This window comes from Urocitellus parryii, chromosome 6 (assembly GCF_045843805.1).
Source record: "Urocitellus parryii isolate mUroPar1 chromosome 6, mUroPar1.hap1, whole genome shotgun sequence".
Classification (NCBI taxonomy): domain Eukaryota; kingdom Metazoa; phylum Chordata; class Mammalia; order Rodentia; family Sciuridae; genus Urocitellus; species Urocitellus parryii.
Genome location: NC_135536.1, coordinates 178,444,412 through 178,682,671, shown reverse-complemented (window position 1 = coordinate 178,682,671; position 238,260 = coordinate 178,444,412). Strand labels below are relative to the sequence as shown.

The window sequence follows — 238,260 nt, the reverse complement described above, 5'->3', positions numbered from 1 at the left end:
CATTTTCTGTATTATCCAATAAAAATGAATAACATTTTATTGAGTGCTTATAATGAGCCTAACTCTAAGTACTTTATATGATTAGCTCTTTTAGTCCTTATAATATCTTCATCTTTTATTATCTTCATTTTGCAGATGGAGAAGCTGTGGAACCAAACATGAAAGTGACTTGGCCAAGGTCACACAACTAATAAATGGCAAAGCCAGGATCCAAAGCCAAGTAGTCTGGCTCCAAAGCTCCCTTCCTTGACTGGTCTCCTCTACTTTTCTTCAATCTGTCCTTTCCCTTGAACAGGAATAAATGCAGATCTGCTCTAGAACTAATCTATTGCTGAGCTCATGGTGTAAACGAACTCATGTAATCAAATATTGTAAAGTAGAAGTATCAAATTCATCAAATGCAAAGGTTGATGCAAAGGTTTTTAAAGGAACAGGGATACAGAAAGAGGTTAGAAGGGTAGAGTTGAGAATCCAGAGAAGAGATCCACTTGTGAATTAGATGAAGAGGTGGGAAGATAAGACAATACAGAAGATAAAAGCTAGTATACTTTATTTTTTAATTGGATAGAATATACATCCTACTCTGTATAAAAAAAAGTGGAGTTAGAGCAAAAGTGGTGATTATTTTTTAACATTTTCTGAATCTTTGGTTTTTTTAACTATTCTAGTCTCACAGTAGAGACAGACCTCTTGTGAAAGGAGCATATTGTCTTTTGATTTTTTTTTACTGAAAGACAAAGGAAGAATTTCATTTATCAAATCCAAAACAAAAGGGGTGTATGCTTTCAGAGTCTGGGTTTAAGATGCAGTTGTAATCTCTAGTGATGTGAGAGACTGAATAACAAATCCTTTCTCTTTGCTCATATTTATGCCCGAGTCCCTTTTTATTTTCTGAGTAATATCACCAACAGGGAGTAGGAAGCACAATAAGGCTTATTCTACTTTATTTATGCTTTATTATGTTAAAATTCACAGAGAGAAGCATCACAGAGGACTGCTCTTTACTGAACTACCTCAGCAATTGGGAAGGCCTGAGAAGTACCTAATAGTTATTATCAATGCTATTTAATCCAAAGAGCTCTAATATTTTTATATAAGGCTTTCCTCAAAGACAGGTTTATGTTTTTATGAATTTTTAAAAATATACAAAACAAAAATTTCTGGACATTTTATTTTGCTATGTTGAAATAAAAATTCAATATAATAAAATGTCATTTTGGTTTAATCTTTATGACACACTATTTTATTGTTCATTATCTATTACTGACGATCTGTCTATTATTTTTAGATTCTCACTTTTTTATGTTGTTTTGCTTCTTCCCCTTATACTTAAATATCTATTTTATAAAAAAATTATTTTTCCCTCTTATTGTAGGTTTAAACTATCATGTAAATAAAAGATGGGGTTGGAGAAGGAGCAACTCAGGCACCAGCGATACCAAGTAAAACCACACTAGATAAAACTGTAAAATAGCTGAATCTGCCCCTTCCAGCTGCCCTGCCTGCCTTTTCCCAAATTCTTGCTTCCATGTTCCTTTTCCTGTCCCTCCCTCTCAGGAAAAGATGTAAAAAACTGGTTATGTGTAAATGATTAATAATCACAGCCTAATGAAGTCACACTTCTAGAGATTTTTGCTTTTAAACAGGTAAAGTCGAAGGCTTGAAGTTCTACTCAAAATTTAAAGTATGGGCTTGGGTTGTGGCTCAGCCGTAGAGCACATGTGAGGCCCTGGGTTCCATCCTCAGCACCACATATAAATAAGTAAAATAAAGGTATTGTGTCCAACTACAGCCAAAATAAATATTTTTAAAAAATTAAAGTATTACTGAGCAAAACACAGAAGTAGGGTCTGAGACAAGGGTAGGGAATGGAAACTTTCTGTCATCCCTGGAAGCTTATCACGTTTGCTTTTTCTACCTCTCCTAAATCTGCTCAGAAGCAGAGGAAAAGGAGGAGACCGAAGGGAAAGGATAATTAACAACTACCTCCTCATATGCAAAACAAAAAGGGGAATAATGGTTTCTACCCTTGCTGAAAAATGGTGAAGAATTCCCAGCACTCAGGTGACTTCCCTTATGCCTGCCGCCATGATTCACTTATATTTCTAAACTCAGATATCTGAGTCCAAAGAGAACAACACTGGTTTAAAATGGCTCCTTTTAGGAATGGGGGGATAATTCAGTGGTAGAACATTAACTTAGATGCACCTGGCCCTGCCCTAGGTTCAATCCCCAGCATCAAATAATAATAATAATAAAGTGGTTCCTACAGATAGCAAAGAATTTTTAATGAGGAAACTGTCATCCCTGCCTTTCTCCCTCCCTCCCTCCCTCCCTCCCTCCCTCCCTCCCTCCCTCCCTCCCTCCCTCCCTCCTCTCTCTCTCTCTCTCTCTCTCTCTCTCTCTCTCTCTCTCTCTCTCTCTCGCTCTCTTAACAAAGGGTAGCATGAATATAAAAAGGGGAAATTTTTTTAAAGGAACAGGGATACAGAAAGAGGTTAGAAGGGTAGAGAATCCAGAGAAGAGATCCACTTGTGAATTAGATGAAGAGGTGGGAAGATAAGACAATACAGAAGATACATAAAACAGGGTCCAGCCTTTTGTGCATTGGTCCCTAGGATCTTGCTTTTCATCTTTCTCCAGACTAGAAGATTGCAGTAACCACTAACCCACATTCTGAGCCTTTTTTTTTTTTTAGTTGTAGATGGACACAATATCTTTACTTTATTAATTAATGTGGTGCTAAGGATCGAACGCAGTGCCTCATGCATGAAAGGCAAATGCTCTACCATTGAGCCACAACCCTAGTCCCCCCACTCCCAGCCTTTTTTTATGTTTTATTTTGAGATAGGGTCTCATTAGATGCTGAGGCTGGCTTTGAACTCATGATCCTCCTGCCTCAGTCTCCAAGCCTCTGGGATTAGAGGTCTCTACCCTTACGCCCAGCCTCGCCCCTCCTTTTTTTTTTCTTATTTTATTTGCCTTTATTTTATTTGCTTATTTTTGTATGCAGCGCTAAGGATCAAACCCAGTGCCTCACATGTGCTAGGCAAGCACTCTGCCACTGAGCCCCAGTCCCAGCCCCTCTCCCCTTCATTTTTTTGTTTTGTTGTTGTTTATTTTTTTAGTCTTTACTGGTGTAGCTCCCAGATGGATAGGCAGGTGGAGAAGGTTAGAGAGAGGTTCTGGAGGAGCAAACAGAAGGAATCCAAAGTACCACATTTCTATAGCTATAATATTATAATTCCAAAATCAAGGATTAGATCCCCTAGTGTCCTAAATCCCTACTAGCCTTAGGCTCCATTGATTGATGATTCTTCCAAATAAACTCTTATAAATCATATTTTAACCATTAAACCAGCTTTGTCTCCCCTCCACTTTTAATTTTTTTTTTTTTTTTAGTTGTTGATAGACCTTTTTTTTTTCTTTCCTTTTAATGTGGTGCTGAGAATCATACCCACTGCCTCACACATGCCAGGCAAGTGTGCTACCGCTAAGCCACAACCCCAGCCCTCCCCTCCATTTTTAAGTCAGGTAGAACATCTGCCTCCCCAGCAACTCAGGCTTCAAAGAGACACAGTTCAACACATGCTGGTTGAGGGTACAACTCCCAAGCCTTTGAACCAATTACCAACCAAACCAAACCAGAGCTACTGAAGCCTGCTAAAGTTAAGCTCTGATAGCGTATCAGCTGTTTCTAGGACATGACTTGTGATGCCTCAAAAAAGACAGGATTCTAAAAATGAAAGGGATTTATAGACAGTACAAATACTGTGACTTAAAAGAAATGTACTTTTACAGGCCAACCGTCAAGCCTTTCCACTGACATTGCTACTTCTAGAGAGCTCTTGTGCTGCATTGCTGTTCAGTTTATCATTTCAGTACAGGATCCCATAGAATTCCAAAGACTGGGTGGGCAACCGATTTCACACATTTTAGTGAAATTTTATATAAATATTTTTTCAAATATGCTTTTAAGCTAAACATAGTCCACAACTTCCTTTTTGGTAATCTGTTTTAAAGCTTTAAATAATCTTGTGAGAATTTTCTTTTCAATTTCAAAGACAAAAGCCCTTTGTAAAACTTCCTATTAAGTACCTTACTAAAGTATTTGAAAATAGACTTTAAAAGTTTACAAAACAGTTCTCTAATTTATGGTCTTCAAAGTTTTCACCTTATAATAGTAAGTAAATTATGATAGTGTCCTTGTTACTAAAAGAATATTTTATGATATCTGAAATATTAATATGATATCATCCAGTCCTCATCACTGCCAATAACAAAAGAAAAATGTAAACTAGATATTAGTTCAGTGGTCTTGTTTTTTTGTTTGTTTTTGGTTTTGGGGGTTACCAGGGATTGAACTCGGGGGCACTCAACCACTGAGCCCCATCCCCAGCCCTATTTTGTATTTTATTTAGAGATAAGGGTCTCACTGAGTTGCTTAGTGCCTCGCGCTTGCTGAGGCTGGCTTTGAACTCACGATTCTCCCGCCTCAGCCTCCTGCGTCACCACGCCTGGCTAGTAGTCTTGTTTTGAAACCAAAACATAAGTGACTAAATCTGAAAATCATCTCAAGATGCTCATTTCTACATCCTTTACATGAAAGCTCTGAAGTAGTAAATCAACTAGGGTTTATTCAAAATTAAAATACAGTATTTTATTTTTTGAATTTATTGTGGTGCTGGGGATTGAACCCAGTGCCTCATGCATACTATTACTATCACTGAGCTACATCCCAGCTCAAAATAGGGGGAGAAATGAGTTCAGGTAATTTTTGTTTTTTATTGACTTTTAATACATATATATATATATATATATTCAAAATTCATAAGTTACAAAATATTCCTAGTCACCCACTTCACTTCCTGTAGGTACCTAGTATTACCAGCTTCTCACATCTCCTTCAAGTCATAATTAGGCATTTATGAGCCTATGTATATTAGTCTCCCTGTCTTTTTCACAAATTATATTATTCTATACACATTGTTCTTTACTTTGCACTTTTTAAAAGTGTCTGAGATTTTTTTCCATATTTTGTCTGAAAAAGTTTTCCTAATTTTTTATTCCTGCCCAATATTTTATTGTGCTTACTATATCATTGAGCATTCAGGAAATTTCTAGTTTTTGACATTTAAAAACAGTATCATAGTAAGTAACTGTGGACACCATTACCAAGTGCGTTTTTAGAAGAAAATCCTAAAAGTGAAATTATCAGGTTAAAGGACATGTAAGGGCTGGGATTGTGGCTCAGCAGTAGAGCGCTTGCCTAGCATGGGTAGGACCCAGGTTCGATCCTCAGCGCCACATACAAATAAAGGCATTGTGTTGTGTCCATCTATACCTAAAAAATAAATGTTTAAAAAAATTAAAGGACATGTAATTTGCAATTTCAATTAAAATTTTGTCAAAGAAATTATTGTCTTATCCTACGGAGGCAATAAGAGTTTAAAGGATGTCTCAGGACACCCTTGCCAGCACAGTGTGAGATTCACTCTACAAGCATTTATTATTAAATTCTTACTATGGGCCAGGCACTATCCTAGATGAATTGGACAGATTAAAATAAAAATTCCTGTCTTAGTGGGGTTTATATTCTACCAGTAGGAGGGAAATAAAATGCTATATGGGTAAAGGAAAATAAAAATAATATGAAATAATATAATAGAGGCTGGAACATGCCCTGGAAAAGAAATGAGAGTACAGAGAATAGGGGTGTGGTGTTTGTGGGGAAGAAGAGGTATAATTTTAAGAAAGATGGTTAAAGGTAGGTTTCATCGAGGTGATAACTGAGTAAAGGATTAAAAGAAGTCAAGGAGTTAGGCATGCAGAGATCCAAGGAAAGAATATTCCAGGCAGAGAAAATAGTCCCTTTCAAAGTCCTAAGGCACTAGGGTTGACTACTGTATTGAAGAACCACAGGAGGCCCAGATGATTAGGGTACATGGAGAAAGGGGAGAGTAGCAAATAAAGGCAGAGTTATATAGGGGGATCAGAACTTTGTGCCTTGTAGGCCATAACCAGAAATTTGGCTTAACTCAGAAAGAAATGAAGAGTCACTGGAGCATTTCCCAATTTTCAGATTTTTACCAATCAAATTTACAGTGGGTTAATTTGCATTTTTTTCTTTTTAGAAATATAGAGCATCTTTTATGTCTAAAGGACATTTACATTTCCTTTTCTAACACTGTATTCAACTCTTTTCCAACTTGGGGGGATTCATTAATCTTTTCATGTTGATTCATAGGAGGTTTTTTTCTTTCTTTTTTTTTGAACCCAGGGGTTCACTGAGCTATCTTCCCAGAACTTTTTATTTTTTACTTTGAGACATGGTTTCATTAATTGCCCAACCTGCCCTCAAACTTGTGATCTTCCTGTCTCAGCTTCCTGAGTCAAGTGAGATGTATAGGCATATGCCATTGTACCTGGCCATTGAGTTTTTTACATACTGATGAAATAAGCCTTTTGTCTGTTACTTTCATTACAAATTCAGTTAACATTGGAAATGTCTAATGGATCAGAAATGGTCACCTGGATATTGCTTTTGTTCTTTAAATTTCAAACTTTGGGACCTACCAATAATGGCACTATCTTGTATAAAAATTAGTTCATGATTCTCTACCCCTGTGCCATATATTGTTTAAAATCAAATATTTAGAAAAAAATAGTTTCTGAAATGACAAAATGCTTAGAAATTCTTAGGTGCAGGTTTTTTTATTTTTTAAATATTTTTTTTTAGTTGTTGATGAACCTTTATTTATTTGCTTATTTATTTGTGATACTGGGAATTGAACACAGTGCCTCACACATACAAGGCAAGCACTCTACCACTGAGATACAACTCCAGCCCCTAGATGCGGTTTTTAATAAATTGAACTTATTAATAAAAACATAGTAAAAATATCTTAACTATCTTGGCATACATATTTAATAGTCTATTTCCTTCATTTTATGATATACATTTTAAGTTAATTTTGGAGTTCAAAAGATTAGGTACACAGGTAAACACCATTATTTCTATCTTGTAATTTAGTGACTTCCTCTCCCATAGGTAACTACTTTACCCAGTTTCTCATGTAATTCCAGGGATATTTTATGCAGGTAAGGTGTATATATAATCTTTGGTCTCTTTGCTCTAAGTGGACCCATTCTTAATTAAGTTCATGCATTTAACAATCAGTCGTATTGATTGAGACAACATGCTTCAAAATGTGGAAATAGGAGCTGGGGTTGTGGCTTAGTGGTAAAGCGCTTGCCTAGCATGTGTGAGGCACTAGGTTTGATCCTCAGTACCACATAAAAATGAATGAATGAATGAATGAATGAATGATTGAATCAATCAATCAATAAAGATATTATGTTCATCTACAACTAAAAAATCACTTTTTAATGTTGAAATAGAGTAGATTTGCATTGGCTGGAAAGGAGCCAATTGGTCCTGGTGCAATAGAAAAATAGTAGAAAAAATTCTAAGTTATAATTGTTATTTGAATAGAACTTTCAAATGTTTATTTTTCCTGTGGTAATTGTATAATTTAGTTATTACCATTATGGCTTTTTACAGAATTGAAAACAGGCTCAGGAGATTATATGACTTGCCAGAGATCAAAAAAATCACAAGTGTCTTTGCTAGGACTGAGACCCAAAGCTCTTCATTTCAATCCTCTGTACTTACTTTTTCTTATCTTTTTTTTCCCCCCCCACTGGGGATTGAACATAGGCATGCTTTCCCATTGAGCTACATCCCCAGCCCTATTTATTTATTTTGAGACAAGATCTCACTAAGCTGCTTAGAGTCTTGCTAAATTTCTGTGGTTGACCTCAAACTTGTGATCCTCCTGCCTCAGCCTCCCAAGTCTCTGGGATTACAGGTATGCACCACTGCCCCAGTTCAATCCTCTGAACCTTCTATCTTGCACACTTCCCCTCCATGTGTAATAGTCTTAGCTGTTTCAAAGAAGGAAGAGAAAATGTCAGTTTCTCCAAATTAAATGAAGGAATTAAAATAAGAAAAAAAGTTAATCTCACTCCACCATTTGCTGTTGCTTTCTTTCCATATCATATACATTCCTCTCATAAGTTTGCCTTTCCCACTAAGACCTTCTCAAGGGCTAATAATAGTAATGTTCCATTTTCCAGCTTCCCCAGGATTGCAGAGAAGTATCCCATGCATGTAGGGATCCAGGAATTAATAAAGTTACATAAGAAACTGGGTAAAAAGTTTTGGTCCTAGGTAGAATGAAATCTATGTGTCAGGTGAGTTTCTCAGAGAGACTTAAAAGAAAATGTTATTCTGAAATATCTTGTGACCAAAATGGAAGGCTTGGGCACAGATTTTGAGAGATAAAGACCTTAAAATTATATTTCTAAGTTAAATTGTACTTTTAAGTTTCTCCTTTCCTTCTCCAATTCTAAAGGAGGTACAAAAGTCACTGAAGTGTCCCTGAATGTAGGGCAAGTACTACTTTCTCTGCAGGGACCCAGCTTAAGGACCATCACTTTTTCCTTTGAGGAGCAAGAACTGTAGGAATGGTGAGGTCAGGTCTTGCCCCTCCCCCACAACTATCAACTGCTTTTTTTTTGACAGTTAGATGACTAGTTTTTCCTTAAGAGAGCTATGTGCAAACAGAGGACCTGCTTAGGGCATAGCAAACTAGGGAACAAAAGAAAAAAAAATTTTCACAGAATTTTGAAATGAAATAAGCATCTTGGGAAACAATCAGAACTTTGTCACACTTTCTTATATTTATTTTGTGGCTTAGAATTGTTTATATTTTGCATTACATTTGGGAAGTTTGCACTATAATCATTTTTAGTCTTGGAGCTTCTGAAGGTCTTAATCAAGCTCCAAGTATATGCTCTGAGGGAACTCTGAGACATTAACCCACAAGTCTAATCATAAGGGTGATCATGCAATGGGATCAAAGTAGAAACAACTTTCGTGTGTATCTGGATCAAAAATGAAGGTTCCAGGCTTATTGGTACACACCACCTCAGCAACTTAGCGAGAGCCTATGCAACTTAGCGAGACCCTGTCTCAAAATAAAAAATAAAAAGTGCTGGGGGATGGGCTGGGCTTGGGCTGGGCTGTGGCTTAGGGTGGAGTGCTCACCTAGCTCGTGTGAAGCACTGTATTCCATCCCCAGCACCACATAAAAATAAATAAAATAAAGGTATTGTGTTAATCCACATCTAAAATAATAAAAGGGGTCTGGGAATGTTGCTCAGTGGTTAAGCACTCCTGGGTTCAATGCCTGGTATAGAGAAAAAAAAAAGGGGGGGCACAGTAAATATATCAGTAAATATATTTAATTGTACTACATTTTCTATTCAGAAAAGCTCAGTTTTTTGCTAAACGGGCTTGCCTGGGGATAATAAGAATAAATAGAACCAACAAGGAAGAGCATATTGATGATTGTAATACACATACATGTGCACACACATATAGGTTCAGCTGGGTCTCACAGGTGACCTCAATGCTTATCTTCCTAAATTTGATTCAACTGATAATAGTGAACTTCTAAGGGCTTTTGAAAAGGAAAGTGACACGATATAATTGGGTTTGAGAAAAACTTGTAAATATAAGATTGAGGGGCTGCAATTGTGGTTCAGTAGTACTTACCTAGCATGTGTTGAGACACTGGGTTCCATCTTCACCACATATAAATAAGTAAATAATAAAGGTCCATTGACAACTAAAACAAAATTAAAAAAATAAAACAGGGGGCTGGGGTTGTGGCTCAGCAGTAGAACGTTTGCCTAGCAAGTGCGAGGCCCTGGGTTCAATCCTCAGCACCACATAGAAATTAATAAAATAAAGGTATGTGTCCAACTACAACTGAAAAAAATTAAAAATAAATACAATAAATAAAACAGATTGAAAGAGAAAATATAAAATCAGGCATCCACAGACTAAGTGATTAGGTGTGGGGAATGGAGGAGCAGGGGAGTCGGTGGGAACAGAACCACAAAGCCTGGTTTGCTTTGGTCTTTGTCTTGTGTGGTTTTTTTGTTTGTTTGGGGGAGCGTGACAATACTGTTTATTAAAAACCAGTGGCAGGGCTGGGGATGTGGCTCAAGCGGTAGCGCGCTCGCCTGCCATGCGTGCGGCCCGGGTTCGATCCTCAGCACCATGTACAAACAAAGATGTTGTGTCCACCGAAAACTAAAAAATAAATAAATATTTAAAAAAAAAAAAAAAAAAAAAACAGTGGCATAACTTAGTTACAGTTGAAAAAGGTGCTATTTAAATTGACCTTATTCCATAAAGAAATAGGGAACTCAAAGAGTATTTTCCTTTTATTTTTGATCTCATTTTCAAGGCCTGCACTTCCAATGTTTCGATTTGGGACAGTCTACAAATTATAGCACGGCAAAAGGAAAACCCACAGAAACAAGTGATTGCCTGGAGGTAGAGAGTGATAGATGAGGAGAACCCAAAAATAGATGGAAACAGAAGGCCTTACTGAGACAGGATATGATTTATTGAAAATGTCAAGTTAGAGCCCAAATCCAGTCCCAAAGGGACAGGGCGGGGGGTGGGGAGGCAGCACATTTCTCAGTTTGGTTTGTTTGGTAGATGACCTTTGAGAGCTGCTGGTTTTGGTCTTAGATCATTCCAGGCTATAAATCCCCCTTAATTCAAGAATGTATGATCTAAAGACACTGAATTGGAAGAGCAATCAGTGTTGTACACCTAAAAGGCTTTCAGTAACCATTGGTGGAATGAAGAAATGAAGAGTTTGGGGGAATTGGTGAATATGTGATCTAGAAAAAGAATCAGGAGAATCAAAACTAGCTCTAAGAGATGGGCAGAGTTCACAGACAGTGACTCATGGAGAGCCAGACTTCAAAGGGATGAGAAAAGAGGTAATGGGTTTCTGTTATTCTTATTTGGGCTTGTAATTCCTAAGCGTTATTTCTCCTCCTCCTCCTCCTCCTCCTCCTCCTCCTCCTCCTCCTCCTCCTCCTCCTCCTCCTTCTTTGATTTATTTTCGTCAGCATCACCTTCAATAGTTCAGATCTGGATACAAAAGTGATCGACTTGCTATAGGAAAGGCAAAGGGGTGGAGGCTTCTCAGCTCGACTCTGAAAGCCAAGATCTCATAGCCTAGACTCGCTTTCTTTCTTTCTTTTTTTTTTTTTTTTTTTTGCTTAGCACCTCATTTTTTTTTTATTGGTTGTTCACAACATTACAAAGCTCTTGACATATCATATTTCATACATTAGATTGAAGTGGGTTATGAACTCCCAATTTTACCCCAAATGCAGATTGCAGAATCACGTCGGTTACACATCCACAATTTTACATAATGCCCTATTAGTAATTGTTGTATTCTGCTACCTTTCCTATCCCCTACTATCCCCCCTCCCCTTCTTTGATATAATGAGAATAACTATGAACAGAGCAGGGAGGAAGAGCAGGAAGAAAAGATTAACATTAAACAGAGACATGAGATGGGAGGGAAAGGGAGAGAAAAGGGAAATTGCATGGAAATGAAGGGAGACCCTCATTGCTATACAAAATTACATATAAGAGGTTGAGAGGGGAATGGGAAAATAAACAAGGAGAGAAATGAATTACAGTAGATGGGGTAGAGAGAGAAGATGTAGACTCGCTTTCTTTTACAAAGCCTCAACACTCTGACCTTGTTTGCATTTGGCAGACCTGCTGACACCTCTCAATAGTTGTTCCAAGTCTGGGCCACTCAACTCCCTACTGCCTGTTTGCTGTTTTCCATTCAACAAAGAACCTAGCAGGTCGTGTTTCATCTAGATGTAGATTCCAGACAGGGGCTATGAAGAAAAGACCAAGCCATGAACTCCAGGCCTGGCTACATCATTTTTCTCTTCTGTCTTCAGTCTCTCTCTCTGCCTGCTTCTGCCCCTCATTATTTATATGCTTAAGTTGATCCAAGAAAATACTCCATCCTTTGCCTCTTCTCCCCTCCATCAAACTTCTTTCTTTCTTTCTTCTTCTTTTTTTTTTTTTTTAAAGTACTGGGGCTTGAAACCAGGGGTGCTTAACCACTGAGCCATATCCACAGATTTTTAATTTTTTGAGACAGGGTCTTGCTAAGTTGCCGAGCTGGTCTCAAATTTGTGATCCTCCTATCTCAGCCTCCCAAATTTCGGGGATTACAGGCATACACCAGACTGCAGCTGGCTACATCAAACAACAACAACTCCTCCTCCTCCTCCTCCTCCTCCTCCTCCTCCTCCTCCTCCTCCTCCTTTTTGGTACTAGGGATTGAACTCAGGGGCACTCCACCACTGAGTCACATCCCCAGCTCTATTCAGTATATTATTTAGAGACAAGGTCTCACTGAGTTGCTTAGTGCCTTGCTATATTGCTGAGGCTGGCTTTGAACTTGTGATCCTCCTTCCTTTGCCTCCCCCGCTGCTGGGATTACAGGTGTGCACCACCGTGCCCGTCTACATAAAACTTCTTAGAGAGAAATTTTTACTTTCTATTTCAAATTTCTGACTTTTCTCATATTAGTTCCTCAGTCACAGTAATCTATCTTCTACTCCCACTGCACTATAAAAAACTACTTTGACAAAGGCCACCAAACACCTAGGAACAATTGCATATGCTATCTTCTGTGAATTCCTTGTCCTATCCGAATTCCCTGCAGCATTGGACCCTATGCATACAGTACTTCTTTCCTCTGAGATACTGCTTCTTGTTTTAATACTTCTCTGGCTAATCTTTTTCCTTCACTCCTTAAATCCCACCACCCCTTAAATGTTGGCATTCCCAAGGCTTCCACTTGAGTTTCTTCTCATGCCAGTATGTTCTCTGGGGTATGGCTTAGCTTCAGGTATCATCTAAATATTTCCAGACTTTTGTGTCCATGTCCCCCAACTCCTAGAGCTCTGTGCTAAGCTGGAGGTTCTCTTAAATAAGCACCGTAGGTTAATTAGAAAACAGATGAACCCACCATAGGAGGACCTTCATCCATTTCACCTCCACTAATTCTAACATTTCTTCATTTGCAGTAAAGAAGTTAGAAGGAGGGACAATCACTTCTGTTACGGAACCCTTAGCACCGGAGATAGACCTCCTCAGTGCTCTTAAGTAAAAATTCATGGGACAGTCTCAGTGCAGATCCTTGTGTCAACATCCCCTCTAGAGAAAAACAAAATGGTCCTGATGTCAGGTGTAGCAGTACCTTCTAGAAGGAAGCAGAGTTGGAAGTACCACATGGATGTTGCAGTTTGAGTTTGAATTCTTTTGGGGAAATGGAGTTTTTGCTCATTTGGTTCCCAAGCCCCATCCTCTCTGTGTGTGGAGGTTATAAAATTGAAACATTTCCAGGAGGAAAGGGGCTACCTTCTGGGACCTGACAGCACTTGATCTTCTTGCAAGCATCCTAAACTCAACGGCTCCATAACTGCCCTGTTCCTCTGCTTGTTCTTCCATCCTAGATAAGAGGGTCATCTTTTATCCACTTGATGCAGGTAGAAACCTATTATTGAGGAGATTCTCTTTTGTAGCAGTGCTCCCTTAGATTTCAGGCCAGAAACCTCTGTGCAGGATGGCTCCTTCCTGTACTGGAACCCCCCTACCATCTCCAAACCTCTATTTCTTATCCTATCCAATCCATGCCGTCAGACTCCAGCCAGAGGGAACTGTCCGGAATACAGTCTGATGATCATCCACACCAACCTGTGTTAAAACCTACTGCCTTGAGGACAATACCCAGGTTTTAGCGGGGCACCCTGTCCCGTTTTCCTCTCCAGTGACTCCTTCCTTCCCTTATCCAAGCACCAATGGGCAAACACACCATGATAAGTACCCAGTGTCAACCATGTGCCTGTCCCTAATCTAAACTCCAGAATAGTCAAGGCAAATGGAAGGTCCTTCACTCACTTACCTCATTTTAGTAGGAAGAGCCAGTCAATAAACAAGATAATTCCAGATAGGGAGAAGGTGCTCTGGAGAAATGAAATGGGTGCTTCGAGGGAAGGGTCAGCTATTTTGGTTGCAGTACTCCTGGATGGCCTGAGGAGGTGATATTTAGTTAGACTTGAAAGATGAGGGCAAGTCACACAAAGATCTGGCAAAGAGCATGGGCACACAGTTTGGTCAGTATGTGAGAAGAACTAGGTTGGCAGATTGACCTTTTTTTTAGGTTAAAAACAAAATTGTGAGTATGAACCTTATATATGCCTAGGCCCAGAGTGGGAGTGAGGAGAGGGGTTGCACTAGATGAGGTGGGGCCAGATCACATCAGCCTTATAGGCATTGGAAAAGAGTCTGAATATTAATGAGAGGGATTAAAGGATTCTGAGTGAAGGAATGATTGGCTCTGATTAACCTTTTAAAAACACATTTGTGGCTTCAGGCCAATGCTCAGGTCATTCCTACACCTGAAGCTTATTAATTGGATTAGTTCCCAGGATCCAGGCAGCTGAGAAAGAGCCTCTTTCCTCCCCCAGCTTCCACTTGATGGTTAACACATTGTTCCCAGATGTGGAACACCTGTAAAAACTTAAATTGAGCAAATATGCTGCTTATGCTAACTTCAAATTATGTTTCTAGAGGTCTACTCTCTCAAGACAAGTGTAGGTGAATCAGTGTGGAAGGTTTGAAAAATATTTTTTAATTCATTATGAAAATTATATAAACTTCACTGAGAAAGTTACTTCTATTAAATGTTTAACAGAACAAAGTATTATAAGAAACATATAAGAAATGCATTCATGAAAATCTTTTCTAGAACTAGGTTTGTCTTTTTTGTTGAGTGGCAGGGGTACCGGGGATTGAACTCAGGGGCACTCAATCACTAAGCCACATCCCCTATTTTGTATCTTAGAGACAGTGTCTGAGTTGCTTAGCGCCTTGTGGTTGCTGAGGCTGGCTTTGAATTTGCAATCCTCCTGCCTCAGCCTCCCAAGCCTAGATAGGTTGTCATTTTATTTCAAGGAATACACTGCATTTCCAATTATCCATGGTAGAAAATAGCTGTCCTCTAAGTAGAATACTGGGACAATGTATAACTGTATGGTAATGTGTAGTGCACTGCCTGGACCATGATGTCAAAACGACCCAAGATGTGAGAAACCCACAAAATAGTGTCAAAAATGTAATGCAGGGGCTGGGAATGTGGCTCAAGCGGTAGCCCTCGCCTGGCATGCGTGCGGCCGGGATTCAATCCTCAGCACCACATACCAACAAAGATGTTGTGTCCGCCAATAACTAAAAAATAAATATTAAAAAAACTCTCTTTCTCTCTCTCTCTCTCTCTAAAAAAAAAAAAATGTAATGCAAACCTTTGAAGTGTTTTGATCCTTCTACCAAAAATAACTGTTGAGCAGGTCATGAAAATCACTTCTTTGTATAATTATGTAAGGTGTGCTCAATGACTTATTTATAGGGCAAGCATATACATGTAAAAAGATACCATATTGTCCCAGTGCCCTACTTATGGGACCATCTGTGTTTTTGTTCTTATATACACCACAGATCACGATTGTGATTTCCAACCTATTTTAATGTTCCTGTGACGTTGAAATATTTGCAACTCAAAATTTGGCACTTAATAAGTTGGGTTGGCGAGGTGTCCCCTAATATCCTTGTCTTGCCATTCATTCCATACATTCAGCAGTCCATTCTCGGTGCTGGGGACCTTGGGGAGACGCTGACAAGGCACTACCGCGTCAAGGGGTAATTCTTTTTTTCCTTCTGTAAGGATTCAACACAGGCACCGACTACATCCCCAGACCTGTTTGTTTTTTGAGAGAGGTTCTCCTTAAATTGCTGACGCTGGCCCCCAACTTGCGATCCTCTTTTCTCAGCCTCCCAGGTCGCTGGGTGGTATTACTGGTGAGCGTCGCGGTGCCCAGCAAGGGAACACTTTCTGCTGCTTCCGCCCCCATCCCTAACTTAAGGGGTAAGGTTTAGTCAGGATAGGTTTGACGCCCGGGGCAGTGACAAACCCAGGGCCCAGAAGCTGGCGGGGATAGAGACGACGTTTCACCGGGAAGACGTGAGCCACCTCCAACAGGCAGCTAACCCCGTCCTGCCTAAAATCAAAGCGCCCCAGGACAGGGCGGTGCCCCAGACTCCTGCGTGGGACGGACTACAACTCCCAGCGGGCCCCGCGCGAGGCGCGGATCCCTCCGCTCCCGCTCCCTCGCCCCTCCCGGTGGACTCCCGCGCCCGCCCAGGGCCAAAGCCAGGTCTTCTCAGGGTCCGAGGTCCGTCTTCTTATCACGTTTCCGGAGGAGGGCGCCTGGCTGCTCTGAAGGAGCAACGGACTTTTTTCGAGGCGATAAGCGGAGGCAGACTGCTAAGGGACGCAACTCTGAATGGACGATTTTCGCGCGCTTTGTCGCGGGTGGTTGTGGGTAGTGAGCCCGGGAGGGAGAAAGGAGCTGGGGGCCGGGCGCGCCCCGCAGGGCTCGCGGGGATGTTCGAGGAGGAGCCCCAGGCCGACGGGGCCGCGGTGGTCGCCGCGGCCGGGGAGGCGCTGCAGGCCCTGTGCCAGGAGCTGAACCTGGACGAGGGGAGCGCGGCCGAAGCCCTGGACGACTTCACCGCCATCCGAGGCAACTACAGCCTAGAGGTGAGCGGTGGCAGGTGGGCGCCCCGACCCTCGCCAGGCCCCACCCCCGCCCCGCCCCTACCCCCCGCCGGTGGGTGGTGGGAGTTCCCCACCCCGGGGGTCGCAGATCGGCTCCGCGGCGAGGAGCGGCGCGGGAGGGTGGTGCCGCTCGGCCAGCCCTCCCATTTTGTTTTGAGGCGGGAAACTGAAGCCCAGGGGCGCTGCGGCTTGTCAGAGGTCCCGCGCCACTCGGGGTCCCCGGACTCCAGGTTTGCAGGCCGGACTCCCTGCGCCCTACCCAGAGCCAGGGGTCGTGGCACTGCCGTTAAGTCGACACAGCAAACGTGTTGCGAAAGCTAAAATGACAGCGTGCCCAGTTCGCTTCCAGTTTGTCACCTCGGTTCTTTTCGAACACGCTCATTGATTCCTGTTCCGCAGTAGAGGGAAGGGGAGCCCCGAGAGGCTAAACTGCGTGCCCAGGGTCACGCGGTTGGCGACGGACCCGCACTCGGAGGCCGAGCCATTTAGACTCCCAGCCTCCTGCCTCACAGGGTGCGGGCCTGGGCCGCCGATCGTACCCCGGCGCTGAGGAGCAGTTGCTGTAGCCGGAATGCACGCAGAGCTGTCCCCACTCCTCCGTCGGAGCCTGAGCCTGGTGCTTAGCATAGTGCCTCTGAGTAAAGCAACTGCCGTCGATGTTAGGTTTCCCCAACATTCTTGTATCTCGTCTTGCCAGCAGCCTGACAATGTGGCAGGGTAGGGAGTATTATACCTGTTTTCCAGTTGGTAATATTGAGGCTCAGAAGATTGTTACCCAGGGTCGTTCTATATAGAAACCCAGAAAAGCATAAGCTTAGTACAGAGAGAATTGTACGATGGGCCTCCATCGTCGTCGGCTCAGCAGATAAAAATATTGGGGGAAAATTTTGCATCTTTATTAAGCATGGTCAGACTTTTGTCATTCTATAAACAATACAGTATGAATATTTATATAACATTTACGTTTTATTACATATTGTAAATAATCTACAGATGATTTAAAGTCTACAGGAGGCTGATCATAGGATATATACAAACACTGTGCCATTTTATATCTGGGACTTAAGCATCCCCAAATTTTGGCATTCTTTGGAACCAATTCCTCCAAAGGGAATTATTGAGGCAAGACTGTGTTTCAGCATATTGCTCCAATGGCCTCATGTTCAAAGGCTTTCATGAGCCAAGAGGGTTGGACTCACACACAGGATGTTCCTCTGACTCAACACTCAGTGAAATAACTGGGTCCAAAAGCATAGAGTTGGAAATATAGAGTTGACTATGTGTGTGACTGTGTATGAGGGGAAAAGTACCTGTGAGAGACTCCTATCTCCAGGGTATTACTTATTAGATTGGAAAAAGTACAGTGATCTGCATCTGAGTGGCATGATTGCAAAATTGAGGGAAGAATAAGAAAATAAAGGTGATTATGAATTAATGGAGTCTCAGTTGAAAACATTGGTTTTTTGAAAGCTTGAGAAAGCATTTGTGATAACCCAGGGCTTCATTTGATCTCTCATTGAATAAGCATTTATTGAGTGCACACTATGGCCAAAGGAACTCAACTAGACATCAGCTTCAGATTCTGAATGTGACAAACTCATTCTCATTTGTGTAGTTCTGCATGCGTTTGACTTTTCCTGGAACCTTTCTCCTTATCTATAATCCCAGGGGGAGGTTGAAAATTTAAATTTCTGGTTAGGTAGAATTGATCAATATGCCTCAAATGTTTGCTTTGGAAAACATAGATGTGTGAGTTGAGAGTTTGCAAGTGTTTATTCTACCCAGTGTTTAATTTTTCATCCTTTTTTTTTCCTTTCAGTTTTTGATGAAAGACACTTGGAATAGATATTTTCATATCTCTCTACTGCTTCCTAAGAACCCAGTCCCTATCCCTTTTTAGTTTACCCAACAATCCTCTTCCATTTTGAACCTCACTTCCCATTTTTGGTGATTTATACTTAGCAATTTTAAATCTTCTATGAAACCTTCCCTCATCTCCAGTCAAAGCCAGCTACTACACTATATTTTTTCACAACACTTTATCTTCCTTGCTGCTTCTATACTATATCACCAATTGTAGATGATAGTTTCTGTCACTCTTTTTAGCTTAGACTTGGAATTCTCCGAGTTCAAACACCATCTTTGTATTTCTAAGTTCTAGGGTCAAGGGCTAGAAACTAGAATAAACAATACAGTTAATTTTTTTATTTTTTTAGGAAAAATCGAAATAATTCCCATACTATTTTCTCTACCTTACTAGAGATTTCATATAGTAACCTGTATCCAAAAGCTCTGTAATAGGGTATTATTCCCAAACAATTCATCAATTCAAGGATAAATTTACCTGGCTTATCAGTGCTTTGAGCAAATAAAACCCCTCGGAGGATTGTGGTAGAATAAAATGGGAACTTTAGCAGTTTAAAGAACTGACAGGCTGTGGTTTTTATAGCAGCTCTTCTTACTGACATTTATTCATTGAGGCTTACAGTAGCTAACATTACCTAGAACAGATAATGCAAAAGCAGGAAACAATGTAGCTGGGACAGAACACTCCCCCTTTAGGCTTAGCACAGTAAAAGTCCCTAGGTTATTGACAAACTTGTACCCTTATAAGGAATGTAGAATGCACCCTCCAATAGAATTGCACCAACTCTCTTGCCTTGATGGACCCAAAACTTTGCATTGTGCTTGCTATCGGCTCAGATTTTGGGAATTATCTCACTGGGCTCTGGAGCCACTAATAATGTGTTGCTTGCAGCTCTTAATGTCTTGATCCTCATTTCCCACTACATGTTGGAAATACTGGGTTTTAGCTTTATTGATGACCACCCATTTCTATCTATCCCCTTTAGGTTATTGTGACAAATTTTTTTATCTTTTAATTTTTCTAGAGTCTCTTAAATAGGATTTGTAGAACAGCGAATAAGAGCAATATCATGTGCTAAGAGATTATTATCTGTGATTTTACTTACGTGTGTGGGTTTGTGTTTGTGTTGGGGGGCCACTGGCACTTGGGGTTAAACCCAGGGCCTTTTGCATGGTATGCAAGCACTGAGCTACACCCCCCTCCCCATCTCTCTCTTGCTCTTTTTTTTTTTTTTTAAGTTGCTGATGGACCTTTATTTTATCAATTTATTTATATGCAGTGCTGGGAATCAAACCCAGTGCCTCACACATGCTAGGCAAGTGCTCTACCACTGAGCTACAACCCAGCACCGCCCCCCCATCTCTTTTTAAAATTTTTTTTTTATTTTTAGACAGGGTCATGCTAAATTGCTGGAGTCCTCAAATTTGTGATTCTTCTGCCTCAGACTTGTGAATACCTTGGATTATAGTCATGTGCCACTGCACCTAGTTTGTAATTCTTTTTTCTGGGGAGGGGGGATGCGGGGGATTGAACTCAGGGACACTTGACCACTGAGCCGCATCTCCAGCCCTATTTTGAATTTTATTTAGAAACAGAGTCTCATTGAATTGCTTAGCACCTTGCATTTGCTGAGGCTGCCTTTGAATTCACGATCCTCCTGCCTCAGCCTCCCAGGCTGCTGGGATTACAGGAGTAGTCCACTGCACCCAGCTATAATTCTTTTTTTTTTTTTTTAACATTTTATTTTTTAGTTGTAGTTGGACACAATACCTTTATTTTTAGTTATTTTTATGTGGCACTGAGGTTCAAACCAAGGGCCTCATACGTGCTAGGCGAGCACTCTACTGCTGAGCCACAACCCCAGCCCAACCAGCTGTGATTCTTTTTTTTTTTTTTTATTTTTTAGTTCTCGGCGGACACAACATCTTTGTTGGTATGTGGTGCTGAGGATCGAACCCGGGCCACACGCATGCCAGGCGAGTGCGCTACCGCTTGAGCCACATCCCCAGCCCCACCAGCTGTGATTCTTAATCCTTAAATGTCACCTATATTTTTACAGTAAAATCATAAAATGAGTCAAGCTTGGAGATATTTCAAGTCTAAAGCAGAAAATTAAGTGTTGAATTTCCAGGTATCACCTTTTTTGTAGCTTTGTAAATTGAGATATCAAGACGGAAAGACATACTATTTTAAAGATAATGTGTTTGGAGGTAAATAATGCCCTTAACTTTTCCCTTACAAAAATGACAGTCTCCTTATATTGCACAAGATGGGTATTAATTTTTTATCTGTGACTCACCAACATCCTACTCTTTCTTTTCTCTCTAAGTTTGGTTTTAAAAATATATAAAGCTAAAATGATAGAAAGGAACTCCATCATCACAAATACCATGAGTGGTATTTTAAAATTGAGAAAGTTAATTCTGAGAAATTTAATTTAAAAGAACTCTCTATAATACTAGATTGGAGAGAAGAGATCTATTTTGAAATTAGTACTGATTTAGCATGGTATAGTTGTTAAAACACAGGACTAAGGAAGGAGTTTTATATTCATTAGGGTGACTTAGTTTGATGGGCAGATATCTTCATTTCTTTGGCCTTCTATCTACAGAAGAGGATTTAGACCAGGTAATTAATTCTAAGATCTCTTCTGGTTCTGGAACTCGAGCATTTTAACATATCCAGTTTGCTATTTGTCTTTTGCCTGCCAGGGAGAAGTTATGCATTGGTTGGCATGTTCATTATATGTTGCGTGCCGCAAAAGCATCATTCCCACAGTTGGGAAGGGTATAATGGAAGGAAACTGTGTTTCACTTACCAGAATACTACGTTCAGCTAAATTAAGGTAAGGAAATTTTGATTTTTTAAGTGTTGTTTCATAAGTCCTAAATTTAACTTTAGAACTTAATTTCTTTATTTTAAGTCATTTGATTTCATCAGTTCTAACTTTGTTATTGCATAGATATTCTTTCCCAAGTCTCAGATTCTTCCTCTCTTTAAATTCTAACTTTTTCAACCAAGGACTTCTGTGCTAAATTGTTTTTAGGTATAATTTTTCTTTTTTTTAATATATTTTTTTAATTGTAGATGGACACAATATCTTTATTTGTTTATTTTTATATGGTGCTGGGGATCAAACCCAGGGTCTCACTCATGCAAGGCAAGTGCTCTACCACTGAGCTACAGCCCCAGCCCTAGGTATAATTTTTCAATTAATTTTTAAAAAATATTTTTATTAGTTGTTGATGGACCTTTATTTTATTTATTTATGTGTGGTGCTGAGAATCGAACTCAGTGCCTTACACATGCTAGGCAAGTGCTCTACCACTGAGCCACAATCCCAGCCAGTCTATTAATTTTTTTTAACTTGTAAATAATTTTAAGCTTATAGAAAAGTTGCAAAAATAAGAAAAATACAAAGAATACCCATATACCCTTGACCCAGTTTTACCTGTCATTAACATTTTACCTTGTTTGCTTTTTCATTTGATCTTTCTCTCTTAAATATATAGTTCTTTCTCCTTTAAATAATATTTTTTCCTCAACCATTTCACAGTAAGTAGCACACATTATATATCCCTTTACTTCTAAATGCTTCAATGGTATTTCTTAGTAAACTATGGTATAATTATCAACATCAAGAAAGTTAACACTTAAAAAAAAGAAAGTGAACACTAACATTTTATCCAGTATGCCATCTCTATTCTGGCTTTTCTCATTGATCTGATAATATTCTTTATAGAATTTTTTTTTTTGACACAGTGTCCAATCTAAGATCTAATATTGCATTCACTTGTCATGTCTACTTATTCCCCCTTTAGTCAGGAACAGTGCCACACCCTTTGTCTTTTATGACACTGACATTTTGAGGAATAAAATCTACAACCCTTTTTTGTTTGTTTATTTTGTTTTGTTTTGCAGTGCTGAGGATCAAACCTAGGGCTTTGCACATGTTAGACAAAGTTTCTACCTCTGAGCCACATCCCTTGTTCTCTACTCTCTCTTTGATAGATTGTTCCTCATTTGGATTTATCTGATGTTTTCTTATGATTATATGCAAATTATACATTCCAAGATTGAATACTACACAAGCAATTTTATGTCTTCAGGATATCACATCTGATGGAATGCACATATCCATTTGCCTTTCATTAGTGTTGTTAATTTTGGTCATCTGGTCCATGTGTTATCCTGTTTTTTTTACTGTAACTAGTAATTTCTGTAGGTCTTAGCTATATCTTACTTGTTCTTGTGCCAACCACATAGAACTATTTGCCTTGACAGGAAACAGAAATGGAGTGATTCAGATTTAGATAAGTGCTAATTTCTGTTCCTATTTGGTTTTTGTTGGTTGGTTGGTTTTTGTTTTTTGTTTGTTTGGGCTTTTTTTTTTTTTTTTTTTTTTTTTTTCCTTTTTTTTGACCTGGTACAAAACTATTTGAGATTATTATCTGTCTGTTCTCTACACTCCAGGGTAGAAGAGAGGCAAACCTTAAAGCCCTGTCCAGGGATGGCAAGTTGGTTTTACTTCATGCTAAATTAAAACAAACAAAATCTCCGAACAGTTTTGGTTCTAGCAATGAAAAATTTAAAAATCAGGATGATTAAATAGATGCCAATTTTTTCATTGATGATAAAAATAAAATGAAGATTGTTAAGATTGTTAACATCCACAGCCCATTTGTACCAGGATATTGGGATAGGTTGCTTTGAGACCAAAGAAAATATCCAGAGACAGCATATGAGGCATAAAACTTTATGGAGAAATACATACAGGGAAGGTCCAGTGGTGGTAGACTAAATAGATAGTACCTCGTCCCTCACAGCATTTTGTCCAGAAGCAGCCCGCTGGATGAGTATTTACATGTATCCTTTCCACAGTGCCCTCAGTTCTGCCCCAGTTGCCACTGAGAGAGTGATTTTATATTATTAGGCTGCAGAATTAGTGACATCATCTGCATTAGCTTGCTTGTAAGGTCAGCATTGCAAGGTGCAACTGTTTTGGATAATTTGCAAAAAGCAACTTTCTATAGATAACATTAGCATGCCCCAGATTCCGGTGTGTATGAGAGAAAGCCAGTATTCTTCAGGATAATATGGATTTGGACATTCCAGTCCAGACTTGCTCTCATTGTTCTCCTAACTTGGCTAGATTTGGGGGAATAAAAAGGGGGGCATTCAGGATCATAGTGTTTTACTATTTCTAAGAATGATACAATAGGGTCAAGGTAGCTTTTTAAATTGAACAAAACCTGTCAGTTATAGTAGAAAACAATATGATCTTTTTCTGTCCGTGTTTCTCATCACTGACCATATAATTTTTAAAATCTTTGTAATAATAGATTATTGGGGAAACTGAGCAAAAAAGAATTATAACTTTAAAAAATTTAGAGCAACACATGCTCAGAAAAATTCCAATAATAATATGAGTTCTGGAGATGGATAATGTGATGGTTATATGTACTTAATGCCACTATTATGTATATTTTTCCATAAACACATAAAAACAATTTTTAAAGTTTTAAATAGTCTGGGGATATAATTTAGTGTCATGCTAAAAAAAAAAAAAGTGCTAAAAAAGGCCTAGGTAATCCTCAGCACTACAGGAGGAGAAAAAAAACAAATAATACAGAAGACTTTAAAGTAAAAAGAACTCTTTCTTTTTCCATTCTCCAGAATTAACCACCAAAACCACTTTTCTTTTATGTACAAAAAGCAAAAAAAAAAAAACCAACAAATTTTAGTGGGTGTTGTTTAATTGTTTTAGATATAAATGATTCATACAACATGTATTGTTCTGAAGTTTTTACTTTATATTTTTGAAGTCTTTCTGAAGAAACCCGGTTTTTTAAGATGTAGAATTGATATTTTCAAATTTAATTCCAAAAAGTTTAAAAATTTTTTGTTTTGCATTTCTGGGGATCGAACCCATTGTTGCTCTTAGTATCTGGACTACTGAGCTGTATAACTAGCCCCTTTTTTTTTTCTTTAATATTTTTTAGCTGTTGATGTACCTTTATTTTTTACTTATTTATATGTGGTGCTGAGGATTAAACTCAGTGACTCACACATGCCAGGCAAGTGCTCTGCCACTGAGCCACAATCCCAGCCCCCCAGCCCTTCTTTTTTATTTTGAGTCAGGATCTCACTAAGTTGTCCAGACTGGCCTCACACTTGCTATGTTCCTGCCTTAACCTCCCAAGTAGCAGGAATTACTGGCATGTAAAAAAGTGGCCAGCTAAAAAAGTGTCATATTCTTAATACCAAAGTGCAGTTGATAAACAGCAACATGTTCATTCAGACAAAAAGTACTCAAAAGTAATGCTATTTGTTCATTAATAATTTGAGCTTTTTCCTTTGAGTCAGGATCTCACTATATTGCACAGGCTAGTCTTGAACTCCTTACCTCAAGTAATCACCTGCAGTCTGCCTCCTGTATAAGCACATGCCACTGCAGCTGGCCAAAATTTCAACTACGAATATACTTTTTACATGATTATGTAAATTTTTATAGCTATAGGAAAATGCTCACCAAGAATTGTTAAAAATTCATACTGGAAAATAATGAATGAGTATACATTATAGATACATATATGCCCAAACAGCAAATTTCTACTGAGTACTTTACCAATGTTCCAGGCATTTATTATTTGCTGTGTTTTGCATGTTTTTATTCATTTAATCCTCTCAGTAATCTCATAAAATAAGTCACATTTTACAGATGATAAAATTGAGTCACCAAGAAGTTAAATTGCTTCTTAGAAATAATATGCCTACTAGCTGGGCCCATGGTGGTACGTGCCTATAATCCCAGTGATCCTGGAGGTTTGGGCAAGAGGATCACGAGTTCAGGGCTAGCCTCAATAATGTAGGGAAGCCCTAAGCAACTTAGTGAGACTAGTCTCAAAAAAAAAAAATGGAAAGGACTGGGAATGTGGCTCAGTGGTTAAGCTCCCCTGGGTTCAATCCCTGGTACAAAAAAGAAGGAAAAAAAGAAATATCTACTAACTGGCATGGCCTCCAAATTTATTCTATATTATGTGTGTCTATACACAGATACTTATTAGTATGTCTCTCTCTTAAACTATGTTTAATTAGCTTCAGTTTGGAAAAAAAAAAAAGAAAACTTAACACCAAAGCAAATTCTACCACTGTAACTCAGTGGCAGAGCGCTTGCCTCGCAGGTATGAGCCCTGGGTTCGATCCTCAACACCACATAAAAATAAATATCGTGTCCATCTACAACTAAAAATATATTTAAAAAAAAAAAGTATCAGGCTAGGGATGTAACTCAATAGTAGAGCGCATGCTCAAGACCCTGGGTTCAATCCCCAGCACTGGAAAGAAAAAAATATCATATAAAAACTCATTTGTGGGTCTGGGGATATAACTCAGTTGGTAGAGTGCTTGCCTTGCATGCATAATGCCCTGGGTTCAATCCCCAGCACCACAAAAAATAAAATAAAATAAAACACATTTGCTGCCAGGGAAGTGCGAGTGCCTGTAATCTCAGTGGCTTGGGAGGCTGAGGCAGGAGGGTCATGAGTTCAAAGCCAGCCTTAGCGAAAGCGAGGCGATAAGCAACTCAGACCCTGTCTCTAAATAAAATACAATGGGGCTGGGGGTGTGGCTCAGTGGTCGAGTGCCCCGAGTTCAATCCCCAGTACCCTCACAAAAAAACAACAAAAAAAAACTTCATTTGCCATTAAGTATTACATTAAAAAGCAGTATCTGTTGTGCAATATGAATTTTTATTTCACCTTAATAAAGAAGTTTTGTTTATCTCATTTTTGTAGTTGAAGGAATTTATCCACATTGTTCACAAGTTTTTTTTTAGTAACGTGATTTAAATCAAGATGACTTTTATTCATTCTTTTCATATTATAAAACTGGAATGAAAATTAGTTCATCAGAAATTTTTTATACATTCTAATTGTAACATTCATAATATTAATTTTTTATAATTTCCTTTTTTAACTTTTGAATTCCTATTAAATTCAGTAGTGTGCCACTGTTGGAACATATGTCACATATTTACTATTTAATCAACCTAACTTCTCTGTCTATGGATTTGTCTATTCTGGATATTACATATGAATGGAATCATATAATATGTGGCATTTGTGTTGGCTTCTTTTACTTAGCATAATATTTTCAAGGTTTATCCATGTTGTAGAGATAGCAGTACTCCATTCTTTTTTATGACTGAATAATATTTCATTACATGGATGTAGCACATCTTGTTTGTCTATTTTATCAATGAATGGAAGTTTGGGTTAGTTCCACCTTTTGACTTTTTTTTTTAAATTTTTTTTAGTTGTCAATAGACCTTTATTTATTTATATGCGGAGCTGAGAATCAAACCCAGTGCCTCACACATGCTACCATTGAGCTACAACCCCAGCCCCACACCTTTGACTTTTATGACTAGTGCTGCTTCAAACATCTGTGTACAACTTTCTCTGTGGATATATGTTTTCATTTCTTTTGTGTGTGTATATGTAGAAGTGAAATTGCTGGATCTTAAGCTGACTGTATGTTTAATCTTCTGAGAAACTGTCAGGCTGTTTTCCAAGGTGACCATACCAGACTACATTGCCACCAGCAGTATGTGAGAGTTCAACTTTCTCCACATCCTTCCCAATACTTGTTATTATCTCTCTTTTTTATTCTGGTTATGCTAATAGATGTGAAGCAGTATCTCACTGCAGTTTTGATTTGAATTTTCCTGATAGCTGATGGTGTGGGGCATCTTCTCATGTCCTTATTGGAGTAGTATACTTTTTGTTACAGAATCTCAGTGAGTAGAATTGTTTTCAAAACTGTGAAGTTACTTTGCTTAGTTTTGTTTTACAAATTGCAATCAGGCTTAGAAAAGGGTCCAAGAACAAAAGGAGGCTGGCTGCACAGCCAGAAGTATATCACAGAATACATTTATCAGATACAGCTTGTATGACCAGCAGTGCTGTCCCTGTACCTTGCTGCTGTTCTTTCTCCTACTCAATGAATATTGCTATTGATTCTACTGTAGGAATTTACACTTCCTCATTTCTCTGCACCATCAAGATTCAAAATCTCAAGTAGATGTATCTGATAAAGAATTCCAAGTTATATGTGTCATCCTAACTTCCAGTGAAACTAACCCTAGAGAAAGATAAAACTCAAAAGTGGGAATTTTTTTCCCTTCTCTTTCCTGATTGCTCTGGGTAGAGTGTCAAGAACTACATTGAATATGAATTGTGAGAGTGAACTCCTTTTATTCCCCTGATTTTAGCGGAAATGCTTTCAATTTTGTCCATTCAGGATGATGTTGCCTTTGGGTTTGTCATACATAGTCCAAATAACATTGAAGTAAGTTCTTTCTATCCCTAGTTTGTTCAGTGTTTTTAACATGAATGGGTACTGGGTTTTGTCGAAGGCTTTTTCTGCATCTGTTGAGGTGATCATGTGATTCTTGTCCCTGATTCTAATTACATGGAGAATTACATTTATTGATTCACTTATGTTGAACCAACCTTGCAAACTTGGGGTGAAACCCACTTGATCATGGTGTATAATAATAAGTGTTTTTGCATACACATCCTAATGATAAGGATTTTTGCATCTATTTTCATCGGAGATGTTTGTGTACAGTTTTTTTTTTTTTCTTGATGTTTCTGTCTGATTTTGGTATTGGAGCAATACTGGCTTCACAGAATGTGTTTGGAAATGTTCCCTTCTTTTATTTCATGGAATAATTTGAGGAAGATTGGCATTAGTTGCCAGGCATGGTGGTATATACCTGTAATCCCAGCAGCTGGGAGGCTGAGACCAGAGGATTGCAAGTTCAAAGCCCATCTCAGCAACTTAACAAGGCCCTAAGCAACTTAGTGAGACCCTCTCTACATAAAATATAAATAAGGGCTTGAGGTATGCCCCCCACCTCTAATGGCATTAGTTTTTCCTTTAAAGAACTTGGCTGAGAATCCATCTGGTCCAGGGCTTTTCTTTGTTGGAAGCCTTGTGATTGTTGCTTCGATCTCATTGCTTGATGTTGGTCTGTTTGGGCTTCCTATATCTTCTTGGTTCTGTTTGGGTAGTTCATTTGTGTCTAGAAATTTATCAATACCTTCTAGATTTTCAAGTTTATTGAAGTATAAATTTTCAAAATAGTTCCCAATGGTCCTCTGGATTTCAGAAATGTTTGTAGTGATATCTCTAATTTTTCTGATTTGGGTTTTCTCTCTCTTTCCTTTGGTTAGTTTTGGTGATGGTTTATCAGTCTTGTTTCTTTTCAAAGAACCAATTCTTTGTATTCCTTCTTTTTTTTTTTTTAATTCTCAATTTCAATTTTGGCTCTTATTTCCCGTCTTTTACTGATTTTGGAATTAATTTGTTCTTTTTTCCTAGGGTCTTTTGATGTGACATTAGATTATTTGAGATCTTTCAGATTTTTTTTTTTAAATATTTATTTTTTTAGTTTTCAGCGGACACAACATCTTTGTTTGTATGTGGTGCTGAGGATCGAACCCGGGCCGCACGCATGCCAGGCGAGCGCGCTACCGCTTGGGCCACATCCCCAGCCCTTGATCTTTCAGATTTTTGTTGTTGTTCTTCTTCAATGCTATTAATTTTGTTCTTATGACTGCCTTCATACTGCCCCAGACCTTTTGATATGTTGTATTTCCATTCTTATTTGTTTTTAAGAACTTTTTAATTTCTCCCATGACCCATTCTTTGTTCAAAGGTATATTATTATGGGCCGGGGATATAGCTCAGTTGGTATAGTGCTTGCCTTGAATGCTTAAGGCCCTATGTTCATTCCTCAGCACCACACACAAAATATATATATATAATATTAAAGCCCCCCAGCGTAAAGAGGGTTTGTTTTTTATCTTGTTATTGATTCCTAATTTCTTTCTTTTATGATCTGTTAGGAAGCAGGGAATTATCTGTTTGTTTTTGTATTTGCTGAGACTTGCTTTGTGTCCTAAAATATGGCCTATTTTAGAGAAGATTCCATGTATACCTGAGAAGAAAGTGAATTGGGTTGTTGATGAAATATTCTGTAGATGTCCGTTGGGTACATTTAATAAAGAAGTAGGATATAAGATTAACATAAATATCAATAGTGTGCTTTCTGCCCGTGGATGCCACTGAGAAAACATTATTAAAGTCTCTCTTCCTACTGCCGTCATGTCTAAAAGAGTCCCCCAAAGAGCCTGAACAGCTGTGGAAGCTATTCATCAGAAGGCTAAGCTTTGAAACAACTGATAAAGCCATTTTGAGCAATGGGGAACACTCATGGACTGTGTGGTAATGAGACCCAAACACCAAGTGCTCCAGGGGCTTTGAGTTTGTTATTTATGCCACTGTGGAGGAAGTGGGTGCAGCTAGGAATGCAAGACCACACGAGGAGGATGGAAGAGTTTTGGAACCAAAAGGAGCTGTCTCAGGAGAAGATTCTCAAAGACCAGGGACCACTTAACTGTGAAAAAAGATCTTTGTTGGTAACATTAAAAAAGATGCTGAAGAATATCACCTACAAGATTATTTTGAACAGTATGGGAAAATTGAAATTACTGAAATCATGACTGAACCAGGCAGTGGAAAGAAGGGGGACTTTGCTTTTGTAACTTTTGAAGACCATGACTATAGATAAGATTGTCATTCACAAGTACCATACTGTGAATGGCCACAACTGTGAACTGAGGAAAGCCCTGTCAAAGCAAGAGATGGCTGGGGCTTCATCTAGCCAAAGAGGTCAAGTGGTTTTGGAAACTTTGGTGGTGGTCGTGAAGGTGGTTTTAGTGGAAATGACAATTTTGGTAGTGGAGGAAATTTTAGTGGTCATAGTGGCTTTGGTGACAGCCGTGGTGGTGTTGGTGGATACGGTGGCAGCAGGGAAGACTACAATGGATTTAGTAATGACAGAAGCAGTTTTGGAGGTGGTAGAAGCTCTGATGATTTTGGCAATTACAATAATCAGCCATCAAATTTTGGACCCATGAAGGGTAGAAACTTTGGAAGCAGAAGATTTTAATACTGCCAGGAAACGAAGCTTAGTAGGAGAGGAGAGCCAGAGAAGTGACAGGGAAGCTACAAGTTACAACAGATTTATGAACTCAGCACAGTGGTGGCAGGTCCCAGATGCTACAAAGAAGGCATGGTTTAGACAATACTCATATGAGTGTGGGTAAAAAACCTCGAGGACTGTATTTGTGATTAATTGTATAAAATGTTATTTTAGTTTTGTTCTGTGGAAAGGGTAAAGCATTCCAACAAAGTACTTTAATGGAGACTTTTTTTTTTTTTTTTTTTGCACCCATGCTGTTAATTGCTAAATGTAATAGTCTGATCATGATGCTGAATAATGTGTCTTTTTAAAAATGTGCTGAGGGCTGGGGATGCGGCTCAAGCAGTAGTGCGCTCGCCTGGCATGCGTGCGGCCCGGGTTCGATCCTCAGCACCACATACAAACAAAGATGTTGTGTCCGCCGAGAACTACAAAATAAATATTAAAAATTCTCTCTCTCTCTCTCTCTCTCTCTCTCTCTCTCTCTCTCTCTCTCTTAAAAAAAAATTAAAAATGTGCTGAGTAAAGTTAGTCTCTGAAGCCACCTTGGTAAAACTTCCCCAACAGTGTGAAGTTAGAATTCATTTAGGACGATTCCAGGTTAAGAAACCTTGGTGTAGGCAGTTTCTCCTCAGACCCTTCTCCTGTCCACTCTGTGGTCTGGTCCAGTTCCACCCAAGGGTGAGTCTCAAATAAAGCCTCGTTTAGCAGTCTTTTTAAATCTGCCTCCTTTGGTCGTCACCCGCCTTGCCTGATCTCACCACCCCTTTTTAAATAAACCCTGCTTCATAAAAAAAGAAGAAACCTTGGTGTAGTTGTTGTGACCTTCTGAAGGTCACCATTGAAAGGGTCATCCAAGCAGTCATGGAATTATTTGGTTATAAAAATGATTGTTGGCACATCCTTGGCAATATCTAAATTGAATAATAGTACCAGGTAAATCATAGATGGGAATAAAGCTTGTGTATCATCATGTGTAATCAATAATGATTTAATTCTCTTGAGAAAAAAATATCAATAGTTTTCTATACATCAGTAATAAATCTGCTAGGAAATCTGGAAAACTTTTTCATCCACAATAACTTACAAAACAACAAAACTTGGGAATAATTCTAGTCAAGGAGGTGAAAGACTTCTCTCTTTTTCCCCTACATTTTTTATTCGTGCATTATAGTTGTACAAACTGATGGGTTTTGTTGTGACATATTTGTACATGCACACAATAAACACTTCTATGATGAAAACTATAGAACACTGAAGAATGAAATTTGAAGAAGACCTTAGAAGATGAAATACCCTCCTTTCATGTTCTTGAATAGACAAAATTAATAATTGCTAAATTGACTATATTACCAAAAATGATGTACAGATTCAGTGCAATCTCCACCAAAATACCAATGAAATTCTCCACAGAACTAGAAAAAAAGTTCCTAAAATTCATATAGAAGAATAAAAGACCAAGAATAGCCAAAACAATACTGAGCAAGAAGAATGATGCTGGAGGCATCACAATGCCTGATCTCAGATTATACTAGAGCCATAGTAACAAAACAACATGGTGGTGGCATCAAAACAGACATTAGACCAGTGGAATAGATGACAAAGACAAACCCACATAGGTACAATTATCTGATACTCTGACAAAGTTACCAAAATATACACTGAAGAAAGGATAGCCTTTTTAACAAATGGTGGATATCCATATGTAGAAGAATGAAATTAGATTCCCATCTCTCACCCTGCACAAAAGTCAACTCAAAGTGGATCAAAGACCTAATAGTTAGACCAGACTTTGCAACTGCTAGAAGAAAATATAGGGTCAACACTCCCATCATATAGGTGCAGGCACCAACTTCCTTAACGAGACTCCTAAAATTCAAGAAATAAAATCAAGAATCAATAAGTAGGATGCCATCAAATTAAAAAGCTTCTGTGCAGCAAAGGAAATAAGAACATGAAAAGAGAGCCTACAGAATGGGAGAAAGTCTTCACTAGCTACTCCTCTAACAGGAGATTAATATCTAGAATATACAAAGAATCAAAACTTAACACCCCCCAAACCCAAATAACATAATTCATAACTAAACAGACATTTCTCCAGAAATACAAATAAGTGGGAAAAATGATTGACCTTTTTAGCATTGGGAAAATGCAAATCAAAACTACTTTGAGGGGCAGGGGTTGTGGTTCAGTGGTAGAGCGCTTGCCTAGCATGCGTGAGGCATTGGATTCGATTCTCAGCACCACATATAAATAAATGAATAAAACAAAGGTCCATCCACAACTATAAAATTTTTTTAAAAAACTACATTGAGATTTCATCTCACTCCAGTTAGAATGGCAGTCATCAAGAATACAAAAAATAGTAAGGTGCAATGATGCACGCCTGTAATCCCAGCATCTCAGGAGGCTGAGGTAGGAGGATCACGAGTTCAAAGCCAGCCTTAGCAAAAGTGAGGCACTAAGCGACTCAGAGAGATCCTGTCTCTAAAATACAAAATAGGGCTGGGATGTGGCTCAGTGTTTGAGCTCTGAGTTCAATCCCTGTTACCAAATAATAATAATAATAATAATAAATGCTGGTGAGACTGTATGTAAAAAGGTATGCTTATACATTGTTGGTGGGACTGAAAATTAGTACAAGCACTTTGGAAAGCAATATGGGTAATTTCTCAAAAGCTAAGAATAGAACCATCATCTGACCCATCTACCCTACTTCTTAGTATTTATCCAAAAGAAATAAAATCAAAATACTGGAGTGATACAGACATATCAATCTTTAAGGCAGTGCTACTTAAGATAACCAAGTTTTGGAACCCGTCCAAGTGTCCGTCAGCAGATGAATGGATAGAGAAAATATATATGCACACAATGGAGTTTTACTCAGCCATAAAGAAGTATGGAATTATGACATTTGCTGATAAATGGACAGAACTGAAGCATATTATGCTAAGTGAAATAAACCAGACACAGAAAGTCAAAGGTGGAATGTTTTCTCTTGTAAATGGAAAGTAGAGTGAAATAAGGAAAAAGAGGGGCAGGGAGATCCCATGAAAATAGAAGAGATCAGTGGAGTAGAGAAAGGGGTTGACGAGGAGGCAGGAGGAACAGAGGAATAACTACAGAGTAAAATTGACCAAATTGTCCTGTGTACATATATGAGTATACCACGGTGAATTCCACCTTTATCTATAAAGCACCAACTTAAAAAACAATAAATAAGTAAGTAGAAGGAAGACAAGTAGAGTAGAGGAATAGGAACAAGGGGAGAGAAAGTGGAGTTCTAGGGATTGACATGGAGCAAATTATGTATGAATGCATATATGAAACCCACTGTTATATGTAACTATAATGCACTAATACAAACCTTTTTTTAAATGGGAAATTTCTCGAAGAAAAGTACTTCACATGCTGAGGATCCTTTCCCCTCATCCACTCACTCATTAGTCTATAGGGACTAATTTGTGAGCCAAAAAAAGTTTAGTAATTTGACGAATTATTTTGTTATTGGTAAGAATCTTTCAGATCTCAGATTTTAGCAATGTACAGAGTTTGAATATCTGTGGCCAATTAGCTGTTGATATCTTCCATTAGATTTTTAAAATTACAAGTATTATTCTATATATAATGCTAGACACTCAAATGAGCTGACACTAAGCATTTTCAAACTAATATTATACTAACATAGGGATTGTACCCATAAATGGATAGGTCAGGAAGGTGGGGTAATAATCTATTAAGTGATTTTCTGAGTACATATCTACCTACTTTATTTCAGGGGTGGAACCACACATTAGAACTCAAAACACTTGAATTTTACTACTTACCTGTAATAGTCGGTGCTTTGTGATTTTATATTATATATATATATATATATATATATATGTATATATATATATATATTTTTTTTTTTTTTTTGGTACTGAAGATTGAACCCCAGTAGTGTTTACCCCTGAGCCACATCCCCAGGCCTTTTTTATTTTTTTAATTTCAAGACAGGATCTTAGTAAGTTGCTTAGCGCCTCAGTCAGTTACAGAGGCTAACTTCAAACTTGCAATCCGCCGCCTGTCACATCCTCCCAAGTTGCAAAAAGTCTTGATCTTCAAACTAATTTTGTAAACCTACCAATCTGTTAATTAACATTTACTTTGTAATTTATATGCAGAGCATTGTTTAGTTGCTGGAGAGAATAAAAGAAGTAGATAGATGTTCTCACTGACTGCATAGAAGACACTGTTAGGATGACTAACTCAAAATCTACATCCCATGAGCTGGGGTTGTGGCTCAGTGGTAGAGTGCTTGCTTAGCATGCATGAGGCACTGGGTTCAAGCCTCAGCACCATATAAAGATAAATAAATTGAAGATATTGTGGCCATCTACAACTAAAAAAAATTTTTTTTAAAATCTACATCCCACAGTAATCCTTGAAACCAAATTTCATGGCACTTGAGAGTAAAGGTTTTTATTGTTTATTTTTTAATAATTTCAGGTTTTTAAATAGAAATTCTTAGTCATAAATAGAATTGTTTTCAATCCATTGTATGACCTAATTTTAAAGTTGCCCTTTTTTCTCTATTTTTAGTTTAATACAGTTTTTTAGTAAAATGAAGAAGTGGATGGACATGTCAAATCTGCCACAAGAATTTCGTGAACGTATAGAAAGGCTAGAGAGAAATTTTGAAGTGTCTACTGTAATTTTTAAAAAATTTGAGCCAATATTTTTAGATATATTTCAAAATCCATATGAAGAGCTACCAAAGTTACCACGAAGTAGGAAGCAGAGGTGAGACCCATAATTCTTATGTAATTGATGTAAAGATTACTATAAAAACATGTTAGGAAAGTTTACCCTTTCAAAAGTCTGCATTTTACCAAAAGTATCCATGTGCAAAGACTTATTATTTCTTTTTAAATCCATGTATCCATAACTGGAAATTCATGGTAGTACTTTTATATATTTTTCTATATTGTGAATGGAATTTTACATGTATTTTGACCTTAGTATATATGTATATATGCTATTTCAAAAAAATGATTCTCGGTATCAGACAAAAAACAAACACAAAAAAAAATCACATTTTTTTTTTTTCTCTTTGTAGGAGGATTCCTTGCAGTGTTAAGGATCTCTTTAATTTCTGTTGGACACTCTTTGTTTATACTAAGGGTAAGGTGACACAGTGGTTTTATATTTCTTCTGTGAGAACTTTGGTATATTTGACATGAGAGGTATCTGGTTTTTTTTGTCTTTTTTTTTTCTTTTTTCTTATAAAGGTAATTTTCGTATGATTGGGGACGATTTAGTAAACTCTTATCATTTACTTCTGTGCTGCTTGGATCTGATTTTTGCCAATGCCATTATGTGCCCCAATAGACGAGACTTGCTAAATCCATCTTTTAAAGGTAAGGTCTTTTCCTTTTTTGAAAACTAATTGTTACTTTTTGGAAAAAGAGTTTTTAACACTTAACTGTTTCTGCACCCTTTTCCCCACTTCTCTTCATACTTCATCAAACCAGGTTTACCATCTGATTTCCATACTGCTGATTTCCGGGCTTCTGAAGAGCCTCTCTGCATTATTGCTGTACTATGTGAACTACATGATGGACTTTTAGTAGAAGCAAAAGGAATAAAGGAGCACTACTTTAAACCATACATCTCAAAACTCTTTGATAGGAAGGTACCGTACTTATTATTAAATGACTAAGGTGTTTAGGGTTCAGCAGCAGCCTCAAAGGAAAAGGTGTTCTCACTTTTGTAGGACTCAGGGTCAAGATTCCCCCATTTTAGTCTTTGCTGTGATGCACAGTTGCCCTCTGGTCTTTTTTTTTTTTTTTAATTTTTTTTAATAGTTTTAGTTGTAGATGGACACCGTACTTTTATTTACTTTTATGTGGTGCTGAGGATGGAACCCAGCGTCTCATACATGCTAGGCAAGCCCTGTACCACTGAGCTACAACCCCAGCCCCTGCCCTCTGGTCTTGTGTGATATGACAGACTGAGCTTTTGAAAAATGTACTGTCAATTAAGCCACTGTCAGGAACAACTCTAGCAGATTCTGCTAAAAAAAAATTCTGAAGAATAGATTGTCAGAGTTGGCGTGTTTTTATTTTGTTCGATTTTTAATTTAAATATTAAGACCTTTTATATGAAAAGCAAATCAGAAACTAGGTCAATACTGTGTTAAAATTTCTACATGGCTAGCTGTCATCAAATTAAATGATGGCCACCACTTTTCGGTTAGGCAGTGTGTGTTCAGCTCTCTATTCACCTATATTGAACCCTGATTCTTGAAGGCATCTGAGTTTGCAGACTCTCATGTATAGAAATTTTTAGTGTGGTTACAGAAAATATTAATAACAATGTAGTTTTCCTTTCTCACCAGCAAGACGAACCTGTATTTCTTTTGAATCTTTTATTCACTTGAAACACTTAATCATCAGTAAATGTTAATTTCCAGTCTCATAATCAGTGATTAAGAATAGACAGCTTTCATCAGAATCACTCAGGGAGTTTGTCAGAAATACCACCTTAGCTGAGATATTAAAGTCTATCCATCTCCATTTATAACAGGTTTTCCCCTAAGTGATTCTTTTTTTTTTTTAATGTGCATTTTAGTTGTAGGTGGACATAATACCATTATTTTATTTTTACGTGGTGCTGAGGATCGAACCCAGTGCCTTACACATGCCAGGTGAGTGCTCTATCTCTGAGCCACAGCCCCATCCCCCACTAAGTGATTTTTATATTGCTCCATTTTGGAAAGCACTGCCATAGATTAACCTCAAAGTATTTCAAGATTATTTACTTATTTACTTACCTATTTATTATTTATTTTACAGTGCTAGAGATAAAATTTGACTTTAAATTTTTAAAAACCATTTTATTTGCTTACTTAGTAGGTCTTACTGCTCCAAAAGAAATGTTTGGTAATTCTCTTTGTGGGTATGGCATATTATTGTGAAGATTTAGAGAGATTTTATGTTTTTTAAATGTTAAAAATCTTTAATTTTATTATATGATGTACAAATTTTTTTTTTCTTTACAGATTTTAAAAGGAGAATGCCTCTTGGACCTTTCCAGTTTTACTGATAATAGGTAGGTATCTAGCACTATAATGGTGTTGGGCATGTGACAGCCTGACAGTGATATCAGAGCTGTGAAAATTTGTCAAGTGAAACATTATATATCAAGGTCACCTTCAGAATCAAATTTCTTCTGTTTTAATAGCACTGAATGGTGGTATCACTAAGCCTTTCTGTTAAGTACATTTAAGAACCATTGACATTTGAAACAGTTGTACTCTGCCGAGAACCTCATGAATGAGCCCATGACTTCCATATCTGATTTTACATTCTTTCATATCAATGTTAGCAAATTCAGAATGACCACATTTCAAAGTCTCTGTTTCTTTAGTGATCAGATATTCTTTTTCTTTTTTTCTTTTAATATTTTTAGTAGTAGATGGACATAACTTTTATTTTATTTATTTATTTGCTTATTTTTTATTTTTATGTGGTGCCGAGGATCAAACCCAGTGCCTCTCACGTGCTAGGCAAGCATCCTACCACTGAGCCACAACCCAAATTCCAAATATTTTTTTTTCTTTACCTAGCTTCATTTAGCTTCAACTGGTTTACAGATTAAGTATATATTCTCTTTCCACACTTTTTTAAAATTAATTTATTGCAAAGTTAATAAAACCCAAGAAGTTATTAGCTTTCCCAAGCTATGAACTTAAGGATAAATCTATCCTTAAGATTAGATAATCAAGGTTGGGGATTTAGCTCAGTGGCAGAGCTCTTGCCTAACATGGAAAAGGCTCTGAGTTCAGTCATTGGCCCTGGGCGGGTGGGGGGGACTAGATAATCCATTGTGTAACTTAGTTTTATTCTAGCAGCTTAAAATAATTCTCTTTCCAGCAAAGCAGTGAACAAAGAGTATGAAGAATATGTTCTAACTGTTGGTGACTTTGATGAGAGGATCTTTTTGGGAGCAGATGCAGAAGAGGAAATTGGAACACCTCGAAAGTTCACTGGTGACACCCCATTGGGGAAACTTTCAGCACAGGCTAATGTGGAGTATAACCTTCAACAGCATTTTGAAAAAGTAATATAACTTAGCCTGATCTCAGTCTTGAATGATCTTTTTCTTTCTCTGTGTGATTCTACTAACAGCAGAAGCATCTTTCAAGTTAAATCTTGAATTTCTTCTACTAATTCATATTTCCCATGAAAGCCTTAAAAGGTAATTTTAAAAACTATGACATTTAATATTTTTACCTTGTTTCTTGCTGTTAATCATATTTTGATATTTTCCCAGCATACCTGGGTTTATCATATTGTGTGGTCTTTTGACATAAAGGGAAATTTATGCTTTCTTACCATTTTTTTCTTTGCTTCAGCTTAGCCTCTGTCACATTGCTTTAAAGTTTTATTTACTTTCCTACCTATGATACAAACATGCTTTTCTCTGGTTTTAACTGTATAACTCTAGAAATGATTGTTAATTCTGTATTTATGTGTGAAATGGGTAGGAAGATAAAGTCTAAGGGAAAATTCAGTCATCTAGAAGATTGAAACCTGTTTTATTCCAAACTCTACTATTAACTTTGTTTTTTAAGAACAAAAGTTTTCTTATTCAGGACAGTTGTCAAGTTGACAGTTAATATTTTTCTTAGCTTAAACACATTTTTTAACTTCTATACCTGTTTCCTCACATATAAAATTAAAATATGTGAATGTTCTGGGCTGGGGTTGTGGCTCAGTGATAGAGCACTCACCTAGCACAGGCAAGGCCCTTGGTTCAATCCTCAGCACGACATAAAAATAAATAAAATAAAGGTATTGTGTACAACTATAACTAAAAAATAAATAATTTTTAAAAATATGCATAGGTTATATTTCAAATGAGTTTTATGAAGATAAAATGTTATAGAAAGTGCTTTGAAAAAGTATTATTCAAATGTATAATTCAAACTCAGACATTGTTAGCATACTATGGCTAAAAATTTGGTGGGTAAGCAAAAAAAGCAGGAAAAGTAAGCCACTACTAAATATGAATAGTAAAGATGGTATATGTACTGAATTAAACATAATAAGGAGGAAAGTAACTTTTTAATCTCACAAGTTATTTGGTGTTTTGTTTTTTTTTTTTTTTACAGAAAAGAACATTTGCACCTTCTACCCCACTGACAGGACGGCGATATTTACGAGAAAAAGAAGCCATTATTACTCCTGTTGCTTCAGCTACCCAGAGTGTGAGCCGTTTACAGAGTACTGTGGCTGGACTTAAAAATGCACCAAGTGAACAACTTATAAATATTTTTGAGTGAGTACCATACTATGATTTTTCTAAATGTCTTTTTAAAAATTAAATTCTTTATTCCATTCTGTTTTTAGTATAGTCAGAGATGGCGAATATACCTCTGGCACCTTTTTCTGTATCATTTTAGTCTGAAAATATCTTAACCTAAAACCAGATAGTTACCTACTAAAAATTTCATATAAATATAGTGAGGCCCCATGGTGCATGCGTGTAGTCCCAGCTACCAGGGAGGACGAAGCAGGAGGATTGCAAATTTGATGTCAGTCAGGATAAATTAGCAAGACCCTATCTTAAACTAAAAATTTTTAAGTGGGGATTTAACTCAGTGTAGAGCATTTGCCTAGCATTTATAAGTTTCTGGATTCAATCTCCAGTACTCCCCATCCCTCCCAAAAATAAATAAATAAAAATTTTTAAGAAGAGCTGAGGAGCTGGGTTATAGCTCACTCAGCAGTACAGTGCTTGCCTTACATGTGAAGCACTGGGTTGAATCCTCAGCACCACATAAAAATAAATAAAATAAAGATATTGTGTCCATCTTTTTTTTTTTTTTTTTTTAGTTTTAGGTGGACACAATATCTTTATCTTTATTTTTATTTTTATGTGGTGCTGAGAATTGAACCCAGTGCCTCATGCATTCCAGGCGAGCACGCTACCTCTTGAGTCACATCCCCAGCCCCTATTGTGTCCATCTTAAAAAAAAATAAAAGAAGAAGTACAACAACAACTGAGGATATAGCTTAATGGTAGAGTACTTATCTAGCATTTATCAAAAACAATAACAAAACTATGTTTATATATTTATATCAGTATATATGTGTGTATAAATATTATTTCATGGGATTATAGAATTTGAAGTATATCTTTTTTAATATTTTAGTTGTAGATGGACATAATACCTCAATTTTATTTATTTTATTTTTATTTTATATTTATTTTTTAGTTTTAGGTGGACACAATATCTTTATTTTATTTTTATGTGGTGTTGAGGATCGAACCCCATGCCTCACACATGCTAGGCAAGCACTCTGCCACTGAGCTACAGCCCCAGCCTCCCTATTTATTTTTATGTGGTGCTGAGGATCAAACCCAGTGCCCCACACATGCCAGGCAAGTGCTATTCCATTGAACCATAACCCCAGCCCCTTAAACTAATTCTTGAAAGGAGAAATGTTAGTTGTCTGGGTTTTTTCCCTGGTAATTGGGTTCCTATTATATGTTATAGATCTTGTATGCGGAATCCTAAAGAAAACATTATGAAAATAGTAAAAGGAATAGGAGAGACTTTCTGCCAACACTATACTCAATCAACAGATGAACAGCCGGGATCTCACATAGGTAAGAAAAGTGAAGTTGGCACAATATTGAAAATAGATTGTTCTCAAAATTAGAAATTCAAGATTTTTATTTTTCTGTTATTTTTTTCTCTTTCTTTTTTCCTTTTTTGCAGTGCTGGTAATTGACTCTAGGGCCTCATGTATGTGAGGCAAGTGCTCTCTTACGAGCTACACCTGCTGCCCTTAATATACCAGATTCAAGATTATGTAAATTTTATTCTTTAGTCCTTAACTAGATTGTAATAGCATGTGTTCTTCCTTTGTTTCCCTTTAGACTTTGCTATAAACAGACTAAAGCTGGCAGAAATTTTGTATTATAAAATGTTGGAGACTGTAATGGTTCAGGAAACACGAAGACTTCATGGAATGGACATGTCAGTAAGTAAATCTACTCTCAGCTACTGGCAAGAACCAAATGCCCTAGTCTGGAAACAGTGTTTTGAGAGACCCTAAAGGGATGTGGGGTCAACAGTTTATAGCAAAGTTGACCAAGATAACATTGCAATTCTGACTTTAGTTGACTTTGGCATACCTGGGGCTAGCTAGGTGTAAGCAGAAATGTGAAATATGTAAAATTTATTTTTGAAGTACCATCAGCAGTCTTTTCCTGTAGGTCCTTTAAGGTCCTTTTTATTTTTGTACTTCATTCTCAACTAGTGATAATGAACCCCACACACATACACATTCTGTTAAGCTAACTGATAATTAAAGTATTTATTTGTCCATACCTCCCAGAGATTTTTTGATTATGAAATGGTGGTATTTTTCCTTAAAAAAAAAAAAAAAGACATGGTTTTCTTTGAACATCTGACCAAGTCTGACCACTCTGTCCAGTAGTTTCATAAAAGAATTTTGCTACAATTGGGCACAGTGATACATGCCTATAATTCCAACAACTTAGGACGCTGAGGCAGGAGGATCATAAGTTCAAGGCCAGTCTCAACAATTTAGGTAGACCATTAGCAATTTATGGAGACCCTGTTTCAAAATAAAATAAAATAAAAAATGAAAGGGCTGGCGCGACGGTGCATGCCTGTAATCTCAGTGGCTCAGGAGGCTGAGGCCGGAGGATCATGAGTTCAAAGCCTGCCTCAGCAAAAGTAAGGCACTAAGCAACTCATGTCTCTAAATAAAATACAAAAAAGGGCAGTGCCCCTGAGTTCAATCCCTGGTACCAAAAAAAAAAAAAAAAAGAATGACTTGGGTTAAATCCCCACTACCAAAAAAGGAAGAAAAAAATAGAAGTAAAAAACCATGAAAACATATTAGGTCTTAAACTCAATGGTGAAAGAGAATTTTATCTTCTCTGTGAAATATTTCCTCTTCTGAACTTTTTGTCTTAGCTTTTGTGTCATTTCACCTTCCATTTCAGTGTTTTGATTAATAAATACTCTGCTGATAAAACAATTAACTGTTATTAAAAAGAAAAAGAAACAATCCTAATGCTTTTATTTTGATGGAAATATTAAATATTTTATCATTTGTTCAGATTTCAAATCAGATTGTTATGTGCACCTCATTTAGATTTAAGATCTATCACTGAACAAAATTTGATATAAGAGGGGCTGGGGTTATAGCTCAGTGGTAGAGCGCTTGCCTAGCATGTGTGAGGCACTGGGTTCGATTCGCAGCACCACATACAAATAAATAAAAATAAAGGTCCATCAACAACTGAAAAATATATTTTTTTAAAATTAGATATAAGAAAACTAGTTTGGGAACTCAGTTTCTGTTTTTGTTTTTGTTTTTTAATGCAGTGCTGGGGATTGAATCCTGGGCCTCAAACGTGCTAGGCTCTACCACTGAGATATACCACCAGCCCAAGAATTCTGATTTTTATCTCTAATATGCTAGCATAATATATTTTGTTGTTATAGTTTTCTTTTTTAGGATGACGGAGACTAAAATTGCTGAGAAATGTTAAGCCGTGGTCTTTTTCTTCCCCAAGGTTCTTTTAGAACAGGATATATTTCATCGTTCTTTGATGGCTTGTTGTTTGGAAATTGTGCTGTTTGCTTACAGCTCACCTCGTACTTTTCCTTGGATTATTGAAGTTCTCGATTTGCAGCCATTTTATTTTTATAAGGTGAGATAATAGCAAAGTTCTTTTATAGTGTGGCACACATAAATGTTGTATTTGTCTTAGTGCTAAAGAAACACAGTTGTGATTTCTGGAAAATATTTCTAGAGGTGTTCTAATGCTTTTAGAGTGGAATGAGAACAAACTGGAGAGAATGAGGATATAAGTAAATTAAGCCAATTTCATAACTTCAGTTCTTTTTTCATCACTACTTGCAAATGTGACCTGGTACTAAGTACTTAACCTCAAAGTTTCCATATTTATAAATGAAAATCATAAACCTATTAACCAAGTATGCAATGAAGAACAAAAAACACTTTCTCCTAGAGGAAGGCAGCAAAGGTCTAAAGTTGATTATGGTGGACTGGGGGTGTAGCTCAGAGGTAGAATAGTTGCCTAGCATACACAGGACCCTGGGGTTGATCCCCAGCACTGCAAAAAAGAAAAAAGGATAAAAGGGGCCGGTGGTGAAACCAAGTAAAACAGATTGTGAAGTTGTAATAACAGGTCAGGCTTATTCCCTAAAGTTGAGCTAATTCTGTGTGAGTGAGTCTTACTTACTCTACCCTTTTTATTTTCTCTATGAGGAGTGTTAGAAAAAAAGAAACCTTCTCCAGAAAGCTTTTTTGCTTTAGAACTATTAGAAAATATTAACATTTCTCTTATAAAGTATGTCATAGCTACTGAGCTATGTCATCATAGTAACGATTAATGATATCTCATTTTCAAATTTAGGACTAATGATACTTGATATGTTTATTGGCATGATTTAGTTAATATTTAGTCATCTGTGCTACTTTCAAACTATTAATGATAAAAAAAAATTAGTTTGAAGAGTTACATATGTGTGTGAGAGAGTGTGTGTGTAGCCAGGGATCAACCCCAGAGCCTTTTGCACATGCTAAGGCAAGAGCTTTATCACCAAACTACATCTCTAGCACAGGAGTAAACATTTTGTACCTAAAGTTTGCTCGAATCAGAGTTGTAGAAAATGTACATCATGGGTAAGCTTATCTGATTGAATTATTGACTGTGATTGAGTTTAAGGTTCTTAGGGGAAATTGGTTCTGATGCTATACTTACTTTCATGTGCATATTCAGATTTTTCCATTAGGAAATTTAGTTTTCCCCATAACCTGAGAGCGGTTTGTTTATGTTTTGTTTTGTTTTTCTGATGCTGGGGATTGAATCCAGGGCCTTGGGTACTGTACCACTGAGCCATCTGTCAACCCAACAATTTATTTTAATTTGTAACATTCGCATTTCATTTAAGAAACTAAAGCCTTTGATTCCCCCCCACCCCAGGACTCTGTGTGTGTGTGTGTGTGTGTGTGTGTGTGTGTGTGTGTGTGTGGTGATTGGGATCAAATCCAAGGCCTCATGCATGGTAGGCAAGTGTTCTACCACTGAGTTACACCCCCAGCCCTCAAACCTTTGTTTTTGTTTTTTTCCAATAAATAATTATATGCTTGTTGAAGAAAAACAGAAAATACACATAAATATGAATATTAAAATCACATTATAATCTAGTTATTAGTAATAATAACTATTAATATTTTTTTGTCTATACACAGATTTGTTCTAGCTATTTTCCCTTATTAAAATATAACTATAGGGCTTGGGCTGGGGCCTAGTGGAGGAGCACTTGACTAGCATGTATGAGGCACTGGGTTCGATTCTTAGCACCACGTATGAATAAATTAATAAAATGAAGGTCTATCAGCAATTTAAAAATAAAATAGAATATAGTGTATATAAGTAAAGAAGTTCCTTTTTTTTTTAAAGCAGGCCTTCTAAGTTCACTTTATTTTTCATGTGTAAAAACTATACATTTTAGTCATAGCTATCTATAGCCTGAGTCTTCTGCACAGAGACTCTGGTTTGGATTTTTATAAAATGGTCAGTGAACTCCTGATAGGGATACTTGGTGAACAAATTCTCTTTCCAGGGGACAGGGTTCAGGTGCTGAAGGTATTGGCAGTGAGAAGGCAGCCTTGGTGAAGGTGCCCAGGGTGTCCGCACAGACCCTGACTGAGACATAGCTGTTGTCAGTTCCAGCCTTCAGCAGTAGCTTCTTGGGCACATGGGCTGATGGGATGCCAGTGCCTCTGGTGCCTAGTGGTAGAGCACTGGGTACAGGGATGAGGTATACCAGCATAGAACCACAAAAGCCTGTCATCTTGCAAGGAACAATGTGAGGATGGTAATCTTGTTCCCCGCATGCCCCATTGATGTCTCCTTAAGCCACTTGATACCCAGACTGACATGGCCATTGTAGTCCCCGTGGACTAATGCATTGAACCTGAGCCTGCTTTTGTACCAGCATCACCTCTAAAACCTCATCCTTGAGGGAAATTCTCCCTGGAAAAAGTCAGTGAACTCTGATTTCTTAATGGATAGAAAGATAGATCTCAAGGGATTTGACCTTTATGTCCTTGACCAGACAGCCCAGCTTGCCTCCACAAACTTCCTGACCCTGACCCACCTGCCATGGTCTCCCATTATAGGGCTTCTGGGTCCCCTCCCTGAACCAAAGTCATTTACCATATGGTATTTGCTTGGATAGTTCATTTCTTCTGTTCTTTTGAGATATTGGGAAGAATAGTCTGTGAAAGGACAATAAACTAAAAATTAGAACTGAACTGGAAACCCAAGACCTAACTTCTACTGTTAGACTTTTGACCAGTTTTTGTAAGACATGAAAAAACAGAAATGTATGTGAAAATATTTTTATTAAAGACTACCAAAGTTTCTTTGTAGAAGAAGTGCTTGCAAGCCCAAACCAGAACTGATTGCTTGAAACCACATTGCCTTCTCAACTTTCTCCTCTCCAGGTTATTGAGGTGGTGATCCGCTCAGAGGAGGCACTCTCCAGGGACATGGTAAAACACCTAAACAGCATTGAAGAACAGATTTTGGAGAGTTTAGCATGGAGTCATAATTCTACACTATGGGAGACTCTCCAGGCTTCTGCAAACAAAGTTCCTACCTGTGAAGAAGTGAGTCAGGGCAAGGTTAATACTCCCTCCCCATCATTTAAAAGAAATTACAGGTTTATTGAGGTATATTTCTATACCATACAACTCACCAATTTAAAGTGTACAGTGGTTTTTTGCATGTAGATATGTGCAGCCATCACCACAGTCAATTTGAGAACATATTCATCACTTAAGTAAGAAACCTATACCTTTTAGCTATCACTTCCTGTCCTGCTACCTTCTCTCTAACCAAAGCAATGCTGCTCTGCTCTCTGTTTCTATAATACACATTTGTATATTCTGTACATTTCATATAAATTGATTCATACAATGTGTCCTTGGTTACCGGTTTCTTGTTATATTTTTAAAGTTCATCCATCATGTAGCATATATCAATATTTCATTTCCTTTTTGTCAAATAATATTCTGTTATATGGATATGCCATTCTTCATTCATCCATTTGGTTGTTTCTATCTTTTGGCTCTTATTAATTATGCTGCTGTGAACATTCAGGCACAAGATTTTATGTGGGCATTATTTCAATTTTCTTGGTTGTATATCTACAAGTGGAATTGTTGGATTATGTGGTAACTGTTCAAGCTTTTGGAGAACTGTCAGACTGGTTTCTAAAGTGTCTACAACAATTTTGTTCCCATCGTCAGTGTGCAAAGATTACAGTTGCTTCATATCCCTGCCAATGCTTGTTAGTATTTGTGTTTCTTTTTTTAAATATTTTTAGTTGTAGATGGACAAGATACCTTTATTTTATTTATTTGTTTATTTTTATATGGTGCTGAGGATCAAACCCAGTCCTCATACATGCTAGGCACTGGGTGCTCTACTACTGAGCTACAACCCCAGCCCAGTATCTGTGTTTCTAGTTATAGCCTTCTTATGAATTGGTATTTCATTGTGGTTTTGATTTGCATTTCCTGCAAAACTTATCTCCCATTCTCTAGGTTGACTTTTCACTTTCTTAATATGGTTATCTATTGGAACACAAACATTTTTCATTTTTTTATACCTTTATTTAATTAATTTATTTATTTTTATGTGGTTCTGAGGATCGAACCCAGGACCTTGCACATGCAAGGTGAGCACTCTACTGCTGATCCATAACCCCAGCCCCACATTTTTCATTTTGATGATGCCCAATTTATCTTTTTTTTCCTGTATTGCTTGTGTTTTTAGTGTCATATCTAGGAAACCAATTAATCTCATCATTTAAAATTTTTCAAATGTTGAAAGGTTTCATTAGTGATATTTAGAATTAAAAAATCAAAAGTTTGTGCCAAAAGTTCTATGAAATCACATCTGACAGCTCCAATTTATATGAAAAGGAGTTTTTCCTTCCATCTCTGTTATTCTTTTGTAATTATCATCTTTTGATCTCTCTTTGCTTTTCTGTGTCTCCTTTTACTTCACTAAACTTCTTGATTCTTTCCTAATCCAAACTAACGGAAGAAGGATCCAAGACCAGGAAGAATTGAAGATAAGATAGTTTCTTAATTTCTCTTTCAGCTAGGCATGATGGAAGTCACTTGTAATCCTAGTGATTCAGGAGGCTGAACCATATTTCCAGCCCTTTCTATTTTTTATTTTGAGACATGATTTTACTGAGTTGCTTAGGGCCTCACTTAGATGCTGAGACTGGCCTCAAGCTTGTGATCCTCCTGCCTTGGCCTCCCAAGCTGCTGGAGTTACAAACATGAGCCATTGGTACTTCTTTGCCTTTTGCAGGAAACTATGATTAATTGGTCAACTTTTGATATTCATCAGTATATGTCCATTAGAAAGTGAAAAAAAAAAAAAAGCTGTGAACTTAAAGGAAACATACTTGGATCAAAGCCATTCCTCTTATTACTTAGTATGATTATGGGCAGATTTCACATTCTGAATCTCAATTGTCTCATCCCTAAATAAAAGATGAGAGTGTCTACTTCATAGGTTTACTCACAGTAGCCATTAGTTTACATAGATAAATTTTAAAATTCAAACAAGCTCATATTTAACGTTAATTGAGCACTTTATGAAAGTTGTTACATTTTGTAAAGAAATAAGGAAAGGGAAATAAAACAGTAAAAAGAAGTTCAAGAAAACTTTTTTCTGTGATTTAATCAGTGGGTTTGGGTTTATCTGTATATAAGGCAAAGGGTTTTTGTTTTCTACAGGTTATATTCCCAAATAACTTTGAAACAGGAAATGGAGGAAATGTACAAGGACATCTTCCCATGATGCCAATGTCTCCTATAATGCATCCAAGAGTCAAGGAAGTTCGGACTGACAGTGGAAGTCTTCGAAGGGGTAGGTTCAGCATTGATAAAATACTGGAAAAATTACAAAGATCATTTTTGTCAGAGAAAACTTCAAGTCTTGATAGTATGTAATTCAGAAATCTAGTTTATTTTGGGGGGAAGATGGGGTAGGTTAACAGGGATTGGACTCAGGAGCACTAAACCATATCCCCAGCCTTATTTTGTATTTTATTTAGAAACAGAGTCTCACTGAGCTGCGTAGTGCCTCACCATTGCTGAGGCTGGCTTTGAACTCAAAATCCTCCTGCCTCAGCCTCCCAAGCCCCTGGGATTACAGGCATGCACCACTGTGCCCAGCAAAAATCTAGTTTCTTCATCAGGATATGAGAAGCGGCTTTGTGCTTCTAACATCTTTATGATGTTATTTTTTTAATATTATAGTAAAGTAAAAGTTTTTTTTAATGATTTTTTTTTCTTTTAATATTGTTTAAGTTGTCAGTAGAACTTTATTTCACTTATTGATAACGCAGTGCTAAGAATTGAACCTAGTGCCTCACATCTGCTAGGCAAGCGCTCTGCCACTGAGACACAGCCCCAGCCCTAAAATAAAAGGGTTTCTAATCTGATTTTTTTAAAATATTTTTTAAGTTGTAGATGGATACTATACCTTTATTTTATTTTTTTTTAATATTTATGTGGTACTGAGGATCGAACCCAGTGCCTCACGCATGCTAGGCAAGCACTCTACCACTGAGCCACAACCCCAGCCCTAATCTGATTTTGAATATGATCTTTTTAAAAAATTTCAGTATCTGCTGAGCACAGATATCGCAATTTTTAAATTTCAGGCACATGCCTATAGTCCTAAAAATGAAAGAGTCTAAGGCAGAAGAATCGCAGGTTCAAGGCCAGCCTTGGCAACTTGGTGAGACCCTGAATCAAAATAAAACTTTTCTTAAAAAAAAACTTGGGGGGCTGGGGTTGTAGCTCAGTGGTAGAGCACTTGCCTCACACGCATAAGGCCCTGGGTTCGATCCTCAGCACCACATAAAAAAATAAACAAAATAAAAATAAAGATTAAAAAAAAAAAAAAAGACTGGGAGTGTAGCTCAGTGGTAGAGCACCCCTGGATTCAGTCTCCAATACCACAAAAAATAAGTGCAATACACTATAATATAATTGTAGTATTAATTATTGTAGAAGTAGTATTTTGGACTTTTAATAAACATATATGACTTTTCCTAAAATCATATAAAATAAATCATAAAGTCATAAAAAATGCTAATGGGAAAGAATTTAAATAAACTTATACCTACTTTTCCAAATTTGACAAAAGTTATATTCTTCCTTTGTCTATGTATGTTTCGGTAGAAAGATAAATATTTAAGCAAAACTACTCATATTCTCTTTGGGATGCTTAAGTTCATCTAATAAATGACTTATCTCTTAAAAATGTTCCTTTTGAGCCTTACCAATGGAGAGATTTTAGTGCATTCTTTATTGTTTTCTTTTGTGACATAGCAAACTAACATGTGCATCTTTAGGATCATATTACTGTTTAATTTTTTGAAAATGGGTTAAGGAAATCTGTCCCCACAGTATCACTGAACAAATCTCAGAAGAACAAGTATTCAGATTACATAGAAGGTAGATCTACATTCACTTTTGGACTGTCATATGTGTATCTGGAGTCCAGTTTACATGCTGTGTAGGATGTTAAAGATATTCATGCTATAGGGCTGGGGTTGTGGCTCAGTGGTAGAGTGCTTGCTTAGCACATGTGAGGCACTGGGTTTGATCCCTAGCACCACATAAAAAAATACTAAATAAGGGCTGGAGTGGTGGCTCAGTAGTAGAGCACTTGCCTGGCTATGTGAGGCCCTGGGTACGATCCTTAGCACACATATAAATAAATAAATTAATTAAATAAAAGATCCATTTACAACTAAAAAATATTTTTTAAAAAAACTGAACAAAATAAAGGTATTGTGTTCATCTATAACTAAAAATATTTTTCAAAAAAATTATGCGTGGGGCTGGGGATGTGGCTCAAGCGGTAGCACGCTCGCCTGGCATGCGTGCGGCCAGGGTTCGATCCTCAGCACCACATACCAACAAAGATGTTGTGTCCGCCGAGAACTAAAAAATAAATATTAAAAAAATTCTCTCTCTCTCTCTCTCCTCTCTCACTCTCTCTTAAAAAAAAAAAAATTATGCGTGCTATAAATGCAAATCAGTGTTAAATCAATGGTGATAATTATCCTGTCACAAAATGTGCTCTTGGGCTGGGGTTGTAGCTCAGTGGTAGAGTGCTTGCCTAGCATTTGTGAGGCACTGGGTTTGATTTTCAGTACCACATATAAATAAACAAAAAAATAAAGATCCATCAACAATTAAAAAAATATTAAAAAAAAAACTCTTCTTACTTTTAGTTATTAATGTTTAGAGAGATGGAATTTTTCCCCCCCAGTACTGGGAATGGAACCCAGGGGCATGCTAACATTGAGCTACATCCTCAGCCCTTTATTTTTATTTTTAGACACTGTCTTACTAAGTTGCCTAGCCTGCTCTCAAGCTTGCAATCCACCTGCCTCAGCTGTAATCATAAGCATGCACCACCATTCCTGGCTAGTAAAAATATCTTAATACAGCATAATATAAAACATTGAGGATTATTTCTCCTTAAACTCGTAAGGTTCTGGGCTGGGGTTGTGGCTCAGCGGTAGAGCGCTTGCCTCGCACATGCGAGACCCTGGGTTCGATCCTCAGCACCACATAAAAATAAACAAGTGAAATAAAGGTGTTGTGTCCAACTACAACTAAAAAATAAATATTAAAAAAAAAAACTCATAAGATTCAGGTGGGAGTGTATCTCATTGGAAAAGTACTTACCTAGCATGCAAGTAACCCTGGGTTTGATATCTAGCACTGCAAAACAAAACAAAACTTACCAGTAGTTTAACTTATAACTGAGCACCTTTTCTGTGTCTTATAATATTGTCATGTTTGTAAGTTTGGGTCAGTTTTTCATTTGTATGTTCCTTAAACTTTTTAGTCTTTGCCATAGCTTTTCCAGTATTGTGCTGACAAAAGATTATTTCAAAAGGAGTTTACAGCTGGTTTCATGTCTGTAACTCAAGTCTCCTTGAAATATCACCTTTGAACATTCTTGTCAGATTCAAGGACCGTCTTGGATTTTTTTTTATCTTTAAAATATGCAAGTAGGTCTGGGGATGTGGCTCAAGCGGTAGCGTGCTTGCCTGGCATGCGTGCGGCCCGGGTTCGATCCTCAGCACCACATACAAAAAACAAAGATGTTGTGTCCGCCAAAAACTAAAAAATAAATATTAAAAAAAAACTCTCTCTCTCTCTCTCTCTCTTTAAAAAAAAAATACGCAAGTAGACTCTTGTACAAAGGGTCATGAAAGCTACAGTTGATATTTCCACTTGTTCTGTACTAAAGAAGTCAGAGCTATTTTCGTAACCTAAATAATGGAAAGATTTTTATTAAACCATGATTATGTCCCCAATCATCTCACTAATACAGAGTTTTCAAATCATTGCAGAGGTAATTTTTGTATTTTTAAGCATATTTTCAAAATAGATTATTGACTGTCTAATTATCTAGAGAATGTAAAAACAAACATTAAACTGTCTTCACTTCAAAAGTGAAATAGGGGCCAGGGTTGTGACTTAGTGATAGAGTGCTTTCCTAGCATTTGTAAGGCACTGAGTTCGATTCCTGTCACCACATAAAAATAGATAAAATAAAGATAATGTGTTCATCTACAACTAAAAAATATATCTTAAAAAAGTATATTATTTATATACCTGTGAAGAAACAATTGGTTGAGGAAAGTGGGAAGAATTGTGCAAAAAGATGTAGGGTTGAAAGAGGCTAGAGAAGCTGTGCACCTAGTAGAAAAGAAATGCAAAGCAGGACAGGTCAGCAGAGTCCTAGCACCTTGACTCAGGACTTTTGGTGAATCTATTTAGATGATTCTGGGGACTGCGACTGTTGCTCAGAGGCAGAGTGCTTGCCTAGCATTTGTGAGGCACTTGGTTTGATCATCAGCACCACATAAAAATAAGGTGTCTATCTACATCTAAAACAAATTTTTAAAAAAAATATGATTTGTGTCTACTAAATCACAAGACCACAGCCACTGCTTTAAACTGCTTGAAGTGTGGGAGGAGGCAAAACCATGACCCAAATCCCTGATCTTTGCTATCAAAATCCTTTTTCTCAGGTGCCATTTACTAGATACAGCTGGGAGACAGGCGCTAACTGAACTGTTTCTTAAATTTAGTGGTCATGTCATTCTATCTCTCAACTTTTATCCTCTCAACTACTTTTTGTGTGTGTGTGTGTGTGTGTGTGTGTGTGTGTGTGTGTGTGTATGTGGTGTGCTGGCAGTTAGAACCCAGAGCCTTGTGCATGTACCAGCTGATCTATATCCCCAGCCTTATCCTTTCAACTTCTATTTTGCTCCTTTGATACAGTCAGAGGTTAAGAATCCAGGAAGATGAGCTGTAATAGTTTTCACATTTTATTGTAATAAGTTACTTCATGCTTCTCTCACATATTAGACAGGATATTCCACGAGGGCAGATGCCGTGTTATTCACTGCTAGATCCCTGGTACTTAGTATATGAATAAGTGAACCTGATTTATTATTTTGGAATGTGTCTCAAACTGTTTTAAATTTATTTTTCTCTTTATTAGATATGCAACCATTGTCTCCAATTTCTGTCCATGAACGGTACAGTTCTCCTACTGCAGGGAGTGCCAAGAGAAGACTTTTTGGAGAAGACCCCCCAAAGGAAATGCTAATGGACAAGATTTTGACAGAAGGAACAAAATTGAAAATTGCTCCTTCTTCAAGCATTACTACTGAAAATATATCCATATCACCTGGGCAAACTCTTCTAACAATGGCCACAGCCACAGTAACAGGGACAACGAAACATAAAGTTACAATTCCATTGCACGGTAACATTTTAATAAAGCACTTTAAAATCATATTTTTTTCTGAGTTAGGAAAAAATTTAAGCAGTGTCTTAGTGGATTTGGATCATGTAATCTTTCTAACTCAGCATTTTTTTCTCAAGTTTTTTTTTGTTGTTGTTGTTTTAATAGACTTGATTTTTAGAACAGTTTTAGGTTCACAGCAAAATTGAGAGGAAGATACAGACATTTCCATCCTCACACACACACACCTTCCCAACCATCAGCATCCTACACTAGAATTCGTTACATTTGATGAACCTACATTGAAACATCACCCAAAGCCCATAGTTTACATTAAGGTTCACTCTTGGTGTATTTTAACCATATTGATATATATTTACCATTATAGTATCATGCAGAGTAGTTTCACTGTCTAAAAATCCTCTGTGTTTCACCTTTTTATTGAACCTGTACTGCTTTTGAATTTTTACATTTTTTAAATTTATTACCCTTTTTGTTAGGACTTGTTTTGTTGTGTCAACTTCTCAAATGAATGTATTGAGCAAGTATTTTGTATTTTGATAAAAAAAAAGTCAAAACAGAACAAAATTTGCTTTTCCAAAATAATTTAAAGTATAAGAACATCACAGGCACATACAAAAATGAGAACAAAGTTTGTTTTTCTAATTCCAGTATAAATAAAATAGAATATTCTCATTTCAGGAGAGAAATGAAAAAAGAATTCAGTTATAAGATACAATTTCTAAAAAAAAAAAAAATAATAAGAAATTTCAAAAAAAAAGATACAATTACTATTTTGTAATCTTTGTCTCCTTTCGTAACATACTCCTATGCTAATATAAACAGAGACATATATATGTTTATGTGTACATGTTTATATAATTGACAAACTATATACAATTGAAAACTTTCCTAGAACACATTGCTCATTTCTAAAACTGGGAACTCTTGCTCATACATTCAGGTGTTGCCAATGATGCTGGAGAAATCACACTGATACCTATTTCCATGAATACAACTCGGGAGTCCAACATTGAGAGTCCTGTATCACTTACTGCTCAGTCATTAATTGGTGCTTCTCCAAAACATACCCATCTGACTAAAGCACAAGAAGTTCATATGACTGGAATAAGCAAACCAAAGAGGACTGGGTCCTTAGCACTGTTTTACAGAAAGGTATGTGTTATAGTATTTGAAAAGAGCTCATTTAAACCATGCAAGATGAGAAAAAACATTGACTTTTTTATTTATTTATTTATTTATTTATTTTTGGGTAATCTACATAAGATAAAATTTGCCATCTTAGTTGTGTGGATGGTACACACCTGTAATCCCAACTACTGGGGAGGCTGAGACAGGCAATCACAAGTTTCAGGCCAGCCTAGGCAATTTAGCAAGAACTTGTCTCAGAATAAAATTAAAAGGGTGGAGAAATTGCAGTGATAGTGCATTTGCCTTGCATGCATGAGGCTCTGGGTTCCATCCCAGCACTACCAAAAAAATTAAAAATAAATGGAGATCATAGTTTTTTTTATTTTTGGTGCTGGGGATGGAGCCGCAGGGGAGTTCTACCACTGAGCTACCTCAGCACTTTTCATCCTTTTCATGTTTTACTTTAGACAGTCTCACTAAGTTGCCAAGGCCGTCCTCAAACTTCAAATTTGCCACTTCAGGCTCCCAAGTCACTGGGATTACAGGTGTATACCACTACACCCAGCCAACTTAAACTTATTTTTTTTTAATTTTTTATTTGTTAATAGACATTTATTTATAATTTTTGTGTGTTGCTGAGAATCGAAACCAGTGCCTCACACATGCCAAGCAAGTGTTCTACTACTGAGCCACAACCCCGGCCCCATCTTAAACATTTTTGAGTGTATAGTTCAATGTTAAATATATATATATATATATATTTTTAAGAGAGAGTGAGAGAGGAGAGAGAGAGAGAGAGAATTTTTTTGTTTAAATATTTATTTTTCAGTTCTTGGCAGACACAACATCTTTGTTGGTATGTGGTGCTGAGGATCGAACCCAGGCCGCACGCATACCAGGCGAGCGCGCTACCGCTTGAGCCACATCCCCAGCCCAATGTTAAATATATTTATATTTTTCTGTAGCCATTTACACCATCCATTGCCAGAACTTTTCATCTTCTCACTCTTCCCTCCTCTCCCTCAAACCCCTGGCAACCACTAACTTATTTTGTAGCTCTTTGAATGTGATTACTCTATATACCATATAATCATATAATATTTTTACCTTTTGTGACTGGCTTATCTCACTAAACATAATGTCTTCTATGTTCATCCATGTGGTAATATGTTAGAATTGCTTTCCTTTTTAAGGATAAGTAATACTTTGTTATATGTGTGTACAACATTCATCTGTCAGTGGACATTTGGGTTGGTTTCACCTTTTGTCTATTGTAAATAAAATGCTGCTATGAACACTGGTACTGTTTGAATCTCTGTTTTCAGTGTTCTGGATATTTTCCCAGAATTGAAAAAAATAACTCAGTATTTAATTTCTTGAAAAACTACCATACTATTTTTCATAGTGGCTATACCATTTTATATTTCTTTTAGCAGTACACAGTTCTCCTTGCCAATAGTTGTTATTTTCTGGACTTTTAATTTTTTTTAGCCATCTAATGGGTGTTAAGTAGAATCTCATTGTAGTTTGGATTTTCACTTTCCTTATTATTGATGTTAAGCCTCTTGTCATGGGCTTAGTGGCCTTCTATGTGTTGTCTTTGGAGAGATGTCTATTCAAGTACTCTGCCCAATGTTTTTTCGGTAAATTTGTCTTTTTTTCTTTCTTTCTTTTCTTTTCTTTTTAGTTATAGAGAGACACATAACTTTATTTATTTTTATGTGGTGCTAAGGATCAAACCCAGTGTCTGTAAGTGCTGTACCACAGAACTACAACTGCAGCCCCTCCAACTAATTTTTTTTTTAAGTTTTTTATCTATTTTTATGTGGTGTTGAGGATTGAACCCAGGGCCTCACATGTGCTTAAGCGAGCGCTCTACTGCTGAGCCACAACTCGAGCCCCATCTGAATAATTTTTAATTTTAATTCATTTTCTCGTTGAGTTATATGAGCTCTTTAAATATATTTTTTTAATATTTATTTTTTAGGGGTAGATGGACACAACACAATGTCTTTATTTTTATGTGGTGCTGAGGATTAAACCTGGGTCCCGCCCGTGCTAGGCGAGCGCTCTACCGCTGAGCCACAACCCCAGCTCTAAATATATTCTTGATATTGATATTAATCCCTATCACATTCATAATTTACAGATATTTTCTTCCATTTTGTGAGTCGTTTTTTCATTTTGCTGGTAATATCCTTTGATGCATTAAAAAATAAAAAAGGGCGCTAGGCATGGTGGCACATGCCTGTAATCCCAGCAGCTTAGGAGGCTGAGGCAGGAGGATTGTGAGTTCAAAGCCAGCCTCAGCAACTTAGCAAGGCCCTCAGCAACTCAGTGAGACTCTGACTCTAAATGAAATATTTTTTAAAAGGATGGGGATGTGGCTCAGTGGTTAAGTGCCCTTGGGTTCTATCCCCTGTACCAAAATAAATAAATAAAATAGGACAAGCAATGTAGCTCAGTAATAGAGTATTGCTGTGTTCAATCTACAGGACCACAAAAAATTAAAAAATAATAATAATAACTTAGGTTCTTTCTAGGGATTTTTTTAGGGGTTTTTTTGTTGTTGTTTTTAGTTATAGATGAACACAATATCTTTATTTTGTTATTTATTTTTATGTGGTGCTGATTTGGTGCACCAAACCTGGTGCCTCATGTGTGTGAGGCAAACGTTCTAGCCATTGAGCCACAACCCCAGTTTCTAACTCAACTCAAAATAATTGCTCCTACTCTAGGTATCAAATCTGCATTCCAGTGGCTGGGGTTATAGCTCAGTTACTAGAGTGCTTGCCTAGCATGCCCAAGGACCTGGGTTCAATCCCCAGCACCAACAAGGAAAAAAAAAATGCATTCGCTCTTACCTTTAGAACCCTTCTCAGAAGTTATATTCACCAGTGCTGCTTAGAATTTTCAGGAGGGCAAGTGGCAAGAGTTTTTCTTTTTTTTTTTTTTTTTAATGAAAGGGGAGGAAAGAGTATTAACTCTTTTTTTTTAAGAGAGAGATAGAGAGAGAGAGAGAATTTTTTAATATTTGTTTTTTAGTTTTCGGCAGACACAACATCTTTGTCTGTATGTGGTGCTGAGGATTGAACCCTGGCCGCATGCATGCCAGGCGAGCGCGCTACCGCTTGAGCCACATCCCCAGCCCTTGGCAAGAGTTTTATTACGTAGAAAAAAAAGAGACCAGACACTGGAAAACAGTCCTGGTTTCTACAATAATGTTCATTGTCTTTTGTTGCTTTCAACTGTAATTATTTTATTTGTGCATTTTGGGGCAGTTGATTCTCCAGATGATTTTGCACACAAACCTATGCTGTGAAGCCTTCCCCAGAAGCAGTGGCTCACACCTGTAATCCCAGCAATTTGGGAGGCTGAGGCAGGGGGATCAAAGTTTTGAGGCTAGCCTCAGCAACTTAGGGAGACTCTGTTTCAAAATAAAAAGTAAAAAGGACTGGGGATGTGGCTCAGTGGTAAAGTACCTCTGGGTTCAATCTGCAGTACCCCAAAAAATTATTTATTTATTTTTTTAGGTTTTGTTGTTGTTGTTGTTGTAGATGGACACAATATTTTTATTTCATGTATTTTTATGTGGGGCTGAGGATCGAACCCAGTGCTTAATACCTGCTAGGCGAGTGTTCTACCACTGAGCTACAACCCCAGCCCCAACTTTTAGTTCTGTTAACCTTTCTAACAATTTTACCTAAACCCAAAGAAAACAAACATAAACTCCTGAGCACTTGAAAAATTATGTATTCATAATGGTCATCATGTAGATAAACCCTACTTTTTAGTATTTCTTATTTTCTATGGTTAATAACATAGAATAACAAGTAGCATCTTTATAAAGTGTTTTTAGGGTCTGGGTATGTAGCTCATTCATAGAGCACCTGTCTAGCATATAAGAGACCCTGGGTTTGATCCCCAGCACCATAAAATAGGGGGAGGGGGAGTTTTTTGAAGTATGCTAAAGATCTGCTTGACTAATCCCAGTGGTTTGGGAGCTGAGGGAAGAGGATTGCAAGTTTAAGGCCAGCCTCTGCAATTTAGTGAGACCCTGTCTCAAAAAAGCACTGGTGTTGTAGTTCAATGGTAGAGCACCCTGGGTTCAATCCCTAGTCCCAAACTGGGGGTGCAAGGGTTATTCCAAAGATAATTTCTCTTTAATCTGTATACTCTTGCCATAGCAGTTAACTAGTGTTATTGAACAGAAATTTTAAGTAAAATATCAGCACCCTAGATATTGTTTTGTCTTGGTCTGTAAGCCCATGTTCAGTGGTAAACCATAAAAGCTTGAGAAATGACTCACTTAATTTTTTTATATCAATGTGTTATCTTATATCTTAGGTTTATCATTTAGCAAGTGTACGCTTACGCGATTTATGTTTAAAACTGGATGTTTCAAATGAATTACGAAGAAAGATATGGACATGTTTTGAATTCACCTTAGTTCACTGCCCTGATTTGATGAAAGATAGGCATTTGGACCAGCTCCTTCTTTGTGCCTTTTACATCATGGCGAAGGTAAGCATAGAGAAGGTCTTGGCTCTAGTTACCTTATTTAAAATATCAAGCAAAAATTTCTTGAACTTGATCCTTCGTTTGCTTTTGTGCTACAAAACAACAGTACCCACTATTATTAAATAGTAATTTTAAGATACTCTATTCCCTGGACTCTTCAGTTAGTTTCATCATAAACAGCTTTTCATTTCATAAGAATAAATTGGTCATAAAAGAGAATATATGAATAATGCCATTTCCACCCCTACTCCTTGACGTTTCTGATGTGATACTTATAAACGAGATAATCATTACATTTTAGGTGAAATAATGAGGCCCAAAACTCAAAATAATTTGGCCCAAGTTACACAGTAAGTAGCAGCCTAGGATCTCCTCACTTATAATCTAGTGTAAAATATCTTCTGCACTAGCCTGATGTGGTGGTACACGCCGGTAATTCCAGGAATTGAGGAGAGTGAGATAGGAGGATTACAAGTTTGAAGCCAGCCTCAGCTAGGTTGTCTCAAAATAAAAAGGGCTAGGGTTGTCACTCAGTGGCAGAGTGCCCCTGGGTTCGGTCCTCAGTATTGCCCAAAAAAGGAAAAAAAAAAAAACGCTTCTATATTTCTTTCTGGTGTTTTATCGTGCTGCCTCAGAAATGCATTTTACTTTTAAGTTGCTACACCATGCTTTTTTTTTCTTTATATTTTTTAGTTGTAGTTGGACACAATACTTTATTTTACTTATTCATTTTTATGTGGTACTGAGGATGGAACCCAGGGTCTCACACATGCTAGGCGAGCGCTTTACCGCAATGAGCCACAGCCCCAGTCCATGCTACACCATGTTTTAAGACATAAAATAGCATATTTTACTTGTTTTTTAAAATTCTATATCTGAAAAATTTCTTTCTACTTTTGTCTTGACTGTAGGCCAAACCATCAGTTCTAATTGATGTATAGTTGGTTTTTTGTTCCCCTACTTTTTTTTTTTTTTTTTTTTTTGGTGCTGGGAATTGAATCCAGGCCCTTGTATATGCAATCCCCATATTTTTTAATTGGTACATTATAGTTGTAGATAGTGGTGGGATTTGTTGTTACATATTTGTGCATGCACACAATACAACAATATAATTTGGTAATATCACTCCCCAGCACTTCTTCCCTCCTCCCCTTGAATACAATTTTAAGAAGTGATTTTTAAAGTAAAGGACGTGTTTTCAAACTCCTTTGTGAGCACCTCCTCCCACAATGCTTCTTTAAAAATCTCTGTACAAAATAGGTCTTAATAAATGTTAAAAACTAACCATTTCCATTTTCCAGAAAACTGTCAGAGTTCAGGTTTTTGTCATTTCTAGCTCATCATTGTAGACAGCAGGTTTAGTGCTAATAGACTGTGTAGCAGAGAAAGGTGTAATTTTAGTGAATGTTATATTAACAGATAAAACAAAATGGATTTGCTTTTGGATCACTAACCCATTTCCTTTCTGTGAGCCACCTCTTGACATCTAAGTATTAGAAACCCTACTCTGTCCTGAAATGTTAAAAACCTAATCCTACAATAGCTATTCAGTTTTACTGTGAATCACTGTAAAACAGTTTCTATTATTTAATATGTAGTTAAATTACTCTTAAATAAGTACTTAAAACTAAGAAAACTGGAGACTGCATGGGGTTCAGCAGGTCTGAGTTTTCTTATCTCATTCTTTTTATAAAGAAATGCATTCTCAGTAGATTTATACCTTAGCAATTTCGGTGCTTTTTGATTAATGAAACTATTAACTGAGTCCCCACTGGCCGTAAAAACCTGAACTTTAAAGGTAATAAAAATCATAAATGTTAGTGGTTTTTAGTCATGGATTGCCCTTGGGTTAATGGCTTTTCTGCAAGGCTGCTCTCAGTGCCAACCTATAATTGAAGTTTTTGTTCAAACCATTTTTCTTTCAAAAGCCAGTTGGCAAATGTAGCTTTTTATTTCTCTTAGGTAACAAAAGAAGAAAGAACTTTTCAAGAAATAATGAAAAGTTACAGGAATCAGCCTCAAGCTAATAGTCATGTGAGTTACATTCTTTTTCCTACTATCCAAAAATAGATTTGTACTATTTTTTTTTTTGCTAATGAGTTATATAAAAGATAAACCTCCTTTATAGTTTTACTGTATTAAATTGAGGATTAATTTATTTAACTTTAGATTATCTGGTTTAGTGGATACCATTAAACTCAAGAGCTAGTTTCATTAAAGGACAATTTTAGCAGAAGCTGAGAAGTCTTGTTGTTTCTGACTCATCCGAATGCTTAGATGTACTTCTCACAAGAACTGCCATTCTGTTTGTCCATTTCTTGTGGGGAGACATTTTGTACTAGGAAGTCTAGTGAAAGATGTATCATAATAATATGTCTTCGTTATATAAAACTTGATTCTCAGGCTGGGGTTGCGGCTCAGTGGTAGGGCGCTTGCTTATCATGTGTGAGGCACTGGGTTCAATCTCAGCATCACGTTAAAATAAATAAATAAAATAATTGGGGCTGGGGTTGTGGCTCAGCGGTAGAGCGCTCATCTAGCATACGCAGGGCCCTGGGTTCTATCCTCAGCACCACATAAAAAACTAAATGTTTGGAATAAAGGTATCATGTCCAACTGTAACTAAAAAAATAAATACTGATAAATAAATAGATAAATAAATAAATGTATCGTGTCTGTCTACAACTAAAAAATCATTTAAATCTTGATTCTCTGATAATGTTTAAATTTGGTGAAATTTGAGGATTAATTTATTTAACTACAGCTTCTTCTGTCATCTATGGAGAATCTTTACGTTTGCATCTTTGATTAGATGTTAAGCATCTCTGATAATTTATTACACTGGTTGTGATGAGAATCCAGTAAATCCTTTCTAGCATGGAAATGTAAAATGTTGGCATGGTACTCTGGTACATAGGAAGTATTTAATGAACTTTCAATTCCCATTGTTACTATTGCAGCAGAATACAACTTAAGGCTTTGGTCATTCAAGAATCTATTTGCTTTGCTGTTAGGTAGTATATAATAGCCTCCTTTTTGGACCTGGAGGTCACACACAGAAAGAGAAAGTTAGGGCAGATAGTCATACCTCCTTGTAAGAGAATCTAAAAATAGTTTTACTTCTTTCCTGAAGCCCCAAAATAGACCAGTGATGGGTAGTATAGATAGAGACTTGGAAAAGGCCAACTACAGGAATTTAAGTCTTTTGACAAACTAAAAATTTCTGGGCCTTTTCATTAGGAAAAACTCCTCAGGAGCAGAATCTAGAGAGGTTCAGATGTCCCTAAAGATGTTTAAGATGAGTAATGTAGGTTAAAAATGGGCCTAGCCACTACTTTCTGAATATCTTCTCAAGACCAATTACCTATAGGATAAAAGGAAATGGAACTTGTTTTTCCAGCTATCTTGGAGGTAGAAAAATCAGGGAGGAAAACAAATTTCCTTTTCTCCATCAGAAAGGAGATTGGAATGCTCTAGGGGCAACCCAAAGCTGGGGCTGTGGCTCAGCGGTAGAGCACTCATTTAGCATATGCAAGGTGCTTGGTTCAATCCTCAGCACCACATAAAAACAAATAAATAAACGTTAAAGAAAAAGATAACTTAAAAAATGAAAATGAATTAAAAGAAAGAATGAGTTCTTATCTTTGAGGTGATTTTTATTTCATAAGAACCTGTTCATCAGACTAGTTACTTCTTAATTTTTCTTTTTTTTATAAACTAAGATGGTACATTTTAGGTAATAGGCTCTGCCTTAGTATTTCTTCTTCCATGATGCTTGCCCTAGTCTACACTTAAGAGATTTAATAACATTTTACCTTTGATTATCACCCATGTGACACATTCTTTTTAATTGGCTTGATATTTTGCTCTTGTTATTTTGATTTTGCTGAACATGTGCATCTTTGATTCAGCTATACTTTTCCCTCCCTTTGGCCCTTAGGTGTATAGAAGTGTTCTTTTGAAAAGTGTTCCAAAAGAAGTGGCATACAATAATATAAATGGTGATTTTGAAATGACAGATGATGGTAAGCTATCCAATTTGACATGTTGTATGTAATACACCTTTGATTATCTTGTACATCACATAGTGGATGCCAGGTAACACAGAGTCATGATGTAGGTATGGTGGGAAGTACACACATTTTTTTAAAAAGAAATAGACAAACTAGGTATGGTGACTCTGGCCTATAGTCCCAGCTACTTGGGAGGCTGAGATGGGAGAATCACCTGAGCTCATGAGTTCAGGATCAGCCTGGGTGACATAGTGAGACTCTGTCTCAAAAAAAAAAGAAAGGAAATAAGTTTGAGAAAAAGAATGTGTCGTGCTTTCTTCCACAGAGACCATTAATTTGTCCTCTGTAAACTGTGTTTTGGGTGAAGTTTTCTACTCTAAATATATACATTGATCAAACACATAAAAGATTCTTAAAATTTAAAAATATGAATGACAGGGAAAACAGCTGTCCATGATCTTCTTGAGGAGCCAATTAAGGAAATTATCTGTTTATAAGTCCCTAGATGTTTCTGCCACTACAAGCAAGATTGCACCCTGTTGTCACCTTATGCACCATGCTAAGACTTATATCCTTAAAAGAGCTGTTATTTCTGTGTCCAGTATCTTTGTTCTTTTGCATAGTGAGCAGAAGTTCAGATAACTCGACTTAGGGCAGGAATTAATCTTCCTTCTCCTGTGGTTGGGAAGGGGAAAGGGAGAAGAAGGATGAATAAATATGTCAGTTTTAAAATAAGTTGCCAGTGGTCTAGCAGCAAAGCATGAAGTGGACTCCATTTTGTGAAAGGGACCCCTGTTACAGTCACACTTAATAAATGGTCACTTCTTTCATTACCAAAAACCCATTTCTGATGTTGATTATATTAATTAGCAAAGCATTGTTCATGTTTGAGATATGCCTAAGACCAGCCCTGTGGAGAATGAGCTACCTGATGAACGTATTAGCCCCCCCATTCGTGGACTGTGAATTCTTCACTGCCATGTTAGCAGACCACCCCAGGCTGGCATTCTTGATTTGAAGACTTACGAGGACTAAATTATGACTTAAATAACATAATAATACTCAAGTAGATATAGTAAATTGAAAATTTTACAGTATTTACTTAGGACTTGTTAAAAAGAATTACAGAATTTAACACAAGGCTTGCCTACAGTAATATCTCAGTAAATAGCAGCTTTTATTTACTATTTTGTTTATAAGCAGTGTCAGATTTATTGTATTTTGGGCTGGGGTTGTAGCTCAGTGGTAGAGCACTTGCCTAGCATGTGTGAGGTACTGGGTTCAATTCTCAGCACCATATACAAATAAAATAAAGGTCCATCGACAACTAAAAAAAATGTATATTAAAAAAATTATTGGGCTGGGGATGTGGCTCAAGCGGTAGTGCACTCGCCTGGCATGCATGTGGCCCGGGTTCGATCCTCAGCACCACATACCAACAAAGATGTTGTATCCGCCGAGAACTAAAAAAAAAAAAAAAAAAATTATTATATTTTGTGAATGAATATGGTTCGTTGTCCTCTGTCCCCCATCCCCTTATACAGCTAGGTAAGTGCTTTATCCCTCAGCTACATCTCTAGACTTTTTTGTTATTTTAAAGGCTAATTTTTTAAAGAGTAATTTAAGTGTGGTCATTACCAAGTCTTTTAGAATGCAGTTTCCCATTTGCTATGGACATGACCATAAAAATATTCCCACTAGGTTTTCTATCTGCTACCTTGCCAACAATAAACCTATTTGGAACATTTTTATTAAATTGTACTTGTTTTATTTCATTGCCTGGATGGATACATTGCAAGTCACATGGGATTATCTAATAGTTTACAAATAATTCAGATTCTCACCATGGTTAACACTTAGGTTTCTAGAGCCTTGCGAATGTGCTTTCCCCAGCTAATCCACACAATACTCACCCCACACCCCTTTTTTTGTTGTTATTTTTTGTTTGTTTCTTGTTGCTAATAACCAGAGTTAAGGGTGCTAACTCTGAGATGGCTGGCTGCAGAACTCATTCTTGATTGCTCTATGATTATCTCTTGTATGTTCTTGTTGTATAAGACTGATGGGACAACTTGATTAAACATCATTTCTTTTTAAAAGGGCATCCTTGAGGGCTGTGATTGTGACTCAGCGGTAGAGCGCTCACCTAGCATGTGTGAGGCCCTGGGTTCAATCCTTAGCGCCACATAAAAATAAATAAAAATACAGGCATTGTGTCCATCTACAACAACAACAAAAATAATTTTTTTAATTTTTTTTCTACCTTTTTAAAAGAGTCGGTCAGAATATCTGCAGGCCTTTTTGTTATCTGAAGCTCAGGGTTTGCTATTGCCACCCATACCATGAAGCTTTAACTATATCCTAGCCAAGGATGGTGCAACCTTGATGGTGAGTTCAAGGCTATGGCTGTGAAAAATGCTTGCTTAAGTGGCATCTAGAGAAAGAGCACCACCTTTAGTTCACATGCTTATATTTCTTTAGATTCCAATTTGATCTAAAAATAATGCAGATGGATTTATGAACCTTCTCTGGAAATACTAATTGCTTTTCATAAGGATTTGTGGGTTTTTTTTTTTTTTAAAGAGAGAGTGAGAGAGGAGAGAGAGAGAGAGAATTTTTGTTATTTATTTTTTAGTTCTCGGCGGACACAACATCTTTGTTGGTATGTGGTGCTGAGGATCGAACCCGGGCCGCACACATGCCAGGCGAGCGCGCTACTGCTTGAGCCACATCCCCAGCCCCATGTGGGTTTTTTTTATATCATAAAGATAGCCATAATTCAAATCACCAGCTTGTATATTAAAATAAGCCTATCACAACACTGAATTCTTTTTAACAGATTTGGAAAATGCCACAAAAACACCTAACTGTCCCAGTGGACCAGTGAAAGAGGAAAGAGGTGATCTTATCAAATTTTACAATACAATATATGTAGGAAGAGTGAAGTCATTTGCATTGAAATATGACTTGTCAAATCAGGACCATGTGGTACGTTTTACATTTTATTACTATATTAATAATTATAGTTATAGTTGGTGTATTTTGCTAAATAAGTATTGCATAGTTTAAAGCCTCACTGGTGCTTTATATAGTAGCATATTCACTGGCAATTAATTATAGAATGACTAGGAAATTAGTGAGTAAGGCTGTTATAGATAGCATATTCACTGGCAATTAATTATAGAATGACTAGGAAATTAGTGAGTAAGGCTGTTGTAGATCAGAGACCTGTGGTTTTATTGCTAAAAATTAGGTATACATATTGGCAAGGCTCAGTGGGAACAAGAAAATATTAAAACAATTAATTTGGGTACTTGGGTATTTTTTTTTTTCTGTTGCTTTTGGTTTCTCTTATTATATTGTGAGTTGAGTGTTTTTCTCAAAGGAAATAAGTAGGCCTGGATCTTTAATAAAGTTAATACTGAGAAATGTTTATATAGACCCCAGTTTGGGCAGTAACAGTTGGACTGAGGAAGTGTTACCATTGTCTAGGCTGAGGTATCTCCAGAAGACCAGGCATGGGCTATAAAAAAGAAAGCTCTAGCTGGGCGTGATGGCACACCTTTAATCCCAGCCGCTCGGGAGGCTGAGGCAGGAGGATCACAAGTTCAAAGCCAGCCTCAGCAACTTAGCAAGACCCTGTCTGTCTCAAAATAAAAATAAAAAGGGCTGGGGATGTGACTCAGTGATAAAGCACCCATGGGTTCAATCCCCAGTACAAAAAAACAAAAAAAACAAAGGTAAGTTCAAAACAAGAAAAAAAATTTTTTTTAATCTGATTTTTGGGTTACTTTAGATGGATGCTCCACCACTCTCTCCTTTTCCACATATTAAGCAACAACCTGGCTCACCACGCCGAATTTCTCAGCAGCATTCCATTTATGTTTCGCCACACAAGAATGGGTCAGGCCTTACACCAAGGAGTGCTCTGCTGTATAAGTTCAATGGCAGTCCTTCTAAGGTAAGGTGCACAGAGACTTCACTCCAAAACAACTTAAGTACGTGTACTTGTTAAAATTGGCTTTCAGGGCTGGGGTCGTGGCTCAGTGGTAGAGCGCTTGCCTAGCACATGTGAAGCACTGGGTTCGATCCCCAAAACCACATTTTTTTTTTTTAATTTTTATTGGTTGTTCACAACATTACAAAGCTCTTGACATATCATATTTCATACATTAGATTGAAGTGGGTTATGAACTCCCAATTTTACCCCAAATGCAGATTGCAGAATCACGTCGGTTATACATCCACAATTTTACATAATACCCAATTAGTAATTGTTGTATTCTGCTACCTTTCCTATCCCCTACTATCCCCCCTCCCCTCCCCTCCCCTCCCATCTTCTCTCTCTACCCCATCTACTATAATTCATTTCTCTCCTTGTTTATTTTCCCATTCCCCTCTCAACCTCTTATATGTAATTTTGTATAGCAATGAGGGTCTCCCTTCATTTCCATGCAATTTCCCTTTTCTCTCCCTTTCCCTCCCATCTCATGTCTCTGTTTAATGTTAATCTTTTCTTCCTGCTCTTCCTCCCTCTCTGTTCATAGTTGCTCTCATTATATCAAAGAAGACATTTGGTATTTGTTTTTTAGGGATTGACTAGCTTCACTAAGCATAATCTGCTCTAGTGCCATCCATTTCCCTGCAAATTCTATGATTTTGTCATTTTTTATTGCTGCATAGTACTCCATTGTGTATAGATGCCACATTTTTTTTATCCATTCATCTATTGAAGGGCATCTGGGTTGAAAACCACATTTTTTTAAAAAAATTGGATTTCAAGCTAAGATTGTCATATAACTTTGCCAGAAAAGTTGGATTTCTAGTAACTTTACCCCCCCAAAAAATTAATAATAATAATAATAATGGCTTTCAAATTATCAGTCAGGGGCTGGGGATGTGGCTCAAGCGGTAGCGCGCCATGCCTGGCATGCGTGCAGCCCGGGTTCGATCCTCAGCACCACATACCAACAAAGATGTTGTGTCCGCCGAGAACTAAAAAAAAAATAAATATTAAAAAAAAAAAAGTGCATACCAAAAAAAACCAAATTATCAGTCAGTAATCATTGATTCTGGTTTTGTTTTTTTTGTAAAGTTGCTACTGATAAAATATCAACTGCTCCAGCTGGGCGAGGTAGTAGTGCACGCCTGTAATCCCAGGGGTTCAGTAGGCTGAGGCAGGAGGATCACAAGTTCAAAGCCAGCCTCAGCAAAAGTGAGGCACTTAGCGACTCAGTGAGGCCCTGTCTCTAAATAAAATACACAACAGGGCTGGGGATGTAGCTCAGTGGCTAAGTGCCCCTGAGTTCAATCCGCAGTACCAAAATATATATATATATATATATATATACACACACATATAAACTGTTAACTATGGCATGTTTTCTGTAATAAGAACAGTATATTCAGGGCAGGGGTGCAATACAGTAGTGTAGTGCTTCCTAGCAGGCATGAGACCCTGGGTCTAGCACTGAAAAAAAGAAAGTAGAAAATAAAAAGGAGCTGTATATTCTGTTGAGATAATTTGATCTATTGCTATTGGTGTGTTAAAAGAGTTCACTTCAAAAGTCCCATGGATATCCCTGTTCAAGAAGAGACCAGGAAGGCAGCATCTACAAGTGATCAGACATGGGGGAGTGTGTGTGTGTGTGTGTGTGTGTGTGTTTGAGTTTGAGTTTGAGACACAGTCTCACTATATCCAGGCTGGCCTTGAACTTCGGGATTTAAGTGATCCTCCTACCTCAATCTCTGAGTAATTGGAACTGTAGTACATTCCTCGTGGGTGAATCTTAAGTTTAAAGGACTAGGAACACACTTTCAAGTGCATTTGATGGATGACAACCACGATAGTGAAAAGTCTGAAAACAAGGCCCTCTTCTTATGTACACTCTTATGAAAATATTATCTTCATCTTCATTTCCATACAGTGATGAATAGGGATATATATGATTGGCATTTTCAGATATATCTTGGGCTGTCAAGCAGATATATTCAGTATATCTCCAGAAGACAGATCAGTATTGACTGGAATAAATTCTTGGTCCAAATGCAATGGCAGCTCCTAAGCTCATTAATTTCCTATTCAGTTACAACAGACACTTACTGTGTTATTACTATATTTGGCAAAGAAAGTTGACTAAGATACAGACCTGTACTTCTTCCTCGTAGAAATTGATTTCTGTGTAGAAGAGATCCTTGCTTGTGATCAAGGGTTGGACTAGTTGATTTCTTTCTTTTCTTTTTAATTTTTTTTTTGTAACTTTATTTTATTTATTTACTTTATGTGGTGCTGAGGATCAAACCTATTGCCACCCATGCTAGGCAAGCGGTCTACCATTGAGCTACAGCCCCAGCCCTGGACCAGTTGATTTCCGAGGTAGTGACTCTGAAACCATGAGTCAGAATCACCTGGGAAACTGGTTGAACTCAGAAACCTGTCCCACAGACCTCCTGAAAAACAAAATACTAGCAGGCAGTTCTGAGACTCTAACTATTACACACTTCCAAGATGACTGTGATGCACAACTTTCAGGAGTCACTTCTCTGAGTCCTTGCTACTCAGGATGGTTCATGAACCAGCAACATCAGCATCACTTGGGAACTTATTAGAAATAAAAAATCAGAGGCCCCAGCTAAATCTAAATCTGCATTTTAACAAGATTCCCAGATGATTAGTAACCATCTTAACCTTTGAAAAGCACTACCCTAAGGAAGAGGATCTCAAACTTTAGACAGCATCAGAATCACTGGAAGGGCCTATCAAAATATGGATTTCTAGAGGCCACCCCCAAAATGTCTGACTCAGAATCTGTATTCTTAATAAGTTCCCACATGCTTCTGCTGCTTTGGTCTGAGGACTGCTGTTATGAGAACTTCTGTTATGAGGTTCATCAACTTTTAAAATCACCCAAAAAATGAGTTCTAGCTATCCCTGTGAGGTTGGTCTAGATTCAAAAGATAATTTCTATTCCAATGTTTAGATTCGAGTAAAAGAGGGTAGGAAAAAGCAGTTTTTGTTAGTATTTCCCTACCCCACTCCTTTCATTCACACGTGTTCTCTACTTTTGCATAGAGTTTGAAAGACATCAACAACATGATAAGGCAAGGTGACCAGAGAACCAAGAAGCGAGCAATAGCCATCAGTGGAGATGCAGAATCACCTGCCAAACGCCTCTGCCAAGAAAATGATGATGTTTTACTCAAACGACTGCAGGATGTTGTCAGTGAAAGAGCAAACCACTAGCAGTGTTCCTGTTACTGATGAAAGCACTTTTCAGGTTGTTTTGCAGGAAGTTGGGGCTTTCTGCCTTGTAAATGGTAAATATCACTGGATTCCATGAAAAATTGCACCAAAATTAAGTGCTTTTTAACAAGTTTTTTTCCAGAACGTTGACAGGTATATTTTGAGTTGGATTGGAAAGGAATGTTTTAAGTGCCTTGTTACATATTAATAGTCATAGGATTTTTTAGGTGTTTGTTTCTCAAAGTTAGTTTTTAAGATGAAGTAAAGAGAAACCTCATCATTGTTTAGATTTCTTTTAAAAATAATCGAATGTTGCCAGGCATGGTAGTGCATGCCTGTAATTCCAGCAGCTTGGGAGGCCGAGGTAGAAGGATCATGAGGTCAAAGCCAGCTTTAGCAACTCAGAGAGACCCTGTCTCCAAATAAAATATTTTAAGAAGGGCTGGGGATGTGGCTCAAATGGTAAAGTCCCCCTGGATTCAATGCCTGGTACTAAATAATAATAATGATAATAATAATCAAATGTTTCGAGGCAGAGTGGTACACACCAACTATCCTGACTCTGGAAGTTGAGGCAGGAGTAGGAGGCTAGCCTTAGCAACTAGACCTTATTTCAAAATAAAAAATAATAATAATTTTAAAAAGGACTGAGAATGTAGCTCAAAGGTAGAGCATCCCTAGTTTCCATCCCCAGTACCAGAAGAAAAAAAAATTTATGTCTCCTCTGTGCTTTGTAATATGAGCATAAATAAAAATAGATTTATTTTTGGTAAGTATGCTTTTAGATATTTGTATTTTCAATTTACTGTTGAAGGCAGGGATTGATTCCCATAGTACATGGGCCAAAGCTGATGCAGCAGCAGCCTGTCTCTGGCCCTCTGTGGTAACTGTGCATCCAGGTGCCACTGCCATTCTGAGTTGTCTGGGTGCCTTGTGTTGTTCTGTCCTTGAGCATAAGCAGCTTGGTACCTGAGCCCCTGCCCTGCCCCCAATGCATGCTTTCCAGTCCTGACCCCTCTAAGCTCATTGTTACAACCCAGTGAAAGAGGCTCTTTCTCCTTTTCTAAACTAGTATCATTATTCTTTTTATGACATTAACTTAATGATTGTGTTGTCATGTAATTCAAAATAGGAAACTGCTTCTCAAGCCAGTAGAATAAAATTCTAATTACTCTTTTTAGAAACTAAATTTCCTTAGTAAGACAGCATCTTGAGCTGGGTGCAGCGGCACATCCCTATGACCCCAGTGGCTTGGGAGGCTGAGGCAGGAGGATCCAGAATTCAAAGCCAGCCTCAGCAAAAGCTGGGCACTAAGCAACTCAGTGAGACCCTGAATACAAAAAAAGGGTTGGGGATGTGGCTCTGTGGTTGAGTGCCCCTGAGTTCAGTGCCCAGTATACCCCCACACCAAAAAAAGATAGCATCTTGATAATGTGTGATGTACTATTTTCAAGGTTGTCATAAGATCAGTGGTTCTCTAAACTAATATTTGAAATCCTTTTCAAAACTCATTAAAATCATGTCATGCCTTATAATTCTAATGTAAAACAGGTGCTTATTATTTCTCCCTCTTTGTTCTGAGTATTATTGGTATATCATGAGTTTCTTCTTAGGGTTTGACCACCAGGTCCCCCTGACGATGTTTTCCAGTACTAGAGGTACATCTTTCCAAAGAATCAAGTTTTCAACATTTACTTTTCCTAGCGTGTTTCCAGAATCTGGAATAAAATGAATAAGCCATTTTTAATTTTTAGAAGATGTATTTTTAAACTACAAACCTTAGTTTTTAAATGCCAGATGTTGGACTGGGCATGTAGCTCAATGATAGAGTGCTTGTCTAACATTCCTGAGGTTCTGGGTTCCATCCCGAGCATTGTGGGGAAAAAAGCATAATGCTTCACCTCTCTAACCCTTGCTAATTTGAATTAGTCCAAGATTTGGCTGTCCATTAGGAATTTATTATCAGCAATTTTATTTTTAAATTCTAAGAAGAAAAGGGATTTTGGTCACATTTTCCTTTTCTGAAAATTATAATCTCATTTTTTTGTGTAGTATCTACACTTTTATAAGTCAGATAATAAAGTTTGTATCCTTGTACATATTTTTATGTAACTATAACTATTGTATCATTTTCACTTTCATTATTATGCAAAATATAAATGAGTATTTGTACATTAACTATGTAAGAAACTCTGGACATGTTTTTATCAGTTTCAGGACTCAGTATCAATGTACATAAAATGGTTAATAAAAACTGAAAATTTTGAGATTATTGAAAAAGAACTGTACTTCTCTTTTCTGTATAACTAAAATATGTGTGTATACCTCTAAAATCTATGTCTTTTAAAATATCTACTGTGTATATTTTTAAGTTAGTACAACCAGGCACATGCCTCTAATCCCAGCAATTCAGTAGACCGAGGCAGGAAGACTGCAAATTTAAAACCAACCCCAGCAACTTAGCCGGACCTCAGCAATGCAGGGTGAACCTGGGTCAAAATAAAAGAACTAGGGATGTAGCTCACTAGTAAAGTACCCCTGGGCTCAGTTCCACTACCAAAAAACCCCAGTTACTTAGTACATCTTAAAAGTTAATGTTTCTAGTAGTTTCTGGGGTCCAGAGGGAGACGGTGGACTAAGTCCTTAAAGGGTACAGGATTATCTTTGAGGTTAATGAGATTATTTCAGAACTTAATATTATTGCATAATATTGTGAATTCATTCACTGCCACTGAATTGTATACTTTAAAATGGTTAATTTTATGTTTTGTGTATGTCATCCTAGTTTTTTTAATATGAATAACATGATTATTTTAAGGCCTTGGAATGAATATGTTGGCCAAGTTATATTGAATTAAAGAAGAGGTTCATTTCTCTCTTAAGAATGCTTTCAGACATATTTATCCCCATGAGACCCACATCTTAAAGTTTTTTTCTGATTAAGATTTTTTAGGAATCATACACTTGGCAATCATCCTGCTCCAGTTTCCCAGATTGATGGGATTACAGGCCTGTGCTAGTGCAACCGGATTTTAAATTTTTAATGCACTTAGATTATACTGAATTTTAAAAGAAATTAAGATAACATTCAGCCAGGCTTGGTGGCACATTCCCGTAATCCCAGCAATTAGAGAGGCCAAGGCAAGAGGATTACAAGTTTGAGGCCAGCCTTAGGCAGCTTAATATGGCTCTGTCTCTATGTAGCTCTGTGTTAGAGCACTTTCCTAGCATGTGTGAGACTCTAGGTCCATTCACGGCACCACACACACAAAAAATAAGTATTAATTATTTTAATTTTGTTCCTTAGAGTGCTTTCACTAAATCCACAAGCATTTTTTCGCTGCCTACTGCTCTGACTGGCTCTCTAAGTAAAGATGAACCAGACATAGTTGCTGTCCTCAAGATCCCGTATTTGTAGCTCATTAGTTTAATGAGTTCAGAATGGTAAAGCAGCTGAATGAAAAGAGCGGAAGTATTAGCACTTTGCTTGGACAAGCGTGTCAGAGAAATCTGTAAAGAGATTATGTGGTAATTTACTTCTTATGGATGAGTAACTGCCAAAGCAGTAAATGTATTTAAGACAGAAAGCAAAACAGAAAAGACCAGAGGCAGCCAGTCGTACTGGCATGGTGGCACACTCCTGTAATCCCAGCTACTTGGGAAGCTGAGGCAGGAGGATTTCAAAGCCAGCCTTAACAATTTAGCCTGTTTTACATAGACTTTGATCAGTGCTTTTGGTGCTGTTCTCAATGCCTGTTTGACATAGATTTTGATCAATGCTCATCATATCCAATATCTATATAAACCCCTAAGCTAGCTCATTAAAATATATCCCTGCCTTAGTTTCTCAGCAGGCCCCAGCTCTGTAACAAAGTGACATCAGGATCAGTGTTACAGGCCTATAATCTCTAGTGACTTGGGACGCTAAAGAAGGAGGATTGCAAATTGAAGGCCAGCCTCAGCAATTTAGCAATACTCTGCCTCAATATAAAAGATTTAAAAACAACTAGGGATGTAGCTCAGTGGTAAAGTACCCCTCAGTTCAATCCCTGGTTTAAAAAAAAAAAAAAATTTTTTTTTTTTTAAAGAGAAACTGTTAGAAAGCTAGGGCCTTCTGAGAAACTGAGGCAGCCACAAGACCGGACCCCCTCTTCAAACTTCCAATTCTTGTGACTAAGAAAGATTTCAGACAGGTCACTCAGAGTAATAGGCATGAGTTTATTAAAGGAAGAGGAAAAGGGAAAGGGGACACTCTTCAAGGGAGAGTGGGTTTTTTCAGAGAGGAAATGGACAATGGGTCTCTCCTGCACTTGTTTTCTTGGCGATCCCAGAGAAATTTCTCCGGAGTCCCGCCTAGGTCCACCTCTTGACTTGTGACTAACTGCAGGGTGAATCAGACATTCAGGTCCCCACTGCCATGGCAACTCTAGGTTACCTTGGCCCATGCTGACCAATTCTAACTGGATTCTTAAACATACATTCTTACAGATTTTATGGTTAGGGGGAACTATCCTAATAGAATCTGATCTGTAAAATGGGTCACAAAGTCTCTCCCTTCTAAGTAACTTTGAGTTCCTTCCTCTTATTAATCTTTTTTTCCTGCCTGCATTTTCTTGCAGATAACAGGTTATTTTGATACCAGTTACTCAAATAACACCAAGGCAGGGCTGGGGGTGTGGTTCAAGCGGTAACGCACTCGCCTGGCATGCGTGGGGCGCTGGGTTCGATCCTCAGCACCACATTAAAAAAAAAAAAAAAAAAAAAGATGTTAAGATGTTGTGTCCACCGAAAACTAAAAAAATAAATACTAAAAAATTCTCTCTCTCTCTCTCTCTCTCTCTCTCTCAAAAAAAAAAAAAAAAAAAGAAAAGAAAAAGAAAGAAAGAAAGAAACACCAAGGCAAAAGGCAAGCATAGAAATTGTTTGAGCAGATTTCTCCACAGAGAAGTCAGGGCTCAGAACTGCTTGCCTGTGAGAGGGGGTGTGCCCCTTTTATAGATCTCAGATTTCCTTTCCCCTCCCCACATCCTTTTTATACCCCAAGGAGCAGCCCTAGCTGGTTGGGGGTTGGGTGGGGGTTGGAAGGGAGGGTGCTGGAGTACAAGGTGTTAGCAACCCATTTCCTTTTTCTTCAGCTACCTGTCCTTTGTCCCTGTCTCAGTGTGCTGAGGAATGTGACATATCCTGTCCACTTAGGCCTCGTAGGGCTACAGGCAAAGAAAACAGGTAGGGTCAACACAGCCGGCCCATTTTAGAGAATTATTTTCTTAACTTCGTTTTTCCCATTATCCTCATCTGTCTGTCCCTAACAACCATGACCATGGAAGGTCACCCAATTCAGGGAACATATGGGGAAAAGCTTTGTAAGGCTTTCTAGAATCAGTAGTACTACTTTCCACATGGAGTAACCAATGCACGTGTGCGGTTATTTGACAACAGTGGCAATCTCTTCACACATTAGAGGAGAAAATGCCCTTTAGGTTTCAGATCCTATATTTAGGCAGCACTCCCCTCAAATTTCCCTCTGGTGAGGGCTTATTAATTGTTATAGTTTCGATCTGAGGTCTGAGGCACCCTGTTAGCACAAAAGGACCTGGCCTGACCCAAAGTTCACGGATTAGCCCTTTATTCAGGAACAAAGTTTCATGCAGGAATGGTAGAAAATGAGCCACTGGACAAAGGAGGGGACTAGGCTTATATAGGTTACACTGAGAGGTGACTTAATTGATGAATGTGTTAGTTTGGCATTCAGGAATTTAGGGCTTTTTTTTTTTTCTGGGCATGATGAAGGGTCGGGGCTCAGCGGCCAGCATATGGAAAGAATATATTTAGGGAGAGATCAATGCTTAAGTCTTTTCCTAGAGACTCATTCTAGGTTTGACAGACACCTTCTCTCCAGGGCTTGTTTTTTCACTGGGAAAGAACGTTTTGGGAAAGGATCAATGCTATCCATGTATGGCTTTCTTTTTCACTCCGATTTTCCAGCCCACACTATTTTGGGGTTTGTCATTTTCCATATCTAATAAAGCCCCCAAAAGGTCCTGTGTTAATTCAGGAATGTTGAAGGTGAAATTATTGGATTGTAAGAAAGAGCTATAAACTAATCAATTCATGCTAGTTTGAATCAAGCAGTGGGCCCGCTGTGCTGACCCTACATATTTTCTTTGCAATAAAGGGATTTTGCTGGAAGCTTTTGCCCAGGTTTACTGTGAGAATTGGGAGGAGGAAGCAGAGCTGAAGGATTTTTAAACATCACAGTTTGGGACCAGAAAAGTGCATGTAAAATTGGGGCCAAGGAAGGTGTAGTTAGATACCTTAGCACAACTGAAGAGAAGTTAGTAATTCACACAGTGACAAGGGGACAGATGTCTTGAGGGCATCTCAGAAATTGGCAGGAGCACATTCTTTGCAGTCTCAAGGGTGTGGAAGGGGAGACTGTTTGAGAAGAGAAGGTGTTCCCCCTGCTCAGGCCCTGGAGACCTTCTCAGCCTGAGTCTGTTAGGTGGTAGCTAACAAAGAGCCTGGAATGCACAGTAAGTGTCCTTTAAATTACTTCAGGGTCCTTCTTTAAACTATCTTGAGAAATCAAATGGTGGCAGTTCATCTGTAGAAAGCAAACAAAAGCAAGGGAGCTATTTGTAAAACATTTCAAGAGAAAAGCATTAATGGGACTAACCCTTGACAGGGTGGCCTGATGTAGATGTGAAGTTAGGATTATGGCTGTAGGTGCCTCCAGTTGTCTGGGAAGGAAGAGTCTTTCAGTAGCGCAGGTGCACTAAGGTAACTTCTGACCAGCTATTGACCCCAGCGCCCCCATTAACACGGGATTGACTTGTAGATGAAGCTGCCCTAAATAGGATGGCCATAGAGGACCAACTAAGGTCAAAAACTCCATGGCCCAAGGCTGGGGACCTAGCTGGATTGGTGGAGTGCTTGCCTCACATGCAATCAATCCCCAGCACCAAAAAAAAAAAAAAAAAAAAAAAACCCTCCATGGCCTGACACCTGACATGAAGGAGTCGAACACCCGGTTGGCAAAGAATACAGAAGGTGTTCCCCAGCTCTCCTGGTAAACATCAAGCAGTAATAAATTGTCTCCTTTGTCCTTCTCTTCCTGGAGTCCACTCCCTCTTTCTGTCTCTCTTGAGAGTGCTCTCTGCTTAAGCCTCACTTTGCTTTTACTTTAGTTTCACCTGTAATAAAGTTCTCTTGCATGACTTTTGGTGTCTGACTTTAAATTTTCTTTCGTCAGAACACAAAAACAGAGGTTTGGAGATTCAGGTCCCTGGTTTCTGTCAGGTCGGTCGTGGTGATTTAGGAACAAAGCACCAAGCAGCCCCCGCGACATAGAAACATCAATCAGGCGCCGCCGGAATCGCCTGTCAATCAGCGGGATCTCCTGGACAATCCTGGAGTTCAGCCAGCTCCCCCGGCCAACTCCAGGGGGACAAGGGACTCTAAAAACACCTTTTCCTGTCCCAAGCCCTTCCCTTCCTGCTGTAAGCCCCATAAAAGTCCAGTCCGGTCGAGCTCCCACGCGGTTTCTCCTCAGACCCTTCTCCTGTCCACTCTGCGGGTCTGATCGAGTTCCGCCTGGGGGGGGTGACATCTCAATAAAGCCTCGATCAGTGGCCTTTTTAAATCTGCCTCCTTTGGTCACCTCCTGTTACCTGACCTCACACTTTCCTGTGACAGGCCCAAGGAGGCCTGACCTCTGGTCAAGCTGGCGGCAGACCTTAGCATCATCCATATGAGCAGGATGCTAGAGTCAGGGGGTCATGGAAGTTCCCTTCCAGATTTCAAAGGAAGACCTGGGGGGCCAGGCAAAGTGTAGCAGAGTTGGCATCCAAGAGGGAGATGCGTAAAGCTGTGAAGCTGAAGCTGGAATGGAGACCCTAGGAATAAGAGGTGCCAGAAGCACGGCCTGTCTGCTGAGGAAAGCTGGAGGCTGTGGAGGGAGCCCCGTGAAGAGCCCATGTGGACTGCAACCAGCAAAGCCAAAGGGGCAGAGCAGCCCAAGCCCTGTGGAGACAATATCTCCCTCCATCTGCCCCAGATGCCCGGAGTTGTAGCTACAAGTGTAATGCCAGGTTCGCGGGACCCCAATAGACCTCCAGGAGCCGAATCTGATGCAATCACACAAGAGTATTGCAAGCTCGAGCCTGGACTCACAACTGTTTCCGATGCAGCAGTCCCGAGAGTGAGTCTCGGTCCTTTGTCCAGTGAGATAGGTTTTGGGGGATACTCTATCCATCACAACATCACACAGCAAATCATTCCATACGAGGGAAAATCAAACAACAACTCTTAACATTGATTAGCACATTCACTGGCAGGAACAAGTTGGGTAGGGGTGATTGGTTAGTACAAGAGGGGGATTCCTTTGAACTGATTGGTTTAGGCCACGAGGGGAGTACATGCTAAACTACAATGTTTCCCAACATGTTATCAACCACCATAAACTACTGGGGGGTCATCTGGCATCCCAGATATTTTCCCTGTCTCATGCTGATTGGAGGTTGCTAGGGGGGTTGCTATGGGTCCTCACCTAGCCTAACTGAGTCAGGGACACCTGGCGCGCAGACCTCTCCTGTTATTTACAGACAAACAACTCAGCAGGGTGGGTATGTGCTTAGGAGTGCTCTGTGGGTTTTTCCAAGGACAAGGGTCACGCCCCCTTCCTTGGACAGGCCTTGAGGTAGAAGCTGCTGTTATCTATTTATTTTCAAAAGTGGAGTCACATCAGTTTCTCACAAGAAATACTGGCCCCGCTGTTTTTTAGTCACACTTTGATCCCATCCCTTCTTTCTATGCCCCATTCCTCCTTTTGGAGTGGGAGTGTTTATCCTGTGCCATTGAGGTAGGGGGAAAGGCCCCGCAGCCCGCGTAGGTAAGAATGATGAAGTCTGATAATGAGAAAATTGGCTAACAACAGTTTTCAATCAGGAAGTCAACATGGATAAAAATAATGAGGGTCAGGAGGGTGACGATTGTTTATCAAGAAAAAATCAAAAAATTTCCGAGGTGGTCACCTTGGACCTCTCCGGACCTCTGCACAGTCCAGTCATTTCACCTCTGAACATTCCTGCATTAACACAGGAGCTTTGGAGACATACCTCATCGCCAAACCATAACATTCCACCCTTGGGGCCCCAAAGCTCATGTTCATCTCACAGGGCAAAATGTATTTAGTTCATCTTCAAGAGTCTGCTTAGTCTTAACAGTTTTGGGTGCTGTTCAAAAGTCCAAGCTCAGGAGCCCGGATCGGCTGAATTCAAGCTCCCGTTCGCCTGTGTCTCGCAGACAAACCGCAGTGACTCAGCACTAAACGATCCCGCTGAAACAGCTGGTCGACCCTTCTGAACCTGCGGAGGTTATTACCAACCGAGCCTTCCTAGGCAGTGGCCACAGGATTGAGACGGGGCTTGGGAGAGCCAGTCAGGACCCACCCGTTGCATTGGTCACCTGACAAAGGGAACGAACTATCGCCATTTGCTCCAGCCAAACAGGAACAGAATTCTTCTCAGAACACCAGATGTTATGGTTTGGATGTGAGGTGTCCCTGAAAGGATCACATGTGAGACAATGCAAGAAGGTTCAGATGATAAATGATTGGATTATAATAGTCTTAACCCAAGCACTGAATTAATCCCCTAATGGGGTAACTCAGTGGGAATTGAAGTGGTAGGGTGTGGATGGAGGAGGTGGGAATTGGGGCATGACTTTGGGGTATATATTTGTATTTGTCAAGTGGAGACCTCTCTCTCTGCTTCCTGATCATCATGTGAGCTGTTTCTATCACACTCTTCCACCATGATGTCCTGCCTTACCTTAAGCCCTGAGGAATAGAGCCTGCTGTCTGTGGATTGAGATCTTTGAAACCATGAGCCCCCAAATAAATGTTTCCTCCTCTAAAAAAAAAAAAAAAAAAAAAGTCCAAGCTCAAAGTCTCATCTGAGACTTTCTGACTCCTAGGCAACTTTAGAGCTCCTAGGCACATATGAGGGGAAAGAAGGAAAGAATGATTAATGACAGAGAGGTTCTGAGGGCTATAAAAAGGCAAGTCACAGTGTTGGGGATATAGCTGAGTTGGTAGAGTGCTTGCCTTGCATGCACTAAGACCCTGCGTTCAATCCCCAGCACCCCCGGGAGCAGGAGAAGGTACGTCGCACCCCTCCCACAGGATTTTGGCTCTGAGGTCCCCTGCTCTCTGGAAGAATCTGTTCTCTATCACTTTCTTTCTTTTTTTTTTTTAATTTTTTTAGTCGTAGTCAGACACAGTACCTTTATTTTATTTATTTATTTTTATATGGTGCCAAGGATCGAATCCAGCACCTCCAAAGTGCTAGGCGAGTGCTCTACCTCTGAGTCCCAGTCGCAGTCTCCTCTATCAGTTTCTGGAATCAGTCTTGCTATGCTTGCTTGCCTTGTTGTTCTCAAGTTCTCAAACATCGGGAAACACAAACTCCATCCCTATCTCCACAAGAACCCTGTCAGCATTGTGTATCAGATAAATGTAATTTACTTTTGATCTTTACAATGGCTCTACAAGCAACAGTTTACCTTGGGTCTCAGATGAGACTTTGAGCTTGGACTTTTGAACAACACCTGGAACTGTTAAGACTATGCAAACTCTTGGAGATCAACTAAATACATTTTGCACTGTGAGATGAATATGAGCTTTGGGGCCCCAAGGGTGGAATGTTATGCTTTGGCGATGAGGTATGTCTCCAAAGCTCCTGTGCTAATGCAGAAATATTTTCGGAGGTGAGATGATTGGACTGTGAGAATTGTAACCTTATCAGTCCGTCCTAGTTTGTGTGGACTAACTGGGTGGTAACTGTAGGTAAATGGAGCATGATTGGAGGGAGTGGCTTGCTGGGGGAATACCCTGGAAGGGTTCATCTTCCCTGCAGTACTCTCCCCCTCTTTTCTTCTCTGCTTCCTGGTCAGAGCAGACCCCTCCACCACACCCTTCTGCCTATGTACTGCCTCACCTTAGGCTCAGAGCAATGGAGGCAGCCCCCCATAGAGTAAACCTTTGAAACTGTGAGCCAAAATAAACTTCTCCTCCAAGTTGTTCTTGTCAGGTATTTTGGTCACAGCAAGAAAAAACTAACACATAAATTATATACATTACTAGGCCTATCCCCTCAAATCTCTGACTCAACAATGCACCCTAGGTGTATTGGACAGCTTTCCATTACTCTAACAAATTCCTGAGATAGTCAACTTATAAAAGGAAAAAGGTTATTTTGGCTCATGGTTTCAGAGGAGCCCAGTCATGACCAATTGGCTGTACGGTTTGGGGTCTATGACAAGATAGTACATTGTGGTGGGAGTACATGGCAGAGCAAAACTCTTCACTTCATGGCCAGAAAGTGAAAGAGAAAGGATCCTACTATCACCTTCAAGGGAACACACCTAGTGACCTGAGTACGCCCGTTAGGTGCCACCTATTCTTTTTTTTTTTTTTGTGTGTGTGTGTGTGTGTGTGCTACTTATCAAACCCAGTGCCCAGTGCCTTGCAGGTGCCAGGCAAATGCTCTGCTGCTGAGCTACACTGCCAGCAACCCTGGCCCCACATCTTAAAAGTTCCACAGTCTCCCAATAGCACCACTCCAGGGACCAGATTTTCAATATATGGGCCTTTGGGAGACATATCTGATCCAAACTGTAACACTAGGCTATTCATATCAGAGAAGCCTGGGAAATAACCTGTTTAGAGTTCAACAGAGTATAATGACCAAGGGTCTAGAGAGCAATATTCAAATATCCACCCTACTGTTGCTCCAACAAATCAAGTCAGTGCTAGGGATTGAAAACTGGGCCTTCACAGGCTAAACAACGGCTCTCCCACTGAGCAACATCCCAGTCCAATTATTTTCTACATGAAGAAAGTTCTGCAAATCTTGCTTCTTCTTTTTCTTTTCTTTTTTTTTTTTTTTTTTTTTGGTGTGTGTATGTATGTGTAGGTACAAGAGATTGGACCCAGGGATACTCTACCACTGAACTACACCCCGCTGGCCCTTTTATATTAATTTATTTTGAGACTAAGGTGCCCAGGCTGGCCTTAAACTGGGATCCTCTTGTCTCAGGCTCCTGATTCACTGGGATTACAAGTATATGTCACAGTGCCTAGCCTGCATTTTTACCACCGAACCACATCCCCACAAACTTTTTTTTTTTTTTTTAATTTAGAGACAGAGTCTCGCTGAGTTGCTGAAGCTAGCTTCAAATTCACAATCCTTCTTCCTGAGCCTCTGGGATTATAGTTGTGCACCATCATGTCCAGATGCGAATCTCTTTTTTTTTAAATATATATATTTTTTAATTTTTTGATGGGCAAATATCTTTATTTGACTTATTCAGTTTTATATGGTGCTGAGGATTGAACCCAGTACCTCACACAGGCTAGGCAAGTGCTCTACCACTGAGCTACAATCCCAGCCCCCAGCTGCAAATCTTAAATTGTATAGTGTGATGAATTTTTCCAGATTTATTGAGGTATAGTTTACATATAATAAAATTTATCACCTTAAGTGTTCAGTTTATTGAATTTTAGTAATTATATGTAGTTGTATAACAACCACCAGAATGTATAGAACATTTCCGTCACTTCAAAAAGGTTTCCTGTGCCCTTTGACTGCTTTCCCTGCCCTTCCAACATTCTGCCCACCACACGCCCAGGCAGTGATTGATCTGCTTTATGTTGCTATGATTTTTCCTTTTCTAGAACTTCATATAAATGCACATACACACAGTATGTAGTCTTTTGCGTATGAGTTCTTTCACTTGGTATATACTTTTTTCTTAGATTTATCTATGTTGTATGTATATTTCTTTTTATTGCTGAGCAATTTTCCATGTTGCATGTATATTTCTTTTTATTGCTGAGCAATTTTCCTTAATATGAATATAACACAATTTACTTATTTACCAGTTGATGGACCAGCTTGGGGTTATGAGTAATTATGAACATTTGCATGCACTCTTTGAACACATATTTTTATTTCCCTTTAATTTCTTATGAGTTAAAATTCTGGGTCAAAGAAATAGGTGTCCGTTTAACTTCATAAGATATTGCTATATTCTTTTCCAAAGTGACTATGCTATTTTGTATTCCCACACAAAAAAAAATATGTAAAGGTTACACTTTCCCCCATCAAGATTACCATTTTTTGGGGGGGGATGGGGGTCTCACTATTGTTGCCCAAATTTGCTTCAAATTCCTGGTCTCAAGCTATCCTCCTGCCTCAGCCTCCCAAGTAGCTGGGATCACAGGAACATGTCGCCACATGGGGTAAAAACATCTTAAACATTACTATGTCTCTTTGTCTACTGTATCTTGCAATACAAACACACTATGCTTGTTATTGCAAATTCACACTTAAAGACAAATCTTCCAGTCTCACCTAGGTTACTGGTTTTAAGAAACTGTAGAAATACTGATATGGAAAAAAAGAAAGCAAGAAAGAAACTGTAGAAATTCTGAAACTATTTTCCTTACTTTCTGAATCACAGTGATTAAGACATTCCCAAAGCACAGAAATGCCTTCAAGACATTCTCATTGAAATAAAGGTAAAGAGAAGGACCAATATTCAAACAAATATGTAACTTTTTACCTCCACCTGCATAGCTGACTCCATCTCCTTCAAGTTTCTGCTCAAATGTCACCTTTTCAAAGACCAGTCCCGACCACCCCCATGCATTTAAATCAATAAGTGTTGTGTGAATAACAGAGTACTTAGAGAAACAGACATGTATATGTAATACTTTATTTTGCTGGAATTCCAAGGTTAACATGCCAGCAAGTGGGGGTGTAGCTCAGTGACAGAGCAGTTGCCTAGCTTGCACAAGGCTCTGGGTTCTATCCCCAGCAAACCCCCACCCCCACCAAAAAATGCCAGTAATTTTGTTTCAGGTGAGGCATGCCTCTCAGATTTCTCTCTCTCTCTCTCTCTCTCTCTCTCTCTCTCTCTCTCTCTCTCTCTCTTTTGGATCCTGGGGATCAAACTCAGGAACTCTTGCATGCTAGGCAAGCACTCTACCACCAAGCTAAATCCCCAACCCTTTTTATTTTATTTTGAGACAGGGTCTCCCTAAGTTGCAGAGACTGGCCTTGAACTTGTGATCCTCTTGCCTTGGTCTCCCTAATAGCTGGGATTCCAGGCGTGTGCCACCACACTCGGCTCTGATGAGGCCTCTCTGCCTGGCTTGAAGATAGTAGCTGCCTTCTCACTGTGTACTCCCATGACCCTTCCCATGACCTTGTGTGAGTGGAAAGAGAAAGATTTCTGGTGTCTCTTATAAGGATACCCATCCTCTGGCAGATTCGTGTCCTATCCTTATTGTCACTGGACAGCAATCCAAGGAGTTCCAAGAGCCATGGGTCCTCAACTTGGCCCTATGGGTTACTAACCCCAGGATGCATCAGAAGCAAGATACAAGCAAAGATTATTAAAGGACAGCAAAGGTATACACACCCTGAAGGCAGCCTGCAGGCATCTCTCACCTCTCAGAGAAGACAAGTGACACATGTACCCAGGGTTGAGCCCTCTGATTATACATGATTTTCCTGGGCAGAAACGGACAGGTTCTCAGGAAAGCTTCCTTTGAAAATCAAATCCCATGTCAATCATTTGATACTTGGTGCTCAGAATGTTTCATTTTGGTTAAGCAGTCTAACCATAAATCAGTTGTGAGCACATTGAATCTGGGGGTGTGTAAAGTAATTGAGGTTTTTCTTCCTAGTTGATCTGGTACAAGCATGCACAGAAGGTTTTGCTCATCTAACTAAAGAGGCGACCATGGCTGGGTCACGCACATAGATCAGGGTTTTCATGTACTTTCTCTCTCCCCAAGGGTTCACCTATCTCATTTGACTTCATTTAACCTTAATTACCTCCTTAAAGAAACGATTTTCAATTATAGTCACATTGGAATCTGGAGCTTCAACAGATGAAATCTGGAGGGGATGCAACTCAGTTATACTGTTATGCCAGATTTGTGGGACCCCAATAGACCTCCAGGAGCTGAATCCAATGCAATCACACAAGAGCCTTTATTGCAAGCTCGAGCCTGGACTCACAACTATTACCGATACAGAGGTCCCAGGAAGTGATCCCCTGTCCTTTGTTCAGTGAGATTTTATAGGTTTTGGGGGGATATTCTATGCGTCACAACATCACACAGCAAATCATTCCATACCGCAGGAAAATCAAACAACAACTCTTAACATTGATTAGCACATTCACTGGCGGGAACAAGTTAGTAGGGGTGATTGGTTAGTACAAGAGGGGGATTCCTTTGAACTGATTAGTTTAGGCCACGAGGGGTGTATGTGCTAAACTGTAAGGAATGGTGGAAAAAGCTCCGTAAACTCAACAAGCGAAAACAACTGTTTACCTGTCGGAGATTTTATTACCAGGACCATAGCGGCCAGTTGCAGAAGAGAAGGGGGTTGAGAGAGAGACAGAGAGAGAGAGAGAGAAGAGAGAGGGGGAAGAGAGAGAGAGGAGAGGGAAAGAGAGAGAGAAGAGAGTAAAAGAGGGGAGAGTAAGAGAGGGGAGAGGGAGAGGGAGAGAGTAAGGGAACAAGCAGGAACAGGGTGTTGATATTTATGGGTCAACACAGGATGAGGAGGAGCAAGGCCAGTGGGTTGTTACCTCTTCATTGGCCGAGAGTTCGCACCACTTCAGGGATTGGAGGTGCGCCATTCAAAGTTCACGCCATTCACAGGGATTGGAGGTGATGGTTCAAGTGCCATTCAGTGCGTCATGGACCTGAGCTCCTGAAAGAGAAGCGCTTTGGACGCCATCTTTACCAATACTCCTGAGCTCCCGGAAGAGAAGCACTCTGGGCTCCATCTTTACCAACATTCCTCCCTTTGTTTTGGTTTGGGGGCGTCATACTCGATCTGGCTACTTCCTGCTTAGTAGGGGCGTTGTTTAGAGGGTGGGAGGTAGGTCAGTTGGTTGGAGAAGAAGGGCCAGGAGGCCCCATATCCATGCACTGAAGGCATGGATTTCCTCCGGGGAGAAGTCCATGAACATGCCCTGCAACTGTGAAAAGAAACAGCATTAATTTCTGCCATGTTGTCCAGTCTATTGGGGCTGGTAGAAAAAACCTATGCCCAGGAGAAGGCACATTAGAACATATAAAGCTGAAAACCAAGGGCTTATTTTTTTGGCATGGTGAGGTAGAGATGGCCCTTAGATGGAGCTGTCATTTGGTATCTTCATCTTTCAGCACTTGGTGGAGGTTGGGTTTCTTGGAATGAGTGGATGTGTGTGTCTTCTGGCTCGTTGGCAAGTAGTTGATAATCCCTAGGAGGAGCTGAATGAAAGTTTGGTTAGAGGGCTGGAGGTGTGGCTCAAGCGGTAACACGCTTGCCTGGCATGTGCCGGGCACTGGGTTCAATCCTCAGCACCACATAAAATAAAAAATAAAGATGTTGTGTCTGCTGAAAACTGAAAAATAAATAAATTTTAAAGAAGAAAGTTTGGTTAGAGATTTTGTTAATTTGTCCTTGAAGGAATTTTTAAAATGCAAGGAAGGAAGGCACAGAATAAAAAGACCAACTAGAGGCAGTGAGATCAACATGGCGACCGAGGGGTCGTGGAGCTGGAGTTGGAAACCGAGACCAGCGGCCCCGAATGGCCCCCGAGAAGCCACGGAAGCATGACAGTGGTGCGGTGGACCTGGAGCGGGTCACTGACTATGCGAGGAGAAGGAGATCCAGAGTTCCAATCTGGAGACGGCTATGTCCGTCATTGGAGATAGAAGGTCTCGGGAGCAGAAAGCCAAACAAGAACGGGAGAAGGAACCGGCAAAGGTCACTATCAAGAAAGAAGATCTGGAGTTTGCGGGACACATGGGAAACGTGGTGGAGGCTCTTATTGCTCTGACCAACTGATATGTACTTTTTCAGGCATATTTACAGGATTAACTTATTGCAATAAAGACTTTTTTTGCAGTTAAAAAAAAAAAAGACCAACTAGAGGTCCCAGTATCAGGAGAATCCAGCGGCTGATGGGGTCTCTGAAGAGATCCCAATAGGATTGTTGTGCCAATTGCTGATTTCTAAAAAGGGTGTGGGTGTACTGTGTTGCTGTGGGTTCCTAGATCCTATCAGGAGGCCCATTCTTATGAATGTTCTTCTCTGGAATGGGAGGGAGAGTGGTGTGTGACTGTGAAAAACTGAGTTTGAGAGGGTTATCTGGGGGTATCTCACAGGTAAATCTGGGTGACTGTGGGGGTCCTGCAAAGTTGGGAGCTGTGGTGGGATTATCCTCTGGAGAGCTTGCCGCTGGTTTTAACCTAGAAATATGAATCTAGGGGGTTAGTTTCTTTCCTTCCTGTTGGAGTTTTGCAGCATTGGGTGTACACAGGACTACCTGTAATGGCCCTTCCCATTTTGAGGTTGGGGGGATCTTTCCCCTGGGGAAGAAAAGTAGACCCATTCTCCTGGTTTGAGCAGAAAGGAGGCAGCTGAGTTCTCTGGTGCTTCCATAGCTCAGAGCGTATAAGAAAGAGGAGGGGAAGAGCATACTGGTTGGGGAGGGGCCAAGGCTCTGGTGAGATTCCCTGGGGAGAAGGGGACGACCATACATTATCTCAAAGGGGAAGGCAAGGGATGGCTTTTTTGGTAAAGCCCTCAGGCATAGTAGGGCAAGAGGGAGGAGTTTAACCCAATCTAAATGAGTCTCTAAAGACAGCTTCGATATGATGTCTTTCATTGTGCGGTTGGCTTGCTCAACCTTACCTGAGGCTTAGGGGGCGATAGGGACAATGAAAGTGCCATGGGATGGACAATGTCTTTGCCACATCCTGAGTTACTTGAGAGACAAACTCAGGCCCGTTGTCAGATTGGATTGAAGCGGGCATCCCAAACCAAGGGATTACTTCGGTTAGGAGGATGTTAGCAACTGTGGTAGCCTGCTTATTTGAGGTGGGGAAGGCCTCTACCCAACCCGAGAATGTGTTTATTAAAACTAGTATGTATTTGAAGTTTTTTACTCTGGGCATGTGGGTAAAGTCGATTTGCCAATCTGCCCTGGGAATATGGCCCCTAGCCTGATGAGAAGGGAAGGTTCCAGGTTTTAAAGATGTATTGGGATTCACTCTTTTGCATATCTGGCATGAAGCTGTGATTTGCTGTATCACGTCTTTATCCTGGGGAGTCAGAGAACCAGGTATAATTAGGTTGGTCTAGAGGTCCCTCAGTGATATTAGTTGGGCAGGGGAGGAAGTTTTCTAGAATTTCCCTGCATTTATATATTGGGGACTGTGTTTGACCTTGAGCCTGAATGGGTAACAGAGTTGCCGGGTTGAGAGGGGCACAGGTTTGGAAGGACACGGAGGACTCGTAGAGGAAAGAGACCAAGAGAGAGAGAATTCGACAGGGAGGGAGGGTTTGCAGTCCTTTGTATGTTAGCAAGTCCTTGAGGTGATGAGGAGAGGTGACAGTGATTTGGGCTCCAAAGTAAGCTTTTGTGTTTCCTTTAATAAAACATAGGAGGCCGCTAGGGCGCGGAGTCAAGGAGCCCATCCCCGGAAAGTTGGATCTAACTATTTCGAAAGGTATGCCACCGGAGCGAAAGTGGGCCCATACATTCGTCTCAGCACCCCCAAGCCTTGCCCTTTGTTTTCATGGACATAGAGAGTAAAAGGCCTATTAACATCTGGCTGGTGTAGAGCCGATGCTTGTAAGAGGGCCTTCTGGAAGGTTCTGAAATGTGGTGCAGCTGAAAGTAACAAGGGTTCATGCTTGTTCCCCTTTGCTAGATCATATAATGGTCTGGCAAGTAGTGAGTAATTTGGTACCCATGCCCTAAAATAGCCTGCCAGATCCAGGAATGAGAGAATCTCCTCGTTAGTTTTTTGGTACTGGGAGGCTTTCAATAAGGCCTTTTCTATGGGTTGTGATAGCTTTCTTCCCTGGGGAAACAAGGAACCCTAAGTAAACAACCTCAGAGAGAGAGAGAGAGAGAGAGAGAGAGAGAGAGAGAGAGAGAGAGAGAGCTGCACCTTTTGCGGAGAAACCCTATATCCTTGGTGAGCAAGAAAATTCAGGAGGGTGGCTGTGTCCAACTTTGAGGTTTCTAATGAGGGACTATAGAGGAGGAGATCATCAACCTATTGTAAGAGGGTTGAGTCAGGGCATAGAGGGAAAAAAATCCTCAAGATCTCCAGCGAGGAATTGTCCAAAAATATGTGGGCTGTCTCAAAACCCCTGGGGCAGGACAGTCCAGATTAACTGTTGGGAATGTCTAGTTTCTGGGTCAGTCCAGGTGAAGGGAAATATGTCTTGGGAAGAGACAGATAGTGGAATTGAAAAGAAGGCATCTTTAAGATCAATAGCTGAAAAACAGGTGGAGTTTGCAGAAATGGAGGAAAGGATAGTATAAGGGTTTGGAACCAGGCCTGGTTGAAGAATTTATTAACTTTAAGTCCTGCACCAAACAGTATATTTCATTAGGCTTTTTTACTGCTAAAATTGGGGTATTGAATGGAGAGTGTGTGGGACAGAGGAACCCCTTTCTTAGTAAGCTCTGAATGATTGGCTTTAGGCCCTTAAGACTGGAAGTTGGCAGCAGGTATTGGGCGTGGTCTGGGAAGTGGTTAGGGTCTTTAAGATGCACTTCCATGGGAGAGCAATTTGCAGAGGATGGGGTTTCAGAGTCCCATACAATTAGGTCTACCATTTTACAAGGGGAGGGGAAAATGTGTGTTCTGGTGGTCGTTGGGGTCTCCACACAAGATACAAAGGGGTAAAGTCTCTTCTTCGTCAGGGAGTAAAGCCATGATGAAGATATAAGAAGGGGAGGACAATAAGGGTAAGGTTATGGGAGGCCTTCAAGATGGATAATATATCCCTTTCCAACAAGGGCACCGGACACTGAGTCATAACCAAAAAATGGTGTGAAAAGGAGAACTCAGATAAGGAGCAAGTGAGGGGAGGAGTTCTGCGTGGGATGGTGGTTTGACCTCCTACCCCGACAATAGGAGATTCGGAGGGATAGGTAGTTCCCCCAAACTCTCTCAGAGCCGAGAATGTAGCCCCAGTGTCTACAAAAAGTTTATGGGACGCCCATCCACTCGGATAACCGCCCTGGGTTCCTGCTTGGTGATTGAATAGGTCGGGACAGAAGACCCAGGGCCCCATCAATCCTCGCTGCTAGGCCCAGCAAGTCACTGGTGGGGTGACTGACCTCAGCTCCCCTCTGGGAATTGGGGCAGTCCAATCCCCAGTGGCCAGGACGTTGGCATCTGGGGCAAGGTCTGGGTGGTGGGGTTAGGGCAAGCCCTAGCCCAATGTCCTTCATCACCACACTTAAAGCAGGGCCCAGGGGGTCCTCATTGTGGGGGTTGTTGTCTCCCCCTTTCCATAGGTTGGAAGCAGGGCCCAGGGGGTCCTCTTTGTGGGGGTTGTTGTCTCCCCCTTTCCATAGTTTGGAAGCAGCCCTGTAACACCTGGGCCAACATCTGTCATTTTTGGCATTTTGCTCTTCCATCTCTGTTGTGGTAGACCTTGAAGGCCATGGCCAATACCTTGGTCTGAGGAGTCAAGGGCCCCCCTCTCTAATTTTTAGCTTTGCCTGGATGTTGGGGTAGCTTTGTGAGAAAAAATCAGTCATAAGAAGTTGCCTCCCATCTGGGGTTTCAGGGTCCAAATTAGTGTTCTGAAGGAGAGCCTTTGTTAGTCGGTCCAGGAAGGCTGAGGTTTTCATTCCTCTCCTGGATGACTTCCGGGAGTTTATCAAAGTTAATAGCCTTTTGTGCTGCCACCTTTAGGCCAGCTGTCCAACAGGTAATAAGGTGGTCCATATGTCCCAGGTCTTGGGGGTCATTATAATCCCAATGGGGGTCTTGGTCTGGAACCGCCTGGGCCCCTAAGGGATGGTGGGCATCAGTCTGATGAACCTGGTCTGCATAGGCCCTAGCCTGGTCCCAGACCCTTCTCCTTTCCTCAGGGAGGAGTGTATAGGACAGAATCATATAGAGATCATGAAAGGTGAGGCTATAGGCTTGAGTTAAGTATTGAAACTCTTTAATATAAGAGACAGAGTTTGCAGTGTAAGATCCCAATTTTTTTCTACTTGAGAGAGGTCAATCATAGAAAAAGGAATATAAACCCTTAAAATCCTGTCCGGCCCGGCGACCTCTCGAAGGGAGGCCACAACATGAGAAAGGTGACATGATGTGGTGACTTGTGGCTTAGGTGGTGTATTACTGCGTGAACGGGTGGCTGAACGGGTGGTGGGTGGACTAAATTAAGGTGGAGGGACCGGGCGGAAGGAACGGAAGTGGGAGGAGTTTGTTCAGAAGTGTTGGAGGAAGAGGAGAAGTGTCTGAAGAAGAAGCCACAGAGAAGACAGGGAATTGGGAGGAAGTGAAAATGGGGAAAGTGGGGCTGAGGGCGGGGGAGAGCGGTATGGAGGCGGTTCATCGGCCGGATGGAAAGTGGAGGCGGAGAGCAGAGAAGAGGAAAGAGGAGGAGAAGGTGTGGAGGCAGAGGTGAAGGAAGTTTGAGAGCAAGGAGCAGCTGTTGAGGCTTGCATTGGGTGCAGAGATTTGGATGAGATCTAAGTAAGGAAACAGCCTCCACATAGGGAATCTCATTCCACTTCTTTGATTGCTCACAGTAATTAAAAAGATCCCAGAGTAAATTGGGATCCAGAGACCCACACGTGGGCCAAACGTTTGGGTTGTCTAAGGGGTATGTAGGCCAGTCCTGGATACAGAATTTTATCAGCCTTTTCGGTTTAATATCAGGGGCCAGGCTCAGGGTTTTCAAATTATCTAAGAGGCACCGCAAAGGAGAATCAGCTGGGAGGGACGAGGAATTTCCCATGCTGGAAGGACAAGATAGGAGTCAGAGAGAGAGAGAGAGAGAGAGAGAGAAAACTCAGGCTGGGATGAGCTTCCTGTAAGCTCCAGAGCAAACGGAGGTTCAAGTGGGTGTCCCCAAAATGACCAACCGCCACGGGGAAGTACAGAGGACACTACCTGGTCATCACCAGTGAAGTGTGATCTGTGAGACCCAAATAGGGCCGGGGCCGCAGGCAACCTGACGTCGACTGGAACGAAAGAGTCAGAAACAGGAGGAACGGAGTTCCGGACTAGGGTGAAACGGGCTGTAGCAATTACGGTAACCCATCCACAGGAGATAAGAGTGAAGGGAGATGGAGGAGTTAGAAAGAGAGAATTAATCCTACGTCCCAGGCAGTTGATTCCCAGGGGTGTCCTAGCAGAGCACCCGGGGTCCACCATGACACTGATGGGTCTGGGTGGGGTGCATTTCCCCCCTAAAACACCTGGAGGGATTGCCGGACACTCAACGGCCAATTCCCTCGTTCTGGTGAGTTAGGGTTCAGGCGCTCATGGGATGGGGGAACTCACCAATCTGCAGGCCGGTGGTGGATGTCAGGCAGGCGATCAGAGGAATGGACTATGACAGGACGGTTGGGCTCCGAGTTTGGGAACGGGGTTCCGCCTTGAGCGACAGGGATCCCTGTCCCAGGTTTCAGCACCAATGAAAGGAACAATGGAAAAGCTCCGTAAACTCAACAGGCCAAAACAACCATTCACCTGTCTGAGATTTTATTACCAGGACCATAGCTGCCAGTCGCAGAAGAGAAGGGGGGAGAGAAGGGGGAAGAGAAGGGGGAAGAGAGGGGGAGAGAGAGGGGGAGGGAGAGAGAGAAAGGAGAGGGGGAAGAGAGAGAGAAGAGAAGGGGAGAGTAAGAGAGGGGAGAGGGAGAGTAAGAGAGCGAGCACGAACAGGGTGTTGATATTTATGGGTCAACACAGGATGAGGAGGAGCAAGGCGAGTGAGTTGTTACCTCTTCATTGGCCGAGAGTTCACGCCACTTCAGGGATTGGAGGTGTGCCATTCAAAGTTCGCGCCATTCACAGGGATTGGAGGTGATGGTTCACATGCCATTCAGTGCGACATGGACCTGAGCTCCCGGAAGAGAAGCACTCGGGACTCCATCTTTACCAACATAAACTACATGGTTTCCCAACATGTTATCAACCACCATAAACTACTGGGGGATCATCTGGCATCCCAGGTATTTTCCCTTTTTCATGCTGATTGGAGGTTGCTAGGGGGGTTGCTATGGGTCCTCACGTAGCTTAACTGAGTCAGGGACACCTGTGATGCAATTTTTCCAAAGGAGCTGTCAACTGGCTTGGTGTCATGGCATTTCTGTATCCTCCTCCCTTCTGCTAGTGATGGTCTAAAATTTGGGGGCCAACAGAGGTGAGGCAAAGAACCTCACCCCCCCCACTGATGCATAGGCCTATCCACAAGTATGGCTGTATGCTGGACCGGTAGTCAGTGACGGGTATGATCCAATTGCAGTGGTATCAACCTAAGACAGGAGGCTGACGCCTAGAGGTCAGTTTATCTGATGACAGGTAAGAACCATATGTTGAATTGGACAACCTAACAGGCACGGTCCCTAAGCCACATTGCTTTTTGTTTAATTAATCAGAAGCGGGGAGATGCTGAGAGCCATAGCCAAGTAAGAATGACGCATGGCAATTTCCTTGTCAGCCTACCCAATGTTGCTTAGAGGGAGGACTCTCCATTGTGGAAATGGGCTTGCCTTGGACCCAGGTCATTTGCAGTGACATTGCATGAATGTTTGAGAAAGGTGACCCTGCTCAAGGACCAGGGCGGATCCGGGTTTAGGGCAGTTCCAGGTTTAAGGTGTATCCTGCTGGGAATAGGGCGTATCCTGCTGCCTCCAGGCGCCTGCTCCTTGAGTTCCCGTTGAGTTCTCCCAGAATTCAGAGGGTATTTGGGATGCAGAGCCTGGTGGAGGTGTGGGTTTTTCCCAGAATGTGTGTGTAGAGTGCCAGAACGTGAGTGTAGAGTGCCGGTGACAGTTCGAGAATAAAGAGTTGCTGTTTGAATCTACAAAGTGTGAGTGGCTTGTGATTTTGTGCCCAGCCAGACTGCAGCAGCTTAGGAGTGCTCTCTGGGTTTTTCCAAGGACAAGGGTCACGCTCCCTTCCTTGGACAAGCTTTGCTCTGAGGTACAGGCTGGTTTCTCAAAAATGGAGTCTCATTAGTTTCTCAATACCATGGGTTCCCTCACTGAGCAGCAAGGAATTTCTTAGAGAAAAGGATCTTTGTGAACTTGACTGGCTAAGAGTGGCATGCACTGGAGAAGGCATTGCATGAGAGGATGAGGAATCAGACTAGACTGGATGGGATATGAGAGTCACTACAAGGGAAAAACCAGCCATATGATACTGGATCTGTGGAGTAGATGAACACACAGTATCTTCATGAATTTTTATGTGGTGCTGAGCCGGTGCCTCACACATGTGAGGCAAGCACTGAACTACACCCTCAGGCCCTCTTCAATAGTTTGGAGCTAGCTAACTATAGCAATTGTAAAACCCTCGTCTGTTATAGATTCAGGGCTACCAAGCAAATCTACACTGAAATAAGATCAACTAATGCAACTACCATTTTTAATTTTTAGGAGCCAATGCCATGTTTAAAATATAAGTATGATTGACTCTTAGGCATGAGTTTTGTTTATTTAATTTTTTTGGTTTTTGCTTCTTTGTTTTTGTACTAAGGATTGAACCCAGGGTTACTTAACCACTGAGCCACATCCCCACCCCTTTTTATTTATTTTATTTTAAGACAGGGTCTTGCAAAGTTGCTGAGGCTGGCTTTGAATTTGCAATCCTCTTGCCTCATCCTCCTGAGTCACTGGGATTGCAGATATATGCTATCACGCCCAGCTTAGCAATGAGTTTTAAAAGAGTCTATGAGTGGGCTAGGGTTGCAGCTCAATGGTACAGCACTTGCCTAGCAAGAGACCCTGGGTTCAATCCCTAGTATTGCACAAGGAAAAGAAAAAAATAAAATAAAAAGATCAATGAGTTTTTTTTTTGTTTGTTTGTTTTGTTTCGTTTTTGTTTTTTAACCTGGAGATGCCCCACCCCACTAAGGGAAGTCTGCTCACTTTTTATATGTTTGAGCATCCCAACCTCCAAATACATGGCTACTCCTACCCCAGACACTGTGTCACAGGGAGTCATTCTATACTCCATAGGATAAGGTGGCCTGTCTCTACAAGAGCTTAAAAGCAATAGACTTTTTAAGGTCCTCTCAAGTTGCAGAAAGATTAAAAAAAAAAAAGTGTGTCACATTAGATTGGGTAGAGAGAAGTGATAGGAGGGGAGGGGAAGGGGGGGAAAGGAAGGACAGCAGAATAAAAGAAAGAAAGAGAGAAAGAAAGAAAGAAAGAAAGAAAGAAAGAAAGAAAGAAAGAAAGAAAGAAAGAAAGAAAAAGGAAGGAAGGAAGGAAGGAAGGAAGGAAGGAAGGAAGGAAGAAAGAAAGAAAGAAAGAAAGAAAGAAAGAAAGAAAGAAAGAAAGAAAGAAAGAAGAAAGAAAGAAAGAAGAGAATAGTGATTTTCAAGGCCTAACCAGATGCCAAGCCCAGAGCACTTAGGACCTGTATGTCACACTGGGCGAGTCTCTTCAGCTCTCTGAGCTTTGCATCTTTAAATGGCTATGATAACATTAGAGTCTTTGCCCAAAACTAATTCTCTTCCTCATGGAACTAGACCTTCACCTTTGCCTAAAGGGTAAACATGTGACTTGACAGGGTCAATCTGTTTTATAACCTTGTCCACAGGGATTAGTTCAGGAAGGGAAGCAACCCAGGCTTGTGGAAGTCATCCTATTACAATTTTCTACTGGGCCTGGAGGAGTAGAGCCTCTCTCTCTCACGTCTGGATATGGAGCCCAAAGGATGAGACCCTCCCAGCGCCTGTGCTCCCACATTATGCACCTTATTTGACCTCATCTCTTACTGCTCCCACTTTGACTCATTCTGCACCCGCCACAATGGCCCCCTTGCTATTTCTCACTCCACATGTTTCTACTTCAGGAAATTTACTGTTCACTCTCTCTGGAATTTTTTTCCTCCACCTGCATAGCTGACTCCATCTCCTTCAAGTTTCTGTTCAAATGTCCCCTCTTCCAAAGACCAGTCCTGACCACCCCCTTGCAAAATGGGGACCTAACTCCCTCTGCTCTTAGTCTCTTATCCCGCTCTACATTTTTCCCACAGTACCAACTCCTGACTATCAGTTTATCATTGCTAATTATATCATCGCTTGTTGCCAGCATCTTCCCACTAGAATATAAGTTTTACTAGGTAAGGGGTCTCTGTCTCTTTTGTTTTGTCCATGGATGTGTCCCAAGAGTCTAGAGCAATGCCAGGCAAATAGGAAGTACCCAGTAAATGTTCATATTTGATGGGTGAATTAATGAGTGCATTTGGGGTTTTTGGTTTGTTTGCATTCTTTTAGTACTAGAGATTGAACCCAGGGGTGCTTTACCACTGAACTACAGCCCCAGTCCTTTTATTTTTTATTTTTATTTCTTGGTACCAGGGATTGAACTCAGGGGCACTTGACAACTGAGCCACTACCCAGCCCTCGTTTGTATTTTATTTAGAGACAGGATCTCATTGAGTTGCTTAGTGCCTTGCTTTTGCTGAGGCTGGCTTTGAATTTGCGATCCTCCTGTCTCAGCCTTTCAAGCTCCTGGGATTACAGGCTTGCGCCGTGGCACCTGGTTTGTTTTTAAATTTTGAGGCAGGGTTTTGCTAAGTTGCTTAGGGCCTCGCTAAATTGTTGAGGCCTGATCTTGAACTTGGAATCCTCCTATCTCAGCCTCCCAAATTGTTGGGATTACAGGGGTGGACCACTGCACCCAGCTGACTAGCATATTTGTAACCCTAGGAACCTAACACTATAATATCTATTCATGGAGATTGTTATGAAGATTAGAAATTATAAAGTAAGGCAAAAGTGGAATTTCTGAGAACATATGAGGAGATGTTCTATGTATGTACACATTTTACTTCACAGGTTTTCCTTCTTGAGCATTTTTTTTTTTTAGTTGTAGTTGGACACAATACTTTTATTTATTTATTTATTTTAATATTTTTTTCAGTTATAGGTGTACACAATATCTTTATTTTATTTTTATTGGTGCTGAGGATCGAATCCAATGCCCCACATATACTAGGCAAAAGCTCTACCTCTGAGCCACAATCCCAGCCCCTATTTATTTTTATGTGATGCTGAGGATTGAACCCAGGGCCCCACACATACTAGGTGAGTGCTTTACCGCTGAGCCACAACCCCAGCCTCTTGAGTGCTTTTTAATCACATCAGAAATCAGTATTTTTTTTTTTTCCGTGTGGGAATCAAACCCAGGGTTTCATGTATGCTAGGTAAGTCCTCTACCACTGAGCTACACCACCAGCACAGTACTTTTACTTTTTTATTTTTAAAGGATTTTGGCTTGGCTTTGAGATTTGCACAGCTGGGGAAAAGAATGTTTGAGGAGGCCTAGTTCAATAAAAGGAGAAAAGGAAGTGAAAATAAGAACCAGATAGTGATGTTAGCTGGAGGTGAGAACCAGCAGTACTGGTTGCAGAGGAAGTTGTGGAGAGATGTAAAACCACAAGGTTAACACTCCCAGGATAAAATTGCACAATTTGGCTAGTTGGGTGGCAGCTAGTTGGACATCAGGGAAGAATTGCTGGGACTATTCAAGGTCACTGGGCAGTGGGCCTCAAAATAGTTGATCATAACTCAGTCTAGGACTGAGGATGGCAAGCTTAACTTGAGAAAAGGAGAGAGTGGGCAGGGATTCCTGTCATTGTTCCCAGGGGTTCCTGTCATTGTGTAGAATGCCCGGATGCAACAGAATCACAGGACTGCAAGTGGAGTTAAGTGAAGTGTCAAACTGGAAAGAACTTAAGATTTGGAGTTAGCACTGCCTTAGAATCTCAACTGTTGCTTACACTCTGTCATTTACCAGCCTGTGACCTGGAGCAAGTAACCAAGCATCTTTTACAATATCAGGGGCCCCTGAGAAATAGAAGATGGGAAGAAATAATAAACATGGCTTAAATTACACTTTTTTTTTTCAGAGCTACTAGGGATTGAGGCCAGGGCCTTCCACATACTAGGTAAGTGCTGTAATCCCACCTTTTATTTTTTGAGATGGTTTCTCCCTAAAATACCAAGGCTGACCCTGAACTTGGAATCCTCCTATGTCAGCCTCCTGAATAGCTGGGATTATAGGCATGGAATACAGTGCCTGACAGAAATTGTGCTTTTTAACAAACAAAAACCAAGTAAAAATTCTGAAAAGCAACTGAACAAGTTCAAGTGATTAATCTAAAAACCCTGTTTATATTATCTTTATTGCCTAGGAAACCTTCTGTGGGGGAAGATTTTCCCACAATCTTATAAACAGTTTTCCAAATAAATTATTTCTGACTTATAATATCTCACTCAGACAAATGCTATTTGTTTTCTCTTTTACCTTCTTGTTTCAGTTTCATAAGTCTTGGCAACTGCTGGGTACTTTCCACAGTGTTCTAGCTGGTTAGGGCATGCTTTTTTGGGCCTGGTCTTCTGTGAAAATGGAACCCTCCCTATACTTTCCCCCAAGGGTCTGTGGGAACAGCAAGCAACCTAAAATGTTGGGCTAGCTAATAGAAAACAACTTTACACCAAAACTCTCATTGACAAGCAATGGTTGGCTAGTTATTAAAAGCATGGCTGGCTCCATTTTCTGGGTTTGAATCTAGGTTTCTCATTTCCTAGCTGTGAGACCTCAGGCAAATTACTTTTTCTTTCTTTCTTGTCTTCCCTCTCTCTTTGGTGGAGGGGATTGAACTCAGGGCCTCTCTAATGCAAAGCAGGTGCTCTACCAAGAGTTCCAACCCTGTCTTTGTATCTCACTTTCCTACATTCCAAGGTTATTGTGATAACTGAATGTATCAGTATTTATAAAGCCTTCAGAATAGGGACTGGTACACAGTAGAGCTTTCGGCTAACAATATTTCAGCTTGTCAATTTTTGTTTTGTTTTGGTACTGGGGATTGAACCCAGGGCCTCCCCTGCACTTGTGCTGTATCACTGAGCTATGCCCAAGCCCTTTGGCTAACCCACCGGACCACTAATTCATACTGCTAATGATAAAGCTAATCCGCCTCATTCCTTCTTCATGGCGTAGATGAATCTATGGTTTGATTGCTGGAAAGGTGTTGGCTTCACTTTTAGTGGTAGTTGTAGTCTTTTTACCAATAATGCATGGACCAGGATTTAAAGAGGGAGTTGGGCCATGCCCTGAAGTGGCTAAAATGAAGGGGAAATGCTGTTACTACCAGTTAGTAAAAGTCCTGGTGGGGAAATTTTAGGTAATCAGATTGACCACTTCCCTTTATCTGGGGATTTAGGACCGAGAGAGGGGTCAAGGATTCTTCTTTCCGGGAATCCATCTCCATTTGGAACATTTTAAGTCTGCCCTGCATAGCAACCTGAAAACAGCATCTCCAGGGTCCTCTTGCTACCTAGCAAGATTGCAGAATTTGTGAAATGCAAAAAGACCCTCTCGCATGAGGTTTGAAATAATTTTGGGAGTCTTCCAATGGTTCCCCCTACCCATTTTTGTCTGTGTCGGGAAGGTACTGGCAGGTTCGCGCGGTCTTTTAGGGGTTTTGGGGTGTCTGAAACGCCAAGGGGAAACCTAGTACACATTTGGAGGAGGGTCCTCTCCATCCACCAGAAGAACCCCTAATCCAGAGTGTGACCAGATTTGTTTTGCACCCAGCCACGCTCCCCTCCAGCGCTGTATTTGCTAGCATCTCCTCACAACCCCAGCACAACCCGTTGGCTTCTAGCTCCGCCTTTTCCCGTAAACACCCGAGCGAAACTGACGACCGGACCGTCTTTGCGCCTGCGCATCGAGCCTAGGGCTAGAGCCGCAGGGCCGTCTGGCTCAAGCGCTGATCTGCCAGTGCGCCTGCGCCGGAGGCCCCTAGATTGGCCCGCTGAGTGGACTCGCAGCCGGCACTCTGCGGTCAGTGCGCCTGCGCGCGGGGTGCTTGCCGCGGTTCTTAACTGGGCTTCGCCCGGCGCCGGGTGTAGCCATGCGGAGATCCGATCCTGAGCAGCTCTTCAAGCGGCCCAGATGCGATGGCAGCCCGAGAACCCCACCAAACACTCATTCCGCAGCGGCGGACAGGACCCCGGAACTCCACCCGGACCACCAGACCTGGGGCCCGGAGCAGGTGTGCGCCTTCCTAGCGCGCAGTGGCTTCCAGGAGCCCAAACTGCTGGAAAACTTCCGAGGTAGCCGGGCTGAGGGGCGAGGGATGGGGACCCGAGGCGGGGGGCGGCCTGGCCTGAGGAGACGCCCCTTGAGAGACAGGGCCTCACGAGGGGACCCGCAGCTGAGACGGGGAGGCTGACCCGGGAGGCGCCAGAGGGGTGGACCTGAGGCGGGGGTTCGGGGGAAGGGACGTCAGGGGGCGGGAGGCCTTCGAAGAAGGGGCCCGAGGCGGGGAAGGGGGACGCGACCGGGAGCCACCCAGAGGGTGGACCTGTGGCCGGGAGCTCCGGGGTTGGGGGTTGTGAGCCTGGGAGGGACAAATGTGGATTTGGATCTCACTCTGATGACCTTCTTCAGGAACTTGCCACCCAAGAGCTGGACGCGGGAGACTTGCCACCCGCCAATACTTTTTTTGGTTTGATTTCACTGAATCCAGCGGCGTTCTATCTCTGAGAGCCACATTCCAGCCCTTTTTATTTTTTATCTTGAAACCAGGTATCTCAAAGTTGCTGAGGCTGACCTTGAACTTGAGATAGATCATCCTGCCTCAGCTTCTTTGTCAGAACGTCATCAAAACGAGATTTTAATCACCTCTAGCTTTTCCTCTAGACTGGACACTCTCTGAAGACAGGGTCTCAGCCTGACTGAGTTTTATGTTCCCAGCACATATGAGGTACTCATGGCAGGATTTTTTTTTTTCCCTATTCTTGGTACTGGGAATTAAACCCAGGGACACCCTATACCATGGAGCTACCCCCCCCCCCGCCAGCCCTTTTTAAGTTTTGAGACAGGGTCTCCCAAAATTGCTGAGGCTGGCCTCCAGCCTGGCGATCCTCCTGCCACAGCCTCCCGAGTAGCTGGGATTACTTGCCGGCTCGCCGTGCCTGGCTCGGGTCCTCCTTTCAGGTAGAAGACGTCTTTCCCCAGACCTTGATGGAAGGCTTGCTGTCATTCAGTCTTACCAGGCTCAGGGGACCCCCGCTGTGTAACCGCAGCTCCTTGAACACTTGCCACATGAGAGGTTTTGATGCTTTTATGTTTCTGTTCCCACATTGCCCCTCCCGAATTTGGGGTTTTCCTAAGGGGAAGGAACTTGGTTTGTGAATCTCTGAATTCCCCCCTGACTACTGTCTCAACCCAGTGGGGCTCAACGTTTGATTAGATTTGCAAAGCTGGGTAATGATTATGTTTTACTCTTTTTTGGGGGGGTGGTACCAGGATTGAACTCTGGGGCACTCAGCCACTGAGTCACATCCCCAGCCCTATTTGCATTTTATTTAGAGACAGGATCTCACTGAGTTGCCTAACACCTTGCTGTTGGTTGAGGCTGGCTTTGAACTCGTGATCCTCCTGTCTCAGCCTCCCAAACTGCTCAGATTACAGGCATGCACCACCAGCCCTGCATGTTTTATTCTTTGTTAGCAGTTTCCCTTCCTAAATCTGAACACTGGGGTTGTTGACCACCAAACCCCAGGATCCCACATGGCCACACAGTTTGGGTCTGCTAATTCATATTCAGGTATCCATTATCCACTTGAAATCTGCTCAGCTTTTTGTGGTGGTGTGAAGCTTAATCCCTGCCTCATTCTCTGAGGTGTTCTTAGAAAGGTGGCTTGGAAATTCAGTAAATTTTTTGTATTTGTGGGGTGGAGCCTGGTTTGCTTAGGTTGAAAACTGGGTTGGAAAGAACTTCAGTGGTTCAGGACCTAAAGGGAATTATGCTTCTCTTTTTCTTTTCTTTCTTTTTTTTTTTTTTTTTTAAGAAAAATACTTATTTTTTAGGTGTAGATGGACACAACACAATGCCTTTATGTTTATGTGGTGCTGAGGATCGAACCCCGGTCCTGCCCGTGCTAGAGGAGTGCTCTACCGCTGAGCCACAATCCCAGCCCCCATGTTTCTCTTTTTCCCTTTCCCCCTTTTGTTTTTCTCCACTACAGGGATGGGCTTTTTCTTTGATTAGCAACAGGTGGGATGAAGTAGTTTTATATTTTCTTTTTGGTATTGGGGATTGAACCCAGGGGCACTTAACCATTGAGCCACATCTCCAGCTCCTTTTTGTATTTTATTGAAGACACGTTCTTGCTGAGTTGCTTAAGGCCTCCCTAAATTTCTGAGGCTGGCTTTGAACTTGTTATCCTCCTGCCTCAACCTCCCAAGCTGCTGGGATTACAGGCGAGCACCACCTCGCCCCACTCTAGTTTTATATTTTCTATCTCTAAAAGGGGATTGGCAGTGCTGTGGCTCTCTTGTTTCAGTGGTGTTCTGTCAATTAATTCATCAGCCTCCAGAATGATTTGTGTTCTCTTGAACCCACAGTCTAAGGCTAGCAGAAAACACTATGTACTTTCAGTTGGTTGAAACTGACCAAGTATCCCCTCTTGCTCATATCTTATTGGCTGCTTTGTCTTGAATAAACATTAGTCAAGTTTCTCTCTTGCTTTATAGGCCCCTGAACTCTTGCATGTCCCCAGATCTAAGCACTAAGGATGTGGAACATGCCCCCCCCCCCCATCAGCTTCTTCTGGGAACCCTGCTGATCAATGTGGGACACTGTTCTATAAGACCCCACTGGTCATTTCCTCTTGCTTATCCAGCTCCCTCCAAAGGTTTTGCTATCTTTGCTTGTCCTTCCTTTATCCTATAAAAGAAAAGCCTTTTTCTGTTTGATTTTGAACCATTTGCAGATTTCTGAGATTGGAGTTTTCTGCCTATTTGTAGTAGTATTTCTTTCTAGTTAAAATGTATCTGTATCTAGATTTGTTTTTATACAAAACTAAGCACCAGGTACTGATTTCTTTTTCTCATGGAATATAGACTCACAAGAACTCTGAATTTAGATGCTATAATTCACACTTTTTAAAGATGCTGTTTGGGAGGCCCAGAGATGTTAAGTATCTTTACAAAGGTCACACCATTAGGAAAAACACAGAGCTGGGTATTTATTTATTTATTTTTGTGGTATTGGGGATTGAACCGAGGTTGCTCTACCACTGACCTATAGCCCCATCCCTTTCTATTTTTTATTTACTGAGGCTGAGGTTGGCTTGGAATTTGTGATCTTCCTGCCTCAGACTCCCAAGCCTCTGGGATTACATCCATGTGCCACCTCACCTGGATTTTGCCAACTATCCCTTAACAAGTGGAGGAAACCACTGGTGGTTGGGGATGGGGAGGGAACACACCTGTAATCTCAGCAATTCTGGAGGCTGAGGCAGGAGGATTGAAAATTCAAGCCAGCCTGACAACTTAGCAAGAACCTGTCTCAAAACAAAAAAATTAAAAGAAAAAAGAAAAAAACACTTCAGTAGAACTAACCAACTAACCATTGGTTATAGATAGCAAAAAAGAAAAAGTAAAAATGATCCAAATATCCAGCCATAATAATAAAAAATATTGAGTGTTTACTTTGTGTGAAGTACTGTTCTATGCACTTTGCACTTTATATAGTTCTTTTTTGTTTGTTTTTGTGATGCAAGGGATGGAAGCCAGGGCTCTGTGCATGCTAAACACATTTTCTACCACTGACCTATGTCCCCAGCCCCTTCATGTTTTATCTTATAAAATCTTTACAAGTTGGGGGGACACCTGAAAGAATTCAGATGCCAAGAAAGGAGAGCATGGGCTGAGAAAATGGGCACACCTGATATCCCGATGAAGTTTTTGCCTGCAACCTACAAGCAATGTGACTTCAGGAGAATGGTCTCAAACTTTTTAAACTGTGACTCAAAACAAAATATATTTTATATAGTGGCCGAGGAACACACGTTATCAGTAGATAAAGCAGCAAGGGTTCCATTAAGTTGCTGAGGCTGACCTTGAACTTGTGATCCTCCTGCCTTGGTCTCTTGTATGACACCACACCTGGCCTTAGGTGTTTGAATGTTCCCAACACAAAGAAATGACAAATGTCTGAGGTGAGAGATATGCTGATTTCCCTGATTTGATCATTACATGTTGTATACATGTATTAAAATGTCACAATGTCCCCCTTAAATAAGTATAATTACTATGTGTCAACTAATAATAAAAATGTAGTTTTTTAAAAAAAAAATCTTTACAAGTTGGTGATATGGATCCATTTATATCCATTTTAGAGGGAAGGAGAATAAGGCCTAGGGAAAAAAGGTTAAGTGTATTATGATCCATTTACACTGTTTAATACAAAATAACTATTAAAAATGATGATGTGGGAGTTTTAATAATTGACAAGAAAGATGTTTACCACATTGGGTGAGGAAAATAGGTTATAAGACAGTTTAATTTATGTAAAATTACAAAATGTATAGATAAATGTATTATCCAAAATGTTAGTAGTCATTATCAATCAGGAGAATTTAAGCTGTCATTCTATATTCTTTCAAAACAAAAAATATTATGTGCTTTACCAGGAGGTTTTAGAAATAATTCAACACTTTGAGTGCTCCTCAGCAAATAATTTTAACCTTGTCATTTAAAAAATAGGCTTGTTTCCTTCCCTACCTCCACCCCCCAAATCTACCTGTTTAAAAACCAGGAAGCCACTGACCTGGTGAAACCTCAACAAATAATCAGGTTTCACTTCACTTTTTGCTACTGGCTTTTCTTGCAAATAATTTATATGAATACTATATAAATTTTTACTTGATTTATCAGAAAAAATGCTTCTTGGTTTAGTTATGAAGTTTAAGACTTTACAAGTAAAAAAAAAAAAAAAAATGATACTATTGTGCCCTAGGGCCCAAGGGGGTTTGGTTCCAGGATGCCAGCAGATGACCAAAATCTGTGGATGCTCAAGTCCCTTACATAAAATGCTGTCATATTTGCAGATAACCTGTGTGCATCTCCATTCAAATATTTCATTTCATTCTGGTTTACTCTCTACCTAATATAATATAAATGCTACATGTAGTGCATAGGGAATAATGACAAGAAATAGAAGTCTGTACATGTTCAGTACAAGATGCAGTATTTTCCAATCACACCAGATATAGAACCCATGGATAGAGGACCAACTATATCTGGCACGGTCCATTGCCTATAGTGGGTCCTCAGTAAACATTGGTCTGAGTAAATTCTGATGGATTCAAGTTGAAAGAAATTTTAAAAAAACTTATGTTGTAAATATTGAATTTGTTTTTCTTCCTCTTTCTTCCATAGACAATAAAATCACAGGTTCATTGCTGCCCTTTCTTGATGAATCACTTCTTGAAAACCTTGGAGTTAGGTAAGAATGATAAAGTTCACATTGGAACCAAACATTTTATTCACCTTTGAGGGACAAAGCTCAATATCTCTGATACTAACTGTTCTCATTTTAAATCTATGAAGTGTTTTAGAGCAGTATCCCTTGCTATTTGTTCTGGTGTGCAAATCTTGTGTTTAATATTACTGATGATTCCTACTTTAAAGAATTTTGTTGACTGGCTTTCTTGAAGTTTGTGGCTAATGTTTTGCTCTCAAGTTCAAAATTCTTGAATTATGCATACCAGAAAATATTTAGGAACCAATAGGAAGAAAAAATACTGGCAAGTAAAAAAACTCTATCTTGAACAAGACCTAACATATCTTAGGTCTTCCTAAACCTATCTTAAGATTGTGATGTATCCATTGTATAAAAAATATTGAAGTACATGATTAGGCCTTAATAAATTGTACACACATACATATATATTTTAAGTATGGCTCAAGGTTCCAGGGTCTGGATTAGAGTGGGAACACTTTAAAGATCTCAGTTCAGAATCCAGCCACTTACAAATTCCTCAAAATGGAGATTTTGTTTCTATTAGGAAATTGGCAACAGTGATGAAATATAGTCTCTTGTAGAATTTCACTTAGTTAAATGTTGTTTGTGGTAACAGTAACCAAAGAAGCAAAACAAATGATTATACTGAATTACTTCATGCACTATTGCTTAGAATTTGTTAATGGAAGTAGATTGTGAAAAAATGATTATGCAGTACTTTCAGTAATCGTCCTTTGACTCAGAATCTTCAGGGACCTCATCTTGGCTGTTTTATAACCACATTTTGACTACCTCAGTTCTCAAAGTCTCTCTTACTGGTTTTTTTTTTTTTTTTTTTTTGTACTGGGGATTGAACCTAGGGGCACTTTACCACTGAGCTTAAACGTGCATCCTCCTACCTCAGCCTCCTGAGTCACTGAGATTACAGGTGTTGCACCGCTGCTCCTGGCTCTCCCTTGCTATTTCTTGTGTATAATACTTGCTTACCATTTGAACTAAATGTAGTTGTTCTAATGATGTATTTTTTTTCAAAGGAACTATATTATTTTCTGTGAGCCCAAATACTATTGATGCATGCAGCGAATATTTATGGCAGGCTTACTATGGGCCAGAATTCCAGAAGGCACATCTATGACTCTGAGATAGGTTCTGCAGGACTCCTTAGAGCTGTCTTGTCCTGTATGGTAACCACTAGCTACAGGCTTAAATTAATTAAATCAGATTTTAAAAAATCAATTCCTCTGTAACAGTAGCTATATTTCAGGTGCTCAGTAGCCACTCAGCTATTGTGTTGGACAGAGCACATACAGAACATTTCCATCACTGCAGAAAGTTCTGCTGGACCTTGCAGGATGACAGTTCTAATAGCCGTGGTTGCTCACAGTAATACTAGTGCCACCAGCTTGTACCCTCGTACTGTTTTTCTCTCCTATCTCCTTTTACCTTTCCTAGTTCCCCTATTCCTATTCCAGGGTGTATACCTCAAAATAAATTATCTGTATGAAAGTTCTCATCCTGGACTCTTCATTATAGAGGGAACCCAGTTTAGACAAATAATTCTAGTATTCTCTCAATTTTATGATTATTGACTTATGAAGGCTTTTCTAGGAAATAAACCTTGTTACATTAAATGTACATAGTTGTAAGAAGCATTAGATTGCAGAAATATTGTGAAACAGAAAATCTTATTTTAGTCTAAGTATCATAGCTTATGACTACTTTAAATTTTTATTTAATGCCATATCCTTGCTAAATAAAAGCATACTCCCTCTATTTTTTTTTTTAATCCGTGGTTTCCTTGTAATTAGTTTCTTTTGGGGTTTTAATTAAGTGATGAATGCTGAGTATCAGTTCAGGAAAATATTGGGCAGAAGTGAGGTTAGTTTAGGTTTGGTATTTGTCAACTAAGTGATAACCCTCAACTTGTCAGTTTTAGCCCATTTGTAAGTACTTCCTGAAGCCTGGCTTTGTGCTGTACTTACTATGTCAAAATGATGAGGAGGAAAGGGGAATACTAAAAAAAAAAAAAAATAGTAAAACACAGTGTGCTGCTTCAATCATTTTTAAAAAAATATTTATTTTTTAATTGTAGTTGGACACAATATCTTTATTTTATTTTTAGGTGGTGCTGAGGATCGAACCCAGGGCCTCGCACATGTTAGGCGAGCACTTTACCACTGAGCCACAATCTCAGCCCCCCTGCTTCAGTCATTTATAATCTATGATAATGCCTCTATACATCCCAAGAAAATCATTATTATTATTATTTTTCCAGTTTTGCAGCACGGGGGATTGAATCAGGGCTTGCACTTGCTAGGCAAATTACATCTCAGTCCTTTTTAACTTTTATTTTATTTTTGCTGAATTGCCCAGGCTGACCTCAAAATTGTTATCCGCCTGCCTCATCCTCCCAAGTACCAGGGATAACAGGCATGCACCACCTGAGCCCAGCTAATAAAGTCATTCTCAAATTCATTATTGTTATGGGTCTCAGGGTATATAGCATGGAGGCCAATGTGGTGTTTCTGACTTATGTCAATCTAGGACTTTTAGCAAAAGTTTCTTTTTTTTTAATCTGATAGCTAATAGATCAGTAACAGCTAAGTAGACCCTTGCCTGCTGTTTTGTTGACACTTAGCCAGGAGTTAGGCCAGTATACCTGGATCATGAATAGTTGTAAATAAAGCAGGGCATAACAAGATTTGGGGCTATTCAAATTTAATTCCTATTGAATTATTTTTAGAAACTGAAGTGTTATGATGGATTAAAGACAATGGAAGATGGATATAAATAAAGCTAAAGCCTTCATAATATTTGGGTTATACCAGTACAGGATTGTGAAGATGACTTCTATAGAGATGCTAAAGTCTGAGTTTGCCAAGAGGGGTGGGGATCAAGGCAGAACCCTAGGACAGGCCTCCCCTGAGTCAGTAGGAACTTAATTGCTCTTAGTTGAAAAGCAAAGGAAGAAGGGAGTTCCTAGGAGTTATTGCTGGTTCCTTCCTATCTAATCTGTCAATATAGCTAATCTAGAGTTGATTATATACTATATACTCCTGGGGTTATTATTAAGCAAATGATGATAAATTTACTTATCTTGTAATTTTAGTTCCTTCAGGGAGAGGAATAAGCTGCTTCATTGTATCCAACGATTGAGTAAAACTCAGGTTGAGACAACTAAGGTAAGGTGAATCTGAGTTCATTCTGTCCTAGTGTTCTCCCACCCACACCCCCATAATGGGACTAAACCTAGGGGCACCCTTCATTGAGCTATAACATCAGCTCTCTTTTTTTTTTTTTTTTTGAGACTGTGTCTTGCTAAGTTGCCTGGCTGACCTCAAATTTGTGACTCTCCTGCCTCATCTCTCTCTTTTTATATTTATTTATTTGTTTGTTTGTTTATTTTTTAGTTGTAGTTGGACACAATACCTTTGTTTTCTTTATTCTTATGTGGTGTTGAGGATCAAACCCAGGGCCTGGAACATGCTAGGCGAGCACTCTACCACTGAGCCATAACCCCAACCCTGCCTCATCTCTTGAGTAGCTGATTATTGGTATAAACCACTTCGCCCAGCTAAAATAATAATTATTAAGAGTGGGAGCTGGACACAATGATGCATACCTGTAATTCTAGCTATTCAGGAGGTTTGAAGCTGAAGATCACAAATTCAAGGCCAGTCTGGCAATTTAGCAAAAGAACCTATCTGGAACAAAAAATATATAAAAACATGAAAAAGCATTCCCTATGCATTTTTTCCCCTATGCGTTTTGACATGAAAATATATGTATATTAACCAAGTTACATACTTTTTACTGATTTTTTTGTAAGTAGCTTAAATTTATTTTGTTTTAATGTTGAGTGAAATGAATATTTGAAGACTGGTTATTAAATCTGAAAAATTGATGGTAAAGACTTTTAGGCCTTTATGTGAATTAAAAATAGATTATAAAATTTTTCTTTTATAATCTTTAAGAATAAATAGATTCTCATTTATAGTGGTTACATTGATCTTGGTTTAGGAGGAAAGAATAGACCAGTATGTGATTTTCAAATATTTATCGATTATTTATCAAATATTATCTCAACAAACATCAACCAGTCTCATAAAGTTGGAAATAATAGTCCTTGACTGAAGCTGGCAGCACCCAAATTGACTTGAGCTAATTTTACAGGAAATGAATTTCTTATCAGTATATCAGTAGTATGTTCAAATGTGGAGCCTGGTGATCTCTTTAAGCTTTTTTTTTTTTTTACAGCATTGAGTTTTTGTAATTAATATTTCCATATATTTCTGTTATTAATTAACATAGTTTACCATCTATGTGTGTACATGTACATGTGAGAGAGATGTCAGGGATGGAAACCACAGCCTCATTTATGCAAAGTACTCTACCTCTGACCTACTTCCCCAACCTGACATGGTACACTTTAACTGTAATAGTTCAGCATGTTAACATATATTACATTTCAGTAACAGTTCCGCAGCAGTTGTTCAAAACATGTTTGAGTTTCTAGTGACTGTCAGGCAATATAGTGTGTGATACATTCTGAGAATGTATTAGTTAAACAAGACAGCTAGAGTTCTTCATCTCCTAGAACTCCATATACTTTTTTTTTTTTCCCTTTTGGTGCTAGAGATAAATGATAGACTGAGTACTTACACATCTAAGTACTCAGTCTATCATTTAGCTATACCCTCAGATCTTCTGTGCACTTTTTTGCGGGGCAGAGGGTTACTGGGGATTGAACTCAGGAGCACTCAATCACTGTGCCACATCCCCAGCCCTATTTTGTATTTTATTTAGAGATAGGATCTCACTGAGTTGTTTAGCGCCTTGCTTTTGCTGAGGCTGGCTTTGAACTCTCGATCCTCTTGTCTTAACCTCCCAATGCACCATCATGCCCAGCCCTCTGTGCACTTTTAAGAAACTTTATGAAATAGTTTGAAGGTCATGACTTAGATAGCTTTTCATGACTTAGATAGCTTTTTTTTTTTATTCTATAGACTTGTTTTTGAAAGCAGTTACTTAGCTGAGAGTGCAGTTCAGTGGTTTTGCTTAGCATGTGTAAAGCCCTGGGTCCAATCCCCAGCACACAACAAAAAAGGTGTGTCGGAGGCAGTTATTATGGACAGATAAAGTTATTTTTTGTTTGTTTGTTTTTTGCAGTGCTGGGGATCAGTCCTTTGGTCTCATATAATAGGCAAGCATTCTACCACTGAACTATATGCCCACTGAATTCTATCTTTATTTAAATATGCATGTTAGGAGTAAGTCTTTTCCTATATTTAAAGCCCCTGTTTTAGCTTAGAGAAATGAATAATTGTTTTCCTGGGTATTTCTTTTTTTTTTTTTTTTTTTTTTTTTAAGAGAGAGAGAGAGAGAGAGTGTGTGTGTGTGTGTTATCTGCGGACACAACATCTTTGTTTGTATGTGGTGCTGAGGATCGAACCCAGGCCGCACGCATGCCAGGCGAGCGCACTACCACTTGAGCCACATCCCCAGCCCATCCTGGGTATTTCTTTTCTTTTTTTTTTTTTTTTATTGCTATGATTTTATTTTTTTATTTTTTTTTTTATTGGTTGTTCAAAACTGGGTATTTCTTATCTATCTTTTTCTTTCTTTTTTTTTCTATTTATACTTCTTTCTAAGGATTTTAGTGATTTTAGTGATATAGGTACAGTCAGAAAAAAATGTAGTCACAGTGGCCATAGCAGCGTGGTTCACATGATCTGAATGAATATGTTTATATCTAGATGAGTATGTTAGATGTGTAGAGTTGTTTTTGTGGTGCTTAGGATCAAACTCAAGGTCTTGTACGTGTTAGACAAGTACTTTACCACTGAGCTACACCTCCAGTCCAGTGAGTATGTTTAATTGAATATGTTTAGTTGAAATTACATACCTAATCCAAAAATGAAAATTCTATCTTTCCATTGTTAGAATCCATTGGGAAAAAGTAAAGTATACCCAAATCTAATATACTAGATCTGTTTGGTATCTAAGGTAATATAATATATTGTCATTTTCTTTAATATTATTCTTGTGGGTTTTCTTTGGGGGGGGCATGTTTACTAGGGATTGAACTCGGGGGCACTCGACCACTGAACCATATCTTCAGCCCTCACGAACTGCTGGGATTACAGGCATGTGCCACTGTACCTAGCTCTTTAATATTATTCTTGCTTGAACAGTTAAATAAGTCTTTGTACTATAGTTAGGAATGGCTACACAAAAATTTTAGATGGAGTTATGTTGCTAATTATGTTACTAATTTAAACATAATTTTCCAGGTGATTAATGATCCTGTCCATGGCCACATTGAGTTCCACCCTCTTCTTATCCGGATCATTGACACTCCTCAGTTTCAGCGTCTTCGATACATTAAACAGTTGGGAGGCGGTTACTATGTTTTTCCAGGAGCTTCACATAATCGATTTGAGCATAGTCTAGGGTAAGAAGGGAAAGAAGGTGGGGAACTTGCAGCTTTTAATTACCTCCTCTGTCTCATCAAATAGTTGTCTCATCTCTTAGAGAATAAATAATTTTACAAAATGGTAGTAATATCCTTATTTTATTGAAGATAAAATTGAGACTTTTGATTTACCCTGCTATAATTTGTTTATTTTGTGTATGGTTAAGCTGCCTCATATCCTTCCTGAAAAGGTAATGAAAGTGTTTATTGATAGGTGTGTTGGATTAAATGTTTGTATTTAAATACTGTTTAAAAGTTAATAAGGTTGGTTTCCAGTAGAACTCATTATGTATTAATGGGTTTTACTTTTTTTTTTAAACTCTGTAAACTTGATTATTTTCCTTTAGTCCCTACTTAGTCTTGTATAAATTTACTCTTTGAAACTAGATAATTTTCTTACTTATCAGGAAATTTGTTAAGTCAGAAAAACATTTGTAAGTTTGCAGAAGGTGCCCCCTGTGTTATGTACAATGAAGTTGAATCTTTGGTCTGCTTTTCCATTATGTATAGCCAAAAGGACTTGGGGAGAGAAAAAATGGACAATTGTTCAGATTTTCATGCTATACTCACAGTGTGTTACTCTGTATGTCTGTCTATTCCATAGCATTTTTAATTAGTCAGAACACATGTATTTATAATCAATTTTCAACAAATCACAAACAAGATAGAAATTATTTTGCTCCTCCTGAAGCTCAAAAGTTCACAGGAAAACAGTATAAATCCATTGGGAAAAAGGATTTTCTTTTCAGGGGAAAGAAAAGATTATATTCTTTTTTAGAAATTGCTTTTAGAGGGAAGTCCTAAAAGTACATTTAATATTTGTTAAGCACTGTGTGTGTGTGTGTGTGTGTGTGTGTGTGTGTGTGTGTGTGTGGTGCTGGAGATCAAACCCATAGCCTCAAACATGCTAGACAAACAATGAACTGCTGAGCCACATCCTCAGCCCTGTTAAACATCTCATCTTCAATCTGTGTGGTAAACATTCAAAGCCAGAGATTACTGCCTTTTTAAAAATTGTATAAAATAGGGCTGGGGATACAGTTCATTTGGTTATATGTGGTGCTGAGAATCGAACCCAGTGCCTCACATATAAAGGCAAGTGCACTACCACTGAGCCATAGCCCCAGCCCCACAGTAGTCATTTTTAAGTGTGCACTTCAGTAAAGTTAAGTACTTTCACATTTTTGTGCAGTCGATTGCCAGACTGTTTATCTTGCAAAACAAACTATTTGCCAATAAACAATAATTCCCCTTTACTCCCTTTTTTTTTTTCCCAGCCTCTGGTAACTATTGTGCTTTCTGTCTATGAATTTGACTACTCTAGGTACATCATCTTAGTGAAATCATACAATATTTGTGTTCTTGTGAGTGGCTTTATTCACTTAACATAATGTCCTTAAAGCTTATCTATATCATAGCATGTGTCAGATTTCTTTTTTGTTGTTGTTTTGCTTTTTTTATAATATATATTTTTTAATACCTTTATTTATTTATTTTTATGTGGTGCTGAGGACCCAACCCAGTGCCTCACACATTTGAGGCAAGCACTCTACCACTGAGCCCCAGCCCTTGTGTTCTTTTTCTTTTTTTTTGATGGAATCTTGCTATGTTGTCCGAGTTGATCTCAAACTCATGTTCTCAAGAGATCCTCCTGCTTCAACTTCCCAGGTACTAGGACTATAGGAACACGCTGCCTTCCTTTTTAAGGCTGAATAATATTCCATTGTTTGTTTATCCATTCATTTCTTGATGGACGCTTGGGTTGCTTCCATCTTTTGGCTATTGTGAATATAGTACTCCTGTGAATGTGGGTGTGCAAACATCTCTTTAAGACACTACTCTCACTTCTTTGGGATATATACCCAGAGTAGAATTACTAGATCATATGACAATTGTATTTTTTATTTCTGTATTTTTTGAGGCAATACCATACTGTTTTCTTTATATATATATATATATTTTTTTTTTAATTATAGGTGGACACAATGTCTTTATTTTATATTTATGTGGTGCTGAGGATCGAACCCAGTGCCCCATGCATGCTAGGCAAGCGCTCTACCTCAGAGCCACAATCCTAGCCCTACCATACTGTTTTCCATAGTAAGTACACCGTTATGCATTCACATAAGCTTGTCCAAAGTTTCCCAATTTCTTCACATAGCCAAAACTTGTTATTTTCTATCTTTATGATAGTAGCCATCCTAACAGCTGTGGTAAGAATGGTGTCTCATTATGGTTTTGCTGTGCATTTTCCTTACGATTAATGATGTTGAGGCAGAGGGCCTGATTTGAGATTCTTGTTTGTGTGTATTCTAAAATAGACTATATTCTGTAAAGTTACCCAAATACATATTAGTTCAGGAAATGTATTGAAGCTCTTGAGTTCCAGAGGTGTTGTTCATCTTTCAAACAAAATAAAGGCTCTTGGTTTTTACTCAACAGGGTGGCGTACTTAGGAGGATGTCTGGTCCGCTCACTGCGTGAAAAACAGCCAGAGCTGCAGATCAGTAATCGAGATGTACTCTGTGTTCAGATTGCTGGGCTTTGTCATGATCTCGGTAAGCAATACAGACAGCCAAAGTTATTATGTAGAATTATAACATAGGTCACCTCTCTGTGTGACTTAGAAATCAGACTAACCAAGAGAAATGTGGAAGTTTTGTTTTGACTCTTCAGTTGACACTAATATAAAATGGAATTTTGCTTTCTGGAAGGACATGTAAGTGCAGAACATTGCTCTTCTATTTTCTTGTAGTCTTTAATGAGTTTCCTGTGTAAAATATCTTTGCTACACGTTACATGAAAGGGCTTTCTTTTTTTTGTACCCAGTATTGAACCCAGGGATACTTAACCACTGAGCCACATTCCCAGCACTTTTTTTTTTTTTCTCTTTAGTTACTTTGTCAAGTTTATTCCTTGAATACCTAAAACAGATTTGGAGATCTCCTTTTGTTCCCTGATTCAGATTAGATTTTTGGGCCAAATCCAAGTAGAAGAATATCATTCTTTTCCAAAGAAAAGAGAAAAGGATCTGTCCCTGACACTTTTATTTATTTATTTTTATTTATTTATTTTTTTTAGTTGTAGATGGACACATATCTTTATTTTATTTATTTATTTTTATGTGTTGCTGAAGATTGAACCTAGTGCCTCACATGTGCTAGGCAAGCACTCTACCGTATATTTAATATATTTAAGGTAATAGAAAAATTATACTTGAGATAATTTAGAGGAAAACATCTTTGAATTTTCAAATTTTCTGTAAATCTGATATTTCAAAATAATGTATTTTTAGGATTGTTACATGACCAAAGAAAAAAGGAATATGACTTTTAGTTTGTCATTTCATACACAAAAAACTTGCTTGTAAAATACCCATGATTTGCATTGATTTGCATGCCAATTAAATTTTTTTTTCTTTTTCTTTTTTGGTGCCAGAGATGGAACCCATTTAAGCAGAGAATGCCCTCTGCCACTGAGCTAACATCCCCAGCCCTAAATAAATAAACTTGTATTTTATTGAAAAAATAATAATAAGCCTTCATCATTCCTTTTAGGTAACACATAATTATCTTTTCATCAGATTTATGTAAGCTCTGGCAACTAGAAACCTCTCTGTGGAGAGTTTACTTTCTTATGTTGTTTTTGCTGCTATTTGGGGGGAAGGGATGGGTACTGGGAATTGAACTCAGGGGCACTCGACCACTGAGCCACATCCCCAGCCCTATTTTGTATTTTATTTCAAGACAGGGTCTCACTGAGTTGTTTAGTGCCTTGAAAATTGCTGAGGCTGGCTTTGAACTTTCAATCCTCCTGTCTCAGCCTCCGGAGCCGCCAGGATTACTGCGCCCAGCTAGTTTTTGCTTCCTTTTTTTTTTTTTTTTTGATATCTATTTTTTAGTTGTAGTTGGACACAGTACCTTTATTTTACTTATTTTTTTATATCATTTGTTCATTATTCTACATTAACTGACAAATTCTTTTTTTTTTTTTTAATATCTTTATTTTTACGTGGTGCTGGGAATCGAACCCAGTGCCTCACGAATGCTAGACGAGCGCACTACCACTTGAGCCACATCCCCAGACCCTTCTTTTTTTTTTTTTTAACGTGTCTTCAACTCTCGTATTTTTTTTTTAAGAGAGAGAGAATTTTAATATTTTATTTTTTAGTTTTCAGCAGAGACAACACAACATCTTTGTTTGTATGTGGTGCTGAGGATCGAACCCAGGCCACATGCATGCCAGGCGAGCGCACTACCTCTTTAGCCACATCCCCAGCCCTTATTTATTTTTTTTTAATGTGGTGCTGAAGATTGAACCCAGGGCCTCACATGTGTGAGGCAAGCACTCTACCGCTGAACCCCAACCCTAATTTTTGCTTCTTATTCTGTTGTTTTAGAACATTTTATTTATAGATTATTAGTGTCTGTTGATACTTAAGTTAAACTGAAACGATTTTTAAAAGAATTCACTTTTTACCAATTTACAAACATTTTTCTTGTTCTAAGGCTGCTTTTGTTTTTAAGGTCATGGGCCATTTTCTCATATGTTTGATGGGAGATTTATTCCACTTGCTCGCCCAGGAGTGAAATGGACGGTATGTATTCATACAGTCAGTAGTTGATACCAAGATTGTTTAAATGGGCTGTTTAGCAAGATTCTCTGCTTGGTTTTTCCTGCTTGGTTGTAATATCCTTCCTCACTCTAGTTTTAAGGGTGTTTCCATGCACGTCTGTACGTGCTCTCTTGGTTCTTAGTCGGCAAAGAAGGAATTGTTATCTTCCTTTTTTACCAGTGAAGAAACTTTAGGCTCTTAGAGTCCTATTCATGTGCCAAAATTCACAACATTATGAGTGAAAGGTGGAGCCAGCACTGGAAAAACCAGGTTTCCTAGTTGTCAGTTTGATGTTCTTTCTATTCTGTTGACCTACTATAAAACAAAATAGGCCAACTCCATTTTTTGTTCATTTTGTATGACCCTGAAGTAATGCTACCAACAAGTTTCAAAAAATACTTTAAATGAACCATTTTATAATTAGGCATTTGCTGGAGGCTGATGTATATTTTTGGAATCCTTTTTTTTTTCTTTTAATGGACAGAATACTTTTATTTTATCTGTTTATTTTTATGAAGTGCTGAGGATCAAAGGATCAAAGCCAGTGCCTCATACGTGCTAGGCAAGTAGTGCTCTGCCACTGAGCTACTGGAATCAGTTTTTGAGCAGTCAAGTTAGGTTGGCCCCCACAGGTCCTATTATACTATATTTCTGGAACGTGGAGTAAATAAGGATATTGTTATAAATTAAAAGTTTATTACATGTCAACCACTTTTTTCTCCTCTTTTTTTCTTTCTCTCTTTGAAGCATAATTCACATATAATAATATGTATAGATTTTAAGTGATTTTTGACCAGTGTATACTTTTTCATTTTTTAGGAAAATTTCTTACTCTCCCACCCTAGTGTTTTTTTTAGTGGCGGTGCTGGAGATTGAACCTAGGGCCTTATACATGCTAAGCACATACTCTACTCCTAGCTTTTCCTTTGTTCCTTTTTAAAATCAATTCTCACTTCTTTCCCCATCATCATCTTCTGATGTTCATAAACAGATTAGTTTTGTCTGTTCTTAGATTTGATATAAGTAGAATTAGATAGTAGGTACTCTTTTTTTGTCTTATTTATTGAACAAAATGGTTTTGAGGGGCTGGGGTTGTGGCTCAGCGGTAGAGCACTTGCCTAGCATGTGAGAGGCACTGGGTTTAATCCTCAGCACCACATAAAAATAAATAAACAAAATAAAGGCATGTGTCCATCTACAACTAAAAAAAAATTTTTTTTAATATTTATTTTTCAGTGGACACAACATCTTTATTTTATGTGGTGCTGAGGATCGAACCCAGCGCCCCACGCATGCCAGGCGAGCGCATTACCGCTTGAGCCTCATCCCCAGTCCTACAACTAAAAAATTTTTTTAAAAAATGGTTTTTGAGATCAGTAGTTGATCTCTTTATTGCTGAGTTGTTATCCCAGTATATGAACAAGTCACAATTTGTTTCTGCTTTCTCCTTTTGATGGAATTTGGATTGTTTGTAGGTTTTGGCTATTACATATAAGATTATTGTGCACGTTGTTGTATAAGAATTTTGTGGACATATGTTTTCATTTCTCTTAAGTGAATACTTACGAGTAGAAACTGGTCCAAATAGGAGTTGCATGTTTAACTTTATAAGAAACTACCAAAGTTTTCCAACCTGGTTGTACATTCCCATCAGCAATGTGTGAAAGTTGCAGTTGTTTTTCAGCCTCACTAACTTTTCATTTTTTTGTTTTATTTATTTATTTTTATGGTGCTGCTTATGGAATCTAGGGCCATGTACATGCTTGGCATGCATTCTAGCACTTGGCTATACCCCAACATTTAATGTTTCAGATTAGACTTTCTGAATGTCAAATGGTAGCTTACTGGTTTAATTTGCATTTTCTAATATATGTTGAATACCATTATCTGTAACTTGTATTTGGCACTTTGTTATTCTACGTCTTTTTCTCTCTTTTTTTTTTTAAAGAGTTAATTCAGTATTTTACCCATTTAAAAATTTTGATTTGAGTGCTGGGAAGTATGACTCATTGGCAGATTGTTTGCCAACATGGGTAAGATTCTGAGCTTGCAAAAAAAAAAAAAAGAGAGAGGAAAGAAAGTAATTTTATTGTTTACCTTTTATTATTGATTTGTAGGAATTTTTTATTTTTATTTTTTTGGTACTAGGGATTGAACTCAGGGACACTTGACCACTAAGCCACATCCCCAGTCTATTTTATTTTTTATTTTGAAATAAGGACTCTCTGAGTTGCTTAGGGCCTCACTAAATTGCTTAGGCTGGCCTTGAACTTTCCTCCTGCCTCAGCCTCCCAAGTTGTTGGGATTATAGGCATGTGCCTCCACAGCAGGAATTTTTTTTTAATATGTGCTATTAGATATATATATTGTGAATTTTTCTAATGTCTAGCTTGTCAATTTATTTATTTATTAATTTTTTTTAGTTGTAGATGGACACAATACCTTTATTTTATTTGTTTATTTTTATGTGGTGTGGGGGATCGCACCCAGTGCCTCACACATGCTAGGCAAGTGCTCTGCCACTGAGCCACAGCCGTCCCCATATCAATTTATGTTTTAATGGTGCCTTTTGAAAACAAGTTTTCAATTTTTATGAAGTCCTCTGGTTCTTCAAGCCAGTAAAATGGATAGTTTCTCACTAGTTTTGCTGCCTTGGGGCGTGCCCTCATGATAAAAGCATAATATTGAAATATTGCCTAGTGTCTTTTTCATCCGAGTGTTGACTCCCCACTAACATCTGCTTGCTTTTGGTCATTACCCAGACCTTCAGGGAGTTACTTGTCCAGAGTTTGGTTGTTTTTTCCAGCACGGTGGGTCAGCCATTACCAAGTCCTTTTCTTTGTATTTGCCTTCCCCATTTAAGACTTATTAGCTTATATAGAATTAATTATGTATGTAATGGTGTCATAGGTGAATGGGGAGCCAAAGCTCCTAACCTTGGTTCTTGTGTCCTAATAAGAGAACATTTCAAGGCAGACACAAAAAGTCAAGCAAAATACACTCTCAAGAAAGGAGGGCCTGGTTGTGGCTCAGTGGTAGAGCACTTGCCTGGTATGTGTGAAGGGCACTGCGTTCTGTTCTCAGCACCGCATAAAGTCCATTTACAGCTAAAAAATTATTAAAGGAAAAGAAAGGGAGCCAGTCGTCTCAGAGCAGAGAATGACAAGGAAACTTGATGCTGCTTCCAAATTTATTACTGATTTATGTTTGCCAAAGGATCTGGGTCCACCTTCTGCAGTCTTCACTAATCCGGTGTATGACTCCTCCACCTTGGGTGGGTTTTTTTTTTAACCTTAGTTGGTTCTTTCTGGAGTTGTCATGATGACCATCTCATTTAGCAGGTGCTTCATCTATGAGTCAGCCCTATGTTAATGCAGGTGATGTGGTCAGTGTCAGGACAAATTTCATCTTCCTAGGCCTGCCCCACTAAAGAAATTTCTCTTCTGATACACTGATAAATCCTAAGTGTATATAATGATCCCAGTACTCCCTAACAGGAGTTAGCCCCATGGATCTTTCCTTCTTGAGGTATTCATTAATTGGTTCCCTTTGTTTCCAGGGTTAGCACACCTGTTGTTTTCCTTTCTCTTTCTCTTTCTCTGCCCCACCTTTGGTACCAGAGTTTTAACCCAGGGGCTCTTAACCACTGAGCCACATTCCCAGCCTTTTTTATTTTTTACTTTGAGACAGATTCTCACTAAGTTGCTGCACTTGGCTGTGAACTTGTAATTCTCACACTTATAATCCCAGCCTCCTGAGTCAACTGGGATTATAAGTGTGTGCCACCACACCTGACCTCCTTCATATCCTGACCTACAAGTTACTCTATTACTCATTAGTCTTAAAGACAATTTAAAGAAACCCCAGGACCCTGCTGTGTTATTGGTTAACATTCTCCTGCTCATTATATTATTTAACAAATAGTAGAAATCTAATTTTTTTCATTTAATATGGATAATTGCTTTATTTATTCCTTTACCATTCTTCTTAGACTTCCAATAAAATATTAAATAGAAGACATAATATTGGACAACTATATATATATATTTTTTTTTTTTTAAAGAGAGAGAATTTTTTTAATATTTTTAATTTTTTCGGTGGGAACAACATCTTTATTTTTATGTGGTGCTGAGGTTTGAACCCAGCGCCCCGCACATGCCAGGCCAGCGTGCTAATGCTTGAGCCACATCCCCAGGCCCAATTATATATATTTTTAAACATTTTTTTAGTTGTAGATGGATACAATGCCTTTATTTTATTTATTTATTTTTATGTGGTGCTGAGGATCGAACCCAGTACCTAACACGTGCTAAGCAAGTGTTTTACCACTGAGCTACAGCCCAGCCCTAGACAACTATTTTTTATTACTGATTTTAGGGGAAATGCTTTTATAATTACTGATTGAATTTTTTTAAAAAAATTAGTTGTAGATGGACAGCATGCCTTTATTTATTTGTTTATCTTTATGAGGTGCTAAGGATCGAACCCACTGCCTCACACGTGCTAAGCAAGCACTCTCCCACTGAGTGACAACCCCAGCCCCCTGATTGAATTTTTTTTAATATTCTGTTTTAGTTGTAGTTGGACACAATACCTTTATTTTATTTTTATATGGTGTTGAGAATCGAACCCAGCGCCCCGCACATGATAGGCGAGCGCTCTACTGCTGAGCCATAACCCCAGCCACATATTGAATATTTTTTTAACATTTAATTTTTACATAATTTTACACAGAAAACTTGAAATGTTTTCTGAGATTTGCCAAATGTTAATGTTTTGCTGTATTTTTTAACATGCTATCTTTTGTACACAAATGCTTTTCTGAATCATTTGAAAATAAGTTGTAGACATACTTGTTTTTTTGCTTTGTTTTGTTTTGTTTTTATTTTAAAGAGAGGGCCTCACTGTTCTATTGCCCAAGCTCGTCTGAAATTCTGAGGCTTAAGTGATCCTCTTGCCACAACCTCCCAAGTAGATGGAACTTCAGGCATACACCACCATATCTGGCTAGACATACCTTGTTGTTTTGTAGTTTGTTTTTTTTTTTATATTTATTTTTTAGGTGTAGATAGACTCAACACAATGCCTTTATTTTTATGTGGTGCTGAGGATTGAACCCGGGTCCCACTCGTTCTAGGCGACCGTTCTACCCCTGAGCCACAATCCTAGCCCATAGTTTTTTTGGGTTTTTTTTGTTTTGTTTTGTTTTTGGTACTGGGGATTGAACTCAGGGGTACTTAATCATTGAGTCACATCCCCAGCCCTTTTTAGTATTTTATTTCATGACATGGTCTCACTGAGTTGCTTAGGGCCTTGCTAAATTGCTCAGGCTGGCTTTGAACTTGTGATCCTCCTGCCTCAGCCTCCTGAGCTGCTAGAATTACAGGCATATGCCACCAGTCCCAGCTCTTTTGTGTTTTTGCAGTACTGAGGATCCAACCCAGTGCCTGTGCATGCCAAGTAAACTCTGCCTGAGCTACAATCTCCAGCCCTGGACATAACTTTTCACTCCCAAATACTTCAGTGGGCATTTCTAAAAGCAAGAATATAACCTTGGCACATTTATCCAAAGTCAGGAAATTAGTATTAATGTAGAAATATCATCTGATTTATAGATTTACCTTCATATTTCACCAATTATGCATATAGATAAAGGGGAAATTTTTTCTTTGTTCAGGATACAGAATAATTTTGCATTTGGCACACTCCTGTAATCCCAGCACCGGAGCACAGGTTCAAACCCAGCCTCAGCAATTTAGCAGGACTGTAAACAACCTAGTAAGACTCTGTCTCTAAATAAAAAATAAAAAGGACTGGGGATGTGACTCAGCAATTAAACCCCCCCTATCAAGAGGCAGCCAGCGCTTTGCCAGGGTAATTTTTCCTGCTCAGGAGAGGATAAGCCATCTGAGAAAATAGTCTGAAATAGTTAGTGAAGAAAGGGGCAGAGTCAAAGAATAGGTTTTAAAAGCAGAGTGTCTGATAAGTCCAGCCCACACAGGAGCTAGAACTGAACAACTAGAAAATGGCTCTGATGATTTATTTAAGGGGGTACATCAAAGGAAGGGATAAGGTTTCTGGGGGGAGTCTTGCTTCATCATGTCTTGCAGTCAGGAGGTTGATTGGCATCTTGGCAGGCTACACCCATCTCTGAGAGGCTGTATAGCCACAACAGGTCACCCCATCTCTGGTGCTACGTGGAACCTGGCAGAGCTGAATAGGACTCATGTATCTGAGCGATCTTACCAGCAGGATTGCTGCTGAAAGTTACCAAATACCAGATTTTCCCATTCAGTGGGCTTCCATGCCAATTTGGTCCACACATAGTCCACGAATGGCTCCTGACACACCCCTGGGTTCAATCCCTGCCAAAAAAAAAAAAAAAACACACACCAAAAAAACCCGAATAATCTTGCACTTAGTTGCCATTTCTCTTTAATTTCTTTGAATCTTGAACAGTTCAACAGGCTTTTTTTTTTTTTAAATGGTACTGGGGATTGACCCCAGGGACGCTTTACCATTAAGCCATATTCCCATCCCTTTTTTTGTATTTTGAGACAAGGTCTTGCCAAGTTCCTTAGGGCCTTGCCAAATTGCTAAGACTGGCTTTGAACTCTAGATCCTCCTACCTCAGCCTCTGAAGCTGCTGGGATTACCACAGCCATGCACCACCATGCTTTGGCTAATTCTTTAGTATTTATCTTTCATGACTTTGTCATTTTCTTAAGGGCAGGTGAGCTTTTTTGTGGAATGTCAGTTTAACTTTCATTTAGTCTGTTTTCATGTAGTCAGGCTATGTATTTCTGGCAGAATGCCAGAGAAGCAATGTGTTCTTAATGTGTCACTTCAGGAGGTACATAAAATCTATTTGCACCATTACTAGTGATACTAACTTAACTTGGGTAAAGCAGTGTCTGCCACATTTTTCTACTGTACAGTTACAGGTTTCTCTCCTTTTGTAATTAATATATGTCTTGATTTAATTTTAAGGGGAGTATGGGTCAGTCCCCGGCACACACACACAAAGTTATGGGCTCATTCAGGTTTTGGTTTTTATCTTGTAAGGTGTGAAATAGGGCAGATGTTTCCAGGGAATCATTTGCTCTTTACATTGATTAAGAATGAGTGAGCAGAGTCATGAGCCAACTGAGGGGGACCCAGATCTTGACTTCAGAGATCTAAGACACTTAATTTTACCCATGAGGTTGCTCTTATTCTTTTTCACCACTAGATGGAAGTACTAACAGCTTTTTACTTCACATGTTCCAATACTGATGAAAAACAGAACTGAATTTTATGATCGTCCTTAAAGTAGGATTCTCCTGTAAAACTTGGTAATATTCTTCAAGATATCACAAATGATTATGTCTCATAAAATATCTGTAATATATTTATGAAATAATGAACATGGTTTATAAAAATTCTGTAGTTCAATAAAATATTTACAATATTGATAAAACCTGCAAGACTATGGTTGGAAACTGCATTATTGACATGCAGTAGAATCTTAACTTAGAATTACCTGGAATCAAGAATAATTTGTATAATTAGGGCCCCTAATTGGCTAGAGTCTATAACAAGCCATGTTATCCTGATTTTTTTCTAGCATGAACAGGGCTCAGTTCAAATGTTTGAGCATCTAGTAAATTCTAATGGACTCAGACCTGTCATGGAACAGTATGGTCTTATCCCTGAGGAAGATATTTGCTTTATCAAGGAACAAATTATAGGACCACCTGAAACACCAGTAAAAGATTCTGCGGTAAGTTTGTATTCAACTTGATTTGAACTGACTGGTACTTTTTATCTAGGCTATTCTTGATTCCTTCAGAGCTACACATTTGCCTACTGTAGAAGAACTAAATGGCAAAATATGTTGCATATTTCTACCCTTTAATACAAAAAATGACATTTGTGTGTTTTCAATCTCTTAACTGAGTTCTCATAAAATATCTGTAATATATTTATGAAATAATGAACATGGTTTATAAAAATTTTATAGTTCAATAAAATAGTAGATTTGCATGTATTTTGAGGTTAAAAACAAAACCTAAAAAATCTTAATTATCTCCTTATTTTCCAACTTTTTTTTATTAGGAAAAATACAAAAGATCAAAGAGGAAACCAAACTGATTTCCCCCTGAACCAGTTCAACTTTTTTCTATGTCTTTATATACTTAAATATTTTTAAATATGGTGACACAGGCACACTTTTATATTTCCAAACAAAGTTACTTAAGGTTTCTATATAAAATATTGCATACAAATTCAATACAATTTAAATATATATATGCCCTTATTTTTGTTATCAGGGATTGAACTTAGGGGCACTCAACCACTGAGCCACAAGCCACATCCTCAGCCCTATTTTATATTTTATCAGAGACAAGGTCTCACTTACTTAGTTGCTTAGCACCTTGCTTATGCTGAGGGTGGCTTTGAACTCATGATCCTCCTGCCTCAGCCTCCCAAGCTGCTGGTATTATAGGTATGCACCACCATGCCTGGCTATACATCCCTTTTAATGAATGTGTATGCAATATTTCATATAGAAACCTTAAGTAACTTTGTTTGGAAATATAAAAGTGTGCCTGTGTACCATATTTTAAAATATTAAGTATATAAAGACCTAGAAAGTATATAAAGACCTAGAAAAAAAGTTGAAGTGATTCAGGGGGAAATCAGTTTGGTTTTCTCTTTGATCTTTTGTATTTTTCCTAATAAAAAAGAAGTTGGAAAATAAGGAGATAATTAAGATTTTTTAGGTTTTTTTTTTTTAACCTCAAAGTACATGCAAATCTACTTGAAGGAATTGAACTTTTCAGCAAATATCTTAGCCCCCTCAAAAAATGGAGCTCCAAAAATGCTTTGAACAGACATATCATTTAGTCTAGATTATAACTACTTTGAAAAATACTGCTATTTTTAAAATAACTTTATTTTGTTTATTTATTTTTTATTTGCTGCTGGGTATTGAACCCAGTACCTTGTACATGCTAGGCAAGTGCTCTACCACTGAGCTGCAACCCCAGCCCCAAATATTATTCCTAGCTCATAATTAAATCTTTTTTTTTTTTTTTGGTGAGGGGGGAGGTTCCAGAGGTTGAACCCAGGCTCTCATGCACTCTAGGCAAGCGCTGTACCACTGAGCCACATCCCCAACCTAAATGTTATATTTTTAAAAAGCTTTTAAACAAAGAAAATAAGAAAGTTGCTGGTTTTGGAAAATACAATGATATTAAAACTCTTTCAGTAGTCTTAGCATTTCATTTATATGTAATATATGTGTATATGTAGATAGATATCATATTTATAGATATATATCATGTTCATATAATATATACATTGTGTATAATATATACTATAATATATACATTGTGTGTGTGTGTGTGTGTGTGTGTGTGTGTGTGTGTAGTGTTGGGGATTAAACCCAGGTCTTCACATATGATAAGCACACTTTCTACCACTGAACTACATCCCCAGCCTGAAGTTTTAGTATTAATAGGATATATACCTTAGCATTTCTTTTCCTTTTCTACTTGTATAAGAAACTAGTGGAAGGAAGAAAGAGTAGAACCTTCTAACTTATCTATTATTCTCAATCAATATCTATTTATAATTTGCAAATTAATACAATTGCTTTGTTTTATAAATAGATTTGTTGCCAATCTAAAAATTTTAGTGGATTTTTCTTTTCTTCCAGTGGCCATATAAAGGACGTCCTAAAGAGAAAAGCTTTCTTTATGAGATAGTATCTAATAAAAAAAATGGCATTGATGTGGATAAATGGGATTATTTTGCCAGGTATGCACTGAATACTTTAGAAAAATTGGTTAAAGTCTTTTTTGCAGATTTTGCATTAGTATTTATATAAAGTAGTTTCTTAATTGAAAATTTTCATCTCTTTGCTTTGGAATCTTTCTAGGGACTGCCATCATCTTGGAATCCCAAATAATTTTGATTACAACCGCTTTATTATGTTTGCCCGTGTCTGTGAAGAAGGTAACGAGAAGTGTATTTGTATTAGAGATAAGGTAAGCTATGACCCGAGAAACAAGAATAATGTAGTTCCTGGTCTGAAATCTAAAAATAACCACTCAACAATTTGGAAAAATTGGTAAACCATCAATCTCTTTACTAAATGTTTAACATTTGTAAATACCCAGAGGCTCTTTTTACTTTTAAAATAATTGTTAGATGGGGCTGGGTTTGTGGCTCAGAGGAAAAGCGCTCGCCTAGCATGTTGAGGCAGAGTTCGATCCCCAGCACCATATAAAAATTAAATAAAGGTATTGTGTCCACCTACAACTAAAGAATAAATATTTAAAAAAAATAATTGGTAGATAATAATGATAAAGTTAATTTCAGCACTGATGTACCTGTGTTGGCTTAAAGCACTGTTTCAAGTGCTTTAGATGGATCAGCTCAGTCCTTAAGAAGCCTAAGAGAAAGATGTTATTATTATCCCATTTGTTTTAGTCTCTTCTTTCTTTTCTTTATTTATTTTTTGGTACTGAGGATTAAACCAGGGATGCTTAACCACGAGTCACAACCCCAGTCTTTTTCATTTTTTAATTTGAGACAGGGTCACACTATATTGCTTAGGGCCTCACTAAATTGCAGAGGCTGACTTTGAACTTTTGATCTTCTTGCCTCAGGCTCCCAAGTGGGATTGCAGGTGTGCACCACTGTGCCTGGCTTTAGTCTCTTTTTTGTTGCTATAACAAAATACATGAGGCTAGCTATTTTATAAAGAAAAGAGGTTTATTTAGTTCACAGTTCTGGCAGACTAAGAACATGGCACTGGCATCTGTTCAGTTTCTGTTAATCATGTGCTGCTCCAGGCATGGTAGAAAACCAGGACAGGCAGGTATGTGCTAAAGAGAGTGAGAGGAAGTGCCAGGCTCACTTTGTAATCACTGTTCTCCTAACCCACTCTCACAGAAACTACAATAATCATCCTTTCATGAGTGTGGAGCCCCCGTAACCTAGTTACCTCTTAAAGGTCCCACTACCTCATAACACTGTTACTTGGGGCATACTTTTAGCATGAATTTTGGTGGGGATAACCCATACTTAAACCATACCATCACTTAACAAGTAGCAAATTGAGGCACTGAGAAGGAATACATTAATAAGTGGTCAAACTGGCATTTCAACCCCATTGGGTCCCTGCTAGATGACAGTCTTGTAACAAAAGAGTGATATGGTATGACAGAAAGGTTTTAAGATCTTAGCCAGGCACAGTGGCACACATCTGTTATTCCAGTGGCTTGGGAAGCTGAGACAGGAGGATCGTGAGTTCAAAGCCAGCCTCAGCAACAGCAAGGTGCTAAGCAACTCAGTGAGACCCTGTCTCTAAATAAAATACAAAATAGGGCTGGGGATGTGGCTCAGTGGCTGAGTGCCCTGAGTTCAATCCCTGGTACCACCCCCCCCCCAAAAAAAAAGAAGAATTTAAGAATATTAATACCTATTTCCTAGAGTTATTAGGATTAAAGCATATACTTAAAATGTCTAGAACAACCTGTGGGCTGGAGGTGTAGCTTAGTGGTAAAGAATGTGCTTAGCATGATGAGGCCCTGGGTTGAATCCCCAGTACTAAAACAAAATCAAAAAACAGAACCTGTCACAGAATTAGAACTCACAGGGGCTGGGGATGTGGCTCAAGCGGTAGCGCGCTCGCCTGGCGTGCGTGCGGCCCGGGTTCGATCCTCAGCACCACATACCAACAAAGATGTTGTGTCTGCCGAGAACTGAAAAATAAATATTAAAAATTATCTCTCTCTCTCTCTCTTAAAAAAAAAAAAAAAAGAGCTCACAATATATTTTTGTGGCCGCACGCATGCCAGGCGAGCGTGCTACCGCTTGAGCTACATCCCCAGCCCCACAATATATTTTTATTTACTAGGAATGAAAGTTTCAGGACTGGGTCTGTGGCTCAGTGGTAGAGCACTTGCCTGGCACATGTGAGGCACTGTGTTGGATCCTCAGCTTCACATAAAAAATAAAATAAAGATATTGGGTTCACTTTACAACTAAAAGCAAAATTTTTTAAAAAGTGAATGAAAATTATATACCAGTAAATAGCTTTTGACACTGGGGGTTGAGCCCAAGGACATTTTTATCACTGAGCTACATACAACCATCCATTCCCTAGTCCTTTTTATTTTTATTTTGAGACAGGGTCTATTAAGTTGCTGAGGCTGGTTTTTAACTTGTAGTCCTCCTTCCTCAGCCTCCGAGTTTGCTGAGACTACAGATATGCACCACTGCATCTGCTTTTATACCCCCCCCCTTTTTTTTACTGGACTCAGGGATTTTGATGAAATAGCTGCACACATGTTCTTGTCTAGCATCATCCTATTTCCCTGTCTTATATACTTATCTACTAACAAGATTAACATAATCTGATTCTACACTAATATTTATTTTGTGTTTTCCTGCAGGAGGCTGGGAATCTATATGATATGTTCCACACACGGAATCGGTTACACCACAAAGCCTATCAACACAAAGTTAGCAACATCATTGATACAATGTAAGAAATTTAATTGTTACTTCCCTACAAAATTCTCCATGGCACTTTGCCAGTTGAGATTTCCAGATAAAATCAAGTGAATTTTTAAGTGAGTAAATCTGAAGTGATTTCCTTAAACAAACAAAATCTAGCGTAAACTTAGTTGGAGGAAGAGTAGAAAAATGTGTATGGGGTATAGATGGAGGAAGGAAAGTAGAGCTGGCCCAGGCTAAACATGAAGAGGCAGTGCTGCAGTGGACCTCTGCCCCATTAATTACACACGAGGTTTAGTCACCAAGGTAATAGGAAGCAGGACATGAACAACTGACATTGTTGTGAGATTAATAACAAAAATTAATTTTAAGAAGTAAGAGTGATGTCTGTCCTTGTGCTGTCAAACATTTATCAAAATTAATAGCATATTAGGCTGGGGTTGGGACTCAGTGGTAGAGCGCTTGCCTAGCATATGTGAGGCACTGGGTTCAATTCTCAGCACCACATATAAATAAATAAAAATAAAGGTCCGTTGACAACTAAAAAAAAATTTTTTTTAAATTAATACATATAGTAAAACCAATAGGAATTTCATCTCTTTTTCCCTGATTCACTCAGAACCATAGCAAAGTCTGTATATGACTCGCCCGTGAGTTCTGACCCCAATCAAAAATTGGGGGCTGGGGTATAGTTCAGTTGATAGAGTGCTTGCCTAGCATGTACAAGGCCCTGGTTCTAATCCCCAGCACAAAAAAAAAAAAAAAAATTCAGTGTTTTAACCCATAGAAATTTATCTTTACCTCTGTTTTTTACATATTCTTTATCATGTTAGTGTGATTGATACTTAGGTAAAAGTTTGTTTTTTAATCAGAGAGCCTGAGACATCTGAGTTCAAAGCCTGGCACTGCTTCTTCCTGGCTTGCTTAAAGAAAAATTACATTTTTTCTGTGTCTGTAAAATTGGAGCTGATTATGCCTGTCTTTTTATTAGAAAAGTTAAATAAGATAGTGGTATCCAAAACCCTGCCATAGTTCCTGGAGCTTAGTAAGCACAGTAACTCACAGATCACCATGCACTTATTTAATCTAATCAAGAACCAGTTGTTGGGGCTGGGATTGTGGCTCAGTGGTAGAGCACTTGCCTAGCACGTGTGAGGCCCTGGGTTTGATCCTCAGCACTACATAAAAAAAAGAATAAACAAATAAAATAAAGTTATTAAACAACAAAAAAGAACCAGGTATCTTTAGAACATTGTACTTCAAGATTTTATTTTTCTAAAGTAGAAAGATACCCTTCAATGAGGCATAAAGCAAATATTCAAAGCTTTCTAAGTAATTTTCACACAATCTACTTTAGGATTACAGATGCTCTCCTCAAAGCTGACCCCTACATAGAGATTACAGGTGCTCAAGGAAAAAAATACCACATTTCTACAGCAATTGATGACATGGAAGCCTTCACTAAGCTAACAGGTAAGAACTAGAAGATAACATAGATGGCCCATCTCATAGATAGTGTAAGCTGTCCTTGGATTGCAAATGGGTTATTTTACAAATGTTCAAATATATTTTGCCCTCCTAAATGATTATATATTCTTAGATTTGAGTTTTATCTCTGCCTTTTAGTAACAAGGCAACCACAGTAAAGTGATTTAACCTCTCTGAACCTTAGTTTCCTCATGTATAAAAAGAAAGTATACAGCTGGGGATGTAACTCAATGGTAGAGTGCTTGCCTAGCATGCATAAGGCACTGGGTTCAATCTTGAATATGAAGTGGGGATATATATTATCTATCTAGCATATAGTTCTGTAGTGATGCTTAAATGAGGCAGAGTTCCTAATATATACTTGGAAAGTAAGTATTCAAAATTCATTATTATTTAGTTTATAACAAAACTAGACTACTAAAAAACTTTCAACATTATTTTCATTCTAAAACATGGGATGATAGGAATATCTCTCCATACTTTGGCAGAAACAATATCTGCAGCTTAGGGTGAGAGAAAATAGGTGAAGATGTGGCAGCTAGTTTTTTAAGCTTGGAAAGTGTAGATTGGGAAATAAAGATCAATAAAGCAAAAAAGTAGGCCTCACTAAGTTGTCAAGGCTAGCTTTGAAGTTGTGGTCCTCCTGTCTCAATCTAGAGTCCTTGGTTGCAAGTCACAAAATTGATTCTGTTCAACCAAAAATACAACTAGAAAGCAATCAGTAGAATCAGTAGAAAGATGAGAATTTCTGAAAATGGACAAAAATAACAGAAGCCAAGTGGCCTAAGAAACAGATCTGGCTTTTGCCTCTAATCCCAGCCACTAAAGAGGCTAAGGCAGGAGGATCACAAGTTTGAAGCCAAACTTGGCAACTCAGTGAGACCCTGTCTCAAAATTAAAAATAAAAAGGGTTGGGATGTAGCTCAATGGTAGAACACCCCTGGGTTCAATCCCCAGCACCAAAATAGGAAAACAAACAAAACAAAAGCTGCTGCTTGCCCAGGTACTTCCCAAGGTCCTACTGTTCCAACATGCATAGATTCTGTTTGCAGCCCACCACCAGAACAAAACTGAACCAGATCTTCTCAAACTATCTTTGAAGAACCAACTTTTAAAGTTTCTAACCCCTTGTAGATTGATACTTTCTGTAAAATATGGTAAAAATGAATTACTGGGGCTTGGGGTGTAACTTAGTAGAGCACTTGCATAGCACATTAGAGGCCCTGGCTTCAATCCCAGCACCATAAAAAAAAAAAAAAAAAAAAAAAAGAGAAAGGAAGGGGAGGGAGGGAGGGAAGAAGAAGAAATTACTAGAAACATCTGAAGATTACTACGTTTACTGACTGATAAAATTTAGCATAACCACTCATGGTAACAGAATACTTTATAATACAACTACCTGAACTTTTCTAAATGTCAACATTTTGATAAACAAATCTAGTTCCAGATTAAGAGAACTCATAAAAAGCATGACCCCCTAATATTATCCTTATACTTGATTGATTTCTCTATCCAACAAAAATCCTTAAGTTAAATTACTGAGACAAGTAAACAAATTTAAATGTAGATTATATGTTAGATAATGCTTTTATATCAGTATTGAATTTCTTGTTCTGTGTGTGTGTGTGTGTATAGTATTGTGGACTGAACCTAGGGATGCATTACCACTGAGCTACATCCTGAGCCCTTTATATTTTTTATTTTGAGACAGGGTCTCGCTAAGTTGCTCAGGACCTCACTCAGTTGTTGAGGCTGGCTTGGAACTTGGCAATCCTCCTGCCTCAACCTTCCAAGCCACTGGTATTATAGGCATGCACCACTGCACTCGGCCTGGCTAAAAACTTTTAATGGGGACTGGGATTGTGGCTCAGTGGTAGATCCCTCTTCTAGCATGTGCGAGGCCCTGGGTTTGATCCTTAGCACCATATAAAAAATAAAATAAATACAATAAAGATATTGTGTCCAATTACAACTAAAAAATAAATATTTTAAAAAATTCTTCATTATTAAAAAAAAAAGCAGGACTGGGGTTATGGCTCAGCAGCAGAGCACTTGCCTCGAATGTGTAAGGCACTGGATTCGATCCTCAGCACCACATAAAAATAAAGGAAATAAAATAAAGATATTGTGTTCATATTTTTTTAAAAAACATTTAAAAAAACTTTTAATGAAGGAAATTTTCAAAATTCTGTGTATTCATCACTTAGCCTCAACAGTTATCAACATAACAATTTTACTTTTATCCACCATATCTACCCACTCCCATAAAAATTATGAGACTATTTTGAAGCAGATCCTAGATGTAATTTTATTTGTGTATATATAGGGATAATTATCTTTTGTAAATAACAACAATAAATCAATCTACTTTGTGTACCCATTCCCAAGCTTGACAGGCATCAGTCAACTCTAGTGCCATCTTATTTTCTCTCTCTCCTTCCCATGCACTGGATCACCTTGAAGTAAATCCAAGTCTTCAACTGGAACAGTTTTTTCCAGGTTTTATTGGTACATTATAATTATATGTAACGGTAGGATTCAAATCCACACATGTGCACACTATAACTATAATTTGGTCAATTTCATTCCCCAGTTCTTCTCCCCCCAACACTCTCTCTCCTCTACTGGCCTCTCTTCTATTTTTATGGGATTTCCACACACACACACACACACACACACACACCTTTTTTTTTCTCTCTAGTTTCCATCCTATGAGAGAAAACACGAACTGGAACATTTTTCTTTTCTTTTTTTTTAAATACATTGCTAGAGTCCTAATGTGCCTACATTTGTGAATTGCTTCTTGAAATCATTTCAGGAGTAGAGCGGTAGACATGTCTTTAAATCTTGCTCTTTCATTTTATTTTTTTTAAAGAGAGAGAGAGAGAATTTTAATATTTATTTTTTAGTTTTCAGCAGATACAACATCTTTGTTTGTATGTGGTGCTGAGGATCAAACCTGGGCCGCACGCATGCCAGGAGAGCGCGCTACCGCTTGAGCCACATCCCCAGCCCTTGCTCTTTCATTTTAATATGACTGCAGTTTCATCACATTTGCAGATAACATTTTTCTGGAGATTTTATACTCTTCTGATCCCAAATTGGATGCAGCACAAAAGGTTTTAAAAAATATTGAATACCGTAATCTATACAAGTATGTGGGTGAGACCCAGCCAGGAGAAGCAAGGAAGATTGAAAGGGTAAGTTGAATTATCAAGCATCTTCCCGTTGGTGAAAAGTTATTGCACTCTCGGTCCTCCAAGAGGAAACCATTAATCAGTCAAAATACCAGTGCCGAAGGAAGGTGCTGGGTTGTGGCTTAGCAGTAGAGCGCTCGCCTAGCACATGTGAGGCCCTGGGTTTGATCCTCAGCACCACATAAAGATAAATAAATAAAATATTTTTTTTTAGTTGTAGATGGACACAATTTATTTATTTATCTTTATGTGGTGCTGAGGATCAAACTCAAGGCCTCACACATGCAAAGCAAGTATTATACCACTGAGCCACAACCCCAGCCTCAAATATTTTTTAAAAATAAAAAAATACTCGTGCTCGGTACTAAGCTCTTTGTATTTATTCTCATTTAATCTTCACAGCAACACAGTATTCTTAGGCCTTTGTTCTGTATGGGAAACTGAGTCTTGGCTAAGGTTAATAACTGGCTCATGTGCACCAGTCAGCAAGGATTCAAAGCCAGGCCTGACTGCAAACCTTCTCTCTCTCATCCAGGAAGACGGGAGTCCTCAGATTTTGACTAGATCCAAGCACAGAAAAATGAACATAAGGGAATATATCTAAGGACCCTCAAAATAATGTACCTGTATGAGTGTCATTGAGTCTCTTGAGGATCTGTTTTAACTATCGTTGACCCTTGAACAGTGCCAGGGCTGGGGGGTATTAACCCCCATCAGTCTAAAATTTTTTTATGATTTTTGTCTCCCTACAAAACTTAATTACTGGTCTGGGGTTGTAGCTCAGTGGTTGAGAGCTTGCCTTGCATGCATGAGGCACTAGGTTTGCTCCTCAGCATTGCATAAATAAATAAATTGATCAATTAATAAAGCTATTGTGTCCATCTACAACTTAAAAAAAAAAAACTTAATTACTAATAACAGCCTGCTGTTGACTTTACTGATAACATAAACAGTGAACTTGGAGAGGTCATATTTTTTACTTCAGTAAGCAGTTTCCTGGAGAGAGGTAATTGCTCTCGCCTTCTCCTTTAGTTCAAATGTCTGTTTTCACCTCCAGTTTAGTAAGGTTTTTTTTATTGTTGTTTGCCAGAAAGCCATACATGAGTCAACTGATAACCATGCCCTACCTCATAGTCATTTCTTGGGTTAGATTTTATTTCCCCTTATTTGACTAAGAGGTTAGTGTCATTTTTTTTTTTTAATGTGAAGTTTTGTTATGAAAATTGTTTTATTTTTTTAATAGGACAGCATTGGTAAGAGCTGTAATTCTATAATTGTTAGGGATAGCACTAACTTTTTTTATTTTTTTTATTTTATTTTATTTTTTTTTTTGGTACCAGAGATTAAAATCAGGGCCCTATCTTCAGCCCTTTATTTATTTAGAGACAGCATCTCACTAAGTTGCTTAGTCCTTGTTAAATTGCTTAAGGCTGGCCTTTGAATTTGGCAATCCTCCTGCCTCAGTCTCCTGAACTACTAGGATTACAGGCATGAACCCTGCCCAACTCTAACCATTTTTCTTAATGAAGTAACTTTTTGTTGCTATTTTCCCCTTTCAGTACTGGGGATTGAACCCAGGGGCACTCTACCACTGAACTAGATCCTTAGCCTTTTCTTTTTTTTTTTTTTTCTTCCCTAGGGGTGGAGGGTAACCGGGGATTGAACTCAGGGGCATTAGACCACTGAGCCACATCCCCAGCCCTATTTTGTATTTTATTTAGAGCCAGGGTCTCACTGAGTTGCTTAGCACCTTGCCATTGCTGAGGCTGGCTTTGAACTTGTGATCCTCCTGCTCAGCCTCCCAAGCCGCTGGGATTACAGGCATGCACCATTGTGTCCGGCCTTATTTTTTCATTTTAAAATCAAGTCTTACCAAGTTGCCTAGACTGGGCCTCAAACTTGTGATCCTCTTGTCTCAACTTCTCCAGTTACTGGGATTATAGACATGTGCCCTTACACTTGGTATGGAATGTCATTTTTAGAGAGGGAACCTTGTTTATTTGTTTGCTTGTTTGCTTTGGTACCAGGGATTGAATCCAGGATGTTTTACCACTGAGCTACATTCTCAGCCCTTTTTATTTTTTATTTTGAGACAGGGTCTTGCTAAATTTCCTAGTGCCTCACTAATTTGCTGAGCTGGCCTGGAACTTGTCATCCTCCTGCCTCAGCCTCTTGAGTTACTTGGATTACAGGCTTGCACCATTGCACCCAGAGAAAAGGAACTTGTTTGTGGCACAAGTACTAAATGATGCAAAACTGGATTTCTAACATGGTAATCTCATCTTTTCTAGAAAGACTATGAACACCTTCCAAAAAAGGTTGCTGATGCTAAACCTGATGGTATATTCCTGGAGGCTGAAATGAAGGCTGAAGATTTCATAGTGGATGTAAGTAATTGGCCAAATAGACTAAATGAAGAATTTTTTTTTAAAGGCACAATTCCCCCACATTATAAAATTAGTACATGTTCGTTGTAAAAACTTGGAAAAATACAGAAAGAAGGAAGGAAGAGAATAACCTGGGGTCTCAGAACCAACATTATTTACTGGTTTTAAAATTTTCTTTGTGCTGTTTTATCAGTATTTTTAATATAATTGTCTTGTGATTAATAGAACACTGTATATTGATTTTAAAAATTTCTTTGATCACAGAAGTACAACATGCCAATTAGTTTTTGAAATTGCCTACATAAATACGCAAAGGAAAAAGTTTAGTTTTTTTAATTCTTATTTTCATAAAGGCCACAGTATCTTCTTGTATCTGATGAGAAGCCAAATAGCTTTCTTATGTTATTTTTTCTATAGGAAATGGTTTTTAAAGTTCTGCTCCTCTGAAATTCGAGGACAGTGTTCCCTTTATTTGTTTTTCCCTAAGCCTCTCCTCTGTACTTTCCTGCTGGCAAATCCTTGAGTGAAGGGCAGTCTCTCCATGTCATTCTTTTTGGCAAAGGATAAGATGAGTAAATGAGTGGTCCATGAGCCCACTGTCTGTTCATCTGGCTCATAGTGAAGTGCCTGGGATCTTTAGGTCAAGCTGCAGTTTCCTGTTTAATTAGAGGAAGTTCCACTAGAAATAAAGGGATCTCTTATTTTGACTTCCTGAGACTCTGAAAGACTTCACTTGCCAGAACGTCTTCCCTGGGCTCTTGCCTGCCTGCCCTGCCCTCACTGCTTTCCTCAAGGGACTGTCTTGTCTTTAGTGCAGTGGGCAATCCTCATTGTCCCTCAACTTCCCATCTGGTTTTTCTCTCAAAGTGCGGTGTCCAGATGGATGTAGGACCAGAGATACTTAAAGTGCCCACACATAGGAGAAGACGTACACATGGCTGTTAGACTTAACCTTACCAATAATCAAATAAGTTGATGCAGCAGTGAACATTTATTTTTTAACTTCAGACTTGTGAAAACAAAAAGTGATAAAAAAATTCTGGGATAATAGAAGTATGTGAATGTAGAAGGGTAAACTGGTACAAAACACCAAGTTGGAAGGCCTTTCTGGAATTAGAATTGACCCAGAAGTCCCATTCCAGGAATCCATCCTAAAGGTGTGATCCTCTTGCACCAGCCATCTGTTTTCTCCTCAGTTGACACTGTTGGCGCAGCTCAGGGTCTTCCTCTCTTGCGTCTCTGCCACTGTCCTGGGCAGCCTCCTGCTCTGCGTGGAGCCAGCTCTTCGGTCTCTCCATTTTGTCCTCAGAGACCTCACCCACTTCACTTCTAGCAGATTATATTTTGAACTTCACCAACACTTCACCAAAACTACCCTCTCTATAAAATCACTAATTTAAATATCCTGTGTTTTGCCCACAAACCCCTTTCCTCTCCATTTGCTTGTTCTTCGCTCTTCAGGGCCTCCTGTCATCTTGTACTTTCTGACAGCTTGTCAGTTTTCTCTCTTTTTCCTCCAGTGTAACTTGGATTTTCTGATTTGTTAAGTTGGTTGATTTCTACAGTCACCTTCAACTTCTTTACCTAGCAAAGGCTGAATAACGTAATAGCCTAACAACCTGAATTGAATCTAAATTTCTCCCTACCTGTACCTGGCACACACATGCTGCTGGAGACATTCACTACACTGCTGTAAGTGCAAGGTCACAACCTCTGTACTTTTTGCAGGCTTAGTGCAGTCTGTAGTCTCCATAATGATTATTTCAAATGGTCTTTACTTCTCTCAGACTTCCACCCATGCTCCCCAATCCCAAGTGTATTCACCCTTAGTGTATAACCCAACCTTGATCCTTATTTCAGAGAAAGTACATATAAGCCATTTAGTCAGAGCTCCCTCATCTTGCATTACTAAATAAGCAAGCTTGCTTCCACCTGCAGTTCTATTTAGCTTTACCTCTATTACAGTGTGGAAATGTCTTCCTTACTAGTGATTTAGGAAGTAAGCTTTCTACTTAGTTCTAGAGTAACACTGTGCAACAGAACTTCATGTAATGACAGAATTGTTCTGCATCTCTGCTTCCTGTCTCTGCTGGCTATTGAGCCCTTAAAAGTATGGCTGCTGCAACTGAAAAACTAAATTTTTTATCGTATTCAATGTTAATTGACTTTAAATTGTTAAAAGTCTTATGGGGTGTGGTGGTTTGTGTCTGTAGTCCCAGCTACTCAAGATGCAGTAGGATCACTTGAGCTCAGAAGTTTGAGGCCAGGCTAGGGAACATAGTGAGACCTTGTATAAATTAAAAATGAAAATCTAGGAACCTCATGGGGCTGGTGCCACCTCATCCAGCATTGCCGCTGGAGAGCCTCCACAGTGCATCACTTCTTGTGGAACCTATGCTCTCACTTCTCTCCTGCCTCCTTTGGACTTTCCCATCAGAAGGTAGACAGTCTTTGATCTTAAGAAAACTCCAAATACCACACTCCTTTTAATCCCTCTCCTGCCCTTCAGGGTAAAATTCTTGAAAGTTGTCTCTCCTTACCTTTTTCTTTCTTTCTTTTTTTTTATATTTATTTTTTAGTTATAGTTGGTACAATATCTTTAATTTATGTATTTATTTTTATGTGGTGCTGAGGATCGAACCCAGAGCCTCACCTGTGCTAGGCAAGCACTCTACTGCTGAGCCACAACCCCAGCTCCCTCTCCTTACCTTTCTGAGGGTCCCAAATCCTTTTCCAGGTGCAGGTTGAATACTCTTTATTTAAAATTCTTGGAAACCTGAAGTGTTTCAGGTTTCAAAATTTTTCAGATTTGGAAATATTTGCAAAGAGTTTACTGCATTTATTAGCATTCTAATCCAAAAATCTGAATTTCAAAATGTTTCAAAATCCAAAAATGTGAATTTCGTGTCAGTACTCAAAAAGTTTCAGATTTTGGGTTTTCCAATTAGGGGTGCTCAACCTGTATTTTTTGGCTCTGTTTAACAGCCAGACATCTTAAGAGTTGTCTTCATTTATTTTTTATTTTCTCATTTATTCCCAAATCTTTCTTCTGTCGCCATTATTATACTACAACTACTTTTGCCAAGATCAACAATAACTTTGTTGCTAAATCCATCAGGAAGTTTCTGGCCCTGCAGCTTTGGAGTTGTTTGTTCTTCCTAGAAATATCTTCCTACCATGGTAGGCCTGGTTCAATACTGCCCTCTGAGTAAAGCCACTTTCCCAGGAAAACATTTCCAGTCATTTGGTAGCATCCAGGCTACTTTATACCTTAGGTCTACTGTTAGAAAGATTCAAAGCATCCTTTGCTTTTCTTGGTAGCTCATATAACAGATGTGGTTGCTTTGTAACTCTTTAATTGTTTGTTCAATTTCAGTCTAGGCCACATGGTCTGTGGTGGCTGGGATTGTATAAAAAATGTGATATATCTAGTGTCTACCAGGGTCTTATCATAGTAGAATAACTTTATAATATGTTGAACATGCAGATATATTTCCTCCTTCCCCCAAGTTTTTAAACCAAGTTCCTGTAGCTGGTCATGCACTAGAGTTATTTTTATTCTACCATATGGCAACTTACTAGTATTCTTACTTCTGAACCCCCAGAGGACTCTGATCTATTTCTTACAATGATCTTAAATTCAATTCTTATGATTATGTGATTACTTATTGCTTTAAGGTTATCAACATGGATTATGGGATGAAAGACAAGAATCCAATTGATCATGTTCGCTTCTATTGTAAGAGTGACTTCAGCAGAACCGTCAGTATAGATAAAAGTCAGGTAACTACTTATATAAAATAAATACCATTATAGTGGTACACATTTGGCAAACCTTTATAGTAAAATTGTATTTTACATGTAGGTAAGATTCTAAAGTCCATGCTTAATATTTATTCTTTAGTTTTTAGGTGGACACAATATCTTTATTTTATTTTTATGTGGTGCTGAGGATTGAACCCAGTGCCTCATGCATGTTAGGCAAATGTTCTACCACTGAGCCACAACCCCAGCCTAGTTTATCTTTATTATTAAAGTCTATCTTTAGGGCTAGGGTCGTAGCTCAGTGGTAGAGCACTCATCCAGCATGTGTGAGGCACTGGGTTCAATCCTCAGCACCACATGTAAGTAAATAAAATAAAGGTATTGAGTCCATCAGCAACTAAAACTATTTTTTTTAAAGCATATCTAGGTGAGACCATCTTAACAATAGCTTTTCCTGTTTGTTAAACATCAGTGATAATGCAGGGTTTTGCTAAAGGTCAAGTGATGATTCTGGTGGGAGATGGATGCTGCATGGTTGGAATCTCAGCTTAAATTTTTCTTTGGATTATAACTGAGATAAAATTGCAAAGTGATATAGTACTTTTTTATATTTATTTTTTAGTTCTAGATGGACACAACATCTTTATTTTACTTTTATGTGGTGCTGAGGATCGAACCCAGTGCCCTGTGCATGCCAGGCAAGCATGCTACCTCTTGAGCCACATCCCCATCCCCGATATATAGTACTTTTAATAAACCTCAAAAACAGTGCTCAGGCCAGAGATGGTGGTATATACCTATAATCCCAATCTTGGGATGTTGGGGCAGAAGGATCACAAATTTGAGACCAGCCTGAGCAGTTTAGTGAAACCCTGTCTCAAAATAAAAAGGGCTGGGGGTATAGCTGAGTGGCAGAGTACCTGCCTGGCACGCACAAGGCCCTGAGTTCAGTCCCCAGTGTGGGGGATGTTGCGGGGGGATGCTCAAGCACCTGGGGAACAGCTGACACCTCTAATTTATGAGTTCAAGGTGACAGTGAAATCTTTTCTCTCTTAAATAGGTTTCACAGCTTCTACCAGAGAAATTTGCAGAGCAGGTGATTCGGGTGTATTGTAAGAAGAAAGATGAAAAGAGTTTGTTTGCTGCACGACAACTTTTCGTTCATTGGTGTTTAATCAACAACTTCAGCAAGCCGAAGGTACATGGCCTTATTGACATACTTCGCGTATTCTTTAAATTTTTTTTTTTTTTTACATTCTTTAATTTTTAAGGAAAGTCATAGGAATCTTTTCCATCTACTGAAAAGTTGGAGGCTTTTTTTTTCGTAATGGGATTTGAACTTAGGGGCACTTTACCTCTGAGCTACATCCCCAGCCCTGTGAATAGTGCTTTATAATAGTTTCACTAGTTGTCTTATCCAGGCCTCCCAATGACCCTGGCAGATGAGTCATAGTGTCCCCATCTTTTAAAGATTTCTACAGAGTAGTTAACTTGTTAAAGGCCACATAAAATTGATAACTTGTTTTATTGTTTTTTTGACAATACTGGGGACCAAACCCAGAGCCTCAAGTGTACTTGGCAAGAATTCTATTTCTAAGCTCTACCCCTTGCTCAATAACAAGTTTTTTAACTTGCTATTTCAAGCTCAGGATTCCCAACGTGGTTAATTTGGTATGCCAATAAACTTTTTATATTTTCTAGAATGAGAATAGAGAGATGGAAGAACCAAGGTACAGTTGCCAACCCTATAGAGAATGTTGTTAAAATTGACTGACATGGAGGAGGCGACCAGCACAGAGAGTGGCCACTCCGTGTATGTTGACTGATTGAATGTAATTGGTAGTGAGATGCAAGGGTCACTGTGGTTCTTTGTGTCACAAATTCAAAGAATGAGATCCATGAACACGAAAGATGAAAGCAAAGAAACAGAATTTATTAAAGTAATAGAAAGAAAACAGAGGTCCTGCAGCAGGAGGGATCCCCAAGAGAAGGGTTGCCTACCGGTCTGTTGTCTAGGGTTTGTATGATAAGATTAGAGGAGAGATAGGTGGCCTTGAAGACCATAGGCTAGAGATTTCAAAGAAGTGGGTCTTTGAGTCCATTGAAAAGAGGTCTGGTGGCTTTTTTCCATGAAGGCCCTTATCTGCTTAGGACTGTAGTGTTTCAAGTTGACCAAGCACAGGGCATATATAATTTGGAATTTCCCAAGAGAAAGTATATCCAGAAGCAATCTACCTGCAAGCCAAGGACATTAAGGACATATGTATGCCTAAGATTCAGAAATGAAATGATGGAAACTGGCTTTTCTTTCTTTCCTTCCTTCCTTCGTTCCCCTCTTCATCACTGAGCTATGTCCCCAGCCCTATTTAGTGCCAGGGATTGAACTCGGGGCCCTTAACCACTGAGCCATATCCCCAGTCCTATTTGTGTTTTTATTTTGAGACAGGTTGTCACTAAGTTGCTTAGGTCCTTGGTAAGTTGCTGGGGCTGGCTTTGAATTTGCGATTCTCCTGCCTCAGCCTTCTGAGCCACTGGGATTACAAGTGTACCCCACTACACCAGGCTTTGGATTTTCTTTAATTCCAGTTCTCTCTTCCTGATAGGATGGTGATGTTGTAGCCCCACTTATTACACCTCGAAAACCGGAGTGGAATTACAGGGATTCAGCCCACAGTCCAGCCCACTTCCCAGGAGCAGCCAAACGCCTTAAATTTTAAAGATGACTTGGCATGAAATCTGTAATCGGACACTTACAAAAAGCCCTCCCCCAAACAGTTTAGGGGATTTAATCACATAGTTTCACAAATTTAGTAACTAGTGCTTTTATTCTGTACTTTGAATATATACACATACTAAAGGTAAGTAATTTTTATTAAAAAAAAATTCTGTTGGGCAAATCTTCCTATACGTGCTATGAAAAGCATTACTTTGCCTATTTTTAACATTAACTTTCTCCTTTAGTAGTCTATTTTCTTAGAATAACAACTCTTTATCTACTCTGAACTCCTATGACAGGTGATTGTTTTTTGTTTTTAATATAGAAATCAGACAAGGGCACAACTTTGAAGTTGAAAGTGTCATGAACAAAAAAAAAAGAAAAGAAAGTGTCATGAACAGACATGATTAAAAATAAATAAAATCTCCGTCCCCTGAGAGATGTCTCTCAAACCCAAAATTTCTCTACTGAGGATAGCTTCTCAAATGATACCTAAACTTACCAGTGAAAGACGTTGCCCTCACTCTGGTAGCCCCTACAAGCTGCACGGCTGTGGTAAACGGTAGACCAGGGCCAGGAGTCACGGCCAGGGCCAGGAGTCGGCTCCAGCTCTGGTGAGCAGACCTGGGGGCTCCGGCCTCTTTGTCTTTCCTTTTTTTTTTTTTTTTTTTTTTTTTTTTTTTGCGGTGCTGGGAACTGAACCCAGAACCTCTTGCAGCTAGGTATACACTCTGCCACTGAGCCACACTCCGTCCTCCTCTTCAGTGGAGCATAAAAACCTCTTTCAGAAATCTGCAGAGGCACAGGATCCTTCCAGCCAGGTCGCCGGAGTCTGCTGTGGCTTCAGACCCAGCAGCTTGTTTTTCTTTCAATTCTCACCGTCCATCTCCTAGGGCCTCACCACTGCCCAGCCTGGAGAGGCCTCCCTCTAGCCTGTCTCCTCATCTGCCTTTTGAGCTACTCAGAGGTCGTCACAGGGACTGTCCTTGGAGCTATTCTTACCTGGAACTTTGTTTTCGCATTTTCCTCCAGGCATTTTACAGGTTTCAGAGCAGACTAGACTGCCTTTCCTGAGGTTGGTGACTACCAAGTGGGTCCCAGCTTCCCCTTTGTAACTTGATGTTCCCAGCAGTAGAGAGGGTACCATCATGGTCAGGCAGTGCTCCTGTGCCCAGGGGATCCCCTACCCCCAGGGTGTAGAAGTTCACCAAGAACAAAGTCTGGGGTTGGGGCCAACGTGGGCAGTGAACAGAGAGAATTCTTATGCACTGATGCTCCCTGGCAGCATGGAACAAGGTGGCAGTGGGCAGCCAGAGTGAGTGGGGAGCTCAGGCCACAGGCCAGAAGTACCTGTGCTGTCACTTTCCACTGTTCTCCTGGGAGTGATAGTCAACCCTTGATTCTCTACTGAGGGATGGAAAGTGGTGACAGCCCAGGGTCCCAACTGTTCCAAATGCCCTGCACCTGATGTGGATGGAACAGCCCCTGGTTACAGTGGAAAGTGGCAGCATCACCCCTACCACGGTGCCCTGGTGGGGACAGTTCACACATGGGCTCATGAAAGCACAGGGGAGGTTCCAGGTTGGATCTGCTCAGCCGAGGTGCCTGTAAAACCTGCAGGGGAAACGGCTGGAGGTCTCAGCTCCTGTGCCCAGACTCATTGTCAAGAATGTAATATTTTTGTGCCAAGATTTATTTTTCCTGCCACTTTTATTTTTAAATCATTGTGGTTTACTCTGCAGTTTTGTAATCCTAATATTGTATCATTGTGCTGACTGAGAAACGACTTGAATCTGTTTGTTGTTGTTTTTGCCTCTTTCCTTACATGTAAGGCAGCTGCACTTTATGCTGTTTGCAAGTGTTTTTATTATGAGAACCATGTGCCATTAACAAGGCTAAATTTTTCTTAAGAAACATCTTGACTCTGTATAAAAAAGGGATTTTTACAGCTTAGTCTCTAGAGTTCCTGAACATTGTCACCTTGAGACTGTGAATAGAACCGACTGGTTCCTTCCGCTGGTTGAGGGAAATGGCTGCAATAAAGCTTCACGAATGTGTCTCCAGTGTGGATGTGTGCTCTTGAGCCACTTTCTCCTTACCCTGTTGTGTGCCCAGTCTGACTCTGCTGTGCACATGAATGCGGGCCGTGCAGGACTCTGATGTTGCTTAGTCCTTCCACACCGTGGGGTCAGTGAGAGGCATGGCAGTAACAAGGTCCCTGGCAGGGAGCTCTCCTCGTGCAGCAAGGGCAAGGAATAGCATCTTTCCCTCTAGCAGAAGGCAGGCCCTGGTGTGAGAAGGAGAGGACTAAGGAGTGTTCTTAGTTTGCAGAGCTCCTGTTGCACCAGAAAACACTCCTTTCTCTCTTCTCATCTCCTTCAAGTTCTATCCACAGAGGTTCAGCATCTTTGCCCAAATAAGCATACTGTTCATTTGCTGCTTTCATATCTTCATTGTACCTTGGTGGCATGCAGGTCCCCCAGAGTTCTAGAATAGGCACGGGACAAGAGAAGGAATACTGCTGCTAGAGTCTTTGTTAGTTCCTTGGGCTGAGCCCAGGTTTCTGAGGTTTGACAGCGTTCTTTAAAATAATTCTTAAAACATACAAGGTACAACACCACCCATGTAAGAGAATACTGTTTGTTTGTTTGTTTGTTTTGTTCTAATTAGTTATACATGACAAGAATGCTGTTTTTGTAAGAAAAAATATATATACATGTATCTCCATAGAAAATTGTTTTGAAAGATATACATGAAAACATTACTCTTTGGGGAGTTTGCATTTTAGACAGTTTTATTTATTTATTCATTCATTCATTCATTCATTCATCATTTTTGCAGTCCAGGTGTTGAACCCAGGGCCTCCAGCAAGTGCTGTACTGCTGAGCCAATCTCAATCCTTTTTTTTTTTTAATTGATTTTATTTTTTTAAATACACGACAGCAGAATGCATTACAATTCTTATTACACATATACAGCACAATTTTTTCATATCTTTATATATAAAGTATGTTCATGCCAATTCATGTCTTTATACATGTACTTTGTTTTTTTCTAATTACAATTCATATATATGTATATATATATATATATGTATATATATATATATGTATATACATATATATATATTTTAGTTGTTGATAGACTTTTTTTTATTTACATGCGGTGCTGAGGATCGAACCCAGTACCTCACACATGCAAGGCAATAGCGCTACCACTGAGCCCCAGCCCCTACAATTCTTATTACACATATATAATTTTTTTTTTTTTAAAGAGAGAGTGAGAGAGGAGAGAGAGAGAGAGAGAGAGAATTTTTAATATTTATTTCTTAGTTCTCGGCGGACACAACATCTTTGTTTGCATGTGGTGCTGAGGATCGAACCCGGGCCGCACGCACGCCAGGCGAGCGCGCTACCGCCTGAGCCACATTCCCAGCCCCTCATATATAATTTATTTTATTTTGAGATGGGATCTTGCTAAGTTACTTAGGCTGGCCTTGAACTTGCTTACCTCCTGCCTCAGCCTCTCAAGTAGCTGTGTCCCACCACACCTGGCAATTTAAAATTTTTTCTGTGTCTTCTGGGTTTTCTACAATAAACATGTATTCACTGTTGAATTCCTATAACAGTAATTTTCATGAGGTACTCTGCTTCTTGGGTAAGGTGTGTCTTTCACATATTCAGATCACTTATGCAGAACAGTGTCTGCCCCCCTACCTGTCTGTCCTCAAGCCATAAGGAGGCTGTCCAACACCCAGAGTCTATGAGTATGTCATCCTAGTTTCAGAAGGGGCTGCCCCGTGTGAGGAAGGCCTGGACAGCATCCATGAGCAGGTCTGAGTCCCTGTGGCCCAGGAAGCTGCTGGCACAGGGCATCAGCTCAGAACCCAGGCCTCCAGCTCCTTGATGCAGAACTGCTCGCGCCGGGCCAGCACCTCATTGTTGAAGGTCGCGCAGGGGTGGCTTCCCCCGTGATACAGGTCTCCGTCTAACCATAGCCCAAACTGGCCGCTGGAAAGAAGAAGAAGATGTTGGCATGACTCAGCCCTGTATGTCGGGCCTCAGAATCCACCACTGCCAGCCCTCAGCCACGCCATCACAGCTGCCCAGTTGGCTCCTCATTGTTCCTTAGACCAACTTATCCTGACTTTTCGGGGGATTCAGCATGTTGTTCCCTGTGGGGCTTAAAGCACTTTTAAAGGCAATTCAAGGATTTTCATAAATACATACAGTGGTACAGCCATCCCCACAGCCCAGACACTTGGAACATTCTGATCCCCACATTTCACAGAAAACCTAGGCTGGAGCCAAGAAGTGAATTACTGCAAATCAGCAATGGCTGATGTGTTTGTGCCAAGCTGCCTCTCAAAGGAGGCTTTTCAGGCAGCTGGGAAAGCAAAAGAATTTGGTACTAATCAAGCAATGCTTTCATCTCTGCCCTCAGGGTAAAACTCATTAATGTGCCTGCTTTTGAAGGTCACACCAAGAGTGAGACCAGCCTCCTTTTTCCTAACTCTCTCCATCTTCCAGACATATACAGAAGCCCGGGTTATTAGAGGAGGGCAGATGTAGCCTTCCTCTAATTAAAGTTAGGTCCCCTAGGATCACTGGGCTGACTGGCAAATCTGAGTCTTGCCATCTCTGGACTCCAGCCTCATCCAACCCTGTCATTGTACCCAAAGGCACATGAATTCGGACTCAGATGTATAAACTGGTGGGGGAGTTTGTGCATCTTCTTGCTTACTCCTTGGCTTCCGTGAGGTTGAGAGGTTGGCCCAGGGGGTGGTCAGTGACTGAAGGAGAAAGTGAACCCCCAGCCTCCCCACTTCATCTGGAGCAGTTACAGCCTGCAGTTATGGAGAGAGAAGGGGTCCAAACACAGACTCCACCCCAAGACTCCGGAGGATGGCGGCACTCACCTGCCACTGCCCATCATCAGGGAATCCAAGTCTCCTTTCACAAAGAAAGAGTTGCTTCCTGTCCACTTAAAGACCTGGGGTGACAAAGCTCAGGGTTACTGGTGAGTCCTGGTTGTGCAGTCTGACTCCAAGCCACTAGATGGCAGCGTCGTGGAGGGAATAAAGCCTCCAGGGCCAACCAAGCTGCAGGAACTCTGGGCCCCAGGCTCCTGAGATTTCTCTTCTTGTTGTTCACCTCTCACACCCTGTAGTTTGAGTTTCCACAGCCTAGAAGCGCCTTCGCTCTAGGAATAGAACAGAAACCTCTGAGGCTTCCTGCTTCCAAAGCTGGAAAGAAGTGGAGCAGGGACTGATTCTACCATGAACATGCATCTCTCACTTCAGGTCACACCAAGCCTGACTGTCCCCAACAACTTGCCTCCTCCCCCGTGCCCTGGCCACAGCCTCCCAATGTTTTTGTCCCACCAGCTCCTGCCCCAGCCCATCTCCACACTGTGACCTGAGTGTTCTATTTGGAATCTGTAATGGGGGAAGTCCGACTCCTTACTAGAGCCCCTGGCGCAGCTGCCTGCACCCTGATTTTCTCTCTGATCTCTTCTCCCCCTGTTGACTGCACGTGAGCTACTCTGGCCTTGCTGTCCCTGGAACATCCAAAGCTCATTCCTGCTTAGACCTCTGTGCTCACCGTCCTGCTGCCCAGAGGGCTCTTCCCCCAGGTGTACTAGGACCCTCTTCTCTTTCAGCCTAAGGGTCATCCCAGAAACGTTCCTGGACATCCCTATTAAGGCCGTTCTTCCTCCAGCCCTGTCTTGTCCTCCTTGGCGTTTACCCTCGGAGAGCACTCATTCAGCGTTGTCTGTGTGCCTTTATCCGCCCACTGAAATGGTCCAGAGGGCAGCTTGGTCCCTGGCACAGTGGAGTGCTGTGGCTGAATTCATTTGTTAAATAAGTACATTATTTAAGAGTCAAATTGGGCAATAAAAGGACTTCTAAAGGGCCACAAAGGTATATTATTGCCAGCAATTAGTTGTAAAAACAAAACCTAAAAAGGACTAATTAAAAGATAAGTCCTGGCTCAGAAGGAATGAGATAATATTAGCAAGTAACCACAGGAAAACAGAACTGTTGCCAAGCACAGTGACACACGCCTGTAATCCAGCCACCCAGGAGGCTGAGGCAGGAGGATCACAAGTTCAAAGCCAGCCTCAGCAACTTAGCAAGGTTGTAAGAAACTTAGTGAGACCCTGTCTTAAAAAATAAAAAGGTCAGGGATGTGGCTCAGTGGTTAAGCACCACACCCCCTGTGATTCAATCCCCAGATTCAAAAATAAAAAAATTTAAAAGAACTATTGAACACTTCCTCAACTTCCTTCAAAGACATGACCTCCAGACTTGAAACCATAAAATAAATATTGCTACAGAAAAAAATTAAGATGAAGTTCATGGTGCTGCTTAGAATAGCAATCAAAGGATGAAGCATTGGGAATTCATGAAGGACACAGAAGTGCCCGAAGACCAAAGACAGTAAAGAATTAACCAGTTTTTTAAGAGACGGGATTCCATAACCATAGGCAGGGAAGGCAGACAGTGTCCCCCTGAAGAAAAACATCATTCATTTCAGTAATTTTTTTAGCACTTATGCACTAGGCACGGTTTAAGTACTAGGTACAATGGTGAACATAGTAGGTTAAAATCTCTGCCTCAAAGGACTCACATTCTAGTGGAAGGAAGCAAATAAAAAAGTAAGAAATAGCATGCTAGAAGGTGAAAATGCTAGGGAGAGAAATGAGAAGGGCAATAAAGGTTTTCAGGGAATGGGGGGGTGATAATTTTGAATAACCTAGGCAGGGTGGTCACTGAAATGGCAACATTAAGACAAAGTCTTGTGGGATGGAGCCATGTGGAGACCTAAGAGAAGGGCATTCTGGGCAGAACAGCATGTACAAAGGCCCTGAGGCAGAGTAGACCTATGTCCAAATGCCAGTTCAGGCCAGTGTGGTTGGAGCAAAGTAACGGGAAGGAAAATGGTAAGAAACAATATCAGAGACAGGCCAGGTCATTGGTCTTTGTACAGACTTTGGCTTTTCTCCAAGTGAAAAATGAAGCCAAAAAGCAACATGCTGTGACTTCCTTTTCAAAAGGATCACTCCAGCTAACTGTTAGGAGCTCTCCAAGATTTTTTGGTCACAGTGGCAGAGAAGATGGAGGTACCATTATCTCTGGTGAGGGAAAACAGGGAGAGGAGCAGATTTCATGGAGCAAAGACAGGAGCTCAGTTTCAGACAGGTTAAGCTTGACATGTCATGTTGGAGAACCAAGCAGAGGTGCTGGGCAGCGGTTGGCTGTGTGAGTCTGGAGTCCAGAGAGGAGGTCATCAGCATGTGGTTGGCATGGAAACCTGTGAGGGTGGATGAGACCACAGGAAATGAGGGTTGGCAGAGAAGAGCTGAGAACCCAGAACTGATCCCTGACAGTAAGAGGGTTGGAGGAAGAGAGGGAGCCAGCAAGAGGTAGACAAGGAGTTGGCCTGCAGTAGGAGGAAGGTTCTAGAATTCTAGTATGTGGACCCTGGAGGGGCAATGGTGATGACCAGCATCCTGACCATGCGCAACTGGTGCCCGTCTCCCAGGAAGACTGGAGGAGGCTCTGGCTGGTGGAGGCTAGACAGACAGCCTTTGGCAAGGTAGTCTGCACGTATTAGAAGAGCTCAGAGCAAACCGAAGCCCCTGGAACTAATTCTCCACCCATAGAAGAAAATGTGAATCAGTATTTCTTGATGACAGTGCCCAGCCATATACTCCCTGCTCCACCCTGCCTCTATGGATGCCTGAATGTGCTCCCGGCACAGCTCCGAGAACTCCTCTGACCCGCTCAGTCACCTGCTCATCTTGAGTTTGTCTATCAAGATCCATCTCCAGAAGCTCCTCCTCCAGGAAGCCTCCCCGATCACCCACCCCACCAGACACAGGTGCCTCTGCGCTTCTTCCGGAGCCCTTCTTACTCAGTTTAGTGTTCAGCTTTCCTTCCCCAGCGCAGGAGCATCCTAAGCTGGGGACCCTCTGCAGTTCAGAGAGGTCGTGCTGTGCTGCGGCTGCATTCAGACTCCTGTCCCGTCCTCACCTCCAGCAACTGGGTTAACTGGGGCCCATCATTCAACTTCTCTCTGCCTCAGTTTCCTCCTCTATAGCATGGGGATGATAATGGCACAGCCCTCTTGGGACTGATGTGAGGATGGTGCTGGTGTGTGGAGGCGGGAAGGTGACCCACAGCAGCCGACATGTTGATTCATGTTAAAAGTCGGGTGCTCCCTGCCACCCAAGCAGAGTTCGGTGGCTTCCTTCAATAAGGGACCCAGAGGCAGAAAATTGTTGGATGGAAGACGTTTGGGATGGGAGATGTTTGGGACTATTATTATTGTCCTTCAGAAACCCCATGACGGGAAGCAAGAGCTCGAGTCTGTCACCTTAGATCACCTGGTCTTTCTGACAGCTTCTCCCTCCTTCAAGAGCCTCAGCTCCATCATAGCGACTCGGGAGGCTAAGGCAGGAGGATCACACTCCAGCCTCAGCAACTTACTGTCTCTAAAGAAAAAATAAAAGGGGGCTGGGGATGTGGCTCAGTGGTAGAGGCTTGCTCATAAAAAAACATAAACAGTCATTGTGTCCATCTACAACTAAAAATATTTTTTAAATAAAATAATAAAAAGGGCTGGGGTGTGGCTCAGTGGCTAAGCACCCCGGATCCAATCCCTGGTTCCAAAAAACAAAAATAAGGAAAGAGCCCCAGCTCCTTGGCAGATGGTGCCACCTGAGATACCAGCCACCTGTGGCCGTCGTCACGGGTCTCTTCACCCCCATCACTCGCCATCCCCTCCTCTTTCCTGATTCCCGGGTGAACTTCCGTCCCTGTTCCCGCCTACAGTCTTTTTCTCTTAACCTCCAGAAGGTTCTCAGCTACTGTCTTCCGTGGTCACCTCGGGGGACTTGTCCTCATCAGGGATGGCAGAGAACTTCTCCACCGTCTAGCTCAATGTCCCTTGTATGCCATATCCAGCAGGTCAACCCACTGTTCCCTGCTCCTCAGGGAGACCTGTCCTCAGTGGTAGAGGCTTGCTCATAAAAAAACATAAACAATTTTGAATTTTGTCCCAGTATCCCTCAGTTTCTGGTGGCTTCCCTTGCCTCTTTCCAGCCTAGGTTCTATGATGCATTTGGGAAATATATATATATATAGTTGTTGATGGACCTTTTATTTATTTGTATGTGATTCTGAGAATCGAACTCAGGGCGTTACCACTGAGCCACACCCCAGCCCCATGTGGTGCGTTTTGTATTTTCTCTCCTTCAACCTGCTCTTCCCTCTCTGCCTGTGTGTGTTGGAGGCATTGAGGGCAGGGAGAAGGGATATGCCCCAGAGTTCTGCTTATGCCAGGCAAGTGCTCTACCACTGAATTACATCCCCAGCACTGTTTATTTATTTTATTTTGAGACAGGGACTCGCTAAGTTGCTGAGGCTGGCCTCAACCTTGCACTCCTCCTGCCTCAGCCTCCCAAGTTGCCCAGATTACAGGTGTGTGCCACCATGCCTGGCTCCCTTCCTGCCTCGGCTCAACCAACTTGGCAAAACCCCAATCCTGGAGGACCCTCCCGTCCACCTTTCTCCAGGCCTGGCAGAGGTGTTGGACACGGCTGAGGGGTTGTCCCGCCTTGAAACTCACAGGCCCAAACCTCCACCCGCCACAGCCTGGCGGTCCTGTCCCACAGTCTCCTCTAGGGCCCCCTCCCCACGCTGCGGATCCTGGGTGACTCCCTCCCTCTCCTTCACGCCCCTCCTCCATCCTCACTCTTAGCTGAGGACCTCACCTGTGCTTCCCAAGAAGCCATTGGCCACATCCTCCTGCCACCACACCTCAGGACCATCATCTACCCTTGGGCCCCTGCTGCCTTTCCAGCTTGTGCCTGGAGAGCGGCACCCCTCCCCTCAGCCCGTCAGTGGTCACTCAAGACCTACAGAGCATTTTCTTTTTAAAGATGAACAGGCCAAGGGGATGCTCTGCTCTTCGTGGCCCTGCTGCGTCCCCCTGGGTGGGGAGAGGGACACCAAGCAGCCCAGCATGGGAGTTGGAGCTGGGGGCCACTGGGACCCTGGGAACTGTGGCCTGCCATAGAGCCCCCCGCCCCATAGGAAATGAGGACCTCACCTTCAGCTGTGGGGAGAAAGAGAAGAGGAATGTCTCGCCTGTGCCGTAGAAGCCCTTGCTGAGTCGGAGGGCTGAGGAGGAGAAGGCGCCAAACATCTGGAAGGCAGAGGACAGGGGTCTGACACTGGGCGGGAGTTGGGGTCCTCTGGCCACCCCGTCCTGCAGACTCGGTGAGGCAGGCTTGTCCTCCAGGCCCCAGGGGAGCCCCCCTGGTCTCTACCTGCACCCCTTCCCTGCCAATCCCCCGGAGAGCCCGTGGGGCCTCTCGGTGTCAGCGCCCTCCCGCCGCTTCTCAAACCCACTTACTTTACACAAGTACTTCCAGAAACCCCGGAGGTCACGGACAAGCAAAGACAAAGCAGGACCCTCCCAGATCCCCTTCAGGCTCCCCAGGGTAATTTTTCATGATATTTTTGGTGTGTTTCCTCTGGTCTCAGGTTAATGCCAGTGTGCACACTTCCACACGAAAGCAAGGTTCCATATAATGGGCTGGTTTGGGGCACTGCTCCCCTCACTTCTATTCCCCCGCCCTTCTTACACTGGGATTGAACCAGGGGTGCTTTACCACCGGCTACATCCCCAGCCCTTTTTATTTTTTATTTTGAGACAGGGTGTCATCAAGTTGCTTAGGATCTTGCTAAATTGCTGATCCTCCTGCCTCAGCCTCCTGAGAAGCTGAGACTACAGGAGTGTGCCCTTGCATCATTTCAAGTTGAAAATCCATAAAGTTGTTATTCTCACTTTTCTTTAACAACTTCAAACATAAAAAAAACTTCAAAACACAGTACAGATCCCCCCACTACACTCAAAATCACAAAGTTGTTTGCTATATTTGTCTCTCTCTCCCCCCCCACCTCCCTCTCCCTCTTCATTTATATATTTCTCTGGCCCGTTTGAAAATAAGCAGCAGATACTATGACCACACTAAATAGTTCATCTCCTATGAATGGAGACTTTCTCTTACATAACCACAGTACGATCATCCCCCCTAAGAGAATTAACAATAATCCCATAATGTCATCTAGTAGCTACTCCCTATTCCATTTTTTCCAGTTGTCCCAAGAATGCCTTTAATATCATGCTTAAAAAAAAACACAAAAACTTAATACGCTTAACAGGTCTGCTTTACATCATGTTTCTTGATTGCCAGGTATTTCACTATACGGAGTGAAACCTCATTCACTCTGTGGAGGGATTTGCATTGACTTAGCCATCATCCTCTGGTGGGATAGGTAGGTGAGCTGTGGATTGTCACCATTATAAATGGCGCTGGGTGGCAGAGGTAGGATCACTGGGAACAGCTGGGTTGGGGGCTTCATATTAGGAGGAACTTCCTCATAGTCAATGGTTTCTTCACATAAGGGGCTGCTTCTGAAGAGAGTGAGCTTCCTGGCCCTCAGGTAGGGATTCCTTCCATCAGCATTGGGAGACAGGCTCTCTGGCCCAAGTGGAGGGGTACATCCTCTGGAATCCCTGACATCTCTCCCAGCTCTAGTATGTTCCTTCCACAGGAGATCATCATTTGAAAATGAGCTACCAGTTCCACCCGTCCTTTGATATGGAGAGCCTTCTTGGAAATCCACCATTGGAAAGACCACATGGACGTCAGGCATAGCTACCTCAAGCCTCCTCTTATAAAATGCAGGAGTCAGCTGCCTCTTGGGACCTGCTTCCCTTCTCAGCTCCTCCAACTCATCCTTCTCCCACCAGTTAGGGGTGATTTCCAAACAAGCAATGGCCTTAGGCTGGGGGTATAGCTCAGGGGTAGAATGCTTACCTAGCATGCACAAGGTCATGAGTTCAAGTCCCCGCACCAAAAGAAAGAAACTCAAAAAAAAAAAAAAAAAAAACCGGCTGAGGCTGTAGCTCAGTGGCAGAGGGCTTGCCTAGCACGTGTGAGGTACTGGGTTTGATCCTCAGCACCACATAAAAATTAACAAATAAAATAAAGGCATTCTGTCCATTAAAAAAAATATACTGATATTTAAGCTGTAGATCATCTGCTTAAAATCCCTCCATAGTTTCTTGTGCTTGGAGGCTAACAATGCAGTTTTGTTTTATGGTCAAATGATTATTTGCTTAAGGCCTGAGCCCTCCCCCCTTTAAACTATTAGCTCCAAGAGGGCCGGGACCTTTCTGGGGTGATTCCATCTAGTCTGGATGTAGAAGGAGCTTAGGATCATGTGTCGTGGGCTGGCTCTGAGCGGGGTAGGCCTCCACGCCATCAGCAGGGTCTGTTAGAGGTGGCTTGGTTTATCACCGCTGCCTCTCGTCCCTAAGGCTGTCATGGGCTGGACCCACTGATGTCGGGCTCTGTCCCCCGGAACCCCAGCCCAACTCACCTGCCCATCCTGGTCCCTCAGGAGCAGCAGCACTGGCCCACTGTGGCCTTCCATCTGCCGGTACAGGCTCCGCAGACTAAAGCCGTCCCTTGACGTACAGAAAACGAGACTCCAGGGGTGGCCGGTGACTCGTGCGGGGAGGTGGAGGCTAAGCTGGGGGCAGGACTGGAGGTGAGTGAGGGGGTCCTCTCCCGCTGTCCTCCTTCCACCATAACCTCAGGACCCAGAGGACTGGGCTCAGCACCCCTGATGGGCACGGTGCCTCACTGTTTCCAGGAACTTCGTGCCTCTTGGCAACAGCCCTTGGAGACAGGAGTTTTTCTTCCCATTTTATAGATAAGGAAACTGAGCCTCAGCAAGGTGGGGCCACCAGCCCCAAACCCACAGGAGAGTAAGTGGCAGAGTCAGGAGCCAAACCCAGGCAGGGTTTCACTCCCCTGGGTCACTTTGTCCTCAAGAGGCCAGAGAATAGATGGGATATACTGAATCCTTCCTCCCTGTCCCCCATCTCCTGTCCCACCAACACCCCAGATTGGCTTCAGTTCCCAAGACTGATTCCATCTTGGAATTAACATCTTTTCCTGAGTTCTCAGCCTCTCAGCCCCGTGCAGAGGCTGCTGGAAACGTTACTGGGTTTTTACTAGAAAGGAAAGGGAAGCCCAGAGAGAAGGCTCGATTCACCCACGATGACACCGAGAGCTAGAGACAGAGATCTGTGACCCAGTGTCCCTGGGAGTGGCAGGTGTGGGAAGAGGTCCAGGGCTGAAGTCCTGGGAGGGCAGTGTCCGAACCTGCCTGATCTCCGAGGCACCAAGAACCTGGCTGGCTTCTGTCAGCTGGGGCTCCACGGGGTCTTCAGGGGCAGGGGCAGGAACTGGGGCTGGGGCTGTCTCCTCTTCCTCTTCCTCCTCCTCACCCTCCTCCCCAGACATGGTGTCCTCCATCTGGCTGGGCTGTGAAGACACAAAGTCCCAATGGGTTGAGGGACAAAGAGGGACCAACTTGCACTGTTTTCCTAGCCCAAAAGCCTCAGGCTGACTGCCCACCCCCTGCCCAGGTCCCTGCAGCCCAGCCCAGGAGAGCCGGGAGGTGCCGGTGACAGGACTCTGCCCTGCCTCCAGCCTGCTTCCCCCCTGGCTGCCACCAGTGAATATGCAGGGTCACACACCCCAGGGCACAGTGCTGCCCAGTGGAGCCGTGGCCCTGCACCTGTCCACCTGTTTCCGCTGAACCCAGAGTGAACCCTGGCTTTTGAGTTCCGTGTGGGGCAGGGGAGAAGGGCAGGTGGCAGCCCATCCTGTGAGATGCAGCCATGGGTGTTAGTGCCTGAATTAAGGACCACACAACACTAGTGGTAATGACAACGGCTGACACTGGCACGGCTCATGCTGGGCTGGGCGGTGCTGGGTGCTCGCCATGCATGAGCTCTCTGTATCTCATCCAGAATCCGAAGAATGTGCTTCTAATTTCTCCCTGTCAGCCAGTGGAACCATGTGGGTAGTCACAGGTGAGACAGTGTTTATGGGTGGTTATAAAATGTGTTTCTCCGTGTGAATTTTGTTCTGGCTTCTCAGTGTGAGAAGGTGTCCAGTGTAGGTGAGTGTGTTACACGGCGTGTTACATGTCACTGTGTTCTGAGGGCAAGCTGGGAGTGTGTAAAGGTGTGGGTGTGTGGGTGGGGTGTGTGCTGGTGTATCATTCACTCCCTTGAGCTTCCGCTCTGTACCAGGGTACTTGGTGTGTAAATGTGTGTGTGTGTGTGTGTGTGTGTGTCCCCACACGCATGGACACTTGCGCGTGCATGCAGACCTACACAAAATGATTTCAGGCTTTTAGGAAGGAGAGACCCCTTAGAGAATAAGAAATGTCCAGTGGTAGAGCACCTGCCTCGCACGTGTGAGTTCGATCCTCAGCACCACATAAAAATAAATAAAGTTTTGCGTCCATCTACAACTAAAAAATTTTTTTTAAAAAAAGAAATGCCCAGGACTCTTGCTTGCCCCTGTCCCCAGGCTGAAGAGCCCCTCACGGTGTGGGGGCCTCTGGACACAGCTCCATCTGAGGACCACGGGGCAGGGAACACGGGCCACAGGCCCTGCTCTAAACCCTAGACAGCAGAGGAGGGACTTGAGAGGGGAACAAAGCACCCACCCGCCTCCAACCCCAGCCCAGGCCCTCCCTGGCCGAGATCTCACTCCGTCCCAACCTCACCCACAGCCCGAGCTGGACCCTTACCAGCCTCGTGTAACGCCAGCGGAGACCTTGCATTCTTCTGTCGCAGCCCTGCGCCGGGAGCCAGTCCCCAGCCCTGTCCAGGGAGGAAGTGCTATGACAGGCCCCGAGACAGGAGGGAGGCGCCTGGGCACACCTCGCTGGCTCCGTGCCACCCAGCTGCCCTTTGCTCCCTCCTCTCACCTGTCACCCCCTGGTGTCCCCTGGGTGGATCTGTGAGCAACTGGGCACTCCAGGCGGCACTGACAGCATCGCTACATCAGCCACATGGAACAGATTCTAGCTGTGATTCCCTTCCTCCTCCTCGCCCTTCTGACAGCCTGGCCTAGGGACCACGGCTCTTCCAGGGATGCCTGAAGCCCAGGCTGGGGGCCCAGGGCCTCTGACTCCCTGCTTGACCATGAGAAGCCCATTTAACCCCCTAGGCCCAAGTTTCCCTGCATGAACATCTAACGTTTGGACCTCATCACCTCAGAGGCGCTCACAGGACGGCAGCCTGCAATTCAGGCCCCTGCCAAAGCTGACGAATGCACTCCAGCAGGAGCTGGAAGGGTGCACCCAGGGCAAAGGAGCAGGTCCTTTAAAAACAATTTTTTGAGCTAGGGGTGTAGCTCAGTGGTAGAACACTCTCGTAGTGTACAAGGCCCTGAGTTTGATCCCTAGCACCAGAAAGAAAGTGGGAAGTTGGGGGCATGGCTGCGGTGTCAAGGTTCCAATATTAAACACTTACTTGGCTATGTGACCTTGGGCAAGCTATTTAACATCTCTGTGCTTCAGTCTGCATTTCTGTGAAACACTAATAGCTACCTCAGGAGACTGTTGTAAGAATAAATTAAAGTGGGGCTGAGGTTGTGGCTCAGTGGTAGAGCGCTTGCCTAGCATGTGTGAGGCACTGGGTTCGATTCTCAGCACCACATGTAAATAAATAAAGGTCCATCAACAACAACAAAATAAAAAAAAAAAAACAGAAGAAGAAATAAAGGCAATGCCTGAATTAAGATCCTTAGCCAGGCCTCCATCCTCACTTCCTTGATTCCATAAGATAACCCCAGTGTGCTGGGTAATTGCAGTGCTTACTACCAACCCCACATTACCTCTAGAAATCCAGGCCCGACTCCCCAACAAGAGGCCAGCTTCCCACCCGGGGGCCTCTGGGACTCAGTCCCTCAGTCCCTCACAAGGTGAGAAGCTGGACGTGGGGAGGGAAAGGTGAGAACCCTGGAGGCAGGGACTCACCCTGCCAGGCCCTGAACACCTAGTTGCCTCTGGCTTTCTGGTGGACAGTTTCCTTAGTGTCCATCCTTGATCCTGAGGAGAACTGGCCACATCATCACCCGACCCTGCCCACCTGACAGCAGCAGTTTTGGCTCCGAACTCCTGTCGCCCAGCAGGTGGCTGGCACCTCTGCCCCAGGTGGCTCTTATATTCACCCAGGTGGCAGGCCCTGGCCCTGCGCCAGCTCCGGTTCCAGCTGGGACAACCTGTTGGTAATTATCCTGCGTCAGGAACTCAGATCCACAAACACACACAAACAAAACCTCAGCAGGCCTCTGCCCCGGCTCTGTCCCCAAGATCTCAAAGGTGGGGGATACTGGGCTCCTTGGCTCTTACCAGGAGCTCCCAGAGGCCACCTGGTGTCTGATGCCCACTACTGGGGACCCTTTCCTTAAGGGTAAAATCTGTGATATGCAAATGCTCCGGGAAAGAGCAACGCGGGGCGCTCTCTGTAAACACCCTGCTGTGGGGAAGCCCAGGGCCGGGCTTTGCCCTGTGGGCTCCCCCTCAGATGGTGAAGGACTTTCTTCATTGGCCCTGGGTACAGACAGGGAGGTCGTGCACAGCCCAGTGTGGCCCAGAGGACACTCTGTCGGTGGGCATTCTCTATCCCTGGCTCCCAATAGGACCTTGGTGACTGTTGTGTTGTTCAGTCATAAATGTCAGAGCCAGAAGGGCTTCAGCTGGCCCCCAAGCGGGTGGCCCTGATCAGCCTCTGTTGGGTGGGTGAACACATGTCTCACAGGCGGCCCCCTCTTTACCCATCTAAAAGAGACCCTGTCCCTCTGGCCTTGGTGGAGAGGACTTGGGTCCCTCATACTCTGCCTAAGACCAGGTGTCCTGGGGACAATACTTCCTCCAGGGATCGGGGGATGCCAAAGGACTTCTATTTGGGGAAAAACAGCCAAGTGAAGAGTCCTGTTGCCACTTCAAACATGGCTGTTGCAATGTGTGTTTAAGCTGTCAACGGCCCAGGGTCACATGCCGGGCACTTCCTGCCGCCCCTGCCTGGGTATCCCTCTTATCCCCGTTTCCCCCATGCTCCACGCCAGACCATTGGACACTCTGAGAAGTCAGGGAGGGTTGCCGAGCTCTCCCATTCTTTGTCTGCAAATCCAGGAAAATTCAGCGGGTGACCTGGCAGCAACACACCTGTCAGGTAACAGCCCCCAGAAAGGGGAAGTAGTGGGCATCGGGTGCCAGGGCGCCTGCCACTCCCACTCTGCCCTACCACCCCCACTCTGCCCCACAGCCGGCCTCCTTCCTCCTCCACAGACTGCGTGCCACCTCCCACTCAAACTGCGTAGTCATCTCCAGGAAACAGCTGGAGTGTCCCATTACAGGGAGAAAGGTGAGTGACCCAGGTATGGAGCATCCACTCAGTGCCTCAGTGACATTGGCAGAGAGTTTAGGTGTGAATGGGAAATGTTTCCCCTCTCCTGGTAAGAAAAAAGGGAAAAAAGAAAGAAAGAAAGATATAGAACGGCACCTGCGGGACCATTTCAGCCACACAAAAGAAACTTGAAAAGACCAAGAGAAAATGAGAAGCTGCTACGCCCCTTGTTCCCTGGGGTGACTGGGGCTGGTTTCACTTCAAGTGTTAAACAGGTGCCTGACATGATGGCCTGACATCCTCCCTCATGTGTCCCCAGAGGTCAGATTTCCACTCTCTGAGGTCATTCTCACAGGCTTGCACTCCCTGCTGCCCTCAGCTAGCCACTTCATTCCTGTTGCCTGAATGTCCACCCTCCACCTCCACCTGCATCTTACCTGTGTCTTCTGTCTTCCCTCCAGAGCAATGGAAGACAGGTCCCTGCGGCTTTCCAAAGCCAGTCCCAGCCCTGGATGTGTCTTCTTCTGCAGACCTAGCTCATCTCTCCTGTCCCTCTTCTTTCTCCTTGCTGGCCCCACCGGCCCTCTCCCTACACTCTGCCCCGACCTCCTGTTCACTCTTCAGTCTACTCCCTGTGGCTCCTGTGCCCAAACCCTGGCTCTTTTCAAGGTCCTGGCAGCCCCTTCCTTGCTTCTGTGCTCCTTGGCTTCGGCTCCCCTGTCTTTTGAGGCTGGTTTCTTCTCTTCGACCCACTTTCTAGAACCAGGAATTCCTACCTCCCTGATTCTAGGACCAGATTTTCATCCTACAGATCCTCTCCCCCAGTGACCTCACCGAGACTCACAGATTTGACTGTTACCTAGATGTCAGTGACTCTCATGGCCGCAGACCTAACTGCTAGGCGGGGCTCTATGCTCCTATGTCCCTTGCTTGAGTTTTCCATTGGATGCCTCCATAGACACTTCAAACTGAACATGACCAAAAAGAACTCTTCATTTCCCCCTCCTAATGTAGTACTCTTGTCCCTGACCACCTCCAAGCCTGTCTTTCCTGACATAGTCAATAGGGCCACCTAGCTCCCTAGCTGAAGCCAGAAACCAGGGAGTGGGACTTGACTTTTTTTCTCTGAGCCCTCACTCCCAGCCAAGGGTGTCTGACTCTTCAAAGCTCCAGAACACATCTTAAGAACCCATCTTTGCCTGTAATCCCAGAAATTTGGGAGACTGAAGCAGGAAGATCACAATTTAAAAAAAAAATCATTTTATTTATTTCTTTTTATGTAGTGCTAAGGATCGAACCCAGTGCCTCACACATGCTAGGCAAGCGCTCTATCCCTGAGCCCCAGCCCCAGCCCGAGTACCACAATTTTGAGGCCAGTCTCAGCGATTTAGCGAGACCCCATTTCAAAATTAAAAATGAGGGCGGGGTTGTGGCTCAGTGGTAGAGTGGTCGCCTAGCACGCACGAGGCACTGGGTCCGATCCTCAGCACCACGTAAATGTAAAATAAAGATATTGTGTCCATCTAAAACTAAAAAATAAATATTAAAAAAAAATTAAAAATGAAAGGGGCCAGGGATGTAGCTCAGTGATAGAATGCTCCTGAGTTGTATCCCTGGTACTGCAAAAGCAAAACAAAACAAAAGCCAAAACCTTTCTTCCCTCTCCACTGCTTCCGGTCTCATCCAAGCCACTGTCAGCTTCAGTAGCCCCTTGACCCATCTTCTCATCCATTCTCGCCAGCAGCAAAGCAATCTATTTTAAAACCTAAATTAGATTGTATTACTCCCTGGCTTGCATCTCTAATGACTTGTCACTGCGTCAAGAATAAATCCTCTGCCCATGGTTTGCCCTCATTCCTGCTCCCCACCCCACCTCTATCTTCTCCCTTACCTAATGGGTTCTCTGTATTGACCTTCTCACTTCCTCCAACATCTATCCCACCTGTTCCTCCTTCAGGCCTTTACTCCTGCTCTTCCCTCTTTCCCTGGCTCCTTGAATAACCAAGTTTAAAGACCAGAGGCTCCCCCAATTACTCTATTTTAAGCAGGTTTCCCTACAATCCTTCAGTCAGGAGCTTGTTTCTTTCATGATTTGCATAAGAAACAACTTTTACTTTAGTTACAAAAACCACAGGAATGAGCCCCTATTTGGTTTCTATCATGTTGGTCAACATAACAGGTTGAATGGGAGAAATAAAACCATTTTTCCACTTGGGTAATCATCGCCTTCCTTGCTTACAATCTGCTATATAATCCTTACAATCATTTAATACATCATTCCTTCTTTTTTATTAGTGCATTATCGCTATGTAGGACATTGGAGGTTCATTTTGACACATCCATGAATGTCAGTAACATAGTTTGCTGTTTCAATCCCTAGTACTTCCTCTTTCCCTCCTTCATTCCCTCTTTTTTTTTGTACTGGGGATTTGAATACCATGGCATTTTATCACTGAGATACATCCCGCCCCTTCATTCCTCTTCTTTTTAAGAATTTAAATATTTATTTATTTATTTAAATATTTATTTTTTAGGTGTAGATGGACACAACACAATGCCTTTATTTTTTATGTGGTGCTGAGGATCGAACCCAGGTCCCGCCGTGCTAGGCGAGCGCTCTACCGCTGAGCCACAATCCCAGCCCCAAGAATTTAACCTTTAAAAAAAAAATATATGTGGTGCCTCACCTGCTAGGCAAGCACTCCACCTCTGAGCCACAACCTCAGCCCCTCTTCATTCCTTCTTTATATAACACACACTGGGTGCTGATGCTGAGCTGGACAGTTTGCAGCCAATTGTGTGATCCAGCAAGCTCTGGAATTGGGTAGTCCTGCATTCAAATCAACCCCAGTCCTGCCACTTCCAAGCTGTATGACCTTGGTCATGCATTCTAGTTTCCCAATGCTGGGTCACAAAACTTGCTTTGCTGTTTGGGTAGGTTCTGTGTTAGCTGGGGTGGCTGCAAGGTGGGGGCTGAGGGAGGGGCTGGATCACCTGTACCTTCAGGCTCGAATATGTCTGGTGGTCAGTGGGGACCAGAGTTGGAGTTGCTGGCTGGAGCCCCTTCATGTGGCTACTCCATGAGGCCTGGGATTCCTTCCCACTTGGGGCTGGATTCTCAGGTTGAGTGGTAGAGGTGCTCCCCTAGAGCTGCAGCAGTCTTATCTCCTCAAATCTAAAAAAAAATCTCAGTGCAGGAAGGACCCTCAGTTCTTTGTTCAGCCAGGGGTGTTGGGACCCAGAAAAGATAAGTGATAAGAGTCAGGACTCAGATCCTATCCAGGAGGGGAGGTGCAGGCCACTCTAGTTTCAGGATCACCTGTGTGGCCAAGAGTGTGTCGGGGTGGCTGAGCCTGATCTGATATGGTGGTATGTCCCCTGTGTGGATTCACACCAGGTAATACCTCCAAGTTCCATGTAGGAGCAAGGGAAGCAGAGAGAAAGGCAACAATTTCCAAGGGCTACGTAGCATCTCTATGTCCCACACCAGGGCCAGTCTACAAGACCAGGGGTGTCAGAGCTGGAAGAACTCAGTCATCTGGAACATTAGACTAGGCCCCATGGGGACTCTGAGGCCCAGAAGTAGGAAGGCCTACCTTGGGTCACTAGCCCAAGGGTACCTCTTCACTGCTTAGTAGTCTTGCTCTATGATTTTTGGTCCATCTCCCTCTATACTGTGTGTTCCATGAGTCCAGGCACTGGCAAGCCCACCAGTGTCTTCAGTGACTTCCCTGTGCTAACAGGGTTGAGTGGGTGAGGTGTGGGTTGTGTCTTGGCTTGCCGTTTACCATGAATGGATCACATGTTCCTGCTAGGTTTCAGTTTATGCATCTGTACAATGGGATGGGATCCTTGGCCTCCCTTTGCAAAGTGAAAGGGAAAGGAGTCCGCACACGCTCAGCAGAGGGCGCTGGGTAGGAGGGGCGTGTTCTTGTGTGTGTGTGTGTGTGTGTGTGTGTGAGTGTAGGAGCCGATGGGCATGTCCCTGAAGCAGTATTTGCCAAGAACCTGTTGAATAGCCCTTCTCTCTCCATGGGGGCACCCGCAGGGTCTGAGGGTGCAGGGGCGTTCACACACCTGGGTCCCGATCAAGTCATGCCTTAGGTGAGAGGGGCCTCTACAGAAGTGTATTCGTGGGGAATGTATTCACGGAAGAGACATGGAAGTGGAGTTGGTGCTAGCTGTGTCGTGTGTCAGGGGAGGGAAAAAGGTGGAGGAAGAAGAGGAAGATGAAAAAGGAGCAGGAGGAGGAAAAGGGGAAAGAAAAGAAAAGCATGGAAAAGGAGGAAATAACGGGAGGAAGAGGAGGCTGCAGAGGGGTTAACACAGCTCTGCCCTCCAGGGGCAAGGAAGCCCACCCTGAGGGTGAGGGACCGCCCTGGGCCAACAGACAAACTTAATCTGGCTCTGCCTTGCGATGCTTTAGGGTGGGCAGTGGCAGCAAGGCGCCGGGCAGGGGTGAGGAAGTTGTAATGGACTCAGGGAAAATCCACAAAGCGGAGAGGAGAGGAGCCCGGGAGACAGTCCCAGAGGGAAAGAAATCACAACCACGAGAGCCGGGGCTCCAGGCAGGGCCTTCCGGAGCTGCTCCTGTTTTTTTTTTTTTTTGTTTGTTTGTTTTTTTGGGGGGGTGGTGGAGGAATCAGACCGTCTCCAGCCCATTCCAGCTCCCACCGGGGCCAAAACCTACTCCTAAAGCATCCACTGGTGTGACACCCAGTAACCGTGTCATTTCCATTTTTGCTGTACAGAGTCTGAAACCGAGGTAGGGAAGAGGGGACAATGCCTAGGACCGCAGGCGCTCAAGGTGTGCAGAGTGGGCGTGCACCAGCGCTGCACAGTCCTTAGGGCAGCGGGAGGGAAACTGAGGCAGAAGGAGCCCGAGCACGTCTTGGAGGCGTGAGGTTTGAGTCCTTCCCGGCTCTGCCGTTGACCGTGAGCGGATCGCTAGTCCCCCAAAGGCTTCAGTTTACGCATCTGTACGATGGGATCGTTGGTGTAGTTTGGCAAGGTTAAAGGGGGCGGAGTTCGCGCACGCTCAGCACAAGGCGAGGGGCGAGGCGCCGGGTGTGCATGGATGCTGGCTCCAGTGTGCTGAGGTCCGGCGGACCTCGGCCGGGGAATCTCCCCTCCTGCCGCTCACGCTGCCCGATCCAGGACACTGGGCAGCGGGGTGCTTCCCCGGGGTGCGGTCCCTTGGCCCGCAGGGGAGGGGGCGGCGGCAGAGCGGAGGAGGAGGGAGCCGGGGCCGCGGCTGCCCGGGTCCGCCTGACCCTCGAGGGGGTCGCTGTTGCCTCGCAGATTCCTCCCTCGTTTCCAGCCTGCGTCCCTCCCCGCCGCTCCCGCCGCGTCCGCCTTTTGTTCGCGGAGCCGCGCGCCCCCGAGCCGAGGCGGCGGGGCGCGGAGCTGGCGGGGCTGCGCGGGGGGCGGGCCGCGCCGGGCGGAGCCGGAGTCCTGGCCGCAGCCGGACTCGGAGCCCGAGGCAGCGATCGGCGTGCAGGCGGCCGAGGCCCCGGCGCGCTCCGGGGGCGCGGCGAGGCCGAGGGGGCGGGCGCCGGGCGGAGCCGGAGCCGGAGCCGTGGCGCCTGGAGGCGATCGGGCCGCTCTCTCAAAGCTCAGAGCAGTGGAGAGACTGTGCGGAGGGGGTCGGGTCCGGAGCGCAGCCCCCAAGCTGTGGTGGGCCGAGAGGATCCACACCTCGAGCGGCCGGAGCTGCACCGGGACTCTCCCCAGGGACGCCGAGGCCGGGCGGGCCCCGGCCATGCGCGCCGCTCGCTGAGGCCGAGTGAGGCCGCGATGGAGGCGCCGGCGGGCGAGCCCCCGGCGCGGGGCTGCGTTCCCCCGCCCGCGCCGGTCTTGGAGAGGAAGAAGAGCCACCGCGCGCCGTCGCCGGCCCGGCCCAAGGACGTGGCCGGCTGGTCGTTAGCCAAGGGCCGCCGCGGCCCAGGCCCGGGCGCCGCTGCAGCCTGTAGCGCCGCGTCCTCAGCTCGGCCAGACAAGAAGGGGCGCGCAGTGGCGCCAGGGGCACGAGGCGCGGGGACGCGTGTGGCCGGGGTTCGCACCGGAGTCCGAGCCAAGGGCCGCCCGCGCCCGGGTGCCGGGCAGCGACCTCCGCCTCCGCCGCCCAGCCTCACCGACAGCAGCTCCGAGGTGTCCGACTGCGCGTCGGAGGAGGCGCGCCTGCTGGGCCTGGAGCTGGCCCTGAGCAGCGACGCCGAGTCGGCGGCCGGGGGGCCGGCGGGGGCCCGCACCGGTCAGCAGCCTCAGCCCGCCCCGTCCGCGCACCAGCCTCCTCGGCCGCCCGCTTCCCCCGATGAGCCATCGATGGCCGCGTCGTCGGTGGGCAGCAGCCGTTTGCCTCTCAGTGCCTCGCTCGCCTTCTCTGACCTCACCGAGGAGATGCTGGACTGCGGGCCCGGCGGCTTCGTGCGCGAGCTGGAGGAGCTGCGCTCCGAGAACGACTATCTCAAGGTGGGGGCGCCCAGGGGGAAAGGGAGGCAGCCTTACGCGTGTGACACTGCCCCGCGGGCCTCTTTCCCACTGAACAAGCTGGGGAAAGGGGCCCAAACCCTCTGGGGACCACTCTGAGATCGATCTAGGGGACCCTCACATTCCCTCTTCTCACTTTATTTGGGAAGCCCTCTTCGGAGGAGAAACTTGGGTAGGACACTGATCAAAGGACCCTGATTTGGGGACAGGGGCCTTGAGAAAATTGCTCTGAAGGGTGCTCTGTGGTGGGGTGTGTAGTCAGTGAGGGGCTGGACCTCTGCTTTCAGCGGCTCAAAACCTGCCCCAGACCTGCAGGCCTTCTGTGACTCTCCTTTCTGGGGCCATTAGTGTGCTCCGCCTCCGGGGAAACCTGTGGCCATTGCTTGCCAAGGACAGGCTGGAACAGAATCCTGAGTCTTTACCCAGGGCTTCCCCAGGCACAGGCCTGTCCCCGCCTGCCTTTTAGGGCGGGTCCACTTTGAAAGCATGACATCTGGGAACATCCCCTTGGCTGGAGTCCACTTCCGCCCAGTCTAACGGTCCCACAGCCTGGGAGGATGATATTGTGGGAGAACCGGTTCAGAGGCAGCTCCCTAGATCCCGGGATATTGTCTTCTGCCTTCTGGCAACAGGCCTGGTATACAATGCCCTGGCCCAGCCAGTCATGGCCATTGCCCATATCCTTCCCATACTCCCAGTGGGAGGGGGGGAACTGCTGCCAGAAAGGGACTCTCCCTCTGGGCATGTGGGGACCTGAGAGCTTTTTGGGGAGAGCGGGCTTTGCCTTGGCCCTTTCAGTGGACATGAGTACCTCCTGGATGCAGGCCAGGCTCCCTCTGCCTGTCGCCTAGTTCCATGGCTGCTCAAGGAGCAGCCTGGCTCTGGGGTGTTGACCTTGGCCTGGGAGGCCGGACTGGTCATGGGCTTTACAGACTGGGCATGGGTTTGGAAGAGACTGAAATGTTGCTTGCACTTGTCTGTTGATGGCCTGGCACAGCACCCAGAGTATCCCTGGCCAAGAGCCACGGAGTTAACAGCACTCTGCTGAGTTATATCTGCCCTGTGGCACTTAACTTTGCCTCGTGGTTCTTCTAAAGGGGTTTCTCACTCATTAGAGTGTTGGGGTCTTGCCCAGCTGTGTCTCTTGCTCCCCCGTTTCCTCAGGACTTGTGAGGCAGTGTTTGGTGAACTCTTGTGGAATAGGACAGGGTCTGCCTGAGGCAGGACGACCTAGCCCTTCACTGTTAAATGGGAGGGTGGGTCTTCCCTAAGACCCCAGTGACAATCAGGGGTTCCGTCAGGCCTTATTGTGTGCTGAAGCCAGGGGGAAGGAGCAGGCAAGTGGAGGGAGGAGGAGGAGGGAGACTACAGTGACAGGCCGCAAGAGGACCTTTTGCGCTTGTCCTCTGGAGGCTTTGGGCTGCTGTCCACACTGCCTGCCCCAAAGCTGGATCCTGAGCCCCTCACCCCCCACTGCTCATTTGCAGAGGAGGAGGGCTCACAGTGCTTTGCTTCTAGTCTCATGAACCTGCTCCTGTCCACCCAGGCCCAGCTGGGGACATGGCAGTTCTTGGGACAGGCCTGCACCTTAGTTTCCACCTGAGTTTTAATTTAGAAATTAGAACTGAGTTTCAGGCTTCATGCACAAGCCTGAGGTGCTGTTGGGTCTGGGGTCTATAGCTTCCTGACTGTGATCTTGGAAGTTATTTAATGTCTCTGGAATTCAGTTTTTTTTTTATATGTAAAAATAGGATAATTACACCTTTTGCTCTTTTTAACATTTATTTTTTAGTTCTCGGCGGACACAACATCTTTGTATGTGGTGCTGAGGATCGAACCCGGGCCACACGCATGCCAGGCGAGCACGCTACAGCTTGAGCCACATCCCCAGCCCAAACTTTTGCTCTTTTTAAAAAATATTTTTTAGTTGTTGATGGACCTTTTTTATTTATTTGTATGTGGTGCTGAGAGTTGAACCCAGTCCCTCACGTATGCTAGGCAAGTGCACTACCACTAAGCCAGGACCCCAGCCCCACATTTCACTCTTAAAAGATTAAATGAGATAATGTGTGCAAACACCATTAGAGAGCCTGGTGTATAGTAAATCTCAGATGGCAGTAGCTGAGATCATGTCTATTCCCAAGCAATTTTGGACAGGTTTCCATGTGTACTTCTCTGGGTCTCTTGTGGATTCTGTGGGTGCAGCATAGATCCTCCTCCCCACCTGGAGCAGGCTGGGCTTTCTCCGGCCTTTCATTCATTCATTCATTCACCAGCTAACCAGGGTCCTCGGCCTGTGTACTAACACAGATGGAGGGTGGGGATACCACTGTGAACAGGCCGAAGTGTCTGCTTTCCAGGAACCTTGGGGAGACCCGGTACAATAGTAGTCATACTCTAAAGCACATTGTGGGTCACGGGAATGTGTGGAAAGTGTAAGGGTGCCAGGAGCACGTGAGGGTGGGGGCTGGGGCTCAGGGAGGCCAAGACCTGAAGGATGACATGGAACCAGTAGACTGAGGAGCTGTCGTAAGAACATTCTAGGCTAAGGATAGGGGGGTAAAAGCTTGTTGAGTTGGAGGAGGATTGGAGAGAGCGGTGAGTGATACCTGACAGTGCCGATTCTTGCCGTGTGCGGTGGGACCGCGCATCACTTCTGTGAGGTTTGTTAACCTCAGCTGCCAGCCTCTCGGAGGCAGGGGGACCCTGGACACCGTGCATGTGGCCGTAAATATAGGACTTATGACAGGGTGTTTTGTTGTGGTGATGGTGGGTGAACTGTGGCCAGAGCAGGGGAGGGACTGGCTGCAGGTCCCAGAGCCAGGTCTCAGGGCAGCCAGGGCTGGGAGTGGGAACAGGCTAGACTGAGGTTTTTCTTACCTCTTTGGGTCGCTTTGCTACTGAGGTGCAGCCTAGATAATGAGGGAAAAGACTCAGACCCCAGTGTGACTGTTGCAGACTGACTGTTCAGGTTGAGGGGAGTGCCCCTGAGTCCAGCAGGTGGCCCGGTTCAGTTTCACCTCCCAGCTGCTGAGGGGACACTGGGGACTGTCAGCAGGGGGAAGGGCTATCAGATGACTGTAGATCTCCTGGATTTCCCATTTAGGGAGAACCTGTCCGGGGGCCCATCCAGGGAAGTGTTAATGGGATAACTCTCTCCCTAAGAAAAGCTAGAAGGACTTTCTACAGAGGAGGTCCTAAGCGTGCTGTCCCTTGAATTATTCAAAAAGAGGCTAGATGACCTCACATGCTTGGATATAGATAGAGTTTGTGGAAAGCGGCTTGTAAGTGGTCCAAAACGTTGGTGGTTGTGATTTCCTGAGGAATGTTCCTGGGGAGATTTATGTGGTGGCTACAGTTGAGCTGCTTGACCTTGAGTCCCTTCTAGCTACGGAAGTCTAGAAGGTTATTAACTGCCAAAGTTCCAGAATCCAGAGATGGAACTATCACTGCAGAATAGACACGTCAACTGTGTTTGACCTTCAAATCCCCAGTGGTCTGAGGTCACCCATGACCACTAACAGTTACCATGTCCCATGTGGCGAGGACAGGCTAGGAACCCACTGGGTGTGGATGGAAGAATCAGAGAGCTTGAGCCGGAAGACCTGGCTTGGAAACCTGGTTTTACTATTTTCTGTTTGGCCATGGGCAGGTCACTTGGCCTCTCCAAGCTGTTTTTTTCTCATCTGTATGATGAAGACTCTGGAGCCGGCCAGGGCAACCTCAAAGGATTGTTTTCATCAATCCTGGAGGTATGAATAGACAAGAAAACATTTTGCAGAAAGTGAAATCCCACAACGTATGGGGAACTGTTATTATTGTTAGCCAATGAGCAGAGAGGATGTCCATGTGTTCCTTCTAGAAGAACTGGAAGAAGACTGGAGGGTGGATTTCCTTAGCTTTAGAATGTTAATAGAGCAGGAGCTACTCCACGGAGGGCTGGAAGGTAGGATGCATTCCCTGCTGCTCTGTGGGCTCTGGGGACCCAGGCCTCCTTGGAGGCTGTAACTGAGTGTTTGAAGAATCCCCAGTCTAGGTGTTTGCTCAGGAAGCACCTCACTGACCCCAGTTGCCCTTATACAGATGGATCAATGCAGGCTCCAGGTCTTGCAGCCGTGACCCCAACACCTGTTGGTCTAACCCGGGGTCCTGTTCTTTCTTTTCTTTTCCATCTCCTTCTTGAAGAAGAAGTCCTCCTCTCCTTCCTCCTCCTGCTCTCTCCATCTTTATTTTGTATTTTGAACTCAGGGACACTTTACCACACTCAGCCACATCATCTCCAGCCCTTTTTATTATTTCTTTTTAAATTTTGAGAAGGGGTCTCACTAAGTTGCCCAGGCTGACTTTGAACTTGCCATCCTCCTGCCTCAGCCTCTGGGATGACAAGGGTTCCTGACTGCTCCCAGCTAGGGGTCCTGTTCTTCCTGCAGTGTGACCAGAGCTGAGCATTTGTTGCTATGGTGAGCCTGGACTGAGGGGAATCCTGTTACAGGCCAGGCTCTAGGCTAAGCGTATAGGGGAACTGGTGGACAAAATAGGCTAGGGACCCGGAGCCTGCACATGGGGGTGGTGGACACGGGTGTCCCTGTACCGATCCTTCTCTAAAGTGGAGGACAGGCATGCTGTCCAGGGTCGTGGGGGCCCTCCACTGTAAGGTGAAGGTGAAGTGCTCAGTAACACTAGTGCCTGGCCCCTGTGGCCTTCCCTAATGCTCTCCTGCAGGCATCCACCGCCCATCCACCCATCAGCACATGTTTTCTGAGTGCTTCCTGGGTGATGCCAGTCCACACAGCAGGTCACTTGTAGCTCTTCTCAGCTCCTGGATAGGGGGAGGGCTCCAGTCTGTCAGTGGGGAGAGGAGAGGAATGGTCACCTTGGTCAACAAAGCCCAGCTGGTCCCTACCTGGAGTCCCAGCCTGAAAGGTAGCCTGGAGGAGGCTGCTCTGAGACCTGGGGCTTTAAGAATTCTCAGCACTTGCCTGTCAGCGGGGAGGGGACAGCTCCTGCAAGATGGAAAATGTGAGCAGAGGCTGCTGTGCCCTGGGGGGACTTCTGAACTCCAGGACTGCCAGCTTTCCTTGTGGAGGGGCTGGGCCTGTGTCCAGGCACATCCTCTCTCCCCCAACTTTTATTTTTTGAACCCAGGGGCACTTAACTAACCACTGAGCCACATCCTCTGCCCTTTTTTGTATTTTTTTAGAGACAGGGCCTCGCTGGGTTGCTGAGGCTGGCTTTGAGCTCTAGATCCTCCTGTCTTAGCCTCCAGAGCTGCTGGGATGACAGGCATGTGCCACCACCCCCGGCCACATCTATTCTTGTCCACACAAATTTATGTACAAACATTATAGCTCAATCTCAGAGACCAAAGTCACTCACACTGACCTCACAGACACATCCTGTGACACACTGAAGCCATTCTCTTCCAGAAGCATCCCTCGGGCAGGCTCAAGAGGATCCACACTGAGATATAAACATTCACATAGATGTGACACGAGATCCTGTACCCACAGGCACAGACACAAGCGCAGATCATGCAAATGTCAGGGATGCAGCATTTGCCAAACAAGTGTACCCAGACACAGACACAGTGACAAGTGTGTGTCACTCCCACACAGAAACAGGAAATCCTGGTCAGCGTTTCCCTGGAGCTAGTGTGTACAAACTCCTCCTGTGTTCAGCTCCTCCACAAGGCTTCCTTCCACAGGGCAGATGGGAACAGTGAGGGCACGGCCAGGGTCAGGGCCTTGGCTCTGTAACTTTCTGGATGTGAGGTCCAAGGAGCTTAGCCGGGCGGGGAGGTGGTGGGTAGGGCCTTGGGATCTCCGGGTCAGAAGTTGCACCCAGGCCTCTGAGGCCAGGCCCTTGGACCTGGGCCCCGAGGGGCTGACAGTTGCAGGCTGCAGGAGGAACACTGCCCCCGGGTGACTCCCTTCTAATCTCTTCGGAATTTCCTGCTGCCCCATCTTTCCTCCCTGCTTCTCATTTGCTGGGGGCTACAGAGGGCCACGCCATCCCCATTTGTAACGTGTGCCCAGTTCTGGGCTGGAGACGTGGAGGAGCCCGGGGAGACGTAGGCTCTTGGGAGGGGCTGGCAGGTTTCCCGGAGGCGGCATGGCAGCTGGGGAGTCAGCCTTTGAGTGACTGCCTCTGTGCTTGAGGAACAGTGCCTGGAACTGTGCCTGGCACATTGGAGGGGCTCAGTAGATAGAGGTGTGTGTGAGGGGATGAAAGGCAGTGGCCGGCTCTGGGGCTGGGCTGCAGGCCTGCAAGAAGAGCTGGAGGGCCTGGCGATGGGGCAGAGTCTGGGAAGGGGAGTGGACCCAGCTGGGCACTGTCGACACCTTGCTAAGAGGGGGGTCCTGTGGCGAGGCTGTGCTGCTTCCCCCACGGGTCTGAAGCACGGGGCACAAGGCCTGGCCTGTCTCAGGGCCAGGAGAGGGAGGGAAGAAAGACTCAGAATCAATCTCATGGACAAACTCCATCTTTGGGATCAGGTCTGGGGCCAAATCTCACTTTGCTGCCTCCTCCCTGTGCAAAATCTCCCTGTGCCAGGTCCCTCATCAAGCCTCCGTCTTCCTATCTGTACAATGGGAATTTTGACCCTTTCCCGCTGGCATTTGGGAGGATTAGTGGTCAGGTATGTGTCGCCCAGCACCATCCTGTACAGCCTCTGGGGCAGAGGAGACCCGGGGAGGGGCATGGTGAATTCCAGCGCAAGGGCCTGATCTACAGACAGTGCCCCATCCTCCTGTGGGTGACCTTACCTGTGGTCACACTCACTCTGCTTTGCTACTGGGAGGAACTTGGAGCTGGGCTAGGGAAAGAGCCTGAGACCATGAAGTGTTCTGGACGGGCTGGCTGCCCCAGGTGCGCAGGAGGCCTCCAGATCAGCACCACTCTGCATCCGCTGGCCGCCCTGAGGCAGGCGAGGAGGCAGGACAGCCCTCCCTTCTCCAGAGCCTGGGGGATTTAAGAGCATTGCCGTCTGCACCCAAAAGACTTGTGCTTGGATCCTGCCTCTGCCTTTTCCTTTCTGACCCGTCCCTTTCTTTTTTTTTCTTTAGTGGTCAGGGGGAGGGTTACCGGGGATTGATCTCAGGGGCACTCCACCACTGAGCCACATCCTCAGCCCTATTTTGTATTTTATTTAGAGACAGGGTCTCACTGAGTTGCTTAGTGCCTTGCTGTTGCTGAGGCTGGCTTTGAACTCACAATCCCCCTGCCTCAGCCCCCCAAGCCACTGGGATCACAGGCATAATCCCACCACGTGCACCACCACGCCCAGCTCTAACCTATTCCTTTCTGAGCCTCAGTCTCCTCATCTGTAAAACAGGGTATGGATGGTACTTGCCCTGCAAGGTGCTGTGAGGATTAAACAGGAGAAAGCATGTGACTCCTACAGGCTCAGCCTTAACCCTTCGTCATCACTTGGCAGTGGTCTCCCATGGAGCTTGGGTCCTTGGTGGCAGGGGCCTGCCTGGCTCTGGGTGTGCCTCTTCAGTTCTAGTCTGGGAGGGGTGTGTGGAGCTGAGCTGGTGAGCACCCCAGACACTCTTTCCCTCGAAAGTCAGAGCCTCAGACACAGAACCTATTGGGCCCTCTGCTGATGGAGGTCGGCCTTGGGGTCCTCACTGTTAAATGGAGGTGAATCGTCTCCCATTGCCAGGGCCATAAAGAGAAGCGAGGGCTCTCGGGAAAGTCTGGGTTCCCACCTGCGCTGGGCCTGCCTGCTTGGCTCTCTGGGCCCTGGTTGATTGCACCAGCCTCTCCCTGCCTGCTCCTCCCTAGCCCCAGAAGCCTGTGTGGTCACACCTCCCAGCCCTGCTCCACCCACGTTCCAGGCTGTTGTGGGACACACCCCCGACCCTGTCCCTGGGCTCTTCCCTCCTTTGCCCTTGCAGTTCCCTGCTCTTTCTCCCGCTTTCCCCTCCCTCTGTGAGTCTGGCAGCTTCTCCTCAGGGTTGCTCCAGGCCAGGCCCCTGTGTCAGACACACCTTGGAGCTTCTTGGAGGCTCCTTTGGGGAATTCACCAGATAGTGATTAGATTACTAACCAGGTAATTACAGGTTTCCCATCAGCCCCTCCCCCTTTCTCTGCATGGATCAGGGACCATCCTGGATACTTATCTCCAGAGAGGTTGCATGCTTGCCAGAGGTCACACAGCATTTAAGTGACACAAGGATGAGGATCTTGTGGTGCACATTTTGGAATACCAGACAGGGGCTTGGCAGGAGCTGAGATGCGGGTGTGAAATGCTCCAGGGTGCCAGAGGTCAGGCTATGTGGCCCTGAGCCACTCTCTTGACTTGGAGCCTCCTTTCCATCTCCGAAGACCTCAGCTCCCTGCTCTCTCTTGGTTAAGCTCAGAGGCAATTTGGGGGATGTTTTCCACATATCCAGATCCAAAGCTGACTTCCTTCCTGTTCACAAGGAAAGGACCGGAGGGACACTGTCAGAGGCAGCAGGGGCTGCCTGTTGTGCCTGTGTGCAGGTCAGCAGTCTCCAGGGCTCTCCCACCACCAACGTGCACGTGCATGCCATACGCACACAGCTCTGTGCACAGGTCTGGGAGGCTGGTTCCTGACTGGCTGTGCGGCCCTCATTGCTCATCTATGAAGGGGCAGGAGATCGGAACAGTGCCTGCTTTGAAAGGCTCATCACTGAGCAAGAGATGTCCAGTCTCTCTGCCTGGTGTTAGGCACACACCAAGTCCTTGAAAATGTCAGCCTGTATTTCTGTCACCCTATTATAGAGACCCTCTAGTTTAGTTTATGAGAGCTCAAACTGGATGCCGGCTGTGCCACTTAGTGTGTGACCTTGGGCAACATGTGTGGTCTCTCTGACCCCAGGTCCCTACCCATTGGGACTGCTCAGGATACCAGGACAGAACTGAGCCGGGTACTTCCCTCTTTATTGCTCACAAGAGAAGTGGGATCCTGGAAGTCTCCAAGACCAGGCAGCCTTCAGGGACATTGGGTGGCACAGTGCTGTCTGGCTGACCCTCCTCCAGGACCTTTGACCCTGACTCCCCCAAACAAGAGCCCTGCTTTTCACCCAAGGAGGCTAAGTTGCATTGCACTCTGGGCTGGGAGACGGGAGCTCAGAGTCCCTCCCTCTTCAACTCTGGGCCTCCTAGAGAACCATGGACGGTCTCCTGTCCATCTCTAGGCCTCAGTGTCCCTCTGTGAGGGATGGGGTCTTTGGGTTCCCCTCCGCCTGCTGCTGTGCGGAGTGCATATGAACTGAAAGGGACGTGGAGGCTTTTGCCGTCCCCGCCTTTGGATTCAAGTGTGATGATCTCATCTGGAACCTTGACAGACCCCTGGTGACTGGCAGAAGGGATAGCAGATGGCAGCCTTGGCCCCTTGGGTGGGGTTGGCATGTGCCCCTGTGGCCACTGCTGGCCCACCCTGCTGGTCAGCCCTTCTGGGGCTGGAGTGAGTGGCGAGGACCAGAGCAGGAAACAAGTATCCCAGAGCCAGGGAGGCAGATGGACAGGCAGCCCGGCCTTGGTCAGAGGGAGGGACCATGGTGGCCAGGCTGCAAGTGGGAAGAGGCGGGCCGAGCAGGGGCTCCTGTTCTCCATGGCACGGCTGCCATCCTGCAGAGTCGGGGCTCTGTCGTCCTGCCTAGGTCTGCCTGGGACCGGGGATGAGGTGACAGATCTGGGTAAGGTCTGGAATCCGGCAGGGCTGGGGCCTGGGTGTCAGTGGCCTGGCGTCTGAAGCCACCGTGGACATTAGCCTCACAGAGTCAAAGAAGTGGATTCACATAGCAGCCGAGCTGGAAGGAGTTCTCTCAGAGGTGCCATGGGGTAGTCTGAGGCCCCTTTATGTCTCAGCAGCCATTTACTGAGCTGCCCTGCGTGTCCCAGGCACTGGCCTGGGTTCCGCTTTCCTGACCCTCACAGCCTAGAGGCTGACCAACCTTCCATGAGCAAACAGAAAAGTAAATGAGTGTCCCAAACACTCATTTCCAACACACCACCGGCTACCACGGTTCTCCCTCAGGCCAAGGCCCAGGCTGCCTGTCCATCTGCCACCCTGGCTCTGGGCCATTTGTCTCCTGCCATGGTTCTGGCCACTCATCCCAGCCCTTGGAGGGACATTCCAGGCCCACCCAGGCCCGTGATACTGTGAGAGAAAGAAAGGGTTAAGCCAGACAGATGGGCTCATGGGTCTGGAAGGTCTCCGGAGGTGGCCTTGCAGTGGGCGCCTCTGGTAGGAAAGGGGGGCAGCCCTGAGGGCAAGGCCAGGGCAGGTGGGACAGGCCAGGTGTGGCCCCCAGTGGCTGGAGTGTGGCGAGTGTGAGGTAGAGCTGGGGAGATGAACGGGAGAGGTGGGGGGGGCTGGGGCCTGTGCATCTGGGTTTCATTTTGAGTGTGGTGATGAGTCCACCAGCACGGGTGAAGGTCTTGCTTCTTTTGCTTTTCGTTTTCAGTCAGGTAATGTATTAAGGTGTAATTTACATATGGTAAGATGAGTTTGGACAACCCAGTTTGTAATCATCACCCCCAGCTAAGATATAGAACTCAGTCAGATACTGTGGCACACACCTCCAATCCTAGCAGTTCAGGAGGCTGAGGCAGGAGGATCCCAGATTTGAGGCCAGCCTCGGCAATGTAGTGAGACCCTGTCTCAACATAAAAAGGACTGGGGATGTGGCTCAGTGGAAAAGCACCTCTAGGTTCAGTCCCCAGTACCAAAACAGGGCTGGCAGTGTAGCTCAGCAGTGGCAGAGCCCTGGTTTCTACCCCTAGTACCTCAAAATGAAACAATAGTCCCATGGCCCTCCCAAATTTTCTTTGAGGTCATTCCCTTCCTCCACCTAGACCCTGAGAACACTTACCTGTTTTCTGTCCCAACAGTCCAGAATGTAGAGATCCCTCAGTGCAGGGAGCTGACTCTGGGTGGGGGTAGCTGGGGACTCCACTCCTGCAGTCTCTTCTTGGTCGCTGGTAAGAGCCAGCCTCCTGCCTTCAGGAACCTCATGTCTTCTTGGTTTTCTCCCTGTCCCCTCAGGGCCAGCTGTGGACTGTTGCTGGGTTTGCATCACCCATTGCCACTTGCTGTGTTTCTGCAGATGGGCTAGTGTTGGTCACTGTCCTCTCCTGTGGCCCGGTCTGCGTTGTCCTCATGCACATATGGTCACGTGGGAAGATTCCCGAGAACCCTGAATCTAAACTGCCCCAGAATCTTCATTAGACAAAGATTCATCATCTTGTATCTGTGTGGATTTTTTGCAGAAAGGAATCCTTAGAACATTTAAAATGTGGTTTGAAAGTAGAGCCCTGCTTCCCCCATATATGCCTTGATGGTGGAGGGAAGGACCTGGGACCGTGACCCGGATCCCACAGGTGAGGAAACAGAGGCTTCTCTCCTTATTTCAAGTTATGGGCCCCTTTAAATTCCCTGCTAAGAATAAGCCTCAGGATAATCTTCTAAAATGCAAAGGAGGGGCTGGGGATATAGCTCAGTTGGTAGAAGGCTTGCCCTGCATGTACAAGGCCCTGAGTTTGATCCCCAGCACCACACACACACAAAAAAAAAAAAAAAAAAATCAAAGTAAACAGAATGTATTGAATGTATTGATGACTTTGGAATTATAGTAGTTCACAGGCCTGTCACCAAGCTCCTGAGTTAATAAAGTTACTGATGGGGCTGGGATTGTGGCTCAGTGGTAGAGTGCTTGCCTTGCACGTGTGAGGCCCTAGGTTCCATCCTCAGCACCACATTAAAAAGTAATAGTAAATAAATAAACATATTGTGTCCATCTACAACTGAAAAAAAAATATTTTAAAGAAAGTTACTGATGAGCATAAGCAATATTTTGACATTTCTGCAACAACCGTCACAGGCTGTGAAAACTTACGTGGTCTCTTTTGGGTGGCAAAGTCACAGGTGCTGCTAACACAACCCTGATGTGTTCAGGGAGTTCAGAATAGAAGAAAATTTTGATTTTTAGTTAGAGATTATTGAAATCAAAGATAGGATTTTTCAACTTCATGGGCTCCCTGAATTGTGAGACAGAGGAGGGATCCCGAGGGCAGAGGTCTGTGTCCTGCTCGGAGTTCTCTTTGCTGCTTCTCTGTGGCTCTTGGTCTGTAGAAGAGGGATGAGCTCTGGCTCCCCGGACCCGAGGTTTTCTGCAAGGACCCATGAGATGATCCAGATGGAATGTCTCTGTAAACTGTGGTCTCCTATTATTAGCAGCAGCGTGAGCTCATATTGGGCCCTCTGGCCCAGCCTGGACCAAGAGACTCTTCCTGGCCAGTCCCCCAGGACTCCTGGGAACCAGTTCTGCCTCTGAGAGGCTGCTTCCTGTAGGCTGCCCTCATGGGTCACCAGGGCTGGGTGGAAAGACACTTTGTGGGCAGGGAGCGAATGGGGAGCAGGGGGTTCCCTGGGCAGACGGACTTAACCCCTCTCCTTGGGTGGCGTGGGGGTCTGAGATCAGCTCTGGATCTGCCCAGGCTTCCCCTGTCCCTTTGTAGCTGGCCTGAAGCTGGGGTCAGGAAGATTTACTAAGACTTACTTATTCACCTGCCCATCCGCTGCCCTGGGCGATGCTGGGGACCAGACCTGGATCAGATCCAGCCCAGCCCTTCCTCCAGCTTCCGGGAAAGATAAAGACTTGAAAATAGACAAATACAACCCAGAGTTGTTGGCACAAAGGACCAGGGAGTTAAGAGTGTGGGTTCTGAATCAGATTAGGGGAGGAGGGAATGTTCTGGAAGGATGAGATAGTTAGGAGTGAGCCTGGTGAAGGCCGTTCTAGCATGGGTAGTAGCCCAAGTGACCTGGAAGAAGACACAGTTACCATGCCTAGGCCCAGGGTCACCGGCCTTTGTGGATTCCAGCTCTGCTCCTCCCTTGCTTAAGCAGCTCTGGGAAATTTCTGAGCCTCAGTTTCGTTAACTGCAAAATGGAAACATTTTCGGCAGCCACCTCACAGGGTTGGTGAGAGGATTAAACTATCAGTCATGCCCGTGGCACCTGGGCTGGGCCTGGTGTTTTGAGCCTCCTGGGAGGCGATCGATGGCCATGTTTTTACTCATGGCGTATGTGGGTGCTGGGGGCAGGAAGGAGACAGTAGGCAGGGGACCTGGAGTTGGCTCGGGGTCCAGATGCAGAAGCGAGGAGAAAAGTGGAGGAGACAGAAAACACCGCTTTTTTCCGACTTCCTCCAATAAGCAGCTCTTGCCTGCTCCTCTGGGCCAAAGAGACCTCGAGAAAGGGAAGTGCTGACTGCCCCGGCTGCAGTATGGGTGCCTGGTCTCTGTCCCCGTCCTCCTCTTCTGCTCTCTGGTGGCAGTCTGGGTTAGATGGTGGGGGTATCTTCAAGGCTAGCCCTCACGGGGACAAAGGCAGCTGGTACCAGAGCTGGACCAAGGGAGGCTGGTGGGCCGTTCCTGGGCTGCCCCTCTTTCCTTCAAGGCAGCCTTTGGACTCTGGGACTGAGAACTGGGCTCTCAAAGCTCTGAGATGGCACTGCCAGGTGATGTGACCTATTGTGTCTGCAGTGGAGGATGAGCTTTGTGGTCCCCCCATGTAGGGAGCAGGGAGACTCCAACGACCTGGTGTAGCCACAAGGCCTGCCGAGTCCTGGGGGGCCTGGCCCTTCCCACTCCTGTTGCAGAGGGCGTCTGGGAGGCCCCTGGGCTGTCTGGGGAGTGGCTGGGAAGTCTGAGCCCCCCACTGCCTTCCCCACAGGCACCCCTGGGTTGGACTTGTCACTGGAGAGCTTCCCTGGGGTGAAGCTGCAGGAGTGACGGCCCAGTGTGGACCCAGCCTCTGCAGTCGAACAGGGTCCTACCCTCTGGGAGCCCCCACAGTGCCCAGCAGCCCTTTTCCCAGCCCCCACCTTAGGTCCTGGAAGCTCAGAGCCCCTGCCTGTGTCCTGTCGTCACCAGCCACTACCCACAGCCCAGCAGACAGCCCCAGCCACAGGCCAGCCTCTGTGAAGCCACCCAGGAGGGGCTGACCAGCATTCTGCCTGCAGCTGGGACAAGTCCCTGAGAGGCTTGGTCCCCTGGGCCCCCAAGGGAAGAGACGAAGCTGGCAGGAGTGCCATGGCCTGCACAGTCAGAAACAGTGCCGGCCGGGCGGGCGGGGAGGCAGCTGCTCATGGAGGAAGAATGTTCTCGCCTTCACTTCTGCAGTGGAGAGCACTTTGGCTTACTGAGACCTATCCTGGGTCAGGCTCTGGGCGGGGACTTGTGTGGAGAGGTGGGACTCTTGCCCTTTTAGGGAAAAAAGACTGGAAGGAACATGGAATTGCTAGTGTTTCTTCTTCAGCAGGCCTGGGTTGCCAGGGAGAATTCCTAACCGGTTCCCCGTGGTGCCAATGCTGAGTCAGGCACCACACTTTTGAGAGCCACTGTGGTTCAAGGCCAGGTGGAGGAAGTATGCATGGTTTGCGTTTTGTGTATTTTTGTGTTTCTATGATTGTTTTACTTTTAGAGCAAAAACAGTTACTTAAAAGTTAAATATGCGCGTCTCAAAAATGACTACAGTGTTCTGGGCATGGGCCTATGCGGAAAGATGTCTCACCTTCCACGATCTAAATGCTATACACCTGGTAATATAGCCCAGCGTCACGAGCTTACAGGTTACTGCTCCTTGTCTCAATCCAAACTTGAGTGTCCACTCAGACCCCCACATGCTCCCCATAACAAGATGGATAAATGAGGTGCTAGGAATGGCACAGCGAGGATTTGAATTCTGGCCCAAGAGGCTGAGCTTAGTCTGGATTCAGCAGCGTCTGCTCGCGCTTCCTGAGTGCAGGTCCCTTTGCGCTTCCTTACTCCGCCAACTGAATGGGCCTGGGACCCCTCACTTCCTCTTTTCTCTCACTGGTGTGATCATTGACTGTCCCACTTCCTCCTTTCCCACTTCTGTCCCGTCCGCTTGGCGCGGTGGTGGGTGGTGAGTCTGAGTGCTTTGGCGCGGGGTGCCCTGGTGAGGGGAGGGCATCCACTTTAGCGGGTGCTGCTGAACACACGCCCAGAACAGGGGCCCTGGTGGCAAGTGGGGATTGAGCCCCTAGGGGACAGCAGAGTGAGCCAGCATCTGTGGGGATGCAGATGTTACCTGTCCCCACTGCCATCCTCTCTGGGGCTCAGAACCGCTGAGAAACAGTCCCCGGGCATCAGATGATGGGCGTGGAGACCTCTAAGAGCCGCTTGGAGGGCCCCGCCAACTCTCCTGGAATTAAACCCCAGGCTGTTCCCCGGTCCCCAGAGGGAGCCGCCCCATGGCACAGGCTGCCTTGGTCCCCTGTGCTTGCTCCTCCCCTGGACTCCAGTCAGCTGAGGCCCCACATCCCAGGCTCTTCCTTCCGTGTTCTTTGGGGAAGGGGGGCTCTGAGGGCTGGGGCCTCCAGCTCTCCAAATCGGTCCTCTCTCTGGAGTGTCCCTTCTCATCCTGGGACCCCTCCACCCCGCTGCCCCGGGGGCCTCTCTGGTGAGTCGGATCCCTTCCGACTCCGTTTCTCTGTTTAATGTGCAGTGTTATTTAGGGAGTCATTCACACTAAAAGCAGATGTCATTATCCCCTGTGTGACTCGGTTTTCACCTGTGTCACGCACGGGACAGACTAGTCGCACACCTCTGCTGCCGGGTCCCCGCGCACCGCCTCACTCAGCATTTCGAATCGTTCACCTGTCCTGTTCTCCGCACCTGGACCTGCACTGGTGTGTTCCTGCGGTGTGCTGGTCACGAGCCTGTGGGATGCTGAGCTGAGCTGCGCGCTGGGCGTGGGGAGACTGCGGGTGGGGTATCACAGTCGCTGGGTCGCAAGCTGTTCCACAGAGTAGAGCAGATGTGCCAATGATTACAAAGGAGAAGTGAGGGACAGCTAGGAGCTGGTGACAGAGGTGGCAGAAGCTGCCCTGAGGAAGTGAGGTCACCTCTCAATCCCTTCCACTTAAAACTCAAACCCAGACTCTTCTCTCGGCCCCTGAGGGACCTATTAAGGCTGATCCGCGTCTGTTACACGGTCTTAAATTACCCCGTAGCTGCCCTGCGTTTCTTGCTGTGTCTTGAAGGCACTGAGTTCTTTCCTGCCTCTGAGCCTTTGCAAACACTGTTCCCTCTGCCTGGAATAGTCTCCCTGGCACTCTTGTGTGTCTTCCCTTCTTGCCTCAGCTTAATGTCCTTTTATTTTTTATTTTATTTTATTTTTTTTAAACATTTATTTATTTATTAGTTTTTGGCGGACACAACATCTTTGTTGGTATGTGGTGCTGAGGATCGAACCCGGGCCGCACGCATGCCAGGTGAGCGCGCTACCGCTTGAGCCACATCCCCAGCCCCTTAATGTCCTTTTAAAGATGACCTCCCTGACCATGTATCACCTTCACCACCCACTCTATTATATTACCCACATTGCTATGTTTTTAATTTTGTTTTGCTTCCATGGCACTTAACAGTATATGAATTTTAAAATATTTTTGTTTACTGTGTGTTTTCCTAATGAGACTTGGGGCAGAAGATCCTGAAGGAACTGGTCACTACCATCCCTCCCTGCCCCTGTGCTCACTACAGGGCCTCACACAGAGTTGGCACTGTGTTGGTTGGTGTTCCCCAGTGTATTAGTTTTCTGTTGCTGCTATATCAAATCACCACAATTTAGTAACTGCGTTAGTCAGCTTTCTGTTGTTGCGACAAAATACCTGAGATAATCAACTTAAAAAGAGGAAAGGCTTATTTTGGTTCACAGTTTCAGATGTTTCAAAGGTTGCTTGGCTCCATCACTTTGGGCCTTGGTGAGGCCCATCGTGGCGGGGAGTGCATAGCAAAGAAGACTGCTCACCTTTGGTAGTAGCCAAGAAGTAGAAAGAGAGAGAGGTGGGGGTGGAGGGAGAAAGCCCCAATGATCTAATAATATCCTTTCATTAGGTTCCATGTCCTAAAGGTTCCACCACCTTCCAGTAGTGCTGCAGGCTGGTGACAAGCCTTTAACACGTGGCCTTTGAGGTATATTTAAGATACAGACATCACAGTGGATTATCTTCCAAGAAGCCACTTTGATTGGAAGATTATCTTCTAATTCTGGAGGTCAGAAGTCTGAAAATCAAGGTGACAGAGGGCTGGGTCCCCAGGAGGCTCTAGGGGAGAATATTTTCACTTGCCTTTGGCAGCTTCTAGGGGCTGCTTGCATTCCTCGGCTCACGGCCCCCTCTTTCCTCTGCAAAGTGCACCCTGCAACCTCTCCTCCCAGGCTTGCATCACCTTTACCACCTGCCTCCCTCTGAAAAGGACTCTGTGATAAGAGTGGCCCCCAAAACAATCCAGGATAAGCTCCCTCTCTCCAGATTCTTAACTTGATCACATCTGCAAAGTTCTTTTTGCCATGTAAGGTAACACAGTCACAGATTCTGGGAGTTCAGCTGTGGCTGTCTTTGGGGTCTGTGATTCAGCTGGCCACTCCCAGGCCTCCATGTGGTGGTGGTTCAGCACTCCTCCATGTGGAGTAGCCAGCGGCCCAACACCCTGGCCACGGCCCTGGAGCCCAAGGTTCTGATCGCTCCTTCCTCTTGCAGGATGAGATTGAGGAGCTGCGGGCGGAGATGCTGGAGATGCGGGACGTCTACATGGAGGAAGATGTGTACCAGCTGCAGGAGCTGCGGCAGCAGCTGGACCAGGCCAGCAAGACCTGCCGCATCCTGCAGTACAGGCTGCGCAAAGCTGAGCGCCGCAGCCTTCGTGCCGCCCAGACTGGCCAGGTGGACGGGGAGCTCATCCGAGGCCTGGAGCAGGATGTCAAGGTCAGCCCTGGGGCTTCCCCTGACCCTCACAGGTGCCCTTGATGGGGTTCGGGCCATGAGCCCTAGTGGGGTCTAGGTCAGCCCTGTGACTCACTCCTGTGTGTCCTTGGCTATGCAATACCCTCAGTCTGTTTTCCTATTGCAAAGTGGTCACCCCTAGTGAACCAACAGGCCTTCTGCCAGGGGCACCCCAAAGTGATATAATAACATGAATTCTACAAATAGCTGTTTATTGAGCATCAGTTACAGACCTGGTTTGGGGCTCTGAATAGTCCCTCCTTGGTTCCATGGACCTGGAATGCTAATCAGACCTGGAGTTGGGCAGCACTTGTTCAGATCTTGGATCCAGTATGTCTGGATTTTTTGATTTTGAGCAAGTCACCTGCATTTCAGTTTCCTAACTGTAAAATGGGTGTAAGAATAGCTTCTCTCTTGGGTCCTGCATTGCCAGCATAAGCCATGCCTCACCACTAAGAGGCCCAACACCTTCTTCTAGGTTCAGGGCCCCCCAGGTTACCCAAATAAACTCCTTGGTTCTTAGGTTAAAAAAAAAAAAAAAAAGAATAGCTTCTCTCTCACAGAGTCCTATGAGAATTAAATTAGGTAATGTAGACAAAATGACCATAAAACCCCCAAAAATGTTAGCTGTTATTATTTCCATTTTCTGAATGAGGCATCAAAGGCTCCATAGCAAGGAAGTTCCTGTCCAAGGTCACAGGCCTCCTCTGTGTGTAGGTGGCAGAGCTCAGGCCCACGTGCCTCCCAAGCCTCAATGTCTGGTTGCTTCTCTCCACCTGAGAAAGGAGGGGAGGCATGGGGGAGAGTGGGGAGGAGAGGGGCACGCAGGTGGGGCCCCCTGGAGAGAAAGAAGCCCACCCTTGCCTGTGTAAGCCCTGATCTAGGGGTGGGGAACTCCTTGGGGGTCTTGCTCTCTGAACTCAGCCCAGTATGATCAGGGGGATGATGAAGGAGCCGGGGATGGAGTCAACTGGCACAGTCTGAGGAGTCCTAGGGAAAAGTGGGTATGTCCCAGGGAAGGTGAGGGAGCTGCACTCCATGGAGAGGGCTCCTGAAAGGGCCCCGGGAGCTGGTAGGTTGAGGATGGGCCACACACAAACCCAGAGAGAACCTCCCCCTTACACCCTTTCTGCTAGAAGGCACTGGCAAATTGAGCCTGAGCCCCAGTGGCATATCAAAGAAAACAATACTGAAGGACAGCAAGAAGTGATTTCAGAGGTCTGCAGGGCCAGCGAGTGTCAACAGAGGCTGCCAGCTCCCCCAGGCGATTGCGTCTCTGTCATGTTGACCGTCTCTGTCGTGTTGACCCAGCAGCGGGACAGGAGGAAACTGATCTCACAACAGCGGCTTTTGGCACCTCTACCCTGGGGGGCAGCTCCTGGGCTTGGTGGCTACACAAATAGTCCCATTCCACACTGCGGGCCTCGGCGGCCGTGGAGGATCACCTGAGCCCAGAGGTCCTGGTCATCCCGGGCAACACAGGGGGACACCGGCTCCCCACCCGCCCCCCCTTTCAAAAATAAAACGCGCCTAGTTCCGGAGCGGGGTGAAGAGTGGGTGGTGGGGAGCGAGCCCGGGAAGCTCAGGGCTGCGAGGCCACGTTTGGACGCAGGGCGTCGAGGATTTCTGGAAGGATTTCTGGAAGTAGAGGGAGAGGAAGGGGTGGAGGGTGGCGGACCGGCGGGGCCGGGGCTGCGGGGCTGCGGGGCGGCACGGGCGCCTGGGGGCGGGGCCGCAGCAGCGGGTGGGTGTGAGGGGGAGGCTCCCAGGAGGCGGGGCGCAGCGGAGCCCCCTTCAGTTGGGATTTGAACTAGCCAATCAGCATCGACCTTGCCCCCTCCCCTCCTCGATCCACCCTTGCAGCTGCAGGGCTGAGCTCATCCGTCCGCTGGCCTCGCCTGAGTTGGCCGCCTCTGGCCGCCCCCCCCCCCCCCACACACACGCCAGTGTGCAGGGGATGTCCCGGGGCAATTTTGGAAGTCGACTTCCCTGCCATTGCCTAAGAGGGCTTGATGGGCCCAAGTGGAGCCCTAGCAGGGTATCCCTGGGGACTCTCTTGACTTGCTCTGTCAGGTCCTTGGACCCGGCCCTAACTGATCCCACCACTTGAGATGCCTCAGCCTCCCCTTATCTTGTTTTTGTGGTGCTAGATATCGAACCCAGGGCCTTGGGACATGCTAGGCAAGAGCTCTACCAGAGAACTCTGTCCCAGCCTCCCCATGTGTTAATAAGGGCTTAGACTAGCTGAATCCTCAGTTTGGGGGTTCTAGTGGTTTTACTGGGCAGGTGGATTGTTGGGGAGGGCGTCATGAATGAAACCTCAGGCTTGGTGTCCCCTACCCCACCTCCAGCTTCTCTCACGCTGCTGGGTCATGCAGTTGACAGGACCTACAGAACCTGAGTGGCCTCACTGCCCAGCAACAGGAGGGCAGAGCCTTCCTCTGCCACTTCCTTACATCTCTGAGCCTGTTTCCCCATGTGTAAAGTAGAGAAGACTAGTTCCTCCCTGCAGAGACCTCTGTGAATATTAAATGAAATAGTTCAAGTGCAGAGTGCTGAGCACAAGGTCTGACACAGTGCAGTGTTCACCCAGCCCCTGAGCAGGGGTGGCTTATGGTTTTGTTATTGAGCAGGAGAACTGATCAGGTACTAATGGGACTGGTGGCTGGGGAGGGCGGCAGGTGGGGGTGATGGGCAGACCAGGGTGGATGAGGATCATCTGCAGGACTTGTTCACAATGCTGATTCCCAGACCACTTTCTAAAGATCTTGGACCTGATGAAAGAGTGTCAGGTCCAAGGACTCCAGGATCCAAATTCTCACCCGAAGTGAGGCTCCTGTAGGAGGGCCCAGGACTCATCAGTAACATATCCCTTCCTTAGACACAGATATTTGTTCTGGCTTTGGGTTTATTCTTTGGGTGACCTGTGTAGACTGCAAAGTAGGGGTAGCACTCCCATCCCTCCTGGAGTTCTGGGGGGGAGTCACCAACAGCCCAGAATGCTGCCTGGCCAGGGAGGGCTCCTTGGCAAGAGTTCCTGTCCCTCTTCCTGCAGATCAGTGTGACAGGGACATTATGAAGCTGATGCTCCAGGGAGCCGGGGACAGGAGGCTGTCGATAGCGTTTGGCAGGAGCCAGGCCCTGGCACTGTAAACAGTGACCTCATGGCTGAACGCGTTTGTTTGTGCTTTGGGGATTTGCCCTGGTTTCCGGCTGCTGCTTGTGCTATCTCAGCCTCCCTTCGCTGGGGGAAGCTGAGATCAGATGAGACAGGCACGTGGGGCCCTTCAAGCCCTGACGCCCTGACACAGTGAGTCCACTGTTGGGGCTTATTTTTAAAACTTTTTGTTTTGGGCTGGGGATATAGCTCAGTTGGTAGAGTGCTTGCCTTGCATGCACAAGGCCCTGGATTCAATCCCCAGCACCAAAAAACAAACCAAAAATGGCTTAGTGGTTGAGTGCCCCTGAGTCCAATACCCGGTACCAAAAAAAGAACTTTTTTTTTTTTTTTTTTTTTTTTGTACCGGGGATTGAACCCAGGGGCGCTTAACCACTGGGCTACATCCTTCAGCCATTTTTTTATATTTTATTTAGAGACAGGGTCTCTCTGAGTTGCTTAGACGCTTGCTAAATTGCTGAGGCTGGCTTTGAACTGTGAGCCTCCTGTCTCAGCCTCCCCAGATGCTGGGATCACAGGCAGGCACTGCCATCCCCTGCTAAAACTTTATTGTGGCTAGTAATGCAATATGTCTTCAAGCTTTCCCCCATATCAAGACCAGATTGAGAGCAAGACTTTAGAATTGAGCCACCAGAGTTCAATTTCCTATATTGGTTTGGTAGATTCCTAACTCTGTGACCTTGGGCAAATGCCCTTTCCTTTCTGAGACTCAGAAGGGGGTTAAAAGAACCTGCCAAGCTTTGGGGGGGAGGGCTCACATTGGCCTGGGGATGTAGCTCAGTGGTAAAGCACTTTGCTTGGCATGTGCAAAGCTCTAGGTTTCTTCTCTAGTACCACACCAAAAAAGAAAAAAAAGTGTCTGTGTATGACCACTGAGGATCACGAGGGGAGGGACACGCACACCCGGGCCATACGACCCTAGCATGTGAGCAGCAATGCTCTTTGTGTCCGTTGACGTCACACAGATGCTTTGGTCCCATTGGTAGATTATGGGCTTTTTGTCCCAGTTAGACTCCTGCAGCTACCTGGAGTGGGCTTTATTGACATAGCAACTTTGAGGGTGGGGACCTCCCAGGGCAGGTGCCACTCCTAGTGTACATTCAGTCATTCATTCCTTGTCTCCCTCTCTTTCTGCTTGTTGGAGCCTGGGATTTATTTGTTCCTCCATCAAGCATTTATTAGCCACTTGGCATGAGCCAGACCTTGTGCTGACCCTGGGACACAGATGTGTATGTCTAGGCAGGGTCTGGGACCTCCATCTGTGTGTCCCACCCCTCCTGCCCCAGTGCTGATGAACGTGGATGGAGCAGTGATCAGGACAGAGGCTTCCTGGAGGACCCGAGAGCCAGAACGGGGACTGTAGCCAGAAGCCTTGGGGCTGAACATGTCCAGCCAAAACCCTAGAGTTTGGTCAAGGTGGATAAACAATGCAAAACAATCATCTTGGTAAAGCATCCAAAATCTTTGTATTGGGGCTGGGGCTGTAGCTCAGTGGCAGAGCACTTGCCTAGCATATGTGAGGCACTGAGTTCGATCCTTAGCGCCACACAAAAATAAATAAATAAAATAAAGGTATTTTGTTCATCTGTGGTTGTAACTACAAAAATTTTCAAAAAAAAAAAATCTTTGTATCATGTCACCTTGAACATGTAGTCGTTAGACAGCTCTGTGTAGCTGTTTTGTTTTTGTTGACATTCCTTTTTTTTTTTTTTTTGTAGTATAAGGGATTGGCCCCAGGGTGGCTCTCTCTATTCTTTTTTTTTTTTTTTGTAACCAGGATTGAACCCAGGGATACTTAACCACTGAGCCAAATCCCCAGCACTTTTTAGAGACTGGGTCTTGCTAAGTTGCTGAGGTTGGCCTCAAACTTTCGATCTTCCTGCCTCAGCCTCCTGAGCCTCTGGGTTACAGGTGTGTGCCACCTTTCCCAGCTCTCTCTACTTTTGAGCTATATCCCCAGCCCATTTTCTCAGATTTTATTTTAAGACAGAGTCTCACTAAGCTACCCAGGCTGGCCTCAAACTTGAATCCTCCTGTCTCAGCCTCCCAAGGAGCTGGGATTATGTAGCTCCATACCTGGCTACATAATTCTTAAAAACAATTTAAAGATGGGTCAACCAAGTTCATGAAACTGCTAAATAAACACATCTTTGAAATGCACTAAATTGTTGAAAAATGATAAAATATAAAAACTATTTGACCACCTCCTATGTGCCAGCCACCACTCAAGCCTTACGTCATTGATTTCTCATGAGGAGACTATTTCAAACCCCTTTTACTGCTGACCAAACTCAAGACTTTGGCTGCTAAGCAACTGTCCTGGGTGACATGGCCAGAGAGTGTGGAGGCAGGCTCCGGTCTAGTTTTCCCCTCTGCAAAGTCCTGTTCTGATATTGAGGGGCTGATTGTTCATCCCATTTCAGGAACAAGCAGTTTGGTGAGCCAGAGAGTCAGTAGGGGAGGCTCAGGGCCAGTGTCTGTCTTTCCTTGGCGATCTTCAGGGGCAGAGGGGACAGTGGGCAGTGGCGGGAGGGGGAGTCCAGCTTCCTTTCTGGCTGTTGTTTTTCCTGGCCTGCCCTGCACATTGCCAAGGGGTCTGTGCTGAGCTGGGCTTGGGCCCAGGCAGAGGGTGAAGCCAGGGAGGGCCCCCTTCCCTTCCGGCAGGGAAGAGGCGTCATGGTCACTTCCGATATTGGCGGGCATGGGGTGCTGGGCTCTTGGCCCCATGAGTAGGTCCTGCTGGCAAAGCCTTCATTTCCCCGGCGGAGCCCTGGCTGCACTGGCTCCTCTGTCTAACAATGCACGGAGGCCAGACAGACTCCCAGCTCAGCTCGGCCCACACCTGCTGCGTGGAACCGTGAGCAGGCCACTTCCACTCTGAGCTTTAGTTTCCTCATCTGTGACATGGCAACAGGACTGGGGTGGAGGAGAACGAGTCTGGCACCCAGTAGATGTTTGACTAACGGAGTGCCCAGCCCACCTGGGAATGGAGTCGAGATGCACTTTACCAGCTCAAAAGACTCTCATTCCCCCCAGGCCTCCTTCCCTGGCCTCCTGCACTCAGCCAGTGGAGGGGACAGGACCGAGAACATCTTTTAGGAAACAGGGTGCTATTGCTTGCAGAGTCCTGGAGCCAGGGTGGGAGACTGCAGCTCTTTCAGCTCCTTGTGTAGGGATGACTTGGACTTCTGCCTAGCCTTTGTCATTTCAGGCTTGTTCTATGTCCTAGACAGTTGGATACAGGCCTCGGGGTCACGGTGACCTCCAGTAAGTCATGCCTCTCTCTGGACATTAGCTCCTCAGAACAGCAGCCACAACTCACCCAGCGCTCACTGTGGCAGCCCTGGGCTGAGGCTTCGTGTGCAGTGGCTGATATGCTCCTCCTGTCAGGCTCATGAGGTTGGTCCTGTTATGGCTGTACCCAATTTATAGTGCAGGAGACTGACTCTCAGTGATGGGAAATGCCTTGCCCAGGAACACACGTTGCCCACCTTGCTCTGGGCTTCCACTCTGGCTTACTCCCTGCTGAAGGTAAGCTTGGGATCCACCATAGGCCCTTGAGAGGACGGGCCAGGGGTGGCTTGGTGAGGTTCTGAGAAGCATAAAAAGCCCCCACATAAGTGGAAAGGCATTCCTAAGAACAGATGGGACTGTTGCAGCTTTGGGGACAGCACATTGGGAGCAGGGGGCATCTGGTTTTGAGGTTTGAGTCTGTTGCCTCCTGGATGCAGAACACCTGGTGAATTTTTTGACCTCTTGGTGCCTCAGTTTCCTCATCTGCTAAGTGGGACTGAGGAGTCGGGGACATGCCTGCAGCTGTCAGTGGTGTGGGGCCGGAGCCAGCTCACACCCTTCTCCTCACCCCCGGACCAGGTCTCTAAGGACATCTCCATGCGGCTGCACAAGGAGCTCGAGGTGGTGGAGAAGAAGCGAGCACGGCTGGAGGAGGAGAACGAGGAGCTCCGGCAGCGGCTCATCGAGACCGAGCTGGCCAAGCAGGTGCTGCAGACGGAGCTGGAGCGACCCAGAGAGGTGAGGTTGTGCTGCCTCGGGGTTGTGCTGACTGGGCCAGCGGGCACATGCAGCCCACCTAGCTGGTGTCTCTCTGATTGTGGGAAATGGGCATAGTTCGGCCTCCCTAGCTGGGTTGCTTGTTCATTCATCCCTCCAGAATGCATTTTCTTAGCACCTACTGTGTGCACTGTGCATTAGACCCCAATGATACAACAGTGGACAAGATACATACCCTGTCCTGTCCTCAAGGAGTTCCCAGGACAACATGAGAGATGGTCACCCCACTGCCTCCCGTAGGGTTCATGGGAAGCACATGCTACCATGCCCAGCGTGGGACCTGGGCTTTGTGCCTCAGTGTCCTCATCTGTGAAATGGGGCAGTGGTGCCCTCATCATTGTGAGCCAACTGGGTTAGCTGGTGTGGAGATCTTTTAGGGACTGCCGGCTGCTGCCACTGGGTGTGGGGTGGGTGCTGGGCCTGGGACTTGGGCCGCTATCTTTGGGTACTAGATGCTTCCTGAATGTGATCCTAGGCACCATCCTCTCCAACTTTGCCCGTGGCAGGCCCTCCTCCTGGTAGACCCTCTCCTGCTGTGTGTTGGGCATCATGCCAGACAGTTTATCTCAACATTTTTGTAAAGGACCAACAAGGTTGTGATCCATCTGAAGGATGAGCAAGCAGCTCCTGAGAGAGGGGCGTCCTCAAGGTCTGGCAGGACCCAGGGGGGCCTGCAGAATGCCATTAGGAAACCATCAGCCTGGGGAACCCTCAGACTGGGGTCCTCCTGGTTCCAGGGGCCTGTGCTCAGCGCCCAGGGTGGCCTGTGTCCCAGATGTTCAGCTGGGCCTCAGCTGGTTGGCTGCCCAGGAGGTATCCTAGACTCGCAGGTTCTCCCGGGGCAGGTAGGCTCTGCGTGCCTGCTTCCCCAGAGCGGACCATGCCAGCCGTCCAGGACTGAGTGACAAACCTGAGGACAGAACAGTCCTTCAGCTGCCTTTACAGTGGTGTGATGCTCTAGTGCCTTCTCTGTGTGGAGAGGAGGCATTTGCTATCAGGGCTGGGGAGAGAGAGGCTTCTCCCTTCCTGCAGCCTCCTGCGCTCCATGGCCTGGCCCATGGGGCTGGGCAACATCCTCACACTGGTTTCTGCCGCCTTGATGGTGAAAAGGGGAAAGAGACAGTTTCACAAAACACCTTAGAACTCAGTCTGTTCCTGTTGTGCAGGTGAGGAAACTGAGGCCCACAGAGGACCTGCTTGCAGAGTTCACCCAGCCTTTCCTTAGCAGAGACATGCTGCAAACCAGAAGCTACTTCCCCTCCAAGTCCTTTTCTTCCTTTGAATGTCAGGTTGATAATAGTACCCAGTCTGTGAGGTTGTTTTGTTTTGGATCATTAATAAGATTGAGTAACCAGAGGGTAGTGGTAAAGTGTATAGTTATTAAGCTTTTTTTTTTTTTTTTTTTGAGATGGGCACTCTTATTGTTGCCCAGGCTGGCCTTGAACTTCTGGCTCCAGTGGTCCTCCTCCTTCAGCCTGCTGAGTAGCTAAGTCTACTGGCATGCGCCCTCGATGTACTTATCATGTGTGAGTCCCTAGGTTAAATCCCCAGCACCCAAAAAACCCCAGATTGAGTAACACAGAAGAAGGTAATGTGGCAGAGGCAGAGCCTTGGAAAATTAAATGTAGAATTATTGTATGATCCAGTGATTCCAATGCTGGGATGTACACCAAAGAGTTAAAAATAGGGATTTGAATAGATATTTATATCCCACATTCATAATAGCATTATTTATAATAGCCAAAAGACTCATGCAACCCAAATGCCCACTAACAGACGAATGAATAAGCAAACTCTCTGTGTGTGTGTTGATAGATAGTGAATATTGTTCAACCTGAAGAATGAATGGGGCTGGGGCTGGGGCTCAGTGGTAGAGCACTTGTCTAGCTTATATGAGGCCCTGGGTTCGATCCTCAGCACCACATATAAATAAATGAATAAAATAAGGTCCATCAACAACTAAATATATATTTGGTTAAAAGAAAAAGAAAGAGGGGGCTGGGGATGTGGCTCAAGCAGTAGCGCACTCGCCTGGTGTGCGTGCCGCCCGGGTTCGATCCTCAGCACCACATACAAACAAAGATGCTGTGTCCGCCAAAAAAAAAAAAGAAAAAAGAAAGAGTGGGTCTGTGGCTGTAGCTCAGTGGTAGAGCGCTTGCCTTGCAGGTGTGAGGCCCTGGGTTTGATCCTCAGCACCACATAAAAATAAATAAACAAATAAAGATAATTGTGTCCATCTACAGCTAAAAGAAAAAAAAAAAGAATAAGTGAAGTACTGACACGTGGTACAACATGGATAAGCCTTGAAAACATCATGCTAGGTGAAATAAGCTAGACATAAAAGAACACATATAGTATGGTTCGACTTATACGAGATCCCTAGAGTAGTCCAACTCATAGAGATAGAAAGTAAATAGAGGTTACCAAAGCCTGGGGGGGGTTGAGGAATTATTATTTAATGGGTACAGTGCAGTTTGGGATAATGCAAAGGTTTTGGAGATGGATAGTGATTATGGTTGCATATAGGAGTGTACTTAATACTACTGAGCTGTGTACTTAAAAAGTGGTAAAGTGTGTAGTTATTAAGATTTTTTAAAAAAATATTTATTCTTAAGCTTTAGGTGGATACAATATCTTTATTTTACATTTATGTGATGCTGAGGATTGAACCCGGTACCTTGTGCATGCTAGGCGAGCATTCTACCACTGAGCTACAGCCCCAGCCCCTTATTAAGATTTTTTAAAAAGGGTTACACCTAGGAGTATAACTCAGTGTTAAGTATGTGCTTAGCATGTACAAGGCCCTGGGTTTGATTTCCCAGTATAAAAAAGGCCAAAAAAATTAAAAATGGTAAATTTCATTTATGTATATTTTACCACAATAAAAAAATGATTAGGGGCTGGGGATGTGGCTCAAGCGGTAGCGTGCTCGCCTGGCATGCGTGCGGCCTGGGTTCGATCCTCAGCACCACATACCAACAAAGATGTTGTGTCCGCCGAGAACTAAAAAATAAATATTAAAAATTCTCTCTCTCTCTCCTCTCTCACTCTCTCACTCTCTCTTTAAAAAAAAAATGATTAAGGGCTGGGATTGTAGCTCAGTGGTAGAGCACTTGCTTCACATGCGTGAGGTGCTCTGTTTGATCCTCAGCACTGCATAAAAACAGGTAAGTAAAATAAAGGTATTGTAGGGGCTGGGGTTGTGGCTCAGCGGTAGAGCGCTCGCCTAGCATGTGTGAGGCCCTGGGTTCGATCCTCAGCACCACATAAATAAATAAATAAAATAAAGGTATTATGTCCAACTATAACTAAAAAATAAATATTTAAAAAAAGGTATTGTGTCCATCTACAGCTAAAAAATGGTTAAGATAATAAATTTTGTATTATGTATCCTTGACCACAGTAAAATAAAAAAGAAAGTGTATATATGCATACACACACACACACATATATATACACACACACTGATATAGAAAGATCTCCAAGAGATATTATTAGCAGGAAATGAAAGTTGTAGAACTGCATATTTTGTGTGATCCTACTAGTTATTTTGGAAAGCCATACACACCAGAGTAGTTCTGAAGCCTACGTGCCTACCTACATACAAATGTGTAGCCAAAGTCTGGAGGAAGACCGGCTTGTCTGAGGAGGGAGAAATGGAGGGAGCAGGAGAGATAACCTGACTTCTGCTTTTTATCCTGTTATTTTGTTTTTATTTTTATTTTTTGGGTGGTACTGGGGATTGAACCCAGGGCACTGAGCTCCATTTCCAGCCCTTTTGTATTTTATTTTTTATTAATTTGAACCCTCTCCTCCTGTTCCCATCTCCCAAGCTGCTGGCATCACAGATGTGCCCAGCTTATTCTATTAATTCTACAGTTTGGGTTTTTGGTGCTGAAGATCAAACTGAGCCACTGAGCTGCGACCCCAGCCCACGTTAGGTTTTTGTTTTGTTTTGTCTAATAATAAGGATGTATTTAGGCCAGGTACAGTCTCAGGGACAAGGGACACTGAGGCAGGAGGATCACTTGGGACCAAGAGTTGCAGGTCAGCCTGGGCCAAGTAGCAAAACCTCGTTTCAAACAAAAGAAGAAGAAAGAGAGGAACGGATGCGCTTGGGTATTATTTGTGAAATTTGAATTAAAAATTGTGAACATAAAGAGCCCTGTGTGGAGCCTGGCCCGGAGGAGGTGCTGAGGAAACACTGTTCTCTGCCTCTGAGGCGGACGTCAGCATGTGCCCGCGATGTCTCAGCATCGCCTGCAGGAGGCAGGAGCCTGTGTTGATTTGCTGTTTGTCCTCTCCCTCCTCCCTCTCCTTCCTGACATGGTTTCTATGGCGACGAGGGTCCCTTAGCAGTTCTGCGGGAGCTTCGGTCCCATCTAGAGGTCTGCCTTTGCTACCCGACAGGTTGCTGAGGCGCTGCTGTCACCCGACTGGGAATGGGGAGCCCCTGGCCTGAGCCGATGCAGTTGCCATGGAGACAGCTCTTGGAGAGAGAGAAGGGAGGGTGGCATGCCTTCCCTGTGCTCTGCGGTGGCACTGTGGCCCAGCTGGGCTGCTGCTCAAGTCGTAACAGCAGCCTCAGTATCACTCCCCCTCCCTGGGTCGAAGGCAGAAAGCCAGGATCAGTGTTGACGCCATTTGTTAGCTGCTGTGTCTGAGCGCTTCCCGTACCAGGCACTGCTCCCAGCATCGAACGTGAGTCTTAACCCCCCCACTCCCCATGCAGCCCCAGGGCATTGTCCCATTTTATAGGCACTTCTCTTTTCTTGACAATTTTTAAGTTGTAATTTAATGCACAGAACATACAGTTCACCGTTTTAATGTGTTCACGATATTGTACCATGACCTAGTTCCAGAAGGTTTCCATTACCCTCCAAAACAGCCCCATACCTTTAGCAGTCACTCCCGCTCTTCCCTCTGGCCCCTGGCAACAGCTAATCCACTTTCTGTCCCTTTGGATCTGCCCATTCTGGGTATTTCATTCAAATGGAATCATGCAGTATGTGATCTTTGGTGACAGGCGTCTTTTACTTAGCATAAGGCTTCCAAGGTTTAGCCATCCATGTTGAAGCCTGATTCAGGACATCATTCTTGTTTATGGCTGATTAAGAATCCATTGTATGGCTAGACAGCATTATATTTGTTCATTTATCATCTGTGGACATTTGGATTGTTTCCACTTTTTGGCTATTATAAATAATGCTAGTGTGAACATTCATGTTCCAGTGTCTAGAAATATGTTTTTTGAATTCTCTTGGGTACATACCTAGGAGTCCAGTTGCTGTATTTAGATGGGATTGGGGAAAGTCAGAGATGGGATTTGAACCCCCCACCTGTATGTCTCCCAAAACACACTGACTCCTCGGGTGATGCCCCATGCCTCCTGAGCCCCTCCAGTGGCTTTCCCAGGATGCACTTATGTTTCCAGAACCTTTAAAAATCTCTGGCACAGATTCCTCTTGTGGATTTCCCACCTGATAGGGTAGGAAGGGCGCTGACCATGGCGTCAGATTGCTTGTGTTTGAATCTTGATTCTGCTGCTATCTGAGGCAATCTAGCCTGGGCAGTGTGCTGCAGGGCAAACCTGGACTTGGAACCACACAGGCCTGGGCTTGCATCCTGGCTTTGCCACTTATTACGATTAACTGTAACCTTGGGCAAATCGCATAAATGCCCCGGTCCTCAATTTGTTTATTTTTAAAATGGGAATATGAATCCTTACTCTCAGAGGTGTTTGTGAGGATGAAATGAGATGGGCTGGTAAAGTGCTTAGCACAGAGTGGAATCTGTTAAGTCTGCATTATTATCGGCACCATTGCAAGCACTGTGCTGATTCTGGACCTGGAGACCCCTTTGCCTTAGTTGAATCAATACATTTCCACTGCCTCTCCGGAGAGCTTTCCCGGTGGGGCTTCAGGTGCCACGGTAGAGCAGCTACACTGCAAACCATCACCTGCAGTTGTCACTATCTGCCCCGCTGGTACTGGATTTGGGGCTCCGATCTAAACCTCCGTTTTCTCCCCTAATGATCTTCCACTAACAGGGCCCACACAGCCTGTCTGCCTGGCTGTTTCCGCCATTCTGGAGAAAAATGCCTCAGCCTTTGAGGTAAACCTCCCACCCCACGTCCCTCTGGAGTAAATTTTGTGCACACAGAAGTCTGTTTTCAGGGAGACCTTTCTGTATATCCCCCTCCCCATGTCTGGTGAACATCTGTCCAGCTGTCTTGGCTGCGCTCCACTCTGTCCTTTGGGTAGCAGTGCTCCACTCTGTCCCTTGGGTGGCAGGGCTCCACTCTGTCCCTTGGGTAGCAGTGCTCCACTCTGTCCCTTGGGTGGCAGGGCTCCACTCTGTCCCTTGGGTGGCAGTGCTCCACCCTGTCCCTTGGGTGGCAGTGCTCCACTCTGTCCCTTGGGTGGCAGGGCTCCACTCTGTCCCTTGAGTGGCAGTGCTCCACCCTGTCCCTTGGAAGGTTTTCCTTTTGAGTCTTGTCAGTGTGGAAGCTGGAGCAGAGGCCCCTCCAGGGCTGCACTCAGTTAGCTCCCTGTGCTGGCCTGCAAGGGGACTCCTACTAGGAGTGGTCAGGGATGCTTGGAGGCGCCACCCTGGCTGCTCTGAGGCGGCCTTGTGAGTTGCTCATGGATGGGGAGGGCCTGTTGCCTGCCAGGCCAGAGAGTGTGCCCTCAGGCCGTGTCTTTCCTGGGCTTTGCGGCTGCGATCTCTTTGGTGTCCTGTCCCGCCTCCAAGGGCCCAGGGCCAGAACATCTGCCTCTTGGGCAGGGACTGGTTCCACCCCTACGGGCTCCACAAAGGGGCTCTGACAGACCCTGGCTCCCATGAGGGGCGCACAGCCCCCAGCGCCTGGCCAGCTGCTGCCCTCAGTGGGGAGGGAGGTCCTGGTGTGCTCTGAGCCTGCCTTGTTTTCCCTGTGGGAGCCGAGTGGCGTGGTTGGGGGGGTGGGGAGGTGGGTTCCCAGCAGGGGTGGCTGGAGCCCCTCTAGTCCTGAGATGGCAGCTGTTGAGCCTCCTCCCTCCTTTCTGGACAGGTTCTAGCCAGAGCCCTCCTGGAGCCTTTCTTTGCCTGCTGGAAAGAGGTTCAACAATTTCTTGGGCAAAGTCCACTTAAAAGACACGTTATAACATTTCCCTTTCCCCCACTGGTAGTGCTGTGCACTTAACAGAGAAAGATTAGAAAATATAATAAGCCTTAAGACAAAAAAATTCACCCATCAGCCAATATCCAGAGGGCATTTCTATTTGGGTGAGAGACACCAATTCTTCCAATAAGTTTTTCTATGTATACATTCTCACGTATCTTAATGTATATGTATGTATGTGTGTTTTATGTAAAAGTAATATAAATTCAGTGGAGCACAGCGGGTCAGGAAGCACATTAACACATACCTGGCATACCTCTCAGGGAGCTACAGCAGGTTCTGGTTACATTGACTGCCTGGGGGCAGAACAGGGGGCTGGGCTCCCTGTATTGCTCTTTGTACTCTTTGAATTTTGAGCCCCGTGAATGTGGCATCTATTCAAAAATGATACAACTCATAAAAGAATACACGAAATAAAAAGAAGCCCTCCTTAACCGACTCCCTCCATTCCACTCCTCAGCTAAACCCAGGATTAGCAGTTTGCTTAGGATCTTTCTAGCTCTTCCTCTCTATTCAGACAATGCACATTTCTCTTTTGTTTTGTTTTTTAAATCAAGATGGGATTATATTGCATATACTTTCTGTAACATACAGCATCATGTAGCATGGATATGAACTTTTTCTTTTAATGCTGGGTGTTTTGGGGTTTTGTTCTGCCTATGTGCTTATTATAAAAAGCAAAGATCACAGAATCAAATAAACTTAGGAAGGAAAGAAAGTCTAAAACAGCACCATCTATTTTAGTGCTTTAAACACAGAGCCAAAGGTCTCAAAGGAGCTCCCCAAGACCAGCCAGCAGGGGCCCTCAGGGAGGGGAGGCGTGCTGGGGGGTGTGAAAAGGGGCGCTGTGGCTTTATCTGCTTGGCATACATTTCTTACAGTGATGTATTTTTGTATATTAATTGATTTTGTTAAAAATAACATATTTTTTTAAAGGAAAAAAAAAATCCAGAAGACTGTTCTCCATCCTAAGGTCTGACCCAGAACCCCCACCCTCCCATGCTATACAGGTCTCCCTCTGAGCAACCTCTCTAGGACCCCCGACCTGGTACCTGGCTCTTGTGGAAGGATTTGTTTTGTGGCTGCCAACCCCGACCCCTCTTTTTCTCCTTTCTGAAAGGTCCAGGCCAACTCTTCTCACGCTGGCCCCTGCTCTTGGTACCAGTCTGCATCTGAAGATCAGCCTCTGACTTCCTGCCTCATCTGCATGCCAAAGTGTCTCTAGGATCTGATTGGTTTTAAGATAGACTTAACAGCCTCTCCAGAGCTCCTCTCCCTGCGCCTCCTGCGCTTCAGAATCACCTGGAAAGTTATTTAAAACAACTTTTAAATATGCCTGAGACTTAACCCCAGACCAATTTTATCAGAATCTTTGGGGGTGGCATCTAGGGCATCAGTATTTGTCTGTAAGTCCCCTAGATGGTCCTGATGTGTCCCCAGCCACTGTGTTAGCGCCACCCTGGCCCTCATTAAAGACACATTTTCTCTTTGGAAATTGATCAAGAGCTATGCCAAGTATTGATCCCTGGTTGGATATGGATTTGCTGTGAGACCTGGGACAAGTCCCTGCCCCCTCTCACTTTCAGTAAAATGGGGTAGAGTCAAGTATACTAATTTTGGGTTAGCCCAGTGACTCTCATATTCAGAGATGAGGTGTGAGAGGTAAGGGTGTGCATGTATCCAAATCACCTGGGAGCATTTTCAGAAACCCAGTATACCAGCCGGGCTGGAAAAGTCCAAAACAACTGAAGTGTGGTTTCAAACACCGCCAGCATGAATCACCCTTCTCTTGGGAGGAAGTGTTCAGTGGAAGCATGCATCTCATTGAATGGCTTTTTTTAAACAGTGAGGAACTTCAGTAATGAGGATCGTAGCATTTCCTCAAATTCTACTCTATAGAGCTTGTGCCCTGTGCAATCTTGCCAGCAATAGATGAGCATTCCTTTTTCATCACAGCCTCACCAATAGAAATGTATTCTCAGGTGGTCTGGATTTGGGCCAGTCTGATAGGTGAGAAATGCACCTTGTGTGTTTTTATTTGCATTTCTCCATCATGGGTGGGGATGAGCATTTTCACATGTTTGACATCCATTTGGTTTTCTTTTCCTGTGAGCCCTTGCTCATATGTCCAACACATTTTCCTGTAAGTTTCTTGGTCTTTTCCTTTCTTTCTTTCTTTCTTTCTTTTTTTTTTTTTTTTTTTTTTTTTTGTGATGCTGGGGATTGAACCCAGGGCCTTGTGCATGTGAGGCAAGCACTCTACCAACTGAGCTATATCCCCAGCCTGGTTTGTTGGTCTTTTGTTCACTGTTTATGGAACTCATATTTAGGGTGTCAGCCCTTTATTGGTGTCATCAACTGCAAATCTTTATTTTCAGTTGGTCATTTATATTTCACTTTGCTTACTTTGTTTTTTTTTTCCATGTAGAATTTGCTTATATAGGCAAGTATACCAATTTTCCCCCCCAAAAAATGCTCTTGGAGTTTTGAATCCTTATTATCATTCTCTCATGATAATTTCCAAGTCTCCTTTGTGATTTTTAATTTTTCACCCGTATTCATTTAATTTATTAGTGTTCATTCTGAATTCAAACTCCCACAAGATGTCAGTTCCATGAAGATGGGATTCCCTGTGGGGTGGAGATGGGCATGCAGAGGTTTAGGGACGAGTCCTTGGCTATACCAGCAGGAGTGAGGCAGAGGTAGAAGTTGACTCACAGCCTCAGCCCGCCCCATGGGATGCTCTGGAGGTTGCATGGCCCTTTGGAGTTGAGGCAAGGGGCATGGACCAGTCTTTGGATGTGGGCTTCAGTTAGGGAGGGCACATGACCTTGGACAAGGTGGCTCTCAGTAGTCATAGCTGGTAGGGACCATCAACTTAGATGTCTTATCTGGGAGAATGAATGTTTCTGTCCTAAAGTGGGGGGTCTGGGCAGGCCACCACAGCATCTTCCCTGTTCCTTATCTGTCTCGTTCACTGCTGTGTCCTCTAATTGTGTTTGGCACATGGTAGGTGCTTCTAACTGGGCCTGGCATACGACAGGGGCTTAGGAAATGTCTGATGAATGAGCAAAAGACAAGAACAGAAACTCAGATTTCCAGGTCTTGGGCCAGGCTAACTGGATCACAATGTCGGGGTAGCAGAGGGGAGGGAGCCCTGGCAAGTGTGTTCAGAGTCATCTCCTTGAGTATATCTGGTCTATCTGTCATTTATAGCCTACTGGATGGTCTTGAGGACCCCTCTGGCTCAGCAGCAGGTGCAGGTCAAGGCCTGGATGTGACTGGGCTAGGGTGGGGCCCTTAATGTGATCCCTGGCCTTGTGACTGCTCTTTGAATTTACATCACCTATGGGGGGTGTTAGTTCTTACTTTTTCTCTCTTTCCAGCATTCCTTGAAGAAAAGAGGAACCCGCTCCCTGGGGAAGACAGACAAGAAGCCTTTGGCTCAGGTACTGCCGGCAGCTCCCACAGGCAGATTGTAGTCAGAAGGTGTGAGCCTAACTGGAGAGGCCTGGGGAGTCTCTGAGGTGCCCAGCCCTCTCCACCTTCTACCCCGTGCTACCCTTGTTTGTTTTCTTGGCCTCACGGCCCACCTTACTTCCCAAGACCACACTCCCAGCCCATGGTTCTTACATGCTCAGACTCCCCCAGGAGACCAGCAGACTGAGTCACCCAATAGTGAGTGCAGTGACCAGATCCAAAGGTCTAGAACCAAAGGCCTTCAACCTTGACTCTGCCACTTGATTCCTATGTTGTCAGGGTGATTGCTTCAACTTTCTGGCCTCCATTTTCTCATCTGTCCCTATCTGTGGGTTAGTTGTATGACTTAAAGTGCTCTTTGTTGTGCAGGCCAGGCACAGAAAGAATTCTGTTAGCTGCTAGTGGTACTGGATTGCCAGGATCACATATTATCATCTAATCCTCTCCATGGCTGCAGGAGGAGGGGAGTGGGACTGCCCCATTTTTACACATGGGGAAACTAGTAGGAATGGTGTCAGAATGTCACCTGCTCCCAGACTCCCAGACTGGGTGATGTTCCATTCTTGCTGCAACATCAATGTCTCCTCTCTGCTTCCCCTGACCCCCCAGCTCCTTCTCTCTCAGGCTGTGTCTGATCCATTCCCAGCACATACTCAGTGCTCCCCCAAATGCGGTGGCTAGTACAATCAATTGGTACCAGCCCATTGATTGAGTAGAACACAAATCACTCATTTACTAAGGATAGTAATTAGCCAACACTAATTTTCCTGGGTCATGTCTGTCCCCGTGCCCATCCGGTCCCAGGAGGACAGCGCAGATCTGAAGTGTCAGCTGCACTTTGCAAAGGAAGAGTCGGCCCTCATGTGCAAGAAGCTCACCAAGCTCGCCAAGGAGAACGACAGCATGAAGGAGGAGCTGCTCAAGTACCGCTCCCTCTATGGGGACCTGGACGCTGCCCTGTCGGCTGAGGAGCTGGCGGATGCTCCGCACTCGCGGGAGACCGAGTTGAAGGTGCACCTGAAACTGGTGGAGGAGGAGGCCAACCTGCTGAGTCGCCGCATCGTGGAGCTGGAGGTGGAGAACCGGGGCCTGCGGGCCGAGATGGACGACATGAAGGATCACAGTGGCGGCTGCGGGGGGCCGGAGGCTCGGCTGGCCTTCTCTGCCCTGGGCGGCAGCGAGTGCGGGGAGAGCCTGGCAGAGCTGCGGCGACATCTGCAGTTTGTGGAGGAGGAGGCGGAACTGTTGCGGCGCTCCTCCGCAGAGCTCGAGGACCAGAACAAGCTGCTGCTGAGCGAGCTGGCCAAGTACCGCTCGGAGCACGAGCTGGACGTGACGCTGTCGGAGGACAGCTGCTCGGTGCTGAGCGAGCCCTCGCAGGAGGAGCTGGCGGCCGCCAAGCTGCAGATCGGCGAACTCAGCGGCAAGGTCAAGAAGCTGCAGTATGAGAACCGCGTGCTCCTTTCCAACCTCCAGCGCTGCGATCTCGCCTCCTGCCAGAGCACGCGGCCCATGCTGGAGACGGACGCCGAGGCGGGGGACTCTGCGCAGTGTGTGCCCGCTCCCCTGGGCGAGGCGCACGAGCCCCAAGCAGCCCGACTCTGCAGAGCCCGGGAGGCCGAGGCGCTGCCTGGGCTGAGGGAGCAGGCGGTCCTGGTCAGTAAAGCCATCGACGTCCTGGTGGCCGATGCCAATGGCTTCTCTGCTGGCCTTCGGCTCTGTCTGGACAACGAATGTGCTGACTTCAGGTTGCACGAGGCCCCGGATAACAGCGAGGGCCCCAGGGACGCCAAGCTCATGCACGCCATCCTGGTGCGCCTGAGCGTGCTGCAGCAGGAGCTCAACGCCTTCACGCGGAAGGCAGACGCCGTCCTCGGGGGCTCTGGCAAGGAGCAGCCAGAGCCCTTCTCTCCGCTGCCCACCCTGGGCTCCCAGGGACCCTCCAAGGAGATCATTCTGGCCAAAGACCTTGCCTCGGACTTCCAGGTAAGATGTCCAATCACAGGTCCTGTCGCTCTTATTTCATAGAAGTTTTGTACTGAATCATAACACGAGAGAAGGGTACAGAATTAAGCGCAGCATCTTTATGAACTTTCCACAGTGAACACTTATATGATCACCTTCTTGAGTGTGACCAGCTCCCCAGTAGCCCCTTCTCACCCCCTCTAGTCACTGCCCCTGCTCTTTTTGTGTGTGTGTGGCACTGGTAATTGAACCCAGGGCTTCATGCACACTAGGCAGAGTGCTGTACCACTGAGCTACAGTCCCAGGCACTAGGCCAACCCCTCTCTTGATTTAGGTTTGTCTGCTGTCCTTGAACTGTGTATAAATTCAATCACACAATACAAACTCACCTGTGCCTGGCTTCTTTCCCTCCACATTGTTGCCTGGAGGAAACTTGTATTTATTTTTATTACTAAATATAAGCCCATTGATTGAGTAGAACATAAATCATTCATTTACTAAGGATAGAAATTGATTCTAAGGCCTTTTTTTTTTTCTGGTTGCCTTTTCTTATTTCTTTAGTAATTTTGTGTTTTAAACCAAGTATTGTTATTTTTTTAAAGTCTTTGACCAGTCCCCATGCAAAGGCAAGAAACTTAGTTTTCTAACAGTGACTAGCTTCCAGCCTTCATGTCCATAAGATACTACTTAGAAAAATTAAAATAGCAAGGGCATTTTGTCCAAACAAACAAACAAACAAAAAAGCATTATTGCAAAAGTAATACATAAACATTCAAAGAGTTTCAGAAGCATCAGAGATGAAAAGATAGAAACCTCTTCCCACTTCCTACCGAGACCACTGTTAAAGGTCCAGAGGGGTGCTGTCCAGTATGGTAGCCTCTGCCACACTTGGCTGGGGTTGTGGCTCAGTGGTAGAACACTTTCCTAGCATGTTTGAGGCCCTGGGTTCACTCCAGCATTCCAAAACAAAAAATAAACAAACAACAAAAAAAAAAAAAAAAAGAAGAAGAGAAAGAAAAGAAAGAAAGACAGTGAATGTGAAATTACAAACTGAGAAGGGGAATCTGAAGGGAAGGTATGTGGTCGAGGTCGAGGAACTTGACCTAGACCCTCAGGGCTTCTCAGACCAGAGCTGGTATGTCCTGGTATAAGAAATTGAGCAAAGAGGAATGGGGCTGGACTGCAGAGGGTGTTGGTCGGTGAGATCACATCCTGAGAGCCCTGCAGGGGTCTTTTCTTGTCATGCAGAGAGATTCAGTTCTTTCTGGTATCTTTTTTTTTTTTTTTCCCTTTGTTACTAAGGATTGAATTCAGGGGCACTTGACCACCGAGCCACATCCCCATCCCTTTTTTGTATTTTATTTAGAGACAGGGGCTCACTGAGTTGCTTAGCACCTCACCATTGCTGAGGCAGGAAGATTGCGAATTCAAAGCCAGCCTTTGAACTTGAGATCCTCCTGCCTCAGCCTGTGGGTACCATAGCCTCTTCTGGAGCCCAGAGCCCTGGGGTGGAGCCGTTTCTGGCACCCCGTGGGTTTCTCCCCATGGTTGTCTTTGTTCTCTTCTGCCTGTGCCTCTGGTGCAGCCATCTGACTTCAGGGATCTGCCAGAATGGGAGCCCAGGATCCGAGAGGCCTTCCGCACGGGTGACCTGGACTCCAAACCTGATCCCAGGAGCTTCAGGCCTTATCGAGCTGAAGACAATGATTCCTATGCCTCTGAGGTGGGTCTAGGCCTGGTGGAGCGGGAGGCCGGGTGCGAGGAGGTGGCTGGGGCCTCCCCAGAAATTCTCGGAGAGGAGAGTGAAGAAGCGGGTTTTGAGCATTCCCTTAATTTCCAACTTCCTGGCAGCCAGGGCGAAAAGGAAAATAAGGAAATTTGGGCCATTTTCTTGGCCTAGTCGAAGGAAGTTTAAAAGCTCATCTAAAGAATTTTTTTTTCCTGTTCTAAATCCCACTGGGAATTTATGTTATTTGATGGAACTACTAATCTATGTAGCTGGGAGGCAACAATCTCCATCATCGGGCTGTTTGGATTCAAATTGTGGATCCACCGTGTACCAGCTGTGAGATCTTGGATAAGTCACTTCACCTCCCTGATTGTGAGCTGTCGTCTGTAAACCTCATAGGTGGTTGAAAGGATTAAATATGTGAAAAGTCTTAATTTAAGGCCTGGTGCCTGGGTGAGGATGAGCATGAGAATGATGATATACTGCTTGGGATCCAGGGACCAGAGTGCGAATCTTGGTTCTGCCAGTGTGACTGTGTGACCCTGGACACAATCCTACTCTCTAGTCTCTCAGCTTTCCCACCTCTAACACAGGAGGGTTAGAATTGCTAAGTCGGGGTTGTGGCTGTGGCTCAGTGGCAGGACACTTGCCTAGTATGTGTGAGGCCCTGGGTTCAATCCTCAGCACCACATAAAGATAAATAAATAAATAAATGGTGTCCATCTACAACTAAAAAATATTATTTAAAAAAAAAAAAGAACAAGAATTGCTAGGATTCCCTGATTCTTGAGGAACTCTAGGTGTTCCTGAGTCCCCTCCTTATCCTACATATAAGCCTCTTCAGCATTTGTTAATGAACCTGAAGTAGGAGAAGGTCATGTGGGCTGGGCTGGGAATCCCTGGGACTATTGCACATGGAGACTTAGCACATGCTCAGGAGGGTAGCACAGCCTGAGCATGCTTTTTTGTGAGCATCCTTGGGAAGACAGCTTTGTGGTCCAGGAAGGCTTGCCTGCAACTGTACAGACGAAGCTCCCTTGAAGCTAAGGAGCAAACTCTTTTAGTGATGGGGTCTGAGCTTCCTAATAACCTAGCAAAAAGGGGGAGAAAATGAGTGTTGGAGTGTAGCTCCGTGGTTGAGTACTTGCCTCACATGCACAAGGCCCTAGATTTAATTTTCAGCACTGCAAGGAAGGAAGGAAAAGGCTGGGGGAGGGGGAGGGAGGGAGGGTGGAAGGGAGGAGAAGTGCGCGTATTAAAAGCTCAGATAATTTCCACAAACTGAACACCCCTGTGTAATCAGCACCGGGATCAATAAACAGAGCATGACCCACCCCCAGAAATTCCCCCCTTGTGTTCCCTTCTACTCACCATCTGGACTTCTAAAAGAATAGACTAGTTTTGCCTGTTCAGCTGTAAAGACTTCTAAATACCATTTCCCCACAAAATGTAAAAATCTCATCTTTTTCTTAAGATCTTATTGCATAGTTGTTGTAAATAACAAATAACTACAACAAAATCTCTGAGCAGCATTGCATAAAGATATAAAGAAGAAAAGTCAGGATTACAAAATCATGTAGTGAGCCACCATTTACTTTTAGAGTGAGTGTACCTATCTATTACAACATAATAAAATACATATAATAAAGAACAGTGTGTGTGTGTGTATATATACACACACACACACACACACACACATACCCATTAAACACATTTTAATCCCCAGCACTTATGATTTAAGTCATTTCTAAACTTATAAACAATGAGCTAGCAGGGTACAGTGGTGTGTAGTCCCAGCTACTTGGGAATCTGAGACAGAAGAATCCCTTGAGCCCAGGAGTTCAAGGCCAGCCTGGGCAAGGGTGAAACCCTATCTCAAAAATAAATAAGAAAGAAACATTGAGACAATGAACATCTTCGTGAATCAAACTTAACTTTCTTAATATATTATTTTTTTCAAATAAATTTCAGAGTAAAAGTGTATCTAATGGTAACTAGATTTGCTTTGTACTGTTTCATTTAATTGCCTCAATAACCCACTGAGGTAGGGACAGCCCTTGTGCCTGATCCGTACTTTAGGACCATTCAGGTCCTGCTTACGGTTGCTCCCCAGCCACTTTGATCTGTGACCACAGCCTGTGCCCTCTCCCTCCTCATCCGTGTCCCCATCCCCATCCTAGATCAAGGAGCTGCAGCTGGTGCTGGCCGAGGCCCATGACAGCCTCCGGGGCTTGCAGGAGCAGCTCTCCCAGGAGCGGCAGCTACGGAAGGAGGAGGCTGACAGCTTCAACCAGAAAATGGTCCAGGTGGGCAGTGCCCGGTCTTCCTGCACCTACTCCATCTGCTCCCAGCACTGAAGGCCGAGGGGCTGGGGCATGGCTCAGTGGTAGATCATGTGCCTAGCATGAGTGAGACCCTGAGTTCCATCCCTAGCACCACAAACTTGAAGGCGGGGTCTTTGGGGGTCCATGGGTCCTCAGAAGATGAGATGGTCAGAGGAAACTCAAGTCTTCCAGTCCTGGTCCCCTGCCAGGGCAATTCCTGCTTGTGATTGGACATCAGCTGAGCTGGGCTGGAGTCCTGGGTGTGTTGTTGGCTGCCTGTGTGACCTTGGGCCAGTTCTGTTTCCACTCAGGCCCTCTTTCCCATCTGTGAAATGGGAAATGCCTGCTTTGGGCCTGGCTGGTAATCAGGGTGGTAGTTTGTTGACAGCATTTGTGAAGCCCTGACTGTAGCCAGACCATGTAACACACTTTCCATACCTTCTGTGCTTTAATCCTGTGACTTCCCCCAGAAGGTGTCCCCCCATTTTACTTATGGGGAAACTGGGGCTCAGAGAGCAGAAACGCTTTATTCAGGCCTGTGCAGGGTAAAGGGGTGCTGGGATTCTAACCCAGGGCTCTGGCTCTCTCTTCACCACGACCCAGCATGAGTGTTTCATATTCCTCAGCCTTCCTGGGCCCCAGGATGCCCTTTGCCCTCCCTGGGTCACCCCTCCCTGTCATTATCGCACACCCCCACAGATTCCTTGTTCAGTGTGAGAGTTCAGGAGAAACATCCAGCGCTCCACAGGTGCTCAGGGAATGATGAGGATGGTTTTTTAGTTGGACCATGCTGGTTTAAATCCCTGCTCCTCCCCTGGGTTGCTGTTGCTTTTATGAGTTACTCTTCCATGGATAAAATGAGCTGCTTGTGGTGGAATTTCTGGCAGGGATCACCAACAGACCCACCCAGTTCTCCCCCTGCCCTTGACCTGGACCTGGAGTGGGCTGGGAGTGGTGGGACCCTGAACTGGCCTTGCTCAATCTCCTGTCCCTGGCAGCTGAAGGAGGACCAGCAGAGGGCGCTGCTGAGGCGGGAGTTTGAACTGCAGAGTCTGAGCCTCCAGAGGCGGCTGGAGCAGAAATTCTGGAGCCAGGAGAAAAACATGCTGGTGCAAGAGTCCCAGCAGTTCAAGCACAACTTCCTGCTGCTCTTCATGAAGCTCCGGTGGTTCCTGAAGCGCTGGCGGCAGGGCAAGGTCTTGCCCCACGAGGGGGATGACTTCTTGGAGGTATGGTTGGGCTTGGGCCTCAGGGGAAGGTAGGGGGAAAGGAACATGGGAGGCGAGGAACATAGCACTTCATGTTCATATTCACATGTTTGTAGGGGAAATCAGTGTGCTCCAGTCCCTACTGGGGCTGTGACATAATACATGTAGGACATGTTATATCTTTCTAGATCCTGAAACCTCAGTTCCCAGCACACCTGAAGGCTGGGGTGTAGCCCAGTGGTAGAGTGTTCTTAGAACGAGCAAGGCCCTGGGTTCCATCCCCAGCACCCAAAAAGAAGAAAAATAAAAACAGACACACACCTGGCCCCAAGGATTCCAGAGAACAGGGTGTACCCCGTGTATGTGTAGATCATCAAAAGTCTCTAGGTATCCATCCCTGTGACCAGGGTAGGAACTGAGCTGTTGATCCCTGTAGACTTGCTCCCCCAGCATTCTTCCCAGCCTCACTGTGTTCCCAGATGAGTGGCGCTTGGAGACCTCCTTTGTTTTAGTCAGCTTTCCCTCGATGTGACCAAAATGCCTGAGAGTAACGATTTAGAGAAGGAAAATTTGTTTGGGGCTCCCGGCTTCAGAGGTCTCAGTCCATGGATGACTGACTCCATTGGTTTGGGCCCAAGGTGAGGTAGAACATCATGGCTGAAGGGCGTGGCGGAGGTCGACTGCTCAGCTTACGGCAGCTGAGAAGCAAAGAAAGGGAAGAGAAAGGGTGGAAGGGACTGCAGGGAAGATGCACCCTTCCAGGGCACCCCTCTCCTCCCCGTGCCCACCTCCCCCAGCCACGCCCACCTGCCTGCAGTGCCGGTTAGTGGGGACACTTGATTCCAAACTGCAATATCCTTCATTTCATTTCTAGGACAGCAAGCTCTGGGTTTTCCTTCTACCTCTCTGGCTTCTTCTTATTTCCCTGACCTCACCTCGCTTTTAATTTTTCTCTTTGGTGGTCCTGGGCACTGAATCCAGAGCCTTGCACATGAGGTGCTCTGTCGCTGAGCTCCTCCCCCCCAGTGAGGACATCCTTCCACCCCTTGCAAGCTCACAGTCCCCAGGACTCAGTCCTTGGCCTCCGTTTCTCCTGTACCTGCTCTGACTGCCTTGGGGAGTTCATCCAGGCTTCACTGGCCATTCTTGGACATTGAGTTCCCAGTGTATACGTCCTGTCCAGGTATCGCTCATGGACCCTAGATGTGTATTGTCCGTGGGACAGATCCACATGGCTTTGCAAACCTTATGTCCAAAACCAAACTCAGGCTCCTCCTCCAGCCCTGCTCACCCAGTGGGTCAGTTCCTCTTGTTCAGACAAGAGCTGTGGCAGCATCCTCTGCCCTGCTCTTTCCCTCACACCTCGTCTAATCTGTCCACCTCTCCAGAGTCTGAGCCATCCTCCACTGCCCTCTGACCAAGCCGTCGTCACTTCCTGCCTAGATTCTGGCCCTTGCCTCCTGTCTGGTCTCCCTGCTTCTCCTTGACACCCTCCCACCAAGCATCTTGTGCTCAGAGGGTGCCAGGAGGAGCCACACCCTTGTATGCCCTGTGAACGGTGCCCCTGCAGCTGTGCAGCATGGCTCCAGCTGCCCCAGTCACCGTGGTTATTTCTGAGTAACTCTTCAGGATGCTTCATGGTCCTTGGGGCAGAAAAGATATTATGGGTCACGCTGCTTGGCCTGGACAGTGCCCAGAGATCAAAGTTAAGGTCTGGGAAGTCAGTGAGGACATCCTCCCACCCCTGGTTGAGTGTGGTTTTTACCAACAGGTGAACAGCATGAAGGAGCTGTACCTGCTGGTGGAGGAGGAGGAGATCAGCGCCCAGCATTCTGATAACAAGGCCTGCGCAGGAGACGGCTGGACCCAGAACACGGTGCGTTCTCAGCCCTTCCCGGCTCTGTTCCTTTGCCCATTCAATATCCCTTTCCAGGATGTGGCTGAGGCTCAGTGGTAGAGCACTTGCCCAGCATGTGTGAGGCCCTGGGTGTGAGGCACTGGGTGTGGCCCTCAGCCCTGCATACAAATAAATAAACAAAATAATCACTTTCTATCACTTCCTCTGACTTCAGCCCTGCACTGGACACTAGAGCTGCAAAGGTTGTTCTTGCCTGGTCACTGCCCTCCTGTTCTCTATCCTTTGTGGCACACAGATCATTCCAGGGCAGTGACAGAAGGCAGGTGGTGGACCATGGGGTCACAAGCAAGAGACTAATTAGTTCTATTTGGAGCAGAAGAGGATATTATCACAGAAAAGGGGTTATGAATGGTGGGTTTTGAAGGATGAATAGGAGCTTGCCTACTAGAGAACGGAGAGAAGTCACTCTAAATACATAGAACTGTGTGTGTGGAGGTGTGGCAAGGTGTTCTGGAATTGGCTGTGGCTTGGGAGGTATATAATGGGGTAAAGCTCTCAAGCTCGGCTCCTATGAAGAGGGGCCTTGGGGCTGGGGCTCAGTGGTAGGGCACTTGCCTAGCACCTGTGAGGCACTGGGTTTGATCCTCAGCACCATGTAAACAAATAAAATAAATAAAAGAGGGGTCTTTATGGTCTGGGACTAAGGACTCTCTGATCCAACCACATATCAGAGAGAAGAGGAGATTCAGACTTCTAGAGCCACACACAGTGAGCTGGGTATGGGTGGGAAATGGGGTCGTGGGCCTAAGAAAGAAGATTTGGAATTGGGTTCAGCACAGTTAGGGAGGCTCCTTGGAGGCCTCCAGTGGGTAGATCCCGAGTGAGGCTAGAGGCTGCAGAACCTCGAGGAGGCCAGATTTTTCAGCTCAATTTAGGTGGAATAGTTACTACTGTGACTGCGGGAGTCTGTTCCTGTGAGGCTGCCCAGGAGGGAGCCAGGGCTGGGCTCATCCTGGAGGAGACCTGCTGGAGGCCCAGGGAGCCCCCAGCTGGGTTCCTTCCCACCCCCCACGCTGCTGACCCAGGCCTTCCCTGTCTGCAGCCCAACGAGTACATCAAGACCCTGGCCGACATGAAGGTGACGCTGAAGGAGCTGTGCTGGCTGCTCCGCGATGAGCGCCGGGGTCTCACCGAGCTTCAGCAGCAGTTCGCCAAGGCCAAGGCCACCTGGGAGACAGAGCGGGCGGAGCTCAAGGGCCACGCCACCCAGGTGAGCCCTCCCCAGACACGTCTTCTGCCTCTGGTCCTCAGCCAAGCCCACAGCTGTCAGGTCTGGAACAGGACGCCCAAGCCACCTCCTGGAGGGACAGGAGCCCCTCCCTTCACCTTGTCACCCAGAGAGGACAGAGGCTTACCTAGAATCATCCAGCACGGGGACCAAGATAGTGGGGTTCAGGGGTCAGTGGGCCAGGGAAGGAAGATGGAAGATTGGCAGGCACCTCTGCCCCTCTGCTCCCGGGTGACATGCCTGATTTGTACCCAGTGCGGTCCCCGAAATGCCTGGTCTCTCATTGCTGCCGTCCTTATTTGCTGCCTCCTACCTGAGCGGACCCCTGATACCTGGCTGTGGTTTGCTCCCTCCACTCAAAGTGGGAGCCTCCCCTACCACAGCCCAGCTGGACCAAAGGAACTTAAATAGGATCCCTGGGATTTGGGTATCTGCTTTGTGTGTGGGGACAAGTTGCTGCCCTACTATGGTCTGAAAAATGAGAAGGGTGGGCCTCCCACCTGGAGAGAATGCTCTGACTCCACAGTGTGGGGCTGGGCTCCCTCTTCCTCCACCCTGTCCCTGTTGCAGGCCGACTTCCTGGGCATTGCCACCTCTGGGAGGTGGTACTCAGATGATCTCTGCAGGACACATGACAAAACAGGCACAGAGAGGTTGAGTCCCTGTCTTGTATCACCCAGGGCAGACCTGACCTTGCACCCCGACTCCTGACTTCTTCCTGGGCCCTCCGATCCCTCCTAGGCCTCCTGCAGACCTCCCAGCTCCTGCTCATCTGCATATTCCAGTGTCCTTTGCCCTGCTGTGCCCCCAAGCTCAGCCATTCCAGGGCTCGACTCCCTGACCATAGCCTGGCAGGTGGGAGGCATTGAATCATGAGCTGGATACAGGTGTGCATCATCCTGCCCCCCTGAGGTCTGCGGCCAAGAAAGGCATCATGCAGAGTGATTTCTGCTTATGTGCATGTGTGTGCATGTCCCCATGCAAGGCCCATGAGGGACAGGTGAGGTTCAGCTTTCCAGGAGTGGAGCTAAAACACAACCCCATTAACCAGAACCTGCAATGTACCTAAGAGTAGATAAATACCGTGACAAGCGATAACTGGGAACCGGCTACGTGACCTGGGACAAAACTGACTTGACCCCCTTAGAACCTCTTCCTCTGAAAAACACGAAGTGGTAGTTAAATTGCAGAGAAAATGACTGAAAACCCCACAGTGCAGCTTGGCTGGTGGGAAGAGCGCCACACCGTCCTGCGAGGAGGGCTGGTTGTGAGGGGGAGGTCACCGAAGGCTTCCCAGGGGATGGCCCCCAAGGAGCCTCTCTCCCCTTCCCCTGCTGGTGCCCAGGAAGGGAGGAGGGAGAGTAGAGGGGCCCGAGGTGCCTGCTGCCCAGACTGCTCCCACCCACAGATGGAGCTGAAGGCCGGGAAGGGGCCCGGGGAGCGGGCAGGGCCTGAGTGGAAGGCGGCCCTGCAGAGGGAGCGAGAGGAGCAGCAGCACCTCCTGGCCGAGTCCTACAGCGCAGTCATGGAGCTCACACGGCAGCTGCAAATCAGCGAGCGCAACTGGAGCCAGGAGAAGCTGCAGCTGGTGGAGCGGCTGCAGGGGGAGAAGCAGCAGGTGGAGCAGCAGGTGAAGGAGCTGCAGAACCGCCTGAGCCAGGTGAGGCTGGCCCCAGCTTAGGCTGATTTGAACCACAAGGGAGAGTCACTATAGGATAAGTTCATGGGTAGCATCTCCTTCAGGTATAGCTGGATCCAGGTGCTCAGACAATGAAGTCTAGAATCTCTTTCAGATATAGCTAGAACCTTGTGTTTAGAGATTGCAGTAAGATCTAGGTCTCTCTCTGCCTCAGTCTTTCAGGACTGCTTTCCTCTTGTTAGCTTTTTAAAAAAAAAAAAATTATTTTCTAGGTGTAGATGGACACAACACAATGCCTTTATTTTTATGTGGTGCTGAGGATCTAACCCTGGTCCAACCCGTGCTAGGTGAGCGCTCTACCACTGAGCCACAATCGCAGCCCTCTTGTTAGCTTTACTCTGGTTTTGTTTTGTTTGGTAATAGGAATTGAACCCAGTGGTACTTAACCTTTGAGTCACAGCCTCAGACTGTTTTTTTTTTTGGGGGGGGGGGTTGTTTATTTTATTTTATTTTGAGACAGGGTCTTGCTAAGTTACTTAGAGTCTCACTAAGTTGCTGAGGCTGGCGTCAAACTTGCAATCTTCCTGCCTCAACCTCCCAAACTGCTGGGATTGCAGGCATGTGCCACCACACCCAGCCGCTTTACTCTTTTAATAAATTTTACTTTGAAACACAGTCTGGCTAAGTCGCCAAGGCTGACCTCAGACTTGTAAGTCTCCTGCCTCAGCCTCTGGTAGCTGGCATAGGCCACCGTGTCCAGCTTGTGTACACTTTACTCTTAAGCAAGCTATTTCCAAATATGACCACTCTCAGTTTTATACGCGTACCTTACAGTTTAGCAATCGCAATTGGAAAGGTTTCTTTCCCACAAGTTTCTGATTGGCCAGGTGTGAATCATGTGCCCCACACCAAGGAACCAAGAGGGAGGAGTAAGAGTGATTCCCATGGGGAAATTGTAGTCCTTAGACTAAAATGGTGGGTGGAGAGGTGGGGTGGGGGGGATGAAAAACAGCCAGTGAGCAGTAAGCTCCTCTATGCTTCGTGTCATGTGCCCGGCACACCTGTCATCCTGTGTACTGTTTGTTTTGACTTTTTTCTTTTCTTCTATTTTTTTATTTTAATAACAGCACTCAGTACTTCATCTTCATATAAGAATATTGCCCAGTGTGGTGGCCTAGCCCTGTATCCCAGCCACTTGGGAGGCTGAGGCAGGAGGATCACAAGTTCAAAGCCAGCCTCAGCAAGGGCAAGGCTCTAAGCAACTCAGTGAGCCCGTCTCTAAATAAAATACAAAATAGGGCTGGGGATGTGGCTCAGTGGTCAAGCGCCCCTGGGTCAATCTCTTGTACCAGAAAAAAAAAAAAAAGCCGGGGGAGGGGGTTGTGGATGTAGTTCAGTGGTTGAATGCTTTAGCAGGCATGAGGCCCTGGGTTCAATCCCTAGTACCACAGAAGAAAAGGGAAAGGGGGCCAAATGTTACAAAGCCTATTCTCTCCCTTTCTTGATATTTAAACAATTTATATTCAGAGTTTCATTTCCATTTTTGATTAATCGAATCATAATGCACAAGTTATTTGCACTTTGCCTCTTTCATGGAGAGCTGTTCACAACAGGCTAGGGGAGGCCTCATCTCGTCTGACTGCTGCTTGACCTTCTGAGCATGGGGACACCAGAATTTAGTATTCCATATCGACAAGATCTAGATTGTTTCCAGTTTTTCTCTATTTAAAGTAGTGCCCCAGTGAATAACCCCAATGCACATTTTTCCACACATGCATGAACATTTCAATAGCATAGATCACTAGAGGTGAAATTGCTGTGTTCAAGGGCATGCGCATTTATAGTTGATGGGAACTGCCCAGCCAGCCCTCCAGAAAGGCTTCACCCAGTTGCACTCCACCGGGAGCACAGTGAGAAGGGCCTGTTTTGCTTTATCTTTGCCATTTTGAAACATCTGTTTATCTCCAGGTGTACATGCTGTCTTACTGTTTTAATTTGCCTTTCTCTGATTCCTGATGCGGGCCTGCATCATGATGATCATTTGCATTTCCTCTCCTACTGCTGTCTCCAATCCTCCAGCAGCCCTGCAAGGTCACAGTCACTAACTCCCTTTTTCAGATGAGGAAACTGAGGCAGAGTGATATGTCCAAAGTCATAAAGTGAGTAAGGGACAGGCCTGGAATCTAGCAAAACTCTCACATCTGGCAAGTTCCACTCCTGGGCCCTGACTCCTTCCCTGCAGAGATAGAGATCCCCTGAGGGTCATACCCACTAAGGAGCTTGTGCATGGTGAGTGGAGGATGGCACGCTAACATGAATTCCAGAACATTCCATGTACCATGTGGAAAGCAGGTCAGATGCATCCATTTGCACCATCAAACCAAATTCCTGTCTGTAGGAAAGCAGTTTCTTTTAATTATATTAACAATAGGATATTTTAAATGATTTTAAAATTATGAGATAAGTTCCATAACATACCTGGGGAAACATATCGGCCCACAGGCCAGGCACACTAAGGTGCTACTCAGCTAGCTGATCCATGAACTGCAGCATGAATTAACAGCAATAATGGTTACTATATTAGATATAATGACATCCATCAGGATGCCTGCAAGAAATTGCTCTTATTATCATTTTCCAATCCAACTCAGGTAGCTCAGAGCTGCTACCCTCTAGAAGGAACCTTCTGGCTCCTGGCCCATGATGCTCCTCCCAGCTGCAGGGCAGAGCCCAGGATGTGGTCCTGCTCTGGGCCTCTGCTCACTCATGCCCATCACTGATGCGTACTCTTTGCCCTTGCTCAGCTGCAGAAGGCTGCCGACCCCTGGGTCCTGAAGCACTCAGACCTCGAGAAGCAGGACAACAGCTGGAAAGAGGTGAGGGTCACCCGTGTTGTCTGGGCTCCTGGCTGGGCCATAAATTCTTTGCTTGTGGGGATGTGATAGGAGGATGTTAACCCTATCCCACAGGTTACATAGCCTTGCACCTCAGGCATCTCAGGCCCTGGGGCCCCTATGCCTCATGGGTCCTCCCCATGGTTTGGGACTTGGGAAGTGTCCTCTGTCAGGGTTGTGATTCCCAGCCTGGGAGAAACCCCCAGCCTCTCTTGCTTTCGCCTGTGCATCTGTGGAAAGCAGGTGTGGAGATCGGTAAGATCACATTGGTGAAGTCTGCACTTAAGGCTCAGGGGCACTGTCAGAGAGCAGCTTGCTGAGTAACCAAAGGCAGTGAGTGTACGGCTGTTTGCATCACTCTAGTTCATGACCACCAGAGGAAGTGGGGCGCCACTTAGGAGGCTTGATTGCAAACAATGAACACTGATTCTGGGGAACTGAGGGGGAGGATCTCAAGGGGGGCTCACCAGGGCTGGCAGCCAAGGAAGGCAGTTGTGATAACTGGTGCAGGTGCTGGGAATTGTGCCTCTAGAACCAGAATGGACAAGCCCAGGCAGTAGCTGCATGGTCACTGCTGTCACCATGAGTAGTCTTTCTTGTTTTTTTCTTTTTGGTGTTTTTTTTTTTGGGGGGGGTCACTGTTGACAGTACAGTTAGCACAGCGTGTGTCACATTCTTATGGTGGGGGAGGTACATGCAGAGCCGCCAGAAACTTGACCAACAGTTGTTCTGGATCATTGCTGACATCATTGCTGCTCTTCAGATGAGAAGTCAAGTGTGGAGGGCCTCTAGTCACCTTCCTTCTGCATGCTGGTGGCCAGAGTTGACCTTTCCTGTCTCTTCTTTGACAGACGCGCAGTGAGAAGATCCACGACAAGGAGACGGTTTCCGAAGCTGAGCTGGGGGGAACCGGCTTAAAGAGGTGCTGGCAGCCCCACCCTGCCCGCCCCTTTGCCCCTCTCCTCTCTTGCCCCTGTGCCCACCCCTGCGCCCCATCAGAATTGGGAGAGCAGCAGGATGTGGTCATAACCCAAGTCACTCAGGAGCTGGAAAGCCCGGGGCCTGGGGGATTCCAGACTGCAGCTTGATGTGTGTTTCTTTGGAATACCAGGGCTCCAGCGCATCCTAGCTGGTTCTGTTTTCTGTCTCTGGGTTAGGAGAGTCACCATGGACATCCATTCCTGGGGCTCTGAGCAGCATCCATTGGGCCAGTCACATGCTGTGACCAAGGGGACTCCCCTAGACTAGTAGGACTTTGTCTCTACCTTTAGGAAACACATGAGATAGGGAAATGGAGCCTCACAGGAGCCACACAGAGTAGCCCAGAAGCAAGGAGGCCCCAGGCTCCAGGTGGGCACTGGAGCCAGAGGCTGGCTTTGAATTCCAGCTGTGTGGCTTCTAGTCTATGACTTTCGGCAGCTCCTCCCTGCCCACTCTTTCCCTCGGTCTCTTCCCACCGTCTCGACGGCTTCCTCTAGAGCTGTCCGAGTCGTCCAGTTTGTGTGATGTACTAACACATGACTGGTACTTCAGGCCTCCAGGTAACATGTGCCCGGTCTGTGCTGGGATTTTTAAAATATTATATTTTAAAAACGTGTATTAACACGTTAATTGTAGAAATAGGTGTTGATCACATCCGTCCACCCTTCTTCTACCTCTCCTCCTCCCACTCCTCTCTCTCTCTTACCCGTGGCTCCCTTCCCAATCCCTAGTAAGCCCTCGTCTACTTTCAGGCGGGTTTTTTTCTTCTTCTTTTTAGTTTCCACATAAGAGAGAAAATATGCAATACTTGTTTTTCTGTGTCTGACTTGTTTCACTTAACATGATATCCTCCTATTCCACCCATTTTCCTGCAAATGATAGGATTTTATTTTTCCTTATGACTAATTAATACTCCATGGTGTATATATACCATAATTTTCTTTATCCACTCATCTGTTGATGGGCACCTAGGCTGGCCCTTATCTTAGCCGTGGTGAATGATGCTTCAGTGAATGTGGGTCTGCAGGTATCTCTTTTGTATTCTGGCTTCATTTCCTTTGGCTGTATACTCAGGAGTGGGATAGCTGGATCATAGGGTAGTTCTATTTTTAGAAGCACGTGGGCATGCACGTGCCTTAGTGTGTGTGTGTGTGTGTGTGTGTGTGTGCGCGCGCGCGCGCGCGTGTGCGCGCATGCGCGCGTTGCTGGCAACTAAATCCAGGGCCTGGTGCATGCTAAGCAAGTGCTATGGAGTTAAGCTACCTCTACCCCAGCCACAGTAGTTCTATTTTTAGTTTTTCTGAATATCTTCTATTATTGTTTTCCATAGTGACTGTTTAATTAGGTTCCTATCAACAATGTATAAGGGTTCCTTTTTCCCTATATTCCCAGCAGCATTTATTGATTTTTTTTTATAATAGCCATTCTAACTGGAATGAGGTGGATCTCATTGTAGTCTTGATTTGCCTGATGGTTCATGCTATTGAACATTTTTTCCCCATATTTATTAGTCATTTGCATTTTTTTCTTATAAGAAGTGTCTATTCAGATCATTTGCCCATTTTTTTCACCAGATTACTTGTTCTGTTATTTTACTTGTTTTTACATATTTTTGATATTAATCCTTGTCAAATGAGCAGCCTACAAGGATTTTCTCCCACTCTGGGTTGTGTATTATTTTCTTTGCTCTTGCACAAGCTTTTAAATTCAATGTAATTCCATTCGTCAATTCTTGCTTTTGTTTCCTGTGCTTTTAGAGCCCTATCCAGGAAATCATGGCTTGTGCCAATATCTTGAAGTGTTTCCCCTGTGTTTTCCTCTAGTAGTTTCAGAGTTTCAGGTCTTACTTTAAGGTCTTTGATCCATTTTGAGTTGATTTTTTTGTCCAGGATGAGAAATAGGATCAAATTCGATCTTCTACTTACAGATCTTCTGTTTTCCTAGCAATATTTGCTGAACAGACTGTCCTTTCTCTAATGATGTTTTGGGCACCTTTATTGACAATCAGTTGACTAAAGATGTGTGGACTCATTTCTGGATTCTCTATGCTATTTTATTTCGTCTGTGCTTCTGTTTGTGTTGAAGATTTAATGGCATCTAAGTTTGGGTTCCCCCAGAAGCAAACCCTGAGATGAGGGTTTATATGAAAATATCTATTTGGGAGAAGATTCCAGGAAATACCTAAAAGTAAGACAGGAAGAGGAAAGCAGCCAGTTAAAGCAGTTCCCACCCACCAGGGAGGTAGGCCAGGGTGTGCGCCATCTGTTATTTCCCTCTAACGCCGTTTTTCCTCCTCTGCTCTTCCCAGGACCAAATCTGTTTCCTCCATGTCTGAGTTTGAAAGTTTGCTTGACTGTTCCCCCTACCTTGCTGGTGGAGATGCCCGAGGCAAGAAACTGCCCAACAACCCTGCCTTTACCTTTGTGAGTACTGAGACGGTGGATCCAGAGAAAGATACCAAGGAAAAGGCAGGGCTCACGCCTCAGGACTCCAACCGCCTGGGTGCGCTGGGCTGCCAGGACCCTGCAGGGAGACACATGCAGCGCAGCTACACGGCTCCAGACAAGACAGGCATCCGAGTCTACTACAGTCCCCCAGTGGCCCGGCGCCTGGGTGTCCCTGTGGTCCATGACAAGGAGGGCAAAATCCTCATTGAGCCCGGCTTCCTCTTCACCACAGCCAAGCCCAAAGAATCAGCGGAGGCCGACGGGCTGGCCGAGAGCTCCTACAGCCGGTGGCTGTGCAACTTCTCGCGGCAGCGCCTGGATGGGGGCTCAGCAGGCAGCGCCTCGGCAGCCGGGCCCGCCTTCCCCGCGGCCCTGCATGACTTTGAGATGTCGGGCAACATGAGCGATGACATGAAGGAGATCACCAACTGCGTGCGACAGGCCATGCGCTCGGGCTCGCTGGAGAGGAAAGTGAAAAGCACATCCAGCCAGACGGTGGGCCTGGCCAGCGTGGGCACACAGACGATCCGCACGGTCAGCGTGGGCCTGCAGACTGACCCGCCCCGCAGCAGCCTGCACAGCAAGAGCTGGTCACCCCGCAGCTCGTCGCTGGTGTCCGTGCGCAGCAAGCAGATCTCCTCCTCCCTGGACAAGGTCCACTCCCGCATCGAGCGGCCCTGCTGCTCGCCCAAGTATGGCTCGCCAAAGCTCCAGAGGCGCTCGGTGTCCAAGCTGGACAGCACCAAGGACCGCAGCCTCTGGAACCTGCACCAGGGCAAGCAGAATGGCTCGGCCTGGGCTCGCTCCACCACCACGCGGGACAGCCCGGTGCTGAGGAACATCAACGACGGGCTGTCCAGCCTCTTCAGTGTGGTGGAGCACTCAGGGAGCACGGAATCTGTGTGGAAGCTGGGCATGTCCGAGACCCGGGCCAAGCCCGAGCCTCCCAAGTACGGCATCGTGCAGGAGTTCTTCCGCAACGTGTGTGGCCGCGCCCCGAGCCCCACGGCGGCCGCGGGAGAGGAAGGCGCCAAGAAGCCCGAGCCCCTCTCCCCGGCCAGTTACCATCAGCCGGAGGGCGTGGCCAGGATCCTGAGCAAGAAGGCCACCAAGTCAGGCAGCAGCGAGGAGGCCAGAGCCACCCTGCTTCCCCAGGTGGGGAAGGACGGTGTGCCCCGGGAGGGCGATGGCACCTCGATTCTTCCCAATGAGGTAGGTGGGTGGAGTTTGCCCTTTTTCTTGGGAGCGGGATTGGCTTCCAGGGTCCAATCTCACGTGGATTTTGTGTGTGTGTGTGTGTGTGTGTGTGTGTGTACAGGAAATTGAATCCATGGGTGCTATACTACTGAAGCACATCCCCAGACCTCTTCATATTTTATTTTGAGACAGTCTCCCAAAGTTGCTTGGGGCCTTGCCTAGTTACCAAGGCTGGCTTTGAACTCAAGATCCTACTGCCTCAGCCTCCCCAGACTCTGGGATTACAGGCTTGCACCACAGCACCCCCCACTGAGCTACATGCCCAACCCTTTAAATTATTGGATACTGGAGCTTGAACTAGGGGTGCTGCACCCCTGAGACACATCCTTGCCTCTTTTTACTTTTTATTTTGAGACAGGGTCTTGCTATGTTGCCAAGCCTGGCTTCAAATTTTTGATCTTCCTGCCTTAGCCTCCCAAGTAGCTGCACCACAGTGCCTAGCTCTTTTGTTTTTTTTTAATTCAAGAAATATAGTCGTATGTGTATGTCTCAAATACTTCTTATGGTCTGACATGGGGATGGATGTCCCAGACCTGGAACAACACAAACCTGGAGACCACATGGTCTGAATGCCAAGAGACTAGTAAGTGGTTTAACCAGGGGTTTGACTACTACACAGCAGAGACCTCCAGCATCCTCCAGGGAAAGGGTGTGCCCGTAGCTCTCTTGCCCTCACTAGTTAGTATGTTGTGTGGCTTGTTAGGCTTGGGAGAGCCAATTGTAAGTATTATTAAATATTAGCTTGCCTAGGCATGCCTATAATCCCAGTGACTTGGGAGACTGGGGCAAGAGAATTGCAAGTTTGAGGCCAGTCTCAGCAACTTATAGAGGCCCTAAGCAATTTAGCAAGACCCTGTCTCAATATTAAAATTGAAAAGGGCTGGGGATATGGCTCAGTGGTAAAGCACCCCTGGGTTAAACCCCTGGTAGCAAATATGAATATATATATATTTGCCTGAGCCAGGTGCTATGGCACAATCCTGTGATCCCAGCTTTTTAGAAATTGAGGCCACAGGATTGCAAGTTCAAGGCTAGTCAGGACAACTTAGTGAGACCCTATCTCAAAAAATAAAAAGGGGTGAGGGATGTAGCTCAGGGGTAAAGTGCCCCTGGGTTTAATTCTCATTGCCGGGACAAAACAAAACAAAACATTAACCTGCCTACCAGCCCAGCAAGACTTCACAACTAGGTGCTCATATTGTCTCTGTGAATATTTTCTGGATGCCCCCCTTCTGATATCAGTTTTGATAAGTCAGGGATTACTTGACTATTAGCAAAGGAGGCATGGAAGTTAGCATTGCAGAGGAGAAGGAAACCTCTCTGAAGAATGATGGAGTACTTACTGCATGGAACCCAAGAGCAGAGACTGAAGGGCTAGCAGCTTCTCCCTGTCTCCCTCTCCTATATTTTGAGCCTTATTTGCTCCTATGTCCTCTTCCTCCTTCTCATTCTTTTTGTTGTATTTGCACAAGGACCATGTGAGCTCTTTCAGCTCTTGATATACCACATCTTTCAGTTCAAGCACCTAAGAGACACTGATTCGAGCCTGTTATACAAATTCCACATTTCCAGGAGGAAGAACCTCTGATTGGTCCAGCATGGGTCAGGTGTACCCCTTGGTCCAGTCAGCTTTGGCCAGGGGTCCACGGGGTCTGCTCTGGGCTCAGAGGAGATAGGGACACAAAATACTGTGTGAGATGGCTGGGACTGGCCCAAAAGGTCAGCTTCCCTATTATTGTATATTTAGGTGGTTTCTAGTTTTTCCCTAATGTAAATGGTGCTGTGGTGAATATCTTGGTGCAAAATTTTTTTTTTTTTTTTTTTTTTTACATTTCACATTATTTCTTTAGGTTTCAGTTGCAGAAATGGGATTATATCATGAAAGGATATAAAAATGTGTAAGGTATTTGATAAATGTTGCCAAATTGTCTTTTTTTTTTTTTTTTTTTTTTAAAGAGAGAGTGAGAGAGGAGAGAGAGTGAGAGGAGAGAGAGAGAATTTTTTAATATTTATTTATTTTTTTTTTTTTTTAGTTCTCGGCGGACACAACATCTTTGTTGGTATGTGGTGCTGAGGATCGAACCCGGGCCGCACGCATGCCAGGCGAGCGCGCTACCGCTTGAGCCACATCCCCAGCCCCAAATTGTCTTTCAAAAAAGTTTGTCTGGGGTCTGGGGTTGTGGCTCAGTGGTAGAGCGCTTGCCTAGCATATGTGAGGCACTGGGTTCGATTCTCAGCACCACATATAAATAAATGAATAAAATAAAGGTTCATCAACATCTAAAACATTAAAAAAAAAAAGTTTGTCTGGGGGGGGCTGTGGTTGTGGCTCAGTGGTAGAGTGCTTGCCTCGCATGTGTGAGTCACTCACTGGGTTCAAGTCTCAGCACCGAATATATATAAATGAAGAAAATAAAGGTCCATCAACAACTAAAAATTTTTTTAAAAAAAGTTTTTTGCTGAACTTGGAGTATAGCTCAGTGGTAGTGCTTGCCTCACATGCACAAGCTCTGGGTTCAGTCCTCAGCACTGGAGAGTGACAGAGAGAGAGAGAGACAGAGAGAGAAAGATTGTCCAGTTTTACAGCCTCAGTAGTGCAGGGGGAGTGCATTTCTTCTCCACACATCTACTCAGCTGGCTGTCTTGTTTTTGTTGTTTGATACCAGGGATTGCACCCGGGGTGCTTAACCACTGAGCCACATCTCCAGCTTTTTTTTTGTATTTTATTTAGAGATAGGGTCTCTCTGAGTTGCTTAGGGCCTCACTGAATTGCTGAGGCTGGCTTTGAACTAGTGATTCTCTTGTCTCAACCTCCTGAGCCTCTGGGATTACACTGGCTGTAATTTTAAAAAATCTCTTATTTATTTATATTTTTTAAACCTTTAACTTAATTTTTAACTAATTTATTTCTATTTTTTAACTTTAATATTCATGCTGAGCATATTGTAAGAATACACCTGAATATAGTCAAACACAGCCATTGCATTAACATTTTCCAGAGAAACAGAACCAATAGTGTGTGGGGGAGATTGACAGATATCTATCTTAAGATGGGCCCACATGGTCATGGAGGCTGGCAAGTCCCAAGATCTGTATGATGAGTCATAAAGGCCTGAGAATTGGTTCAGTTAATGATTTCATTTCAGACTGAGGCCTGGCAGTCACGTGACCCAGGAAGTACCCATGGTCTGAAAATAGAAGAAAATCTAATGTGCCAGTCCAAAGGCTGTCAGGCGTGAAGAATTGACGTACTTGGGGGGAGAGTCAGCATTTTTGTTCTATTCGAATCTTTACTTGATTGGATGAAGCCTACCCACATTAGGGAGGGGAATCTGCTCTACTCATTCTGCCAATTAATCTCATCCAAAAACACCCTCACAGAAATCCCTAGAATAATGTTCAAACCTAATGTCTGGGCAGCCTGTGGCTGAGTCACATTGACAAATAAAATTAATTATCACATCCATAAAACCAGCACCACACCAAGAAACAACAGTACACAGCTAACTGGCTTTTAAGTGTTGATTTTAAAGTTGATATACATATTTTTCAGTATGTTAATGTGCCGGTGACCTGTTGACCCAGTAGTTCTCTTGTTAGGAATGTAGTCTGTGGAAATAATCACAGAGGTGGAAGATGAAGCTTGCATAAAAGACTATGTTGCAGGCTGGGGTTGTGTCTCAGTGGTAAAGTGCTTGCCTGGCACACACAAAGCCCTGGGTTCCCTTCCCAGCACCTCAGGAAAAAAATAAAAATAAATATGTTGCATTATTAATAAAAATTGTTGACCCGTGTTAAATGTCTAATAGGTCCTTTGCCTAGGGCTTTTACATATCATATCTGATTTGACCCTTACAACTTTGAAAAAGGTATCATTTATCTCATCTTATGGGGGAAATCAAGCCTCTGAGAAGTAATTGCCCAAGGCCATACAGTAAGTGATAACTGGGATTTGAGCCAAGCAATCTTGTTCTACAGGTGCATTTTTCTGTGTGTTGATAGTAGTAAAAAATCAGAAACTACTCAAACAAACATCAAAAGTAAATTGGGGCCAGGCGTGGTGTGCATGCCTGTAAGCCCAGCAACTTGGGAGGCTGAAGCAAGAGGATAACAAGTTCGAACACAACCTCAACAACTTAGTGAGACCCTATCTCAAAATAAAAAGGGCTGGGGAAGCCAGGAGCGGTAGCTTGGGAGGCTGAGACTGGAGGATCATGAGTTCAAAGCCAGCCTCAGCAATGGTGATACACTAAGCAACTCAGTGAGATTCTGCTTCTAAATAAATTACCAAAATAGAGCATAGGGAGGTGGCTGGGGAAATAGCTCAGTTGGTAGAGTGCTTGCCTTGCATGCACAAAGCCCTGGGTTCAATCCCCAGCACCAAAAAAAAAAAAAAAAAAGTCAAAATAAGGCTGGGGATGTGGATCAGTGATGGAGTACCCCTGAGTTTAATCCCTGTTACCTACGCCCACCCCATCCCCCAAAAAATTAGGGCTGGGGAAGTTGCTCAGTGATAGAGTGCTTGCCTAGAATGCCCAAAGCCCTGGGTTCAACCCCCAGCATCACCAAAGAAAAAAGTGAATTGAATATATAAATTATTTCTATTCAGGGCTGGATTAAAGCTCAGTGATAAAGAACTTGCCTGGCCTCTGTGAGGCACTGGGTTCGATTCTCACACTGCATATAAGTAAATAAATAAAGGTCCATTGGCCAACTAAAACATTTTTTAAAAATTATTTCTATTTAGCAGAATAGTGTACAGCTGGGGCTAGAGATATAGCTCAGTTGGAAGAGTGCTTGCCTTTCATGCAAAGGCCCTGGGTTCAATCCCCAGCACCAAAAAAAAAAAAAAAAAAAAATAGTATACAGCTATTAAAAGAGATCTAGGACATACATAGTGGCAAAAAAAAAATGTTCATGTTTTGCAATTGCGAGATAGGATGTAGGTGATGAAGTCAGTATGTATATGCAGTATGTTGAGAATTTATTTTTGACGTTGCAGGACTTCGACAACATTCACTTTTTTCTCTGTATCTTCTGGACCACATTAGAATGAATATCCATTACTGTCCAAAAGGGAGGAAAACAGAAAAATGGCTCCAGAGAGGGGATGCAGCCCCTGGGAACTGGTCTGTGGGCATGGCTGAGTCCAATTCCATGCCTGGCTGGTCACCCAGTGGTAGCTGTCCATACTTCCTGACTCCTGACCTCTTCTTTCCCTCCTCTTAGGACGCTGTCTGTGACTGCAGTGCCCAGTCTCTTGCCTCCTGCTTTGCCAGGCCGTCCCGCTCTGCTATCCGCCACTCTCCTTCCAAGTGCAGGCTGCATCCCTCTGAGTCTGGCTGGGGCATGGAGGAAAGGGTGGCCCCTGCCAGTGAGTGACAGAGCAGCCTGGCTCCCTGCCTCGACCAGCCCAGTTCCTGGGAGGTGGAGAGGAGGCAAGGGGCCATGCCCTGGAGGGACAGCAGCTATACCACTGCCAGAGAAGAGCTTTCACATCAAGGTAAAGCGGGTCTCCTGCTGACCAGTGGGTGGTGATCTCTGACTCCCAAGGGAAGGCACTGAGTGGGAGACAGACCAAAATTGGGCCCATTGGAACCAACCCCTGGGTCCTAAAGGAGACCCTTGCCTGGATCCACCCATACCCACTTCTCAGAAGAGCCCAGGAAGAGATGCACCTCTGGTCATGCTTCGTGGAAGGGGACTCACAGAGATGTTCCCTGTTGACCACGTAACCCTTCACGGGGAGGAGACACCACCGAGAAAATGGGCTCTGCTCTAGGGCCCACCTTGGGTTCCTGGCAGAGCTGGGCTAGCCACCATCCCCTCCTCCTGGCCCTGCTGCTCTGGTTTGCTGGGATTCTAGGGGGTATGATAGGGCCGTAACCAGGGCCAAGAATATGCTCAGAGTCCTGGAGCAGTAAAAACTGGGAGACAGTGGGAATGAGTAGGGCTCAGGTCAGGGAGCCATTGGAATTTCCTCCCTTGTCAAAGTGATGGGGGCGGGGGGAACCTTTTGGGAGACTCCGTGAAGACAGAAATAGGTAGAGTCAGTCTTAAGAACTGGTGCATAAAAAAAAAAACCTGCCTACATGCCCATGCCTTGACCTGGGGCCTCTTTCCCCAGCACCCTGGAGGAGACTGCACCTCCTCTGTGTTTACATCCTGCAGCTGGTGGAGGGCAAAGAGACTCCCAACAGGAGACTCCCAATTGGTCACATCAGGCCAAGAAGAATTCACAGTAGACTGGAGCCCAGAAACACATTTCTAGATTGTTTATTTGAATTTTTCGTACTATAAATATTTAAGGTGGTTTACTTTATTTTAATAATTTAATTGACCCCAAAGTCCTTAAGGTAATTTATTGGAGATCGACACGTGTTCTTGCCACTGGGACAATGTGGGACTTGTAACACCATGGACAGGCATGGGGTCCCCAGTGTGGACCAGGTGGCTCAGCAGCCACGCTCTGGTCTACTGGTCAGTTAGGAGGGCCCCTCACCAGACCTGGTGCCCTGTAGCTTGCTCCCCCAACACCGCTGACCCTTTAGCCCAGAGCACTACTTGCCAGCACCTGGTCCTTGCCCAGCCCCCAGAGGTCAGCCTGTAAATGCTCTGGATGGGGTGGTGGGCCAGACTGTTGTCACCACTCCCCCGGCTTTCTCCCTTTCCCTTCTCCTTTTCCTCCCGTCTCTGAAACCTTCTGTAATGAGTCAAACATGGATTACGACAGCTCTATTAAGAGCACAGAAATCCCTCCAAGTTCCCTAAGTGAGAACTCGCAGGAAAACAGGATGGACTTCAAGAATGTTGTTTACTGCCGTTTTGCACATGGATCTGAGAGTGTCTGCCCGCCTGCCTCAGTTCTCACCAACCTGCCAGCCTTTTCACCAGCCTGTCTCCTCAGCCTTATGGCCTCTCACGGCTCTTCTCCCAGCCTCGGATCCACCGCCTGCCCTTTCCCATGCCCATGGCAGCTGCCCACACCATCAGATGGACTGAACGTAACTCATTGCAGTACCGTGAGGAAGGTCTCATGTGGCCTCTCCCTTGGTGCCAGTGAACCCATTTTGGTTGTGCACATGCCCACCCCCTACACACACAGATGTGCAGCCCCACTGTCACTGACTGGGGACCCCGAGTTACATCACAGGATGGATTGGCTCGTCTACACAATTCCCCATCAGAAAAGCCAACAGCCCTGCAAGTTTTCCCCCGACCCTGGACTCAGCAGATGCCTCTGTACTCCCTCCTGCTGGTTCCCAGCCTACCCTTTCAGGGTCATCTGGACCACGTAGTTCTTCACCCCCATTCCCTATTGGCAGCACATCAGGGGCACGCCTGTCCTTCCAGCTGCTTCCTTGTGCCCCAGTCACTTGTGTGGGCATAGCTGGCAGGCCATGGAGCCGTGGGCTTTTCCCCCCTGAGATGCCGACCCTCCCACTCAAGAGGTCAGGGGGCCCCTCTAAGGTTATCTGCAGTGAGAGGATTCACACCAGGCCACAAGCCACCAGAGGCCTTTTGCCACCTCCCGAGCTGAAGAGGGCCAGGGAGGCTGCGCTCTCAGCCTTGGGGAAAAATCCCCATGAGACCTGAATTCACCCCAGGGCCCACGGGCCGCTCAGCCTTACCATCGTCCTCATCTGAGATTGTCGTGCCATCTTCGTTGTCTGGGCATCTAGCCCCCCCCAGCCCCCAGCGGGTGTTGGAGGCTCCAGGTCTTGGTTTTCAGTGAAGTCCCAGTTTCCACTCCTTGCATGCCACTGTGCAAGGCCACTCGTCACTGTTCCTCAGAAGCCTCTGGACATGGGGCTTGGTGGGGTTAAAGTGTTATGTGTAAATACTGGTTCGGTTTCATTTTTAGCATTTTACTTGGTAACTGGTTGTTTTCTTTTTGGGGGTGGGAGGGTTGGTTTGTAAAAACTCTCTACTCTTTTGGAATGTAATTTCTAAGTTTGTTTCTTCAAATGCCTTTTTTTTTTTATGTCTTGGTAACATTCCCAAAGCAGAAAACTGCCTGACCCACAAGTGGGGGCTCCCCTGGAGGATTGGGGTGCCAGGAAGGAATGCTGCCCTTCTTCCCTTTCTTCCCCTTCCTGTTCCCATCTACCCTTTACTCCTATCTGCTTCCTCCTCCTCCTTCTTTAGCTTTCTTCCTCCTTTGCCCCATTTCCTCTCTTTTCAACCAAAGTCCCAAGGAACCCTGGGGTCCTAATCTCCTACAGACTGTCTGATGTGGGTGCATGGGTTGACATCAGTTGGTTGGGGGAGGTGTGGGACCAACTCCATGATTGACCCCAAACTGGGTGACTTCTCATTTCCTGTGTCTGACCTCTTCCCAGAGCCAAATTAGACCCTTCTGGAGGCAGCGGTGACTGTACATGAAATGAAAATAAATCGAACCACTTTGGTGCATTGGCTCTAAGGCCTGGATCACGCACAAGTCATCGAAATTCAGTTCCCAGTCCTACCAACCCTTTCTCCCAGTCCTTCCTCACCAAAAGCTGGCCTCCAAGAGGTCTTGCTGTCTATGACCACAAAAAAAGCCCTATCACTTGGCCCCCAAAGGAATGCTCTTCTATTTTCTGGCCTCCAGGTGACAAAGCTGAGGGCCCATAGACTTGATCCTCTTACACCCTGATGCTTGTAGGGAGCCATCATACCTGCTCTCAGGTACTTTTCATGGATTTATCACCCAGCCTCTTTTGCCTGGATAATGTCAAAGCTCTTCCTCCCTCTCCCTGCCCATCCAGGGTGTCTCCCTGCTCCAGCCTTATCAGCCACCAAGTCCCTCTACCTCTTCACTAATAATGACAACAATCCCCTGATACATCCCACCATGAGCACTTTACTGTTTGGAGATCACTTTCCTCTTCCCCATCTCCTTTAGGTCTCTCAAAGACAACTTTCCGGAGGACAGAAACTGAGATACAGGCCGCATCCCAGAGCACCCACCTGGGAAGCCAGCAAGTTTAGACAAGAACTTTGGTCTAGTGGATCCCCTAGCCCTACTCTGTCCCGATTGCTATGCAAACCCACTGTGTCACTGGGAGCACTGGCAGGGTTTAGGACACCCAGAACATGCCATAGCATGTTCACCAAAATGCCACCAACAAGTCTACCCACCCCATCACTGGACATGTGTTCCAGAGGGTGTTCCGAGGACCCCTGCATTGGAATCCTTTGAGGGCGTGTGCAAGATGCAAATTCCTGAACTCCACTTCAGCCTTCTGAGACAAGAATCTGCATGCTTAGCCAGTCCCCAGGGGATCCCAAGCACTCCTGGCCACAGCCTGACCATTAGGCCATCATTCTTTTCACCAGTAATTACAATGTTATATTATTTTTGCAGTAATGGGGAGTGAACCTAAGGGCCCTCCACCACCTAGCCACCTCCCCAGCTCTTTTTTATTTATTTATTTATTTATTTATTAAATTTTGAGGCAGCATCTTGCTAAGTTTCTAAGCCTGGCCCCAAACTTGTGATCCTCCTGCCTCAGCATCCTGAGCTGCTGGGATGACAGGCAAGCACCACCATGTCCAGCCTGCAACACTGTATTCTTAATAAGAGTACCGAGCGCCAAGCTGGGCCTTACAGAATCGCGCCAAGCTGGGCCTTACAGAATCTGGTCCTTCACCAAACTCTGCTTTGGTCTAATTACCCTGAAGATTTCCCAAAAATTCAGAAACAATGAACAATCTTATACATTTTTTTAATAACTTTTTTAACTTGTTGATAGAACTTTATTTTTATTTATTTATAAGTGGTGCTGAGGATCGAACCCAGCACACATGCTTGGCAAGCGCTCTATCACTGAGCCACAACCCCAGCCCCTTAATCATACACATTTAATGAGACAGAAAAAAATAGAAAATCAAAAGGCAAGATAATGTATTCTTCATGTCTGCCTGATTTAATTCCCATAAATGTTACTCTTGTGTTTCTTCACAGCCATAGCAAAAAGAAAAAAAAAATCATATGATTTTATAACTTTCATCATCCAATCATGGCAAGCAAGCAATTCTTCTGCTACTAATTTTATATATATATATATATATATATATGTCCTCTCTTCAAAGGCCATGGAGCCACTTAGTGTTTTTACAAGTTAAAGCTAAGATGCAAGGATGTTTTCCAGGAGACTATTGTTAAAAAAATAACAAACTGCCACCAACTTGAATGACCTTGGCTCAAATCATGTGGCTAGCCTATGCCTCAGTTTCCCCAGCTATAAAGTGGGGATAATGGCCTACCTCTTGTGGCTGTAGTGAGGACCAAATACAACACTGTGCCTGCAGGTCTACCTGGAAAAGTTTGAGGTTCTATACTAATGTAAATGGTTTGACCACACTCATTGTTCCCAGGTCAGCCCCTCAGTGCCCTAGTGCTGGGGATGACACCACCTCATCTGTTCATTGGTTTTAATAAATAAAAAGGAGACTACATGTGAATCTGTACCAGCCCCCTCACTTATTTTTTTAATTGTGGCAAAATATACATATCGTAATTGGCTACTTTCACTTTATTTTTAGTGGCTTTTAGTATGCACACAGTGTTGTGTAATCCTCACTCCCAGCCATTTCAGAACTTTTTCGTCATCCCAAACTATAACTCTGTATCCTCTAAACACTAGTTCCCCATCCTCCCTGCTGCCCCCGGGATCCTCTAGTCTTCTAGAGGATCAGCCTACTCTCAGAACCTCATGGAGGTGGAATCCTACCACATCAGTCCTTTGTCTTAGCCTTTTTGATTTTTAGGTGAGGAAATCAGGCCCAGAGAAGGGAGTAGCTCACCCCGGGCCTCACAGCAAACCAGAGGCAGAGCCAAGATCAGGTCCTGGGCTGACTGCCTGCAGGCCCTGTACCCCTGATGAGGCACCTCTCTGCCTTTCATGATCTTGGCTGAGCCCCTTTCTCTCTCTGGGCTTGGTGTACTTGCTTCCATCCTCTCACTCATCCTCTCATTTCTCATCTTCCAAAGACCCCCGCCCGCCTGCCTCCCCCCACTCCCCCCAAGCTGATTCCTTCCAGCAGATGGAGAGTCTTTGGCCCATGGCCAGGTTTTCCTCCTCTGGGCCCCAGGTTTATTGCCGTGCCAGCTCTCAGCCCTCCCAGGACATCCCCCCTCAGCACTGTTCCTCCTACAGATTTTTTACAACCTCAATGAAGCCCTCCGTGCCCATCAAGCTCACATTCCCTCCTATCAGGGGAGTGCCTCTGTCATCTCCCAACTTCAATATTTGCTCTCAGATCTGGTGTCCTGCATTTCATGCTTGTTTTGTTTCCTCATCCCAGAGGGGACCCCTTGCCCTCATGTATCAGGCAGCACCAGCCCTGCCAGCCCTTCCCATTGGGTTCATCCCACCCCAGCAACCCCAAAGTCCAGAAGGATATCCCCCCAGTCTCCCCCTTGAGCCACACTATCTTCTCTCTCTCTGCAGCCTCCCGGCACTTTCCACTGGGGGGTATATGGTGGATGTGGAGGTTGGATCCCCCTCCTGGATGGCCCTGGTTGTAAGACAGATTCAGTCTGACTCGGGTTCTTCTTTCCCTCTCTCTGGTCATCTGTACATCTGTCTGTCTAACCATTTTTTTCTAACCCTGGGTATCGTCACCTCCAGAATAGTTTACCCTGGAAGAACCTATAGATTACATTCCCAATGTGCAGAATCCATAGACCCAAGATCCAAAGATGACGGAGGACATAATGCCAGGCCTGAGACCCTCCTCAAGGCTTCTCCACCACCTGCCCTGCCCACTCCTTCCTCCCCATCCTGAGACCCTTCTCTCCCCCTTGGCTATCCCACTGGCCCTGCTCCCTGCACTCCCTGCCCCTCACCAGCTCTCTGGACTCCAGACCCACAGGGAAGGAACTTTGGTTTCCTCTAACTCTCCTGAAAGGGTGAGGCAGTCTGAACCTGGCTGCCTTGTTAACACTCCATTTTGAAGCCACCTAAACCACTCCCATGAAGAAGGATCTCAGCTAGCCATCTGGAAACCTAGCCTAAACCTGGGCTTTCTTAATTTCTCTGACCTTCTCAGTCTTACGGTCTTCTGATGAGCATTAGGATGACCCTATGGGCCCCAGAGCACCCTCCAAAGCTCCGCCACTGATCTCTGTGCCTTAGTTTACTTCTCTGCACAGGGGGGCTCACTAAAAGTCCATTCCCAGGATCTTTCCAGATCCTTTGGTGCCTCTATGGCTGGACCTTGCCTGCCATGGCCCTGCCTGGAGGTACCAGGTTGCCAAGGATAAGGTGACTGGGGGCACCCTTCCAGACCACTAGCTCTCAAATTGTGTCCCAGTAGCAGGAGCATCACCAGGGAACTCAGCAGAAGTGCAAATTTTGGGCCCCACCTGGGGCATACTGAATTAGAACTTCCCAGGCAGGTAACAGCAAGTTGGGATTTGAAAGAGTTTTCCAGGTCATTCCCACATGCACAAGCTGGCCAACTGCTGGCCCAGGCTAGCAGTGAGTGCAGGCTGGAATGGACTGGAGCTGGCAAAGAATGGGGGCCCCTGCCCCCCATAAAACTACAACAACAAAAACAACCATTGGTGTCTCTGCTTCCAGGAAGCTGGTGGGCTGGGGAGAACATGCAGTTTTCCCTTTCCTGACCCTGGCTCAGTGCCAGCTGTGCTCACCCTCTCCCATTTGCCTGGATTTTACAAAAGGCTGTCTGGGCAGTGGCAGCAGGCAAGGGTGGGAGTCCTGGAGAGGCAAGAGGCAAAGGACCCTGTTAGTTTGTCCCTTGGGAACCTCACCATAGGCCAGATGGTCTCTCTCCAAGTGGAAAGAATCCTAACTCTGCAAGAAAAAAATCCTAAGTCTCCAGCTCCTCCTCTTCCTCCCAACCCTAGGAAGACCTTATTATAGATAGTGCCAAAAAAGCTCCAAATCCCCAACACCTGGGGAAGAGAGCCAGAAGCTGTCCTTCCTCTTCATCCTGGTCCCTCCCCAGCTCCTGCCAATACTGTGAAGCCCCCTTCCTACTCAGCCTGGTGAGGGTCCTGCAGCTGTGGGTCCTGGGAGACCCCCCAGGGAAAGGCCCCCGGGGAGGGAAGGGACCAAGGGCATCCTTGGGCCAACTGTCCACCTGTCCTTTCCACTGTTCTCTCCTCCTCTCTTTTGTCTTCAAAAGGCTCCTTCCCAGGATGGATTGGGTGCTAGGACAACTGCAGTCCAATCCACCAGCTCTCCCTGCCCCCGCCCCCCGTGTCTTATTTCAGACATGAGAATAATTGTACAGTGTAAACTTACAAAACGTTTTTAATGGTTGTAGATTGGAAATAAAGTATGTCATATGAACAGTTGCTATGACTTGGCTTCCTCTCTGATTTCTCTAGCAGGGTGGGGGTGGGGCAGCAGGTTTGAAACTTGACTCCAACCCACCTGCATTTGCCTGGGAAGATGGGAATACCAGCTGGTGGTGTCACTTGGGAGGGACCACCAGGAGTTCAAGCTGCTAACATGGCTGATTCAGTGTCTCCCAGGAGGTGCGTTATGACCAGTAAGAAATGCAGAGCATTCAAGAAGAAAAACAGGATTAAGCTTTTCTGCAAAAGACTTAAAAGAATTTATTATGGTTAAAAAAAAAAAAGGACAATTAAGACATTGTCCTGAAATTAATTATCTCTAAACATCTTTTACCTCTCACAGATGCTGTAGGTCAGGATTTGGGAGCTGGGTTGTTCTGCTTCAGGGTCTCTGGAGGCTGCAGTCAGATGTCAATTAGGCTGCAGTTATTCACACTTTATTTATTTTGATGCTGGCGATGGAACCTCACACATGCTAACAAACACTGTACCACGATTCATACCATCCAACCCTGGCTGCAGTTGTCTGAATGCCTGACAAGGGCTGCAAGGGCGATTTGAAGGTGGCTAATTCACATACCTGACAAGTCAGTGCTGGCTATGGGCAAGAGGCCTCAGGTCCTCAACAGGCAGAACTCTCCATAGACCTGCTGGTATATAGTCACAACATGGCAGCTAGCTTCACTCAGCTACATCCCCAACCCTTTTCAGTTTATCTTGAAACAGGATGTTTGGGACTATAGGTATGTGGCACTATGCCCAGCTTCTACAATATTGTTGAGAGCCGCAGGGGCTATACAAACCATATCATTTCAGTGTGGGAAGGGACAGTACAAGGGCATAAACACCAGGAAATGAATCACTGAGGCCATCTTGGAAGCTGAATAGCACATAATATTTGAGAGATCTCTTCTTTTGTAAGGGGTTAATAACAGCCAGGCCTGTACCAGGCACTGAGGACACAATAGATGGGTCTAGAAAACAAGATATCTAATGTCAAGGGGTTGGGGAGCCCAGGGGAACCAGGAAAGTCTTCACAAAGGAAGGGAAATCTGAACTGACACTAAGGTTGAGATGCTGACCAGATGAAGGGGATGATGTTGGACTACAATGCAAGCAAAAGCCTAAGGGGAGATGGTACAGAGGGAGGAACAGCGTGTATGAAAGCCCAGTATAAAGAGCAGACAACTACTCAAGAGGCTGAGGCAAAGGATCACATGTTTGAGCCAGCCTGAGCAAATTTGCAAGAACTTATCTCAAGCTAAAATTTTAAAAGTGCTAAGAATGTAGCTCAGTGGTACTTTGCCAAGCATGTATTGTTGAACCACAATGCAAATAAAAGCCCACTGACTCCAATTTTAAATCAAATTAAAGCAAGCTTGGATTGTGTTCACAAAACAGCTCTTGTGAAGTGGCCAGCAACTGTCTCTCCCAAAGACGGGCTAGAGATCAACCCCCAGCTCTCCAGGTAAAAGGTTTTATTTTTTTATTTATTTGTTTTTGTTTTATATTTATTTATTTTTTTTAGTTTTCGGCGGACATAACATCTTTGTTTGTATGTGGTGCTGAGGATCGAACCCGGGCTGCACACATGCCAGGCAAGCATGCTACTGCTTGAGCCACATCCCCAGCCCCGGTAAAAGGTTTTATAGCACAAAGAGTTACAAAGGGGGGTGTCTTGGGAACTTACAGTTAACAGGATCTGGCAAGCAAAATACAAAGACAGATACCAGGTTAATGATCTACGTGGCTTAACATTTCAAGGTAGGGAGTACATTGAGATTCCAACATTAGAATTTATGAGGTGCTGCTGAGGTTTTAGGAGGGTTGTTATCTAGTCAAGGAGAGCCAGGCATGAATGAGTTCAGAGTACACACAGGAATTTCAAACAAGTTTAAACATCAGGTGGTCAGGCCAAATAGAAATCTTAGTATTTTATGGTAAAAGAGAAATGAGCTTTTCATAACTTTGTGACAAGATAAGATGACTCCCAATCTTAAAATGGAATTAGATTGGGTTCATCAGTATGAGGCCCCAACTTCAATCCCCAGTCCTGCAAAAGAAAGCAGAGCAGTGCCAGGCATGGTGGCACACACCTGTAATCCCAGCAGTTTAGGAGGCTGAGGCAGGAGTATCATGAGTTCAAAGCCAGCCTCAGCAACTTTGAGGCACTAAGCAATTTAGTGAGTCTCTAAATAAAATACAAAATAACACTGGGGATGTGGCTCAGTGGCTGAGTGCCACTGAGTTCAATCCCCAGTACTACCCCCTGCCAAATAAAATAAAAGAAAGAAAAGAAAGCAGAGAAGAACTAGAGAAATTAAACAAGCTTGGTGTCTATGGAATGGGGAATGATGAAAGAAGAGGCTGCATCAGATCACACAGTGCCTTTATAGAGAAAGGATTTTTATACATCATGTGGACAGAAGGGAGCCATGGGAGAATTCTGAGCAGAGAAAAGACATAGAGGATGTTCTGGCTCTGGATTCCATTAGGCAATATTCTCAGTATGTCCCAGGATGGCCTGTCCTGGTTGGTTCCACTGAGTTCTGTTCTTAGACCATTGTCTAATGGCCACACCTGCTATGGAAGGATGGCCAGTCATGCTACTGTTGCCTATACCCACTCCTTTTTCAGGTCTTGTGAACTGCTTTTAATTCAACATTTGCAGGTTTTAGATCTAAAAGAAAGGACTGCATTCATCAAAGGGGACATTTTGATGGCACTACATTGGGTGCTGAGGAAGCAGCCTGCTTTGTGGAGCCTCCCAGACCAACAGGGATAGTGGAGCAGGCACTGGTTGGGATCCTGGAGCGCAAAAGGGACATCTGGAGCACAGAGAAGGCTCTGAGAGAGATGGTTCTTTAGATGAGGCTTAAAATTGGGGAATTTTGCTAGGAAGAGCAGGGAATGGCTTCTAACACAAAAAG

At 43.9% G+C, this 238,260-nt stretch overlaps 4 protein-coding genes, 2 non-coding genes and 1 pseudogene across 8 annotated transcripts; 4 read left to right on the top strand and 3 right to left on the bottom strand.

The window, feature by feature from the left end:
• Positions 1–16,418: 16,418 nt before the first annotated feature.
• Rbl1 (RB transcriptional corepressor like 1) lies at positions 16,419–70,390 on the top strand. The gene is made up of 22 exons (XM_026383220.2): positions 16,419–16,574; positions 21,171–21,304; positions 35,099–35,299; positions 35,616–35,680; positions 35,788–35,916; positions 36,031–36,191; positions 37,560–37,609; positions 38,434–38,620; positions 39,675–39,841; positions 41,064–41,176; positions 41,450–41,553; positions 43,124–43,261; positions 46,090–46,254; positions 48,406–48,538; positions 53,216–53,482; positions 54,426–54,637; positions 58,961–59,137; positions 61,097–61,168; positions 63,075–63,159; positions 65,987–66,135; positions 66,944–67,108; positions 70,220–70,390. The coding sequence occupies exons 1-22, from the start codon at positions 16,419–16,421 to the stop codon at positions 70,388–70,390; spliced, it is 3,201 nt and encodes a 1,066-aa protein (XP_026239005.2).
• On the bottom strand, positions 45,089–45,757 carry LOC113178973 (small ribosomal subunit protein uS5 pseudogene; annotated as a pseudogene).
• LOC113179013 (small nucleolar RNA SNORA32) lies at positions 64,776–64,895 on the top strand. The gene has a single exon (XR_003300309.1). It is a non-coding gene; the product is annotated as a small nucleolar RNA SNORA32 (small nucleolar RNA).
• Positions 70,391–100,337: 29,947 nt separating the features above from the next.
• Samhd1 (SAM and HD domain containing deoxynucleoside triphosphate triphosphohydrolase 1) lies at positions 100,338–144,994 on the top strand. 2 transcript variants are annotated; one of them, XM_026383242.2, is made up of 16 exons: positions 100,338–100,596; positions 105,716–105,782; positions 108,910–108,982; positions 112,094–112,254; positions 114,718–114,833; positions 116,802–116,872; positions 124,497–124,652; positions 126,594–126,694; positions 126,816–126,924; positions 129,340–129,431; positions 130,761–130,876; positions 133,952–134,091; positions 136,380–136,475; positions 140,154–140,258; positions 141,301–141,438; positions 142,844–144,994. In XM_026383242.2, exons 1-16 carry the CDS (start codon positions 100,395–100,397, stop codon positions 142,955–142,957), a joined length of 1,857 nt encoding a protein of 618 aa, XP_026239027.2. In that variant the 5' UTR covers positions 100,338–100,394; the 3' UTR covers positions 142,958–144,994. The 2 variants fall into 2 exon arrangements, with proteins under 2 accessions (XP_026239027.2, XP_077655532.1); XM_077799406.1 differs by lacking the exon at positions 142,844–144,994 and adding an exon at positions 141,942–142,825.
• Positions 144,995–146,830: 1,836 nt separating this feature from the next.
• Tldc2 (TBC/LysM-associated domain containing 2) lies at positions 146,831–157,684 on the bottom strand. 2 transcript variants are annotated; one of them, XM_026383345.2, is made up of 6 exons: positions 157,652–157,684; positions 156,208–156,369; positions 155,417–155,569; positions 153,075–153,170; positions 147,875–147,948; positions 146,831–146,966 (listed from the first exon to the last, which is right to left on the bottom strand). In XM_026383345.2, exons 1-6 carry the CDS (start codon positions 157,682–157,684, stop codon positions 146,831–146,833), a joined length of 654 nt encoding a protein of 217 aa, XP_026239130.2. The 2 variants fall into 2 exon arrangements, with proteins under 2 accessions (XP_026239130.2, XP_026239131.2); XM_026383346.2 differs by lacking the exon at positions 153,075–153,170.
• Positions 157,685–166,052: 8,368 nt separating this feature from the next.
• On the top strand, positions 166,053–228,253 carry Mtcl2 (microtubule crosslinking factor 2). The gene is made up of 15 exons (XM_026383259.2): positions 166,053–166,727; positions 184,289–184,513; positions 191,583–191,741; positions 202,329–202,391; positions 203,227–204,408; positions 205,973–206,110; positions 208,297–208,422; positions 209,439–209,669; positions 211,420–211,524; positions 212,609–212,776; positions 214,203–214,454; positions 217,238–217,309; positions 218,179–218,249; positions 220,617–221,967; positions 227,242–228,253. The coding sequence occupies exons 1-15, from the start codon at positions 166,053–166,055 to the stop codon at positions 227,392–227,394; spliced, it is 4,971 nt and encodes a 1,656-aa protein (XP_026239044.2). The 3' UTR covers positions 227,395–228,253.
• Positions 201,151–201,224, bottom strand: Trnav-cac (transfer RNA valine (anticodon CAC)). The gene has a single exon. It is a non-coding gene; the product is annotated as a tRNA-Val (tRNA).
• Positions 228,254–238,260: the final 10,007 nt, after the last annotated feature.

Coding starts and splice junctions, on each gene's coding strand:
- Rbl1 (XM_026383220.2), top strand. CDS start 16,419: ATGTTCGAGGAGGAGCCCCAGGCCGACGGGGCCGCGGTGGTCGCCGCG. Junction 37,610..38,433: donor TCCAGTTTTACTGATAATAG/GTAGGTATCTAG, acceptor TTCTCTTTCCAG/CAAAGCAGTGAACAAAGAGT. Junction 43,262..46,089: donor AGCCATTTTATTTTTATAAG/GTGAGATAATAG, acceptor TCTCCTCTCCAG/GTTATTGAGGTGGTGATCCG.
- Tldc2 (XM_026383345.2), bottom strand. CDS start 157,684: ATGCAAGGTCTCCGCTGGCGTTACACGAGGCTG. Junction 155,570..156,207: donor GTGCCTCGGAGATCAGGCAG/GTTCGGACACTG, acceptor TCCTGCCCCCAG/CTTAGCCTCCACCTCCCCGC. Junction 147,949..153,074: donor CTTTCTCCCCACAGCTGAAG/GTGAGGTCCTCA, acceptor TTGTCACCCCAG/GTCTTTAAGTGGACAGGAAG.
- Mtcl2 (XM_026383259.2), top strand. CDS start 166,053: ATGGAGGCGCCGGCGGGCGAGCCCCCGGCGCGGGGCTGCGTTCCCCCG. Junction 209,670..211,419: donor AGGGGGATGACTTCTTGGAG/GTATGGTTGGGC, acceptor TTTTACCAACAG/GTGAACAGCATGAAGGAGCT. Junction 214,455..217,237: donor TGCAGAACCGCCTGAGCCAG/GTGAGGCTGGCC, acceptor GCCCTTGCTCAG/CTGCAGAAGGCTGCCGACCC.
- Samhd1 (XM_026383242.2), top strand. CDS start 100,395: ATGCGGAGATCCGATCCTGAGCAGCTCTTCAAGCGGCCCAGATGCGAT. Junction 108,983..112,093: donor CTCAGGTTGAGACAACTAAG/GTAAGGTGAATC, acceptor ATAATTTTCCAG/GTGATTAATGATCCTGTCCA. Junction 116,873..124,496: donor GCCCAGGAGTGAAATGGACG/GTATGTATTCAT, acceptor ATTTTTTTCTAG/CATGAACAGGGCTCAGTTCA.